General features: G+C 36.9%; 2 protein-coding genes, 1 non-coding gene and 1 pseudogene across 10 annotated transcripts; 3 read left to right on the forward strand and 1 right to left on the reverse strand.

Annotated features, from left to right (window-relative positions):
• Positions 1–10,392: 10,392 nt before the first annotated feature.
• Positions 10,393–10,464, forward strand: TRNAE-UUC (transfer RNA glutamic acid (anticodon UUC)). The gene has a single exon. It is a non-coding gene; the product is annotated as a tRNA-Glu (tRNA).
• Positions 10,465–16,734: 6,270 nt separating this feature from the next.
• Positions 16,735–175,854, reverse strand: METTL4 (methyltransferase 4, N6-adenosine). Of its 8 annotated transcripts, none has more exons than XM_077135866.1 (10): positions 175,760–175,832; positions 175,327–175,540; positions 172,548–173,345; positions 169,245–169,307; positions 157,747–158,116; positions 155,465–155,534; positions 143,003–143,177; positions 140,024–140,130; positions 139,557–139,648; positions 135,065–135,241 (listed from the first exon to the last, which is right to left on the reverse strand). In XM_077135866.1, the coding sequence occupies exons 3-10, from the start codon at positions 172,932–172,934 to the stop codon at positions 135,081–135,083; spliced, it is 1,425 nt and encodes a 474-aa protein (XP_076991981.1). In that variant the 5' UTR covers positions 172,935–173,345; positions 175,327–175,540; positions 175,760–175,832; the 3' UTR covers positions 135,065–135,080. The 8 variants fall into 8 exon arrangements, with proteins under 8 accessions (XP_076991985.1, XP_076991986.1, XP_076991981.1 ...); XM_077135865.1 differs by adding an exon at positions 173,741–173,906 and having other exon boundaries at positions 175,327–175,832; XM_077135867.1 differs by having other exon boundaries at positions 175,719–175,831.
• A 28-nt stretch (positions 175,855–175,882) lies between these two features.
• On the forward strand, positions 175,883–212,295 carry NDC80 (NDC80 kinetochore complex component). Its single transcript, XM_077135863.1, has 17 exons — positions 175,883–176,019; positions 177,290–177,393; positions 178,710–178,796; positions 183,096–183,219; positions 183,324–183,496; positions 184,210–184,312; positions 187,877–187,966; positions 190,145–190,238; positions 191,549–191,655; positions 192,394–192,538; positions 195,501–195,706; positions 201,923–202,075; positions 204,260–204,349; positions 207,243–207,335; positions 208,537–208,667; positions 210,931–211,033; positions 211,875–212,295. Exons 2-17 carry the CDS (start codon positions 177,293–177,295, stop codon positions 212,040–212,042), a joined length of 1,968 nt encoding a protein of 655 aa, XP_076991978.1. The 5' UTR covers positions 175,883–176,019; positions 177,290–177,292; the 3' UTR covers positions 212,043–212,295.
• A 21,067-nt stretch (positions 212,296–233,362) lies between these two features.
• On the forward strand, positions 233,363–236,535 carry LOC143662439 (MYND-type zinc finger-containing chromatin reader ZMYND8 pseudogene; annotated as a pseudogene).
• Positions 236,536–268,958: the final 32,423 nt, after the last annotated feature.

Raw genomic sequence — 268,958 nt, forward strand, 5'->3', positions numbered from 1 at the left:
AATGTTTGAAAAATAAATTTTATTTAAATAAGAAAGAGAATATAACAGACAAAATTCAAAGAGATACCAGGTGATGTGATGGTGGCTCAGTGGCACAGTTCTCACCTGCCATGCCAGAGACCTGGGTTCGATTCCCTTAAAAAGGTGTCTTTTTAACTCTCAAAGACATCTAAAAAATCTTTTTTTTTTGCATGGGTAGGCACCAGGAATCGAACCCAGGTCTCTGGCATGGCAGATGAGGACTGCCCATGTAAAAGAAAAAAAATCGAAGAGAAACCACAATGTAAGGAAGTTACATTTTTCACAGATAAAGTGTGACTGCTTTTATGGTTTATTTTCTCAATTACAATGGTACTACATGCCCCTTGTAAAACATTCAGAAAATGAGTGAAAGGGAAGGAAAAGTAATTCCCATAATCCCAAAGGCCGAACCCAAATATAAATATTCTGGTGCATTTCCTTCTAGATTTTTAATACGTTTTATATGGTTGTGAAACCATTGCACCTACAATTTGTATCCTACTCTTATCAAAAAGAATTTTTTAGGGTAGGCTACATTGGCTCAGTGGCAGAGTTCTTGCCTGCCATGCTGGAGACCTGGGTTTGATTCCTGGTGCCTACCCATGCAAAAAAAAAAAAGAAAGATTTTTTAGATGTCTTTGAGAGTTAAAAATGATGAAAACATTAAAAGTTTTCTAGATAGTTATAGTTTGATCATTTTAATTTAATTCTTCAGGTCATCTAAAAATCTTTTTGAAAATTATAAGATAAGAATCTAAACTAAATTTGCAAACTTTCTAGCCAATATTCCTTACTTACTGAAAAATTATAAAGTATATATTTATTCATAATGTTCACCTAATCTCTATTCAATATGAATATATATTAGGGTCCATTTTAGGTCTAACCTTTTCCCTTGGTCTTTCTGTCTATTTTTGCATCCACAACACACTTTTAAGTACTATTATTTAATAATATATTTTGATATATGGCAATTTTGGTAACTATATATATAATGCTGCTTAAAGCTCTCATAAATCTTGCCAGTTTATTCTTCCATAGAAAAATAGTACCTAGCTCAAAAATAAATTTTATTATATTTGATTGGAAACTAAATCTATGTATGAAATTAAGAAAAATTAATATCTTTACAATGTTCATTGTTTCTAAGGATTGAATTCAGTTTCAATCAAACAGAACTAAAATTACCTTCTTCACATTCATCCACACACTTTTTGCTAAGGGTATTCGTATTTTTTATTACGAAGGGAATCATTTTCTTAACAAATTTTTATAACTAATTCTTGCCAGTTTAAAATAAGAAATTTTAGTTTGGAGTATTTATTGACATCCAACCATTTCCTAAACTCTCTTAAGTTACAATCATTTTTCAGTTTGTACTCTGGGTTTTATAATTATACAAACAGTTTGTATGTAAAAAATAAGAGTCATTTCATTTCCAATAATATTGTTTCTGATTTGTTTTTACAAACTTTGTGTTGAAAGGAGAACTTGAGATTACATCAGTTGAGCAAGGAAATCCAGATATTCTTGCTAAAAAAAAAAAAAGGATTTGTTAGAAGAACTGAAGGTTATAACAGATATAATGGGGTTCTTTTTGTTTAGTGTTAAATATTTAATCAGGAAATTTTCAAAAATGTCCCCTTTTGGGGGTGAGAGAAAATGTCCAGGGCTGTCTCATGAAGTAGCCAGGATAAAAAATGAATTGAGGAACACCTACAAAGAATCAATGTTCCAAAATAATCACTCTACCTAAAATAATCAAGGCATCAAAAATTCCATCATTAGAATAGTCTAAGGATCTTTCTTCTGATCTCCTCTGTTGATGGTTAATTTTGCATCTCCTTGGCTAGGTTATGGTATGTGTTAGATTAAACACTAGCCTGAATGTTGCTGTAAAGACATTTTGATATGATTAGCTTCCACAACCAAATGACTTTAAGCAAAGGATATTACCCTCAATAATGTGATTACATCTCATACAATCAGTTGAAGGCCTTCAGAGCAAAAATCTGAGGTTTCCCAAGAGAGGAAATTCTGCCTCAAAACTACAACATCAACTCTTATCTGAATTTCCAACCTGCTGCCTTCCCTATAGATTTTGGACTTTCCAGCCCCCACAATTGTATGAGCCAATTCCTCAAAATAAATCTCTTAATTAATATACATATATCCTGCGAGTTCTGTTTCTCTGGAGAACCCTGACTAATATACCTTCTTCAAAAATGTAAATAACTAAGGAGAAGTAATACATGTAATTTCATGTTGTATGTGTGATTTATAAGAACTGCCTTCCTTTTCATGAAAAAAAATTGAACATATGAAAAACATTAGATTCTTGATGAAGATAAGGGAGTTTAAAGGAGCATGAAAGACTCCAAAAACAGTTGTACTTAGTTAAGCGACCATTTTTCCTAGGGCTGCATTTTACTGATTTATTTTCTTAAGAAAAACTGAAATCTGACTTTTACCTATGATATATACCTTTGTTATTTTTAGACCTTAATACTTAGGAGTCTAAGTATAACGTGCATTGCATTGTTTAAAAATATATATTTTCAGGTTGATTACCATATGGCAGATTAAACACACACATTTATCTTTTCTCTCTTGCAACCCCTCGACAAGCAGAAATGTAAATGGGGATATTTTTTAAAAGAAATGTACATTTACAAGGACAAAGAGATGAATATATTTCTTAGTAAGTACAGTGAAAAAGAAAAAGACATGAAAAAGAAGAAAGAAAAGAAAATTAGAGGCTAACTCCAGAGACCCAACATCATAATAAAAGAGTTCCAGAAAGAGAGAACACAGTAAACAAAATTTTCCAAAACTTAACATATGTTTTCACAGTGAAAGAGCCCATGAGAATCCAGGACAATGAATACAAATAGACCCACCCTAAGGTACATCATCAGGAAATATCAGAGTCTGAAAAACAAACTACTCCTAAATCAATTCCCATACAGAAAGGACCAAGAATCAAACTGGATCACACTTCTCTTAGGAACACTGGAAGCTTTCAAAATCATTAGATATATTTATTTGCAATAATAAAACTATACCCAGCCAAAATATTATTACAGGTGACTTGTGAATAAAGGTAATTTTCAAGATATGTCTCAAAAATTTGCCTCCTAGGTACCTCTCCCCAGAAAGTTGCCAAAGGAGTAAACCAAGAAAAAAGGATCCCAGGGAAAGGGGATCCAATCAAAGAAGATTGAAAAGAATTCCTATAATAACGGACAGTTGAGACCTCGGATATCAGCTTTGCAGAAGTCTAGAGATCAACCAGGGCAGAGAATAATCATTTCAAGCATACTGAACAAATTCCACATTAATATGAGCTCTAGGAAGCTTTTCATTAGCCTGGTTCTTTCAGAATAACAAAAATGTAAGAGGCAGGGGGTGCGAGGGTGGTTCAGTGATATAATTCTCGCCTGCCATGCAGGAGACCCAGGTTCGATTCCCGGTCCATGCACTTCCCAAAAAATCAAACAAAACAAACAAAAATTCAACAAACAATGCTCCAATAAAGGAATATTCACAAGGAAAAATAATGAAATGTGACCCCAGCCATACAGCACACAAAAAACAAAAAAGTAAGAGGCAGAGGTTTAGAGAAGAATATTAACATTGAAGATTGAGATGTGCATTGATGATAAAATATTTCAGATTCTCTAATGTCCTTTTAGGTTTTTGAGGCACTACATATTTGAATTTTTTCATTCAATAAATATTTGTTGCATATCTTCTAGGTGACAAGCCTTGGGCTGGTAGCTGGGGATATAGAGGCGAGGGGGAAAAAGTTTTAACACGTTTTTTTTCTGTCCTCACGGTGCTTATGTTCAGCGCAGGTCACATATTGAAGCAAATACTCCTTCAATGAATAAAAAATGTTTACTGTGATACATGCTAGAAAGCAAAATGTTCTCGGTGCTAGGAGTGCATAGACCCCATGGAGAAAGCAGGGAAAGTTGTCCCCAGAAATAATATCTGAGCTAAGGTCTCAAGAATGGTCGGTGTTGAGGAGACAAATCATGTGGAGTGGGAGGAAGAGCCAAAGAAGAGTGTTGTGTGAAAGAAAATAGCATTTCCAATGGCACCTTTGTTGTTTTTATTTGTTTTCATTTCACTGACAGACTTCAATACTCTGCTGTACACCTTCCTAAGTTTTTATATTTTAAACCATGAGAAGGAAGTGGGTATATTGAACAGAACTGAAATAGAAAAGTGTGGGTGGATTGCAAAGTGACTGCACAAGTTGGCAAGGTCTTATACACAATGATCAAGACTTCTCTTTTCTCTGAGACTAGGAAAGAGGAAGCCATTGCAGTCATTGCGTTGAGGATCTTCAAGAAGCAGACTCTAAGAAGGGATTAAGCAGGCAAGGATTTTATTAGAGAAACACCCATGAGAGGAAATGGGGTGGGAGAGGAGGAGTGGAGAGTTTTCAGATCACAAGGTGAGAGGACGGAAATTTGGGTGGAAGTAGGATTTTCTTGGGATTGAAGCATTTCCTGGAACATGAGACTAAAACCAGGAAAGTCCTGGGCAAACTGAGAAGGTTGATCCCTCTACGTGGAAGTGCCCTAAACTGCCCTGCAGTCTAAGTAAGGTTTGGCAAGACCATTAGGGGACATAGAGCCATTGGTCCACCAGAGACCACCTCTCCCAGGAAGGGCTTTCCTAGCCTCCGGCTGCACTCAATCTTTGGGAGCAACTGTGGGAAATGTTTCCTTGGTGCAAAAGCACAGTGATGGATTCCAGAGCACATAGCTGGGGCCCTTAGTCAGTTAGATTCCCTGTAGTTGGAGGCCTGTGAGCTGCTTTCTCAGGGCCACCACAGTTTCGGAGGGAGTAATTAGAGAAGAAGAAGGGAACAGAGCAGATCTACATTTTGTAAACATCACCCGTGACTATGACATGGAGAATGAATCGGAGGGGTCAACAGTACATACAAGGAGGAAACCATGTAGAATGTCAAAGGTAAAAATTTACTGATCATATGTAAAGAAATTAATGCTTTAAATGAGTAACTAATATAATGCATAGTATTATTACTCCTGATTTGTTCTAATGTGTGATAGTATCCTCAATCAAGACTTTCAAGTTATCATAAAACAGAAACCCTCTGACAGGCATCTAACTCTTAAACCCATTAAGGGATTCTCTTATTATTTTTATAACATTTTTTATTATTTAGTAGGAGTTTAGCCATATAGGTTCAGTTATCAGAAATGGAAAGCAATTAATAATCCATAGGAATATCTAAACTTCCTCAGAAAGGCCAGACCGGCCTCTCACGAATTCCAGTCTTCTCCTTCCTTAGATTGGGAGTTGTGCTGCTTTACAAACCTTTGTTTGCTTGTTTATTTCCATTTTGTGGACTAAGAGAGAACTTTCCTGCAAAGTTCTTAGAAATGTATGACGCAACATGCTTGAGCTAATTTGGCAGTCTGTTAATTTTGTTCTTTAGCTATGACAGATCCTCTCTATAAGAACAATCGCTTTATACTTTGGCACAAACCAGCAGGATCACAATAGTTTCTTGTTTATTTTCTGAGAATCAGTTATTTTATGGTAAAAGGGAATATATTTCACCCTTTTGCCATTTTTTTTTTTTGATAGCCATAAAAGACAGACTTCAATAGCCTGCCCTGTGAGCTTCCTTACACTGTCATATTTTCATTTAACAGAAGTGCAGGTTCAAACACAGACTGGATTTACAGAGTCATCTGCTCCGTCCTGAAGAGCTATAAATATCCAAGATGTTCTGAATTCTTTTTTACAAGAGAAATGAATAAAACAGATACACAGTAAATTAACATTTCTGACAAAAATGTTACTCTGTTCCCTATATCTTCCATTATCACTTCTTTATTCTTTTCATGTACAAATTCATTGCATACTTTTTCACTCCAAATTGGGCTTTTCAGACTTGAACTCTGTAGTTACAGTTCTTCCAGTCTGTCTCCAATAGTAGTCTTCCAGTGTGTGGTTCACTGATTTTTCATTATCATCCCTAAAATGCCCATCCACTTTTTCTTCCCTAACAAGGATGATGTTAAAATTCTTTATACTCTCAATACTTCAAGAAGACCCTCTATAGATTCTTAATTAACTTGCTTAATGCCTTTGGTCAGCCACCCACCTATTCAACTTAAAACTAAGAAATGTCCCTACTCATGCATGAAAATAGAATTTATCATTTTCAACTGACCAACTTTATTCCAATGTTACCTTTCAGCATTAGAAAACAAGTAATTGGCCAATAAGAACTTCTTATAACCAAATAGATTTGCTATATTTTCTCATAAGGCAAAGAAAAAATTAAAACTTTTGTAAAGCCCAGAACCATTTGCAAGTGGGTAAAACTAGAACATTAATTCTTTTAAGGAGAATCACATTGTTCAATTCTGCTACAAAGGCGTTCAAGATATTTTCTCAGTTTGGTACCCTGGTTCCCAAATTATGTTCCAGAAAATGAAACAATTCTTTTCAGCATCTATCTGCATGGCAGAAAAGGAACTGGTAATTTGCTTTCTGGTAAAACGTTGACCAGTTTGGACAAGTTCAGTGGAATAAATTACAAGAAATTTTCAAAATTTCTCATACTTACTGCCTTAGTAAGCACTTAAATTTTGACCTATGTATAACGTACACATTTAACCAAGTTACTCTGTTTTTTATCTAACTTTCACAAAGCCTCCTCATAATTAATCAGTTTTGTTTCCCTCTGCATACTCTTTGTGCACTTACTAAATCAGAAGAGCAGAGCTTAGTGCCTAATTGTTCTTTGTTTTTTGTCTTTTTTGCTTTTGTTTGTTTGTTTTATATTATTCTTTTTCCATAACTAAGATGCAGGCTTCTTGAAGATATGGAACAATGCTTTTAAAATTATTTTGCAAGATTCTAGTTATTATCCAAAAAGATGCCCTTCACAAGCTACATTTGCCTTCGTTACAGAATCCTCAGCTCCAACTGATTCAACTCTGGAAGTTTTGCACCCATGGATGTTTCAAGAACTCTGTCTCCATTAGAATTCTCTGCTTCTGCTAGGAAAAAAAAAAAAACTTCAACATGGTTGAAGGTTAAGCAGCATGGTATTTACTATTCATATAAATGTAAAGTCCACAAAAAGTAGTGGCTTCAGGTATGCATTTTTTCAAGACTCAGATGATGTCTTCATTTCCTAAGTCTTCCATTACAAAGTGCCATGAACTAGATGGCTTCAATCAGTAGAAATGTATTCCCTCAGTTCTGAAGGCTAGAAATTCAAAATCAAGGTGTCAACAGGGTCAGTGTCCCTCTGAAACCTATAGGGGGAGACTCTTCCTTATCTTAAAAGATAAGATTGGTGTTTGCCAACAATCTTCGACACTCCTTGATTTCTAGATGCATCATTCTGCTTCCTCCATCTTCATATGAGCTTTCTCCCAGGTATCTCTCTCCTGTCTCCTCTCCCCTCCTTATTAAGACACTAGTCCTATTGGATGAGGGTCTACCCTAATCCAGTTTGACCTCATTTTAACTGATCACATCTTCAAAGACCCTATTTCCAAATAAGCTCATATTCACAGAACTAGTGGTATAAGACTTGAACCTATTTTTTGGCACAATTCAACCCAATACCGATGATGTCACCTATTTTCCCTGCTTCCTCTGAGAAACCTCCCTGCCGTGGTTTCTGCAACTCCAAATTCCCAAAACCACCACACCAGGGAAAGTCCAACAAAAACTTATGCACAAGTCTTTCATTGAGTCTTCTTGGGGGAGGTTGGCCAAGTTGGTAGGTACAGATTGGCTTAGCTTAGGTACGAACTTCACCTCTGACCTGGGTTGAAGTGGAAGCTTGAACCCAAAGTGTTGGCACTAAGAGCAGGGACAGAGTGTCCTCCAGCAAATATGCAACATAGTAAAACAGGAGGGGAAAATTGACATGGGGGTACAAAACCAATCCATATCCACTTTTTATTTTTTCTGCATTCACTTTTGACTTTCTGGTGATTTTTTAAATTTTTACCCCTAGCAAAAGGCAATAAGTTTGGTTTGAATAGTAATGGTCTTCTATGGCATCTGAATTATACTGTCATGATGTTCCCTAAATGACAAACACATCTAAAGTACTAGCAAGAAAACCTTTGTTCTTATTCTTATGCATTATATAGATATCACTTTTTTAGTTAAGGTGTAATGGAAAGACTGGAGGGAAATGCCTGAAAATGAAGCACTGTGTTCCAGTAGCCATGTTTCTTGACGATGATTGTATAATGATACAGCTTCAGCAATATGACTGTGTGATTATGAAAACCTTGTGTCTGATGTTCCTTTTATCTACCTTATCTAGACAAGTAAAACATATGGATTAAAAATAAATAATAGGGGAAAAAATGTTAAAATAAATTTAGTAGATTGAAATGTTAGTGATCAATGAAAGGGAGGGGTAAGGGGTATGGTATGTATGAGTTTTTTTCTGTTTTCTTTTTATTTCTTCTTCTGAATTGATGCAAATGTTCTAAGAAATGACCATGATGATGAATATACAACTATGTGATGATATTGTGAGTTATTGACTATATAAGAAGAATGGAAGGATCATATGGTAAGAATGTTTGTGTTTGTATGTTGTTAACGTTTAATAAAGAAAAAAGGAAAGAAAACCTTGTTCAGAAAGAATTTCCAAAATTGTATAATATAAAAACAACACATATGCTAGGAGGGTATTCAGATTCCACTCTCCCGCAATATGATCGGCTCAAACTCTCAATATACCAAAATCATATATTTTTTCATTACCAGTTTTTTAACTTTATGAATGTAACTCCATAGACAAATACCTTGCACTAATTTAGAAAATCTTTTTTTTTTAATGCCTGCAATTCTTAACAGGCTCAAAATATTTCCTTGAGTTAAGGGTTCTTGAACTTAGTTATTTTTACCCTTTTTAACATGGCACTAAAAGCTCCTGGTGGCAAGGGGGAAAGTGTGAAAAGTCTGTTGTGAATGTCACCCTGGTTCCTAAATGCCTTTCTTAGGAGGTCATTCCTTTTAGCACTTTCAAGCCCGGTAACTATGTTCACCACTGTTACAGCCTTCTTTCTCTTTTGTAAACACTTGAGAAATATATCAAATGTCATTCTACCATTTCCTCTCTCTCCTGTTTCTCTTTAAATATTTTGGTAGGAAAAAAAAAATTTCCAAAAATATACTTGGGCGTATGTGTCCATTAAAACTGTATCTTTGCATATCATGGAATATTTTTAGGCAAAGCCAAGGCTTTGAGGTTGTTGTCACTGTTTTGCCTCGTGTCAATTTCTTCTCACATTATTTATTTTCATAAAGTAGGTTTTTTTCCCCTCATTTAAATTTCTGGCACATTTTTATTTGTCCTCTCTTCTTTCCCTTAATGGGTGCTTAATCCTTTCTTAAAATATCTTCTCCAAACAATTGTTCAAAGGACTAGAAATCTGCTTAAACTCCAAACAATCACTTTTAAATTATTTTTGTTTTTCATTCACATGTCAAAAAATGCAATATAGTGAGAGAAGTAAAGGGAATCATAAAAAAATTCTTGAACTTATTAATATTTCAGATTTATGTATACAAACACTGGGAGTTCCAAAATAGTATGTCAAAGTGCTGGATATTTTTGTCTATTGATTTTAATTGCATTTACTTTAGGTCGTCTGGATGGCAAGTAAGAGAGAAAGGAAAAGGGGATGAAAAAAATCACAAGCGAGCTTTTTATCCCAGCTCTTGGGAAAAAAAACTAATAAGCCACTCCACAGTGAATTCCTTGTGAATCATTAACGGGGATTTGTTGCCTTGGTTACTGAGCCAGGTAGAGATTCCGGTAAAAAAGCAATGTGACCTATGAGCTCGGGAAACTGAAGAAGTGAAATTTCTGCACGATGATATTTGCAGTTTCTACAGACAGAAATGAAACGAGTAAAGATGTATGTTAAAAGGGAAAAAAGATTACCTTGATTTTTGACCGAATGTCAAAGACTACACACACGCATGCATGCATACATGCACACACGTGCACATATATTTTTAATAATAGCACTTCAGTGTCTGTGATATATTACAAGATATATATCATTTCCAATACATGAGACATCGCCCATCCTAGAAAGCATAGCACTGCACTTATCACTGGTAAATGGACGTTTTATTGGCAGAGAATATTGAGATTGAAACATGTTTGCAAGGTGAGCAGACGGAGAACAGAGTAATTATTCTCTGCGGCTTTTTTGCTGAGTTATGAGGTTGCGGTTCTTTACTTTATACTGTATCAAAAATAAAAATCACATGACTATTGATATCAGACCTCAGACCAGAGGGTTAAAAAACAGAATTGAGGGTGCATGGGTAGTTTAGTGGTTAGAATGCCCGCCTTTCATGTGGGAGACCCGGGTTCGATTCCCGGACCATGCACCCCCCCAAAAAAAACAGAATTGAAAGGCACAACTTTGGGCACCACCTTGTCTTAGGCAGGAATCCTCTTATCTTTAGTGTATTACTGAACTTGAGACCCTATTAGAGATGGTGACATTCTCCTAACTAGCCATCAGTGATGGCAAAGACTATGGTAAAGACGCCTTGTTTCCTTATCTTTCATGAAGGTCCCCCAAACCATGCCAGTGTATGCTAAAATCAAGACCCAGTGGTAGGGAGTAAATCAGTGGCAAGTTCATGCTGCCCATGGATGAGAATGAGGCATTTAATAAGAAACAAGAAGCTTGACCACTGCCAATAGTGAGTGATTACAGGCTAGATGACTTAGCGAGCACAGGGCTTTGGCCTCAGTCGGTTTGTGTACCAGTCTTACCCCTCAGTGACTAGGTAGCTCTGGAAGAGAAAGTGTCAGAGTCTGTTTTCTCAGCTACAAGATGGGGATAATCATACCTACTCCAGAAGATTGATTACTATCAAAATTAAGTGAGATCGGGCAGGGTGAACAATCAAAGCTATAGGCTGAGCCCCCAGTCTTGGGGTTTGTTCATATGAAACTTAACCCCACAAGGGATAGGTCAAGCCTACTTAAAATTAGGCCTAAGAGTCATCAAGAGAGCCTCTTTTATTGCTCAGATGTGGCCTCTCTCTCCAGCCAACACAACAAGCAAACTCACTGCCCTCCCCATCTCTACCTGGGACATGACTCCCAGGGGTGTGGACCTTCCTGGCAACGTGGGACAGAAATCCTAGAATGAGCTGGGACTCAGCATCAAGGAATTGAGAAAACCCCTAGAATGAGCTGAGACTCAGTATCAAGGGATTGAGGAAACTTTCTAAAACAAAAGGGGGAAGGGTGAAATGAGACAAAATAGAGTATCAATGGCTGAGAGGGTCCAAACAGAGTCAAGGAGTTATCCTGGGGGTTATTCTTAAGCATTAAATAGATATCACCTTGTTAGTCAAGATGTAGTAGAGAGGCTGGAGGGAACTGCCTGAAAATGTGGATCTGTGTTCCAGTAGCCATGGTTCTTGAAGATGATTGTATAATGATATAGCTTTCACAATGTGACTGTGTGATTGTGAAAATCTTGTGTCTGATGCTCCTTTTATCTACCTTATCAACAGATGAGTAAAACATATGGAATAAAAATAAATAATGGGGGAACAAATGTTAAAATAAATTTAGAGTGAAATGCTGGTGATCAGTGAGGGGGAGGGGTGGGGGATATGGTATGTATGATTTTTTTCTGTTTTCTTTTTATTTCTTTTTCTGAATAGATGCAAATGTTCCAAGAAATGATCATGTTAATGAACATACAACTATGTGATGCTACTGTGAATTACTGATTATATATGTAGATTGGAATGATCAAAAGTTACGAAGGTTTGTGTTTGTTTGGTGTTTTTTGGTATTTAAAAAAAATTTTTTTAAATAATTTAAAAAATTAAGTGAGATAATACATGCAAAGTTTCTGGCTCAATAAAAATCGGTAACTTTTTTTCCTCCCATTAACCATCCTGACCTTTCTTGCCTCCATTTTTATTTAAAAGGTTAGATTTCCTGAAATGCTTAAACTTGGGATTCTAAAACTTAGAGCATTTCCATAAGTGCTATTTTTTTCTTAAAGTGCAATGCTGCTGTTGGTGCTCTTGGACTGGAACCCTTCCCTCAATGCTTTCCTAAACAAACGCTTTGAAACAGAACTAGAAATAGAAGTTAAAAGGGTAGGATTATGTTTTGGGATTGAGATGTAAATTCCTATAACACCAGCATTGCTGGCTCCACACCCAAGCTTAAACACAGTCATATTGGTCTCATACCCAATCTTATAGCAACACACATGAAGGTTTCATAATCAAGACATACTCTCAAAGATAAATTATGCTGGGTTTGCAATCTTCCCACCACCCACTATCTGTAATTGCAGGATTGCTTCATCAATCCAATTTGGGAAATACTTAAAGTACTCTCTTTAAGCTAAGTAGTAGACTAAACCTTAAATGAGATGAATGTTTAGCATCTATGGTTCATTGCAAATTCAACAGAAGGTGCTGAGATTTGCTTTATTCCCAATCTGGCTTTATTTAGCCTTCTCTTTTTATGAAAATAGCAGGCTTTCTCTCTTTATTTCCTGCAAAGCCCTTAGTTGCTTATAACTTGATATTTATTTATCCTTTACCTTTCAGAGACAGCCAAATCCTAAGATGTTTAAAAATATTGCATAGGATTTAGAATTTTTCAGGTTCAGTTTTAAGGATAAGTTTCTAATGGGTATCAATAGCAAAATGGCAAAAATACTAGTGGGGCTTTGAAGTATCTGCTTAGTAAAACTTTATTTTTCTTACTTTTTTCATGATTCTAATAATAGTATATTATGTTAGTACACTAGACATGATTTTGAAATATTAGCCAAGAAAATTAAGTACTTGTTTAAAAATGATACTTGAAGGTATCCATTTTACAAAGAACATATCAATACTATGATTCCCTATATGTTTATGTAGAGATCTTTTATATAATACAGACCTTTGCCTTATTTTATGTCAGGTATTGAGGTAGGTCTATCAAGAAATATGGCATGGTTCCTGCTTTCAAGGAGTTTACAGTCTCTCAGAAGACACAGAAATAATCAAGGCTTTGTATTGTCTTGGCCAAGCTTCCCTAGAAAAGAGGCCCGAGGCAGGGATTAAACTTTGAAAGTCTATTTGGGGGGTGCAATCCTAGGGGATCGAGAGAAAAGAAAAGCTTAAGGAGCGCCGGAGGGATGAAAGGTGGTTGGTGAAAGGGCCCACTGGCTTCACCTGAACCCTGAGGAGCCCCATGGGCCCAGCACGGGAGCGGTGCATTTGCTCGTCTGCTCCAGTGTCCAGACAGACTCTGCAGGCACAGAAGTCCATCTCTAGGAAAAAGAGGACACTTTTCTACCTGGCTTCCTGCTGCCTTCTGACCCCTCAGCCACCAAGGGGAGGCTAAGCCAGGCCATTTTGCTGGTGAACCACCAAGTTGCTGGCCACAGTACAGGCTGAGACACTGGCAGCTACCTGGGAGGCAGGGTAGGAGGAGTCAGGTACATACAGGATGCAATAAAGTTAGGTGTAAGTGTCATGAGAACCCAGACAAGGAGCCACGGAGGAAGCTGGACTGACTGAAAAAGTGAATGGGTGAATGTATGTTTTTCACTGAAATATTATATGTGTATTATACATCCATAACAAAGCATAACATACAGGTCTACTAGTTCTTTTTTTAATCCTTTTTCCCCCACTTTATTGTGTTAACATATATATAACATAAAAGTGTCCACTTTAACCATTTTTAAGTGGTTTTAAGTACATTTAGTAATTCAGTGGTATTAATTCAAAATGCTGTGCTCTCATCACAACCATCCATTACCAAGACTTTTTCATGAATCCAAACAGAAACTCTGCACCCATTAAGCAATAACTTCCCTTGGTCCCTGGTAAACTCAAACCAATTTCCTGTCTCTAGGATTTGCCTATTTTCAATATTTCATGCAAGTAGAATTGTACAATATTTGTCCTTTGGTGCCTGGGCTCTTTCACTTAGAGTAATGTTTTCAAGGTTCATTCACATTGTCGCAGATATCAGGACTTTGTTTCTTTTCATGGCTGGATTATATGCCGTTGTATGGATAGACCACACTTTGCTCATCCCTTCATCTATCGAGGGATACTCAGGTTGTTTCCAGCTTTTGGCAATTGCAAATGGCCAGGCAGTTCTTTGAATGATCCATAATTGTCCAGTCTAAGCCCTAAACCTTAGGTGTTGGCTGCCTTTCTCTAACAAGAAATCTTGATTCACCTGAGGGCATTAGGTTTAGCAAACGATATGTATGGCTCAGAGGATGAAACAATAAACTCATTTACTGCTAACCTCAAACATGTCAGAAACTTCAGAGTCAGCTCCCCATGACAGAAATCAACAGCTGACATTTCAATTTCCTTAAAGATAGTGCTCCCTCTTTATTGTGTCTTCCCCTTGTGTCTTTTTACCCTTTTCCAGGTAAATCCCCTCAGAAGAGAAGATAAGCAAAGTCAAATGTAGTGATGATAGCCAGTCTAAGATTTTTTTATTTTATGGTTCTGGCTATGATCTAATGTAGACTGTACCTTTTAAAATTCAGGTGTCCCTTATACGGTGTTGTTTGCAATTCAATTTGTGAACCCATTAAATTATTTTCTTATTCTATGTGCAATAAAGCATAAGTAGATATCAATGTCAATTTTATTAATTCAGTACAAATTATTTCATTCTGCACAACCATGTATTCTCTCAGAAAACAGCTGTCTTATTAGATTTTTTTAAATATCAATTTCAATTCTTTTCAGCAATTCATACTATATATTTTAAGTACCTATGTTCTTTGCATGGTTCTAGGCATTATAAGTGGTTCAAAAAAATGAATCTCTGTGGAACTCACTATTAGTTGAGGAGACAATCTAGAATCAGAATCTCAAGGATGGAAGTTACCATGGAGAGTTAGTGTCAACACATATACCTGAAACAGTTAGCAATTATAATTATATAAAGTAAATAAGCAAAAAAGACAGTTATAATAATCTGAGAAGGGAAGATGAATATGCTTGAGAAATTGAGGAAAATCAACAAAGGAGGTAGTAAATGAGCTACAAAGTGAGGAATAACTAGACCTCGAGTGCGTAAAGCAGAAAGGGAGAGGACAGTCCAGCTGTAGGGAAAGAGCAGGAGCAAAAGAACATAGGTAGAAATTAGCACAGCAGGTTCTCAGGAAAGTGGGGGGAAAAAATTCAAGGCACCCAGCCAGGAAAGAAGGGACTGGTGAGGAATAGGAAATAAACCTGGTTGGATGGAAGGGGAAAAGAATTGAAAATTCAATATGCCATGACATAGCTTTTTAAGGACATATCAAATCCTATTGCCTAATTCTTTAGCTAACTTTGTTCAACCTTGCTAACCTTTCAAAAGTCCAAAATAGAATGAAATATGGTCTATAGTAAGTAGCTACACCTGAAGTAAATGCCCAAAACAGGAAAAAAAAAAAAACTGTATGAGTCCTGTGAGATAGCATGAATCATACTGCATCAACAAGAATATTCCCTCTAGTGTATTTTAAGTGTCCCAAGATGGATGATTTATATAAACAAAAAGCACAGACTTTAACCAGACGTCTCCAAACACACACACGCACATGCCCTTTTAGAAAAATAAATGTGCAATACTACTTCCTAAGATATGGCATGTTCGCTCTTTCATGTATGTGGAAAATTCCATCTATCAGTCCTTCTGCTTATTTCTATGACTTTTATTAACAAAGCGTCCAAATAAATTTTCTGCAGCCTCAACCTGAATATTTATTTTTTTTCTCAGGATTTTTATTGTCGCATATGTTTCTCTTAGTTGCTATAATCTAGGAGGTGATTTTTATTTTACATTTCTATAACTTGAACCTTATCCTGGCAAATTCTATCTACATAGCATATATCATGGATAATGCTATGGAAAATCCCTAGTTAAGTACACATGTGGTTTGTTGCAGACTCATGACCACAGAGGACTGTGGGCATAATTACTGCTTTTCAGACATTATTAGGTCAAGAACTTGATGCCACAGTAGAGAGACCTTCCACCAGCATTTGGAAAGATATGTAGATGATTGGACCTTGGACAGGTCAGCTATTAACTTGACACAATTGGAACCCCAAAGCATGCGTACATGGCAAAGCAAGGAATTGCCATTTGGGGTAGTAGATGGACCCTAAGTATTGAGCCTACTGCTATAAAAGGCAATGAACCCATTATCCCCCAGCTCCTCCAACCCAAACACTGAACTTTGAGCCCAATTCTTTGAAGAACTGGAGGAGTAGTGAGGACCTGTATCCATTTATTTGCTTGACTCCTTCTTTGCACTGCTTGTATGCCAATTTGGTAGTACACCCATAGGGATGGAAGTTAAGCCTGATCTGAGTTATAATTCTCACCAGTCTTCAAAACTGGACTAGAATATGTGTTCTGTCATAACAAGTTCTGCTGATCTTAAGATTGTTTGCTATTTTTTGTAATTAAATAGTTATTAGGCACCTGCTACATACCAAACAAATGGGCTAGACAACAGGAAACCCAAAAATGAATAAGAAATAAACAGCCCCTGCTTTAAAGGAACTTGGAGTCTATTAGAAAAGATGTACAAATAAACAAAGTGTGTTTCATGATAATCTGCATTTGAGTCCACTGAGAATTCAGAAGGGCACTTCACCCAACCAGTTGGGTGGCCAGAGGCATGTGGGAAAGAACAGTGAAGATGTGACACGTGTACCAACCTTCAGTATGGATGGCCAGAAGAAACGGGGATGAAAGATATTGTGGAGAGAAAAGCAAAAACTGAGGGAAGGAGGCAATAAACAGAGGTGTGTGTGTGTGCAAGGAATCATAAGCAGTTTGTTCCATGAGCCTCAAAATGTCAGGCAGAGATGCAGAAGATGAAGCCTTTATATGGTCCATGATGATCTTTGAGCTTTATCCCCACAGGTGATGACATATCACTGAAGGATTTATGTAGCTGAGTAACATAGTCATAGGTTTGTCACCAACTGGACAATGAATCACCTGGGAAGAAAAAGTCAGACACTTGTAGTTAGACATTGGTAAAGAAGAAAGGAAGGTCTGTGGATAGGCTTCTGTGCTACCTTGATCTCCTTTCCAAAAGAGTCCATTTCTTTCTCTGTGAGCAGTGATGGGATTAATCTGTACCTTAAGAGTTGTAAGGCTGTTCATAAATACATTTGTGGCTGATGCAGCAAAGATTATAATGAAATCTAAAGTTCTATTATAATTCTGGGAGCATATTCTAGACGCATTAAGTGAAAGGAACTCTGACCAGTGGCCCTCATACAATGGTGAGCTATAAATTGCTACTGAAAGAGAAATCATAATGTTAATACAGTATTCATTAAATGTCAGAATCTCCACAACAATTACTAATAGCGTCCATGGCCCACCTGGTCCTGGTATCTCAACAGAACAATCCCTAGAGGAGTTCTTTAAGCTGAGGACCAAAAGTAGGTCCAAAGTATTCATTGGGAATGACTAAACCCACTCCCACAAACAAAAAATAATAACACAAATATAAATAATAAGCGATGGGGTTCTGAAATCAACTTTAACGTCCTCTTACTACACGGACAGACACACTTAGCTAGTGTGGCTAAGAACACAGCCTCTATTCAGGTTCACCTGAGTCTCGTTTCCCAGCTGGCCCCAGATTTGCTGACTCTTTACTGTGCAACATTGCCCTACTGACTGTCGCTATTTCCTTTCAGTAGGATCAGCTTTGATATAAGCACATTTGATAATTTATTGTTTACCCATTGATTTCTTCCAAGGTTCTGTTTCATTCTAATATCCTTTGAAAAAATGTTTGCAGCCTGTTTTGCTTGTTAATTCTTGGGATAACTTCCATCTGCCTCCTGGTCTAGGCAGCTCCAACAGGAACTTCATGTGCTACTGCTCTGCATTCCAACAGCTGTCCTCTCTCTAGGTCACTGGCCCCGAGAAGAAGGTTTATCTGTTCCCTTTGGTATTGGGGCTCCATGGCATTGGGGATCCGTGGTATCAGGACTCTATGGTATTGGGGCTCCAGCTGTAAACAGACCTCTGATGCGCATGTCCATGACATTTTCTGCCTTAAGCATTCCTCTCCAAGAGTAAAAACTCAGACACTACTCCATCATATTTACTATACTCAGTTTTCTCAACTTTCTCCTCAATATGACATATTTGAGGAGCATTATACATATATGCTTTTAAAAGGTATCACAAAGAAATCCAGATTTTAGAAACCCTCCCCAGCTATTCCAGGCAAAGGGACACAGTTCAAGTAGCTGTGTAGTTTTGGGCCAGTTGCTTTACTTCCATAATCCTTGGCTTCTCTCTCTATATATATATATATAGAGAGAAATAGTTACAGTTTCTGTATGCTGGACCTTGGGACCCTGTGCGATATGCCTCAGTGTCTAAGCTCTCAGTCAAGGAATAAATTTGGTGCTTAACAATTAAGCACATTTTACTCCACATTTTCACCATTCTTGACCAGAAATTTAAAAGACAGGATTTTCTTTCTGCCCTGGTAAAATGCTCAGGTGGGACCATTATCTTCACTTGATTTGAGTGGCAAGAAAGGAAAGGGTACCTACACTACAAAGCCAAGTCAAGAAGCCCTGTTCTCTCAACTTCACAGTGCATTGAAAATGATCAAGCTTCCAACCAATTTGGGGGGCATTTTTGGCTCTCCATGAGTTGCAAAAACATATTTGTAAGTGTTTCTGAACAACCTCTCACTCCAGACTTGGAAATTTTGGCAAGAATGCTACCAGTTCTGACATTAGCATCTCACAGCCTCTGTTAGTGAAAAAGAATACATCTTATTATGGGATTCTGGCCTTGTCTTGCTACAAACTTTCTCCATGACACTGATATTTAATCACACTCTGGTTCTCAGTTTCTAGCTTCTATAAAGGGACCTGACTAACCTTTTGCCTGATGATGCTGTGGTGCCAATTAATACATGCAGAAATACTTTGTAAAACATATTACTTTCCATTGTAGTATCCACGTTACTGCAAGTAGTAGAAATAAACTGCTAGCTTGGAGAAGGGATGTGTAAAACAGGTATGATGACTGATAGGCTGAAGACCAAGGCTGAGGGTGAGCTCTTCTACCCACTCCCGGCTTTGGTCTTTTTTCAAAGACAGACACACAAATGCACTCTCTCTGACTCTTACAGAGAGATCTAAATTGTTCTGAGATAGAGCATGGGGTTTTGCTTTTGTAAACATTTTCCTTGTTAGATCAGAGTCATATAGTGATGGAAGAAATTCCAGCATCCATCTAACTCATCTAACTGCCCCATTTTGCTAAGAAAGAAGCCAAGGGTAATGGAAGTAAAGCAACTGGCCCAAAATTACACAGCTACTTCGTGGCATAGGTATAAGCAGAATCCAAGAGTCTGCATTCCTCGGCCAGTGCTTTCTGCACTACACTTCACTGTCTTCCTCTCGCATCATTCCTGCAATCACTTTGAAAGAGATAACAGAAGGAAATAATAAATTCATTTATCATGTTGCTTTATGAGCCAATTTTCAGTTGCATGTCCATTTATACATTCAGCACGTGAGAACGGTTTTTTGAGTTATATGTAACAGAAAGCTAATATATTTCTTTGATTATTTCTAGCTCTCAAGTCCTTGGAAAGACACTATAATTCTCTCTCTTTTTAGAATTTAGGGGGAAAAATGTGAGTTCTGTTTGTAACCATTTTTGTGTTTCTTTAAAGAAAGTCGGAGAACACTTTAACAAAAGCCCAGCTGAAATTGGGTTTGCTGTAGAAGAAAAGGATGAAAAATCTTATTTGTGAACACCTACTCTTGGGAATATTGGCTTAGAAAAGTATTAAAACAAGGTTTTCAGAAACTCCTCTTTGTGTTGGAAATTCCAGCAGAGCACAGATAAAAACAGGTGCTGACCCAGCTGTGCTATGGGTCTAATGGGCTGATGTTTGCACCTGGGGCAGCAAAAGCACATACAGTTATTAATCTCCATGGTTTTCTTTCTTTTGGCAGTGAAAGGGTTGGATTTCTCTTCTCTTTATATACTTGTAAACAAAAGAGGATTTAAGCCTTAAACCTAAACAGTTACTATATGTTTAATAATTCAATTCACTAATTAGAACACCAGGAACCATCCTCATTTAGAATTTATTAAATGCCTTAAACATATAAAAAAAAAACCAACTTTCTTTTAGAATTAACATCTGCCAAGCTCCCAAATGCATCAACAATTATAACTCAGTGCAATTCTAGTAATAAACAGCTATTACTGTTATCCCCCATTTCGTATATGAGCAAAGTCAGAGCACCAAGTGACGCTCCCAAGATCACATAGCTGCAAGTGAAAGTAGAGCAGGGATTCCAACTTGTGTCTTAGCGTTCCAAATCCCGTGCTCTTTTGATGGGTGGCTGTCCTTATTTGTCAGCTGCCCTAATGTTGGTGATTAAATCACAGGGCTGATGGCACTCCATCTCACCAGATTATGTCTAATCCGAATTAGAAATAGGTTGGGAAAGCAGCAAATACTCTTCTTGCCACAATCTGGTAACTTTCACTTCTCAGTACGTGGATATGAAGAACTCCAACATTTTGTTCCTTAAACTACAAGGCCATTACTTCCCATGGAACACAAGCCCTGCAGGTGTTAGGTATAGAGAGGCTTTGTGATCAGGCTTCTTCCCTGCAGAACTATTCTGGTTTTTCAGCGTGCTAATATGCACTATGGTTCTCCTCAAAAGAGTATAATGTGAAGTATTTTCCAAATAAGCTTCACCACAGAACCCGTATTACAGAGTATCTAGATAGATTCCTATCTAGATAGGCAGTTAGATGAGTTAGATGGATGCTGGAATTTCTTCCATCACTATATGACTCTGATCTAACAAGGAAAACGTTTACAAAAGCAAAACCCCATGCTCTATCTCAGAACAATTTAGATCTCTCTGTAAGAGTCAGAGAGAGTGCATTTGTGTGTCTGTCTAGATACTAAGGATGCTCTCTGGGAGCCACTGTCCTGGCCAATCCTTGCAACTCAGAAAGTTCAGGAAAATGTGTGCTAGGGGGCATCTCTCAAAGCTTGAGGACACACTGCCTAGGAGAGTTGGTAGTTCCCACTCTCAAAATTTGATAGAGAAGGAAAATAAAAATAGTCTCAGAAGCAGCTCAGAACAAATTTATGAATGGCATATTTATCACAGGTTACTAAGGGAAACTAGGAGTGGTACCCCCCTAACTTGCCAGGCAGATGTCAGAGTTGTCACTTAGCCCATTTTCATCCTGTCCCTCGTGCCACTCTCTGAGACAGTGTTGCAGGCTTCGTGACCCAGGCCTGACCCAGGATGACAGCTCTTGTATTCTTAGCTCACATTTACTTCAGATGGCCCCCAAGCTCTGTATTCATTCTTGCTGCTAATGAGGTAAGCTCAAGGCTTGAAAATAATTGTGTTTAAATTTAGACTTATCTACATTTAGCATGTCTCTCCAGGTCTCAATGTCTTCTTTTGAACTAATAGTTATTATTACTTCCCCATTTTCCTTCAGTGATGAGTAAAATTAGAAAGTAACAAAACTTTTATAAGAAATAGTTTGAAATGCCCCTTTTATATGCTGAGATGAAATGCATAGATAATTTATCTTTGCAAGAAATACTTTGTAATGTCCCCTTTATATCCTGAGATGAGCCTCATAGATAATTTATCACTTGTCTAGCCACACATAATCATTTTTTTATAAAATTAATATAATATCCTAATTTACGGGTTGAATTGTGTCCTCCAAAAAGATTAAAAGAAGAAAAAAAAAGCCCTAACCTCTGGTCCCATGAACGTGACTTTATGCGGAAATAGGGTCTTTGGAGATGTGATTAGCTCAACTGAGGCCACTGGATGAAGGCGGCCCTCATCCAGTATGACCAGGATCCTTATAAGAAGAGGAAATTTGAGCACAGACACAGGCACAGTTATGTGTTGGCTGAGTCAGAGATTGGCTTGATGCTGCCACTAGGCCAAGGACGCTAGTGGTTGCACCCAAAGCACCAGAAATCAGAAAGAGGCAAAGAAGGAAGGTCTAGAGGAAACATGGTCCCTGCAGTGCCTTGATTTCAGACTCCTAACCTCTGGAACTGTAAGACGAGAAATTCCTGTTGTTTCAATCCACCCAGTCTGTGATACTTCGTTCCAGCAGCCCGAGGAAACTAAGACACCAATCACACTGTAAAGGAGAAATGATAATAATTAAAAGTGAGATTCAATCAACTTCAACACACAAGTACTCAAGTTCGCAGTATTTTGGAATGTGGAGAATTCCTGATTTATGCCCACAAAATATAATAGCCCCCCCCACCACCTTCACAATGACAGCTAAGAACACATCTGCTCCTTTCAACAATGCCGCTAAAGAATCGATTTCTCTCCTTTCTAGAATCAGTGTACTAAAGAATTTTAATCAGAGAGGAGATATGTCTGATATATTTAAGAGATCACTTTGGTTAGTGCATGGAGAATGACCCAGAGAGGTCAAGAGTGGAAGCAGCAAGGCCAGTCAGAAGGCCAGTGCAATGAGTCAAGCAAGAGATGCTGCATTCATGCTCATGACAAGCCAATCTCCAGGCACTCACTCTTCCCCCTGTGTGCAAAGGCCTACCAAACATCTCTCTTTAAATATGCTGGTGATATGTGAAATTATTTCAATCCCCAAATTAAATTTTAGCATCCCTTGCCCATACTCCTACAGCATTCAAGCATCTCTAACTTTACCACTGCATCAATCTTATACATTTTTTTCTGGGCATCTCTTGAACTTTTGCCTTGTCTTATATCCAATCCAAACCTTGTTCTTCCATCTGGATATAATGCAGCTTCTTAGCTAACCCAACATTGTATATCTGCAAGGGTCAGAACACTTTAAGCAACTTCTGGAACAACCTCACTTAAATACAAATATCTACACATCCTTCCTTTCCTGATAAGCACTGCTTACCCTGGATCCTTTACAGAGCCATGATGTAGTCAAGGAACCCACAAACTCAAATCACTGGTAAGGTTTCATAACCACATAAGTTAATTATCCAATGAGATGCCATCCCCATGACTCTTCTCCTCTGCCTACCATCTTGTACAGTTTCTTGCTGCATCTGACTACTGAGACTTACTCACCCACCCCCAGTATTTTGAAATAGCAAGAAGAACATTTATTCTCCCTTCTTATATTTTATATATATATATATACATATATATAATTGTATAAAAAGTACATTCTCAAAATAAATTCATTTCAAATGTTAAAAGAAAGCTCCAAAATGATGGCATAAAGGAAGTTCAAAATGAAAATCTTCAGCTTTTTTTTTCTTAAGATTATCTATGGCCTTTCTAACCCACCTGATCATTCTACTGTGGCACATTAAATTTTGTACAGAGGAGCAGTACAGTGTAACTGTGAAGCAGTGATTATTTGGAGCCAGATTATCTGGGTTCAAATCTAAGAAACACCATTTACTGCCTATAAGAATTTAGGCAAGTTAATTAAAATCACTGTGTCTTATATTGTAAGTGTAGTTAACAAAGCTAAGTGTGAGTGTGGTTGAAAAAGGAAGATTAGAGTCATGTATGGCACCAGAAAGAAAGCTAAAGGATAAAAACTGAAACTATATAAACTTAGCGAAACCTGGAGTGGATCACGACAGTGGTCAATTGTGCAAATATAAGAAAGATTTTGCATGAACTACAGCAAATGTATGTCACTATTACAAGGTGTTAATAATGGGAAAGTATATGGGAAAACATATAATTAATGAAAACTAAGGTCCACAATTAACGCTAACATTGTAATATTCTTTCATTAATTGCAACAAAGGCCCTATACCAAAACTAAATGTCAATAATAGGGGGATATTTTTTCTTTCTTTTTTGTTAGAAATGGAAATATCCTAATATAGAGTGTCATGGTGAAATTATAACTATGCAATTATACTAGAAACCATTGATTGTACACTTAGGATAGATTATAAGGTGTTGGAATAAAACTGTGTAAAATCACTGTGTCTTGGTCTCCTGAACTGTAAAATGGGGGTTATAATAGTATCTACTTCATAGCAGTGTTCATGAAGAACACTTAGAATGTTTTTGACACATAGTAAGCACTTAGCAAATTTTAGTTGCTATCATTTTAGCAAGAGTTTACCCCGAAATTAGCATATTTTCATGTAGACAGATGGACACAGATATGGATATGGATATGGATATGGATATGGATACGGATACAAATTCAGATATAGATACAGAAATAACATTGTGTTCTAACAGACTTTTTTCTTCAATGAGGATATGAAGCTATCAGGTACATAGAACATGTATAATACCACTAGAAAAAAAATTAAAAGCTAGGAATATGTCCAAATCCTATGACATAATCCTAGCTTATAATTTTTTTTAGTGGTATTATACATGTTCTATGTTCTGGATTAACTTCATATCTTAGCAACTTCAATGAAGGTCCAAAAGCAGCCAGGTTCCACTCGTTACTTAGAATTGAAGGTTTGTGAATTCACAACATTTCCATCTATCAGATGGAGAGCAGACTTGGTTCTGTTCCCCATATGGATTTGTCTTAAACTCTATTCAGGTGGCTAAAAGTTTCTGAAAGTAGTGCTGACTCACTTTCCCCAGCCTGGAAAAAGGCCTTATTTTTCGGAGATAAGAGGCTCCCTTGAAGACCCTAAGGTGAGTAGGATGTTAGCCCTGTTTCTTCCCAAAAGGATTCCAGCAGAGGTGGAAGGATAGCATCGTCTGCCAATTTTCTGCCAAAAAGACCTCTGGAAAGAGAGATCTGAGCTCCACAGGGTCAAGGGAGAGAAGTTCTGCTTGAAAACTCTGATTTTCAAGAACAGCATGACCAATTCCCCCAAAACCAGAGCTACCCTCAAGGCAAAACTCACTTCAACATGCAGTGAGTTTTCCCTTGACCATCAGCTCAATCTTCTGCCCCACATGGGGTTTCTCCTTGTCACAGTTTTCCAAGGAAACAGAACCAACAGGATGTGTGTGTGTGTATGTGTGTGTGTGTGCGTGTGTGTGTGTGCACGCGTGTGTGTTAAAAGATTTATTTTAAGGACATGGCTCACAAGATTGTGGGGGCTGACAAGTTTAATTCTGGACAGGTTGGCAGGCTGGAAATGCTAATGTTGAAGTCCTGAGTAGGAATTTCCTCTTATAAAGATGTCAGTCATATTGGATTAAGGACCCAAATTACTCCAGTATGACCTCATTTTAACAAGTCTAATTCTATCTGTAGTGACTCTATTTCCAAATAAGGCCACATTTGAGATGCTAGGGCTTATGCCTTCAACATATCTTTTTGGGGAAAACAGTTCAATCATAGCAACTTCTACAAATTCCTGCAGAAATGGTTTCCAAATTGCTAGTGTTGGCGTTTCATTAATGCCTAATTGAGCAGAATATTAGAAACTGTAAATATGTTTCAGGTCTGGAGCTGCTTCCTATATCTTCCTACGCATGTACTGCATCAATACTGAATGAATGAATGAAGTTGGTTTGGTTGAAAAATGCTTAACAAACTAGAAAAATTCCCTACATCTCCATGAAGCTTAATAAAATGTTTTATGTGTTTGTCTCTGGTAAACCAAACCATTGTAAATGTTTTTAATTCATCCATCCAATATTTAATACCTGTCCTTCAAGGGAGGGATGAGATTGAAGATCTCCCTAGGAGGAGTCCTGGTCGTGGAGAGTCTCGTACACCTTTTATGAAGTCTTGTATGAAGGAGCAGGAGCTTATCTTTATAGGTTGTAAAGTCATTAAGGGATTTTTTTGCTATGATGTCAAGTGTCCAGTTTTGTTTTACAGCCAAATCACCCTGATTTGTGGAAGACGGTTTTGATGGGGCAACACAAGAAGCAGGGAGGCAGTTAGGTGCAGGATACCTGGAGAGAAATGATGAGGACTGGAACTTCGGCAATTATTCTGCAGAAGTGGGAAAAGATACAAGATACAAAAATAGGTGCAACATAGTGACTGATTATTGGAGGAATTAGTAAAGGAGTGACAGAATTGAAGAATGACTCTCAGGCTTCCAGTTTGGATGACTAGGTAGGGGAATTTTAGGAAAGTATGATGGGCTTCCCTTCTGATAAGAACCCCGGGTTTTTCTTATGCTTCTTTCATAAAACCCTTCATACTGGAAATGATACATGTGTCTCTTCTACCAGCCTATAATCTGTCTGAGGTTCCATACTGTGGAATTTATAGCTATCTCTATCACCTAGTACAAACTCTGTCACATGAGAGAGGTTTGAGATATATCCCTTGAATCAAAACAGACATATTGATTTGAGGTGACTCTTGTCCATCTAGGCATATGATCATTTGAAAGAAAAAAATAAAAGCCTCTTCAATCTCTTCTAGCTCTGAGCCTACCCAAATCATCTTAAGGAGTAAAAAAAACACACTGTTTTCCCTGTCATTCCCTTCAGAAATATAAATTCCACAATCCCTCTAACTTAACATTTCCATGAGAAAGTAGATCTCACTGTCAAGAAAGTGTTCCTAAAATATGAATATGGTGCAAATTCATTGTGTCCCCATTAAAATCATAATCCTATTTCATGAAATATATGTAAATTATATATTTTAAGCTGTGTTTTCATAGGAATTGTTCTAGTTTGCTAGCTGCTGGAATGCAATATACCAGAAATGGAATGGCTTTTTAAAAACGGGAATTTAATAAGTTGCTAGTTTACAGTTCTAAGGCCATGGAAATGTCCCAATTAAGTCAAGTCGGTAAAAATGTCCAAATCAAGACATCAACAAGAGGTTCCCTTCACTTAGGAAAGGCCCATGAAGTTCAGGGTTTCTCTCACAACTGCAAAGTCATGTGGTAAACATGGCACCATCTGCTAGCTTTCTCTCCAGGTCTCTTGCTTTGTGAAGCTCCCCCAGGGGCATTTTCTTTCTTTTTCTCCAAAGGTCTCTGGCTGCGTGGGCTCTCCTCATGGCTCTCCTCATTCTATCATGGCTCTGCTCTCTCAGAATCTCAAGCATTTTCCAAAATGCGTCCTCTTTTAAAGGATTCCAGTAAACTAATCAAGACCCACCTGGAATGGGTGGAGTCATATCTCCCTATAATCCAAGTGAATACCCACAACTGGGCAAGTCACCTCTCCGTGGAGATAATCTAAGTAAGTTTCCAGCCCACAGTAGTGAATAGGGATTAAAAGAAGCTGCCTCCATAAAATTGTATTAGAATTAAGCATGGCCTTTCTAGGGTGCATACATCCTTTCAAACTGGCACAGGAATCAAGAATGAGTTTTTAAAAACATGCCTCCCTGAATAAAAAGTGAAAGCTGATACTCAAGTACCAAGCTGTCAACAACATACACAAAACTGCATTTTCCTTAAGAACAAGTTCATGAAAGCATGGCAGTAACATGGTCTTTGAAATGCTAGCACTTTTGATTTAATATTTTTCAAGGTAATAGGAAATACTGTCATTTTTGTTCTTTTCTGTGAGGTAAAGCACCAAAGACTAGGCCAATATAAATCTAACATCAACGTAAGTTTAATATACAGACCCTTAATAACTTTTCTTTCTTGTGGATTAATAGAATTTTTGTCAGTCAGGGTCCCAACAGGAAACATAAAGCATTGCTATGGAGGAATCACAACAGATAGGAGAGTCGCCTAGGGTTGGTAGTAGCCTGTATCAGAATGAATGAGTGGTAACTGTGGTTCCTGGAATCTGGAAGGAGAGAGACAAGTAGAGAAAGATTTCTTGGGACAAGTAGATATTTCTGTTGAGGGACACTGGGTCCAACTAATAGGAACGAACCCAGGGAAATAAATAACTTGTCAGCACTCTCTTCCCTCCCTCTGATTTTTATGAGGCCAACCCACTAGCCAAACCCAACTGAAGACAAAGGTAATGGGAGTCCATTGACATCATACATACATGTCAGTCTCCTGGAGGCAGAGAACAAGATGGAGAAAAGTAGAAGGTGGGTCAAATAGAAGTTATCATCTCAAAATTACTAAAATGAGCTTTTCTGCCTAGGAAAGACCTTGTCCATTTGCCAGTGTCCAAAATGTTTTTCATCACTTTCTATTGCAGAGGAAATATTTTTCCTAGATTTATATTTAAATTTCTAAGTATACAGCTATCAATAAACCCTGTGTTCACATGGCATAGCAGCAGAAAATCTGAAAAATAAGTGCAACTCTAGAACATTAGAGAAGCAAGTTCAGAGAAAGTTCAGATGAAGTGAAACACCCAATAAAATAGTAAACAAACATTTTAGGAATTATGCCCTAAAAAATTCTTTAGAATTCTTTAAAATTTTTAGAAATTCTCTAGAATTTCTTTAAAATTTAGGATGTTTCATGATTTTTGTTGTGTCTGTGCAAACACACACACACTCCCAAAGCATCTTTCTTTTATCTCGTTTTGGAAATTTCAAATCTGCCTATCAGTGGAACTGTACTTCAGCAACTTCTTTTATTAAGCGCTTAAACATTTCCTCAAAAGGAAATATATCTGAAACTTAGCCTTATGAAACTTATTTCAGCAATGGCAAAGCTAAGCCCACTTATAATTATGCCTATGAGTCACCCCCAGAGAACTTCTTTTGTTGCTCAGATGTGGACTTTCTCTTTAAGCCAACTCTGCAAATAAATTCTCTATCCTCCCCCCACCCCCAATGTGGGACATGACTCCCAGGGGTATAAGTCTCCCTGGCAATGCGGGACATGACTCCCACAGATAAGCCTGATCCTGGCACGGTGGGATTGAGAATGCCTTCTCGACCAAAAGCAGGAAAAAAAAAGAAACAAAACAAAGTTTCAATAGCTAAGAGATTTCAAATAGAGTCAAGATGTCATTCTGGAAGTTACTCTCATGCTAGCTTCAGCCAGATAATATAAATTGCCATGGTATACCAAGCCCCCACCAATAGTATTCCTAAAAACCCTAAAGAATACCCTTGGCTCCATGTAATACTCTATAAAAGTTTTTCTTAATAAGTTTATTTTTTCAGAAACTTAAGGCCTTCAGATTGTTTCTATGCCAGATGAGCCCTGAAACCCAGAAATACCAGTCTCTCCCAAGAACATCAAACAGTTTCATTCCTTTACACCATAAGGTCAACACCCCTTTCCAAGACAAACAAGTTAAATGGTCATTGCCTAGATAACCTTGAAGATTGGGAAAATGATCAAATGAGTGGAAGAAAGTGTAACAGAAATTAGGATTTAGGAAATGATTGTAACTCATTACATGGATGTTTCTTTTTAGTTTCTAGTGTATTGGAATAGCTAGAAGAAAATACCTGAACTTGTTTAACTGTCATCAAGCAACCTTGATCTTTGATAATGATTGTATAACTATATAGCTTTTATCATGTGACTGTAAAAGCCTTGTGATGGTTAGTCCCTTTATCTAGTATATGGGTAAAAGAGAAATAACATAAAGACATGAATGAAAACAAAACAAAATAAAAACAAAAGTTACTGTATCAACCTGAAAAAGTACCATTTTTGCTATTGATTTCTACCTCTTGCCAAAATACAAATTTTTTTCGTGTCTTATATGTCCATCTATCACAATATGTCCAAAGATGTTGGATTTCCATCCAGTATTTTCTCAAATTGCTTGGCATGTTTAGTATAGAGAGTGGCACTTACTATACAATTAATGCTGATAAAAATGGTAATAGATAGTCATTGCTCTTGTTTGTTACCTTTCTTTTCATAATAAAGCATATTTTTTCAAGGCATGGGCCAGGATTCAGAAATGTACTCTTAAGTGCAAGATTAGGATCAGAGTACTGTCTTACAATATGTACTGTCATGAATGTAAAACGAAACAGAAAGAAGGAAGGAAGGAAAGAAACAAAGAAGGAAACAATGATAGATGGATGGATGGATGGATGGATGGATGGATGGATGGATGGATGGTTGGATGGATGGATGGTTGGATGGATGGATGGATGGGTAGATGGGTGGATGGATGGATGGATTGAACCTGAGTTCTCCTGATACATATTTTAAAGTTTGGGGCAAACGCATTAAAACCCAATGGACCACAGAAATTCTGGGTAAAGCTAGACTAGCAAGGCCTCTAAGATTAACCCCCAAATACAGTTTTATATATATTCATTTATTTATTAGGGTATTACATCCTGTCTCCTTTCGACAAGAAATTAAATGCTTCGTTGTCATTTGCACCTCATTTATTCTATCCTTCCTTAGATTAGAAACTGACAGCTTAAATCACGTTCTTCCAAAGGAAGAAAACCACAGTCGGGCCAGGTTTTATTTAAGAACTTAAATTTCATTCACTCTGGTGAAGTTGACTGAAGGGGCTGCCAGCAGGACAGGGATCACAGCCCTGCCTCCCGTGGTGAACAAGATCTATAAGCTGAGCCTCTAGTTTTCCACTCAGACACTCGTTTTACAGTGTCAACTTACAGAATTTTCAAGAGCAAAATTTCAGTAAGTAAAACACGAAGGTCACAAACTGGTTTACAATATAACTAGTCTGAAGATAGGAAATATAAGAAATGCAGGTTCATGGCATAACTTTTTCTTAAATTCTAGACAAACAGTTTACAGGAAAAAAATTGTCTGTTATGCTGAAACTGATACCTTTAATGCTCTTCAGAATGAGAGTGGTATTGGTTAAACTCATATTTGAAATGAAAAGTTTGAAATGCTCATATCATTCACTATTTTATGAGACTTTCATAATCAACCTATTTTTATACTCATATTCTTCATCATAACTGTCCTGTTTAAAATATGCCAATTCTCTTACTAAGGGCTGCGCTGCCAAAGTTTATTTTAATTGGTTTGTTTAATTGGTTGATATCTCTGCTGCACTAATCATTAAATATGTTGACTATCACCTAGCTGTAAGTACTGGCACGGTACTTATAAAACAAAAGGATAAAATAAAAAGAGGACTTTTATCAACCTCGTTTATTATTAAACCTCTTTTATTATTAAAGGTTTATATTAAATGCTGGAGTTCCATTTCCATTTAGAGAGTAGAAATTCATAAAAGAGTGCTGCTCCTGACACAACAAAAAGCATCAGATGTTCTATTTAAAGCCATCAAAGAACAATGGGTCCAGAGAAGTCAAAATTCCATAGCGGAACAAGTCCTTTCAAGGTGAGTAAAGACTGGCCACTGCTTTCATACTGAGAATACGTCTTATCTGGAGATATGTACAGACAGAGTACCTGGTCCACCATCAGCATTTTTTTTTTGGTGGAATAATGAGAAAATCAAACAATACTTTAATGACTGTGTAAACCAGAGAGATGGTATAAAACAAAGAAAAGTCCCAAATATAATGCTGGTCTCAATAATTCAACAATTCTCTCCCACTCATGCTGAGTAGCAACTAAAGAAAGGGAGACACATTATAGACTCCTGACCACAAAGGCCTGCTAGAGGGATGGATCTGAACTCATCCGTAAAATATGTCAGAACAGAGGTGATCTGAAATTAATTAAAGCTACAACCTAGCACTGATTCAATTTAATTCTAATAAAATAAAAATTATCAAGCCTTTACCCTAATTTCCTAGCAAAGGAAAATACATGTCCTTTCTGGAAAAGCAAATTATCCATTTCAAATTGTATTATTTTTTGTATTATTTTTATGTACAATATTCAGTATACAATCAAAACTGATACATGGGCAAAAAGTGAAAAATAATTAAGTTCCTATATACTAATAATGAACAATCTGTAGAGGAAATCAAGAAAAATTTTACATTTACTATAGTAAATAAGGATCATATATCTAGGAACAAATTTAACCAAGGATGTAAGCACTTGTACATGTAAAACTACAAAACTGGCAAAAGAAATTAAAGACCTTAGTAAATAGAAGGGTGTTTTAGTTTGCTTAGATGCCAGAATGCAAAAAAAAAAAAAAAGAACAGAAACAGAAACAGAACGGCTTTTAAAAGGGGGATTTATTAAATTACAAGTTTACAGTTCTAAGGCTGTGAAAACGTCCAAATTCAGGCACCAATAAGAGGTTGCCTTCGCTCAAGAAACACTGATGCTTTCTAGAATGTGGGAAGGTACATGGTGATGTCTGCTAGCTTTCTCTCCTGGTTCTTGTCTCAGGAGGCTCCTCAGGACGTTTTCCTTCTTCATCTCCAATGGTCTCTGGCTGTGTGAGCTCTGTCACTTTTTCCAAAATGGCTCTCTCTTAAAAGGCTCCAGTAAACAACCCCACCTTGAATGGATGGAAAGAAATCTCCATGGAAACAACTAATCACAAGGTCCCACCCACAATTGGGTGGGTCAGAGCTCCATGGAAACAGCTTATCAAAAAGATTCCACCCAACATGTTGACAAGGATTAAACAACATGGCTTTTCCGGGGTACACAACAATTTCAAACTGATACAAAGGGCAATCCATGATCCTGGATTAGCATGGTAAATATTGCTAACATCAATTCTACCAAAAGTGATTTACAGTTTCCACACAAAATCAATTAAAATTCCAACCATCTTCTTTGCAGAAATGGAAAAGCCAATCATCAAATTCATATGGAAAGATAGATAGTTAAGATGTCAATTTTACCCAAATTAATTTATAGATTCGATGCAATATCAATTAATATCCCAAAAACTTACTTTGCAAAAATAGAAAAACCAATAACCAAATTTGTTTGGAAGGGAAGGGTGTCCAGAATAGCTAAAAATATCTTGAGAAAGGAAAATGAAGTGGTAGGTTTCACACTACCTGACTTTAAAGTATATTATGAAGCTACAGCGGTCAAAACAGAATGGTCTGGCATAAAGATAGATACACTGACCAATGGAATCTAATAGAGTGTTCAGAAATAGACCCTCTCATCTATGGACAATTGATTTTGATAAGGCAGGCAAGCCAACTCACCTGGAAGAGCAGCATTTTCAATAAATGGTGCTTGGAGAACTGGATAACCATGTGCAAAAGAATGAAAGAGGACCCATATCTATACCTTATACAAAAATTAACTCAAAATGGAGCAGAGTCCTAAACATTAGAGCTAAGACCATAAAACTTAGAAGAAAAGGTAGGGAAATATCTTATAAATCTTGTAATAGGAAGCAAGCACCCCCAGAAAACCTCTTTTGTTGCCCAGATGTGGCCTCTTTCCAAGCCAACTCGACAGATGAACTCCTGACCTCCCCTCTATGTGGGAGACGACTCCCAGGGGTGTAAATCTCCCTGGCAATGTGGGACAGAACTCCAGGGATGAGCTGGTACCCAACATCAAGGGACTGAGAAAGCCTTCTTGACCAAAAGGGGAAAGAGAAAAAATGAGACAAAATAAAGTTTCAGTGGCTGAGAGATTTAAAATACAATCAAGAGGTTATCCTGGAGGTTATTCTTATGCATTAAATAATCCCATTTTAGTTTGTGGTGTATTGGAGCAGCTGGAGGGAAGTACCTAAAACTGTTGAGCTGTGTTCCAGTAGTCTTGATTGTTGAAGACGATTGCATAAAGATATAATTTTACAATGTAATTGTGTGATTTTAAAAACCTTATGTCTGAGGCTCCTTTTATCCAGAGTATGGATAGATGAGTAAAAGAAAATCTATAAAAAATAAATAAATAATAGGGGGATAAGAGGTCAAATAAATTGGGGTAGATTGAAATACCAGTGGTCAACGAGAGGGAGGGGTAAGGGGTATGGTATGTATAGCTTTTTTTTCTTTTTATTTCCTCTTCTACAGTGATGCAAATGTTCTAAAAAAACTATCATGGTGAAGAATACACAACTATGTGATGATATTGTGAGACTGATTGTACACCATGTATGGAATGTATGTGTGATTTGTCAATAAAAAAATTTTTTTAATTCATATAGAAGGGTAAGGGGCCCCAAAGAGCCAAATCTATCTTGAAAAAGAACAAAAAAGAGGATTTGCACTTCTGTATTTTAAAACCTATTCCAAAGCTATAGAAATCATAATATAGTGTAACCTAATATTTTATAGTTTTATATATTAACTATATTGAATTTTTGTACATGTGTTAAATATATTGTAAAAATCATAAAAGCAAAAAGGAATAACAAAATTAAAAGAGTGCTATTGACAGAAGGACAGACATAGATCAATAGAAGTGAATTGAGAGTTCAGAAATAAACTTCACATATATGACCAATTGAAATTTGACAAAGGTGCCAAGTCAGCTCAAAAAAAAAAGAAGTGTTTTTTTAAACAAATGGTGCTGGGAAAACTGGGTAGTCATTTACAAAAGAATGAAGTTGGACCCCTACCTTATACCATATACAAAATTAACTTAAAATGGACCAAAGGCCTTAAATATAAAAACCAAAATTATTAAAACTCCTATAAGAAAACAAAGAGAAACATCTTCAGGACCTTATGTTAACAATGATTTCTTAGAATGTATGCCAAAAGCATGAGCAACAAAAGAAAAAAATAGATAAATTTTATTTTTCATCAAAACAAAATTTTGTATATCAAGGGACTGTATCAAGAAAGTTAAAGACAACCTAGGAATGGAAGAAAATATTAGGAAACCACATATCAAATAAGGGTTAAAATCCCAAATTCATGTAACTCATGAATAATTTCTTATTCTAACAATGATAAATCCCCTTGTTATCAGAGTACTTAAAGATTCGGATTTAGAGTTACAGTAGATCATGTAGTAAAGTATTTAAATAAACTAAAATTTGAGAAATGCTGCAAAAGGCAACTGTGGTTAAGTATATTTCTTTTTAAGAGATAGAGAGTGTGAAGATATTTTGTGAAAACAAATTTCATTTTCAGGGAACAAGTACAACAAAGGAAGCAAACAATGAAAAAGGAAAGCACTGGAAATTCACAAAGTGAAAATGAAGCACCTTTATTTTCCCCCCAGTCAGATGACATGAATATTGTCTTTTTTTTCTCATTATTTTGCACACAACTGAATATATACAGTTGATGCAGCAGTTTGAAGATTAAAGCTATGTGGTAGTTAGGTTCAAGTGTCAATTTGCACACAACTGAATATATACAGTTGATGCAGCAGTTTGAAGATTAAAGCTATGTGGTAGTTAGGTTCAAGTGTCAATTTGGCCAGGTAAAGGTACCTAATTCTTTTGCTGTGGACTTGAGCCAATGGCATGTGAAGCTCCTCTGCCGCTGATTACATCTGCAGTCAACTAGGAGACATGCCTGCTGCAATGAATGATGTTTGATTTAATTGGCTGGTGCTTTTAAACGAGAAAGCTCAATGTAGCACAGCCCAAGCAGCTCAGCATACCTCATCTCAGCACTCGCAGCTCACCCCAGGGCCTCTGGAGATGCAGAAAGGAATCACACTGGGGAAAGTTGTTGGAACCCAGAGGCCTGGAGAGAAGGCCAGCAGAGATCACCCTGTGCCTTCCCATGTAAGAAAGAACCTCATTTGAAAGTTAGCTGCCTTTCCGCTGAAGAATGGTACATTTTTAACTAAATAAATCCCCTTTTATTAAAAGCCAATCCATTTCTGGTGTATTGCATTCTGGCAGCTTTGGTAGACTAGAACAAGCCACAATACTGAGATGGAAATATGCTCAAACCTATCACTAAGTATAAAAATAAAGGTGAAGAAAAATATGTATTCATGAATTCTTTTATGGAAAGCATTTTAAACCAAACCTATATATCACTCTACATATGTAAAATGAATGGGAAAACATTTGGAAGAAGACACTTGTTTTACTTTGCTAGTGCTGCTAGAATGCAATATACCAGAAATGGAGTGGCTTTTTAAAGAGGAATTTATTAAGATATAAGTTTACAGTTCTAGGGCCCTAAAACCGTTCAAACTAAGGCATCCAGAGAAAGATACCTTGACTCTGAAGAAAGGCCAATGTCTCACGTGGGAAGGAACATGGCTGGCATCTGCTGGTTCTTGTTCCAGATTCCTTTGCTTCCAGCTTCTGATTCCAGTGGCTTCCACTCTAAGCATCTGTGGGTCTACACATAACTGCTCCAGAACAAAACTCTGAGTTTCATCTCTTAGCTTAGGAACTCCTTTGGTCTGGAGATTTCTTTTCTTCCAATTCTGACTATTTCAATGAGTCCTTGCTTAGCACCCAGGCTATTTCTGTGGGCTATTTCTGCCTCCATCTCCAAATATCTCTGTCAGTACTCCAGACATCTCCATTTGTCTGCATCTATGTCAACTCTGGTTCCTGTCTAACTTCTGCCAGCTCTCTCAGCTCCTAATGTCTTCTGGTGCCTCTGCATTTTCAAACATCTGTCTCTGTCAGCTCTGAAACAACTGTGCTTTTCCAAAATGTCTCCCTTTTTAAAGGACTCCAGTCAACTAATCAAGACCCACCTTGAATGGGTGGAGTCACATCTCCATCTAATCAAAAGGTCACACCCACAACTGGGTGTGTCACATTTCCATGGAAACAATCCAATCAAAGTTTCCACCCTAAACAATAGGTCTGTCCCCACAGATTTGATTAGGAAAGAACATGACTTTTCTAGACTACATAACCGTTTCAAACTAGTACAACACATCAAACTGCAGAAATGTTTCCCTCTGAGAGGGAATCATGACTAGCGTGGGGGCAATGGATTTTGATATTTATTCCAGATACTTCTGTATTATTTGGAATTTTCAAATAAGAATGCACTTTCATATTGCTTGCTAATTTACAAAAAAAAAAAAAGTAAAAATATATCAATGTTTAATATGTACACATACTTATTTAGTGGAGAGTGTTACCGGACAGAAAACATCAAGCCTAGACACCAATCCAGCCGCAGAGCACAGAGCCTGGAATAGAGTCACACTGCTACTCTGACTGACCTGTGGCCTTAGACAAGTTATCAGATTCGAATTTATGCACTTAAATATCATCATCAGTACAATAAGGGAACTGAATTCAGTGATATATTAAGATCCTTCCACACTACGTATTTATAAACACACTATGAAGAGGTAAATTCTAAGCTAATGAAACTCCACCAGTTTCCATTTTCTTGGTAAGATTTTTTTTCCCCAAAGTTTATAATCTCTTACATAATTCAAAATGTTCCAATTTTTTATGCACACGCACACCATGCACTTATACACACGCGTACATCCTTCAGAAAGAAGTCAAGACCAAGATCATCTTCTGCAGCCTTCCACATCCTTCACTGCAGAATTGTGGGTTTTTTTAAAAATTCTGATAACATGTACACAAGCTAAAATTTCCCATTTTAAAACCCTTTTCAAATCTGGAATGTTACCAGACAAAGGCCATGGATCTTTCTGCCAACACGCTCAATAACCAATTCCTGAGACACCAAGGTTTCAAAAAGAGAAACTGTAGTAGGAGAGGAGACAGCCTGACAGCCAAAATCTGTTTCCCTGGACAAAGGGGATTCGAAGTTTTTAAGGATTTTAGCAGGAGAGATAAGTTTATTTCAGATAGTAAGTTCAAAGCAGAAAAGAAAACATTGTTAACATAACAATGAAAGGAAGGGAGGCAAAGGGATTACTTCAGTACTACAGGTGTGAACCAGAAGGAGGGGAGACAAGTTATCTTTCAGGAGCACAGTTTAGTGGATATGATTTACAAACGTAAGGGATTGAGGCCAGTTAGTGACTGTTTTTCTTACCATTAGAGACTACTAAGAAAATAACCAGATAAAGGGCATAATAGTTCTTACGGTCACAAAGACACCAGACAAGAAATAAGGGCTTTTACAATCCTTTTAAATATCCAGACAGCTTAATTACAATTTAGGGCTTTCAGGTATTCCCCTCATTCTACTCCAAGACCCCAAAAAGCAAAAGGAATATCTATATAATGATTCAGTAATCAAAATCACCCCTTAAATCCTGATTTCTCAGTTACAATTTCTCTTTCTAATTTGATAATTATCTACCAGTCTTGAGGGATATCTGGGTGATGACTCTTCTAACTGCATCAAGGCTGAAAAAGGGGCATTAGTATTAAGGGGCAAAGGGTTACAAGAATTCAGTGGTGTTATTACATTCATATTGTTGTGCTGCCATCACCACCTTCCATTACCAAAACTTTTTCATCATCTCAAAGAGAAACTCTCTACCAATTAAGAATTGACTCTGCATTCCCTATCCCCACCCCAGCCCCTGGTAACCTACATTATAGTTTCTGACTATGAATTCGCTTTTCTAATTATTTCATATAAGTGAGATTCACACTAGGTATCATTTTCTGTCTGGCTTATTTCGCTTATCCTGATGTCTTCAAGGTTCATCCATGCTGTCACATCTATCAGAACTTCATTTCTTTTTACAGCTGAATAGTATCCACTGTATGTTTATACCACATTTTGTTAATCTGTTCATTTGGTGATGGAAATTGGGTGGCTATCACTTTTGTTTAGCAATTTGAATAATGCCACTATCAGTATGCAAATCTCCTTGACTGCAGTATTTTTAAACAGAGTCATAGCTTTGTTATCAAATGTGAGGAAGTAATGGTTAATGTCCATCAAAACTATTATGGACAGTACTTAAATTTGACAACTCCAACCTCTTTGCACTATCAATCTAGAACTGCCGCCAACATAGCATAGTAAACTGGTGCTCAATGGAACATTTAAATTATTTAAGAAAATAGAGACATAGGGCTAAGATAATCAGGAGAATCAAAGCTATAGAACAGAATGTAAATATTATAAACCTTGACAACACACAAAAAAACGTAACTAACAAATTGAAAGGTGATGAAGAAGGAGGCTGCAAAATGAGTGCTAATTTCTTTATCTTTTCTACTAGGAAGTCAGTACAATCTAAAATTGAAAAATATTTATTGGTTAAAAATTAGAATGAATCATTGTTTCGGAATAATCAGAACTTTGTCTTAATGTCAGGGAAATATTTTAGGGCCAAAATCTTTTTTGGAAAAAAAGAAAGGTTTATTTTGCTTTCTAGCATTTTTTCACCCTAATTTATAGTTGTATTAATTTTAGACAAAATTTTATACTTTTGATTATATAATATGCAGTATGACCTTACTTTGTCTCTAAGTTAGCTGTATATATTTAAAAAGAAAGTGCTAACAAGTCACAAGTGGGTAATTTCTAACTTTCTTTTGTTTATTATATATGGATGTGCTCTGTTTTAAATGACCTTTCCCTGACCCCTCCTACTTTTGGCTAGGGTTTTATTCCTAGTTTCCCACCCACCTTTATGTGATCTCTGGATTAGATCTCTATATTATGGTTACCTGTTTACTGACCAGCCCTCCCATTTTACCCTTAGTTCCTTGCATTTCCAGCAAGGAACCTAATACATTGTGGCATTCAATAAATGTTTATTTTATTATTATAGTTGTGAGGCAGGGACGGAGGGAAAGAAGGAAGGAAAAAGAGGAAAGAAAACATTAATTAAAGTAAAACTATACAATGCCAAATCAGTTCATTTTGACACTGAATTAATCACATGAGAGAAAAATAACATTTTTAAAGGTATAAAGCAAAAAGAAAAGATGACGCATCAGCTATCAAGTTGTACCTAAGTTCTTGTTTTCCTAAGTCTCGTTCTGAATATGTATTAACTTTAATATATGGGTCTCTCCAATGTCCCACATATTGCTATTTTTAATAAGCCCTTTTCTGTCTTTCAAAAAAAATGAGTTAAAGTAAAAATAATAAACTAATCTCATTAACTGGGTGTGCATGTACCTAAAGTCTAACTGTGTGAATTTGAGGGCTAAAATCTCACAGAAGTCACAGGATATTAAAAAATAAACACAGTGAAAATAAAAATACCATCATACCTTAAAGCAACTGGCATGAAGGCTGGAGCTGTAAGTAATTATTTGTGTACATGAATTCTTGCTCTTTTATGCCCTAGGTTGTTGGCTGTTGACCTTATAAATAAATAAATAACTGCTTAGAATTTTGTGAACTTTTTTAATTATATAAAAGTTTAAAGAGTATGTCAGCCTTGATGAATGGCAAAATAAATAATTCACCAACTAAAAAAACACTCCCTTATCTCTCTCAACAAACGTCCAGGAATTCCTTGGGCAGTGAGCGCTTCCACACACGGTAGAATCTTAAATTTAACACAAATGATAAACACTATTCATGATAAGTAAGGCATTGTTTATAGTTTAAATATAATTCTTTGTCCAAAGACCCTTTCAAGCTGTAAGAATGTGCTTACATAAACAAGAGGAAGTAAAAAAGTGGTAAGTGATCAAATAAACCTACCAAAGCTGTAGCTGGTATCTTGATTAAAAGGAGAGCAATCCAATAAATCTGGGACATAATAACTGACTGGGAAACTGAGATTGAAGTGATTTTGAGACTAAAAAGAATGGTAGTGCTTAAATCATAATAAAACAAGGGGCAACAGTCTGAGTTCAAATCTAGATTTATTTGTAAGGATAAATAGGATAGCTGAGGATAGCTATCCTATACAAAAGAGGGGGTGAGAATAGGTCAAGAAAAGCATACTTAAATTTCATTGAAATGTCAGACTCCTGTGACTATAGATTACAAAGCCCACAGAACTACTAAAATCTCAGTTGATCTAAAGGAGGAAAACACAAAAAGAAATTCAAGGAAAATAATTTCTTTTCATATTTTTTCAAAAGAAAAACTATACAATATAAGAAAAATATTACAATATAAAAAATGTTTTGTATACCATATAAGAAAAATACTACAATATAGAAAATAGTATTTTTCTCCACTGTTGCAAAATAGATAGAATATGACCTTATAATGTATGTAAGTCTATCGGTGCTGATAAGAAAGGTGACATTTAATTAAATGGTGCTTCTATCTAAGTCCTTTACAAGTACTGTATTAACTAATTAATGATGGAAAACCTCATGTTTCTTGGAAAAGACTGTTGTCACTACTTTTTTCACCTTTTAAATGAATTTTTTTTAAAACCTTGAAATACAGCATGCATAAATTGGGTGATATTTAAACTTTTCAAACTAACTATTACAGCTCATCTTCCTCGTATTTCCAGAGTTGAATTGCCAAAAAAGAAAAAAAAAAGGATGTAGATAAGCTTCTCTAAAAAGAGAAATAGCTCTTCCCTGGCTCATAAAAGCCCGTCTGGCGAGAACCACTGAGCCCTGACAAATGGTGAAACAGCAGTACTGTAAAATACTTACTCTTGGTCTAAGTCCTCTACATCCTCCAGAAGCAGATGGGATAAGGAGCACCTATTCCCACCTGCATTGAATACAGGGTATAAAACTTAACTCTAGTGTGGCTTTGACTTGAGATTTTCTTCTTCATCCCCAGTAAGCATTTGACAAAAGAACCCTGGGCCAATGCAATGTGTTCTTTGAAGACAAATGCTTTTGGTTCATGCAAAAGTCTCTGAAGAGCTTTCTATGAATCTGGATCAGAATATCATTCAGCCATTCATTCATTCAACTGCAGTGTATTAAGTTCTTCTCATGCACAAAACTTTCTAAGAAGAGCTGACATTGTTTGGAGTCAGATTGGGCAATCGCTACTGATCCTGGCATGTCTCTTAAAAGAATTTATGAGCTGCGTGGTCATCACACCTACATATACTCCTCCTCTCAGACCATAAAAATTCTATCTGTCAAGGCTTGGCTGAAATCTCCAGTCCAGAAGGAGTCGATATGAGTTGGAGAAAGACCAGCATACTCGGGTTTAAATATGAACTCTGCCGCATACTAGCTGTACAAACTTAACATTATTAAACTCCTCTGGACCCATTTCCTCACCCAATGAATGAGAATTTTAACACTTTGGTAACTATATAAGCAAGAGCCTGTGTTAAAGTGTCATTGGCTTTGTCACTTTGATTTTACAAAATGCTTTTCCATAGCATTTATCAATAATCTTATTCCTTCTGTTGAATTGGCTGAGGTTCGTGAACAAATTATAAATAATAACTTCTTTGAAAGATTATTGTAAATATTAAATAAAATAATGCAAGCAAAATGCCTATCCAATGGTATAGTGTGGTGAAACATACAGGATTTGGAATCAGGCAGACCAGGTTATAAATCCTGATCATAACATTGAGTGTTCAGGGGCCAATTGTGATGCGTTCTTGAAGCCCCCACAACATCTTTCACAATGCTTAGTATATAACCAAAATTCATTAAATCTTTGTTGACTCATATTGACTGATTAGCCATTCAAGTAAAACACAAACACACCCTTTATTTGCCTGCCTACAGGTGTGCAGCAACCAGAGGTTCTAGCAGAGCCTTTGCTCTTCCTGGGTAGGTTTAACTATAAAGTTACTGGAGTCAGAAAGAAGTTAACAACTATCATTTCCAAATTAGACATATTCTCATCTCACAGCTCCAAAATGAATTGCTAGAAGTAGTTACCAGATCTGTTCCTTATCTTGTGGCTTGAGCTTAAAAAGTACTGATATAATGAATTCTAGACATCGAATAATTCTCAGCATATGTCCCAACTCAAATTTCTAAGGAAAATATTCATTCTAGCTTTTAGTTGTGTGCACTTCAGTAATTAATTTAATTTAATCCAGATGTCACAAAGGCAGAGATTATAATTCTAGTAAATATTTTCATAGGATTGGGTTTTTTTCCCCATTTTTTCCAATTCATGTTTTAATCAAAATGAGACCTGAGCAAATATGCACAAATTCTTGTTTGTTCTATCTAGATGGATCTTAAATCCCTCTTGCCTATTTCTAACTTTGTTATTTATATTTTATGATATAATATATGCTATATTTATATACATCTACAGAAGAGCAATTGAAAAACTTATCAAGAATTCTCTTTAGAAAACTGTTCTCATAATAAGCATAAATTGTTAGCATCTATCACCATACGATGTAATCATATAAAAGCCTTTCCTAGTCTCATTCCCATAAGGTATCTCTCTGTTACATTATAATGATAAATGGCAAAATGTCTTGCATGACACTTAAGCCATTACAGATTTCTACAGGGAATGCTAGAACACTACCAAAGTTTTCTGATAAGCAGCTACAACTCAAAATCAGTATCACGTTCTTAAATTAGCTAATCTCTTTCCTTCACAATATTTATCTCTGGCAAAATAACAACACAACTATACCATAAGGACAACCCAAACATGTTTCGGGAGTAAATATGTCATTTTGTGTTTGACGAGATAATTATGTGTTCAGTTTGGGCATGTATGTGATACCTTGCTTTTGTTGAAGGCAGTCTATATGGGTCATGTTTTCTACCCCGCTTTCAGCAAACACCCAGTTATCCCTGATGATAGGATATCAGTAATCGGGATTCACAGATCAAACCCAAATTCATATTATCCAATAATTAAATCCCAATCATTTATTGCTTCTTGAAAAAAGCATTACCTTTGGGGTAAATGCAAATGTTGGTAATTTGTCTCTAAGCCTTTCTTCAATTTCCTATCATGCTCAGATTAGCTATTGAATAAGCAATTCACTTTTCTGTATGAAATTATTATTAAATTTACTGCAACATAGTGTCATTATGTCTTTTGGGTTTTTTTTATATTAAGTAATTTTTAAGTGGTTGTTAAAATAAAACATTCTTTTTTTTTGTTTGGGCAGGCACCAGGTATCAAACGCAGGTCTCCGGCATAGCAGGTGAGAACTCTGCCTGCTGAGCCACCATGGCCCGCCCTCTGCATATTCTTTTTAAAGCATATGCTATGGGATCTTTACAACCATCTTTATTTTATTTGTGTAATTGAAGACTGAAAATCATGGAAACTCATAACATTTTTTATATTTGAGAAATTTTTGTGCCACCTGATAATTTTTCTGTCTTTTCTGGAGTTCTAGCTGTTATTCTCAAATATAACAACCATAGTAAAGACTAACATACACTGGGTATTTAATCAGTGTCAGTGTGTCAGTCATTATGCTAACAGCTTTACCTTCATTACTTATTTAGCCCTTGGCAGGTACTATTATCATCCCCATTTTACAACTCAGGCAACTGACACCCAGAAAGCCTAATTAACTTACCCAGGTTCAACCAGGTACTAAGAAATGGAACAGAGAGTCACATTCAGACAACTGATTCTAACCACTTCACTATATCTCTCCTTCACAGATAGATGCTCATATTTCAATCTGTGACTATAGTCCTACCTACCATAAGCCCAGGATGTATTTAAAACAGTTCTATTTGTAAAGCATGTTCTAGCTGTACTCAAAAACAGTTTAATTTATAAAAGAATAGCAAAACAAAAACAAACCCAACAAAAAGCCTTGTGGTGAGACAATCATCAGGACCCAAGTTCTTTCACCTTTCTACTCTGATGCATCAGTATTGTCTCCTCTCATGGTCCCAAGATGGCTGTAACTCTAGGCATCACAGGCTATAGAAGAGGCATGCCATACTGGGCATCTGCTTTCTGTTTGGTTTTGTTCTTTTTCAGTGAAAGAAATATTTCCTGAAGACTTCCAAGACCTTTGGGTTCCACTAGCCATGTATCCATGCCCAAATCAGTCACTGGAAAGAGAAATGAGACCACCCTGCGTGGCTTAGACCAATCATGATTCACAAAGAATCATTTTCCCTGAGCACAGGCAGATGAAAACCCTGAACAAAATCAAATTTCTGTCCACTCGAAGAATAGGGAGAAATGGGTGTTAAATATGTAACCAATGGCATCTGTTCTATATATGTACTAAAGAGCCAGGAAAAAGTCCACTCCAGAGGAGTTACCATTGACATCCACCACGAGAAGTCAATGCTATTCCCTTATTCTGAGATAAAAATTTGTTAATAATTATGATGAAAAGTCTGGTCCTGACAAGACAATTAAAAACCAGGTTAAGAAATAAATCAGACACAATTCGATTATTATATGTTGGAATTTCAATTCATTCCACTAGAACTTCAAGGTCTATTAATCTTATTTTTCATTAAGGACATGCCTCTCACTTGTTGGTTTGTCCAGGTAGTGTGATGCCCCAACATATCCCAGAATAATTTGAACAGAGAATAAAAAAGTATTTGCAATGTCCCCTTGGGGAACTGGGGAGAAAAGAGGAAATATTCAGCTTCCCCACCTAAGGAATTCCTGATATTCTTGCAAGCAGTGGGGACAACTAATTCAATAGGCTGTACCCTTGATCTTGGGGTTCATTCCAATGAAGCTTATTCCTGCAAAGGAGAAGCTATGCCTACTTATAATTATGCTTGTCACCCCCTAGAAGATCTTTTGTTCCTCAGATGTGACCTCTCTAAGCCAACTCAGCAGGTGAATTCACTGCCCTTCCCCCTATATAGGACATGATTCCCAGGGGTGTAAATCTCCCTGGTAAAATGGGACATGACTCCCAGGGATGAGCTGGGACCCCAGCATTATGGGAGTGAGAAAGCATCATGGGAGTGATCAAAAGGAGGAAGAGAGAAATGAAACAAAATAAAGTTTCAGTGGCTGAGAGATTTAAAACACAGTTGAGAGGTGTTTTAGTTTGCTAGCTGCCAGAATGCAACACACCAGAGATGGATTGACTTTTAATAAAAGGGGATTTATTTTGTTGGTTCTTCAGAGGAAAGGCAGCTAACTTTCCACTGAGGTTCTTTCTTATGTGGAAGGCACAGGATGGTCTCTGCTGGTCTTCTCTCCAGGCCCTTGGGTTCCAACAACTTTCCCCGGGGTGATTTCTTTCTCCATCTCCAAAGGCCTGGGCCGAGCTGCTAGTGCTGAGATGAGGAATGCCGAGCTGCTAGGCTGTGCTACATTGCGTTCTCTCATTTAAGCACCTGCCAATTAAGTCAACCGTCACTCATTGCAGCAGACACGCCTCCTAGCCAACTGCAGATGTAATTAGCAACAGATGAGGTTCACGTACCATTGGCTTGTGTCCCTAGCAACAGAACTAGGTATGCTCACCTGGCCAAGTTGACAACTGAATCTAACTAACACAAGAGGTTATCCTGGAAGTTACTGTTATGCATTATATAGATTCCCTTTTTAGTTTACAGTGTACTGGAGTGTGTAGAGGGAAGTACCTGTAACTGCTGCACTGTGTTCCAGCAGTCTTTATTCTTGAAGATAACTATGTAACTATAAGCTTTTACAAAGTGACCATGTGATTGTGAAAACCTGTGTCTGATGCTCCTTTTATCCAGGATATGGAAAGATAAGTAAAAGAAAATAAGAATGAAAATTAAATAAATAATAGGGGGAGATAAAGGGTAAAAATTTGGGAAGACTGAAATACTGGCGGTCAATGATGGGGAAGGATAAGGAGTATGGGATATATGAGTTTTTCCTTTTTTCTTTTTCTTTTTCTGGAGTGGTACAAATGTTCTAAAAAATGATCATAGTGATGAATACACAACTGGATGATAGAGTGAACTAGGATGATAGAGTGAGCCATTGATTGTATACTATCATTGGACCATACAGTGTGAAGATTTCTCAATAAAAATATTTAGAAAAAAAAAAAAAAGAACAAGCCTCTCTAAAAGCTTTATAGTCCTTGTCCTGGGGCAGCCTGAAGAAAGAATGAATGGAAAGACAAGTAGCCTGGTAACTGTGGGAGTTTTGAGATGGTTGCAAAAATGACATAGGACAGGGAATAAGTTGTAGAGAACAGAAAGAGGCAGAAAAATTGAGACGGTTTCATGTAAAGAGAAGAGAAAGACAAAGAGTTTGGAAGTAAAGGAAAGAAAGAACACCACCAGTGCATGTCTCTGCAAACCAGTCACTGCAAATGAGAGAGTTTATTTTAGCAATCACAACCACCATGCTCTCCATATGAAGTGAACCCAATGCTTATACATGAAACCAAAGGCCCCTCTCATTTCTCCTCTTCTCCCTTACCGTTCCCTTAGAATATTCTCTATTTCAGTTCCTACCTTTATGATAATCTGTTCTCAATATTCCTCTTTCCAACTTCTGGAAACCCAAGGAAATACACTTTTTAATGAAATTTGCATATTAAATTCCAACCAGAAGGCTTGGCATCCATATAAAAGCAACTGCTATTAAGAAAACAATTCCATTTACAATAGCGTTTAAAAAAATAAAATACCTAGAAATAAATGTGACCAAGGAGTTGAAAATCTTGTACTCTAAAACAACATAACATTGCTGAATGTCTTGTAGTTTGAAAACAACAAAATCTGAATTAAAGAAGACCTAAATAAATGGAAAGGCATCACATGTTCACAGATTATAAGACTTAATATTGTTTAGGATATCAATTCTACCAAAAGTGATCTATAGATTCAAAGCAATTCCAACAGAAATTCCAACAGCCTTCTTTGCAGAAATGGAAAAGGCAATCATCAAACAGGTATTTCAGGGTAAGGGCTCCTGAATAGCCAAAACCATCTTGAAAAAGAGAAACACTATAAAGCCATAGGAATCAAAATAGTGCGGTACTGACATAAGAATAGATAGAGAGACCAATGGGTTAGAATTGAGAGACCAGAAATAAATCCACACATCTATGGCCAATGATTTTCAACAAGGGTATCAAGTACATTAAGAGCAAAGAATAGTCTCTTCAACAGATAGTGCTGGAAAAAACGGATGTCCACAGGCAAAATAACAAACCTGGACCCCTAGCTCACACCATATACAAAAATTGACTCAAAATGATCAAGGACCTAAGCACATAAGAGCCAAAACCAGAAAACACTTAGAGGAAAAAATACAGGAAAACCTTCAGGAACTTGGATTTGAAGTTTTGGCATTATATCTAAGTGACTGCTTAGATATAATGCCAAAAACATGGGAAATAAAAGAAAAACAGACAAAACTTTATCAAAATTCAAAAAAAACCTTTTGCACTTCAAAGGGCAATATCAACAGGAAGAACTGCTGTTGCACAAGAGTTGAGGGAAGAAATAGCAGAACCTGGATTACACCAATATAAAGAATACTACAAATAAGTTAGATGTGGCATATGCTTGACTACAAAAACAAAAGAACATGAGAAGATAGTTGTAAATCATATATCTGATAAGGGTTTGATATCCATAATATATATAAAGATCTCCTACAATCAACAACAGAAAGACAAACAACCCGAATAGAAAATGGACAAAGGACTTTAACAGACATTTCTCCAAAAGAGATATATACAAATGACCAATAAGCACATGAAAAGAGGGTCAACATCACTAGTCATCAGGGAAATGCAAATCAAAACCACAATGAGATACCACTTCACACCCATGAGGATGATTATTATTAAAAAAACAGAAATTAACAGGTGTTGACAAGGATGCAGAGAAATTAGAACACTTGTATATTGTTGGTGGGAAGGTAAAAACTTTGGAAAACAGTTTGGAGTTCCTCAGAAAAGTAAACACAGATTACCGTATGACTCAGTAATTCCACTTCTTGGTATATACCCATAAAGAATTGAAAACAAGGACTCAACAGATACTTATACACCAATGTTCATAGCAGCATTATTCACAATAGCCAAAAGGTAGAAAGAGACCTAAGTGTCCATCAGCAGATAAATGGATAAAAAAACTGTGGCATATCCACACGAGCGGATATTATTCAGCCATAAAAAGGAATGAAATTCTGATACATGTGACAACATGGATAAACCTTAGAATGTTGAGTGAAATAAACCAGACACAAAAAGACACATATTGTATGATTCCACTTATATGCAATAATTAAACAAATTCACAGGGACAGAAAGTAGATTAGCGATCAATAGGGGCTAGGGAAGGGGAGAATGGGAATATTTTGCTTCATAGGTAAATAATTATTGTTTATTGGTATGAAAAAGTCCTGGTAATCGGCAGTGGTGACAATGGCACATCATTGTGAATGTAAATAATACCACTGAAGTATACACATAAAAATGGTTAAAATGGGAAATTTTGAGTTAATGTTACCACAATCTTTTGTTTTTAATTTTTTTAAATCCACAAAAGGCTTATTTCTCTCCAGCCATGTGGACATGGGCCATGTGGCCTATTTACATTGCAGGCAGGTAAGAGGATGGTGCAAGGGAGACCACTCATTTCTCCCCACTTGTCACCCCTGAGATGATGTCCCTGAGCCAGTGCCCTGTGCCCTCCCTCTGTCCATCCATCTCAGCGGCTGAAACCAGGCCTCGAACACAGTACAGAAGAGGCTCAGAGGCCAGGACTCGATGGCAAGCTACACCCCACCCTTTGGGCTCTGAAGCTGCTGGGCATACCAGCCTCAGTCCAGGAAAGATGCAGTCCAGGAAGTCCAGACGCTCCTCTGAGGTCAGAGTGAGGTGGGCAATGTTATATCGCAATTTTTTTTAAGCTACTACTGATGCCACCCTCTTTACCTATTTGTCTTCCTTTCATTTCCAGGGCAAATACACTTAAGCTGCTTAGTCCTTAAAGCTATAGAACATTCATATCTATCTATCTATCTATCTATCTATCTATCTATCTATCTATCTATCTATCATCTATCTATCTATCTATCTACGTCTATGTCTATATCTATGATCTGAATATATGGTCTATATTCAGATAGATATATCTGAAAGGATTTTATAAACAATTTTCTGATTTTGTTCCTCTCAAATGACTAGGGTACAGAAGAAAAATTGGTGCAACTAGCTGCAACTTATCTTCCACGCCAAAAAGGAAGGTGAGAAAGGCGAGGAAGGAGGCTGTAGTTGGGATTCTGTGGCACTAGTGAGCTAGCAGAGGTATCTTCTCTTATTCAGAGCTGATGGGATCTCTAAAGGCAAGGAAGCCTGCTGAGCAAAGACCCTCACAGCAATTAAAGTGGAGATGAACTGGGTAGTCAAATGGAGAAGTAAATGTAAATAGCCCACATTTGGAGCCAGGGAATCAAGACAGCAAAAAAGGGTCCAGAGCAGAGAACAATGGCTTAGACATGCAGTTGGGTGCCCAGAATTGAATGGGTCAAGCACTGGAGTCAGAACTTATCCAGGCTCTGTAGGAACTAGGAATGTCAGAGTTCCTAGTTCCTAAAGATCCCTGTAGTATGCCATGCCCTCTGGTTCATCCACCTCCAATAAAATGCTTCTTTCATTGTTCCCACCCCAGAGCTAAGGAAAGGGCTACTCTCTCACCATTTTCACAGGTCTTCACTGAGATTTGCAAACTGAAATATCACACCCTCTCTATCTCCTTTCTGATTCTATTTATTCTTAACAGAATCATTTCCCCTTATTTCTCCATAGCTGTATTTCTGTAGTATAAGGTGGTACATTCCTGTGGCCGGAATAAAGGTATCAATAGCGCTTTGCGTCCTTTTCATTATCAAATTCCTCACATCAAGTCCCAGAGTTCCAACATCAATAGGGCCTCTGGCTCTTTCAAACTGAAAAGTCAGAACCCGAGATAAAGCTAATGAAAAGCTACTCAGTAGCTCAAATTACTTGTGAACTATCAGATCAATAGTTGAATCTTAAACAGGGTAGTTCACATGGAACATAAGGTACTTCACAGTTTGTCAGTAGCTTTAAGAATTCCCAGATAGGCCAATCCAACAACCCCACCCTTTTCCATCTGTAAAACATCCTCACTGGTGCCCACATAGGAGCAAGGGACAAAGTAAATCTTCAGAAATGTCATAATCTATTCAAGAAACACAAGGAGTTTTCTCTTCTGGAGAAATTCAAAATCATCTCAAAAACATAAGAAAAGACAGTAGGGTTCCAGGGGCAGGTGGCTCTTTCTCAAAGTCCTTATCACACTCCCAGAAATGAGAGGGAACACATTCCATTCTTATTGCCCTGTAAGGTACACAACAGGCTTTTCTAAGCAGGACCAAATTCCTGGGCTACCACAGACCACACTCTCAGGCCCCTCCATTGGGTAAGAAGACACCCAAGAAGTTCCGTTCACACTATCAGGTATTATGGGACACTACATAATGAAGACATAAGGGTGGGTGTTATGGGATAGACAAAGTTAAAAAAATAAATTCCTTGCTTCAAAAACGTACAGGTCCTGTATCCTGAGAAATATAAGTTCTTGAAAGAAAAGGTCTATTACAGACATTTTCAAACATTCAAAGGTAAAGAGAAGAATTCAGTAAAAACACCCATCTATCCATCACCCCACTTCCATGTCATTATCATGAGATCATTTTGTTTTATCTATAACCCCCCCATTTCCCCACCCTCTCAATTGTTTTAAAGGAAATCCTAAACATATCATTTCATACATAAGTACATCAGCAAATATCACAAAAGATAGGACCCTTTTTGTTACATAATCAAATAGCACACTTAAAAATTAATAACAGTTCCTTAATATCAACAGATTTCCCTGATTATTTTATATTTTAATATTTTTTATATATCCATCTTATATAGTATATTCTAAAATTATTAGATTTAATTGGCATGTCTCTTAACTCTCTTGTAATCTATAGATTTCTCCTCCCTTTTTTTCTCTTGTGCTAGTGCCTTTTAGCTGTAGAAGAAATTGGGTCATTTGTCCTGGAGAATTTCCTACATTCTGGATGATTGACGGCATCCCCAGGGAGTAATTTGACATGTTCCTATGAACTAGTACTTAAATCCAGAGGCCTGATCAGATTCAAATTCAATTTTTGGCAAGCATACTTTATATGTGTGGCTGCACATACAATGTCTGGTTGTCTCTCTTTCTGTGATGATACTAATCAAGCTCATGAATTGTCAGTCTCACCTATCCATTATAGATCAATGTCCTACTTTTGATTCTCTCAAGTATAATCTGAAATAAGGACTCCTGTGCAGGATGTTTAATTGGGAAGTGATCTCAGGAAACAGCAGCAAAGGAACAGGGATGGTGACACAAGAAAGGAGGAAAAAGTAATATAACTGTGCATTAATGATTCCAGCAGGGCCTCCTGAGAAGAATGCAGAGACTGCCAAGAATAGTCCACCTGGAGAACAGGAGGCAGGAGCATTTGTCCATCAGCTCCGTCATTTAAGGTTTGCTCCTGGGAACATTATCTTCTACACTCTGGGCTGCAATTGAATGTTGAAACTGGGGGACTCCGGAACAGGGTGCAAAAAGACCTCAGGTATGTTACGAAGGGATGCTGGCAGCAGGAGAGGAGTCTGAGTGCAATACATGTCTCCCTCAGAGCTGAGGCTAAAATCAGATGTGGTCCAAGGGGACTGCTACAGTCCTCATCAGCTGTTCTCTAATGCTAATGATCTTAGCAACCAACAATGATGATTACCTAGATCCATTACATAATATAATTAGGTATAAAATGAAGATATTTTAATTCTGTTTTTCCTTAGTCATTTATCGCATGATATTGTTTAAGGAAGAATCTTCCCACATCAGCTATTTGATTACCCTGAAATAGTATGTTCAGAAAAAGCAGGATGAATGCTTGATTCCCTCCCTTAATTTTTTAGAATAATAATTCAATAACCAATGAGTATTTCAAAAATTATCATCATACATACTCATGGATTTCTAACATACTGTATGTTCTGATCCATTGTACTAATTATTTTTTTACATTGAAATTGTCACACCTTTGGCTAGTGGTAGCCCCTCCAATTAGCTCCTGAATCCTTTTAACAGGACCCCAGTTGCCTTTGCTAGCTTCCATGCTTTTTGGTGCAACAGGATGATTCAAAGTCGTCTTGCACAATTTCTGTCCAAGATCTGAAATCAGTTTCTCTAAAGAAATCCTTGTTCCTTTTAGGGGAAACTGTATTATTCACAAACTACAATCTAGACTACTCAAGCAACAGGATTACTTTTGACCTCTGCACTGAATACAGTTTCTAGCCTTTTATTTGTGGGCAGATCTCGAAATACATCAGGTTCACACTGAAATTTCTAAGTCAAATTTGGAAATGTAGGAGATTTACATAATTTTTAAGTTTATATTTCTACCTTGTTCCCCTTATGCTGAAAAACTTAGTTTTCTATGACATTATCAATTATTTGCTTGTTTTATCCAGCTCTCTATAATACTTTCAAAATAAAAATACAATATTGTTATCAATATTATGAATTCTGAAAATAGTTTAAGATTTTTTTACATTTCCTTTTGGCTTTAGGATATATTCCATCAGGGTTATATAGTGTCAAACTAATGTGTTTTTAATTCACTTGAAATATTTCATCCTGATGTGGGGAAGCCACCAACTTTACACACAGGTTCATTTGTTTCATTTTGCTCTCAAGTTTTTAAAAATCGCTTTATACTGTTGATTTAATGTTGTTTTATAGTTATAAAAATATTTGCATGGTTCCAAAGTCAAAACTACATCAAGGTACATTCAGAGAACTCTACCCTTCCATAATCTGTTCCTACCATTCACCTATAGGGAACCATTTATATTTCATCAGCTTTTAGTGTATTTCTTTCATTCATTTTTTTAAAAATATAATCAAATACATTCCATATTATGTTCTATGTTGTCTATATGCATTTTTTGTATAGTATATTAGATTTTATGTGCATATTGCATAGTATATAATATGCAAATATTGAACATAAAGTACAAATATATATTCTTATTCCCACATGCTTCTGAAATAAAAGACAGGTACTTTGCACACTGTTCTGTATCTTACTCTATCCTAGAAATCTTTCCAAAGCCCTGTTGAGAGATCTTCCCATTCCTTTCTATATCTACAGGATATAGGTTTTAGTATGGCTACTGATGAACATTTGGTTTGTTTCCAATCTTTTGCTGTTACAGAGGGTGCTACAATAAATTACCTTGTGCATCAATCATTCTGTGTTTCTTGGCTAGTGAATCTTAATAGATACTGTGCTGGTTTGAAAGGATGTATGTCCCCTAGAAAAGCCAAGTTTTAATCAAAATCCCATTTCATGAAGGTAGAATAATTCTTACTCAATATTGTATGTTTGAAACTGTAATCAGATCATCTCCCTAGAGATGTGAATTAATTAAGAGTGGTGTTAAGCTGGATTAGGTGAAAACATGTCTCCACCCATTTGGGTGGGCCTTGATAAATTTCTGGAGTCCTATAAAAGAGGAAACATTTTGGAGAATGAAAGAGATTCAGAGAACAGAGCAGAACGACATAGCCATGAGAAGCAGAGTCCACCAGCCAGTGACCTTTGGAGATGAAGAAGGAAAATGTCTCCTGGGGAGCTTCATGAAGCAGGAAGCCAGGAGAAAAAGCTAGCAGATGATGCTGAGTTTGCCACGTGCCCTTCCAGATGAGAGAAGAACCCTGACTGTGTTCACCATGTGCTTTTCCAGATGACAGAGAAACTCTGACTGTGTTCGCCACTTGCCTTCTCACTTGAGAGAGAAACCCTGAACTTCATCGGCCTTCTTGAACCAAGGTATCTTTCCCTGGATGCCTTAAATTGGACATTTCTACAGACTTGTTTTAATTGGGACATTTTCTCGGCCGTAGAACTGTAACCTGGCAACTTATTAAATTCCCCTTTTTAAAAGCCATTTGTTTCTGGTATATTGCATTCTGGCAGCTAGCAAACTAGAACAGATACCCAGAAGTAGAATTGCCGGGTATATTAGTTTCCTAGGACTGCCGTAACAAATTATCACAAACTGAGCAGCTTAAAACAGAAATGTATTCTCTCCCAGTTCTGGAGGCTAGAAGTCCAAAATTAAGGTGGCAGCAGGGTCATGCTCCCTCTGAAACCTCTGGCAAAGTAGCCTTCCTTGCCTCTTCCGGCTTCTGGTGGCTGTCTAGTCATTGGTGCGCAGCTGCATCACTCTACTCTACACCTCCACAGTCACAGGCCCTTCTTCCCCCGTGTCTATGTCTCTCTATGTCTCTGTATCTCCTCGTATGGCTTTCTTATACAGACACCAGTCCTTGGATTCAGGCCCACCCTGTCCCAGTATGACTTCATCTTAATTTAACTAATTACATTGGCAAATCCCTATTTCCAAATAAAGTCGCCTTCACAGGTACTCGGGATTAGGTCTCCAACATAACTTTTTGGGGGACACAATTCAATCCACAACAGTGGGTCAAGAAACAGCTCCATATGTAATTTTTCTAGCTATTACCAAATCCACCCCCATAAGAGTTATACAATTGTGCATTTCACCATCACTATATAAGTAATTATTCCTACCCAGTCTCCCCAAAGAATATGATGTATCAAAGCCTATTGTTGAGGGCAGTTATTTTTGATACAGAGGAAACTATGTATTAGCATAGTTTTGATTTGTGTAACTAAGGTTGGACATCTATTTATATGTTGAAGGGCATTTTTACTTCTTTTCTTGCTAAATCTATGTTCAAGTCCTGTGCCAATTTTTTCCATAAGGTTATTTGGTATTTTTCTTCTCTATGGCTCCTACATGTTAGATATATTAACCATTTATCTATGATGTAAGTTTATTATATTTATCCTGCCTTGTCCTTTTTTTTTGGCCATAATATTTTTTTATTTTATTTTTAACCCTTTTTTAAATAGCTGTATCACATAAATGTGATTGTTTGGTGCTCACAATAGAGTTGTTATTGAAAGTTAACTTGAATCACAAAGCAAAGCACACACTGGTATTATAACATTTGTGGTACTGATGCACTGCCGTTTTTCACTCTGCCCATCCAGTTTCTGCCTAGTTTCTACTTCAATCTTTTACATTAGTCTCCTGTTTATCCTATACCACAAGGGTTTGGGGTCAAATTCAAGATTATTCTTATAAAATGGAGCTTCTTGTCCTCATTCATCTCCTATGGAAGAGAATACATTTTGCCCCCAAGAAATGTAGGAAAGTACTATTAGCATAATCACCAGTCCCTTAACTTCTTGGCCAGGTAAAGTAGAGTGGCGACATTTCTCCTTCCTGAAAGGTTTAAAAATGTGCTATAAAGACATGATTTATTTGGGACTTTGATCCTGAATGAAATAAATTCAGGAAGTCAAAACCATGGGGGAGACTGGTTGCTGCAAGAAGGTCGATAAAACAGCTGGTTGGCAACTCTGACAAGGGCTCTTTCTGATTCCTGAAAAAGGAGTCTGTATGTTAAAAAGGGAGAGAAAAAAAAAAGCAACATAACCTGAATTGGATCCTGAGGGCAAAAGCATTACTGTAACCCATCATTTCTGGTGCCTTTCACCCTGTCATGAGGCCTAGATTGAGGGGGAGAAGCTCTGACACATTTTCTAACTACAACAGCAGGAGGCAGAAAATTAGAATCAGCAAGGAAACAGTGGAGGAATTTTATGACTAAGACCCTTTTATTCATCAAATGAGCAGATACATATCATAACTTCTCCAATTTTCTGATGTCTTTAAAAATTGTTTTCAGGGAAAACAAAACCTTTCATTCCTCTACGGAAATGAACATTGAAATGTAAATACTCTCAGAGAGGTAATTCTGTATATTATTCTACAGATGGAGTCATTGAGGCTAACATTCTTTCCTAAGAGCTACTTTTGATTGAGAGCAAGGGGAGGTGACTGAAGGTGAAAGTGAAATAAGAAGGGTAAGCTGCGAAGGGGCAAAGGAATCTGAAAGAGAGCCCAGAGCCATCAAAACATCAGAAACTTCTCAGCTTCTAAGCTTTGCTTAGAGCAAACCCTGGGTATATCGTATCTTAGCTTCCCTAAACACCTGAAAAAGAACTCCCCCCGAAAACTTCATTAACTCCATAAGTCAGTGATTACAGCAGTCTTTACTAGAGGAAGAACAACTTTCCTTTTCCCTGAAATCTCAAAAGAAGACACCTCAAATTAACTTTAGAAATTGTTGAAGGAGAAGAAATGGGAAGGAGTAGGAAGAGAGAAAGAGGGAGAGGAAGTGGAAGGAGAGGAAAGCAAGGAGAGGAATAAAGGTTGCACAACAGTGAAATAAGTCACTGGAAAGGAGTGACAGACATGTGAGAGTTCACGAGGAGAGCTAACCCTGAGCCACCCCTAAACAAGGCAGGCTACACTCCACTGGTCAATCACTACAGCTTGGGAAGTCTAGCTATAACAGTCCAAGAACACCAGCTGTAACGGATATTTGTCATTTTCTTGACCACTAAACAGCTGAACCCCTTTTTTAGTTCTGGGACTCATACTCCCAGAAATTCTGACTTCAATTCTAATATACACTCAATAGACTATGCTACCAGTGCTTGGACTCTATTTTGAGTACAAGAGAGCTGCCACCAATCAGGCAACACCACACCAAGCTTCCAACTGGGCACAAATGATGCAAAGAAGTACAGATTGGAAAGAATTCTCTCTGGTGACAGAGGGGCTTGCACCAAGTGCAAGTTCCTGGGGCTGCAGGGACAGTGGTGGTACTGGTGGCCTCCACCTTCCTGGGTCACTGATATTGAAAGAGCAAGTGCACAAGTGGTGAGAGTAGGTGGGGAGGGAAGAGGCGTCTTTGCTGGGTGAGTTTTAGAGCAAAATACCCAAGTTGGCTTCTAAAATTCTCATGGTGATTTCATGAGCCACCAAATCATTTCTCTGCTAAAATATTTTAGTCAATTCTTTGACTTGGGAATAAGGGATGGATACAAAAACTATTAAAATAAGAACAAAAATTCCAATTTGTATTCTTCACTGTCCCAGTTTCCTAGGGCTGCCATAGCAAAGAACCGCAGACTGGATGACTTAAAGCAACAAAAATATTTTATCTTACAATTCTGGAGACTAGAAGCATAAAATCAAGGTGTTGGAAAGGCCATTTTCCCTCTGAAGTCCATAGGGAAGAATCTGCTCCATGCCTCTCTCCTGGCTTCTAGGGGTGACTTGCCAGTATTCCAGAGTTCTCTGCCTCACTTGTCACATGGCCTTCTCCCCTGTGTCTGTTTGTCTTCGTGTGTCCACATTTCCTTCTCTTATAAAGATGCCAGTATATTGGATTAAGGGCCCACCCCACTTCAGTATGACTATATCATAAGTTGCCTAATTCCATCTGTAATGACCTATTTCCAAATAAGTTCACATTCTGAAGTACCAGAAATTAGGGCATCAACATATCTTTTTTGGAGGACACAGTTCAATCCATACCACTCACAGTACCTTGCATATCACCATGTACTCAACAAATGCAATCTGTGTGTTGTCACACAGATTATTTTGTATTTAAACTAAAAGTATATCTCAACCATAATTCATCTGATGTATTTGGGATCTTACGTAAATGCTATGAGCAGTTATCTATAGGAGGAGAAAATGCTATTTCCTAATTCTAAGGGAAATACATATTCTGGCAAATTTAAGTGGTGGAAAGAATATTGGATTTAAGAATTCAAATATAAGCTGAATTTCTAGGCCCAGTTCTACAGCCTACCATGTATGTGAACAGGGCAAATAAACTTATTTGACTAACTGTTATCGTCTCACAGGGTAGGGACCTTAGCTTACCCTACCTTCCTTTCAGATTGCTGTCAGGATTAAATGTAATCAGGCCATCAGGCTCTTTATAAACAAACCCCCAGCTCTTGGTGCCACTAACTGAGAGAGTATAGTGGCCATAGCAGCAAATATAGCAAGAGCTGACAGCTACTAAGTATACAGTACAATGTTTGAAACATAGATATTTCATTCAATTTTCAAGAAAACCCCGTTATTATTCCAACATATATATATGAACCAAGGCTTGGAGTGATTAACTAGCTTTCCTAAGTTCACACATACTGTCTGATTTCTGAGCCCTCATTCCCACCCACTGCATTAGAACACCTCCTTGAGAGAGAAGTCTAAAAGTAAACATAAGAAAAGGAGCATGGGGTGGGGGGTGGGGGCGGGTAGAGCGTTTGTTTCACTGGGGATATATTGAGTTTAAAGTGCCTGCTGGCCATCCAGGTGAAGATGTCCAGCAGATGGTAGGATATGAGTCTAAAACTCAGGGAAAAGATCCATGCTAGAGGTGATTTGGGAAACTCAAACATGTTGGAGCTAATAGTGTCAAACATAGCAGAAAAGATGATTTAAAAGTAAAAAAGACTGAAAAATGCTCATTGGATTTAATAATTAGGAGAATTTAAGTGATTTTTTTAGATAACAAATCCAGTGGGCATGCATGGATTGAGTAGAAAATGGGAGGTATTCTTTTAGAGACAACAGGTATACACCACTCTTTCACCAAGTTTAGGTGAAAAGAGAGAAAGGAAAGCTATGTTGGTATAACTGGGTTCACATACATTCTGAAAATGCATAGATATTATCTCAGAACATTATTTAAAATAAATTTGTCCCTGTATTAGTTTTCTATTGGTGCACAACAAACATAGCAGCTTAAAACAATGTATGTGTATTATCTCCCAGTTTCCAGGGATCAGGAGTTTGGACAGCTCAGAAGGGTCCTCTGCTCAGGGTATCACAAGGCTACAGTGAAGGCATCTAGGGCTGCAGTCTCTTCTGAGGCTCAGGGTCGTCTTTCGTGCTCATGTGGCAAAATTTCATTTCTTTCCAGCTATAGAACTCATTGTGACTTACTTCTTCATCCAGGAGAGCAAGAGAAATTTGCAGCTACTTCTTGTCTCTTTTAAGGGCTTTTTGGATATCTGCAGACCAAACCAGGAAATTTTCCCCTTCGCTTAATCCAAAATAAACGACTAGGGAACTTAATAACATCTGCAAGTTTTCTTTTGCTACATAAGGTAACAGAATCACAGGAGTAATGACCCACCAAACTCACAGGTCCTGCCCCCACGCAGGAGGAGAGGATTGGTGGGGGTGGGGGTAATGCATCCCAGGGGCCATCTTAGAACACTGCCTACCTCAGTCCCCTTCCCATGCTTTATATTTCAAGCCTAAACACTACAAATAAACAAAAACATATTGACTACTGTTTTACTTTGCCGGAGTTGCTATCGCAAATCCCACAAACTGATTTTGACTTCAACAACAGGAATTTTTTGGTTCATGGTTTTGAAGCTAGAAGTAGTCCAAAATGAAGACGTCAGCAAGGCTTGCTTTCTCCTGGAGTCTGTGGCGCTCTGGTGCTGGCCGCTCCCAGCAGTGCTGGCCACTACCAAGATACAATCCTTAGCTTGTATCTCTGCCTCCCAACATGGCAGTGGCCTCTCCTTTCTGGTTTCTGTGGTCTTCTGGTTCTCTTTATAAGGCCTCTGGGAATACAGTTAAGGCCCACCATGACTCAGTTGACCACATTTAAGTAGGACCCTCAAAGATCCTAATCACAAGTGAGTCCACACCCTCAGTCACCTTAACATACTCAAAGATATTATTTACAATGGGTTTATACTCTCAAGAGCATGGATTAAGATTAAGAACATGTCTTTCCTCAGGGTACATAATTCAACCTACTGCAACCCCTGTGTGCCAGTTTAAAAGGATTGTGTACCCTAGAAAAGCCATGTTTTAATCCTGAGCCATCTTATAAAATAGATATAAGGCTCCATTTTATAGAAGTAGCCATTTCTTTTCATCCCTATTCAGTACTATAGTTTGGAAACATGATTAGATTATATCCACAGAGACGTGACTCACCCAGTTGTGGGTATTAACCTTTGATTAGAGGGAGATGCGACTTCACCCATTCCACATGGGTCTTGATTAGTTTAGTAGAATCCTTTAAAAACGAAATATTTTGGAGAGAGCTCGAGAGCCACGAGAACCAGGAAATCCCACACAGCCAGAGACCTTTGGAGATGAAGAAGGAAAGCCCCTGGGTGAGCTTCATGAAACAAGAAGCCTGGAGAGAAAGTTAGCAGACATAGCCATGTTCACCATGTGCCTTTCCAGTTGTGACAGAAACCTTGAACTTCATCGGCCTTCTTAAACCAAGGTATCTTTCCCTGGATGCCTTACATTGGACATTTTTATAGCCTTGCTTTAATGTGGACATTCTGACACTCTTAGAACTGTAAACTAGCAACTTGATAAATTCCCCCTTTAAAAGCCGTTATGTTTCTGGTATATCACAATCCAGCAGCCAGCAAACCAGTGTAGCCTGTTAGAGACATTGAAGTGAGTTCTGGAGCCAGTCTGCCTGGGTTCTGATCCCAGCTCCACTACTTACTACCTGTGTAATCTTGAGGAGGTTACTTAACCTCTAACCTTCCTTATTTTTAAAATGGAGATTGTAGTGGTCCTGCATCAAAGGGCTGCTATAAGGACTGAATCAACTAATGGATCTAAACCTCTTAGAACTGTGTCTGACACATAGTTAAATGCTACATGGGTTTTACCTGCTATAATTTTCTCTTTGGTAAAAATGTAGTCAAATGCATGGATAGGGAAACAAAGACACAGATTATCTCAGATTTTTCTTCTGCTAGAAACATATTCAAAATCACTGACTAGAGCAACTCAGAAGACTAGAACATTATGGAAGGGTAAGGATTGCATAAAAGAATGAAGTAGGCATTTATGTTCATCACCCTATTATGCATGAGAAGGAAGACATACAACAATTAATAATGGGTACTGATTTCAAATATTTGCCATGCCTATTATCCACGTAAATTCATTTTACAATTCAACCTATGGAAGAAAAATGTGTAGGAAAAATAATACAGCGGCTTGATTTTTAACATTTTCTAAAGAGTAAATGTGTAGTAAACTCAGATTTACCATAAATTCATCTCTAAAGACTCCATCCTAAATCAAAATGGAAGGTTGAGACAAATGACATTCCATGTGATTACATTTATTTCCGTTTACTTCAGTCATTGATGCACAAATTGAATTGTGGTATTGGAATCATAGAATATTAGAGCTAGAAGGAACTTTCAAAATCAATCATTTTATATTTGAGAAAAAAGAGATTCAAAGAAAGAAGATGCTTGCTCGAAGGTCACTTGCTATTCATGGCAGAGTCGAGATGAAACCTCAAGTTTTTTGATTTCCAATCCCATGCTAATTCCACATTAATCTCCTTCTAATGAAATATAAAGTAGACATAAAAATCTCTGAACAAACACAGCTCCACTTTAATGTTGAAAGTCTCAGAGCCAGCAGAGGATAGTTTATCAAACAAAGTGGTCTCTACATGTAATTTTCCAAGGGTATTTTTCAGTGAATAGCCCTAAGCTGTTTTCTCAGACTGCAAAGTAAATAAGCTGAATTTAGTCTATAGCTTGTGATTCATCCTGGCCTATTTTTGACAAAACAGAACAAACTTCCCATCAGTTACTTCACTGCATTACTTCTTTATGTCTTCTCATTCCCCAGAGCCTGCTTTATCAGATATTTTAAAGCCCCTTCCTACCTGACATATGTCCTTTATTATTATTATTTTAGATGATCCCAACTGTTTCCTTCAACAAGGCCAAGTTCACATTCTCTTGGTCCCTGGATTTCCTTGTACATCTCTAACTCTCATGGAGTCCCTGAATTTCATGCCTCGTCATCATCTTTGCTACCTTCCTAGAATTCTGTTGTTCTATCTTACACAAATTACTCCCATTTTTTTTAATCCTTCTCTGAATACTTTCCTATGTCAAGATCTTTCCAAAGAGATAGTTCAAGAGCCAAGTATCACAGAACCAACTTGGGCTAATATATGAGTGTAAGTGATCCTTGCCCTAAGTTCACATAGTGAGTGAACTGTGAAACTGAAATTAAAGTGCATGTTCTGAGTCCCAATCTAACCCTCTTCCAGTAGACATTATCCTCTTAAATAAGGGAAAGAATAAGTATGCAAATGCTCTCCCACTACTCAGCAGATGGAACAAAGACAGATGTGGAAAATGTTAAAAGAATATTTCTAAGTAATCACCCCTACTATTTCCAGCAAACAAAATTAAACTTTCTTGCCTGGATCTACATACCTTAAATATAAAGTAAATCAATAGATGATTTTTAAAAGTTAACAAACATATGGGCATAGGAGTAACAAACATATGGGCATGGAGGTTGTTTATTTATTGCTACCATTACCATTAGTCATCTATATCACCACTAGGAAGGAAGAGAACACTATAATTCAGAAATGATGTAATAGTCCTAAAAAAATAATAATCCTTCTGAAAAATACTTGCATCTGAGAAGTGTGATGGGTAAATACCCCTGTATTGAAATTCATGGTTATAGAAAGTTCAGAGATGACACTTGAGCCAAACAAAGATAACCAGAACATTGGATAACCTTCTTATCAAAGGGTCATCAACGGGTTTCACTGAGATACTAAAATAAAACACATATATAGAAATTGCACTGTGATCAATTGAAAGTTAAAGACTTGTTGCTGATGCAGATAAACTCTTCCACCATGGAAAAAAAACCACTGGTGAACAGTGTTTGCAGTTACAATCTATCTCACCAAGTGGGGGGCTGCAAACAGAATCGTTATTCTGCCAACTACATTAACAGGGAGACTATGATTTTGGCCTCATTAACACCATTATTTGCCCAACCAATGCATCCCCAACATTAAATAACCTTTGTGGGAAAATGGCCTTTAGATTTTTTTTAAAGTTCTACCATATGGAGTAGTGTTCCATAAAAATATCTAAATCATTATTGAATCAATGATCATTAAATCATTATTTTGGTTGCTGTGGCCAGAGATTATTCCTTCACATACTTGTTTTCTGATCAAATCTGGCCATTTACTTGTGTGACTCAGTGATTTCGTGACCCCTTTTTGATAACAACATACAGTCCCCACATCTTACAAAAGGTCCTTAAACAGCTGCCTTTCTCTACCTTTCCAGCCAAACCTCCCACCCTGACCTTTAGTGCACCCTAAAGCCCAGTCAAAAGGATTTGCTCTCAGAATAGCTCTGCTCTCTCTCATGCCCATGGTGTTACATAACCCCTTGCCTTTATGGAGAAGGTGCTTTTGCTTTTACTCACCTCGTGCTGTCCCACTCATCATCCAAGACTTAAATCAAATATCACTCCTATCCCTTCTTCCACAGGAAATTTCATCACACCTGCCTTTGTGCTGACGTATTACCAGGTACACGTGGGCTATTTTAGCATTATCAGGATGTCTAACATGGGCTATTTTAGCATTATCATCACATCTATCTCGATCATAAACTCCAGTGGTAAGAACAGTGTCATGTTCACATGTGCTTCACCGGCAGTCACCTCAAATAGTAAATTACCTACATATTTGTTAAATTAAACAAAACATTTTTATTTAGTTTTTGTGGCATAATTTTATTCTTGGCCTGGTGGCTTAGTCTTTTTCATTCCCTCCCTCGCCATTTTGGCACGTCCAGTTCTTCTAGACCTCTGAATCACAAGCCTCGCCCGGCGACTAGTGATGATGCAGCCTTGTCTCTCTAACCCTATTGGCCTTCTCCTTATCCCTCCACCTGCCCAACATCCGCTGCTACAAGCACACTCAAAAACAACATCTCTCTGGTGCCTACAGACGTCACAGTCACCCCATCCGTCCTCCCTGTGTGATTGGCTACCCTCCCCTGGAGTCCACGCCCTAACTCCACCTCTCCTCAAACTGTATATAGTCCGGGGCTCACCGAGCCTCGAGGTCTTTAGCTACTGGCGGCCCTGGCGTAAGCTTCTACCAACAATAAAGCTACCCTGCTTCATGCCTTAATTGACTCGGCCTCCAGTCCTTCAGACCCGCAGTGGTCCCCTGCGCGTGCGCCTCTGACCCAGACCCTCGAGCTCGAGCCCCCTCTGTGCCTGGCGGTTCTACTCCCTGAACCCCCTCGGCAGGAAGAGTGGACCCTTGCTAGCCTAGTGGGACCGGACTCGGCGGAGTCCCACCTCTCCCCACAAGTTTTTGTAAGATTTTTGTTAAAGGGGTGTCTTTCTAGCTGCTATCATTCTTTAGGACAACAAATTTTGCCAAGTCAGAACAACTAAGGTATTGTAGAAATATGCTCAGTAAAACTTTTATATAACTTTAGTGTCATTTTTGTAATATACAAATGTAGAAATATTAAGAACATACAGAAAGTATAAAAAGAAAAAAATAATTCCATAACTCAGGAAATAATCACTATCAACATTTAAGTATATTTCTTTCTAGTATTCTTAAATTCACTTATATGATTGGAATTACATTCTATAAACATTTTAGTACTCTGGGTGTTTTTAGATATAGGATTTTATCATAAGACTTTTATGGTCATTAGTTTTCAAAATACTCTATTGGATTCATAGAAAGAATGTGATTTGCTTAACCTGTTGTTCTAGTTTCCTAGCTGCCGGAATGCAATATACCAGAAATGGAATGGCTTTTTAAAAAGGGAATTTAATAACTTGCTAATTTACAGTTCTAAGGCCAAGAAAATGTCCCAATTAAAACAAGTCTATAGAAATGTCCAATCAAAGGTATCCATCCAGGGAAAGATACCTTGATTCAAAAAGGCCAATGAAGTTCAGGGTTTCTCTCTCAAGTGAGAAGGCACATGGCGAACACAGTCAGGGCTTCTCTCTCAGCTGGAAGGGCACATGGTGAACACGGCATCATCTGCTAGCTTTCTCTCCTGGCTTCTGGTTTCATGAAGCTCCCTGTGAGGCGTTTTCCTTCGTCATCTCCAAAGGTCGCTGGCTCCTGGTCTCTCTGCTTAGTGGTGCTGCAGCATTCTCTGCTCTCTCTGAATCTCCTCCATTCTCCAAAATGTTTCCTCTTTTATAGAACTCCAGAAACTTATCAAGACCCACCCAAATGGGTAGAGACATGTCGTCATCTAATCCAGTTTAACAACCACTCTTGATTAAATCACATCTCCAGGGAGACGATCTGATTACAGTTTCAAACATACAGTATTGAATAGGGATTAGTCTGCCTTTATGAAATGGAATTTAGATTAAAACATGGCTTTTCTAGGGGGCACACATCCTTTCAAACCCCCACGCCTGTCTTCCATGTTGGACATTTTAACTCTCCTACTTTTTACAGTTTTAATTAGCACCAGGAGAAATATCTTTATACACAAATCTTGGTCAACATTTCTAATTATTTCCTTAAAATAGAGCTATTTCTCTGGAATTTGAATTACTGATTACTATTTTTTAGGCTTTTAATCCAAGGGTTTCAAAACCTTTGCCCCAATTTATACCCCTCCTAAAAGTACAGGAATTTCCTTAGCCTACTACCTCTTTTCCACATAGATTGCTATCATGTTGGAGTTTTGTTTTGTTTTGTTTAATCTGTGGTAATTTGTTGGATGGAAGTGGTAAATTTTTATTGTTTTTGTTTGCATTTCACTGGCATTTTAGTTTCCTGGGCTGCTCAAGCAAATACCACAAAATGGGTTGTGTTAAACAATAGGAATTTATTTGCTCAAGGTTTTGAGGCTAAAGGGATGCCCAAAAGTAGTCCAAAATCAATGTATCAAGGCGATGCTTTCTTCCCGAAAACTGGTATTCTAGGGCTGGCTACTAGCTTATCTCACGGTAAGGCCCTTAGTGGTGTCTCCTGGTCTCTGCCTGCTCTTCCAGGTTCCACTGATATTCAGCTTCTGGCTACTCCCTTTGTGGCTTTCTCTCAGCTTTTTGCTTCCTCTGGCTTTTTCTCTCTCGTCTAACTTTCATTCTGCTTATGAAAGGCTCCAGTATTAGGCTTAAGACCCATCCTGATTAAGGTGGGTCATACCTCATCTGAAGTAACCTCATCAAAAAGTCCTACTAAATATGGGTTCACACTCACAGGAATGGATTAAGTTATCTGGGGTATATAGCTCCAAACCACCACAACTGGTTACTAATGAGGATGAATAATTTTCATTTCTATTATTCATTCATACTACCTGTTCTATATATTTCCCATTAATTTCCTTCACCCTTGTTTCAACTATGTTTTGATGCTTTTCTTTTCTTGATGTATATGTGTGCTTTGTAAATTGAGGCCATTAATTCTCTATCATAGTGTAATAAATATTTTCCTCAATATAACTTTTACAATTCCATTTTGTTCATGATATTTTGATATCATAAATTGATAAAGAGCCTTTGTTTATTAATTTGGGGGGAGATCACAGATTCCTTGAGAATCCAATGAAGTTTCTTATCAGAAAAAGGAACATATACAAGTATGCACACATACACAAGGGTTTCCAAACAATTTTAGAGAGTTTATGGACTTCTTGAATTCCATCTGTGTACTCCATCAAGTAAGTTACTCACTCATTACTTTTTCACCTATGCCCTAACCATCTCACAGCCCCACAAGATAACAGAAAACTCACTGCAGCTTCTTACAAATGTTGATGTGTGAAAAGAACATAGAGTAAGTTGTGTGTAGTACTGTGTTGCGGAGAGACTGTTTTAGAGATCAGAAAACTAGAGATATACTAATTCTCTCACTAGGTAAATGCAATGGGAAAAGATAGTTAATCTCTCTTTGTCTCCAAATCATCCGTAAAGAATGTGTGTGTACATGTACTGTGTGCAGGATGTGTGTATGTAGAAGTGGGGAGAATTCATATTCTCTAAAGTGCTTGCTATTTCTAAAAAGTACATATATTATATACCAAAGTAATGTTCTGTTATATAACACTTCTATTTTGCAGTCTTTAAAAAACATTCTGGAGAAAAGACGTGCAAACTCCAAACAACAGAGCTGTGACTATTCAGCACTCCTTAGTTACAAGTAGTTATATTTCCATTTAATGGTGCCATTAAAAATGCATTGTCACCATAGTAACTGCAACATTATAAGGTACCAAATCTTTCCCTGAAATGCTCATGCTGAGCAGCATACATTGTCTTATGTAATAGTTGTTTCAACCTTTGTTTTTAACTGAAAAGGCATAGCTTACCCTTCTTATTAAGCTTGTTTGTAACTATGAAAACTATCAAGGAGTTGCTTAAAAGATTTTTTTTTCTGATACTTGGAAACATACATTACTGGTTGTCAACAATACTGCTATTTTGTAGATTGGGAAACAAAAATGTTCCCACTCCAGACAAAATTCTGGTCTCATTTTCTTCCCAACACCTTTTTATCCTTTTGTTCCTATTATGAAATTTTTTTCCTTCCTGTGGCCTTTTTCTCAAAAAATATTGGCTACAGTTCTTACTCGCCCACTCCTGACACTCTGCCACATAAACATCCCAGGTCCTATTTCTTCCTGGATAGTTACTAAGAACCAAGATGTTAATCAGTGTGACTGTCTAAATAAACTCACAGAGTCATTTGCACTTTTAGCAGAGAATCTTGAAGGCTACAACTTTTTTAAGACTTGAAGAAGTAGAGCCAACAGGAGACCCAGACATTTGGAGATGAAGAAAGAAAATGCTCCCACACAGGGAAGCTGTTTGAAACAAGAATTCAAAAACTCCAGTAGATGCCAGTACCAAGCCTTCCCAGCTGACAGAGTTGTTCTACACCCATTAGCCTTCTTGAGCCTACATATCTTTCCTGGATGCCTTAGTTTGGACATTTTTATAGCCATAGATGTGAACTTACAATTTAATAAATTCCCTTTTTAAAAGCCATTCCATTTCTGGTATATTGCATTCCAGCAGCACTGACATATTAAAGCAAATTTTGGTACCAGAGAAGAGGGGTGTTACAGATTGCAAATACCAAACATGTTGGAACATCTTTTTAAACAGATAAGGGAAAGATTCTGGAAGAGTTGTGAGGAGCTTGATAGAGAAGACCTAGAATGCTTTGAAGAAACTGGTGATAGAAATATGGACTCTAAAGACACGTCAGATAAGGCCTTAGACAGAGCTGATGCACAGGTTGTTGCAAACTGGAAGGAAGGTGATGTTTGTTTTAAAATGATATAGAATCTGGCAAAATTGACTACTCATATTGAATGGAAGGCAGACTTTAAAAGCCATGAGCTAGCATACATAGCTGAAGAGATTTCCATATTAAAAGTGGTAAGTGTGTTCAATTCCTGGTGCCTGCCCATGTAAAAAAAAAAAAGTGGTAAGTGTGGCCTGGTTTCTCCTTGGAACTTACAGTGAAATGTGACAGGAAAGAAAGAAGCTGAGAACTGAACTCTTGGGTAGAAAGAAACCAGAAACTGATGGTCTGAAAAATCCTGGACTTCTAGAAAGAGATACCCCATGTGAGGATTTAACCAAACCTGGAACAAGTCACCTATTTCAGGAAAAGCCAGGATTAGAGATGGAGTTATCCAGGAAGGATTTGTGGAAAGTCCTATTGTCTGATGGTTATGATCCCTGTATACTACATAGAAAACCAACAAGAGTGTTGAGGGATCTGTATAAATGCAACTACTGACAATCTGGACTAAAAGGGACAAATTGAAGGGAAAAAAATCTTCAAAAGCAGAACCACAGAACTTAGCTTAACCACAGACCTTGGGCCAGGAAAGTGAACCCACCCCTGCACTTGGAGAGGGTGAGTTTGCCCTGAAGGCAGAGGGCAGGCCTTCTGCCTCCATCCTCTGGAACAGTTTTGGTGACCCAGGCCTTGGGGAAGTTGGAGCACATCCTTGGGGATTGGGGAGAGCCTTGCTGCCACCACATTGTTCTGATGGGGTTGATCATGTCCCCAGGGATGGCAAAGACCCTGGGTATTGCTCCAATGCTTGGAGAGGGTGGATCCAAGAAAAAGGTGGTCTCCCCAGTATCCTTCAAGGTAGCAATTCTCACCCCAGCATTCGGAGAGAATAATGAGTAGTAGGCCCTTGGAAAGAGTGCCGTTTTCTAGAGCCCTGAGGATAAATGACTCTCAGATTTTGAAATCTAATGGAGTTTGCCCCACAAAATTTTGGACTGTTCAGGTCCAGTGACTCCTGTGTTCCTTCCAATTTCTCCTTATGGAAATGTGAATATGATCCTATCCTATGACTGTCCCTCCTTTGTATATAAGCAGCAAATAATTTTTTCCAAGTTTTACAGGTCTGCAGGCACAGGAGAATTTTGCCTTGGGACAGACCATGCTTGTAGCTGGTCTGTATTATATTTCTATTGTTACTGAAATGGTTGAGGATTTGGTCTTGTGATGGAATGAAAGTATTTTGCATTTGGAAAGAACATGTCTTTTTGAGCTCCAGAGGGTGAAATGCACTGTTTTGAAACTGTTGTGTGCCCCATAAAAGCCATGTTCTTTAATCCTGTTTCACTATTGCTGGGTGGGATCTTTTTGATAAAGTGGTTTCCATGGAGATGTGACCCACCCAATTCTGTGTGGGACCTTGTAATTAGGTGTTTTCCATGGAAATTTGTCTCCACCCATTCAAGGTAGGGTTGCTTACTGGAGTCCCTTAAGAGGGAACCATTTTGGAAAAAGCTTCAGAGCCAACAGGAGACCCAGATGTTTGGAGATGAAGAAAGAAAATGCCCCTGGGGAAGCTATTTGAAACAAGAAGCCAAAGACCCCAGCAGATGCCAACCACATGCCTTTCTAGCTGACAGAGGTATTCTGGACTCATCAGCCTTCTTGAGCCAAGGACATTTTTATAGCCTTAGAACTGTTAGCTTGCAATTTAATAAAATCCTTTTATAAGAGCCAAAAAAGACCCAAAGAAGTAAAGCTTTACTAGTCACTGAACAAATAATAAGGTCAATATAATGCAGATAATATGGATCAGTAGCTCAGCTTAAAGCCCCTTCAACTGAGCCTAGACAAGCAAATTTGGCTTCATCTACTCTTAAGGTTCCACTGTTACTCATCAAAAAATGTTTGTTGAGTTCCTACTAGGAGCTACACACAGGGGCTATACCAACCAATGAGACAGGCAAGTCCTCTTCAAGGGGAGACAGAAAACCAAAATATAAATAAAACATGAGAAATTCTTAGGGTAATCAACCATCCTACAGTGTTCTAAAAGAGCTTCCCAAGTGGAGGGTCCCTTGGTGCCAGTACTGAGATAGAGGAGAATTCTGCAAGTTTTTGAAACAGTAAAGGGCCAGGGGGGCTGGAGCATAGTGAATGAAAAGCAAATTTGCTCAGGTTGAAGTCAAAGTGAAAAGTATGGGCCAGTTCCTGTAAGATCTTGCAGGTCAAAATGAGGAGTCTAGATTATATTATAAATCTAACAGGAAATTGATGGAAGCTTTCAAGAAGCAGGAGAGAAAAATGATCTGATTTATTTTTTTAAAAGATCACTCCTGGCTGCTATTTGGAGGATAAACTGTGATGGGGAACAAGGGAAGAAGGGAGACAAGTTTGAAGGAGTTGCAATAGTCAGATATAGAGATGGTTGTAACAACCAGCAAACGCAATGACTTAGGAGTTGGGAGTTTCTTTTCAATGAAATGAAAAGGCTTTGCCCATGATGCTAGAAACTTTATTTGTTTTCACATCATCCCAAAATGCCATCTTGGCTTATTCAGATTCTGATAAATCAATGAAAAAAGTACAATGATGCCTCTTCTATTTCAGGCCTTCTGTGCCCAGCTCTACCTTGGTCAAATATTCAAGTGAAGTGCAAATCACAGAATCTCTCAGAACTTTGACTAATTCCCTATAAAAACTATAAACACAACTTAACACAAAACAGAACAGTTTTGTCCACTAGCCTACATTTCCACTGATCCCAGATATTTACTAGTAGAGCTCTCAGTACTTACTCCAAAAGTACTTTTCTGTGCAACTGTTATCCAAAAAGATTGTAACAAATAATTAAGGGAAATAATTAAATAGCTAATTAACCTTAAGGTGTTGTGAGAAACCTTAGCAGATCTGTTAGCATCTTTTGTACAAACCTCTATTTTATATAGAATCAATGAATGACAGATTGTCAGAGCTGTGATGAAATCTTAGAGTTTATTTTAGTCCAACCCCCTTAATGGTACAAATCAGTAAATGCAGATGATTTGCCTACTGTACTGGCTTGAAACTATTATGTAGCCCAGAAAAGTTATGTTCTTTTAATTCTACTACAATTCTGTGAGGGCAACCATGGTCTTTCAACAGTTATCCAATATTGTAGGATATTTTCGCTTTCTACAGGAGCTATAGATAGATACAGTTGACAAGATTGATAATTAGAGAGACATATTTGTTCATGATTCCACAATTTAGGCTGGGTTTGATGAGCAGTCTTCCTGCTATTCTCTCATGAGGACACTCATGTGGTTGTAGTCACTGGCACTTCAGCTGAAGTTGGGTGTCCAGCATGATCTCACTCCACTCCGGTGGTTATCTGGGACTGTTGGCAGAGGGCCTCCATTTTCTTCCACATGGCTCTGCTTAGACTTCTGGGAGGTTGACTCTGATTTCCAGTATGTTGGTAGAGCATTCCAAAGGGAATGAACAATAGCTACTAAGCCTCTTAAGACCTTCCTCAGCAGGTTACATCTTCTACCACACTCTACTGGCCAAAGCAAGTTCCAAACCCAGTCCAGATTAAAAGTGGGGAGAAATAGACTCTCTTGATGGAGGGAGCTACAAAGAATGTTTGGCCATTTTTAACCCACCACAGTCAGGATAGTTAAAGGTATATCAATAACTCCTTTGCTGAAAGCAAAAAGAAGCCTCCTCAAACACTACCCCTACATCTTCAAGTGTTCTTACTAAACTCTCAGGGGAAAATTTTGCCCCAGGCTTGTGCTGTGTTAGTCATCTCCTCCCAGAATTCTCCATCTCAACAGGAATATAAGAAATAATCTAATGGAATTATTCCTTCTTACTTCCAAATCTCCTTCCCTCTCAGACACACCCCCATTTAAACAGCAAAGTTATTGCCAAGAACAGTTGGGCGAAGTGGAGAAAGGTGGGTGTGAGGAAGAGATTGCTAAATATGGTACACACATTTATTTTGAGTAAAATAACAAGTCATTTCATTCAACTATATCATAGAACATGTGGAAGTGGTACAATTTCAAAAGCTCTACAACAAAAAAAGGGAATATTTAGGTTTTATTAATCAGCTTCGGAAGTGGAAGAATCTCATGAGAACTGTACCTAACTTGCATGGAAACACTGAGTGGGAGAAAAGGAATAGCTATAAAGTAGCTATTTAGAATAAAATGTACTGATATAAGGCCTTAAAGTTAACACTAGGGAGCTAAGTTAATACAGAGAATGATCTAAAAATATTACAAGTGTTCTAATATAGAGGAAATTGTATTCTCTTAGCAGTCAATACAAAAAAAAAATCCTTTGTAGGGAGAGAGTAGCCTTTATTAAGAAGGTGCTCTGATAAATCCCCTGCAATAGAGGCAAATTGGCTGGGCTTTGGTTTCTTGAGGAAGAGGGAAAGTATTCAGCTTTAAAGTAAAGAGAGAATTATTTCCAGAGTTAGTGGAAGAGAAGAAATTCCAGGTCACCCAAAGCTGATGGTGGTGGTGTATGAAGAAATGCACTGAGCACACAGGGTAGGAGAACCTTTGGTAGAAAAAGGAGATTTGAGGAAGATATTTTAAGGGAAACGCTGAGGGTAACAGTCAGAACATTAAAAATAAAAAAAAAAAAGCAAAGTCTACGAAAATTAATGTAATGCTGTGTGACTGAATTTTCCTCTTAGGAGATTCTTTAGATTGCATGTGAACAAAACCTAATCCTAACTATCTTAGTGTCTTAGTTTGCCATAGCATGCAATAACAAAATACCACAAACTGGTTGGCCTCAACAACAGGAACTTATTGGCTCACTGTTCGGGGGCTGGAAGAGAAGTCCAAATTCAAGGTGTTAGTAGTAGACCATGCCTTCTCCAAAGTCTTCAGCATTCTCGTGATTGTCAGCAATCAGTCTCTGCCTTTGTCACATAGCCAAATGTCTCTTCCTGTTTCCTTCTATGGTTTATACTTCCATGTCTAAATTTCCTTTGCTTATAAGGACTCCAATCATGTAGGATTGAAGCCTACCCTTAGGCTTAATAGGATCTCTTGGTAGGATCTTCGAAGAGCCTGTTCACAAATGAGTTCACATCCACACAGCCAGGGTTTAGAATTTGAACATGTCTTTGTGGGGAACCTTATTCGAAAAGGAAGGGAAAAAAGATGGGAGGGTTCACTTAAACCCATCTCCAAAAGGGTAAAAATGGGACCAGAACCAGGAAAACTAGAACACACCCACTCTCTTCCTCTTATCTCTACTTGCCTCTGTATGCTGAACGTGGTACCAGCAGATGCAGGCCCCCCATTCCACAGCTCCACCTCCCACACTGAGGCCACAGTGAACCACGTCTTAGCCCAGCATGGGCCAGATGTCTACCCCCACACCAATCACTATAGCCAAGAAGGAGCCAGCTTCCACAGTCAGACAGTGGAGGCGAAGGTTGCTACAAATGGAGAGGGATATTAGCACACAAAACAGTAGATGCCCACTCAGGGTTTTATGTGGAAAATACTGAAGGAGTCTAAGTCTGCATGCTAGTTGGGGTGCTACTGAGAAATAGTTAACCAAAACCCAGTGTTACAAAGCCAATGAAAGAAACAGTTTAAACCATTTACTAATCTATTTCTTTTTAGCCACCAGGTATTATGTTATATCAACTTTCTATCTTTTCCAAAAGAGGTCCTTAGCAGGTGACAGCAGTCTAGGGTTCACTTGAGGAGATGTTAAACAGTAAACTGTAAAACACTTCATTTTCACATTAACCTTATTTTCTGGTCCCATCAGGCAGGCTTTAATTACATGAAAGCATACATATATTTCTCAAATATTATTAATGTACACAAATTCTCAAAGGAAATATTAAAGAAAAATTTAATTACAGATAATATGAAACACAAAAAGGTAGGAAGCTTGACTCTTATGCAGTTGAAGAAAATATGAGCTGAAACATGGTTGTTTTTGCCTAATAGCAAACTTTCTCTCATATAAAATCAAACCCTTTATATTTTTTTCTAAGTCACTGAATCTAAGTCTTTCTTGCTTATTTTGATCTCAAAATAGAAAGCAGTAATAGTTTGGGGCAGCTAAATATTAAAGGGAAGCATAACCAATCTTTTCCATCTTTACAAGATGTTGTCATTGCCAGTAACTTAGCAGGAAGGACAGAGACCATGAAGCTACCATCTTTTATGTCTTCCCTATCAAAAAAGGTCCTCTTTTCCATGACATGTCAAAAGTCTGTCCATTAACATAACAAGGGAGTCCATGTGGAAATAAGAAGTTACTGCAGAAAAAGTGTGTGTTTAGATATTTACAAGCTGGTAATCACACCCAGGCTTGACTTTCTTATCCTTTTTCAAGGGAGTGATTGCTTCAGATAAGACCACCACTCTTCCTGCAAGGCTTTTCAAGCGGCAGTTCTCCAGAGGAGATTTTAAACAGCATGTGTGCTGCCTGAAACAGAGTCCTGTCAGCAGCTAAAGGAGCACTGCATTCCAGTCACCTGAACTGATTTTGTTTTAGAAACGCTCATCCTGCTGATCCAAGCCAAAAGTGTGGCCCACTCAGACAGGAAGAGCCTACAGCAGAGCCCATTCCAGTGGGGCCGCACACCTATTCTGCCTCCTCGAGAACTGCAACGTCACTCAGATGTGTTGTCCAATTCAGGGGCCTCACCTACAGGATATCTGAAGGTTTGGGGCTTTTAGTTTGATTATTGGTTGACTGGTTGATTGACTGATTGGTTCAGCATTTAAAACTACAATTAAAAACAATAAGAGGGACTGAACCTAATAAGAATGAATACACACACCTACTACATTAAAAAGAATATAGAAATATGTCAAAAAGAATATGAACCTTAACATATACTATGGCCTTTAGTTACTAAAAATTAATCAATATTGATTCATCAATTCTAATAAATGTTCCATGTGAATGCAAGCTGTTAATAGTAAGGGAAACTATTGGGGAGCAAATATATGAGTACTCAGTATTTTCTGGGCAATTTTCTGCAAAGCTAAAATTGCTCTTAAAATAGAGTTTATTATTTTTTAAAAATCATTTTAAAAATAGTAATATATAGGTCATATACACACATATACAGATCCCAGGCCACAAACATAATAAACATAACAAAAACAGTTAGCGGGGAGCAGCTGAGGCAACTGTGCCTGCTCTGATTCTGTGAGGATCCTTTCTCTTCCATTGTCCAATGTATATCATTCTCTAATCTCCTCTTATGGCCACATAGAACCATGTCTACCTCCTTTGGTCACTTCCTCTCACCAAAGCTGATGAGCTTTCTCTGACTGATATTGCCCAAAGCTCAGATTAATAAGTTTTTCAGTGGTTACAGTCTTTTTTCAAGTGCCCATAACAACTTGGCTTTTTATCTTCTCTCATTACTCAAAATAAAAATCACTTTAGAATTTCTTCCTGTGTCAAACACCCCCACCCTGTAAAGCAGCAACCTTCACATTTGTCATTGAACAACTTCAGGCCCACTTGTATAGGGCCTACTATAAAAACTGCACTACAAAATCCAGAAACTAGGGAAATCTTTTTTTTTTTACAGAAATGTTCACTGTACGATTCATTTAAAGTCCACATTCTTCTAGTTTCTAGTGAATTTTGAAATTATTCAATTTACAGGCAACATTTTAAGATCACACTTACTGAGTAAAGCAGAATAGGTTTGCTACTATGACTCCTGATGTACAAGCTAATTCATTAAAAATATGCATTTCCATAGAGTTCTAGATGCTGTATATGACATTTCCATCAATTATAGATACATTATAAGAATAGCACAAGAACAAAGCAATGCTACCCACAACTACAAACTACTCCTTCCACCGCAACATAAAGCTAAAAGTTCTTCCTCAGACAAGGATAGGACAGACAAGTGACTTGGGGAGGACGGAGCCAAGGCTATTCCTGAGAGAGACTCAAAGGAAGGAGATTTCCATATCCGACAAAGTGGCAGACATCCTGAAAACCCCTACAAATGTTAAGTTAAATACAATCCTATCCTCTTAAATGCACTGCTAAGAGTAAAAAGTAAAGGAAATAATCCTCCAAGGCTAAAAATAATAATAAAAGAAGTTAAAGACACTGAAGATTGAGCTACTCTGGAGTGAGGATGTTATTATCTATTTTAATATATTAAGATCATGAGTTTTGATGACCAAATCAAGGCCTTGGATTCAAGGCAAGATGTTGAAGGTAAGACCTTCAAATAAAGCCAAAAACTTCAAAAGGCAATGCCCTCAGTGAGATGTAAACTAGAAAAATTTCTGCTCACAACAAAGAAAGCGAGAACACTTGTCCATCTCACCCTGGACTCTGTGCCTCTATTAACTACTGATGTACAACAAACCACCCAAAACCTTGGAGCTTAAAACAAACCACCCAAAACCTTGGAACTTGTCATTGGACAAGAGCTCATAATCCATAATTGCAAACTATGTGAGGAAACATGTCACTATAATGTGTGAGTCAGCAGATATGATAATGGTATGGTTCAACCCATATGTTCTCTGTCATTTAGTTGGAAGCTTAAAACATTTAGTTGGAGCTTAAAAAGCTTAAAATGATTTATTATTTTTCAGAATTTTGTGGGTTGACTGGGGTGTTCTTCAGCCTGCCTAACCTAGGTCATCCTACAGTTGCAGTCAGATTTAGCTGATACAGCTGGAAGGTCCAAGAGGAAGTTACCCACAGGTCTGGGGCCCTGGCTATCAGCTGGATGCTTTTCCATGGGTCCTCAAAATGATTAGGCTCAAGGACACATTCCAAGAAGCAAGTCCCTATGTGCAAGCTCTCATCAAACCTTTGCACTTGCTGATATCCCATTGGCCAATGCACAGTACATGGCCAAGCCCAGAATCAATGCAGGAAGGGCCCACACAGGGCATGAATTCTGAGAAGCATGGCTCATTGGGAGGCCACCAAATTCTGGATTAAAAAAAAAAAAGTGTTCTTTGAAAATCCATAATCCAAACCCTATCTACACAGAGCTTTGGGTTTAAATCTACACTACTTACATGGTTCTGGAATGTGTAAACTAAACAAGTAATATAATAGTGGTCCCTGGCTGATAAAACCACTGATGCACCTGGCAGAGCAGATATAATTCCTCTGTGGAGGGAAGTCTCCTCAACCCAGGCCAGAGAAAGTTCTTACAGATGAAAATCCACTGAACAAGAGCTCATAATCCATAATTACAAACTATGTGAGGAAACATGTCACTGTGTGTGAGTCAGCAGATATAATAATGGTATGGCTCAACCCATATGTTCTCTGTCATTTGGTTGGAATTATATTGTATGAAGCCTTTTAAGACTGGCTTATTTCACTGAGTAATATGCATTTAAGATTCCTCCATGTCTTTTAGAAGCACTGAATAATATTCCATTGCATGGATATGCCACAGTCTGTTTATCCATTCACCTATTGAAGGACATCTTAATGGCTTCTAATTTTTGGCAAATACGAAGCTGCTATAAACATGCAAGTTGAGTGATCATTTTTCAAAGTACGTCAGTTCATCTAACTCCTCTGCTCAATCCCTGGCTCTCCACTTCTTTCCAAGTAAAAGCCAAAGTCCTTACGTGGTCTTCAAAGCATATGGCTTCAAAACCTGCTCCCAACACTGGCCTCATCAGGAGGCTTACTCTCTCCCCCAGTCTGTTCCTACTAGGCCAGCCTCTGTGCTAGTCCCCCAACATGTGGGCCACCCTCTCATCTTAGAGCATTGCACGAGCTGTGTCCTAACAGTTCCTTCCCCTGATAACCACAGTGCTCACTCTATGCCCTCCTTCAAGTCTTTACTCAAATGTTAGTCTCAAAGGGGCCTATCCTGACCACCCAATATAAAATCATAACCCACTCCCATCCCACACAGGCATAACACAACCTCTTTACCCTGCTCTGCTTTTTCTATGTAATGTAATATTTATTGTCTTTCACAATGTTGGATAATTTATTATATTCTAATTGTTTGTTCTATACATTATTTATTCTCTATTTGCTAAGCTATAAATTACTAGATGTCAGGAATCTTCATTTTCCTTACTGAAAATCTTAAGCACTTGGAATTGTGTCTAGCATATAGCAGGACCTCAATAAATATTTGTTGAATGAATAAGTGGAGGATTGCTGTGGTCAATAACCCTGCGCCTTCTACAAGAAAAAGTGTAAAGTTAGTATCAAAAACCCAGGATCATCCTACTTTGGTAAGTATAATTTTAGAAGCTCAGTTGTAATTAAAAAGATACATCTGCTTTCTGTATTGTGTTTTATGAAAAGAAATTGAAGCCTACTAAAGCCTAATCCATATGTGTTCTATTAACTAAAGAAACAAACTACAGATATATAGTGTAGGTATAAAAGATAAGAAAATCACATTATGGAAACCATGAAAAGGCCATTAGAGATGTCAAATATAGGGAGCGTAACTGACCAAGGAGTCTAAGTGAAATCCATCAGAACATTTGCACAAAGCCACTTCCCACAGGCTGCCCCAAGGCAGTGACACACATCACAGATACGAAGACAGACCTGCTTCTGGGAAACAGGGGACTCATCAGATAGGCACCTTTGGGTCTCCTTTGGCTCAAGAATTCCCCTATGACTTTGCCGAAACTTCTTCAGCACAGCAGTCAAGGATGCTTCCACCGACCTCCTCTCCCTCTTTTTCACTCAGGTCAGACTTCCATCGTGGCCTGATAGCTTTTCCAGCGGTCTCCTTTCCCTCTCTGCTTCCTCTCACAGAAGCATTCTGTCAATGAAACTCCTACACATTTAACCCTATCTTGGTGTGTGCTTCTTAGAAGACCTGGACTAACACAACAATGCATAAAAAGCATTAAATTAGGAAGTGATTACTTGCTTAACTAATTAATTCTACTAAATAACAAATTCCCTTGGAGCATTCCCATTTTTTAGTTTGAAAATTTTTAAACTTCAGAAAACTGCTGAGAATAATATAACTAACACTTATGTATACAACATCTGTAATGGACTAAATTTAGTACATTTTATGTGATTCAGCTTAGATTCAACTTCTCCCAAAGATGCCTACTGAGTAAGTCAAGGTGTGATTGTTACTTGTACTCTGAGAGATACATCGCTCTGTTCATTTCCCTATGTGCATAGGCTCTCAGGCAACTCAGCAAAATTAGCTGTCTGAATCCTTAGTGTTTCAAATAATGAATATGCTAAAGGCTTACAACTAATCTATAAATCTATAACTTATACTGCTCTTTAATTTTTTATTTCAAGGCCATTCATTTATGGGTTTTCATTAAAGGTACTATTAAAAGTCTCTGTAAAGTTAGCATGTGGCTCAGCATTACATTCACTCATCCACCACCCATCAGTGGGAAAAAACTCTCGATATTCCCACTCATCAAGAACATCTGCAAAAGAAAACTCCTTTAGAAACAATTCTTTTATTGTAAATCCTTTTACACAGCAGAGGAAAATATAAGAACTTCTGCTTTTATCCCCTAAATTAGGTTTTACTTGTCTTCAATTTCTTTTCATAGAAACACAATGTAAAATTACACTTTCAGAACAAACATTTTATGATATACAAAAGGATGAAATACATCCCTTTAAAAGAAATGTAATCTCCCACATGTATGAGGCATAGTTCATATTTCTAGCTTTGTACCAAACATGAAAAGAATTGTTTTCTTCTCTCTTCTGAGTCTTTCTTGCTTTTATTCCTTCATCACTCATATGCACAACTTATTTCTAAAAAAATCAGAACACACAGATGTAGTCCATTATCCAGTTACATTGACCACGTAACACTAAAAATCCAGAAATCAAATTTTAAATCATATCTGTCTGGAATAACAATAAAGATAAATGCCACTTTATAATTTTACTCCACTCAATTTTTAGACAGATATCCCTGAATATAATTTCCTACCTGCTTCCTTATTAGGACACCTCAGTACTGCAAACAAATGCTCATAAGCTGAAGAACACGGATTTTTATTCATGAATACATTCCTGGTAAACCTGAGTGGTTCTGGACATAACGCTGCTTTTAATTATTTTTCTGTACTATCTTGTGAGCTACTCTTTCTGTTTCTTGTGGGAAATTTTAGCTCATCACTCATTAAATTTCTTTCAAGTATGACTTTAGGACTGGGGCTCTGTGAGAAATGCCAAGGAGACAGTAGGAATCCTTAGGCCAGAATCTTTTCTCCTAACAGTGCTGAAGAATCTGTGATTAGTCATTTTGAAAGCAGTACCTCAAAGATTATCGAACTTCCCCAGAGGGCCATCTTTTAGTTCTAGTGCTACTATATTTAAGCACTATATTCTGGGGGTGGTGACAGAAGGATAAAGGTAGTCAACATTCTTTGTCCAAACTGTCTGTTGGAATCCTCCTTTTTTATACTCTGGTTTCTTGTTACTCAAAAGAGGAAAATGGCAATAAAAAATAAACCAAAATATGTAAAAATTTAAAAATAGTAGAAGTATCGATCCAACAAAAAAGTCTTAAGCGTCAAACCAGGCCCCTTAGAAGAGGGCCAGGGTGTGGAAATTAAGATGACTAGCAGATTTCCCATAGCACCTAAGGAAACGAAGCTGAATTCTTCTTAAGGAAATCTCCCTGATGAAAAGAGACCCATGTTAGGAAGTGGGCCAAGGGACTTCCAGCTCATTCATCTTCTTTGTGCCTCATACACCAGGCCTTAGAGGTCACTTGGCCGGTTATCAGGGCAGGATCACCGCATCAGTCCACTTGTGTTCATAGGTCTGCCCCCCTCACCACTGTGGGGAGCATGTGACTTGGGCTAGGCCATCCCAGGACCTTACCACAGGCTGCAGTGACTGACCTAAAGCAGTGGCCATGGGGTCTAAGCCAGGATCCTACTCTTCCCCACAATTTTTCAACTGAATCCAGGATCCAAGCCTAGGGTCAACTGAGGTCATGTATCCCAATAGGTAGCAAAAGCCTGCAGGAAGGAAGAGAAAATGAAGTAAACTGGTAGAGGGGCACAAAACTGAAAGGTAGAATGAGTGCCCTGAAAATTATGATTATCTTGGATGTTCATACATATTAAATCAGTGTATCAGACCCCTACTGTGCCTTACCTCACATTCCCTGTGGACATCTTTTTACTCCAATCCTCAATGCAGTAGCCAGCTTCACGGAGGTTTAACATAACAGGTAAGGCTGGCTACATAATTCACAGGGCCCAGTGCAAAACGAAAAGACAAGTCCCATTGTTAAAAAAAATTATCAAGAATTTGAAGACGGTGAGATGAATGCATTCAACTGATCATAAGTCTCGGTGCAAATGCACAGGCTGCATGGCTGGGGAGCTGGCCCCACCAGCAGCTCTCCCCTCACTTGCACCAATCATCTCTGTCTCTCTGCCCCAGGTTCTCTAACATGGTGACATTGAGACAAGGAAATCCAAATAAATTACACCCCACAGGGCTACCTTTGAGTGATGACAGACGAAAGCCTGTAGATAAATGCCGCCCTCCTCTGTGGCTCACAAACAGAATATGGGTACGTTCTACGCAGCAACTCAGAGAGTCCCTGTGGGATCAAGCTTTAGTTGTCCACGGCAGTAAACAACCTGGTGATGAACTCATGAATCGGCTTTCCCACCTTCCCCGATTTGTACACAAGCTCGTATCTCAAGCTCTGCTCTCAGAGTAGGACAAAGGCCTAGTTTTGGTAGGGCACTTCACATAGGCCTGGCTCATCAAGATTTTCCCCCTTGTCTTCTGAGGCACAAGATTCAGTGACCGCCAAAGCGAAGTGAGGGCCAGATTCTGACAATAGCCCCAAAGAAGAAAACCAACAGAACTGGCCCTCATTTCACTCTCCCATCTTTTCCATTCACCGCTTTCCCCACCATCCATCATTCTTTGCCTCAATCCCATATGCTCATATTTTCTCTAAAACCTATCTAGTTATTTCTTGATACAAGATTTTAGAAATTCCATTTATTAAAGTCCTTGTTTTTCCTGACATCCATTTGGTCTTGATCCTGTAATAATATCCCTGGGAGAGAAAACATGACCATGACTCAGGCCCTGAATGAGGAAGGAAACAAAACTCATGATTCTACCAATAACGCAATAAACTAATTTAAAGGAAATCCACTACTCTCGAGACACCACTTTAAAAGAATAAGGGACAACTGGATTCTTGGCTAGCTAAGAACCACTCTGATAACTATAAAAAATTTATGATCTTTACTTTCTTTATATCCTATGTTACAGTACTGTGCGTTGCTCTCCCAAAATAGCATCCTTTATCTGCCTCTTTTGTTCATCAGCACAGTTATTCAACAACTTCTCTGAGGAGTAATATTAGAACAGGAAAACTGTATAAAACAATAAAATGACCTTCAGAATCAGGCTGACCTCTACAATTTGGGCTCTGCCAACTATTAGATGCACATCCTTAGGCAAGAGTCAGTGAAAAAACTCCATAGGGCGGGCCACAGTGGCTCAGCAGGCAGACTTCTCGCCTGCCATGCCGAAGACCCCGGTTCACTTCCTGGTGCCTGCCCACGTTAAAAAAAAAAAACTCCCTAATCCAACAGGGTTCAGACTGTTACTGTATGATTATTGGATTTTTCTATGTTACTGGCGCTACAGTATTGATACCACGGATACAAAAATACATGGAGGTTTTCATCATCAAATCTGAAATATAATATTTTGATTATTTAATATAAAATCATGGTACTGTAAGTAGCCAACATAATAGAAGAGTATAACCTAAAAACCACTGAATACAATGGACAAAAGATACTCTAGCAAATCAATACCTATAAATATTATAAATGGTAGAAATACTAGTTTGATTTTTCACAGTCTACTTACTAATACCTTAGTATAAATATTTTCAGAAGACTAAGTGCATAACATCTTCATTTTTTTAAATGTATTTATAGAAACCTTTTAAAATTATTGTATCTATAATTTAAACCACAGGGTTTTATTTCACCAAAATCCTAACACACTATATAGAATAACTGTACCTTAAATGAACATATTCATACATTTATGCATTCAATGAATATTCATTCAAATATTTCTTGAAGCCTACTTCATGCCTGGGGATAAAATAACACATAAGGAAGAAATGGACTCAAGCCTTTGGGAATTTAAATCTAGTCAAGAAAAGAGATAAATAAATGGGCAACGGGAATATGCAGTGATGTGTCATGATAGGAGGCAGCACTTTTGGCAATCTTCTCTGGCAGCACTTAGCACTCAACATAGACTTTAGAGGTCAGAGAAGCTTCCAGGAGGAAGTGACAATTAAGCCAAGACCAGACAAATGAGGAGTAGGGGGTGGGCAAAGGAGAAAGCAGAAATTGAAAACACTTTTGGCAGAGACGTATTTTCAAAGGCCTAGAAGCAAGAAAGCGAGGCACATTCTTTAAAGGACCGAAATAGGTTCCAAAAATTTAAACTGCATTGTGCTGCTTTATGTGAATAAAACTTACTTTTTATAAATTAACTTAAAATTTCCCTTTATTCTGTGGTTGCTGCACCGATGAGACAAATGCACCACCGACCCACAGAGGCATGCTCTCGGTGCTCTTCAACCAGTTTCCTCCAAGAAAAACTCCTTCCCTCTTGGATGAACTAAGAATAACTATTTATCTGAAGTTACTTAAAGAAGTTCTGTGCTCTCTGTTACACAAATTATCAACTACAGTGAGTATTAACTCTAGTTAATATATCTTATTACAGTTATAATAATAGTTAATATGCCTTATAAACTATAGGCAGATGTATTACTTCAGTAACATAATTCAACAAATTTTAGAATCAATTTCTTAAGGCCAAATTTATCTACTCCTGGGCATTGTTGCCTTCTTCTTCATCCATACCTTGATGTATTTGTAGACGGCAGTTTGAATAATTTTTTCATCAATATATCTTGGACAATGATGATAACTAATCCTTTGTTTCAATATAGTACACTGCTGATGATACTGTAATATCACATTTAGTTTTTTCCTTGTACAAGGTTTTATTGTTCTCCGTTTCAGGGGTATTGTTTGAAAATATTTTTACTATTCTCTTCTATCAGTTTACCATTAGTTTACCATAGTCATTACCACAAATGGCTTGTGAAGTTAGTTAAAAGCTGAGCATTAGGATTATCTAGATTATTTTCAAATGAAGGACTGTTTTTTGTTAAAGCCTAAACCACTCACATCTACATACTATAAGATGAATACATTTTGCATTTTATTTTACTTAACTTCCCCAAGCCTCAGTGTTCTCACCTGTACACTGCTAACAAATAAAGAGTGCCTTGTATTAATAAATAGGAGCTCATTGTTGGAGACAGATAAAGATATAACATTGACCAGTCCAAACCAAATTATAATTTTTAATTAAACAATATGGAGTCACAAAACTAAATACAAATGTGAGTCTTGAAGAAAGGAGTTTATTTTTCCAGGTAGCTGCAGATTTTCAGCACTCATTTGTCTCCATACATTGAACACAAAACAAAGGCTTCTCATGACAAGGATTCACAGCAGGTTTGATAAATCAACCAGAAACAGGTCCTTGTTATGGTGTGCTAGTATAAAGTTTTCTTTTGATGATTCCTCCACCTTTCCACATGTAGCCAAATAAAAAGGATGCCTTACATCATGTGCCAATTTGAAAGGATTACATGCCCTGGAAAAACCACATTTTAATCCTGATCCAATCTTGTGGGAGCAACTGTTTCTCTTAATCCTGATTCAACACTGTAGGTTGGAATCTTTTGATTAGATTATCTCCATGGAGATGTGACAAGCACAATTGTGGGTATTAGCCTTTGATTAGATGGAGATGTCACTCCACCTATTCCAGGTGGGTTTTGAGTAGATTATTGGAATCCTTTAAAGAGGAAACATTTTGGAGAAAAGACAGGGCAGACAGAAATGTCAGAAACAACAGAGCCTAGAAAAACGACAGAAGTCTCAGAGCCGACAGAAAACTTTACGGCAGAGCTGAGACAGATACAGAAAAATGGGAGGACAGAGACACAGATGTTTACAGATGCTTCGAGCCCAGCAGATGTCACCCTAAGATATTGAGCAAGCCCGAACCTGGAGAGGCAGATGCCAGACACGTGACTACCCAGATGACAAAGGTGTTTCTAACCCATGGCCCTTCCCTGAATTAAGGTAACCTCTTGTTGGTGCCTTAATTTGGGTGTTTTCATTGCCTTAGAACTGTAAACTTGTAACTTATTAAGTTCCTCTTTATAAAAGCCATTCCAGTTCTGTTATACAGCATTCCTGCAGCTAGCAATCTAACACACCTCAATATCCACAAACATTTAAAACCAAAGTCTCAATGAAAATGCTCCAAAATTGACTGTGGTGATGAATGCACAACTATATGATGATACTGTGAGCCACTGATTGTTTGCTTTGGATGATTATATTGTATGTGAATATATCTCAGCAAAAAATGTACTTTAAAAGAAGTCTCTACTATTTTCTCAAAAGTAAACAGCATGGCCCAGCCTAGTGCTGGGCATATAGGAGGATTAACCTAGAAAAAATATTGCAGATGTATTAAATAATTTCAACAAACTGATAAGGAAAAGACTAATAAACTAGTAAAAATACAAAATGGCTTTTATGGATATGAAAAAATGTACAATCTCAATAAGAGAAATTTAATAAGATTAAACAATAGTCATCCATCATTTTTCAACTATTAGACAAAGATGGAAAAGGGTAGGGGAAAATGGGCAATATCATATATTACTGGTGGGAATGTATAACCTCCAGGAAGTGCATTGCAATATCTCTCAAATAATCTACACTTACATGTGGAAAATTCTTTTTCTAGGAATTTATCCTACTGATATATGCAAACGTGCAAAATATATGTAGAAAGTATTCACTGCAGTTTAATACAGTAAAAGACTGGAAACAATCTACATATCTATCCGTAGGTGACTGGTTAAATAAATTATGATTTATCCATTCAACGAAATATTATACAGCTATAAAAATTAATGAGAATGTTGTTTAAATAACAGCATGGAATGATTTCAGATGTTAGGTTAAAAAAATACGAGGTACAAAACAATGTGAAGAGTATGCTGCCATTTGTATGAAGAGAAGAGAGATGTCTACATACATATTTCCTTATATATGCATAAAATATTTCTGGAAGGAGATATAGGAAATGAGCATTATTTGCTTCGAAGGGAGTAGAAATGGATGACTGAAGAATGGATGGAAGGGAGATTTTCTATATAAGTGCTTTTGTAAATTTTTGAATTTTTCTTTGGTGTGTGTGTGTGTGTGTGTGAGAAAAATGCTGAATATCAAATTCAATTTTCCCCGTTGATTCCCCAGAGGAGAAATATTTTCTGTAGGCTTCATGCTAATCATTGCACATGCCATTTAATCTCACAACTATCATGGAAGAGGCTTAGGTACTGTATCAGTTAGCTCTTGCTGCATAACAAATCACCCCAAACCTCAGTGGATTTATTTTCTTTTTAAATTTTTTATTGATACAACAACATACATTAATATTGTGAACCACTGATTGTACTCCATGTATAAAATGTTTGTATGTTAAGAATGTACGTACTTGTATGTTGTTGTACAAATTTTCAAACCTCGTGAATATACTTCCTATTCAAAAATTAAATAATTAAATTCAAATATATATATATATATAGCAAGAGAGAGAAAGCGAGCACAACAGGAGCTCTGATCATTGACTCTATCACAGCCTCTGTGACCTTAAATTAGCTTACTCTTCTGTGGCTCACATTTCTCTTAAAAAAAAAAGTTAGCCTGGCAACTCTCTAATGCCCCTCTAATTTTAGAATTTCATGCATGTGTAAGAAATCTTGGTTTCACAGGGAAAAAGTAGAATTCTTCTATGTATTTTCAGATAAAAGGACTTAATGGCAGCTTGGACCAACACAAATAGGATTCCATTTCTTCATAACCATATAGAAAAAGCCTATATTCTAGCACAGAATCTAACTCAACCACGCTGGATAGATCACTTGAACAACCCATACAAAGGGAACGCAGAATGGGAATGAGGGCTTATAATTCTATACAACTTAATGTAATGCCTGGATACATCCGAGAGTATGTTGAGCAGAACTGGCAAAGTCCCTCGAGGGATGGAAGGAAAAATATGAAACTATTAAACATTACCACCAGGGAAACCCCAGATACTGTATCAAACATTAGGGACACTCAAAGCAATAGGCCAAGCTCTTCATCTTGAGGCTTGCTCTTGTGAAGCTTATTTATGAAGCAGAGAAGCCTACCTACAGTTATACCTAAGAGTTACTTCCAGAGGACCTCTTTTGTTGCTCAGAAGTGGCCTCTCTCTTTTTTAAGTGCAACTCTGTAAGTAAAATCAATACCCTCCCCACTACATGGGACATGACATCCAGGAGTTAAAGTCTCCACAGCAATGTGGGACATGAATCCCAGGGATGAGTCTGGCCCTGGTATTGTGGGATTGATAATGCTTTTCTGACCAAAAGGGGGAAAAGAATTGTAGCAAATAAGGAATCAGTGGCTGAGATAGTTCAAATAGAGTTGAGAGGCTACTCTGGAGGCTTCTCTTTCACAAGCTTCAGCTAGATATTGCTATTTATCATGGTTTGCCAAACCCAAACCAAAACCATTCCTGCCAACCCTAAAGAACACCAAGGGCTTTATCTGAGATGCTGCAAATGTTCCATGCACTATGATTATTTTCCAGAAGCCTACAACCTTCAGATAGGTTCCTAGGCCAAATAAGTCTGAAACCTAGAGGGGCCAGCCACTCCAGAACATCAGCCATTCCATTCCCCTTTCCCATGTTATTTACAGCCATTTCCAACATGAAAAAGCTAGAATGGGCAAATGCCCCTAAAGGTTGGGAGAAAGATCAAAACAGAAAGCAGAGTTATAACAGAGAAAATAAGATTTTATCAATGAGTATGACCGCTGAATCATCATCTTGATATTTCTTTTAGTCGCCAGTGTCTGGAGGCAGCCAGAAGTAAAAACCTAAAATCGTGGAACTATACCCCATACCAAATTCTGAAGTCTGTTCTATAACTAATTGTTTTGGTGTGCTTTGAAATTTATTGCTTTTTTGTATGTATATTATTTTTCACTATAAAAAGTGTAAAGGCCTATATTTTATGCCAATAGTCCCGCCCTATTCTTAAAAATAGATGACGTACACATGGTGTCTATGGAAACAGGCTTGCATCCAGAGACCCTGTCACCACATGCTGAGCAAACAGTATTACTATTATACATTTTAATAGTAATTTATACTACAAAACAAAAGGGCAACAACTAAAAACAATACCATATTCAAGAAAATGGGGATGATGTGGGGACAATTCAGTGTTCTTCCTTGATATCATGGGAACTGTAACTATCCACTTGTATACAAGTGCAATAGTTTTGCAAGCTTGCCAAGAACGACTTAGCACCCAGACTCCTTAGCAGAACATATGCCAAATTAGAGCGCTCTAGTTACCCGTTAATTTTCATTAACCAAAACCAAATTTTAATCTACTCTAACAACCCATGCAGTTAGTCCTAATGTAAAAACTAAAATCTACAGAACAGTGTCATTTGCCTCTGTCTTCCTCATTTGTAAAATAATAAAATTGACATTAATTCTTACCTCACAGGACTGTTTTGAGGATCAAATGAGATAAAGGGTTATTATTGTATTTTAAAAACTGCAAAGCGACTGATATTTTTGCAAGTATAAATCATTATTATTAAATTTTGAGATAGCCCTGGAATCATTAGCCATGCAATTTTGGGCTGCCATGGACAATAACTATCAAATGGTTAAAGGTCCCAAAGGACCCTCATAAGATTGAAGAATTTTGACAAATGATATTTGGTCAAGTAATTGGTACTAAAGTTACTTATAGAAGATTGTCTAGAAAATTATTTATTAGGGGTGAGCTGATAGATTTATGCAATGTGTGTATATTTGATCAATATAAACAAATGGCATAAAAAGTGTGGTTTGCTGATGTACCCAATTTCTGATTTCTGATAAACAACTGTTGGGGAAGCAAAATAAGCCAAATTTTCCTCCTCTCCTCTTGGGAAATATACCTTGTAGATGTTTAATAACACTTTCTGCTTTTTTGAAATCATTTATAGTAGTTATATACAAATTTACCTCCAGGGTCTGTTTTAATTACAAATGTGTCATGCATAAAACATGTAGAATCATTTCAAATTTTGAATTCATTCTTCAATTCACCAGGCAAGTCTAATTGTAGTATATTCAACTCTTTTTTAGTCTCATGATTTCCACAGATATTGGTTCAACTGAGTTTTATAGAAAATAGTCCTCTAACACATTGCCCTTGATTGGGTTCCACTTGAGAGGACGGTATTAATCGTGTCCTGGAAAACATGTAAGCACCAGTCTATGCTCCATCCCATAGCGCTCTGATTATGATAATGGATTTACACATTTTAGTGATAATATTAGCAACCACAATTCCTTTTCAAATGAAACCAGAAGCAGTCATGCAGACTAGCATTGGTTTAACATTTTAAAACTTTGTTTTGAATTGAGCTTTGGAGGAAATTATTGCAGCCTCCCTGCCTTCTTCCCCCTATTTACTATGGTAATATGAAGCTTAATTAGACTTTGTGTTGAGGTTATTTAGTCCTGTGAAGTTTAAGTTTCAAGGAATGTTGAATCATTAATTGCAGTGGGAACACAAAAAGCAATCCTTTCACCAAAAGCTACCTGGGGCTGGAGGGATTGAGATGTAATCAGTTGGTAGATATTAATGTTTATTTGACACAGTGGACCAGAAGTTGATTCTCAGATAGGGAGCTGCTTTAGTTTCCTAGACTGCTCAAGCTTAAACAATGGGAATTTATTAGCTTAACAGTTATGAGGCTAAAAGAAAGTCCCAATCAAAGCATTAACAACGTGATGCCTTCTCCCCAAAGACTGACATTCTGGGGCCTGCTGGCAATCTTTGGTTCTTAATTTGCCACATGCCAAGGCACATAGCAGCATATCTAGATTCTATTGACATTCTGCTTCTGGATGCTCCCTCTGTGGAGGGCTTTCTTTCTCTCTGTCTGAATTATATTTTCTTTTAAGGAACTCCAGTAATAAAAGCATTAAGACCCATCCTGAATGAAGTGGGTCACACCTTGACTGAAGTAGCCTCATCAAAAGGTCCTACTTACATTGGTTCACACCCACAGGAATGGATTAACAATAAGAAAGTGTTTTCTGGGGCACATGTAGCTTCAAATCACCACACTCCACCCTCTTCATCCTAAAAAAGTTATGTTCATTATCCATACAAAAGACATTCATTCCATCACAATATTCAATTTCAGAAACAATGCTTAATACAAAGTCTCATCAAAATTGGCTATGAGTATAGTCTCTCCTGGGGCACAGTTCTGCTCTACGGACCCAAGAAACTTAGAAACAAGTTGTCTGCTTGTGATATACAACAGAGGGGCAGACATAGGATAAACATTCCCATTCTTAAAGGGAAAAATTTGAAGGAAAACAGGGGTCATGGGTCCCAAACAATTCTGAAACCCTGCAGGGCATATGCCATTAGATCTTAAGGTCCCAGAGTCAACTACGGAATAATGCTTTGTCCTCCAGACCCGATGAAGCAGCAGTCCCACCCCTTCCAAGTGCTTTCTCAGTTCTCTCCTTAAACACTGAAGTGTAGGCTCTATCCTCTCCAAGCGTTGGGATAGCAGCCAGACTCTTTGCAGATGCCAGGGCACAAGCTCCACCCTGTCAGATCATTGGGGTGGCAACACTATTCTGGAATAATGGGGTGGAAGGCTCGCCCTCTCCAAGCCCCAGGGCAGACACTCCCTTTCCACACACATGGGTGTGCCCTCTCTCTTTTGCCTTGAAATGATGTCTTCAGTCCAAACCTCATTTTCCATGGTTTGGCCCTTGAAGTGACTTTTCCTTCAATCTGTCTCTTCTCTGTCTCTTCTAGTCGAGACTGGCACAGATCTCACAAAAAAACTTATTGGTTTTACATGGTGCACACAGGGTTCCAAACCATCAGAGTCCTTCCTGGATAGCTGCACCTCCAATCCTGACTTACAATGAAAGGACTGACTGGACCCATGGTCAGTAAAACCCTCACATGGAGCACTATTCTCGAGAGACTTGTTTTCCAGTTGTTCAGAATTTTCCAAACCATCCATTTCTGGTTTCTTTGTGCTTAGAAGTTCAGTTCTTAGTTTACGCCTTTCCTTTTGCATTTTACTGTAAGCTACAAAGACAAACCAGTCTGCACTTTTCATGCTTAGCTTAGATATCTCCTCAGCTAAATATTGAAGTTCATCACTCTTAACTTCTGCCTTCTATCTGATATCAGAACACAATTTCTCAAGTTCTCTGCCACTTTAAAACAGCTTCCTTCGGTTCCAAAAACACCATCATTTCCACCTAAGGCCTCATCAGAAATACCTTTAGCATCTGTATATCTACCAATAGTCTCTTCAAAGCAGTCTAGGCCTTTTCTATCAAGCACCTCACAATTCTTCCAGCCTCAACCCATTACCCAATTCAAAGCTGTTTCCACATTTTTGGTATTGGCAATAAAAGCACCTCACTCTCCTGGTAACAAAGTCTGTTTTAGTTTCCTAGGCTGCTCAAGCAAATACCATAAAATGGCTCTACTTAAACAATGAGAATGTATCCACTCTCAGTTTTGAGGCCAGAAAAATATCCAAATCAAGCATCATCAAGGTGATGTTTTCTCCCCATTATGAGCTGGCTGCCCATGATCCCTGGATTCTCTGTCACATAGGAAGGCACACAATGGTGTCTCCTGGTCTCTTTCTTCCTTGCCAAGTTCTGTTTCTGCTTCTTGCTTGCTGTGGCTTTCTCTCTTTGTCTGAATTTTATTCTCTTATAAAGGACTCCAGACATAGGATTAAGACCCACCCTGACTGAGGTGGGTCACACCTTAACTGAATTAGCCTCATCAAAAGGTCCCACTTAGGGGGTGGACCACGGTGGCTCAGCAGGCAAGAATGCTAGCCTGCCATGCCAGAGGACCCAAGTTCAATTCCCGGTGCCTGCCATGTAAAAAAAAAAAAAAAAAAAAAAAAAGTCCTGCTTAGAATGGACTCACACCCACAGGAATGGACTAAATTTAGGAACATGTTTTCTGGGGTATATTCAGCTTCAAACCACCACAGATGGTGTTGTTACACAACAAGGGCATCTTAGGTGATTTTTTTTTACAATAAGGGTTAGGTGCCTGAGGAAAGAGGGTATACTTGAATTGGCATTCAAGTGGCTGAAAGAAAAGCAATTTTGAGCAGCCACCAAAATGTGGATTTGGGACCCAGACAAAAAAAAAAAAGAACTTTCTTTCTCAATAAGAAAAGATGAGACTGGACAGAAATAGCTCTGTCTTTATACAGCAATTGTTCCTTACTTTTTTTCCCACCACATTTCATATGACAAATGATGATTCCATTAAAGACACATTCCCCACAAGTACAGATGTTAGATATGTGCCGTTGTTCACCACATTGTCACCCCTTTCTCTTCCACTTTAGAATGTAATGAGTGAACCATCTGTATAAGTATGGACACTCTAGTGTGTAGGAAAGTTAATCATTTATAACTTGGAATATATCTCACAAATGATTTAGACACTTCAGGTAGTTATCACACCCCAGCTTAGAGTCACTGCCCAGGAAGGGTGAAATGAAATAGGAAGGACAACTGGAAATGTCTAGAGAAGGCCCAAGGATCTGTATACTTGTCAATAAGCTCATGAGACCCACAAGTTAAAAGAATTAGATATTCCCCAAAGGTTCTCTGGATCTGAGCCCTGCTGCTCACTCACCACCAGTTTCCCAGACCAGGAGCCAAGACAACTCTGCTGAGTTCACAATGACCTTCTATTTTGAGGGCAAGAAATCATGTTGAACATCAATAAATATATATATATTTATTATATATACACATTTTAAACTTTGGAAACCTTTTGTAAATCTATGGGATCAACTCCAATATATACTTTCTAAACAATGTTCTGTAAAGGGTAGATTGTGAAGATGAAAATGTGGCCACCCAGGGAACTTCCTTCTGCTTTGGGTCTTATTAAAAGTAGGAAACCAAAAACTGCCCACAGGGTTTTGGAGCATACAGAGAGAGAACAAGAAATGTTCTCATTTCAAATCTTTTCGGAAGCTTATTTCATATATCCCAGTTGTCTGAGATGCTGTGGTACTTATTGTCATCACCGCTCAGGCTGCCATTTAATTACATACTCATATACTCCCTATAAGTTCATTTAGTTTTTTCTGTTGTCTTATCTCTTTAGTTAGATGGTAAATTCCCAGTGATGGGAAACTGTATCCCTTTCGGCCTTTAGGGCAGTACTATGTACAAAGATTGATTTCTGTTAAATTCTTATATGAGTAATTAATTAAGCATATTTAATTAACTCCTGTGCATTTCTCAACTCATTAGTCGGCCATTATTTTCTGTGGATTTATTTATGCTCTTACAATTAAAGTAAAATAAAACAAAAAATATATATAAATGTGTATGTATATTACATATAAGTATATGTGTGTATGTGTGTGTTTATAATACCTAAAAGCAATTAATGGATGATATAAACTGAGATTAAGAAAATATGCTTATGTTTAACCATATACATCATCAAAAATTAGAAACACCTTTAATCTTGAACAGAATTACTTTTAGCATGAAAATGTTGGCTCAATAGATTAAAATGCACATCTGAATCTAAGGAACATTTCTCTTCCACAGATTAAAGGTTTAATGACTTAAAATGTGTTTTTTAATGTATCATTCTCATGATTTCCTTTTGCGTCAATATTACTATTGAAACATCCTAGTTATCGCTAGTGCTACCTCCTTAAAGAAAGCTCTTAACAAGATCAGTCAGAGAAAATGTAAATCTAAGCAAGAACACTAAAAGCAACTTAACTAATAACCATTTGTGTTTATGGAAACATTGTTGCTTTAAGAATTAATAGTAGGCAATATCCAATCATATGTCCCTGGGCAGTTTTGCTAAAATTACTCCCAACCTTGAAAACAATTTGATTTGTTGATTTGTTGTTGATTTGTTGTTTGGAGAGCCAGCAACTTGATTTCTAAAGTTATGCTCACTAGAGGGAAAATTGCAAAGAAGAAAAGACACCAACAAAATGTGATACATGGGTACCCTGAATTACTTAAGAAACAGAGGGGGAAAAATTAGGTTAGATCATTGGTTCTCAACCCTGGCTGAAAGCAGAAACCAGGAAATTCTTTCAGATTACTTATGTTTGGTTCCCACCCCCACCCCCAAGAGATTCTGATTTAATTTGTCTCAGAGGGTCCCAGTCATCTATGTTTTAAAAACTCTTCAAATGATTCTAATGTACAGCCAGAGTTGAGAACCACTAGGTTAAATTATACAAGATTACAAATGAAATGTCTAAAAAGACTCACATTTTGTCTGTTAGCTGCTCTAATTCAGGTACAGTTTGAATTACCCTAAGCATAGCCTGTTTTACGCAGACTTAAACAGAAATTGACATACATACACATAAACCTGTAGGGTTCTCATGAAAACCACCTGTAAAAATTATACTATGTGTAGCTAGAGCCAAAATTGTTAAGACTAAGTTTATAAGTAATGTGAACTCTTAGTTCTGTTGTTTCCCACGGACTCTTTTGGTCTCAAGTGATACACATAAAATCAATCTAATTTGAATGAAAGAAAAAGGATGAGCAGATTATCAGCGAATAACTGGAAAGGACTAGAGCACCTCCTGCATTAGGTCCAATCCAGGGCCCAACAACATCGCCAGGTCTTGCTTTCTCATTAACTCTCATACCCCCTTGCTTCAGTCCCTAGTTCTGCTTCTCTCTAGCCGTGGACATCATTCTATGTGAGGACCCCACGCTCACATTTTCTAGCATTCTGACCTCAAAAGCAAAAGATGGTCTTTCCCCCTCTTCTAGGAGAAAAGTTCCAGACAGTGACTCTGATTCCCCTGAATTGGGTCACAAGCCCATCTTGAAAATCTCAAAATATTATGTATCTATAAATATATCACTTGGCAATCCAACTGAGTCTTAAAGTCCTAAAAGGAATGAAAATGGGAAAGACGTAGAAAGAATAGAAGATGAATTTGGAGACCTCTAGGTTTGTCTGGAGCAAATATACATCAGAGGAGGCGCAGTAGCTGAATTACAGAAATATTCGTGTGTAAGACTTTTACCTTAAAGGGATGATTTTTTTTTTTATTCAGAGAGCTAAGAAGGCCACAAAAGGTTTTCAGCAAAAGAATGAAATTAGCTGATTTGTGTTAGGAAGATTACCTTACCATGTGGGTGTACACTGAAGATAAACGACTGTAAAAGTATAAACCAGTTAGAAGGATACTGCAGTTATCCACATGAAAAAAAAAATCTAAATTTGCACAAAGGCAACACTAAGACAAACGGAGAACACAGGATGGATTCACAATGGTGGAAGGAGATAGGCAGCATCTACAGAAACTGGGAATAAGATGCCGAGAAAGGCAGAATATCAGGCTGACTCACTGACTGCTGGATTGGGAAACTCGGAGAACAGCAATGCCACTACTGAGAGGATCCGGGGATAGAAGCAGTTTGGAAGGACAGATTATAAATTTAATTTAATATAATAAACTACAGTCACCTACAGGATATTTAAATGGAGGTTAATTCCTATTGTAAATAGGAAATTTTTTAAGATCAATTTTAATTGTAAAGTCTCAGCAGTAGACAGTACTCAAATATATCAAAATCACTCAACAAAGGTAGCACTCAGAGCAGTGAGCAGATGGTGGACCAAATGACATTTCTACCAACTGTGGAGGAGTGGCAAGTTAGCAAATAGCCCCGACTAGAATGGTGTAAAGGGAAGACTAACCAGATGCCGTAAGGCCCGAAGGCGATCCAACACAAGAGGCGATCCAACACAATGAAGGTTTCGAAGTGGTGGTAAGGACAAGGTGGGTGCTGACCTCAAGACTTCCCATGTCTGAGGTGCATGGAGCCTGAGAGGAGTGGCAGTTACTTGGCAGGGTTGTGGCCAGGAAGGGACTTTGTAAGAGAGCTGGGTTTTTGCTAGGGCTGCCAGATGCTAGAGTGAAGATTTCTTGCTTTTTGACTCTTCGGCATCCAATTTGGGGCTATCCCCCTAGAAAAAGGGGTATCCCTTTTCTAGAGGGATATCCCAAAATTGGCAGAGTTCTGCCTTCGGAGGGCTATGGAAGTCAAAGAAGACAATCCTTCTTCTAGTTCCTGGAAAAGATGGCACTTGAATGTGACCCATGTTTAACTCAATGTCCCACCTGCAACTCAGGACCTTGCAGTTATGTAAGGGTGCAGCAAACTTCAGAAATTCCTCATAGCACAGGTAGCAATTTAAATGGCATTAAGATACCAACCATATTTTAAGCACTAAGTATTCCAACGTCTGACATGCCCTGAGCATCAATAGAGTAGGAAAGGACTCCCAAGACCCACCTCATCAATAGTGTAGGAAATACTACCCATCGAGAGTCGAGGAAAGGACACCAAACGTGCATTATTATCTGTCATGTGAATGTAGTGTTTTGTCTGCTATAAGTGGAAAATTTGGCAAAGTGGGGATTTGACTATTTGAAAAACAGCAGCTGATAAAATTTTAAACAAATCTCCTGACATCTTTTAAAAACTCTAAAATATTAATTTCCACAGATGTTTTATCATCAAATAAGGAACCTTGATGGCTGCCAGCCCAGTAGTAGCAGTGGTGGAGGCAGTGACAGCCTCTACAAACTGGCCCTATGCCAGCTTGGGCAGCAACTTCAGCTGTAGCTGCCAAACCTTACTAGTTCCTGCCCCTTCTCTCAGCCTGGATCCAGCCTTCCCATTATCAGGTATCTTTTCAAGAAATTCTTTTTCTGCTTTAGCTAGCCAAAGTTTGTTTCTGTTTGCAACCAAGCTTTCTACCAGCTACAGGCAAAAAGGACTTTCAGAGAAGAAAATGGTTTGCTAGAGTCCCTGGCTCTTTAAACACTCCTAAATAATGCCATTAGGAGTCTCACAAATGGAGAGTTTTCTAAGCATAGAAGCAAAATACAACAGAGGAAAGTGATCTCTAATAAAATAAAAAGTTAAATAATTTGAGTATCAGAATCTGCCCTAACTAAAATGAATAGACAAAATAAAAGAATAAATGTGAAAATGTCAAGATGTCCTAGGGCTTTCAAAAATGAGGGATATCTCAAGATGGTACGTTGCTTGCTTTGGTTCTGACAAAACAGAAATTAGGCAAGAGACAGAAACTTATCAAAAGGTTTTACTCTCTTTATTTCTTATCAAATGTATAGCCTAGTTCTCTTGCTTACACATTTCCTACCCTCTGCCTGAAGACTGGATTCCACAACCATCCAGGTGACCATCCATTGCTAACCTCCTTAGCAATGAAGGCAAGTGACAGAAGGATGGTTATTTTTTTACCTTGACTGAGTGAAGTCTCTATGGATGTGAGCAATCTTATTAAGGCAGAGCAGGGGTGGAGACAGAGGTAGGAAGAGGCTAATGCCCCCATCCCTTTCAATTGTTTTTATTATTATTATTATTATTATTATTTTATATGGGCAGGCACCGGCAACCGAACCCAGGTCTCCGGCATGGCAGGAGAGAACGCTGCCACTGAGCCACGGTTACCCGCCCTCCCATCCTTTTTAATTACTTCATCCAAGGAAGAAGTTATCATCCCAACATATATCTAGTTATAACTTTCTTTTATATTACTTGGGCTTACATGGGAAATGTATAAAGCAAACAATCACAATTACTAAATGAAAGGGCTTTTAGCAGGAGATGAGTAGACCTTTCACGGTTCCTTCTGTTGCACTGTGTAGCCCATCTCTGGGAAGAGGCACAAAGACCATGGTGACCTCACTGAAACACAACGAGTCATGGCTCCCATCCAGCCACCCCTCTACTTTTCATGAGAAGGCGATATTACTTTATGAGTGTCAGGTCCCATGGAAGATATTGTCCCAAGGTTCTCCCTACTACACAAGATCACTTTTTTTTTCAGCACGTTGGACCTCATATCCTGGACTCTCACGTCTTGGACTCAGCTTCACTCCCAGCAGCAGTAAACTTTCATAGGACTGATTAAACCAACGAACACACAGCACTCCAGTGAGCTCAGTTTTGACACTGAAGAATGCATTATCATGATGAGACAGCCCTGTAAATCTAGAGGCTTCCTGCACAAGGGAAGTCCAAAGGGCATGCTGCTAAGGTTGGTAAAGAGGGCAGCAAAGAGGATGGTTTGAGAGGAGAAGGGTTGCAGGCACAGACCAAAGCAGGAATAACCATACTGGGGGCAAAGACTCAAAGTGGCAGACATATCAGGGGTGGAGGATGACAACACTGAGAGGCAAAGTGATATTAACAAGTCAAGGTTCTGATAGGAAACTTGTTACCAAGCTGAAACAGTGACATACTAAGTATTGCCTGAAACTAGATGACCTTTTTTATAACAGCCCAGTCAGAAATCCCTAGTCCACAGAAGACTGATCTGGGCTGTGATGAGAACACTGATAAAAATTTGTAATCTTCAGCACAAAACAGCTGCCAGTGGACGGGGTTGCCAGGCGAGGGTGAGGCCCATATCAGGATGGAAGTAACCAACATTCTGGTGACCTCTTAAGGAAGCAGGCAAAACCCCAGCAAGGTGATGTTGTCTGTGCAGTCAAACTCAAAGCATTCCTGTTCTACTTTTAATTTTTCAATCCTTTGGTTTCCATCCCATACTCTGCAAATCTGGAAATTATAAACTATTTAGTTTCAGGAGGTCAAGGATGGCGTTTGTTTCATTTCACACTGTAACTTCAGCATTTAGCACTTCTGCCTGACCAGAAGGTATACAAATACTTTTTGAATTAATGAATAAATTATATTGTTGATCCAAATACTCTACCTTCCTATCTCCCAGTTTATCAAAATATACTGAATAGTTTCAGAGGAAAAGTTGTGAAATAGTTTCATGTCATTTTTTTCAGGTCCTTTTTCTTAGATACGTATAAAACAGTTGTGCCATTGATTAATGACTTACAGCAAATTTTATTGAAATTACAAATAGAATACTAAGAATAATGTAAAAATAAAGTATTACATATACATGAAATTCCCCTAGGTCTCTATAAGGTAGAGACAGGTTCCTTATACCCATTCCAATCCTACAGGCACCACATTTATATTAGGTAAATACACTACTATATTTGGGGGATGGGAGGTGGTAAGTGACTATCAGTACAACAGCAATGATATAATTTTAAACAGAAATGTCCTGACATTTATAGAAGAAAACTTTTCTACAATATTAAATTCCTCAGCTATTTTGGCATTCGACTATGGAACACTGGAGAAAAATATCACATGAAAAACTTGAATGATAACATTAAGAAATTCAGAGAGAACTAATGAAAGTACATTTTGCTTAATAACAATTAGCGATAGGTGTTTTGTACCAAAAAAAAAAAAAAAAAAGATGTCTGTGAATACCTTAGATAAATGGGCCACAGATTTGTGGCCCTTACGCATTTCAGAAAATAATTATTTCTAAACGCAAATGTATTGACTAATGCCATCAAAGTATTGCAAGTTCTGCCACTTGAGCAACCACAAATTATTTGGAAACTGTACATTTACAATTGAAATAATTTTATTGTCTCAGCTTTCCAGGCTGCTATGAATAATACCATGCAGTGGGTTGGCTTAAACAATAAGAATTTATTGACTAACCGTTTCAGAAGCTAGAAGTCTAATATCAAGGTATCAGCAAGGCCATGCTTTCTCCCCAAAGTCTGCAGCACCCTGGTGCTGGCACGCTGCGATCCTTAGGGTCCCTTGGCTTCTATCCCTGCCTCCCACCACATGGTTCTTTCTCTCTCTCTCTCTCTCTTTGTGTCTGCTCTTCCAGTTTCCACTGACTTCTGACTTCTGGCCTTCTTAGACTGACTGTGCCCAAATTTCTTCTGTGTATAAAGGACTCCAGTAACGTGCATTAAGGCCTACCCCAATTCAGTTGGGCCACACCTTAACTCAAAATAATGTCCTCAAAATGTCCCATTTACACATAAATTCAAACCCAGGGGAATGCAGATTAAGATTACAACCATGTCTTTCTTTGGGGTACATAATTCAACCTATCACAATTATACAATAGCTTGTGGAGTCATTCAAATTATTAACTTTCTCCAGCTAATAAATACTATGGGAAGAAAAACATTTTATTTAGAATGGACTTTGTTCCCTCAAAGAAAGTATGAGGTTTCCCTCCTTTAGGACCCTATCCATCTTTACTGTCTTCCAGTCTTTCTTACTCCACTGAAATGCTTCTTTCTTAGGAAAGCTATGAATGCTATTACAAAATTACAACCTTAACATTCCTGCATCTCTGAATCCTCTATCAATCCAAGAATTGACAAGAATTTCCAAGCATTTTTGGAAAATTCTTTTTTTCCCATTTAGGGCGTCTTAGTTTTCTGAGGCCACTGGAACAAATTACCACAAACTGGGTGGCTTAGAACAACAGAAATTTATTCTATCACAGCTCTTCTCATAGTCTGAAGTCAAGTTGTCTTCAGGGCCACTTTCCCTCAGGGGGTGCTAGGGGAGAATTTGTTCTTTGCCTCTTCCAGCATCTGGTAGCTGCAGGCGTTCCTTAACTTCTGGCAGGAGCAGGATGTAGACATGTCTTCTGGGGTCCACACTCAAACCACTGTAGGAGGCTGAGACGGAAGACAAGTCTCAACCTCTCTGGGCCGCATTTGTCAAAGCGGGACTAGAATATCTGCCCTACAGGGTTGTTGGAGGAGAAATAAGACACTGTCCTTTGTAAGCTCAGCAGTCTTTTATAAACTGTAAAGCTTTATAGATACATTAATTTATGTTTGCGGAATAAAATCTCCACTCACTCTATCAAAGGCCTCGTTTCTCCACATTCACCTTCATTGGCAATGCAAATGTCTCCAATCCAGCATTAAACATGTATTTATTAAGCCCTACTATGTATGAAACACTGTGTTCAGACTTAAGACCCAAAAGGGAATAGCCAGGGAAGAATCACATGAGCTAAGCTGTCCCATTATATTTAATGGAATAGAACAACCTTGAGATACACTGTGTACAAGCATAATCAAACGCTTGACTTTTTTTAACCAAAGCTTTTTGCCTTCATCCTTGTCTCTACGCTCTTCACTTGCAAAATTTCAAGAATGCCCAGGGAGCAAACATATATTCTATTTCATTATAAGTTTCCAGAGCACTGAGCTCACTATACAACGCTGTGTCCTTGGAGACAATAAACCATCATTCTCATCAGTATGTTTAAAATCATATCCTGATATAATATCAAACATATTATCTTTCTGAGTCTTAACAAATGAAAGGATTGAATCAAGTCCCTGATTCCTCCACTGACTGCCTAACTTCCTACCAGATCCTTGAGAGTAAGCTCCTGGTCCCAAGCTTCTAAAACCTCTCCTGGTCAGATGAGCTCAGACAGACCATGGTCAACGTAAAACTACTTTGCCGAGGCTAGAGTCTGTCTCTCCTCGTGTCCCTTCCTCTGGACCCTATCCAGGTACCTGCTAGGCTCTCCAAAGAAACGGGAGTGGCACTTCTTACCAGCATTATTGGAGAGAAAAGGGGAGAATAAAGAAAGAGAAGGGAGAGGAAAAGATCCAAAGTAGATGACCCAAGGGAAAAAGGGGGGCATCATGGGGGAAAAAGAACTTTCAACCTCTTTACACTTCCCTCTGAACTCTTCCCCTTCATGCCAAGTTCTGTCTCACAGCCTAGACATATACATCTGAGGACTCCAACATAGATCAGAGCTCTCTTCCCTTAGGAGGGAGGGAGGGGAAGAAATGAATTGCTTGAGCCCACACAGTCCAGAGTAAGCCACTATAATACTAATTTAACCATTTCAATAATGTTTTATCAAACTCAGTGCTGAGTTTGCCGAAATAAGATCAATAATATTTTATCAAATTCAGTGCTGAGTTTGCTGAAATAAGACCAAAGAGCAAATTAAATAGACTAATAATATTTTTTAATTTGCCTGCAAAAATTATTTGGACCTGCCCATATTTACTGTCTTAAAAGCTCTTTATTACTAGCTTCACTTTTGGTGAGCTAAGACAACACAGATTTATCCCTATCAAATACCTCAAGTACCTCTCAAACACACTGCTTATGAGTTCTGTTGTGTCAAAATACCTTTAAAGATGGCCTTTGGAGAATAGTTCCTGTCAAGATGTTGTCAGTAGAGAGAAGACTCCTTCACAATGATATTGGGACCATACTTTATGAGAGCTGGAAGAAACCTTGGATTTCTTTTAACCCAGTGCTTTGCAAACTGGATTCAGCATTGCAGGAGCAAGGGGGAGGAGTAAGAGGTTATTGAGAGATACAAAGGAATGACTGCTGCCCCATCCTACCCCATCCATAGCTCCATCTCTCTCATAACTATTAGGTACACTCCTAAGGTTTTCTTTGAAAAAGATAAGTCCCACTGAAAAAAAATAAATTAGGAAACCAATAGATGCTCCATTTTACAGGTAAGGAAAGGTCCAGAGCTTATTAACAGCAAAGCCAATTGCAGAACTCAAGTCTTCCCATTCTGTGATTCTGTCCTGCGTCTTCTCCAGAAAACATCTTAACAGACACAATACACAGAGACAGAGAACCTGTGCACAGTTTACATAGTTTATGTCTAACTCAAATTCTTCTTTAGTTATATTTTATATAAAATACTACTTGCAAAAAGAAATCAAACTGAGGGTGGTACAATGGTGGCTCAGTGGCAGAATTTTCACCTGCCATGCTAAAGACCCACGTTCAATTCCCGGAGCCTGCTCATGCCAAAAAATAAAAAACCTCAAATTGAAAGTCTAAACCTGAACTGTCTAATGAAATAGCCAGTAGCCACATGTGTGGCTATTTAAGTTTTAATTTTACTTAAGTAAAATTAAATAGAATGGAAAATTTAGTTTCTCAGTCACACTAGCAATGTTTCGAGTGTTCCACGGCTGCATGTGATCACTGTTTTGACACAGCAGAATCAGAACACTTCCATCTCTGCAGAAAGGTCTATTGGAAAGTGATGATGTAGACAGTATCTCAGCACTGCCAAACAGAACAGCATTCAATTCAAGTATCACAAATGCCACCAAGAGACACTAATCACCTCAATTTCAGTATTACAGTCCCTCTGGAAGAAAAATAGGGCAAATTACTCATTTTGTTTCACACTTTCTTCTCCTTAGTTGAAAGTACAAATCTATATCATTCAAAAACAATGGAATTTGTCCTCTCAATTTCTCGATAAATACTCTATCATATTCACAAAGAAAGTCTAATCGAAGGAAATAACATTTATATCATAATTGCTAATGTTTTCCTTAATAATGTAATTTTTATTTGACTTAAATGAAAAATTGACAAAGCACTGACAAGTCTTGGTATTTTAATAGGGTTTAGGCGAGGAATCCAGGAACTCTACTATTCAGTACTTTAAATTATTAAACATCCTCTACAAGAATAAATCCAAGTGAAGTGGAGTTGGTTTTTTATAATTTAAGAGAAAATGCATAGAGTAAGATATATTTGAAGATTACACGTTTCTTTTGACGGTACTTTAAAAGGGCCATAAAATATTTGAGAAAGCAATAGTATCATCAAAAAATCAAGTAAGAATCCTGTTTAATGTTGGGCCTGGCCCTGAAGTGAATCAGATTCCTTTGGAAATTTTTAAGGAGCATAGTAAAAGATAAGTGAGTTCTTTTAGAGTCAATAGTACCTTCAAATGGAATTCAATGAAAAAAGAAATACTATAAGATAAAAATGATGTTAGAAACAGAAAGAAGAGGATCTGGGAAATTTTTACAACAAATCTTCATTTTTCTGGCATTCATAAGAAGTATTACCTAAAGTTGCACTTAAAGCTTAGACCCGTTACTTTGCTTCAGGGTACAAGTATCAGACACTTATCTGCCTGACTAAACAAAGAAAAACTGTAATTTGATACTTTCCTAAAAGCATAGAGTCAGAATCATGAGCTGATATTGAATCACGTAGTATATGAAATGCCCACTTTTAGGGGGCACCCTTATTAAAGCATGTGGGACAGGTTTCCTATGCACTCGGTGGTAATAAGATTCCTTTACTGACAATATTTCACTGATTTGTTCAGACACTCAGCAAACCTCTACAACATGCATACTATGCATCAGGCACTGTAGTAAGTGCTAGAATAAAAAAGACAAATATACCCCAGTTTCTGCCCTCAAAAAATTCAGTCTATCTGGAGACAGATTTGCACATAGACAAGTATAATAACAACAGTAATAATAGCAGCTAATGAGCAATTATCTTGTGTCAATTTTCACTATGATAAATGATAAAAGTATGTAAAGGGTACATGATGGAGGGGCTCCAAATCTAGACTAGGGGATAGAAGAGGCCCTGAGGGGGAAGCAAAGCCTAACATACATCTTGAAGGGCAATGCTGAATTAGCCAGGGTGAGGAAGAACAGCCTCTAGACAGCAGAAGGAAGAGGCAAGAGAACTTAGCAGTTCAAGAGCCGAGGAAAAGTCTTACAAGGAGACTTGGAAAGGACAAGTGACAGAGGAAGGATAAATGATGGGAGGAACAGAGGGATTGGCTGGGCTCCAGTTGCTTCTGTTTGGGACAAATTACAACTCCAGACAGTGCCAGAGGCTTTGTTTGAAGCATCAGCTTCAAATTGGCAGCATCATCTACGGTCTTGAAGGCTGGCTCCGACCGAAGCTCTAAAGGGAAGCATTGTTAAAGGGCATCAGTTAGCCATCAGCAATCTGCTCTTTAAATACTGTAGACCCCAAACACTGAACCTTATATGGGACTGGAGGGCTTGTGACACTGGCAGTCAGCCTCTTCCTGTTGCAACAGCCTGGCTCAGGCTCAATCCCCAGGAAGGTCCAAAGTGAGTTCTGCAGATCCTGGTAAGTCTGTTTCTCCCAGGTAGAGCCTGCTTGCACCAGTTTTCAATTGTTAAATTTTCAGGAATTTTGAGTCTTCTTAGGGTGTCTAAACAAACCAGTTTTTCTGGGTCTGTCCAGGTTTTAGTATTGGAAGTACAGCATCCTGGGAAACACATTAGTCTTGGGCACGGCTGGTTGACATCACATTAGTAACTTAAAATCCATCACGTTGGAGTATTTATACCATGAAAATAGGCAAACACTGTAAATCAGAGCTGCGCTCACCTCTCTCCCCAGTTCCCCTGCCCCCCAGCTGACTATTAAACATTTACCAGCATACAGCACACCACTGGTTTCCTCTGTCTGCTGTCAACATTTACTATAAATATCAACAAATAAATTCAAGGGGGAGTTTCCTGAGGCCAGATTGCTGTAGCATCTAGAATCTGCTGTGTGAACTTAAGGCTCACAGAGGTCTTGTCGACTGCATCCATGGGAACTAAAGGGGGCTGCACACTGAGACTGCAAAGACCACTGGCTGCCAGGAAGGAGGAGCGTGAAGGAAGCACAGGATCTTCTCTCCCCCAGCAGCAAAGGACGGCTGCTTCAGGAGGAAGGGATAGGGCCTCCAGCCCACCATGTCATTTTTCTTCTTTATTTCTGCCACGTCTTACCTTAGTTGTTTCACTTCTTGAACTATTAAATCTCTTAACTTTAGCTCTCTTAATTTCTATTTATTCCACCAGTATCTCAGTTTCAGCCTTTTTACATGACTTTAGCACCTCTTAATCATTCTTGTTCTTTTACTTTGGTTCTTATTTGTTTTAAAATTATTAACGTTCGTTCTAGAATATTAACTTGAGTCTTATACCAATTATTTTCTCTCTCCCCTTGCTGTTTTTAGCTTCTTATGCATCCCATATTTAAACCTTATTTCTTTTATTTACCTTGTACAGTCAGAACTCATATTTTTCCAGGATGTAGTCTGAAGCTTACTCTCATTTTTAAATCATTTTTAATTGACTTATCCATACAGGAAATAATTGTGAACAACATAATCTGAAGAATATTTGCACAATTTACTTCTGGAAGCTGGAGTCTTTCTCCTCCCTGGCTCTGCCCCTCTCACTCCCATCCCAACTCTCCCAGCATCTTTCTCCATCGCTCCCAGAAATCCACCCCAGCCCAGTTTGGGAGAGTTCTACAAAGCACCTTAAAGGTTTAAGAGCATAACTGGTTCATTTCGCCAAGGGCTTCCAACACCACAGGGCAGACAACACATCAGACTTGCTGTAAGTGTTGCCCGTCAACATTTTAAGCTGTCTCCCTGTCCATTTACTAGGACTTCCAAAATAAACAAATAAACCAAGATAATGGCATGTCATGAGCCAAGACTACCTATATTACTTCCACCAAAGGAATTAAAGAAAACCCTTAAATCAGGTCTTTCCCCAGCTCTATTTATCTTGGGGGCTAACAAACAATCCAGAGCAAAAGTGAGTCCACAAAGGGCATGATTACAACAGCACTGGTGCTTTGCCCTAAAAAATTGCTCTTAACATAAAACAACAAATCTTGTACTTGTCACTCACATTTAGCTCTGAAGGACAGAATGAAGCTCTTCCAGCCTTCCTGCTCAGGCTTCAGCTGATCTGGAGCTTTTGATGGCAGTGGAGTGGTCAGGAGAGCATTTTTTTCATATCCTACTAGTTCAGTACAGTTTAAACACTACCTCAGGTATCTTCAAATTAAAGATTCTCTTCTTTCTCCTTACGATAAGTGATTGAAGATGTTTAAATCCGATTAATCTGTAAAATATCACCAAAAAATGTAAATTTGTCCTTCCTAAATCCTGCTTTTTAAGGCCTTCCAGGTAGCCAAAACAATCCTGGCTAGGTCATTAGCCAAAAATCAAAATAAGAAATACAACTAATAGCTTTAGAGATTATGGAGCATTTCGCTTTGTGTTGCTCCTTAAAAACTCTCAACAACTGTATAAAGCTGGTCTTATCTCTAACTGAGATATACTTATTATTGACAGAAAACAGATTTGTAGGTCAGTCTTCTGACTCCAAATCTCATGCTCTTTTCACTGAGGCACAGGAAGTCTTTCTCTCTCTCTAAAGACTTAACACTGAGTTGCAACTATTAGCTACCCAGATTATTCACTTTCCTTTCCGTTCATGACTGTTTCCAACAGATGGGATGGGTGACTTCCTACTACAGAGGTTTTCTCAGGGACATCATGAACCAATAAGAAAGGGAGAAAGTGGAGATAGAGTGAAATCTGAAATGGGTATGAAACAAAGAGTATCTAAACAAAAACCAAGCCACTGCTATAGTACCCTAATCTTAAATCCAGTAATGAAAAAGGATGATTGGCAATTTTCTCATATCTTTCTCCTACTGGTCTATTTAGACCATGCTACAAACCAGTCAATTTCTTTACATTGCCTAGCAACAATCATCGCCACCCCCATGCCCTGAGAATTCCCACAGCAGTTTCTGGAATCCACAGATACAATACAATACCTCTTCCCTAAACTCATCCACATATTTCAGTGTTTTAGTTTCCTAGGCTGCTAAAAGCAATATACCATGAAATGGTTCAGTTTGAACAATGGGAATTAATTCACTTATGATTAGAGTCTCAGAAAATGCCCAGATTAAGGCATCATCAAGATGACGCTTTCTTCTGAAGACTGGCTGCCTGTGATTCTTGGTTTCACTGTCACATGGCAAGGTACATGGCACCATCTACTTGTCCCTTCCTTCTCTTCTGGGTTTCACTGATTTCAGCTTCTTGCTTCCATGGCTTTCTCTTTGTCTGAACTTCATTCTCTTAAAAAGGACTCCAGTAAGAGGATTAAGACACACCCTGGGTGACGTCTTAACTGAAGTAACCTCATCAAAAGGTCCTACCTATAATAGGTTTACACCCAAAGGAATGGACTAGCTTTAAGAACATGATTTTCTGGGGAATATCCAGTTCCAAAACAACATAAATAATCATTAAAGTTGACAGTTAAGGCGAAATTTGAAACATGCATGCTCTATAAATACAAAAGTCTTTGAAGACAAGCTCAATTAGGATGTCTATCCTAATTAAAATCCTAATCAAAGGAAAATAAAAACTATAAAAAGACCTTCCTCTATGGCAATCAAGCCAGACCCTTCTCTCTGTTCTGACATCTAGCCATGGGGTCTGAGGCAGTCACTTTGTCTCTTTCAGTCTCAGTTTTCTCATCTGTCAGAGAAGGGGATTTGGTCTAGTTGATCATGCACCTCTCAATTCTAAATACTACAAATACAATAAAAGATCCTGAATCTTAAAACTTTATACTTTCAAAGGCATTACAAATTCATAAACTGTGGCAACCAGGGAAATTAATTACAGCACTGTCACTTTTTTTTTTTTTTTTTGGTATGCTTTATGGCCGGGATCACATTTCATTCTTTTCCCATGTGAATATCCCATTATTGCAACACCATTTATTGAATTTCTGTTTGTTTTTTCTCTCTTTTGTTTGCTTGCTTGTTTTTGGGAAGTGCATGGACCAGTAGTTGAACCCGGGTTTCCCACACAGCAGGCAAGAATTCTCCCACTGAACTACCTTTGCACTGCCCTGTCACTCTTCTTTTATCACATAAGTGTTCCAGGAGCTGATCCCGCGGTCAAATTGAGCTGTATGATGACATCTATGAAGTGGGGAGAGGGGTTCTGAATTACAGTGTGATGATACTTGCAGAGAAGGTAATGCATAGAGATACTGTGGCACATTTTATTCTTGTTCACAATCATTTATTCCTTCCATTAAGAGGAATATATATGACCACCCTTGCCATGCTGTGGGAGGAGATAAGTCTCACTTCACTGACACTGAGGTTGGCCATGTGTCTTGTTTACCCAATGAGACATGCAAATATGACATAGGTTTTCTTATGGCAAATATAACAGTTTTCCAAGCAGAAACACTGAATTTGATTAATTCAGTCGGCCTCTTTCTCCTGTGTTTTCTTCCATGAGAAAGTCATGTACCAGTAGGGCCTTCAGACTATGCCCTAGAAAGAGAAGACCCATGTAGCCTCTGAACCGATCTACAATCTGACCCCACAGCCTGGTACAGAATCATAGCAGCCAACCCACATGTAAAGCCAAGCCACATACAGGTAAAGTGGAGGGGAAATAAATCCTGTTAATGTCAGTCACTGAGATGTGGAGGTGGTTTGTTGTGGCACAGCATCACTGAGCAAACATTACCTAATATACAGCCCAGAGCAGGGGTTCCAAATTGTGCTTGCGCCATGACTCATCAACTGACACATTAACATCAACTCTTTTATACTCTCCTATGACATTCCATCTTCCAAAATCCTTACAATGTCCTATAAAGCCCTTTATGATCCATTACCCAAGCCCTCCCTCACTAAGCTTTAAGCTCTTCAGGACTCCTGGATCTTTCTCAAACCTACCAGACCTGCTCCCTCCTCGAAACTTTTGCATTTCTTGTTCCCATTGTCTGGAATGCTCTCCTTCCAGAGAAGTAGTATCCTGAGTCCTCACCACACTTGCTCAGAAGACCTTCCTAACCACACTTCTTAAGATTTACCCTGCGCCCAACTCTCTATACAGTCTTTCACTGCTTATCTTTCTCTGTGGAATTTATTATTTCCTAATAAAAATTATTTATTTATTTTGTTTATTGACTTGTTCTTTGTCAAACAGAATGGTTGATCCATTTTGTCTGTTTTGTTCATTGCCTAGCCCAGTACAGTGCATGACTCACAAATGGTGCTCGATATCTTTAAAATGTTAGAAAAAATCAAGAATTCTGGGGCCAATAAAACTGTCTACCAAAATAAAGGTGAAATAAATACCTTTTCAGTCATAAAAAGCAGAGTGAAGTAGTTACTTTCAGACCTCAGTAAAAGAAATTGTAAAGAAAGTCATTCAGGTGGAAGGAAAATATTTGAATACACACATAGAAAGGAAGCGCACAAAAGTGGTAAACAGGTAAACAAATGTGAACGATGTTTTCCTCATGTTTTAATCTCTTTAAAAGAGAATTGTGCGTTTAAAATAAATACGACAATTTGTAAAGCTTATAAAATAGGTAGAAATAAAATTTAAGAAAACAACAGCATAAAGGACAGAAGAGGGTAATGGAAGTAAATAGTTTTAAAGTCCTTATATAAAGTAACAAAATATCATTTGAAGGTAGACTATGACAACCTAAAGCTAGATGTTATGAACCTTAGAGCAATCACTAAAAATAGAAGAGAAGTATAGCTTGTAAGCCAATAGTGGAGACAAAATGGAATTATAAAAAATAATCCAAAAGAAGACGGTAAAGAGCAAAAGAGGGAACAAAGAATAGATGAAGCAGGAAAAAAAAACAGCAAAATGGTAGATGTAAACATAATCATTGTAATATATACATAAATGTAAATGATCTAAACATTCCAATTAAAAGAGAAAGATTTTCAGGACAGAATTTTTTAAAAGCAAATCCCAAAAATATTCTTTTTACAAGGCCTCCACTTTAAATATAAAGACACATAAGTTAAAAATCAAATGATGGGGAAAAAATCCCATGAAGATACTAAATCATAAGAAAGCTGGAGTGCCATCAGACAAAGGAGATTTAAAGATAAAAGATATTTCTGGAAGGACTTTAAAAAATGAAAAATGAACATGACAATCAAAAATAGACATGCATCCAATAATAAAAGCTTCAAATGGACAGTAAAAAAAGAAGGCACAGACAAATAAAAAAGTCTAACCAGAAATTAACCATGAGCTGTTCCCATAAATACTATTCAGTGGGTTGGCTCAAACAATGAGAATTTTTTTTGGCTCGTGGCTTTGAGACTAGAAGAAATCCAAAATCAAGATATCAGCAAGGCCTGCTTTCTTTCCCCAAAGACTATGGCATTCTGGATATGGCTGCTGGCAATCCTTGAACTTCCTTAGCTTTCCTGCCACAAGGCAATGACGTCTTCTGTCTCGCTTCTGTGACTTCCCGGTTCTCTTCAAAAGCCTCCAGTAATCTGAATTAAGGCCCAACCGTTTCAGTTCTCCACACCTTAACTAAAAATAACATCTCCAAGAGGTCCTATTTACAATGGGTTCACACCCAAAAGGATGTGGATTATAAGATTAAGAATAAGTGTTTCCTGGGGTACATAATTCAACCTGCCAAAATCAGTAAGTATAGTGAAAATCTGAACAACACTATCAACCAATTCGACCTATTTGACATTTAAAGAACATTACAACCAACAACAGCAGAATATGCATTTTTCTTCCTAAGTACACATGGAATGTTCACTAAAATAAACCACATCTTAGATAATAAACAGGTCTCAATACATTCAAAAGATTATTTAAATTTGTTTGAATTTCAGACAATCTTCGATCAAAATTCCAGCTGTAGCCTTGGACAAGTTATTTAATTCCTTATTGCTTCTGTAAAATAGGAGAATATGGCTGCACAGATTTTATTAGGATTAAATGAATTCTGGAATGAAAGTTCATAAGTACCTGACACATGACACTGATACTGCTGTTGATTTTGTCACTGTCATTATCCTTACCTGGAGTAGACCAAGGACCCCCAAAGTAGGTCAAGAACTGCTCATGGGATGTTTCTAAAGTAACACTTTCAAAAATAGATTTGCATATATATCAGCTCCATTGTTAACCTGATCTTAAACAAGAAGACTGAAACACAGGAATCCTTATGTACCTATCATCAATTTTTTAATCTCAGGGACAATCAATTTCAATTCTCACACCAATGTAAAATCACTTATACTTACATGTCATTGCAAATAATGCAAAAGCAAAGCTAATCCACTCAGGTGAATCAGAGAACCTCATTCCCAGCTCTGAAGTTCTCTGTGCTCACCCATCTTCTCCAATTTTTCAGCTAAATAGAAGATTTTTCCTCACTTTAGAAAATATTCAATATTTAATGTTTTCATCTATCTAAAGCACTCAAAAAAGGAAAGGACATTCAGATGGTATGACAAATAATAAAGAATGATAACCAACAACAAGATGCAATCGGTAAAAGACGCACAGAAAATAAGAAAGATGAATAGAGGCTGAAAATTACTTACAAATAGCATGCAGACAAGATAACTCTCTATAATTAAAGTTACACTTTTGGAATTTCATGTAATGGAATAATAGTTTATTATTATATAGATTTCCTGGTTATTCAGAGTTGCCATTTTATTGATCATTAAATAATAATGTTTCTTACTTCAGCTTAAAAGGGAACTAACTGGATTATGTTATCCACTTGTCTCATTCATGAGGACAGAAGATACTTCAAGCTCCCAGTCGTTCTCAACAACACGATATTTTTCAAGATTCTAAATTAATGATAAATGTAAGCTGGCATTTCAGAAATGGCTAAGCAATAAGAACAATGGCAGCTAATCTCATCTCACCCTTAAAGAACTGAAAAAAGCAGGTACATGCTGATTCATTTTTATATTTGTAATCAGAAAGTACTAAACTTTACACATAAAAAAAGCATATCCTCGCATTATTTACAACATGGCATGATGCGTAGGGAAGGAAGAACTGTGGAGACTGGGCATAAAGGGTTTAGCATCTCGCCTACCTGATTTTCAATCCTAGTTCTGCCACTTACTAGCTGTGTGAACTTGAGTGAGTACTTAATATCCCTGGGTCCTGTCTCATTTGTAAAATAGGGCTGGTAATAGCTACTTTCCAGGGCTGTGGCTGAGAATTAGAATTAATAATGTAAGAAACATGTCTCTTATTTTTTTTTTTCTTTTAAATTTTTTTTTTTATTTTTTTATTTTTTTATTAACGGAAAGAAAAAAAAAGAAATTAACACAACATTTAGAAATCATACCATTCTACATATGCACTCAGTAATTCTTAACATCATCACATAGATGCATGATCATTGTTTCTTAGTACATTTGCATTGGTTTAGAGGAACTAGCAACACAACAGAAAAAGATATAAAATGTTAATATAAAGAAAAGAAATAAAAGTAGTAGTAATAGTAAAAAACAACAACAAACAAACCAACAAGCAAACAAAAACAAAAAAAACCCTATAGCTCAGATGCAGCTTCATTCAGTATTTTAACATGATTACTTTACAATTAGGTATTATTGTGCTGTCCATTTTTGAGTTTTTGTATCTAGTCCTGTTGCACAGTCTGTATCCCTTCAGCTTCAATTACCCATTGTCTTACCCTGTTTCTAACTCCTGCTGAACTCTGTTACCAATGACATATTTCAAGTTTATTCTCGAATGTCCGTTCACATCAGTGGGACCATACAGTATTTGTCCTTTAGTTTTTGGCTGGATTCACTCAGCATAATATTCTCTAGGTCCATCCATGTTATTACATGGTTCATAAGTTTATCTTGTCTTAAAGCTGCATAATATTCCATCGTATGTATATACCACAGTTTGTTTAGCCACTCTTCTGTTGATGGAGATTTTGGCTGTTTCCATCTCTTTGCAATTGTAAATAACGCTGCTATAAACATTGGTGTGCAAATGTCCGTTTGTGTCTTTGCCCTTAAGTCCTTTGAGTAGATACCTAGCAATGGTATTGCTGGGTCGTATGGCAATTCTATATTCAGCTTTTTGAGGAACCACCAAACTGCCTTCCACAGTGGTTGCACCCTTTGACATTCCCACCAACAGTGGATAAGTGTGCCTCTTTCTCCGCATCCTCTCCAGCACTTGTCATTTTCTGTTTTGTTGATAATGGCCATTCTGGTGGGTGTGAGATGATATCTCATTGTGGTTTTGATTTGCATTTCTCTAATGGCCAGGGACATTGAGCATCTCTTCATGTGCCTCTTGGCCATCCGTATTTCTTCTTCTGGTAGGTGTCTGTTTAAGTCTTTTTCCCATTTTGTAATTGGGTTGGCTGTCTTTTTGTTGTTGAGTTGAATAATCTCTTTATAAATTCTGGATACTAGACCTTTATCTGATATGTCGTTTCCAAATATTGTCTCCCATTGTGTAGGCTGTCTTTCTACTTTCTTGATGAAGTTCTCTGATGCACAAAAGTGTTTAATTTTGAGGAGCTCCCATTTATTTATTTCCTTCTTCAGTGTTCTTGCTTTAGGTTTAAGGTCCATAAAACCACCTCCAGTTGTAAGATCCATAAGATATCTCCCAACATTTTCCTCTAACTGTTTTATGGTCTTAGACCTAATGTTTAGATCTTTGATCCATTTTGAGTTAACTTTTGTATAGGGTGTGAGAGATGGGTCTTCTTTCATTCTTTTGCATATGGATATCCAGTTCTCTAGGCACCATTTATTGAAGAGACTGTTCTGTCCCAGGTGAGTTGGCTTGACTGCCTTATCAAAGATCAAATGTCCATAGATGAGAGGGTCTATATCTGAGCACTCTATTCGATTCCATTGGTCGATATATCTATCTTTATGCCAATACCATGCTGTTTTGACCACTGTGGCTTCATAATATGCCTTAAAGTCAGGCAGCGCGAGACCTCCAGCTTCATTTTTTTTCCTCAAGATGTTTTTAGCAATTCGGGGTACCCTGCCCTTCCAGATAAATTTGCTTATTGGTTTTTCTATTTCTGAAAAATAAGTTGTTGGGATTTTGATTGGTATTGCATTGAATCTGTAAATCAATTTAGGTAGGATTGACATCTTAACTATATTTAGTCTTCCAATCCATGAACACGGTATGCCCTTCCATCTATTTAGGTCTTCTGTGATTTCTTTTAACAGTTTTTTGTAGTTTTCTTTATATAGGTTTTTTGTCTCTTTGGTTAAATTTATTCCTAGGTATTTTATTCTTTTAGTTGCGATTGTAAATGGGATTCGTTTCTTGATTTCCACCTCAGCTTGTTCATTACTAGTGTATAGAAAAGCTACAGATTTTTGAATGTTGATCTTGTAGCCTGCTACTTTGCTGTACTCATTTATTAGCTCTAGTAATTTTGTTGTGGATTTTTCTGGGTTTTCTACATATAGTATCATATCGTCTGCAAACAGTGATAGTTTTACTTCTTCCTTTCCAATTTTGATGCCTTGTATTTCTTTTTCTTGCCTAATTGCTCTGGCTAGAACTTCCAACACAATGTTGAATAATAGAGGTGATAGTGGACATCCTTGTCTTGTTCCTGATCTTAGGGGGAAAGTTTTCAATTTTTCCCCATTGAGGATGATATTAGCTGTGGGTTTTTCATATATTCCCTCTATCATTTTAAGGAAGTTCCCTTGTATTCCTATCTTTTGAAGTGTTTTCAGCAGGAAAGGATGTTGAATCTTGTCAAATGCCTTCTCATGTCTCTTATTTTTAAACTAGCTTTCTTTAAAAATGTAAAATAAACTCTAGGTAGGAAAACATTTTAATGATATACAGAAAAAAAATGGCATTCATCCTTGTATGTTGAAACAGATTACTTCTGGGTAAAGCTAAAATAATCCCAGTTGGATTATGTTCATTAGAAAATTGGTCCCTATGAAAGAGTTCAAGTAGAGTCAAGAGGTAATCTGAGAGCTAATCTTTCACAAGCTTCAGCTAGACATTTCTACTTATCACGGTTTGCCATATCTCAACCAAAACTATTCCTGCCAACCCTAAAGAACACTTAGGGCTTTATCTGAGATTCTACAAATGTTCCATGCACTATAATTTACTTTCCAGGAGCCCACAACCTCCTAGGTCAGCTAAGTCTGAAACCCAGAGGGTTAGCCTCTCCAGAAAATCCACTAGTTCATCCCCCCAGCCCATAATTACAGCCCTTTCCAACATGAAAAAGTTAGAATGGCCAAAGCCCAAATACCCCTAGAGATTGGGAGAAAGATAAAAGGAGAAGGAGGAGTTATAACAGAGAAGAAAGGACTTAATGAGTATGATTGCTTAGTCATTATATTGATTTTCTTTTTTTAGTCTTCAGTGTCTTTAGAACAGCTAGAAGTAAAAGCCTAAAATTGTGGAACTATAACCCATACTAAACTCTGAATCTGTCCTGCAACTATAATTGCTGTGGTGTGCTTTCAAATTTATTGCTTTTTTTTTGGCATATATGTTATTTTTCACATTAAAAAAAGAAAATTGGTCCCTAAAATACAAAAAATGTTGCTCCATTCACCTGAAATGTCACCTCTGCCATTAGATGCCCCTTCCTTGCAAGTAAAGCTTTATGACGTAGCACAAAGTGAAGAAATCTAGGCTTTAGAAGCCTTAAATTAAGACTTGATTACTTGTTGGCTCTCTAAATCAATGAATAATCCCTTAACTTCTCCATATTCCAATTTACTGAATTATGGAGTCCATATTGTAACACCTAATCCATTTTATATCAACAAATGATTATGAAAATGCACAATTTATGGAAGAGTTCTTTTCAATAGTAAAGGCATCAGTTTTTCTGTGCTTACTGAATATTACTGAAAAATATTCAGTAAGCACATTCAGGAAATACAGATGTAAGCATTCACCTCACCCAATTTATTATTATGAAGACAATAATGAAAAGGTACCTTACTTTTTTTAAACAAAATAAATTATCAATGCAATATTTAATGGCAAGAGTATGTAACTTAAATTAAGAGATTTGAATTCATTTACATTAATCATTTAATATGTGATTGTCCTTTATTTATTTGTTCAACAAATATTTACTGAACTCCTACTATGTACCATCACTGTTTTAGGCACTAGGAATAGAGTCAAAATTAATTATTGTTCATTTAAGTGGTCAGTGTACCATCACATGCATTTTCTCATTTTGATACTCAAAACCATCACATGAGCTGAGCATTGGAGATGGTACATAAAGACATAGAAAGGGGATGGCTATGAGGACCTGTGAGGTGTGTATTGGATTTGGAGGTATTAGTATGAACACAAGTTAACATATACACACAGATTGATCAGAAATAGGCATAGATGCACGTGTATGCATGCACATATACGTACATACACTGAATTACTTGCTCTGTGCCCTGAGATAAGCACAGAAGCACTGACCACAGTAGCAAAGAGTACCTTGAGTGCCCAGATCTCAGCTTCTCAATACTTTCCTCCAGTCAAAAGAAACAAGGCTCCTTGGAGAATCGGCTCATTCTAAGCCTGGGACAACAAAATACAAGAGCCTGGAACTTTCTCACCAAAAAGTAAGGAAGTGCTGAAAGAATGATGGAGACTTGTCAAAGGACATAGGAGCCAGTTTGAAATGGCTCATGCTGATTATACCTGGGATTATTTGAGTTTATAAACAAACAAACCACCCAAAGAGTAAAATAGGAATCTATAAGTCATTATAGATATGAATGTCTTAATTTACCAAGTTGTTACGACAAATAACACAAACTGGTTTTGATTTAAACCACAAGTATTTATTGGTTTATGGTTTTGAGGCTTGAAGAAGCCCAAAAATCAAGACATCACCAAGGCTTGCTTTCTCCCAGAGTCTGCAGCATTCTGGTGCTAGCTGCCAGGAATCCACGGGATCCCTTTTTTTGTACCTCTGCCTCCGGTCACATGGTGCTGTCCTCTTTTTTCCTGGCATCTGTGACTTCCAGGTTATTTTTATAAGACTTCAGTAACATGGATTAAGATTCATTCAGACTCAGTTGACCACAATTTAAGTAAAAATGACATCTTCAAAAGGTTCTACTTGTAAGGGCTTCACATCCACAGTGATGCAGATTAGATTAAGAACATGTGTTTGCTGGTGTACATAATTCAGCCTACCACAGTGAATAAAGAAATACATGGGGGAGAAGAAAAGCTCTTCCTTACAGAAGATGCCAACAAATAATTGAAGAAATAAGCATTAAAATAAAATATCATCATTTGGCAGACATCATTATGGTAGCTGAGTCGGGAGTCGACATGACAGAAAAGCTGGAAGGTAGAAACTTGAAGGAAAACAGGATATTAGTATAATCTTAGAATACCTCCTCCACAAAATACTGATCAACTGTAAAGGGATAAATGCTGGCAGTGGTGGTGCTGGTAGCGGAAAAATATTACAAACACCAAAACAAAAAAAAGAGTCAAGATTAACACCACCGGCAGTGAGGCACTTTGACATCATATGTCCCATGATACAGAGCATTCAAAAAAAAACTACAGTAACATTTCTATGGTTATTGCTGCTAAGAAAGCATGAAATTGTCATGAAGAAACATCCAATGACTCCTGATTGGGTTTATCCTTCAGAATGTACTCTTTGAAACTCTCAAAGACATGAAAAATAGAGAAAGATTAAGCAAACATCACCAACTAGAGAAGAGTGAAGAGACATTTCAAACAAATGCAATACATGACCCTGGAAGAGATCGTCAACCAGAAACAGAAGAGAGGCATTGCTGGGATAGTTAGTGAACTTTAAATGGGAGCCGATTTTCAGAATTGTATGCTGTTTAGATAGCAGTGTCCTTATTCAGGGTAATGCACACTGACATGCTCAGGGACATTAGGGACAAGAGGGCATCATAACTGTAGTTTGCTTTCTTTTTTTTTTTTTGCATAGGCAGGTACCAGGAATCAAATCTGGGTCTCTGGCATGGCCGGTGAGAATTCTGCCTGCTGACCCACTGTGGCCTGCCCTGCAGTTTGCTTTTAAATGGTCCAGAAAAATACAAATGATGATGGAAAGAGACAGAACAAGAGCAAATGTAGTAAAATGTTAGCAGTTATGGAATCTTTTTTTTTTTTTTACAACTTTACCCAAGTTGATAATTGTGACCTTGTTTATTCATTTTACCTTTCTGATTTCATTATTCTATTATATGATTTAGCATAATTTATTCATGTTTTCCTTCTTCTGATAGATATTTAGGTTGCCTTCAGTTTTTTCCCCACAATTAAAACAATATTTCAGGGAATTTTAAGAAAACCAGTTTCCTGATTTCCCTCTCAGTTTTCCCAATCTCCTTTATTAGATGCTTCTCTTTACAATTCTTAATTTGAAGTAGACTCAGCCTCATTCTTCACACCTCTTCTCTATCTCACTCATTGAGTTCTATGCATCAAGTTCTATGGTTGACAACTTTCAAATCTATATTCTAAGCAAAATACTAAAAAACTACTAGAAGTAGTAAGTGAGTTTAGCAAAGTTGCAGGATATAAGATTAATATATAAAAATCAATTCTATTTTATATACTAAAAACAAAAATTGCTAAATTAATTTTTTAAATATCATTTATAATACCATTAAAATATGAAATACATAGGGACAAATATGGTAAAATAGATGTAAGACATCTACATGGGAAACTATAAATTATTGCTGAAAGAAATTAAAGAATACGTTAAAAATGAAGAAATATACCATAGCCGTGGACTGGAGGATGAATGGTTTAAAATGTCAGTTGAAGATTTCAATAATTTTTAAATCTTAAAAATTTTAATTTTTTTAATTTTAAGAATGATCCATAGATTCCATTTGTCTTCAATCAAAATCCAAAGAGGTCTTTTTTTTTTGTAAAAATTAACAAGCTGACTCTAAAACTTACACAGAAATGCAAAGTACCTAGAAGAGCCAAAACAACTTTGAAAAGAACAGTTTGCAGATTGATCTTACCTGATTTCAAGATTTCTAAACTTCATTAATCAAGACAGTGTGAAATTGGAATAAAGTAAGACATATAGTTCAAGAGAACAAAACTGAGACTCCAGAACCAGACATATACATATTTTTGTCAATTATCTTTAACAAAGATATCAAACTCAATACTGGAAATGAATGATGTAACAATACTTAGTGCCATGTAAACTGCTATGCATTTAAAATCTTTTGTTTCTGTTCAACTTTATTTTTATTATAGGCATGTTATTTTCACTATTTTTAAATGATTTCAACAAAGGCATTGCAAAAAATAAAGTTCCTCAAATTGAAACCATTTATCTTTATAAGAAATTTAGAACAACACTGATGTGCAATTAAGTAGAAATGGCTCAATTTCTTGAAAACCACAAATTACCAAGATTCTACCAAGATAAAATAGACTATTTGAATAATATTAAAAACATTAAAGAGACTGAATTTGTACATTCAAAAGCTCCAAAAAATACATCTCCAGGCCCAGATGGTTTCACTGGAAAATTCTACCATTTACCTACAATCTCCAGATGAGTCCTGAAATACAAAGGGCCAGCCTTTGCAGAACATCACCTAGCTCCATTCCCCTATTCCATATTATTGACAGCTCCTTCCAACACAAAAAAGTTAGAATGGCCACAGCCCAAATACTCCTAAAGAGCGAGAGAAAGATCAAAGGTGATGGTGGAGATACACAGAGAAGGTAAGGTTTAACAAATAAGTATGAGTGTTGAATCACTGTATTATTTCTTTTAGTCTCCAGTACCTTAGAGCAGCTAGAAATAAAAACCTAAAATTGTGACACTGTAGCCCATACCAAACTCTGAAATCTTTTCCACAACTAATTATTGCAATATACTTTTTAAATTTTTTTGCTTTTTGGAATATATGTTATTTTTCACAAAAAAGAAAAAAAAGAGAAGGAAGAATGTACTAGAGAAGATGATACATTCATAACAAATAAATACGACTGCTGAATCAATATATTGATATTTCTTTTCATCTCCAGTGTCTTGGAGGAGCTAGAAGAAAAAACAAAAAAATCGTGGAACCAAACTTTAAAATCTGTTGTATAACATTTGTTAAAATGTACTTGGAAATTCATTGCTTTTTGTATATATGTTATTTTTCACATTAAAAAAAAGAATCAAGAAAAAATTTCTACCATTTATAGAACTAATACCAATTTCACAAAATCTCTTCATAAAGTAGAAAAGAAGTGAACATTTCCCAACTCATTATGAGGCCAGTATTACCCTACTACCAAACCCAGACAAAGACAGCATTAAAAAAGAAAACTACAGCTCAATACTCAGCATGAATTTAGACATAAAATCCTAAACAAAATATTAGTAAAGCAAAAATTGGAAAGTAAAAATTGAATTATAGATCTCCACAAAGAATGATTTATTCCAGGTACAAAAGATTGATTCAATATTTGAAAATCAATGAATATAATACCTCCTATCAATACACTAAAGAAGAAAAACAACATGATCATATGAGCTCACACAGAGAAAGCATCTCACAAAATATAACCACCATTCATGGGGAAAAACTCTCCAAACAATAGAAATATAGAAACCCCCAAGTTGATAAAGAGAATCTAAAATACATTCATAGCTAAGATTATAAGTAAAAGACTAAATGCTTTTTCTTTAAGATAAAAAACAATGCAAGGATATCTACTCTCGCCACTTTTATTCAACATAATATTGGAAACTCCATCTAGCTCATAAAGCAAAAAAAAGAAATAAAATGCATACAGATTGTCCCTATTTGCAGATGGCATGGTTGATGACTGTACATGTAAAAAATCCAAAGGATTAAAAAAAAAAGCTCCTAAAACTAATAAGTGAGTTCAGCAAGGTCACAGGACATAAACACACACAGGAATGAAATACATTTCGATTTATTAACAAAGTACATGTGGTAACCGAGATTAAAAACATAATACCACTTATAATTATGCCAAAGAAAATTAAATAGTTAGATATAAAGCTAGCAAAACATGTACAGGCACTTTACGCTGAAAATGGCAAAATGCTGATTAGAAAAAAAAATCAAAGATCCCATAAATGGGAAGACATACCGTGTGTTCTAGTTTGCTAGCTGCCGGAATGCAATATACCAGAGACGGAATGGCTTTTAACAAGAGGTAATTTAATGAGTTGCTAGTTTACAGTTCTAAGGCTGAGAAAATGTCCCAATTAAAACAAGTCTATAGAAATGTCCAATCAAAGGCATCCAGGGAAAGATACCTTGGTTCAAGAAGGCCGATGAAGTTCAGGGTTTCTCTCTCAAGTGAGAAGGCACATGGCGAACACAGTCAGGGCTCCTCTCTCGGCACATGGCGAACACGACGTCATCTGCTAGCTTCTTCTCCTGGCTTCCTGTTTCATGAAGCTCCCCGGGAGGCGTTTTCCTTCTTCATCTCCAAAGGTCGCTGGCTGATGGACTCTCTGCTTCGTGGTGCTGCAGCATTCTCTGCTCTCTCTGAATCTTTTTCTCCTCTTTTATAGGACTACAGAAACTAATCAAGACCCACTCAAATGGGTGGAGACATGTCATCCCATAATCCAGTTTAACAACCACTCTTGACTAAATCACATCAACCAGGGAGATGATCTCATTACAGTTTTTTGTTTGTTTGTTTGTTTGCTTGTTTTACATGGGCAGGCATCGGGAAACGAACCCGGGTCCTCAGGCCTGGCAGGCAAGCATTCTTACCTGCTGAGCCACCATGGCCCGCCCTCATTACAGTTTTAAATATACAGTATTGAATAGGGATTATTCTACCTAAGAAATGAGATTTATATTAAAACATGGCTTTTCTTAGGGGACATACTTCCTTTCAACACCAGCACATTCATGTTCATGGTTTTAAAGCATCAACATAGTTAAGCTATCAAATCTCCCAAAGTGATGTAGATTTAATTCAATTCCTATCAAAATTCCAGCAAGGTCTTTTTGTAGACTGTGATAGGAAGAATAGTGACTCCCACAAAGTTGTCCACATCCCAATCCCGGAACCTGTGAATATTTTAGGTTCTATGGTGTGGCAGGATGTTGTGGGTTCAATTTGTCTGTATGCAAGTCCCTACCCCTAGCATGAATGTGACCTTAGTTGGAAACAGGGTCTTAGCAGACATAATGAATTAAGATTAGGAATCACCCTTACCCAATATGACTCATGTACCTATATGAAAAGGACACAGAGATACGGCCATTTAGATAACATACAACAATATCATTGAACACAGACAAACAGAGGGAAGACAGTCATGTGAAGACAGGCAGAGACTAGAGTAAAGCTGTAACAACTAAGGAACACCTGGGGGCCACCAGAAGCTGGAAGTAGCAAGGAAGTTCCTTCCTTAAAGGCTTCAAAGGGAGCCTGGCCCTGCCAGCACCTTGAATATGGACTTCTAGCCTCCGGAACTTTGAAAAGAATAGATTCCTGTTGTTTTAAGTCACCCAGTTTGTGGTAAGTTATTACAGCAGTCTTGGGAAACTAACATACATGGCAAAGTAGAATTAAGGTGGCAGGTAAAATTCAAGTTGCTAATCAGATGACCTTAATGTGGGGCAATTATCCTGAATCATCCAAATGGGCTCAATGTAACAAAGGGTTCTTGTACGCTGAAGAGAGAGACAGAAGAGAAAGTCAGAGAAAGTGACTACTGAAGGAGGGTCAGCTAGACGCTATGCTTGAAGGCACTGGAGAAAGGGGACCATGGGCCAAGGAATGCAAGCAGCATCTAGAAGGCAGAAAAAACAAGGAAGAGATTATCCCCTAGAGCCTCCTGAGAGGCTACAGGGAAAAGTTTGCTAGAGAGCGCTCTCTTGCAGGGTAGGCCAGGGAAACACAGCTTTGGGGAGAGCCAAAAATGCTTTTGGGCAGCTTTCCAGGGCTGGAGAGAGGGTCAGGAAAGCTGCCCAAAAGCATTTTTGGTTTTTTATGGAACTCTGACCTGTTTTAGCTGGAGAATACTGATTTGGGGAAGGCCTCTCCAGAGTGACCCTCCTCCCAGACTTTGCCCTTCAGGTAAAAGCAGCTATAGACAATGAAAGGAGAGTAAAAAACAATAATAATAAATAGAACAGATCAAGAAAATAAATCAACAGAACAGATAAATAGATCAACAGAAAATAAATAAAAAACAAACAGAACAGATCAAGATATCCAGAGAATGAACAAAGGAAAGGAAGCTTTCACCTAGGGGTGAAACAATTACACAAATAGTACAATCTTAAAAATTATATGACATACGCAGGGCAAGAATCAGATGAAGAACTGCAAAAAATCTGATCAAACAAGGGCAATTCTAAAGGTCGAGAGTAAGCTGAATCAAGTGTCTAAGAAGATCCTCAATACAAAGCCAATCAACAATAAAGCCCTAGAAAAGAGAAGTTGACCTTCAGAGTTAACTCATCAAGATAATCACATGCCTAGACATCGGCAAAAAATTACAAGCCATACTAAGTAAAGGAAGATATGGCCCAGTCAAAAAAACAAATTAAAACTTTGGAGGAGATATAAAATTTAGAGCAACTAACCAAAGATATTCAAACAAATTTCCTAAATCAATTATAGAAAATATGGCTAAAGAGGTAAAGGATATTAAGACACTGAGTGAGCATAAAGAGGAGTTTGTAAGTATGAATAGAAAAGTAATAGAATTACGGGAATGAAAGGCACAAGAGAAAAGATTAAAAACATACTAGAGGTATACAACAGCTTATTTGAACAGATGGAAGAAAAAATCAGTGAGCTAGAAGACAGGATAATCAAAATCATACAGTAAGAAGACTAGACCGGGAAAAGAATAGCAAAAAAACTGAACAGTCTCAGGGACTTCAGTGACAGCACAAAGCACACAAACATGCATCATGTGTGTCCCAGAAGGAGATAAGAGGGGAAAAGGGGCAGAAAGATATTTGAGGAAATAATGGCCAAAAATTTCACAACTCTTAAACATAAATATACATAAAACATAAATATATATGTCCAAGAGGCAACATACTCCAAACAGAGTATTCATGGAGTAAATCCTAATAGACCTATTCTGAGACACATACTAATAAGAACGTCAAATGGCAAAGATAAAGAGAGAATTCTGAAAGAAGCAAAAGAAAAGTGATTTGTCACATACAAGGGATTCTCAATAAGAATAATTGTCAATCTTCCACCAGAAAACATGAAAGCAAGAAGGCAGTGGTATGATATATTTACGGTACTGAAAGAGAAAAATGCCAGCCAGGAATTCTTTATCGAGCACAAGTGTCCTTCAAAAATGAAGGAGATGAACAGAAACTAAGAGAGTTCATCAACAAGAGACCAGCCCTAGAAGAAATACTGAGAGGAGCTCTGCAAGCTGAAAGGAAAAGAGAGTAGACAGAGGTTTTGAGATAAGTGTATAATTGAATATTATTAGTAAGGATAAGTGAAAGAGAAAAAGAGAGCAGATGCTAAGAAGTAAAATCACAAATGTGGGGGGGTGGACATTACTACTGCCCCCACAGAAATAAAAGGGATCATAGAGGAAACTATAAACAATTGTAAGCCAATAAATTAGGAAACCTCGATGAAATAGACAAACTGCTAGAAAAACAGAATAAACTACACTGACTCTAAAAGATATATAATATCTCAACAGACAATTACAAGTTAAAGAGACTGAATCAGACATCAAAAACCTCCCAAAAAAGAAAAGCCCAGAATCAGAAGGCTTCACAGGTGAATTTTACCAATCATCTCAAGAAGAATTAATACCAATCCTATTCAAACCCTTCCAAAAAATTGAAGAGGAGGGAACATTTCTTAACTCATTCCATGAGGCCAACATCACTCATACCAAAGCTGGATAAAGATATCACAAGAAAAGAAAACTACCAATATCTCTTACGAATATAGATGCAAAAATACTCAACAAAATACCAACAAACTAAATCCAACAGCACATTAAAAAAATTATACAGCACAATCAAGTGGATTTTATCCCTGGGATGCAAGGGTGGCTCAACACAAGAAAATCAATTAATGTAATACACCACATTAACAAACTGAAGGGGAAAAACCACATGGTCATCTCAATTGGCATGAAAAAAGGCATTTGACAAAATTCAGTATCCTTTCCTGATAAAATATTTCAAAAAATAAGAATACAAGGAAAGGATAAGAGACCCAAAAAAGCCAAAAACATCTTGAAAAAGAAGAACCAAGTTGGAGGACTCACAATTTCTGACTTTAAAGCAAGGTCAAAACATATTACTGGCATAAAGATAGATATATTAACCAACAGAATCAAACTGATAGTTCAAAAATAGACCCTTATATCCAAGGTCAATGATACCTGACAAAGCTATAAAGTCCTTTCAACTAGAAAAGAATGGATTTTTCAACAAATGGTGCTGAGAAAACTGGATATCCATATGCATAGAACGAAAGACGACTCGTATCTCACAAAACTTACAAAAAATAAACTCAAAAAAAAAATTGAAGACCTAAATAAAAGAGCCAGGACCATAAGACTCCTAGAAGAAAATGTAGGGAAGCATCCTCAATATCTTGTGACAAGCAATGGTTTCTTAGACCTTACACCCAAAGCACAAACAAAAGAAGAAATAGATAAATGGACCTCCTCAAAACTAAAAAATTTGTGCTTCAAAGGACTTTGTCTAGAAAATGAAAAGGCAACTTACTCAATGGGAGAAAATATATGGAAACTACATATCTGATAAGGGTTTAATATCCAGAATATATTTACAAAATCCTACAACTCACAATATAAAGACAACCCAAATAAAAAATGGGCAAAGGACCTGAATAGACATTTTTCCAAAAACAAAATACAAAACGTTAAAAAGGACATGAAAAAATGTTCAACATCACTAGTTATTAGTGAAATTCAGATCAAAACTACAATGAAAAATCTTTTCACGTCTACTAGAATTATCAATATTAAAAAAAAAACAGAAAACTACAAATGTTAGAAAGAATGTGGAGAAATAGGAACACTTATCCATGGGTGCTTGGAATATAAAATGGTCTAGCCATTGTGGAAAACAGTTTGGTGGTTCCTCAAGAAGCTAAAAATAGAATTGCCATAAGATCCAGCAATTCGACTGCAAAGTATAGATCCAGAAGAACTAAAAGCATGGACTCAGACAGACATTTACATACTAACCTTCATAGCGACATCATTCACAATAGCCAAAAGATGGAAGCAACCCAAGTGTCCATTAACTGATGAATGGATAAACAGAATGTGGTATACACATACAATGGAATATTATTCAGCTGGAAGAAGGAATGAAGTCCTGATGTATGCAACAACATCAGTGAACCTTGAGGACATTACGTTGAATGAATTCAGACAGACCCAAAAAGACAAAGATAGTATAATCTCACTGATACAAACTACTCATAAGCAAACTCATAAAATCAGAATCTAGAATATAAGCTATCAGGGGATAGAATGGGAGCAGAGAAAGGGGAGCTGATGCTTAATTTGTACAGTATTTCTATCTAGGTTGATAAAAAAATGTTTGTAAATGGACAGTGGTGATACTAGCACATAACTGCAAGCGTAATCAACAGCACTGAATTATGTTGGCAAAGATGGCTGTTAGAGAAAGTTTGGGGTTGTACACGTTAATAGAAGGTAAGTTAGAAGATAAAACTTGGGGCTGCACAACACAATAAACTCTGTTGTGGACAACAGACTGTGATTAATAGTACAAACACAAGAATGTTCTTTCATGAATTACTACAAATATATGATACTATTACAAGATGTTAGTAATAAGGTGGTATACGGGAAAAATACACCTAAAATAAACTGTGGACTATGTTAATGGTAATATTTTAATATTCTTGCAGCGACTGCAACAAAGGTACCACACTAATGCAAAGTGCCAATAACTAGGGGTATATGGGAACACTGTATTATTTACATGGCTTTTCTGTTAACTTACAACCTAATTCAAAAATAACAATAATTTTAATAATATATTATGCTAACTGAAAGAAACCAGACACAAATTGCTACATATTGCATAATTACATTCACATAAAATGTAAATATAAATACATTTATAGAAATAGAATTATATTAGTGGCTATAGAGGGATTGAGAGGTGAATGCTAAAGGGTATAGGGCTTTTTCTTTTTGAAATAATGAAAATGTTCTAAAAATTAATCGATTAGGGTGATGAATGCACAGCTCTGTGATTATACTAAAAGCCACTGACTGTACACATTAGATGAATAATTTGGTATGTGAATATATCTCAGCAAAACTGCTTTAAATTAAAAAAAAAAGAAAGATAACATTTGACTACAAAATAGTGGTAGGTTTCACAGAGATTACATTTAAAAGTGAATCTGCCTTGGTGAGAGATACATGGAAACTCTCTGTACTGTTTTTGCCTCTTTTTTTGCAAGTTTAAAATTAGTCCAAAATAAAAAACTCTTTTTAAAAAGCCAATTGTGAAATAAGAGGTGTTGCCAGAAAAACTGGGGAAAAAAAAAGAAATGAATATATACACTGAATACCTTTTATGTACCTGGCCCCACGCTAGGTAGGTACTTTCAGATGTTATTTCAGTTTATCCTCATAATAATCCTACAAGGATTATCCTTCTCATTTCTCAGAAAAGGAAACCCAGGATAAGATAGTTTAAGTAATTGTTCAAAGACACCCAGAAGCTAAATATCAGGAATCAATATGTAGACTCAGTTAATCTGAAAGCCTAGGTTTTTCTGGAAGAGAAAATACCAGCAGAACAAGCACAGAGGTTAAATGCAGGCGACAGCAAATAGTACACACAGGACACATGTGGGTAGTGTTAGAAGCTAAAAAGCAGGCTAGGCATCATGTCTTTCTTTAAACATACTGACCAAAAACCATCTTAATACTGCAAACAACCATCTGTTTATCTTAGCTGTTATCCAAAGTTATCCCAGTGTTGCATCACAGTGATTTAATGATTAGGCAAAAACTGAATGTGAAAATTGATACTGAAAAAGTCCAAGAGGTTGAAGCCCCAAGAGGTCTAGGATAACCTCTAAGAACATTTAGAGGACAAAAAGTTGGTTATGGAGTTATCATGGTAGTTCTTTCTACAAAGCAATGAATTAAGGCCCACTTTGTAATTTCATTTTGACCCATACAACCAAACATGGGTATCAGATCACCACAGTGCATAAAATTATTCACATTTGTGCTCACCTTCCTTCATTCTCCCCTTTCTAACCACTTGGATGGCCACCTTCAAGTTCAGATCAATATACTGCAGAAGAGTTTCCTTAAATATATGAATTTTAAATACCAAGCCTGATTGAACAGTAGATGGTAAATGTGCCAATGGCTCATATCAACAGGTATAGCAACCGCCATCTGATTCCGAATGACCCTGAGCGGCACAAAGGCCATCAGTTCAACTAATGTCATTAAATTTCTAAATGAAAATATTATGTGAATCTGCCTTGGTGAGAGACGCAAGACAGATGATATTGTATATTGAGAAAGGTGGGTTTAGATGATTATATATGAATCACCCTAAATTTACTCTAGGTTACACAATGGACTCTCTAATAAGCAGCTGATGTGCCTAGTATTGAGATACCAGGTTCATTAGCAAACATGACACCATATAAAATGCCTTAACTTAGGAATCAAGAGAACAGAATTCAAGTCTTGGTTGTCACTTGCTAGTTGTGTCAGCTAACCTCTACAAACTGTTCCCTCATAACTATTTCATAGGATTGTTTTGAGGATAAATAAGATGATTAAAGTAAAATCACTCTGGTGACCAAAGCATTCTACAAAGTGTTATGGTGCTTACCTGGGTATGGCTGGCCCATGATACATGGTAAGAGTCAAATGGGGTGAATGAGACAGCACTGTCAGGGAGGGGAAGACCCTGAAGGTGATTATAATCCTCTGAGTCACAGTCAGCTGAAAACCCAATGTCTCACTGAAGTTGAACACACAGAAGGTAGGTATGTGAGGCTGAAAAGACAAGATCCAGGGATCTGGGATTTTCTGAAAAGGATGCATTGGTCTTGGAAGTTGGGGGACTACAAAAGAATAAGATTGACAAAAGCTATAGCAAGGACAGAGCAAGGACATCGTCAAAAGTCAGACCAACTAAATGCAGACTTATCTCCCAGAATGATGGACATGCCTTTTTGTATTAGTCCTCTTCCAAGAAGACCACAATCCCTCAAATGCTGATATCCAAGAGGGGGAACCTATTCCCCACTGCTGCCTTTCAGATCATGTAAAGAAACAGGTCTCATTTAACTAAACTGTGCCCTAGTCAACAAGAAAAACCCTTGGGTAGCACATAAAGATCAAACTTCTGACATCTTCAGCAAAATGTTAACACATCGGGCAGGCCACGGTGGCTCAGCAGGCAAGGACGCTTGCCTCCATGCCAGAGGACCCGGGTTCGATTAAGGGTGCCTGCCCATGTAAAAAAAAAAAAAATGTTAACACATCTATTACAAAATGAAATGGATGTGGCACGGGAATTGAAAGCCCTGGATAGTAACGAAACATCAGACTTCTACCTATGGACATCAAGGAGCAAAGGAGAGCAGCAACTCAGCTCAGAATCAGCATAACCGTATGCAAAGAAGAGCTGAAGCATGAAACCACTATGTGGCCTTTATCTTTTTGTTTTGTTTTGTTTTGTTTTGCTTTGTTTACATGGGAAGGCAGAGGGAATCGAACCCAGATCTCCGGCATGGTAGGTGAGAACTCTGCCACTGAGGCACTGTCACACTGCCCTGTGGCCTGTGTTTTGTTTTCATTTATTTTAGGTAGGATGACCATAGGAATGAAGGAAGATTTCATAGTTTCTTATGTTTGAAATCAGATACAGGTTAGGAAATATGATTTTAAGAACCAGATTAAGAAAAAAGGACATTTGGATCAAAAAACTCTATGGGGGGTGGGGTGCAAGGGTAGTTCAGTGGTAGAACTCTCACCTGCTTTGCAGGAGACCCGGGTTTGGATTCCTGGCCCATGTACTTCCCAAAAAATAAACAAATAAGCAAACAAACAAAAAAAGTTCAATCTAAATAGTGTTGCAATAAAGGAATACTCACATGGAAAAATAATGAAATGTGACCCTGCCATATACTACACAAAAAAAACCAACAACTCTATGGGCAGGATCAGTTAAGTATCCTGAATCAGAATCCAGATTATGGTAAAAAGAACCTTTTTGACCTGAAATTGAAAAATATGCAAGGGACCAAAAATCATAATCATACCTAGCACTTATGCAGTGCTTAAAATACTACAAGCACTCTTCTAAATGCCTTAAATGTATAAACTCATTTAATCTTCATAACAACCCTATGAGGTCAGTCTTATTATTGTCCCATCCAATCTATGGATGGGGAAACTGAGGCTTAGACACTTAGTTAATCTGCCCAAGATCAGAAGCCAGTGGATGGGGAAACTGAGGCTTAGACACTTAGTTAATTTGCCCAAGATCAGAAACCAGTAAACGAAAAAGTTGGCTTCAAACTGCACAGGCTGCCACACTGAAGATACTGCTTTGTATATACAAAAGAACTTGCTCCTACAGAGGCAAAGAGAACTAAAAGAAACTAAGCTAAACATTGACCACAGGGTACAAACAAAGGCTGAGCAAGAAAGACAGACAAGTGAAAAAAGGATCAAGTTAAAAAGAATCACTTTCAAAAGAGTAGGTAAATGTTGATGTTTAACTCTAGTAGACCTATCTGGAAGGGTAACAAAAGGCCAAGAGAAAAGTTATGAATTCTTAGACATGATCTTATGGAGCACAATTCCCCAAAATTTCTTGAGTGGGGCTGGCCATTAATCATGTGGTGACAAAAAGGCTGAAAGGCTTTATTTTGTGTGTGCGTGGGTAGCCCTGGGTAACCATCATGATTCTGTGGCTTCTGGAACAAATCCAAGCAAAACCATATTCTAGAGGTAAAGAGAACAGGGTATATATAATACAGTGATGATACTTTAGAAATCTTAGTCATTTGCTCCATCTTCCATGTTCTTATGCAAACTACAGTGTGGCATAATTTTATTCTTGGCCTGGTGGCTTAGTCTCTTTCTCTCCCTCCCTCGCCATTTCGGCACGTACGGTTCTTCTAAGCCTCTGAATTACAAGCCTCACCAGCGACTAGTGATGATGCAGCCTTGTCTCTCTAACCCTACTGGCCTTCTCCTTAGTCCTCCACCTACCCAACATCCTCTGCTACGGGTACACTCAGGAACAGCATCTCTATGGGCACAGTCACTCATCCGTCCTCCCTGTGTGATTGGCTACCCTCCCCTGGAGGCCACGCCCTAACTCCGCCTCTCCTCAAACTGTATATAATCCAGGGCTCCTCAAGCCTCGAGGTCTTTAGCTTCTGGCGGCCCTGGCATAAGTGTCTACCAAGAATAAAGCTACCTCGCTTCATGCCTTAATTGACTCGGCCTCCAGTCCTTTAGACCCGCAGCGAGGTCTCCTGCGCGCGCCCCTTGGACCCAGACCCCCGGCTCGAGCCCCTTTTCTGCGTGCGGCAGTGTCGTCTAGCAAGCAGTGAGAAGCTGAGGAGTAGAGGGTCCCCGATAGCTTAGCGGTTGGGCCAAACCGCACTACAGCATGGGTTTGGCGTCACGAAGCCATGCATTCTAATCCCAGCTACAATACTTATTATCATAATACTGTGTGTCTGGGAGACAAAATGGTCTCCCGGAACCTCAGTTTTCTCAATTAAATGTGGATAATATTTATCTCACAGGGCTGGATAAGTTAAATACAATAAAATATGTAAAGAGCATAGCACAGACAAACATACTACTCAGTAAATGTTAGTTCTTTTCCCTTACCCGAACTTTACCAAGAGTCTTTTTAAAAGATCTAAAACCTATTAAAAGAGGATAGTAGTAAAAAAGAAAAGAAAACTCTTACAAGTTATAAAGATAATATAAAAAGCCCTGAATGAAAATGTCTTATAATATGTAGGTTCATTAGGTCAGTCGTAAAGAAGTTCAGTGGTAATGAAGTCAAAGTTCAATGCTTTACCCCTGCATTTTGGTTCTCACAAGGTATATGAGAAACACATATTCTCCAGAATCATCCTTGGTTCAAAAAGTAGCCCAATAATTAAAGAGGTATTACAAACAAGGCCTGAAGGTTGTAAATTTAGAAGCGAGCTAAGACTCATTGAATAAAAATGTGTCTCTCTTTTGCTCTCCTATTTATTTATGATGCAAAAATGAAAGTCCAAACACATGGTAAGGATGAAATGTTTCTGAAAACTATATAAAGTCTATAAACACCACAAGAAGCTGAAAAGAGTTTCCAATGAAGTTGTAAGAAAAGTTTGCTTCAAGTTAATACCCTTTTCCTTTTAAATAACACGTCAGGATACCTCTATAAATACAAAGTAAATCCTATGACAGCGTACTCAATACTCAAAGGATGAACAAACTTCAAACAGAACACATTTTTCTTTTATAAAATCAATAAATAAATTGGCCAGCTTGTCAAAGAATCATTCAGTTTAACATTTTACTTAGACGACAAATATTTACAGATAAATCTGTAAATAGTATAAATATTTTTACTCAAAATGCTAGGTTAAAGAAGCCAGACACACAGTGTACATACTATATAATTCCATTTACATGAAATTCTAAAATAGCAAAACTAGTAATAGAAAACAGATCATTGTTTGCTAGAAGTCAGAGGAAGGGGGGGCTAACTGCAAGCACATGGGAAGTTTTGGGAGTGAAGAAAATATTCTATATCATGATTATAGTGATCCCTATCCACTTTCAAAACTCACTGAAATCTATAATGGAAACTGGAGAATTTCTTTATGTGAAAATTATGGTTCAATTCTTTAAAAAAAGGTGATATATAAATCAGTATGCTTTTTAAAGTATTTCAGTCAAAACATTTCATTTGGTAGACAAGTATCAACATGTGCATTAATACTTTATCACAATCATAAACAATGTTTACATTTTTAAGAAATGCTTTTTTATTTTCTTCTAAGAAAAGCAAGCAGAATTAGAAAGTATTTGAAAAGTGATCTTTGTGCAACTGAAAACCCTCTTAAAACTACATAAACTCAATATACTGATGCAGTTCTTGGCAGGTCTTAGGATATTTTTTCCAGAATATAACAGCATACTACAAGCTGCAAATTCAGATCACACAGGGGTTAATTACATAACATAAATTAAATGGAGGAGGTGGTACTGGGATAAACTGGAGCCTGCACAGCCCTCCCTTCTGAAGTGAGCAGCCACCACTAGATCCAGCAGCTGATGTCATGATAGAATACAGGCCTTGGTAGAGCCAGGGCATCAAACATGTAAAGAGAAGAAAAAAATCTGGATTTTACATGTAACTTCCTGATATTTTAGATTAATGGCTCAATTTTTTTTTTTCTTTTTTTAACCAACACTATACAGGGCAGACAAAATATATCCACAGGCAAGATTATGACCTCTGGTCCATAGCGTATGCTTTCTGAACTTCTTGAATAGAATAGCTTTGCCTTCTGCTGACCTCTTTATTTGTAAAAAGTCTAGAATAATGTGGAATACTAGAGCAACTGAAGTAAAGTTCATCTCAAAATTACATGAAGGCTAATCATTTATGGTCATTTTGCTTAAAAAAAGAAAAGCCCTATTTATACGTCTAAGCAAATGAAAATGAATGAGTGAGAGTGAAAGGAAAACAGGTAACAGGAAACTGAAAATAAAAAAATCATTCCTTTAATCAAGATCATAGTCACTTCCAGACTCCAGAGCAATAAAACAATCCACGTGCTGAAATCTGAGAACTTCATTGCCCCAACTAGTCCAGCCTGGCTGTAAGTTTCGAGCAAACAATTCCAAATACTCCCCATCTGGTTTGATATAGTCTTTTAGAACCTCTGTCCAAAAAAAAGAGAAAAACACAAAGATTATCAAGAGGAAAGGAATATATTTCCTTTCAGCAGTTAGAGTAGGAAAAAGGGGAATGGTGCATTAAAAAAAGACAGCAAATTAATTTCAAGGATTTCATTAACAGGCTTCACTATTTATAGTTAGAAAGTCACTTGAACTAAGCGCACACGAGATTGGGAACAATAACCATCAGAACTTTTAGCGGTCCTAATTTATTGGTTTTCATTCGTAGATGAGAAATGAGCATTTTAACACCCACAAAAGTGAGTTTTCAATTTTCCAATACTGCTGACATATCATCTCCTGAGTACTAACTTAATTTACTTTTTAATAAATGTAATCCATGCATGAAAAAAAGTCTACAAAGACAGCCCTCCGAAAAAAACTAAGATAAAACATAAATCTCTTTGCAAACATACAATTTAGTGAATGTATAGTAAATGAAGAGTTAGATTCACATAGAAAAATTCAGAATTATAACCCCCTTATTCTTTGGTAGTACCCAGAACTTTCCTTCAAGTTCAAATTATAGATGTTTCTTGACCTAAAATTTTACCATATTATTTCATTAGGTAACCTTTATTCAAAATAGTAATAACTACTGAAAATTACATTTTGTTTAGGAAAAGGTACCTGATATATATGTTGGCTAAACAGCTCCATAATATAGACTGAAAGAAAGCAAAGAATACCATAAAAACATTTTTAAGCTAATGTTCATTTGGATGACAAATACTCACATAGATCTAAACTGGATCATGTTGCAGGTTAGCTATACTAACCCCATTATAGGAACTGTGTATGAAAATGATATTCAGGGAAGAAAAGTCACTAGAAGACGTAAAATATAGTTCTTAATTGTTATATAAGACTGAACTTGGAAGAAATCTATTAAATTCCCTTTCAAAATGATAAGGGTTCCTTATTACTTGATACAGGTGAAGGTATAAAAGACAATATATCAAGTATGTATATCACAGACATATATAAAACATAATCTTCATAATGTTTTTCAATTGCTGGCAGAAAAAAATTATTGTTTATTTGTTTCAAATCACTGGTCTTGTTTATCAAATAGCAAAGAAGAATTAAAGGTATTCATCCATAATTTTATTGGAACTCATATTTGGGTTTTGATAGATTTTAGGAGATGCCAACATGAAGACCTCTAGTCCTTTCATAAGTATTTAATGAAATGCCACTAAATCTGAAAGAAAATGATTTCCCCAGAGTCTTAGAGGACAATATCCTGTAATACTTTTCCATTCTTTTCTCCATGAATTTAATGCCTTACCTGCTTCGATTCACTTTTAAGTGGTCTAAGGTTATATTGAAATAACGTTCTGTTTGTTTTTGCTTATTTGTACAGTTTTCTGGTACAAAAATGCTAGCAATCCTATTTTGAAAGTTAACACTACAATCAAATAGTCAAAAATATTTACTATTCTGAACACCTACTATAATCAATGCAATAGGGATTTAACAAAAGAAAAAGAATATCCATGTTTTATAAGAATGCACAATCTAATGGAAAAAAGATGGCCGGGCATTTGGAGTTGAAAAATATATACAAACCTATACCCATTTACCACCGTCCCACTAACTCAATGTAATAAGATATTTTTGCATGTTCTTTTCCTTTCTAGTTAAGAAAAATAAAAAATCAAGAAGTCATGACTTTATATTGTTAACCTCATATAACTATTTAAAAGCAAATGAATGAAAATAACATATAAATACAATATAATATAAACTTTACACTTTTATAAATATTATGCTGTAAGCTATAGCTCTTGATGGCTTAGCTTTCAATCTACAGAAAAATGTTTCTAACCTTAAAAATAGAGTAAATGTATCATTTTCAAATGTAATGTTTCACCAATGTGCATGTATGCTTTTGGAGCAGAAATAACCTATTAAACTTTTTTTAAAATCTTAATGTTTCTAGAGGCAAAACTAGAGTGAGAACATTTCATTTTATGAATTTGCATTAAGCAGTTTAAAAACATTTGCATGTAAAAGCTATAAGCATTATTGGGATAATAATAAACATGTATTATCCCAAAATCCCTAGAGCTATGACTTCAGAGTAAAATATATTGCAGAAATCTGAAAGTTGCTTCCTGATAGCTTTAATTTGTACCTCCAGTATCTAATCAAGAGAATAAATCACTACCTTCAGTACACATGCAATATATGCACTTGCTATACAATTGCTTATCAATTCAAAGATAAGTTATTACAAGTATTATTTGTCTAACATTACTTAACCAAAACATGAGTTACAAGGCGGGCCATGGTGGCTCAATGGCAGAGTTCTCGCCTGCCAGGCCGGAGACCCGGGTTCTATTCCCGGTGCCTACCCATGCCAAAAAAAAAAAAAGAAAGAAAGAAAAAATAAAAACATGAGTTACATATATCGAGGCATCCAGATTTCTTCCCCAACTCAAACTTTTGTTTTTAGATGTTCTCGATCCTAAAAATGTACCTGTGCTGCTATCTACTGGCAATATGGCAATAATGCATTTCATATGGCTGTAATGCTTCAGGGCAAAACTAATTTTTATTCACTATTTTAAAATCTTTTCTTTTAAGGCTAATATTTAAATATAATTTCATTCTATTTTAAAGGAATTGAGAATAGTTTAATTAACACTTAGAAATCAAAGGTTTGGGGTTTTAGCTTTTGGATTTTTGGAAGTAAAAATATAATCTTTAAAACAAAATGCTGGGGGCACGGGTAGTTTAGTGGTTAGAATGCCCGCCTTTCATGCAGGAGGCCCAGATTCAATTCCCAGACCATTCACCCAAAAAACAAAACAAAACAAAAACAAAATGCTGGGCAGGCCTCGGCAGCTCAGGAGCCAGAGTTCTCGCCTGCCATGCAGGAGACCCAGGTTCGATTCCCAGTGCCTGCCCATGTAAAAAAAAAAAATGCTAAATTAAGCACCAAACGATAAAGAAAAATTCAAATGAGTGGAATACAAATTAGATTTCATACACAGAGTATAATTAGTGCCAAACATTTTTTTTTTCCTCTAAGAACAGTACAATCTCACTTTTTATTTAAATTATACATTTATATGTTCAAGACTCTATGACGGTCCAAAGTTCGAAAGCAATTACTTATTGAAAATCTCTTAAGTCAAAGAGCAGATAGATCACCAGGTCGATATTTGAATACTTCTCAAATAAAGTAATATCATGAAGAACTCTTCTGCATAAGCAAATTAAGAAGACAGAAATCCTGAGGATTACCAATAAAAATTCTCTTGGGAATTTGTACCTGGAAAATTCAGTTCATTTTCCTACGTATCCTACTTCATGCACTAACTAATCGTCTGCAGAATAATACGACGGGTTACCTGTACTTTTTTTCAATGGCAGCTTGGATGAGTCTGCTTTCTGTTTTGTTTTGTTTTTAAAACGGATTCATCAAATTTATAAAATTTTTATTACAGAAGAAATTCATTGAAAAGTAAACTTTGAAAATCAAAATCAGTATCCTTCAAGGACTTAAATTCCTATTTTTGAAAACACTCCCTTGAAAAACATAGCATTTAATGAGCTTCTACTGTATGTCACAGACTTAAATATATTATAACCAATCCCTACAACTCTGAAAAATTAAATATCTTTATTCCCTCTTTCAATGAGAAATCTGAAGTGGAAAGAGTAATTTGCCCAAGATAACATAGCTACTAAGTAGCAGAGCCGGGATTCAAACTCAGTCAATCTCCAAAGCTAGATCTTTCCACTACTCCTATGTGCTTAGTTTCTTCAAATGATGACCATCATACTAAAGCATGAAACTACTGAACATTGTAGGCTGCAGCAATTACCTTTCCAATGTTATAGGAAAGCAATATAACCTCTTAAAAAAACATAAAACTAAAAGCGTCTACCAAATATCAAGGGAATTCTAACCACCTCTCTGCTATTCTGAGCTCCCGGTTCAAGAACAAACAAGGGACAGAGCCCTGGTAGTAAAATAACCCCCTACAGTTGGCCTATAGTTCCCAGGGTGTCCCATCAGAGTCACATCAGGCCAGTGTCAGGGAGCACCTGACAGTAAAGGGACCTGAGAAACTGTACAACAGAAAAGACTAAGCTAACATAACACTACTCTATTTCATAAACTCTGCTACGAATTCTGATTCAAATTTATAAAACATTATTTTAAAAAACACATCTGATTTAATTTCCAAATAATTTCCAGACCATTCTAATACTAAATTCAATCCTTTTTTCAATTTTACAAAAGTCATACAATAGTAACAATTCTACTTTACAGAAACATACCAGCAAGAGGTGGTTTATGTGAGTGAAGAGTACAGGGCACACTGACAATCAATTTGTGATCTGGAATGGGAAGCACTTTTATATCTGCATTCCTAATTAAAAGAGAAGAAAGTAAATTATATTTTAAAGAACAATTTTTTATGTACAAGCCACAGTTGCCTTGATTTTTTCCCCCTTTCAAACAGTATCTGACTTTAAAATAAGTGGAAGAATAGACACATAAAGAAATCAACAATTTAAATATTGTGGCATTTCCTATGATTTCCCATTCTACATTATTGACAGTTACACACAAGACAAAACAAAAGGTAATATAAAATTGCATGTGCCATATCATTTGTCCTTTTCTGCTCTGGACAATTTTCAAAAATGTAAACATTAAGCAAAATCAATGCAACTATTGTTAACAATTTTTAAAACCGTAAAATGTAATTCTTTTACACATAATTTGAAAAATAATTTCCTACCTTAATGGCAAAGCTGTCTTTTCTCGAACTCTCCCCAGTATGAGACCTTCGTAAGGCTTTTTGTGTGGAGAATCTAATGGGAACACAAACTCTCCTGAACTGGTGATCTGATAATATGAAGAAGGAAAAAATATGTATCTGTAAATAGACAGGAAAAAAGCCTTTTTTTCCCATCACTATACAGTTTCTATTAAAAAAAATTAAACCTCTACACTAACGCTGTCCAGTAAAAATATAATGTAAGCCACAAATGTGAGCAACATACATGTAATTTAAAATTTTCTAGTAGCAACATTAAAAAGTTAAAAAGAATGATATAAGATTAATTTTAGTTATGTATTTGATACATGTCCAAACTATTATCATTTCATCATACAGTCAACTGAGAAACCGTTAATGAGATATGTTACATTCTTTTTTTCATATTAATTCTTTGAAATCCAGTGTGCATTTTATACTTAATGGCACATCTCAGTTTGGACGAGCCACATTTCAAGGGCTGAAGAGCCACAAGTGACGAGCGGCTACCTTATTAAACAGTACGGCTCTAAAAATTACAAAATATTTACAAAATAACATGGAAACTATGTTATTGTTAATTCACTTAGTTGTCCACACAAATGACATTTACTGATTACTATGCTCTGTGACTAACTAGATCATTATAAAGTATGTTCTTCTCGTTAAAAGAGAGCCTGTCATTAAATACTGTCATCAGGAGAGAAACCAGGTGTTTTTGATGAGACAGACAGCATCTGATTCAGAGACTGGCTCTTGGCATCACAAATTCAGAAATTCAATTCTCTCATTTCACTTTGGGTGATCAGATTCTCAAAGACTCACTCAAGTGAATCAAACTCAAGCACATTTAATAATGAGTGCCAATTTGTTAATTTACCATAGAGGATATATATTTCCATTCCCAGAATATTAATATCTATTATCTATGGAAATTTCTACCCTATATTGAGGTACTGCAAAACCAAATCAGTGATCAGAACATCTTTTTATCTCCTATACAGTCATCAGACACAGTATTTCTCACACATAGTGCTGTATGAACACTGGAAAATTCTTATTCTTTGAATATCCTTTATACTCAATGCAGATTACTCCTCTGTTATAACAATATGTGTAACACCTAATAAATGTTTCATAGAATATTCTGCATTTTGGCTTTACTCTGGTATTATCTATAACCCGTTTATATACCATCTCTTAGAACTGGTTACTACTACAGAGGAATAGTCTTAATTGGTATGTGTTAACATTTTACTGGTTTTGATATCAGAAGGCGACGTTCCGACAGGGGCCCCAGTCTATCAGAAGTCTATCAGAAGAGGCAGCGTAGAAAGGGGTGTTCTATTCCTGCCACGGCTCTCCACTAAACCAACGAAATCTAAGACCAGAGGTACATCATGAAAGCAAAAATATAAACTGTAAATCTGTTTGCCAAGTCCCATAAAACAGCTGCAAATAAACAATGTACGCAGCTTTAGAAGATATTCCAGAAAAGCACATAAAAATACAACTCTACTATGTCTAATGTGAATACACCAGCTATAAATATTAACATTTCATTAATAATAATTTGGCTCATCTTTTTAAAATTTAGCAGACCTTTCAATGGAAACCAGATGAGTGGATAATATATCTTTAAAAGGATGCCCAACGAACTCGGAACTGATGCCTCATTTTTCTGTTTATTTTTTTTCAGTGTCCTCATAGCAAGCAGAGATATTAAAGACCATTCAAGCAACCCTAGAGTTGGAATCATTTCTTTCCCCCCCATTATTTCTTTTTATTCCATATGTTCTACTCATTTCAAGGTACATAAAAGGAGCATCGGACACCAGGTTTTCACAATCACACAGTCACACTGTGACAGCTGTATCATTATTCAATCATCCTCAAGAAACATGGCTACTGGAACACAGCCCTACATTTTCAGGCAGTTCCCTCCAGCCTCTCCATTACATCTTGAATAACAAGATGATATCTACTTAATGCTTAAGAATAACCTCCAGGATAACCTCTCGACTCTGGAATCTCTCAGCCATTGACACTTTGTCTCATTTCACTTTTCCCCTTTTTGGTCGAGAAGATTTTTTTAATCCCTTGATGCTAAATCTCAGCTCATTCTAGGGTTTTTCTGAATCCCTTGATGCTGAGTCTCAGCTCACTCTAGGATCTCTGTCCCACGTTGCCAGGAAAGTCCACACCCCTGGTCATGTCCCACGTAGACAGGGGGAAGGTGGTGAGACTGCTCGTCATGTTGGCTGGAGAGAGAGGCCACATCTGAGCAACAAAAGAGGCTCTCTTGGAGGTGACTCTTAGGCCTAAATTTTAAGTAGACTTGACCTATCCTTTTTGGGGTTAAGTTTCATATGAACAAAATCCCCAAGACTGGGGGCTCAGCCTGGAATCATTTCTTTTAAAAATAGGCACTGCAGCATGTGCAGCACTAAGGACTTAAATGAAGCATAAATGGTTCTCAGTTCTGGCATCTTCCCACCCCCTCCATACTGGGTTACTCTGCTCTTCTCCCTGCCATCCTCAGCAGCATCAAAATAAAAACATAAGAAGAAAAACAAAAGGAAGTCACAAAGGATGACTAAAATTGCGTGTGTTTTACAGAAGGGAAGACAATGAAAGATAAAACTATTTCTATATTTAGGGATGGAGAGGTGCCCCAAAGTCCTGTTTGTTTATTTTTAAAACTACAGACGTCAGAGTATTTTCAAATTTCACTCTGAGTGATTACTCAAGGCCATTTCTGCAGGACCTACTACAAAAAGATACTGAAGAAACAAGTAAAAACCTTGAGGATAAGAAGATAAAAGTGTTTAGCAGTGAAGTAAAAGTTTTAATTAGGCCATGTTGAAGGAGTAAAGCAGTAACATGTTAAGCATTAAAAAGCAGGTCTACCTTTATGTGACATATATTATACTACACTAGCAAGTTAACTTCTGAACTTACTTTTACCCAGTGCCATTCAGCAACTACCTCCACAGACCAAAAGGGATAAAGTTCTTCCTTTACAAAACGCAGGTGCTTCTGTCTATTGGTCACCCAAGTAATCACAAGACAGTCTGGAGCAGCCAGCTTAGGGATAGGTATCTGCTTTATCTGAAATGGTGATAAATAACTGTACCTAAAAGCAAACAAAAAAAAAAAAGAGAGAAAAAAATCACTGCAACAAAGAAAACTAACCACAGAGAAGACCTATGTAACATTAACCACAAACACAAAGCTCCTTTAATAACTATTAGGGTAGCTAAATGTGAACCCACAGTGACACCCAGTGGACACAATTTTAAACACAGGTCAGAACTGATGACCGTTTTCGTTTTTACTTATTATTACTTTCCTATCACTTCTAAATACATTGCATTTCAATAATTTCACTAATATTTAAGACATACTTTTCTCTCATTCAATATTAAGCAGAAATTATTTCTTGGATCCCATAATCTTTATATTCTATGGAGAGGCCCTGTCACCTTGAAACTTTCTCAAGAACCCAAGCCAAAACCTGAAGGCCTTACCTGACACTAAACAGAGTTGACCTGACACCCAACAAGGTAAAGCTGGTAATGCTAAAGCAAAATTATCTCAACAAAGCTTCTTGTATCCCTATAATACTCAAACCCAGCTCAAAATTCTGGCTCCATCTCACCCATCCTCATCACCTAACCATTGTTATTTTCAACCCTCAACCTGTCATCCTGCTTCTTTTCTCCTTCCCAATCAATTGCACTGGGCTTTCTGAAACCCTCATCCTTTCATGAAAAATAGAAAGTTCTATAGCCTTGCACCTCTTGGCCACTAATATTATGAAGTCTGTTTTTCTCTTCCTAGAATGTACTTGCTCTACATATCCAATCAAATGTGGTCCTGTCTACAACACCCAACGCACACGAGAGAGGAGAGAGGCCAGTATTCTCCTAGCTCCCACTGCTGTTGCCAGACTATAACTCGTACCCCTTTGCATAAAAGCCCCTTCTCTTTGAAGCTACATTAGCCTCTAATCTTCCTTATTGAATTCATTTCATCCTCACTCTCCATACTCAATGAGGATTTAATCTCTGAGATCCCGACACCTCACCATAACCTAGCCAAATTGACACATGAACTGAACTTACGGTGTCCAGTTGTTTGGTCAAGCAAGCCTGATTATGACTATGAGGGTGTTTTGTAGATTTAAATCTTCACTCAGCCGAATGAATCTATGGCTGATTACACCTGAAATGTAACAAAGGAGAATGCCTTCAGCAATGAGAGAAGCCTCCTCATCCAATCAGCTGAAGGTATTAAAGGGAGAACCGATGATTTCAGCAGGCAGAAAGAATTTCTTTCTCTTCTCCACACAGCTGACATCTCCTGAAGAATTCATCACCACCTTCTTCAGAGTCCCTGGGGATTTCAACTCATCTGCACTGACTGTCCAACTTAACATCTGCCCTAAGGAATTTAGACTTGCCAGCTCCCTGATTGCAAGAGCCAATTCCTATAATAAATCTCTTAATATTTACAAATGTTAACCCTGTCAATTCTTTTTCTCTTAGCGTACCCTGACTAATAGACACTTACCAACATAAATCTTGCCATTATCCAAGGTAGTTTCAAAGCACAATCCATTTGATGTGCAGAGCTCAACTAGCCTTTACCTAAACAAATACAACTGCATTCATCCCACTTCAATAATCCATTCCAATGGCTGTATCCTGGATCTTGTCATCACCCAGACTTGCTCCATCTCTGAAACCTTAAACATCAATTTCTGGCCACAATCTCCTGACCCTCCCTTATTCTTTAACCTTATCAAGGAACCCAGTGTCCCATTCCCGCACTTCACTGAGTCTGTAAGTTTCTTCCTAACTGCCCTTTCTCCTCTTCCTTATAGACTACTGATCACCAATCATTTCATTGCTAACACGGTCAACTCCCAACCTCCCTTTATCCTTCAGCCCTACCATTCCTGCAAAACCTCCAATCCTAAATTATACCATAATTTAACTCAACTTCTTCATACTGGGAAAATCTGGTGGAAAACATATAGAATTGCAAGTTATGGTCAATAAACATTTACTGCTCTCAAAATACTCAACAGTTATTTTACTTATCCTTGGTAAACTGCTACAAACCTGCATGACATCTCTTAACCAAATTTATGCTAGGTAGATGAATTTAACTCATAGGTCAGGAACACAAAGACATAAAAGGCCAACTACCTCACCTTCCTCTACACATCTTCACTTATCTACTTCTAGGGATTACCTCTCAAAGGAAATGGCATATCTTCACCTACTTAAAGGTCATCACTCCAGCTGTGGTCTCTTACGACTATCTTCTAATATATTGTAATGCCAATTATTCCTCTCCTTCTGTATTTTCAACACCTCTACTAATTCCTTACCCTCAGCCTATAAATATGCTTATCCTATTTGATTTTAAAAGAAGAAGATAAAAAGGAAGAGGAGGGAGGGAGGCATAAAGAGAAAAGAGGGAGAAAGAAAAGAGAAATTCGATCAATTCGGTCACCTTCCTTTCAGAGCTAAGCTAAGGAATCATATGCACTTGGTCTTTCTACTTTTCTTCTATTTATTTATTCTTCAGTTGGCTTTAATAAGGCTTCTACTATTTATACCTGCTCTAGAAACATGAATGACGTCCTAATAACGAAACGCAACAAATGCTGGAATCAAGTGTTTCCACCTGCTAACAGTATGATATCAGCAAGTGATTAATAAATATTTCTTAAATAAACAAACAAATGAATAAAAGAACAGATCTCAAGTACCTTAAGTTTCCTGGCATCTAGGTTAGCGCCCTTCCAGGAAACTAGCATTTTTTGTGGTTAAAACGACTTCAAATGAATACGTTTGCAGTACTATAAAGACTATCAAGTCAAAACTGGACTTGCTAATGGTTTCAATAACTACAAATTTCTTGACTGCCTTAACTTAATTGGGTTGATCCTTGGAAGGGAAGGAAGGGTACTCAAACCTCTTCTAATTTCATGGGAAATCAGAGCAAATTCCAAAAGGCAAATCTTCACGTGGTGCGGTAAAAAGTGTGCAGCACTACCATCTGCGTTGCATTCCTGCCAAAAATGTTTAATCTGAATCTAATCATGAGAAAATAATCAGGCAAATCTAAGTTGCAGGATATCTATGAAACAATTTTAAAAATTTCAAAAATTTCAATGTCGTGAGAGATTTAAAAAATGACTCCGGAATAAAAAATGGCTCAGAGACTGTTCTGTATTAAAGGAACTAAAGAAACATAAAAGGTGAGCGTAATGAGTGATCCTTGATGGGAACATGGATCTGGAAAACAAAATACAGCTATAAAGGACGCTATACTGATTAAGTGGGGAAATCTGAATGTGTTCTACATTATCACTGTTAACTTTTGGGGACAATGATATTAGTTATGTAGTAGAGATTCCTTCTTCTCAGGACATACAGCTAAAGCATTTGTGGGTGAAATCATAATGCTTGCGAGATCAGGAATGAAAACAGAGATGGAGAGAGAGAAAATGAGCACAAATGTGGTAAAATGTTAATAACTGATTAACCTAGCTGAAAGGTAATTTGATATTCATGCATCATACTTCAACATTTCTGAAAGCTTGAAATTTTCAAAACCCATAAGGTGAGGAAAAGAAGTAACATAGTAGATGGTACTTTGAGAGATCATAAATATATGCCTACAAGATATTTAAATATGCTCTGGAAAGCTATCATAAAATGTGATAAAAAGAAGGAATCTATTCAGAATTATAAAAATCCCTAAGATACTATTAATTATAATCAAATATTTGTTTACTTTTGCAAAACTTCTATGGAGTATTCAAGAACAGCATACAGAAATTATCCACTTTCATTTTAAAAAAAAGAAATTTAAGCTAGCTATTTTATAAAGTAATTCTTGGAGAAAACTGGAACATATTACTAAAGAAGATTACAGAATTGGCCTCTCTGATTCTTTTTAACTTAATACTTTATTCTCTAACAATGAGAAGCAAAGAAGTAGTCTATATAATTTATCAATATCCTAACCATCCTTATGAGGTTTTCTACAAAAACATTATCTGAACACTAAAATGTGAATAAGCACACATAGCGAAGAATAAAGATTTCATAAAATTAGTTCAAAAAATACTAAAAAAACAAAGGAAAACAACTACAAGTATCAACAACAAACCATGGGGAGGATGGAAGACCTAATTTCCACAGTTGTCACATTATATTATTCAAAATGTCCAGTGTTCAGTAAAAAAATTATAAGCTATGCAAAGAAACATGAAATAATGGCCCATACCCAAGAAAAAGAGCAGCCAGTAGAAACAGTCCCTGAAAAAGCCCAGACACTGAACTTACCATAGACTTTAAACTTACTAAAGACTTCTTTTTTTAACTTTTTTTATTTATTAAAAAAATTAACAAACAAAACATTAAGATATCATTCCATTCTACATATATAATCAGTAATTCTTAATATCATCACATAGTTGCATATTCATCATTTCTTAGAACATTTGCATCGATTTAGAAAAAGAAATAAAAAGACAACAGAAAAAGAAATAAAACGATAATAGAGAAAAAAAAGTTATACATACCATACCCCTTACCCCTCGCTTTCATTTACCACTAGCATTTCAAACTAAATTTATTTTAACATTTGTTCCACCTATTATTTATTTTTATTCCATATGTTCTACTCTTTTGTTGATATGGTAGCTAAAAGGAGCATCAGACACAAGGTTTTCACATTCACAGAGTCACATTGTGAAAGCGATATCATTGTTCAGTCATCATCAAGAAACATGGCTACTGGAACACAGCTCTACATTTTCAGGCAGTTCCCTCCAGCCTCTCCACTACATATTGAACAACAAGGTGATATCTACTTAATGCATAAGAACAACCTCCAGGATAACCTCTCGACTCTGTTTGGAATCTGTCAGCCATTGACACTTAGTTTCATTTCACTCTTCCCTCTTTGGTCGAGAAGGTTCTCTCAATCCCTTGATGTTAATTCTCAGCTCATTCTAGGGTTTTTCTCAGTCCCTTGATGCTGAGTCTCAGCTCATTCCAGGATCTCTGTCCCACGTTGCCAGGAAGGTCCACACCCCTAGGAGTCATGTCCCATGCAGAGAGGGGGAGGGTGGTGAGACTGCTCATCATGTTGGCTGGAGAGAAAGGCCACATCTGAGCAACAAAAGAGGCTCTCTTGGGGGTGACTCTTAGGCCTAAATTTTAAGTAGACTTGACCTATCCTATGTGGGGTTAAGTTTCATATGAACAAACCCCAAGACTGGGGGTTCAGCCTATAGCTTTGGTTGTCCACACTGCTTGTGAGAATATCAAGAATTCAACTTGGGGAAGTTGAATTTCTCCCCACTCTCACCATTCCCTGAAGAGGGCTTGCAAATACTTTTCCAGTCACTGATCAAATCACTCTGGGATTCATCAAGGGATCACTCTGGACAAACCAACAAAATCTCATGTCCTACCTGAGATTCCAAGTACTTATGACATTCAATCAAACTCACTAAAGACTTTAATTAAGCTATTTTAAGTATGTTCAAAGAGTTACAGGAGAGCATGGACAAAGAACTAAAGGAGAAGATGAGAATGATGTCTCACCAAATATAGAATATCAATTAAGAGATCAAAATTATAAAAAGGAACCATATATATTCTGGAGTTGAAAGTACAATAACTGAAATTAAAAATGTACTAGAGAGACTCTATAGCAGATCTGAGAAGAAAGAATCAGCAAAGTTGAAGATAGGTCAATTGATATTATCCAATCTGGGAAAAAAAAATAAAAAAGAATGAAAAAAAGAGACAAAGCCGAAGAGCCTGTGGGATACCATCAAGCATACGAAACATATGCATGATAGGAGTCCCAGAAGGAAAGGCAAAAGGGATAGAAAAAATATTTAAAGAAATAAAAGCAGAAAACTTTCCAAATTTATTAAAAACATTTATCTACACATCCAGAAAACTCAATGAACATCAGCTCAGAATAAATTCAAAGAGAATAAAACAGTTAAATAACAATAAGAGAATCTTGAATGCAACAAAAGTGACTTATCACATACAACAGATTCTAAGTAAGATTAGAAACCATGAAGTCCAGAAGCAATGTTATAACATATTCTAAGTGCTGAAAGAAAAAAATTGTCAATCCAAACTTATATCTAGCAAAACTCTCCAGAAATGAAGGAGAGACAGACAAGAGTTAAGAGGAGGTTTAGATTTTTCTATTTGGCGAGAATATGTTTATTGGTTTTCTCTCTCTTAGGAAAAATGAAATTATCTAAAATTGAGAATGTTAATGGACTATGGATTTTGGGCGCTCTACATGATACCCAATGAATGCAGGTGGCTGAAGGATGCACTGACAGAGAAGTAGATAGGCGAACGATGGTGTATACTTATGGAAGAAGGTTGAGCTGCTACAAAAAGGAACAAAGTCGTGAGGCATGCAACGATGTGAATGAACATGTAGGATATTTGGTGTTCTAGTCTGCTAGCTGCCAGAATGCAACACACCAGAGATGGACTGGCTTTCAATAAAAGAGGATTTATTTAGTTAACGTATAGTTCTTCAAAGGAAAGGCAGCTAACTTTCAACTGAGGTTCCTTCTTACGTGGGAAGGCACATGGCAATCTCTGCTGGCCTTCTCTCCAGGCTTCAGGGTTCCAACAGCTTTCCCGGGGTGATTCCTCTCTGCATCTCCAAAGGCCTGGGCTGAGCCGCGAGTACCGAGATGAAGTATGCCTAAGCTGCTTGGGCTGTGCTACATTGAGCTCTCTCATATAAGCACCAGCCAATTAAATCAAACATCATTCATTACAGCACGCATGTCCTCTTAGCCGACTGCAGATGTAATGAGCAACAGATGAGGTTCACGTACCACTGGCTCATGTCCACAACAACAGAACTAGGCACGTTCACCTCACCAAGTTGACACCTGAACCTAACTACCACATTTGGTGAGACAAAATAAGCCAGAAACAAAAGAACAAGAATGGTATGGTCACTTTAGAAAATGCTTATAAGAAAATAGAGGCCTAGATTGCAAGCTTTTAGAGCAGACACATCAAGTCCAGAGTGGGGATTATTATTTCTGGATTTTGAGAGGCTGCTTTATATGTATAACCTGATATTTAGAGATAAGAACGAAGCCGAACAGGTTGGGGTTAAAGTAATTCAGAAGATAGGGGTAAGGGAGAAAATGTCTATATTTTAGAACCACACATACTCTTTGAGACCAATGGAAAAAAAGTTTATTTGGTCTGGAACTGAAATTTTCTGTAATACGTAATCTAATTCAACCCATCTGTATAGCTCATCTGAACAACTGAAACACAGGGAGCACAGAATAAGAAAGAGGTCCTTTAATCCTGTATAGATTATCATAATGCCTGGATATATCCTAGAGCATATTAAGCAGATAATTGAAAAGTATGGACAAAGTCCCCTGAGGAATGGGAGAAAAATATGTAACTATTAAACCTTATCATCAGGGAATCCCCTGAAACTGTGTCAGACTTTAGGGACACCCAAATTAATAAGCCATGCCCTCGATCAGGAGGCTTACTCTTGTGAAGCTTATGTAGGTAGCAGAGAAGCTTAGACTACCTATAGGCATGTCTAAGAGTTACTTCTGGAGGACTTTCTTTGTTGCTCAGATGTGGCCCGAGTCTCTCTAAGCCCAACTCTGCAAGTGAAATCATGACCCTGCCCCCTACGTGGGACATGACATCCAGGCGTGAAAGTCTCCCTGGAGACATGGGGGATGAATCCAGACCTGGCATCATGAGATCAACAATTCCATCCTGACCGAAAGGGGGGAAAGATGTGTAATTAATAAAGTTTCAGTGGCAGAGAGAGTTCAAATAGAGTCGAGAGGCTACTCTGGAGGTTGGTCTTCTGCAAACTTCAGGTAGCCCTTGCTACCTATCATAACCTGCCAACCCCCAATCAGGACCATTCCAGCCAATCCTAAAGAACACTTAGGGCAATACATAAGATTCCACAAGGGCTCCATGCACTAGAGTAACTTTCCAGTAATCTACAACCTCCAGATGGGTCCCTCATCCAGGTAAGTCCTGAAACCTAAACCAGCCTCTCCAGAACATCAGATAGCTCCACCTCCCTAGCCCATATTAGTGACAGACCCTTCCAACATGAGAAATTTAGAATGGCCATAGCCCAAACACCCCTAAAGAGAGGGATGGAAAGATAAAAGGTGATGGTGGAGTTATACAGAGAAGATAGGATTTAACAAATGAATATGATTGCTGAATCATTAAACTGATATCCCTTTCAGTCTCCAATGTTTTAGATCAGCTATAAGTAAAAACATGTGGAATTGTAACCCGTGTCAAAATCTGAAATATGTTCTACAACAAACTGTGATGCTGTGCTTTGAAATTTATAGCTTTTTTGTATATATGTTATTTTTCACAAAAAAAGAAGGAAAAAAGTTGAAAAAGGCTGTTTTCTCCAGTCTCCAACAGCTGGTCAGGGGCTCTACTGTCACAGGCCACCACATTCCCACCGCCATCCCTGGGGACACGTGCCTGCTGCGGGCATCTCACCTACCCCAGGGCAGTGCTACTGTGATATGCCTTTCCTTGCATCCTCCTAGCTGGGAGCAAGGAGAGATGGAGAGAATATATGCTGTTGTGATGGCCAGAGTCACAGAGAAGAATCTCATAGTCTTTTTGGACTCAGAGGTCCCTGGCACTACATCTTGAAATCCTGAAAGAATAGAAGATTCCTAACTTCTCATCCCTTCCAGCCATCGATTCACTGGATTGTTTTCTTTACCTAAATCTCTGTCAACATGAGGTGTTTTCCTTGGGAACCTGGATGAAAACTTCTTCCACTCCCCACACCCCCACAACCATACAATGTCCTTTCCAAATGTGACCTGAGCTGGAAAGGACATTTGAATGCCTCTCTATTAGGGCCTGGGGTGGCAGAACAACTTATATTTCACTGACCCTTATTTCCTTAGATAGCCATAGGGCAAGGGCTTCCTGCTTTGACCAACTGCTCTGGTCTTTGTTTTCCAGCTCAGGACTTAGGTCTGTTGTGTCTGTGGTCTTCCCAGTTAGGTCTCTGCTGGCCCTCAGACTTGGCTGAGGACTAGTGTGCAAGTAAAATGAAGCTTGGAAGACTTCGCGGATACCATGGAATTAACTGTAAAACTGACCAAACTCCAGGCTTTGACTCTAAAGGTAACATTTGCCACGTAGTCTGAACACAGGAAAATGTCTCTGGACCCCCTAGAGCCTGCATGGTTGGAATTTATCACGAATTCTGCTATGGGTATTTAAAATACAAGGAAGCTTTCTTCTTACAGCATGTGCTTGGACACTTCCAAAGAGGAAACTTGATTTCTTTTTCTTACTGGATAGGAAAAAGTTGCTGTTCATTTGTTGCAAGTCTGGGAATAAAAGGTCCTCACCAACTGTGCCTGCAAGAGTTTGTTTCTAAGCAACGGAGACTGAGTTTCATCCTATATGTATTAATCCTTTTTCTGCTGCCTTAATTGACAAGAGGTCACACACAACTCACCCGGCTGCCCCATGATGCCACTGTTTGGCCAGAGTCTCCCTGAGGGCTGGGAACTCTAAGGCACCCTTAGCCACCTACTTTTGCAGCCCAAGGGAAATTTTTCAAATGGCTGATGGGAACCAAATATGAGCTTATGACTCAGTGTCCTGCTTTCCTCTGATGGGTTGTGGGGAAGGCCCAAGCATTTTCTCTGAGCCTTCTTCTGCTTTCTCCTGGGTCCCAAAAGCCCTCAGTTCAGCCGAGAAAGGAGGGTCAACCTTGGCTGGGTAGTTTCTGTTCTCTAGAGCCTTCTTCTATCCTTTCCCATGTGTTAAATTCAGCATCAGAGGCTGTGGCGCTTTCCTGAAGGTGGGATTAAAGTAGGGCTGAGACTCTGTCCACTTTTGCCACAATAGTAGAGTGGTTCCAAGGTGCCAAAGGACAAACTGTGACCTAGAGCTTGGCCTTAGGGCCAGTTAGAGTGAAAAATCAAACAGCTCTTTTCTTTTTTTTTTTTTTTTATTCAAGGAGAGACTGGGTGGTCCAGTGTGGTGGGAGGAATTCAGTCGCCTCCTGAAATGACCAAGGCAGTGACCCCTCTGGGTTCTCACTGTGGGTGTTTGGTGATTTCAGCTTCTACATTCCTGCAGGCTTTTCAAAGAGGGCAAAGAGAAGACACATAAGGAAGTCTCTACCCAGTGGGGAGCTGTCCTTAGAAAAGTACGTGGCTCAAGAAAACCACCTAATCCAACCTGGTTTGTCTGTCCTACCCCAGCTCTTACATTAGCTCTAGAAACAGTATTTCCTTTTGTGCATGGAGCCACATATCCTTCTGGGTGGTACTAGAGGATGGAATATGTAGTCCTCGGTGTGATTCTTTTGTAGATGGACACTGGCAATGAGAGCAGCAGCCCCTTCTAATAGCCTCCAACTCTCTTTCTGCATTCAAAGTCTTAATGTTAAGAGGAGGCCCTGAGGACTAAAGGTGGGGTGCAAAGAGGACATGGCTGCCTGTCTTTATGAATCCAGTCTGAAAGTCTGGTGTTTTCAGCCCTTCACAGTTTCCAAACATTCAAATTACAAAATGGCTCTCAGTTATAAAATTTGTTCAATTCAGTGGAAAATTATAATTCTGCCTTTGTTGTTGGGGAGAAAGAAAAAAAGAACACTAGAAAATAATTCGAATTAACACAAAGAAAAAAAGAACACCAGTAATGTTAACTACATAGGTAAATATACAATACAGTATTACAGTATTTTTACTTTATTCTGAATTAGTAAAGGAAATCAAAATAATTCCTTTTTTCCTGTCTGATACAAACATCAACTGCATGAAGCAATAATTATAACTTATAATTATATGTTATTATTACACAATGTATAGTAATGTACCACAATAACAGCATAAGGTGGAGGGAAACAGAGCATATAGGAGCAAAGTTTTGCACACTATTGAAATTAAGGTGGAATTAATGGGAACTTAATGGAATAAATTAAGATGTTACATGTAAACTGAAGGGCAACAAGAAAAAAACAATTTTTACTCACAAATATAGAGTAAAAAAAACAATGGGGAATTAATGGTAGATTAGAAAATACCTAACACAAAAGAAGGCAAGTAATGGAGGAACTGAGGGACAAAAAAGATATAAGCCACATAGAAAATAGCAAAATGGAGTAAGGCCTTCATTAATTAGTCATGTCATTAAATGTAAATGAATTAAACTTTCCAATAAGAAGGGAGAGACTGGCAGAATGGACAAAAAATGGATCCAGTTATACGCAATCCACAAGAAACTCACATTAGGTAAAGTCACAAATAGGCTGAAAGTAAAAGAATGGAAACAGCAATCAAAAGACAGAGTGACTGTACTAATATCAGATGAAATAGACTATAAGACAAAAATTGTCACAACAGACAAAAAAAGAACATTATATAATGATAAAAGGGGCAATCCATCAAGAAGATATTAAAAAAACATATAATCACCTAACAATGGAGCCCAAAAATACTGAAACAGAAATTAATAATGTTACTTGCTTGATTTTGAAACCATGATTATATAAGAGAATATCTTGTTTTTAGAAAATAAACACTAATGTATTTAAGAATAACCTAGTCTTTCTCTTAAATATCATAACATAAAGATATGTTATGAAGCAGTTCAGGAAAAAAATTATAAAGATATCTTTACACATACAAACAGAGAGAGAAGGAATACATGAATTCTTGGCACTATTCTTGCAACTTTAATGGAAAAAAATCCTATTGTACAACTTAAAATCAAAAAGCAAATGGAAGTTAAAAATAACTGTAAAGATGTGGAAACTGCATATGAAGTTTAAGTCAAGGAAATAGGAACTGCCAATCTAGAAAACCAAAGAAAGAGGAAATGTTAACTGAAGACACTGTCTAGAATTAGAGGGGGAAACCTCTTAAAGTTTAAAAAAAAGCTGTTTTAAAGAAATGTCATCTTGGTAACTAATTAAATTTGTCATCCCAATATAAATACAAAGTAGATTAGACATGTTATTAAGGAAAACCAGAAAATATGTAGCACGTATTTCTAAACTTTAGAATGTGATATCTAAGATGGCAAAAGCAGATCTCTGAACTGGTTCAATCAGTAGCCTTAATCATTATTATATCACTCTTGGCATTCTTACACCTATATCGTTTCTGCTCAAGAGAATTATTCTGAATTGTTAAGGAAATTAAAATTTTAAAACTGTTTTTCAGTACTTTCAGATAACCTACACCATAGAGTAATTTTTTTAGTATACCTAACTAGAACATATAAAGGACTACAGAATTTTTAGACAGCATATATAAAAGATATTTCCACTTACCTGTTACTTCTTTTAACTGATTTGTTCTGCCATGGTGGATCTATCACAATGACATCATACTTTTTCCCACCTGAAAACAAAGACACAATTTCAGAAAATACCTTTCGTAAGTGATCACTTTAAACACTAAATATGTTCTTTAAAAATGTGCACTCACTACAATTACAAATTTGACGGAATACAACAAAAAAGAATTTGTGGCATTTATTAAAATAATTTATCTAAAAAAAAATTGGAGATTCCTCTTACAATTTATTACCTCTGAAATTTTAACATAATTTCACCTATTGCTATTTTGGCAGAATCTACCTGCAGATGACTACAACTCACTGAGTCGGACACTAATGATTTGATAATTCCCTATAATTATCAGCAGCCATATTAATATGACCCTATCAAGCTAGGTGCTTTACTTTTTTCAAACTATTTGTTTTGAAATAATTTCAGTCTTATCAAAAAGCACAATAGCACACAGAGTTCCCATCTATCTTTCACTCAGTTTCCCCAAATGTTAGCCTCTTTGATAATAATACAATTATAAAAACCAATAAATTAAAATTGATACAATAATAACTTATACATCAAGGACAATAAAATTTCCCCAATTTTCTACCAATGTCCTTTTTTTCTGATCCAGGATCCAAACCAGGATTACATGTTGCATTTAGTCATGTCTCCTATATTTCCTCCAATCTGAGAAAGTTTATCACCTTTTATGACCCTGACACTTTGGAAGGCTACTGGCCAGTCCTGTGATAGACTATCTGAAATTCAGGTTTAATGTTTCTTGATGATTAAATGTAAATTATTCACTTGCGGCAATAGTACCACAGAAGTAACGCTGTACCCTTATCAGAGCAGCATTATCAGGAGATAAATAATGTCAATATGTCTCATCAAAGGGCAGCATATCAGGAGACAAATAAGGTCAGTATGCCTCATTATTGGTAGGGTAACCTTTAATTTCTTGGTTTAAGGGTTATCTGTCAGGTTTCTCCATGTAAAGTTACTTTTCTTCCCTTTGTAGTTAAAAACTATCTTGTGAGAGGTTCTTTGAATCCGTGCAAATTACCGTGTCTCATCTTTTCACCATTCTTTTGACATCTACTGAGGATACCTGCCTGCAACAGTTACTAGTATACTGTTTTCAGAATGGAAATTTTCTAGTCATCACTCCGTCCACATTAATTTATTATAAGGAAGAACTGCTCCCATCTTCCCTTTTTATAAACATAAGTATATTTTTTAAATGTAAAATTTCATAATCAAAAGCATATAAGTTAAAACAAGGAGTAACAGTTTTTCTATTAGAGTAACAAACATCAAAAATCACCAGAGAAATGTCCAAACACAGCATGATTTTCTCAATAATTTATTCCACTGTCATTTACCTTTGAAGAGTCTATGACACTCTTACATGGATGACCACCTATGTGTAAAATGACCCGCCAGCAATTAAAGAAAGCTTTTCATTAGTAAGCTATGTTGTACTTGATTCATAACTCTAAATTTTGCTCTAAAATTTTAGAGCAAACAATAACAAATAGCTTATATATTCTATTTAAACATCTCTTACCCAGCCTATCCTTTAGAATATTATGTTTTAATTTACTAAAAACATATAACTCTCTGCACTAAACACCTGATGCAAATTTTCTCATTCACTCTTCAAAACAAACCTAAGAAGTAGGTTTTATCACTTTTCCATTTCATAGATTAGGAAACTGAGGCTCAGTTTTGTGGAGTAAATAGTCCAAAGATTCACAGTTAGTTAAACTTCACAATCTAAATTCAAACCCAGGTCTGTCTGACTATAGATTTCAATATTTAAATTCTTTAACTTTATGAGGTAAAAAAATGTTTCAAGAGATTTTAGACAATAAACTAGAACACTAGCTTAAAATGTAAACTAAAAGACTGGTAATGACTCAGAAATTAATATTCATGTTTGAAGTGTCTCTACTTTACGATGAAAGAATAGTTAAGTTAACTGGTTAAACATAATTATACCCGGAATTTCTAAAAGCAGTAATTATATTTGCTCTTTTGGGGACTAGTTAGGTTTTGACCTTCATTCAAAATAAGAATTAAAAATAAAATTTTTAAAAAAGGAAAAAGTCAGCACTTTAAAATAGATTTTAAATTGATTTAATGCCAAGATTAAAAAAGCGGTACTCCATTCTCATAAAATGTTTACACTCATTCAAAATTTGGATAGGTCTTGACTTTTGAGGCTGCAGAAAAATTATCTATGTTTAATAATAAACAAAATAATTACTTACAATTCAGAAGCGGTTGCATACAAGAAATATCAGACAAAAGAAAACTGCTTTTTGGTGGCAGCAAGTATTTCTGCCCCATTATAGTAATCACTTTTGTAAAGCTAGAGTTGTTTTCAACAACCCTTGAAAGTAAATCCTGCTCTGTAACAGACACATCATCTTCCATCAATTGCAATGTCTCAAGTTTCATTTCATTCAGAGAAGGCAAATGTTTTGCCATTTCACATAATTCCGACAAATTGCAGGCATCAACTGGTAAAGTAAAGGGCTCACTACATTTATCCCGTTTTTTAGAAAGTGGATAAAGAAAACCACTTTTGAGTCCTTCTTGGACTAACTGTGAAGATCCATCCAAAATCAGCTCCCTGATCTGTAAGACAAATTTTTTAAAAAAACATGAAAAGAAGGACATTGACATTAAAACAATTTAATAAGAAATAAAATTCTTACTATTCGAATATCTGAATTTACAGATTGAAATCAACATTCTTCATGCTTACAATAAAACATTATACTAGAATGAAAAGAATGTATTAGTATACATTTGTACTGTTGTTACCTAATTGTAGAATGAAAGAAACCTCAGAAATGTACCAAAAATTAAATCATCAAGTACTATATAGGAAATATATCCTTATAAATTTATAAAGTGAACTTGATAATCTGAATATTTCTAGAAGAAAAAGGTATTTCTAATCTATGAAGACAAGTTTAAATCACATTTAATTTTACATTTTTCTAGTGGTATAATTGTAAAATAAATAAACCTTTGATTTAGCCTAATATAGATTGAATTTTGGGTAAAAAAAGTAATTCTTTTAAATGAACACGTGCTGATTCTGAGTTGTTATATACCCCAGGAAAGGCCATGTTCTTTTCATCCATTCTTGTAGATGCAGACCTATTGTGGGTGGCACCTTTTGCTTAGGTTTTTTCAATTGAGAAGTGACCTAGCTCATTTAAGATGGGTCTAAATCCTTTACTGGAGCCCTTTATGGGAAGTCGAAAGGTAGAAACACAGAAAGAGTTTAGAGAGAAATGCCCAAAACACCCAAAAAAGCAAAAAGGACCCAGAGGAGCTGAGAAAGCCACTGAAACCCAGAACCCAGGAGAGAAGGACTAGCACTTCTCATCATGTGCCTTCTCAATGACAGAGGAACCCCAGATGCCTGCAACTTCTCCTAAGAGAAGGTATCTTCCTCTTGATGCCTCAATTAGGTCATTTTTATAACCTTAGAACTGTAAACCTGTAAGCTAATAAATACCAAAAGAGAACATATAAATGAAGTTTTGAAAACATACAAATTAAAGTAATGTAAAAATAAAAGTCTGGTTATTCAGTTTTAAAAAGGAATGAAGTCCTGAACATGTGACAACATGGATAAACCTTGAAGACATCAGGTTGAATGAAATAAGCCAGACACAAAAGGATAAATCTTATATGATCTCACTGATTTGAAGTAATTAGAATATGCAAACACATAAAGTCAGAATTTAGAATACAGGTTACCAGGGATGGGGTGGGGATATAACAAGGGAGGTTAAGGTTTAAAATGTATAGGGTTCCTATCTGGAATGATGGAAATGCTTGGCTAAATGACAGTGGTGAGGGTAGCACAACACTGTGAACATAATTCAAAGCACTGAAATAAGTATCTGAATGTGATTAAAAGGAGTTAGACTGTATATATGGTAACAGAATAAAAACTTTTTAAAACTCCATGGAGTGGCCTGGGGCTGCCTGGGGCCCCCCTCCAGGCTGCCAGGTGCCCCCTCCTCCCCTTGGGGCACACAGATATATTATACATAGAGTCAAAAAAAAAAAAAAAACCCCAAGGAACTACACTACACAAACAGGAAATCCTAAGTTAAACCATGGACTACATTTAAAAGTACAATTATAAAAATGTGCTATCATCAATTATAACCAAGGTTTCACACCAATGCAAAGTGTTGGTGATGGGGTGATAGGAAGCCTGCATTTTATGCATAAAAGTTCTATAAACCCAGAAACTCTATAACAAATAAATAAGATAGATAGATAGATAGATTTTTAAGAAGCAGGAAAATACATTACCAGAAAAAAAATTCACTCAACAGAAACAGACACAGAAATTACACAGATGATGCAATTAGTGGAAAAGGTTGGGCAGCTTTGCTTGAAGCCAGTTTAAAAGATTGGAGGGGGAAAGGATTTATTACAACCATATTTCATATGTTCAAAAGTGTAAAAAAAAAAGAGCACCTTAAAAGAGATATGGAGGGCGGGCCGCGGTGGCTCAGCGGGCAAGAGTGCTTGCCTGCCATGCCGGAGGACCCCGGTTCGATTCCCGGCCCCAGCCCATGTAAAAAACAAACAAACAAACAAAATATAATAAAACAAGAAAATGTTTAAAGATGTTTCCCTTTCTTCCTCCCTTCCTTCCTTCCATCCTTCCTTCCTTCTCTGTCTTTCCTTCCTTTCCTCCCTCTCTCTTTAAAAAAAAAAAAAAAAAAAAAAAGAGATATGGAAACAAAAAAAAAAGACCAAATCAAACTTCTAGAGATGAAAACTACAGTATATGACTTGACAAAACTGGTTTGAATTGACATATTAAACCCTGAAGAAGAAAACGTGAGTGCACCTAAAGACAGCAATAAAACTATCCAAAAGGAAATAGAAAAAATATCAAACCAAAAACTGAAGACTGTCAAAGAGCTGTAGGACAACTTCAAGTGATCTAATATATGTGTAATTGGAATCAATAAAAAATAAAAGCAAGAAGAGAGGACAAGGGCAGTCCAATGGTGGCTCAGTGGGAGAATTCCCACCTGCCATGCCAGAGACATGGGTTCAATTCCCGGTGCCAGCCCATGCAAAAAAAAAAAAAAGCAAAGAAGAGGGGACAAAACTGTGGCTTCTTCCTATGCCTTTTACTTCCCAATAAGGCCTTCAGTAATAGGATTAATAATCATCCTGATTCAGCCAGGCCACATCTTAACTGAAGCACAGAGGTCCTTACAATGGGCTCACATGCATGGGAATGGATTAAGATACTATTCTGGGGTACATAACTCCAAGCTGCACATGCTAACATTAGTTAACAGAAAACTAGAGTAAGGCAAAGTGGATTTCAGAAGAATGAATATTACCAGAAATAAAGAAGGTCATTTCATAATAATAAAGAGGTCAATTTATCATGGAGGCATAACAATCCTAAAGGTATTTGAAACAGGATATCAAAATACATGAAGCAAAAACTGATAAAATTATAAGGAAAAAGAGTCAAATCTATAAATATAAGCAGCTTTTTCAATAACTGCTCTCAAATAGCTCTGCTTACTGATTTCTATCAGTAAATAAATAGACAAAAAATCAGTAAGGATACAGCACTATCACCAACTTGACCTAATTGACATTTATAGACTGTTCTAAAGAACAACAGAAGAACACACACAATGTTTGCCAAAATAGAACACGTCCTGGGTCATAAAACAAGTCTCAATAAAATTTTAAAGATTCATGTCATACAAAGTATGGTGTGGCTCAAAATAGAATTGAATGCGGGTACATGGGTAGTTCAGCGGTAGAATTCTCGCCTGCCACACAGGAGTGCCAGGTTCAATTCCAGGACCATGTACCCCAAAAATAAATTCAACAAATGGTGCTGCAATAATGGGATATTCACATGGAAAAGAATGAAATGTGACCCCCCACTGCACAGCATACAAAAAAAAAGAATTAAATAAGAAATCAAGAACAGAAAAATCAATTGAAAATCCCTATATATTAGAAACTAAATAAAACACTTTTATATGATCTATAAGTTAAAAAGAAAAACAAAGAGAAATTAGAAAGTCTTTTGAATTGAATGAAAATGAAAACACAACATATTCCAATTTATAAGACACCACTAAAATAATACCTAGGGGGAAATATATAGCACTAAATATCTATCTTTTAAAAGAGGAAAGGTTTGAAACCAATGACCTCAGCTTCTATCTCAAGAAACTAGAAAAAGAAGAGCAAAAATTAAATACAAAGTAAGCAAAAGAAATGACACAATTAAGATCAAAACAGAAATCTGTGATAGGAAATAAAAACAGTGAAAATAAAAGCTGGTTCTTTGAGATCAAGAAAACTGATAAATCTCTAGCTAGAGTAATCAGGACAAAAAGAGAGAAAACACAAATCCCCAATACAGTAACGAGATGTGAAATTATGACAATTCTACAGATACTAAAAGGCTAATATGGGAGTACTAACCTATTAAATATGCCAACAAAGAAAAAAATCTTAAAAACAGCTAGAAAAAAAGAAAATAATATACACAGAGAAACAAGTAAAATATCAACAGATGTCTCATCAGAAATCATGGATGCCAGTATCCTTAAAATACTAAAAGAAAAAAACAGTCGACAGGGAAAAAAAAAACAGAAAAGAAAGTAAAATAAAGACATTTCTTATATGAAGAAAAAAAATAGAGAATCTGATGCCAGCAAACTTACCGCACAAAGCATGCTAAGAAAATTTTTCAAGCTGAAGAGAAATGAAACCAGAGGAAACACAGGATCTTCAAAACCAAAGGAAGAGCAATAAAAATGGTAAATATACTAAAGGATTACTCCACCCCAACTTTTTAAAAATAAGTATGCTTGCTTAAAGCATATGTTAATAATATACCTGGTAGAGTTTTCAATGTATATAGATGCAATATAACAACTATAACATAAAAATCAGTCAGGGTAGACAGGAAGCTATAGTTGCAAGATTTCTACATTTTAAGTGAAGTGGTACACAACAATAATTCCAAGACTGTGAAAGATTAGGTATATATCATAATTGCTAGAGCAAACATTTGAAACATTATAAGAAAACATATAATCAAAATGCTAACAGATAATTAAAAATGGAATACTAAAAAAAATTCCAGTAAGACAAAAAAAGGCAGAAAAGGTGAAATGAGTGAACAAAAAAAGCAGAGAGGGACAAACAAAATAAACAACTGAAAAATGGAATTAAGTCAAATCATGTTAAATTATATTAAATGTTAAGGGTCTATATCTGATTAAAAGGTTAAGATTGAAACAGTAGGTAAAAAAGAAAGAGCCAACTATATGCTGCCTATAAGAGATACTATTTAAATATTAAAGACAGATAGTAAACATAAGAAGTCTGGAGTGACTGTTTTAATACATAAAATAGACTTCAAGAGACACAGTATTAGTAAAGACAACAAAGGACATTTCATAACGATGTGTCAGTTCACCAGGCAGACATAGTAGTCATAAATATGTGTACACCTATTCACAGTGCCTCAAAATCCATGAAGCAAAAAAATGGCAGAATAAAAGGCAGAGATAGACAATTAATTATAGGAGATTTTACCACTTCTCTCCCAGCAACTGACAGACCAACTAGACCACAAATTTCTAAAGACATAGAGTTCTGAACAAAACTATCCACCAACTTGCCCTGACATTCATAGAACACTATACCCAATAGCTACAGAACACATATTCAATTGTACACAGTACCATCACAAAGACAAGCTATGTGCTGAGCCATAAAATAAGATTCAGTAAACGTTATAGGATTGAAATAATCACAGATAATTAATTTAATTTAATTAATTCTAATTAAAGGAGAAATCAATAACAAGAAGATTTCAAGGTAAACCCCAAGTTTCTAGAAATGAAACAGCACACTTCTAAATAATGCATATAGTTCAAAGAAGAATTCATAAGGAAATTAGAAAACATTTTGAATTGAAAGAAAATGAAAATACTAAATGTCAAAATGTGTGGAATGTAACTAAAGCAGTGATTACAGGGAAACTTTCAGCTTTAAATGCTCATATTAGAAAAGAAAAAGATCTAAAATCACTGACATACAGCTCCACTTCAAAAAGTTAGAAAAAGAAAAGCAAAGTAAACGCAAAGTAAATAAAAGGAAGAAAATAATAAAGAGCAGAAATCAACAAAATTAAAAACAGAAAGCAATTTAAACTGTTAAAGAAAATTAACAAAGTCAAAAGCTGGTTCTTCAAAAAAATTTTTTAAATGACAAACCCATATGTTTATTTCACAATAAAAACCGTTAAAATAAAAAAAAAACTTGACAAACTCGCTGTAAAGAGAAAGAACACAAACCTATAATATCAGGAATAAAAAATTTATCACTACAGGGTGGGCCACAGTGGCTCAGCAGGCAGAGTTCTCACCTGCCATGCTGGAGAGCCAGATTCGATTCCTGGTGCCTGGCCATGCAAAAAATAAATAAATTCGCACTACAGATCCTACAGACACTAGGAAAGTACATTAACTCCAGACCCAGATCAATTCCCAAGTGAGTAACATCAAGGAATAATACCAATTTTAACACAAACTTCACCCGACAAAAATTATAGATATTTATAAGAGTATCTGGGACTAATTAATAATCCAAATAAAATATTACCAAATAAAATCATTTGAAAAATGATACATCATCACCATTTGGAAAATATTCTACAAATGCAAGGATGGTTACATAAGAAGAAAAATTACAGAAAAAGGTTAAAAGAAAAATCAACTATTCAATCTCCATAGATGCTTAAAAGATTTTGAAGAAATTCAATACTCATGCTTGATCATAATACTCAAAAAAAAAAGGAAAAAAATGTTAAATAAAATAAAATAAATGGAAAGTTCTTATTGTTATTTCCAACTCAGTTCAAAATCCAATATAGCTTAATGGGGAAATCATCCTTACTAAGTCAGGAACAAGGACTGCTTCTCTTGCAAATACTATTTAATATTGTATTGTATTTTCCAGCCCATACAATCAGACAAGAGAAAGAAATTAGAGCTATGACTAGAAAAGTATAGGTAAAACTATTACAATTTGCAGGAGTAATAACTGTATACCTGCAAAACCAAAAACAGTACATTAAAAAAAAAATTACTGCAACTTAAGAAATTTGCAAGGCCGTAGTAAAGAAAACTTCACAGAATGACACAACAGAAACATGAACAAATGCAAAAACATTTATGTTATGTTAATGTTTTCCTAATTTAATTTATAAATTTAACTTGATGCCATAAAAATTCCAAGAGGAGTTTTTCTAACAAGATATTAAAATTGATCTTAAAATTCATATGCAGAAAAATAAAAATTTTAAATAGCCAGAAAAATACTATAAAAGAGAAACAATGAAGAAAGTATAGGTTTGGTGGCACTAGCACTACCAAATATTAAAATATATTCATATTATATTCAAATATAACCTCAAAAGAGACTGGCAAATGAAAAGAATGATAGACGAATGAAATAAATCTCAAAGTCCAGAAATAAATATATAGGTTAGTTTAGCAAATTTATCATCTCAAATTAGCAATGAAAAATTCAATAAATAATGCTGGGACAATGGGAAGTCATCTGGGAAAAAGATAGATAGATCCATACTACATACTTTCACTATGATGAAACCTAAATGGATGAAAGATTTAAATGTGAAATAAAACCATAAATGTTCTATAAAAAAAGTAGGGACATTCTTTTATAGAGTTGGAGAAGAAACATCTTTCTAATTATGACTCAAAAATCTAGAAACCATAAAAGAAAAAGTTAATAAATTCAACTAAATAAAAATAAAATATTGTCTCCATGGCAAAAAACAATTATATTTAAGGTTAAAATTCAAATGACAAACTAGGGAAAATAGATGTGCAACCTAAGTTACCAACAGCTAATTTCCCTAACATATGAAGAGCTCTTCTAAATTAATAAGGAAAAGAATAAATCAATTTTTTAAATGTGCAAAGGAAACACTTTTTTTAACCATATGTAAGTATGCTTAACTCCACCAATTATAAGAGAAATAGAGAAATGCAAAATCCACATTGAAATACTATTTTTCACCTAACAAATCAGCAAAGATAAATACACTGATAACATATCATGATGGTGAGAATGTGGGAACAGGTAAAACTCTTTCCTGAGACAAAATAAAGCGTCAATGGCTGAGAGATTCCACACAGAGTCGAGAGATTATCCTGGAGGTTATTCTAATGCATTAAATAGATATCACCTTGTTAGTCAAGATGTAATGGAGAGGCTGGAGGGAACTGCCTGAAAATGTAGAGCTGTGTTACAGTAGCCATTTTTCTTGAAGATGATTGTATAATGATATAGCTTTCACAATGTGACTGTGTGATTGTGAAAACCTTGTGTCTGATGCTCCTTTTATCCACCTTACCAACAGACAAGTAAAACATATGGAATAAAAATGAATAATAGGGGGAAAAATGTTAAAATAAATTTAGATTGAAATGCTGGTGATCAATGAGGGGGAGGGGGGAGGGGTATGGTATACAGGAATTTTTTTCTGTTTACTTTTTATTTCTTTTTCTGAATAGATGCAAATGTTCCGAGAAATGATCATGATGATGAATTTGCAACTATGTGATGATACTGTGAATTACTGATATATATATGTAGAACAGAATGATCAAAATTTAAGAATGTTTGCATTTGTTTGGTGTTTTTTGGATTTTTTTTTAAAAATTAAAAAATTATTTAAAAAAAAACTTTCTTTCCAGTATGCTAATAAAATGGTATAAAATCTACAGTAGCAACTGAGCAATATCTATCAAAATGCTCAAATACTCTGATCCAGTCACTCTACTCCTTGAAATCTGTCCTGCAGATACACACAGACATGTGGAAAATGACATCTCTTATGGGTTGAATTGTACCTTCCAAAAAGAAATGTTCAAAACCTAATCCCTGGACCCACGAATGCGATTAATTAAAATGAGGTCAAATAGGATTAGGGTGTACCTAATCCAATATGACTAGTGTCCTTATGAGAAGGGGAGATCTGTACACAGACACACTGACACCAGAGAGAATGCCCAGTGAATACAGAGGAGGCAGACACTGCAGCGAGGCATCTACCAGCCAAGAAACTATGAAAACCATCAAATACCAGAAGTTAGATAAAGAAATGAAGGATTCTCCCTACAGATTACAGACAGAGCAAGGCCCTACCAAAATCTTGATTTCAGACTTCTCGCCTCCAAAACTATGAGACAATAAATTTCTATTGTTTTAAACCATTCAGTTTGTGGTACTATGTTATGGTAGCTCTAGGAAACAAAGACAGTGCCTAAATGCCAATTCAAGACTAAGTAAATAGAATTATGAAAGATGATGAGATATAAAACAATTTGCAAAATATCTTTAAGTGAAGGGGGAAACGTAAGGTGCAAAAATGCATGTAGTATGTTACCATCTAAAATAAAAAAAGAGAGAGAATATTTGTATATACTGCCTTTGAATACATATACACCTCCCCTGAATGGATGGATACACTGGGACAAGGAAACTGGGCACTTATGGATGAGAATTAGAGAAAGATTTTTTACTGTATTCTTTTTTTGTTTTTTTTTTGGTTTTTTTTGGCCATGGGCAGGCACCGGGCATCCTTTGGTACACTTTAAATTTTATCAAGTGAATGTATTATCTGTCCAAAAATAAATAAGATCAATATTAAATAAATTAAAAGTAAATCTGATCATGTTACATGCTTTCAAGAGCTTCCTACTACCCTTAGAATTTAGTCTAAATGTCTTAAAATGGGCTTACGAAGCCTAACACAATCTCCTTCTTCTTACCTCTCCCGTTTCATCTCTAACCACTCTCACCTGCACACTCCACAAGCAGCCAGCCTGAAAACGTTTCAATATGGAAAACAAGCAATATTCCATATTGCTTCTAACCTTCAGCAAATGTTGTTGTTCTCTAAGCCTTGAACATTCTTCATCACTGTCTTCAAGTGAGTAATGTCTACTCAAAGGATTCAAGCTTAACAAACATCACTGCCTTCATAAAGCTTTCCTTAACAACCCCCTCCACAGACCTGGGTACGACATCCATTTGTTGTGCCCCCAACATATCCCATAATTCTACCATATAAATTCTACTTAATTATAGTATCCTAGAATTCTACTTAAATGTGCTTTTTACACTATATTGTAACTTAGTTTGTCTGTGACCCTCAAGATCATAAATTCTGTGATATAGGGACTAGATGTATCTCCATCTCTTCTCAAATCCTAGGACTGACACAATATCTGGTATATAGCTGGCATTCAATGAATATTTTTAAGCAAATTAAATTAACTTAAAGACTGAGTGAGTGAATATATGAACGTGTAAGTGAATAAATGAACTAAATGGGAAAGAAGAGAATAAGACAGATTTTTCAGTAAAGGAAGTAAATAAAGGAAGTAAATAAGGCAAGTTGTATTCCAGGCTTTTTTACTTGATGCATGTCACGTGACAACCTACATATCTTAGCTATTAAACACTCTGCTACCAAACTTTTTAATGGTTTATTCTTGAATGCTGCATTACAGCAAACGGACTCTAATTTCTATGAAATTATTAATTGAAAATAAATGCCCATATATTGTTATTCAAATGTGCTCCTACTACTCTTATTTAGAGATAAGAGCTCTAAACAAGATTTTGAAAATAAATATCCTGTTTTATGACTTTTTTTTTTCCTCTTGGGCAGATGGTCCAGGAATTGAACCCGGGTCTCCTGCAATGAAGGCGAGCATTCTACCACTGAACCACCTGTGCATGCCTGTTTTATGACTTTTTAAGAGCTTAAATTCCTTCTGTAGCACACAAATACTTCATAAACTATAGTTATCAGTAACAGTCACAAAAATGCTAGTTCATTTAGCAATCTTGATATATCTGAATTCAAGAAATTCTACTAATATCATTTAGTATCTTAAAGTAAAATTATTCATCTTTCTTATATCATATCATACCCTGGAATTTTGTATGCATATTTCTGCAGTTTAATCTTACACGTCGCATTTCTAGGCAACAGCTGTGTTTCCAAAATTAAAAGACACAGCAGACTTTTAGTATTTAAAGATTTAACATTTGTCTATTCAGCTATCTTCAGTTCATTTAAGATCCAATATCCTATCACCATCTTAATTCAACATGTCAAAAACTGACTTTAGTATCATCCCTTCTAAGCCCAATTTCAACCCTAATTTTCCCATCCAGTCAACGGTACTCCATAGGTAACAGGCCTAAAATATTTGTGAACCCTTTGTTTCTTATCATTTCTTCAACTTCTCAGTTCATTTATCTCTAAGTTCTAGAAATACATCCTTGACAATACTCACACTTTCTTCTATCACTGATAAGTTGTTTTGAGTTGTTTTACATACAGACAACAGGCTTTTATAATGTATAAAAATCTGTAACCAAGATAGTTTAAATTTGTTTATATTGAATAGGGGAAACTAAAAGAAGAATTTGAATTTTTAATAAAAATTGGTTTAAACCGTTCGTTATTATAAAAATAACAATAAACCATTCCATTATTAAATTCTAATCTTGATTAAAATGATTCCTTGATTTTAAGAACATCCTTATTTATCCATTATTTATACTATAGAAGGCAGAAATTTTCCTATGTGATCAATAAATACTTTACACCTACCTTTGTATGATATTCCATAGCATCCAATTCACCTTGATTGAAAGCAACACATCTTTTACGCTTCTAAAAGACAAATTACAAAAAAGTTATGCTGTCATCTATCACAATATTGATCTTTTAAAATGTATCTGTGCTTCTTTTCATATTTATACTTTGTAATATTTATATGATATTTTTCATAATGTTTATCCCAGATTTTAAGAAGTAATATGTCAAAGTCAAAATCAATGCAAAGGGCTTAAAAGGATAAAGTGGCAGCTTTTCCAAAGTAAAAATAAACAAATAAATACCAATTTAATAGTCTTTGGGTTCTCCCCTCCTGGAAGCCCAGAATTTTCCAGAACATCAATTTCTGCTTTCTTTGCACCCAAGAGTTCAGGTCTCAGTTTATCTCTTTTCTATCACATTTCACTATAAGCTACGAGAAGAAACCAGGCTGCACTTTCCACATTTAATTTGGAGATCTCTTCTGCTAAATATCCAAGTTTATGGCTTTTAAAATCTGCCTTCCAGCCAAAGCCACTAGTTAATTTTGCCAGATTACCTGCCATTTTAAAACAAGTATCGCCTTCCTTTCAGTCTGTAATGGCACATGTCTCATTTCTGTCTAGAGCCTGGTCAGTGGTATTTTTAGAGTCCACATTTCTACCAAGATTTTCTTCAAAACATTCTAGGCCTTCTCTATCAAGCTCCTCACAACTCCTCCAGAATTTTCCCTTATTCATTTAAAAGGCTGTTCCAACATGTTTAGTACTTGCAAACCACAGCAGCACCCGACTCCTCAGGTACCGAAATCTGTTCTAGTTTGCTAGCTGCCGGAATGCAACATACCAGAAACGGAATGGCTTTTAAAAAGGGGGATTCAAGAAGTTGTTAGTTTGCAGTTCTAAGGCCAAGAATATGTCCCAACTTAAGTCTACAGAAATGTCCAATCAAAGGCATCCAGGGAAAGATACTTTGGTTCAAGAAGGCCAGTGAAGTTCAGGGTTTCTCTCTCAACTGAGAAGGCACATGGCGAACACGGTCAGTTTCTCTCTTGGCTGGAAGGGCACATGGTGGGCAAGGCGTCATCTGCTAGCTTTCTCTCCTGGCTTTCTCTTTCATGAAGCTCCCTGGGAAGTTTTCCTTCTTCATCTCCAAAGGTCGCTGGCTTGTGGGCTCTCTGCTCCTCATGCTATGTCATTCTCTGCTCTCTCTGAATCTCAACTGGCAGTGGTTCTCTTTATACAGGACCCGCAACACTCTCATTGGCTCCATTTGCTCTGGACCTGTAAAACTCTAGACAAGTTATTTGCTGCCAACAAACAAAGGAGGAACATTCATAGGATACATATTGAAAACCTGCCAGGCAAAGTCCATTAGATTTCAAAGTCTGAGAGTGTAGGCCCTTGGAAAAGAGTGGGACTGCCACTTTCAGAAGCCTTAAAGATGAATGACTCTCAGACATGCCCGCCATGTGCCCTTCCAGCTGAGAGAGAAACTGACCATGTTTGCCATGTGCCTTCTCACTTGAGGGAGAAACCCTGAAATTCATCGGCCTTCTTGAACCACGGTATCTTTCCCTGGATGCCTTTGATTGGACACTTCTATAGACTTGTAATTGGGACATTTTCTCAGCCTCAGAACTGTAAACTAACAAATTCTTAAATCCCCCTTTTTAAAAGCCATTCCATTTCTGGTATATTGCATTCTGGCAGCTAGCAAACTAGAACAAATAGGCAATGAAAAGTCACCCCCAATGTTATCGGCTATTAACAAGAACTAGCACCCACATAATAACATGTGGCACCAGTACCCATGGAGCATAAGGGAGCTGTGATACAGTATGAAATCACCCGAGTCACCTATTAGTTGATATTCATGGTATAATTAATCTCAACATTCTTTCCGAGAAGAGGAATTACCCATGTACTATCATCAAAATAAATCCCAATGTACTAGCTCTTTATGACTGATTTGAAAGTTAATCACAAATCAGATATATAAATGATGTTCTCTAACAACTCCTTAGACAAGAACATACAAAACTGTACAATACAGAGCAGATACTCTGAACTTTTTATTGTTAAAAACCCAGCACTTGACTTATTGCCAAACCTCTAGCAGGCTAATAATAAATGTTTCTTAGTTGAATAAATAAATGCACTTAAGGTAAAGCTAACTACATCATTTGATTTAGCATATCAGAAATAAGTCCTGTCAAAGTAGCATTCATTATATATGTTCATCTATATTTTTCCACATCAAAATATAAGAAATTTGTCCAACATAAAAGACTAAACCTTAAAAGATAATACATATACTCTGTAAATTCCAAATGCTTGCTTTTTGTCTTAATTAGTAAATTATGATAAATTACTTATACATTATTTTACTAAGATCTCCAACAAGACTACACATCTTCTTTTCTAACACTTAGTAGATGCTCAATACATATTTGTCAAAACGGAAAAAAAAGGTAATATGCAAGTAGAAATCACAAGAACATTAAAATTTCATCTTCAAACACCTGTAACAGTGCAATAAATTATCTCTAGTTCTTTTCTTTTTCTAATTCTCAGCATGCTTTCTTATTGATTTAATATCTTTCTTCCTCATCAATTATAAGATCGATGAGGACAGGGACTATGCTTATCTTGTCTCATCACTCTGTATAATGACAAATAGAAGATCTCTTGTACAAATGACAAATACGAGTGAATAATCTCTAACAAAGAAAACACTACTATATTTATAAATTTTGTTTAATCATCACTAAACTCTTCAAAGACAAAAAAGAAAAAATTAAAGTATAACTAATTTTCTCCTGTATTGCCTTCTCGAAACTCTATTAAAACATTGCACCAGTGTGTGCATACGAACATACATATTACAAGCATGCACATTTTTCACAGTAGCTTTCTCCTTCCACCACTAAGCTTTAATTACCTGTCTCACAAGGAACAGGGCCCTAAAAATATCCCAAAAGCCATTTATTGCTTTGGAGTTTCACAGAAAAGGAAACAAGTTTTAAACATGCAACCAGCACAAATACCTTGGCAATATAAATGCCTACATGTTTATGTGTTTAATTTACAGATCATTCACTTTCCAACTAACTTTCTTCTGTTTTGCAAGTTTAGTCTTATAGTAATGGTACAGCATTAAAAAAGAATTACAAATTACTCTGGACACGCTAAAGCCTTCTTATGCTTTATTAATTCTTCTTTATATTTACTAAATCACAAGACATTGGAGATATTAGAATGATTACTTATTTTTGTATTTCCTACAGAAAAATAAATATTTCTGAAAACTTTCTACCTTCTGAGTAATAGAAATGGAGATCTCTTTTTCAACACCATCCATTAGATCTTCCTTACTTTGTCGGCATTCTTTGTGAACAGCTGGAATTATATAGGGTTTGGTGACATCAAACAGTTCAGCTCGAAAAACATACTTTTGTATGAACATTTCAGAATTTCTTCCATCATCATTCTCTGGCTTAGTGGTAGAGTCAGAAGCAATAAATGTAGAACCTCCAAAAGAGGACACGGAATCCTTTACAGGAAAACCAAAGGGAGCAGAAGCAGTGGGCTCATTTTTACTGCAACAAGGCTTGTGATGCTGGTGAAGTTGATAGTTTATTTTATTAATGAAAGAAAGATGATCCAGTAACCATCCAGGAGGCAACTGGTGCACCACAGACATTCTTTTCCTTAAAATTAATGTCTCTGGGATTTAGGGAAAAGAAGTAAAACCCAATTTTCCAGATCAAGTTCTTACTGTATTTAGGCAAAAATATACTTCATACAAACAGGACAATTTGATATGTACGTATATAAACTTTAAATGTATCCAGAAGAGAATTTTCTAACATTCATGATATGGTAATATACATATCTGGAGCAGTTCTAAGGAAAATTGCAACTTTCATATTTCAAAATCATCAGTCGTCTTGGCTAAAGGGCAGTAAAACCTGGTCTTATTTCTGGAATCCCAATATGATCGTTCTCTCTTTCTGGGCAGTCCACAGCCTCCTTGCTTTGGCCTTGGATCTAGCCACTAAGAACACACCCTTCAAGTTAGGAAATCAGTGGATCCTTAAAAGCTGAAAGTATCCTGTCAAAGCAAAAAACACCACATTATCTATAGGAATTTATCATTTTTTTTAAACACAACAACATACAAACACGAACATTCTTACCATATGATCATTCCATTCTTGGTATATAATCAAAAATTCACAATATCATCACCCTGATCATTTCTTAGAACATGTGCATCAATTCAGAAAAAGAAAAAAGCTCATATATATAATAGCCCTTACCCCCTCCCTCTCACTGACTGCTAGTATTGCCATCTACCCAATATATTTTAGTCTTTGTTTCCCTAATTTTTTTCTCTACCCCTTACCCCTCCCTTTCATTGATCACTAGCATTTCAACCTACTAAATTTATTTTAACATTTGTTCCCCTTATTATTTATTTATTTTTAATCCATATGCTTTACTCACCTATCCATACGGTAGATAAAAGGAGCATTAGACACAAGGTTTTCACAATCACACGATCACATTGTGAAAGCTCTATCATTATACAATCATCTTCAAGAAACATGGCTACTGGAACACAGCTCTATATTTTCAGGCACTTCCCTTCAGCCTCTCCAATATAGCTTAACTAAAAAGGTGATATATGCACAATGCATAAGAATAACCTCCAGGATAACCTCTCAACTCTGTTTGAAATCTCTCAGCCATTGACACTTTATTTTGTCACATTTGTCTCTTCCCCCTTTTCATCAAGGTTTTCTAAATCCCTTGATGCTGCGTCCCAGCTCATTCTAGGATTGCTGTCCCACATTGCCAGGAAGTTTACACCCCTGGGAGGCACGTCCCACCAAGAGAGGGGTAGGATAGTGAGTTTACTCGTGTTGGCTGAGAGAGAGGCCATGTCTGAGCAACAAAAGAGGTTCCCTGGGGGTGCCTCAGGCCTAATTTTAAGTAGGCTTAGCCTATCCTTTGTGGGGATAAATTTCATCTGAACAAACCCCAAGATTCAGGGCATGGCCTATTGCTCTGGTTGTCCCCACTGCTTGTGAGAATATTAGGAATTCTCTACATGGAGAAGTTGAGGAATTCATCATTTTTAATGAGTCACAGAAACTCAAGAGAAGGTACTAGCAGGCCAGTCCTTGTTTTTTCAAACTACATTTGCAACAGTCTCCAGTATCACTGCTCTACTTAGCCACTGCTACCAATGAAGTTAACAGTGTAAAAAGGAAAAGACTAAAAATGACTGGTCGAGGCAGAGCAACAGCAGAAACACTAAAGAGCAGAAGGGTCCAGACATAATTGCTTCTGAGCAGTACTTCTCTGACAACTAGGTTTTTCAAAAGATCTTTACCTTTTTTCAAAAGATGGTTTACAGTTGTGAGTATTACTTTCTAAATCTAGTGTAGTGGAGAACTGAAGAGGGTAACAGAATAAGAAATAAGCGGTTAACAGCACACTTAGTAATGTGTGTAAATGCCTAGTAATGGCATTTAGGTTCAAACTTCTAATTCCATTTATTAACAGTATGACCATAGAGAAGTCATTTGATCTCACTGAGCCTCAATTTCATCCATTTTTATGATGTCTCCGTGAGTAATTCAGAGAAATAAATAAGATAATCTATGTGACGTGCTATGCACAGTGCCCTACAAGAAGCAATTGCTCAAATGAACACTAACTGCTGCTGCTACTGGGGATGGTACCCCCAGTATGGGTCCCCATTACAGAGAACCACTTGTGGGGAGGAGGCCCGGTAACAGGTAGGGAGAGCTAGAAATTTAGAAGGCAAGTATGGAACTCAGACAGGTAAGATGACTTGCCCAAAATTACAACTCTAGTTAATGGCATAACTGTTCCTAGGCCCAATTATCCAGACTTTGGCTCTGAGCTCTTCTTCCACCCCTTACCCACCCCCACCACTCTCCAGGCGCAGGGCAGTGTCGGTCTCAAACGCAGGAAAGTAGAGGAGTCCAATTTGAGTCAACTGCCTGCTGTGCTCGGAGCACCTCTTCGCCGCGATACTTTATTCTCTGCTTCACACCTACCCCTCACGGCCAAACGCTCGCTTCCTCCTTGCTTCTCGCAGGCCACCGCTAGAGTACCAGGAGACCCTGGCCAGCAGTCAAATCCCAAACTGAAATCCAGGCGACCGCCCCAACGGCACAATTCTCGGAACCGGCTGCACCCACACTCAGGAGTAGCTACCTCCTACCTCACCGCTTCCATGGTCGGAAAAATGCACGCTATCTGCCCAATCCCCTGTAGTGAAAATAGCACACATTTAATTAGTGATCTTGGAAGACCAAAGAGCATTCACGGCAAAGGAAAAAAAAAGTCAACAGGCGCAGCCATGTTGCTGTACGGAAAGGGCGTTTCCGGGGCGACTTCAAACGCTCAGACTTTTCATCATAGTCGCAGACCCCTTGGGTCTTCACACCTAAATTGAGGGGTTGGAGCAGACTTCGTAAGGATTCTTACAAGCTCCCAGGGACGCCGACATGCCTGGCGACACGGCGGGCCGCACGCGGAGTTTCGCGACGGGGAGGCGGTGCGCGGGTACTACGCACGCGCGCGTACGCACGCGTAGTGGCGTCACGTCGGCGGAGATTTTAAAATTCGAACAGCGCGGGCAGCGAAGGGAGGAGTCGGCGTTCGGGCGCCTGCTGTGTTGCTCGACTGGGATTGGCACCGTTTATAAAAATTCGGTCCCTAGGTCGTGTCCGGGAGCCGGGAAGAAGGTGAGTGACTAATGGGAGTCGACTCATAGAAGATTTGTGGGTGAATTTTGTTTCGGACCGTATCGTTCTGGCAGAGGAAGAGAGGGCGCCAACGACTTAGGTTCAGAGGCCCCGAAGGAGGACGGCATTGTAGGGTTGGCTATGGTAACAGGTCTCCGGGCCGAATCGGTGCGCGGCGCTAGTTTCCCGGAGTCCTATAAATTTCTACTGGCAGTAAATTTCCCGCGGTGGGGGTGCCTGGGGATCCGTTGATGGGAAGAAGACAAGCTGGAGAGGGAGAAGGAAAGGAACTGAAGGTGGGTGGGGCAAGGTGAGGAACTGTTATTTGCTGTTCTGTGTTTGAGGGCCTAGCGTAGCATCCTGGTGCCGTGTAAGAAGTACACACGGAAGTCTGCATCTTAAATGAAATTGGGAGCGACATAGAGCTGAGAATGGAAAAGTTGAATAGATGAAAAAGTGTATGTTGAAGGAGAAGAAATAGGCGGCCAGAACCAAAAAGGGAAGCGTAATCAGTGTCAGAGACTAAGGGAGTACCCAGAAAAATCAAAGGATGACCACAGAGGTCCACTTTTCTGAAAGCCAGGACAGAGCTCGAGAAGACTGGGTATTTTTAATGTCTAGTGCCAGGGAGAGATGAGACAAGACCAAGAGATTTGCCGTTTCAAACGTGAGTACCCTAGGAGGTAGCTGTTTCTAGATGTGAAAGGAATGAGATGTTTAATGGAGCCTGAGAAAACAGGCAGCCTATAGGCTATTCTGTGGATTTATCCTTGTTAAAGGGGACATTGAAGCAAGTGAGGCAACCATTGAAAAATATAAACTGGGAAATAATGGGTAAGGATAGAGCAGGACAGATTGTCATTAGGAAAAGAGCAAAATAACTATTCTCTGAGACCAAAGAAAACAAAACATTTTGAGGTGGATAGATGTCGAGGGAATCCATGTCGCAGCTGCTGACTTCTCGTTCAAATAAGCACAGCCACAAACAGTGATGTGTTCCAGGTTAGAATTCCAGGCAGGAGTTCATCTTTATATCTCCCTTGTACATGTGGACAGTATGTGTTTGTGTGTGTTGAATATGTTTTGAATGAAATTATAGGTATTCCCTGCAAACGAGGACTTCACAGTACATGAATTGGTAAAAATAACCCAAAAGAAAGAAACAATGACACTTGGCTGCCTTTTTATTTGGGATAAAGATAGTAGTTGGTGCTTAAGGTGCCTTTTAGATCTAGAAGGATTTTTTTTAATGCTGAATCCATGAATATAGGTCATGAAGCGCAGTTCAGTTTCCACTGGTGGTGCTGGCCGCCTGTCTGTACAGGATTTAAGAGCCCAGGACCTGAATAAACAAGGCCTCTATACCCCTCAAACGTAAGTACCTCCACCTGTGGTTCTCAAAATGCCTTATGTCTTGGACAAAGAGATCTGTAAAAATTGTTAATATCAAAGAGATAGTGAGAGTGGCGTTTTGTTGAATCTTACGTGATTCCTAGTACCTAATTTTGAGTAAATGAAGGCTAAAAGTGGGCGCTTTACTAGGTGCTGGATTTTATTTCATTTGTTTCCCACAGCCTGATTTCTATTTGTATTTGAAAGGGACTACTACGGCATTCTTTCTTTGATATCACTAACCTAATTAGCTTCCACTCCATATGTGAGTGAAACAATGTTTAGGACTGTCTAGCACATGTCCTTTTGTGGGACTCCAAGCATGGTCAGAGATTTCTCCTATATTCTAAAATTGCTTGTTTAAACAGCTTCTGTGCTGTAACTATCAATTTACTGAGGTGTATCCAACTCGTAAAGCTCTCAATCAAGGATATTTGCTGTGATGATATGCGATAGTGTACTATAGTAGTAGTCTGCAGAAAACCCCTATATTTCCTCCAGGTTTCCTGGGGGTAAAACTGTCTAAAATAAACTTGCTATCATAAACCATGCTTTTTCCCTATGAGTGATTCTCTCTTCCAGTTAAGGGAAGGATATTTGTAAGTTACAGTAGAACTGTATCAATCCTTCTCTTAATACCAGAGTATAAGATATTATCTCTTCTTAAACTTAAGTCTGCATAGTATGAGCCTCTGGTACTTAAAAAAAATGTGAAGGATTTATATTTTTTTCATCTGAGCATTTCAAAGAAGGAAATTTTTTGTACTATTGAGCATTATGGAGTCCAAAAGATTTATACTTGGGATTGTATTAGAAGTTAGAAGTAGACATTGTCAATGGTTTTTTTTTTCTTTGATTCAGATGATATATGTTCTTAAAAGTACAACTGCATTCTGATAAACAGTAGACTTTGAACGTACCTTTAAAACCAGAATAAACAAGACAGCATTAAAAGAATTTTTTTGATGTCGTTACCGTCCTATGACTGAACATTTCTCTTTTTTAATTTTTTTCTTTTCCCATAAAGTTGTCAAACACAAATGTACACATTTAAATATAATTGAAATCTAACACAGACATATTTTGTGGTGCTTTTTTCTTAAAATTTTAGCATTATAATTTCTTATTAGCCCATCACATTTATAACATCTATGATTGCTGCTGGAAATTTTCATGATTTTGAATTATTTTTGTGGGTAATGGTGAGTGTGGGGTTATTGGTTCCAACATACTACCAAAAGTTTCTTGAGCTAATTTTTTTTTGTGTTTGACAAGTAATTTTTCTCCTTTTCTTAAAGCAAAGAAAAACCAGCCTTTGGAAAGTTGAATATAAACAAACCCCCATCTTCTGCATCTGAAAGAAAAGTCTCTGTATTTGGTAAAAGGTAACGGTATTTGATTAGTTTTAATGGAAGAATGCTTATAGCTATGTATTGGACTAGGTGCCCTTAGAGTCCAAAAACATTATGTGGCATGTTCCCTTAAATGATGAACAATAGTTGTATCTTCTTTAGCTGGTGCTAAGAGATGTATTAGCATTTTCAGACTGTTAGTTCATTTTTACACGTAATTGAAACAAGTTGATAGAAAATTCGTTACCTACTGTTTTGGTTTGCTAAAGCTGTCAAAATGCACTATACCAGAAATGGGTTGACTTTTACAATGGGTATTTATTAATTTACAAATTTACAGTTCTAAAGCCATGAAAATGTCCCAGTTAAGGCATCAACACGACAATACCGTTTCTGAAGAAAGGCCGCCAGCATCTGTCATTCCTTTGTCACGTGGGAAGGCACATGGCAAATGTATGCTGGTCCTTCTCTGTCAGGTTGAACTTCTGGTTTCAGTGGCTTTCTTGCTTAGCTCCTCCAGTGCCTTTTTTCCTCAACACTCTCTCCAGACTTCCCTTGGTGTTTCTCTCAAATCTCTTTAAGGAGTCCAGTAAGACCCACCTTGAATTGGGTGGGTCACATCTCAGTTGAAACAATTTAATCTAAAGATCCCACCCATGATATATCTGTATGCATAGGAATGGATTAAAAGAACTTGACCTTTTCTGGAATTCATAACAACTTCAAACCAGCACAATATGCAAATCTCTGTTCACACATTTTGTGTTGATTTGCCTATATAGTTTGAGGTATGGTTCTAACTTCATTGTTCTGCATGTGGCTATCCAGTTTTCCCAATACCGTTGTTGAAGAGACTAGTTTTTCCCATCGAGTAGACTTGGCACCCTTGTCAAAATCCAGTGGTCCATTCTCTCTTTCTTTAAGCCCAGCTCTGCAAGTAAAATCATTACCCACCCCCCCACACACACGGGACATGACATCCAGGGTATAAGTCTCCCTGGCAATGTGGAACATGACTCCCAGGGACGAGCTTGGCCTTGGCGCTATGGGAGCGACAATGCCTACCAGACCAAATGGGGGAAAAGAAGTATGACAACATAAGGTATCAGTGGTTACGAGATGTCAAATAGAGTTGAGGTCATTCTGGAGGTTACTCATACGCACACTTCAGTGATGTGTTCCTAATTGCCATGGTATGCCAAACCCCAACTAGCAGTATTCCTGTAACCCCTAAAGAAAACCTAGGGCTCTATTTGAAGCTCTATGAGTTTATTATTCAGAAGCCTAAAACCTCCAGATGGTTCCTAAGCCAGATAAGTCCTGAAACCCAGAATTACCAGTCTTAGAGCATCAACCAATTGCATCACCCTTCCCTAGAACATCAATACCCTTTTTCAACTTGAAGAAGTTAGAACAGTCATTGCCCAGATATCCCTAAGTTTGGGAGAAGGATCAAAGAAGGAGGAGTTGCAATAAAGAAGATAGGATTTAACAAATGAGTATGACTACTGAATCATTATATTGATATTTCTTTTTAGTCTTCAGCATTTTAGGGTAGCTAGAAGGAAGTAACTGAAATTGCGGAACCATAACCCACACCATACTGTGAAATTTGTTCTATAACTACTTGTTAAAGTTTACTTTGAAGTTTATTGCTTTTTTGCATGTATGTTATATTTCATAATAAAAAATGTTAAAAAAAAATTCAATTGGCTATAGATGTGAGGGTTTATTTCTGATCTTGCAATACAATTCCATTAGTCTTTATATCCTTGAGCCAGTGTCATGTTGCTTTGATTATGTGTAGGTTTGTAGTATGTTTTAAAATCAGGAAGTATGAGTCTTCCAATTTCATCCTCTTTTTTCAAAATGCTGTTGGCTATGTGGAGCCCTTTACCCTTCCATACATATTTGATGATTGGCTTTTCCATTTCTTCAAAGAAAGCTGTTGGTATTTTAATTGGAATTGCCTTAAATCTGTAAGTCATTTGCGTAGAATTGACATTTTAACAACATTTAGTCTTCCAAGTTATGAACACACAAAGTCCTTGCATTTATTGAAGTTTTCCTTAATTTATTTCAGCAATGTTTTTTAGTTTTTCCATATACAACTTCTTTACATCCTTTGTTAAATTTATTTCTAGATTTTGGATTCTTTTGTTACTATTGTAAATGGATTTTTTTCTTAATTTCCTTTTCAGATTATTCATTACTAGTATATGCAAACACCAATGATTTTTGTGTGTTGTTTTTGTACTCTTCCGCTGTTTTCTGGAGCTCTGAGAAAGATGGCTTTTCAGTTTTTGTTGGCTGTTCAAAGATTCTCTGGGAGTAAGGAACCATGGAACATCTTACACCACCATCTTGGTGGACCAGAAGTTATGTGTATTAACTCTTAATTGATCCTCAGAACTGCCCTATGGGTAGATACTGTTAAAATATCTCCATTATATAGATAAGGGAATTGAAACTCAGATAAATTAAGTCATTTATCCACAGCTAGTGACGGACATAATTTGAAACCATATACTCTGGCTCTAGACCTTATCATTTTAAACCATAAATTGACACCATGTTTTGATTGGTTGGGAAATTCTCTTATAATGTAACAAAATCTCTTATTAGAGTTTTATGTAGAATAAGAGCTAAGTCCATTACACATTTTTATACATCTATTTTTTAGTAAAAATATTAAAGGGAAAGTAATGGCAAGATGTGGAAAGGTGATTTTCAAATTAGCAAATTCTCAGAGGAAAAATTAGCTAATTATCTAATTAATCACAGCAGTGGAAGGGGAAGGTCTAAGCTAAAGAATTCTTATAGCCTGAACAGCAAAGAACTTAAAACAGCTTTCAGAGAGAAATAGTTTTGATTAATAAGAGTTCACACTACAGCCATGATTATTATAACTCAGCTTTGTGGCATAAAGTTATTTTCCAGACAATATTTAATAAACTGCCAATAGTTAGCTAGATTGGGGCATAAGCAAGGTAGACAAAAGGAAATATTAAAAAGATTTTTTTAATTGGGGACTTGGAATGGGGCATATATGCTATAACCATAAGTGTGCTGGTTTGAAAGGAGGTATGTCTCCTAGAAAAGCCATGTTTTAATCAAAATCCCATTTCATGAAGGCAGAATAATCTCTATTCAATACTGTATGTTTGCAACTGTAATCAGATCATCTCCCTGGAGGTGTGATTAAATCAAGAGTGGTTGTTAAGCTGGATTAGATGAAATGTCTTCACCCATTTGGGTGGGTCTTAAGAAGTTTCTGGAGTCCTATAAAAGAGGGAACATTTTGGAGAATGAAGGCAATTCACAGAGAGCAGAGCAGAACAACATAGCCACGAGAAGCAGAGTCCACCAACCAGCAACTTTGGGAGATGAAGAAGGAAAATGCCTCCTGGGGAGCTTCATGAAGCAGGAAACCAGGAGAAGAAGCCAGCTGGTGACGCCGTGTTCACCATGTGCCTTTCCAGATGAGAGAGGAATCCTGACCATGTTCACCATGTGCCTTTCCAGATGAGAGAGAAATTCTGACTGTGTTCACCATGTGCCCTTCCACTTGAGAAAGAAACCGTGAACTTCATCGGCCTTCTTGAACCAAGGTATCTTTTCCTGGATGGATGCCTTTGATTGGACATTTCAATAGACTTGTTTTAATTGGGACATTTTCTCAGCCTTAGAACTGTAAACTAGCAACTTTTAAATTCCCATTTTTAAAAGCTATTCTGTTTCAGGTATATTGCATTCCGACAGCTAGCAAACTAGAACATTAAGTGACTAAAAAATAGCAGCATAATTGACTTGTAAATAGCAGTCAAATACATTATGTAGATATTGCGCAGCACAAACATGTTCATGAGAGAAATTATACATAGCCTATTTTGTTCTAACATATCTCAAATGCAATTTTCCCACAAGAAATAATGGTAAATGAAGGGATTAATAATGAGGGGCAATGCACAGGTAAATAGCATGGCCAGAGGACTTAGGATATGGAATAGACTTGGAGAATAGTTGGTGCAAAGAATCTAGTGAACTTGAAATGACAGTGTATGTGCTGGTAATGCAAAGTACCGAAAGTATATTTTTATTCCCATTTCAGATTGTGTCTAAGTTAGCTGTTAACTGCTGTAACCTTTCCTCTTCTTTATTTGATCTTTTACTCTGCTCTGAATAAGCAAATTCTGTTTAGTTAAATACGTATTTAAAAATTGAACTTTATGTTTGATGCTGATGCTAAAATACAAAATTGCCTTGAAGTAATTTAGACTTGACCACAGAAGGAAGTAGTTTTGACTGAGTTTTTCAAAAATATATTTCCAGAACTAGTGGAACTGGATCCCGGAACAGTCAATTTGGTATATTTTCCAGTTCTGAAAAAATTAAGGACCCGAGACCACTTAATGACAAAGCATTTATTCAGCAATGTATTCGACAACTCTGTGAGGTAAATTTTATAATTTTAAGCTAGTTTAAATTGTGAGTATTCTTAGGAATCTTCCAATAATTTTTCTACGATAAATGTTTGCTGTTTCATAAAAATTATTTTAGTTTCTTACAGAAAATGGTTATGCATACAGTGTGTCCATGAAATCACTGCAAGCTCCATCTGTTAAAGACTTCCTAAAGATCTTCACTTTTATTTATGGTTTTCTGTGTCCTTCTTATGAACCTCCTGATGCAAAGTTTGAAGAAGAGGTTCCAAGAATCTTTAAAGAACTTGGGTTTGTATGTTGTATTTCTTATTAGCCTAGAGAGATTATTGGAACATAGAGAAGAATCAAACTCAATGTATTTGTAAAGATAATGAGTGAGAGAATAACATTTCTTAAGATGGGCACAATTTATGTAGTATAAATTGAAGAGGCAAAAAATCCAGCTATTTGAATGTTTGCTGAAGGGAAGGGAGAATAGAAAGGATGGGCTGGTTACCAGAGATCTTAAAGACGTGAAAAAGACAGGTTTGAAGACCTCGTGGAAATGGAGTGAGATGAGGTCAAAGAGAACTTCAGAAATTTTAGCTTGGTTTTTACAGGGTTGATCCTGTCAGTTAAAGAGTAAGCACATGGGGAGGAATGGATTTGAGGATGAAAAGTACATTTAATTTAATTTGGTGTACCTTGAGTTGGAGGGAATAAAAGAATTTGAAGAGAGAAGTCCAGCATATTGTTTGTAAATCAAGTTCTAGAGTTTGTGGGGTGGAGTGAGGGGAGGGTGGGGCTTAGATCAGAGTAATCTGCAGAGAAGAAGCCAAAGAATATACAATATAATCAGTAAGATAAGTAAGGACAGAACCTCAACAAATATCTTTCTTCTAAGCAAGACTTTGGGGTGTATACATAGGATTTTTAAAATATAGCTTCTTATTTAATTTAACCATTATTTTGACTAAGTTCCCAAACAAAGTAAGTTAACTTATTTTTTCTAATTTTTGTAGGTATCCTTTTGCATTGTCTAAAAGCTCCATGTATACAGTGGGAGCACCTCACACATGGCCTCACATTGTGGCAGCCTTGGTTTGGCTGATAGACTGCATCAAGGTATTTGGATTTGTCATTTAAAAATGTACACAGGAGAGTTTTTCCCCCACTCCCAATCCTGCTTTTACCAGTTACCTCAATGTCTGCTCTGGAGTTTTGCATTTTCAATGTGCATTTGATTTTAAATCCTTCAAGCTATTAATATCTGATAGAAGAGGTAAAGGAAAAGAAGTATACACTTTAGCAAGGAAATCAATTTTTTTTCATGAATTTTTGCAGCTCAAAAAAATGAATAGGAAATTGATTTTTTTTTTTATTCCATTCACCCACATGACATTCATTAGTTTTGGTTTTTTCTTCTTTTTTAATCAAAATCCATATTCATTGCAAAAAGTTTTGGAAAATATAGAAAAGCACAAGTGATATACACATAGCCTCACAGATCATACACAACTGATAACATTTCCTTAGGATATAATTTTAAGAGTGCATTATTACTGCCCAAAATATGTATTTTTTTTTGAAGCTTGTACTACATATTGACAAATTTCCTCCAAAAACTTTTACCACTTAAAAGCTCCTGGGCAATATATGAGCATACCCATTTCCCCACACCACAGGCATTATTGTATTAAAATCTTTATCCATTTCTCGGGTGAAAAATAGCTTGTTTTAATTTATATGTATTATTTTTTAAAGTGATTATGTTTTTATATGGTTTGTCATATGTATTTCCTTTAACTTGTGCATGCTTTCTTGGACTCTTTTATATTAGATTATTTTCTTTTGCCCAGTAATTTGGATTCTCATATATTGAGCTCTTTATATATGAAACTTAACAGTGTCATTCATAGTTTACAACATGACAAGCAAGAAATGATAGCAAATCTTTTCCTATTTGTGGGTTTTTTTGCTTTTATCGCTGAACATTCTTTCACATATATCGTTAACTACCTAATTATGTCTTTTGCCATTCTTCTTTCTTACTGATTTACATGAACACTATTTCTGAGAGTCAGAATGATCATTAGGGAAATAAGAGACATATAAGAAAATATGTTTCTTCCTTTTTTCTTTTCTTCTTGCTGATATTTGGTTGTTCAGAAAGGTTGAATTTTTATCTAATCTAATGCAGTCTCTTCTTTCATAGTTTCTCGTTTTCCTGTCCTATTTAGTGCCAGAATGCTTAAAACTGATCCTGTGCCTCTGATATTCACTTTGCCATCAACAAGCCCTTAACTGAATGTAATCAGGTTCCAAATACCGGTGGATGTGTTTTAATCCAGGAGCCAGGCTGGTAAATTCAGCACTACGAGCTGTCAAGATAGAAGTAGAAATCCACTAGCATAGTCCATTAATAAAACTGAGCTTTTATTAGACTATTTGTATAATATCCATTCATTCATTTTGTCTCTCCCAGTGATATTCATAAGACACTGAGTAATATCTCTGCTGTCACTGTCGAATATCCTGTGTCACTGGACTCTTTATCCTTGTTTGCCTGATCAGTTTGTATCATTAGTATGTGGTTGAAGGATAGCATTTCCACAGTTAGAGAACAATTTTGGAGTAGCTACTGTGGCTTCTCTTTGGGAGGGCCCTCTTGAGTTGCCTTCAACTTCATCATCTGGGTTGAAATCCTCTCCTTGCTATCTTGGTTTGCTTGAGGTAGTGGAACTAATACTGTAGCAACTGAGTGAGAGACTTCAAGTATCTTGTTCCAAATTATCTTTCCCACTTAACATAAAACTGGAAATTTTGCCACATTTATGAAGGTCTTCCGATTTTTTTTCCTGAAATTTTAATGACTTGTGTGTGACTTGTGTGTGTGTGTTTACATCTTGACCCACCTGAAATTTATTTTAGCAAAAGAAGGAAGAAGTTTTGTCTTTTTAAATGATTCATATAATCCATTTGACTAATTTATTGACTAATCCATCCTTTCCATGCAGTTTTGAAATCTTGTCAGCATATTCTCAGACCTCTTTCTCTGTTCTTTTTTCCTATCCCAGTATTATGATCATTCTAATTCCTGTAGCATAAATATATTTTATCTAATAGAAAAAGATTCTTACAACTTTTCAGAATTTTCCTGGATTCTTATAGCCTCACTCTTTAAATTATCTTGTCAAATTCCTAAAAAATACCTTGTGATGCTTTTATTGGTATCACATTGAATTCATAGATTTATTGGAGAAATTGCCGTCTTGACAATATTTAGTCTTCTCATTTGGATATAACAATAAAACTCTCATTTGTTCATGTCTTTCTTGTTTCTCCAATACAGTATTGTAGACTTCTTCATATTGGGCCACATATTTTTTATTACATTAATTCCATGTGTTTTTTCTTTTGTTTTGTTGTTGTTGTTGTTGTTTTGCATGGGCAGGCACGGGGAATCAAACCCGGGTCTCTGGTATGGCAGGCAAGAATCTGCCTGCTGAGCCACCATGGCTACCCAATTCCATGTGTTTTGTTACTAATGTGAGCTGTATTTTCTAAAATTTTTGTTGCTAAAAGAGTTTTGTATTTTTTGTATTTACTACCCTAATTGCATTACCTTATTACTGCTATTGTTTTCAGTTGATTTATTACTATCTGTTTTCCACTGAAATATTTTCTATTTTATTTTGTGCCCAAATAGAAAATAATGTTTTTCATGTTGGAGCTTATATAACTTTTTCTAATTTTTACCTAGAATGATCATTGAAGGTTATATACTTTTGGATCTATTGAGATTATTTTGTTTTTCTCTTGCTCTATAGATATGATATAATGGCTTGCTGATAGGCTCTATTTGTTCATTGCTTGTTATTCTAATACTGCTGAATTTGGTTTGTTAACGTTTTATTTCTTCTCTCACTCTCCCTATGCCTCCTAACCCAGAGCTTGGTTACATATATTTGAGTAATAGTTTTGCCAAGATTGCCCTGCCTTCTCTACTGAGGATCATGAATAGGAGAGTGCACATCTCCAAGAGCTCCTCTCAGTTCTTTGATTACTGATGAAAGTGGGCTAGGGCCTTACTATCTCACAGCCCACTGAGGCCTTTTCCCCTCTCTTGTGTTTTAAAATATTCAGAAGTGGCATTGTATTGGAAAATTCCCTTTCATGGAAATCTTTATTTCTGTTTATCTCTATACAATTTCAAGTTGAAGCTGTATTTTTTTCAATCAAATCTTCTAAGATCAGAAGTTTGCAATCCTTGCAGTAGAGTCTTTTTTGTAGCTCACCTGAATCTATTTGTTCTTGTGTAAGGCTCTCTTTGAACCTTACAGAGTAGCAAGAGTAAGAACCTTTAACAAAGCAACAGAAATTCTGTCTTTAACCTGATACTAAGGTAGAGGATTCTGTTCTTCATCTTGGGTTAATAGCAGCATAAAGATGAGCATATTTTGCTTTATGTAACAGAACTAGATATAGAGTCTATCCTTTCTTATTCTAAGGGATTCAGTTACTAAAATATCAAAATGATCATATTTTAAGGTTCTAAATAATAACCTCTCAAAAGAGAATTTTAGTTATGCAATAATATGTTTATCAAAAACTGAGTTTGACAGAACGTGAAAGCTATATGTCTTAGAGCTAAAGATCAACTTAATATGCTGCTTGTGTATTAATTAGTTACATGTTGCCATGAAAGAAAACTCACCTTCATTTGATGATGGACAGCCTTGGGGCGAAGAAACTGAAGATGGAATTATGCATAATAAGGTGCAATACTTTGTCATAAACTATAATAATTGTCTTGATATTGTTCAGTAACAAAATGTGTTGCTATTGAAATTAATATACAGTCTCGTAAAGAGCTTATCTTTTTGCTTCCTAAGAAACTATAAAAATTGATTTTTAAAATATTAGCGAGAAAAGAAAAGATAAATTGAACATCATCAAAATAAAAAACTTTGCTCTGTGAAAGATGCTGTTAAAAGAATGAGAAGATGAGCTGGGAAAAAAAATATATTAGCGGTGGTGGTGCAACAGTGGCTCAGTGGCAGAATTCTCACCTGCCATGCTGGATACCCAGGTTCTATTGCTGGTGCCTGCCCATGCCAAAAAAAAAAAATGTATATATATATATATTTTAGCAGATCTACTGTTGGTATCACATTGTAATTTCCCAAAATAACTAGGCACAGAAATTTGAAAACATTAAGTAAAAAATGTAAGGAGATTGGAATTAAATCATAACATGTTTATGTAATATGTTATAGATGAAATGTTTCTTTAGCGCCTCTGTCTTTTAGAATGAAGATATCAATTCTGACATTATTTTATTTAATTCTTTGTCAGTACAAAGCATGATAGATTGGATCTTAACATATTGTGCGTGGGTTTTTTCTTCTTTGTTTTATTTTGTTTTGGCCCTTTTAGTTAAGCATAGTGCCACTGAGCTCAAATTATCACTTTGGAATGTGGTCGAGGCAAAGGTAAACAGGCAGTCCGAGTTGGTTCCCCCCACCAAACCTTATTAGAATCTAAACAGTGTAACTAACTCTACCCTGTTTCTGAAACACACAAACTTATATATCCAAATGAAGCAAAACAATAGCTCCAAGGAATGCATTTAAAATGTTGAAATTATAGATTAAGGTCCTTAGTATACATAGATGGCCAGTCACCATAAAGACCACTAAGAAGAAAAACTATTCCATGTACTAATTCTAGCCTTAACTTTAACTTTGGTTCATATGTCACAAAAGAGAAATGTAAATAACCCCAGTCTCATCTTTTATCACTGCCTTGGAAAGATTTCAAAGATGTACCAACTGACTAGCATAGTGTCATTGCTTTTTTTTTTTTTAAATAAAGATTAAGCGTGCCCCTTACCACTTTGCAGTGTTCCCTGTTGAAAGGCTGTTAAAAAGCCTTTGCTCCCACTCTTGAGAGAATTCTCCCACATTGCCTTGTGTATACAGGGCTAGATTTAGTCAGCACCTCAATTATGAGCACGCCTATTAAATATTAGATTTCTTGACATTCATCAATCATAAAGTTTAAATGAGGAAAAATATTTTTCCTACTTTAGCTATTTTTTTCAAATGACGATATATGGAAAATCACTTTGGAAACTATAAGGTGCTGTTTTTAACTAAAGAGAATTATCAGAGTATCCGGCTTCGATCTGTTGTAGAATTCTGATCCTCAGCTTTGTGGATCAGAAAGTCATTTTTTTTAATCTATAAAATCACAATTAACGAAGCTTAAGGAAACTGATTCACTCTTACCAAATTCACAAGTTACTGCTCTGTGAAGAAGAATGAAAAGTTAATTTACCATGAGTGATATACCTTGCCAGTTAAGGAATATTCAATACCTATTGAAGACACCCCTTCCATATCAACCAAGAAGTTGCTTAGTAAGCAAAGAATCACCACAAAGAGAGCTCGTTTGTCTTGAGGAATATTTACTTCATCCAGACTATGGAAAATTCTGATCAGCCATCCTTGCCTCCCAATAAAGTATGCATCCTCAGTGACCAAAACATGCCCCTTTGTCTGCAAAACATAGTGTTACTTCTCTTGGATAAATACTGATATTCTAGTATCCTACTGTTTAGCTCCTCACTTACCATGCCATATTTTAGCCTGGAGTTAAAATATAATTTCAGTCTTCATTAATTGCATTTTGGTTTTGACTCCTAGACTCTGTCAGTTTAATTGGACTTAGATGATCAGTAATTCATTTAAATTTTTCTTAAGGTTATTATTCCTAAAAATGATTAAGCTTGTACATTGTATATCACATATTTATTTAAGCTTTTCCTTGTTTGACCATCTTAAAATTCTGCAAATATGTAAGCTTTACTGATTTAAATTTCCACTTAGAAAAGTGAAACAAACTAAATAGGGAATCATGACTTTGTTTTTAAAATCTTACTAACCCTATTAGTTGTTTTTGGACTACACCGTAAAATGCTATGAAAGCTTCATGACTGGTGCTGACAGCTTTGAAGAGATGAATATAGAATTGCAGTCAAAACTGAGTAAGTATTCTGTGTTCCTGAAGTGCTGCTTTTGGTCATTGAAATTACCTCTGCTTATGGCGTTGTAGTACCATATCTTACCAATGTTTCTATGTGCCACTTAATTTAAATGCATTTTGATGCCTACTGATATTTATCTTCATGGTTTCTTGGTGGAGGGAAGTTATAGTTAAACAGAACAGATACTAGTCTTGGAGTCAGACCTGAGGCCTACTCCTTTACTGGCTATGTGACAATAACAAGATATTTAACCTATCTGATAAAGGTTTGCCAAATTAGATGGCAATGTATGTACCAAATACATTACCAGGAACACAGAGGATAATCAACAAATGTTATTCCTCTTGGGGGAATAGTATCCTTATGAAATTGTTGCTTTCCTATTTAAGAAATTAAGCAACCAATTAGTCAGAGTACCTAAGTTCTCTTGCAGTGTGGCAGAAAGTTATTGGACCAAGTAAGGAAATTATTTTTTCATTCAACTATAATCTAGTGACATTCAGTATTTACTAAATAACTATAACATATTCCAGAGATATTATTTTACACTGCTGTTCCTTCTCTTGAAATAGCCTTATGTACAAAATGTCAGAGTGGTAGGTAAAGTAGATCAATCTAGGTGTGTGAAGTTGTTTCTCCAAGTCAGTGAAATCAAACGAAACAGGAACATACATACCACTTTCCACTATCAACACAAAATGTAAAAGCATTCTTTTATGTTCCCTTCAGAATGTACTTTTCTGAAGAGTAACCGGGACAACTTCAGCTTGTCCGTGTGGGAAAAGGAGCAAGTCAAATAATGTTTTGTTTTCTTTTATTTTTTTTAAAGAGGAAAATGTATAGTAAATTGAATACAGCAAGTATCTAGTGAGTTATATATATATATACATATAATTATGTATATGCTATACATAGTTAAGCATATAATTGGATTCATTTATTCAAACAAATACTTATTGTGGACTTACCTGCTAGCTACTGTTTAGGCACTAAGATTACAGTAGTGATTAAGAGGTAAAAACCCTGCCCTTATGAGTTTATATTCTAGTACCCAGAGACACTAATTAAATGAATAACTAAGTCAAATGGTGATAAGTTCTATGGAGAAAAAGGAAGCAAAGTAAAGGGAATTAAAGAGTGCAGTAGAGTAAAGGAAAGGGTTTGCTATTTTACGGAGAATAGGATGAGCTTCACTGGTAAAGTGATTTGAGCAAAGACCAGAAACAAGGGAGCAAGCAATGGTGAAAACCAGGGAAAGAATGTTTTTGGCATACTTGAGATCTTATGAAGTTTTTGGGTTTTGTCTCCAGAGGATTTATTTAATGTAGATGCTTCCAAGCTGGAATCATTAGCAGCAAAAAACAAAGCTTTGAATGAACAGATTGCAAGATTGGAACAAGAGAGAGAAAAAGAGCCGGTTAGTAAATATACTTGTCTTCCATAGGCTAATATATTTGAGTGCTGTTTTAGACTCTTGGGCCTCTTAGAGATTATTAGTTATTTCTTTATCAAAAAAATAATAATAGGTTAACAAATTAAGCTTCTTAAAAGTTAAATTTTTTTTACATAGGACAGAACAAGCAAGGAAAACATGTTTGGTATTCATGGAGCTTTGTTTTCCCTTGTGTTCTATCAGGCTTAGACTAATGGTGTTCAGAATATGATGAAAGAGTCTCAACTATTTACGTAAGACCAAAAGTATTATTTGAATAACGTCCCCACATTATACCCCTCCAGGGACCATAATTCACAAGAGGCGCCAAGTTTTATAGTTAGTGAAAAATAAATGGTAATAAATGGATTTCTATAATATATGGTATCCTAAAGGGCTTTCTAAAAGCTAAATGATATATCCAGATGTCTAATTTTATTTTGTGTGTTATGTTAATGAAGCATCCAGACTCTTCTGTGAAATATCAGATTAAAGTTTTTTCACCCTGGTCCTTGGTTTTTTCTATTCCAAACTGACTTCTTAAAAACTATTTTCTTAATTAATAATAGTAGAGTCCCTTTTAGTTCTTCTGACTCCCTCTAAAAGGAAAAGGAAAACTTATTTATCTTTAAGACTAATTTAAATGATACTGCTTTTACCTTCAGTTAAAGTATGGAATGAGTATTGATGTGAAAAATTAATTTAACATTATTTTCTCTAAAGAATCGTCTAGAGTCATTGAGAAAACTAAAAGCTTCCTTACAAGCAGATGTTCAAAAATATCAGGCATACATGAGCAATTTGGAGTCTCATTCAGCTATTCTTGACCAGAAATTGAATGGTCTCGATGAAGAAATTGCCAGAGTGGGTGAGTACTGTGAATACTAAAAAAGGCCATTCAGACTGGGATTCAAACCTGGGTGGGATTTATCACGTGTATAGACATTTTCATTTTATGATAAATGACTGTAGCAGGTTTCCAAGTTTTCATTGCCTTCTGTATTATTTTCCTGAGACAGCTGATACAAATTGCCACATACTTGGTGATTTAAAGCAACAGAAATTTATCCTCACAGATCTGGAGGCTAGAAGTCCAAAATCAGGTTGGGTTACAGTCCCTTCAGAGGCTGTAGGGGAGAATTCATTTCTTGCCTTCTCCAGATTCAGGTGGCCGACAGCATCCTTGGGCTTATAGCCACATCACTCCAGTCTCTGCCTCTGTCTTCACATTGCCTTCACCTTTGTGTGTCTTTCTTTCCTCTTTTATTGTGTGAAACCTACCTCTGTCCTATAAGCAAACATGTGATGACATTTAAGGCCCACTCAAATGTTCTCATCTCAAAATCCTTAAGTTGCAAAGACTCTTTTTCCAATTAAGGTAATATTAACAAGTTCCAGGGATTAATTAGGTTGTGTTATGTTTGAGTGCCCATTATTCAGTCTGATATGCCTTCTAGCATATAGTTTAATTTCTTTTTTTTAATTGTAGTAAAATATACAAAACTTGAAATTTATCATTTTAACTATATTTAAGTGTACAATTCAGAGGCATTAAGTACATTCATAATGACGTGTAACTATCCTCATCATCTCCAACAAACTGCATACCCGTTAAGTATAAACTATTTCTCCCACCACCCTCCTCCCACACCAATCCTTGGTGACCACTTTCTATTTTCTGTCTATTAATTTTCCTATTCTAGATACCTCATTTAAATGGAATCATATAATATGTGTCCATTTGTGTCTGACTTATTTCACTTAATGTTTCAAGGTTCATCCAAGTTACAGCATGTATCAGAACTTCATTATTTTTATGGCTGAATAATATTCCATTGTGTGTATATCACATTTGTTGATGAGCACTCAGATTGTTTTGACCTTTGGTTATTGTGAATACTGCTGCTGTAAGCATTTGTATACAAGTATCTGTTTGAGTCCCTGCTTTCAGTTGTTTGGGGTATATTCCTAGGAGTTGTTTTGCTGGAGTAATGCTGTGCCTATATGTTTTGAGGCACTTGGCTTTTTGAAGTCAAGAGGGACCTATCCTAAGAACCCATTTGTAAATAGGACCTTGAAGATGTCATTAGTTAAGCTGTTAAAATTTACCATTTTAACCATTTTTAAGTGCACAATTCAGAGGGATAATCCAATATGGCTGAAGTCTTTATAAGCAAAGGAAATTGGATACAGAAAGAGAAACTGCAGGGAACAGCCAGAAGCTGGAAGTCAGTGGAACCTGGAAAAAAAAGAAAAGACACCACCTGTGCATTACCATGTGATGGAAAAGCCAAGGAATCCTGGCTTCAGCCAGAAGATACCAACCCAGGAGGAAACAAGCCTTCTCGCCTCTAACTCTGAGCCAGTAAATTCCTGTTGTTAAGCCAACCATACCGTTGGCTTATACCATAATATATATAGCACACATACCGTTGTGTGGTATTTGTTTTAGCAGCCAGGAAACTAAAACAGTTCTTGATACCAGAAGTGGGGTGCTGCTATTGCAAATACCTAAAAATGTGGAATTGGCTTTGGAATTTAGTAATGGGTAGAAGCTGAAAGTATTGTGAGGTGTTTCATAGCAAAAACCTTGAATGCTTTGAAGAGACTCTCAGTAGAAATATGGACAATAAAGGTACTTCTGATGAGGCCTTAGGAGGAAATGATGAATGTGTTATTGAAAATTGGAAGAAAGGTTATTCTTATAAAGTGACAGAAAACTTGAAAAATAGTATTCTGATGTCAGATTGAAAGTAGAACTTGTAAGTGATGAACTTGGATATTTAGCTGAGGAGATGTACAAGCTAAGCATGGAAGATGCAGCCTGGTTTCTCCTTGCTGCTTATTATAAAATGCAAGAGGAAAGTGATGTGCTGAGGATTAAACTCCTGCCCACCATTGTATGTTGAAAGCAGATAACTTGTATTCTAGGTTTATTCTAGGCCAGATGTTTGGCCTTTGTTTCATATCAATTTCTGCGTTGTAATTTAGCTTTTAAGATATAGGCAATTCATACATTATAAGAATTGTTTGGTTTACATTACAAATTTCTTAAGTATCGGTGATTTTCAGCTGCCATTTGCTTTCAGCAGCCTCCTCAATTTACAAAACGCCGCAGAAAAGTTAGGGAGCCTTCATCAGCTAGAAAGGCAGTCTAAGCCACTGTGACTCATGAATGTTAATTTTTTTTCTATAATAAATAATATTAGGTATAAAAATGTATTATACCTACATTTAGATATAATAGAGAGATTAGTTATAGACCCAATTGCCTATATCTTAAAAGCTAAATTACAACACAGAAATTTTTCTTATTATAAAATGCAAGAGGAAAGTGATGTGCTGAGGATTAAACTCCTGCCCACCATTGTATGTTGGAAGCAGATAACTTGTATTCCAGGTTTTACAGGTACATCAGAATTTTGCCCCAGGATGGACCACACCCTTAATTGATTTAGATGAAACTTTGTACTTAATACTGTAATGTTCTAGAATGGCTTACAGCTTTTGGGATGTTGTGATAGAATAAATGAGGGCCATTTCATAATTGTAGTCATTGTGTGTAGGGCCACTTTTTTTTTTTATGTGGCACTTTCTGAAAATTATAGGAAGCCAACAGGGAAATAAGGTTCTTTCTAACAAAACTTTGATAGTGTCATCATCCAAGAATGTTATTAACAAAGTTGGACCAAACTATCAAAAAGAAGAGAAAAATATATGTGTATACAACTAGGAAATCCAGATGTCCTTGTCAGCTCTATTAAATAATGTCATCAGTTTCTTTATAGAAATTGAAGAAACATAACATGCATTTTTTTTTTCCATTGCAGAACTGGAATGTGAAACAATAAAACAGGAGAATACTCGACTACAGAATATTGTTGATAATCAGAAGTACTCAGTTGCAGACATTGAGAGAATAAATCATGAAAGAAATGAATTGCAGCAGACCATTAATAAATTAACCAAGGACCTGCAAGCTGAACAGCAGCAGTTGTGGAATGAGGAATTAAAATATGCCAGAGGCAAAGAAGCGGTATGTCATACCATTTCCAGAGTGGCAACTCATCAGCACTAAGTTTTGTAAAGGTCTATCCCACTTAAGAACTCCTCAATGGGTAGAATAAATTAACTGAACAGGTAAAATTTTTTAGCACTGACATTTTCCTAATTCAGTCATCCCTTTTTGTCAGTGCAGTAACACTTCAGTGTCCCTTGTTCAAATTTAAAGTAGCCTCTATTTTTTAAGTGAACCAAGAAATAAGCCAAAAAATCTCTAAAACCATGAAAATAATTTTCATAAATTCCATACCTTTTATGCTGTAGACGAAGTAAGTAGTCACCTCTCCATTTACTCTGTTTACTACTCAAACACTTGTTTAACATCTACTCTGTGCCAGTTACTGTGCTGGACATATAGGAAATAAATATTAAAAGGCATAGACTCTCCCCTCAAGGAACTTCCAATCTAGATTCTATCTTTCTACTATGAGATGAGACTTCTAATAGACGTTTGCACAAGGTACTGAGTAAGCATATGAGTATACCTGATCCACATTTAGTGTGCATGGTATGGGGAAATAGATGGAGGTGGTTTTTAAGAAAGACCTCCTTGTATACTTAACACCTGAGCAGAATTGCAGCGTACAAGGAAGAGTAAGCTTGGCAAGGGTAGAAGGATCACCAGAAAAAGATAGGGAAGGTCAGAAAAAACCTGATTGATGCACTCTAGAATTGTAACCTTCTCGGATGCCTGGAGCAAGAGATGGGGTAAGTAGCCAGAGATGAGACTAGAGAGAGAAGCATAGAACAATTTGTGAAAAACCTTTTTATGTTTAGAATTCTGACCTTTGCCCAGAAAGCTATCAGTGAAGCCCTTAATATTTTTAAGCAAACATGATCAGACTTCAGGAAGTAAGTGAATGTAAATGAAAAGTCTCTTTATTTTTTTAACTTAACCAAGATTTTTACAGTACCTCAATTTTAACATAAAGACAGACATAGTTTCCCAATGATGAAAGCTACATCATTTCTATTCTAATTTTACATGTAAAAACGAATTTCCCAAATAACCTCTGTGCCAGCATACAAGAAAAACCAGAATGACAAAAATCAATATGAGGGGTTGAGAAAAAGACGTATCTGAATAGAGATCTCTTTTAGAAGAAGAATAAATAACTAAAAGAATTGCTGTCACCCAACAGATGGTTAAAAGCACATTTTAAGAACCTCTTACATACCCATCAAACACCTATATAACGAGAAATGCAAATAGCAGTCCCTGCTCTCTTTTCAGAAACCCAACCTAGGGTCATTTCAAACCTTCATGTGTACCTTCCTTTCTCACCTAAGATGTGAGAGTGCTCAGCCCTTAAATAGGGTTGGTCATCTGTTTTTCCCCTTCTATGAGATAATTTTTACTGCAGGTGGTATATGATGAAACAAGATTATTCTCCTTTTGAAAAGATACTCTCCACGTACTCGTTTTTATAAGTTCTAAGAACCTTATTTTAATATTTCCACCATTTTTCTAATACTTTGTTAGACTACTTTGTGTTGTGCGTGAGCCTGCTAGTTGAAAACATTTTCAGAAATTTACATTTGAAAAGATTGTTCTTTAAATTAAAATTTGGGCCCGAATCCAAATCAATACCTATTAATGAGGTGTGATCTTCAGTAGGTACCTGTAGCTTACTTATAAAGCATGTATAAGCTACATGAAAGTGTTTATGGCAGTATGTTTCATCTCACATTGTTTTAATTTATAATGTGCTCCAAAATATAGTCTGTTTTTTCCTTAAGTTTCCATTGTTGCTAAGGTACCAATTCCAATTATTTTTTTAACCTGTTGGTCCCACCTGTATTCTGAAGTGTTTCATAAATATCTATGTCATTTGTGTGTAAAATTACCTTATATAAATTTCTTTCCACAGAAACTGTCCCATTCTTCTTAGCAGCTTGTTTTTCACATCTATAAAATGGAAATAATAATACCTACTTCCCAAGGTTATCAGGAGAGTCACATGAGTTTCGCAGTAAGGGCCCTCTATAAACTATAATGCATTAAATGTTGGGTAACACTGAAGTAAATATAAAGGTTGGCCCATTCTCCATAAGGAATTTCAATATGAGATATTCAGTGTTCATGATGTCGAACCCCTTTATCTGAGACAGTCATGCTGTTTCATTTAGGTGGTTCTGATATTTTCAATCTTTTTTCTTTTAGAATGTTTAAAATAGATTATTCAATATAGTTTCCTGGATATAAGCACATTCTGATTTTCTGCTCCATTGGCACTTGTTGTTTCTCTCAGGACAGCTCTTCTCACATCTGCCTAACTTCCCCAACCAGACCATCATGGAGCGTGATTTATCAGAAAGGCAGTGTTCTCAACCTGATTTTTGTTGTTGTTCAACCCCTTTTTAAACATCACACACAAGGATGGTATTCACAAATATGCAAGTGAAAAATTACTGCCTAAAATATTTCTTTTTTTTAGAAACTTGATATTGAAAAATTGGCTTTAGGAGAAAAAATATTTCTAAGCCTGGAAAACCCACTAAGAACACTTTAACTCTTCTCTGTGTTTGAGAAATTTGCTTTACAGCTCATTTCTTTAATAATGCAGTTTTGGTTACCTATACCAAGTTATATGCCCCTTATCTATCGTATCCCTATTTAGAAGAGTAAGTATAAACCAGTATTTCCCAAATGTGGATAGTCTCATTTTTGATGTGTGGAATTGGGTTAGAAGGGAACAAGATACTTACGAATCTATGTCAGTAAAATGGTGAGAAATTACAAACTGAATGTAGATAATGTTAGGATTAAAAGAAGTAAGCGGGTTCTGACTGCTTAGAAAATAGAGTGAATAAGACTTGGTGGAGAAGTGGAGCAGTCCTTTGTAGATAATCCAGGTGTCCATCCTGGCAGCTAGGCAAGTAAACAAATAGAAGAAAAGGAAGAAGTAGTGGTCAGGAATGGGGGTGTTATATTGGACACGCGTCCACAGGGCATCTAGTAAATGTATCTAATAGGTTATTGTATAATGGGTCTGGACTTCAACATAAAATATCTGGGTTTGCAATATAGGTTTTGCAGAAATCACTGTATTTTGTGACTGAAGCCATGAGGTAGATGAATTCACTAAAGGAGAATATATAGGATAACAGTAGAACCCTGGCAAACTCCAAAATTTGAAGGTCGGCAAAAACCCCTTAAAAGAAACCTAACTGCTATATATGTCAAGTAAACTGTTCAGGAGAGTGAAACATGTATCTCGTTAGATTTTGAAATCTGTGTAGCCTATGTGATTTATAAAACATATGAGTAAGTTTCGTTAAAACTGAATTATATATGTGAAATAAAATGTTGAGAAACAAAAAAAGAAAAAAAGGAAAGAGAGACTTTAAAAGAAACCAAGGACTGGCCAGAGGTCAATCAAATGGAAGCTGAGAAAGAAAAGTCAGGAAGGAAGTAGCAAAATCAAATGGTATAAGGATTCATGAGGGCCAGATTTAGTAACAGAGGTCACCTGTTAACCTTCATCAGAAGCAAATTACTTGACTTAATTATAATTATAAAGGTCGTACATTAAAAATTTAGCCAACATTGTTGAGAAATGGGACTTTTATGTCTGCTATATAAATTAACTTATTCTTAATGACTCAGCATAATCATGGACATGACACCAGGGTATTCTAAAGCAATATAATAAGTTAACATGTTGTCTAGGGACATTTTTCTTAGCACATAATTTACAGCAATCTTTTCTGCTATTCACAGTTTGCATTCCTAAGAAAACTTGCATAATTTTTTTAAAGTTCTCTTTTTTTGGTTTGGTTTTGGTTTTTATTTTTTTTACAAAAGAGAAGCAAGAAGCTGTTTGTTTTTTAATGGGGGAAAACAGACTAGAGAGTTTCAGACTTTAAGTTTTGTTTTGCGGTTTCAGTATTTCAGTTTCATTATTAGTAGGTGTAGTTCTGAAATAAAAAATTTAGCCTCTAACTTTTGCTCTCAAGTATAATGGTTTTTCTTCTATTACCTCCAGTGCTATCTTTAGTATAGTATTTCTAACATATACTTATCACCTCTGTTAGAATGAAAAAAGTGGTTGAGACAAAGCAGCTATATTTGCCTGAGAGGACAAATTAGCTTTCATCCTAATTATATGATAGACTATATAGATTATAGATTATACAGACTTTTGCCTTAAGTAATTGTCTTAGTTAAGTTTTAGCCATTTTGCATTATTTAAAAATCTGTATTTTACACATCAACATGTAAATCTGAATATAGAATAGACAATTTAATATGAGCAGTGAGCATTGCCTCCTTTTTTTGACCCTGTTTCATTATATTTCTACTATTAACCTTAACCATCTTGAATTCGTCATCCTCCTAACCCCTTTAGGTATCTCTGTCCCTGTGTGACACGGAAAAAAAAATACATTTATAAGAAATGACCAGAAGTCTTTGAAACTAGAATTTGCTAATTCTGGATTTTAATCCTGGACTTGCCTTTTACCACCTGTGTGACCGCAGCAGGTCATCTAACCTCTTATAGATAAGTTTCCTTAGCTATAAAATAAAATATTAGACTAGAGCAGTAAATCTTAAATGAGTTACTTCAACTGATAGTAATGAATGTATCTTCTCTTTCAAGCACTGTGTGAATAAAGAGAAAGTTTTTAGTCTTTAGCCTAAGTAAAACTCTGGGTTTAGCTAAATTCAGCTATACTAAAAAGAATAATATTTTTTTATTTAGAAAACCAGACTGAAAGGAAACAAACCTGGAAGCAGGGAAGCTATAGCCTGATGAGGGGTCTGAGTAGGGTCCATGGGACAGTAGAAAGAAAGCCTTAGGATTCTGGGTCCTTAAGAGGCAAGTAAGAGGGATATTAAGGGAAAGTGGCAGAGTTCAAAAGTTAAACATTTTGTCCATATTTTTTTCTTGCCTAAGTTGTACTCCACATGTCGACTGTGATTAGTAGTAGCTTTCTGGAGCTCTGTGTTGAGATAGACATTAGGCAGCCTACGGACTCATTAGGAAAGTGTGATCTTTTCCGTATCTGAATTGGTTGTGGGAAGAAGAAAGTAGACATTTATCACATATCTGCTTTCCCTGCAGTTAGGCATGATAGATTTTAGGCATGGACTTTGGAAAGTTGTTTTCATTTAATTAGAAAAAAAAAAACAATGAAGAATAAAATAAACTAATCCTAGAAGACCTAAAATTTTAGGACCGTTTAATTTATGAACAAACAGACCTACATACCTAGGTAGTCCCTAGAGAGCTGCTGCATTACAGTGTAATAATTGAAGTGATAGCCTGAATCATAAACAAAAAAATTTAATTTAATATGTAAATTATATTGCTATTGAAATCTTGTGTGCTTTCGATGCAGATTCCAGATGTGTGCTCTTGCCAGCTCATTCTTGGCTCAAATTACTTTCATGGAAGATTAACAGCAATGAAAAACTAAATAGTATTAAATGGCAGGCGCAAATTCATTTATTTAATCAAATATTGAGTATCTACTATATGCCAAACGCTATTTATTTGGGGTATACAGCTACTTTCATGGAGGTTACATTCAAATAGGGAAAATGTTCAAATGAATAATAAATGGCAAGTAATGATAAGGGTATGAAGAAAAATAAAATGAAATAAAGAAATTGGAGGGCTGTATTAGAGGAAAACCCTTTCTGGAATGATATTTGAACAGAACCCAAATGAAGGAAGGAAAGCGAGAAATGTGAAATATATTACTAAAATATTTTGATCAAGACAGTTTAATATTTTGAGACTTAAATGATTACATTTCATTTACTTTGAATAAATGAAATATTTTAATGTGTACATTGACAAAACTAGGGTTTGTTTTGTTTTTGTTTTTAATAAATTTTCCTATTTTAAAAAGTAAATTTTAATTAATACCTAAATATGGACTCTTGTTCCAAACTATTTGTAAGGTAAATGGAAAAGCGGTAGTATATTGCTTACTAATCAATTATAGTCTTAAAATTATTTTACGCATTTAGTATGAATACAACCTCTTTCATTTTTTTGTATATTTTTAAACTACCACTTTTACTACTAAAAACTACAAAGTTACTAAACTACTAAGATATAAATGTGTAATGTATTGGTGTAAAATTGCAGAAATGGTAGTTGAAAAGTATGTGGAATAGGACTGTTTGATTTTTTTTTTAACCTTTCCTTTTGTGTACTATTTTCTCTCTTTACAGATTGAAACACAATTAGCAGATTATCACAAGTTGGCTAGAAAATTAAAACTTATCCCTAAGGGTGCTGAGAATTCCAAAGGTTATGACTTTGAAATAAAATTTAATCCTGAGGCTGGCGCCAACTGCCTTGTCAAATACAAGGCTCAAGTTTATGTAAGTAATCATGGGAACTTCAAAAACTTTTTAAGTAATATATTTGGTGACTGGTTCATATATTTATATAGTATGTTCATAACTCAAGACTAAGCATAGGAATAAAACACTGAAACCTTCTAGGTAGTAAAAGTCTATTATACTTTATTCTTCAAATTATAAATTATTTACCTTATCTATTCAACTTAAATAAAAAGGAAAATTGCTTACATTTAATATAGTCTGCAAGGTTCTATGATAGACACCCAGGATCATAAATTAGAAGTCTTTACAAGGTAGTAACAAGATCAGTTCTTCCCATGTAGTACAAGGGACACCATTGAAATGGTGACAATGAAACAAAATCTTGAACAATGTGATATTTATTGGGATGGTTTGCAAGAAGGAGTTCCTTTCTTGACAGACAAGAAGGCATGAAATATAATAGGGCATTAAGTGACACCAACAATCAATGAGAAATCTGCGCCTGATTTTGAAATACAACCAAGGATATAATTTAAGGAGAAAGATTTTGTAATTGTTATATTACAATTTTCCATCTATTCTCGGTTTCTAGTATTTTAGTACCACTCCCCCAAAAAAGTACCAATTTTCAAAATACTGTTTTTTAAGAATGTTGTTTAAAAATATAAAGCTATGTACTTTTTCCTTGAGAATGTTTTATTTATTGAATACCTTCTATGTTCCAAACCACAGCTAGGTAATGGAGGTAAAACGTAACCCAAAACAGATACAGTCCCTGCACTCACTGATTAAATAAAATGAGGCTTATGTTCAGTAGGAAAAAAAATGTATCCAGTAAATACTTGGTCATTTGCTGAATTGCTCCTCAAGCTCATATCTGATAGTTAGATAGACATCAGAATTTGATTTGAATAGGTTCCATGGCTGGTATAAGAAAATAATGACCTGAGTCAAATCACTGTAAAAAAAATTACCCAGAGCAAAAAGAATGCATGGACTCAGAAAAGATTTTCTTTGATCTTTAGAAATCGTTTTACATAACATTCAAGCAGTAAAAATGGAAATAGCATTAATATGGAGCAACCCCAAGAGTTACAAATAGTATTTCGAAAAAAGTTTAAATTAGGTCTTAAAGACATTGAAGAAAGCATTGCGTCTTTTAGAAACACACAGGCAGGTGCATGGGTGGTTCGTGGTAGAATGCTTCCCCACCATGCCCACCATGTGGGAGACCCAGGTTCGATTTCTGGCCTGTGCACCAAAAAAAAAAAAAAAAACAGGCCAAAATTAAGTAATAACTTCAGAAGACCTACTTAAAACAAAAACATCCTGGGGTACAGGGTTTTCTTTTCGAGTAATGAAAATATTTTGGTACTAGAAATGATGGTTGTACAACATTGTGAATGTATTGAATGCCACTGAATTATGCACTTTAAAATATTGATTTTATGGGTGTTCCCAGGGTAGTTCAGTGGAAGAATTCTCACCTGTCATGTGAGAGACCCAAGTTCAATTCCCAGTCCATGCACTTCCCAAAACAAAGAAACAAAAAAATTCAACAAAATGGTGCTGTAATAACAGGGTACTCACGTGGAAAATGAATGAACTGTGACCCCCACACACAGCATACATAAAATAACATATTGATTTTATGTAATATTCGTTTCAGGTCAACCACGTTAAAAGTGTGAATTTCACCTCTAATCTAAAAAACGAGGGAAGCAATGTAGTATTGTGATTAAATTAAATCAGTAAAATAGAAGATAAACGTAAGAAATACAAGGAGAATTATAGGACTAAACCATTTTTAAAAGGATTCAGATACGTTGATGCCCTTGGAGAATATAGCACAAAAGTACAACCTACATATATATTATTTTCAAAGAAAGATACTGTTCTAAACTAAGTATACTTGTACACTTATAATCCAATAACCATCAATTATTGGGTAAAATTAAAGTTTTAAATAGTAATCTGGAATTTTGCATGGGTTGAAAAACAAAAGCAGGATACATTCTGTTGTTAACAGAAGTTACATTAAAAGTTTTGTTTTCTTATTGATGGTATGTTAGTTTAGATTAAAAACGGCATGGCTTCACTTTTTTCCCCCAATACTGTAAGCCAAAAGTGGCTCTTCCTACCACAATATGTAAATGCTTTATGAGAGAAATTTTGCAACACACTGGTCATATATAACCCACATTCCTATATATTTGATAGGTACCACTCAAAGAACTCCTGAACCAAACTGAAGAAGAAATTAATAAAGCTCTGAATAAAAAAATGGGATTAGAAGATACTTTAGAGCAAGTAAGTAATGAAACAAACCGTATCATTAAAACCAAAATAAGATTTTTAAAACATAAAAATTAAATGAATTCGTGGTTTTTCGTTGCAAAGGAACAAATTTTGTAATAAAATTATGAAAAAAATGAGTATTGGTTATGCCTTTCTTTGACTTTGAAATATTTGAAGTAGCTTATTATTTTGTTCAGTAATCTTTAGAGTAAATACGGTGGTAGTCGGTTAAGAAAAGCTAAGAAGCTACTTCTATATGTACACAAAAGGCATTGTTAATATGACAAATTTAACAAGAGTTTGTTTTCAGACCACAACATTCTGAATAAAAGCTCATGGCCAAATGTGTTCTGGTCAATATGTTTCCAGAGATTTGGGGGGCCATGACTGGGATTTGTTGAATTTCAGGTCTCTGGGACATCATAGTAGGAAATGTTCAGTAGGCAGTTGGTTATATATATAGGTCTAGGATATGTGTGTGTGTTGTATATATATATTATATATTATTATTATATTATATATTATATTATTATATTATATATATAATTTCTTGCCACTATGCTAGTAAGTAAAGCCATGAGGTCTCCAAAGTAGTAGAGCTCTCCAAGTGAGCAAGTCAGAGTACAGCCAAGATCAGAATCTTGGGAGAACATCCACATCAAAAAAACAAGCAGAAGAAGAAACCTGCAAGAAGACCAAGAAGGACCACCTAAGACATAAAGAGGAAACCAGAGAGACCATTTTAGAAACCAAGAAAGGATTTTTCAAGAGGGAGTGATCAACTACAGATGTTACTACTCATCTGTCAAGATAAATGCTGAAACTTACCCATTGGCTTTAGCAAATGAAATGTTGCAGGTGACATTTTCAAAAGCAGTTTCATGAAACCAAGGAGTCAGAAACCCTATTATTATGGATTGAAATTTGAATAGTTGAAAAGAAGATTGGATCATACAAATACAATGCTCTTAACAAAAATTTAACTTGAAGGAAAGGACATGGAAGAGTTGTTGGAAAAGGACATGTAGGAGAGGTTTTTGTTTTTTGTGGTTTGGGTTTTACTCTCCGTGCCCCTTGACAAGGGAGTGGGGGGGAGGGGGTGTTTGGTTTTTAAGGTGAGAGAGGGAGTACATAGAATGGTGAGTTTTAATACAGTCAGTGAAGAAATAAGGACATGGGAAGCAATGAAGAGCTGGACAGTTTACTTCTCATCGGAAGAAAACCAGGTACCCTGCCAGCTGAAATTGACTGGAAGGAAGAGGAAAAGGTCTCATACAGATGTGTTAGTTGGACTGGAGACAGGAGGTAATGGAAGTTATCTGAAGTAATTACCCTAATGACATTTCCTTTACCTATAAGCAACTTGAGGGCTCTTTATTAGATAGGTGAGGTGGGATAGAAGAGGAAAACACTGATGGAAGTATACCACATATTAATAGTGGTTCTTTTGGAGCTGCAGAATTTTTGGTGATTGTCATATTTCTTTTCCCCTTTACTACAATGAAAATATGTATTTTTGTAGTCAAGAAAAAACATTTAAGTCATCGATGAAACTTTTATTGCTAACAAAGAAAATGGAAGCTGCTCAGCGATAAACAATTATTTTGACCAAATATGAGGGGATAGTGGAAGTTCTGATTACTTGTGTGGCCACTGGTCTTATTGCAGGTGAATTTAATGAATGAGGTTGTTTAACTGGTTAGTTTACAAGTAACATACCTTTTGACTGGAAGCAAAAGTTATAGCTTTTTTTGTCTCTAGTCTTTAAAGCAGTTTGAAAGGCAAGTGGTATTATAGGAAAAGATCTTGAAATTAGAACATCTGGCTTTAGTTCCAGGCATGCACAAGTTGCATGATACTGAGCAAATAACATTCTTTCCAGTTACCTTCTCACTTGTAAAAGAAGAGAGGGGAGGGGTGTCTTCCCCTTTTAAGGGATTTTGATGACTCAAAGAGAAAAAGTTGCAAATTTTTAAGTAAAGTTAATTATCTAACCACCCTACCTTTGGCTAAATAACAGTAAAATTCACTTAATTTTTCCAAAAATATATTGATATATTTTTAATTCCATATATGCCTAAAGTATAAAAAAGATGCCACTGTTTATACATTTTAAATTTTCTGTTTCCTGTAAGAAATATTTTCCTCTCGGTGTAACTGAAGAACAGTCTGTATTACTGGTAACCACTCTGTAACTGAAGAACAGTCAAATTACTTGTAACCACTGGTATCAGCACTTGTCAACAGGAAGTGAACTTTAGAAATGCTTTTTTTTCCTTAACTTTGGTTTCAATGTCAAGTAAACAGTAGTCAAGAAACCACATAACAAGATTAAATGGTTACTTGACTACTGTTTTGAAGAATGCATGACAATAACCAATTAGTAAATATTATCCAAGAAAGTGAATAATAAATGCAAAGCTAGACAGAAAAATAATTTATATTCATTCATATGCTGGTATAACATTGTATTACTATTGTATGTGATATTTATGCAACATATATTAAAACTTAAAATGTACTTCCAGAGCCCCTTAGTTGAAAAACAGTTCTCAGTATCTCTTTTTCCCCAAGAATTAAACCAGTTTTGATTCCTAGCTAGTACCCTATATATGTCACCCTGCGTTAAAACATAGTATTATTCTCCTTAAACCACTATGTGTGTTTTCTTTTCTAAGTGTATATTATTTTTAGAGCAGTTATAAATTATACATTAAAGAACAAATTTATTTGAAATTAATTTACCTTTGGGGAATAATAATATTTTGGGACAAATTAGTGAGAGTCCAAAAGGACAAGAAATCATAGGGTTCAGTTAGCTGATTGGATTAAGTAGAGATATAACTTGTTTAAAAGTTTTTTGGTATATAGTTATAATTTCTCAACCAAAGTTTTATTTCTCAAGTTGAATACAATGGTAACAGAAAGCAAGAGAAGTGTAAGAACTCTGAAGGAAGAAGTTCAAAAGCTGGATGACCTTTACCAACAAAAGGTTAAGGTAAGAACTTAGCCACAGTTTGTACAAGCTAGCCAAAGCTATGTCTTGATTGATTGACTAGGCACATATTCTGAGATCAAAACTGAAATTTTTAAGATATGATCTATAACTTGTGTTTCAGTTTAGTCTTCTAATCCAGAGGTTTAATGTGAGGAGTTATGTTATTTTGTTTTTTAAAGAACTTATTTCTAGATTAGGACTATTTCCCCATAGAACATGTTTACTGTTCCATTACCTAGTATTTTATATTTGAATATGTGAGTCAGTATCATTGTAAGATCAAAACATTTTTTAAACATATTTTCTTCTACTTGTTCAGAGAGATTTGGTGTTATGTACTTCTAAAGCTCAAACCCAATACAGCCTTTTGCATATATAATTGTCCATCCTTAGTCATTGAAAACTGACTGCCTGCTCAGATTCTGAAGAGCATTTACATGAACTCTAGAATGTGGGTAAAATAAGATTGATTCTTCACCACTTCTATCCTACCCCCCAGCCAGCGTTTGACTTTGAGAAGTACTCAGATAACTCTACTTCATTACCGCTTAACCAATTTATGTGAAAAGTTTAACCATACAGATATTTTATATTTGATTATACCAAGAAAGTATCAGGAATTGAAAACTTTCTTAATCTGTACTGTATTTACAACCTATATCTTTTTTTTTCAGCCAGTGTGAACTTTTTAATTTCAACGTATGAGACATTTAATAATCATTCTTGTTTCTCATTTGTCTTCCATGGCAATACTTGAGTTTATTCTCTGAATTACTTAAGTGAAGGGCTTTATAATATTTCATCTTGAGAAACCTAAGAAGTGATTAATTTTAGACTGCTTTGCCTGTACATAGTTAATACATTCGTGAAATAATGGTATTTGAAGTGTTATCCACATTGACCTAGATAGGCCTCCTTGATGAATTAAAAAATTTAAAACAAAATAACATAAAGTTTACTGAACAAGTAGTTCAAGCTTGAAAACACTACTGAAGGAATCCTAAACAGGCCTGCTGAAAAGTATTCATTCATGTTTATGGTATAGAATTCCCAAAAGAGCATTTTAAAGTCTTTTGCATATAAAGCAGAACGCATCCTGAGAAGTCATTCAATGCAACTGAATGATGAGATACTTTAAAATAATCCTCCTAGAGTATAAAATGTGAATAGTTAAAAATCATGACCATGACTATCCTTATAGGAAGCTGAGGAAGAGGACAAAAAATGTGCCAATGAACTGGAATCCCTGGAGAAACACAAGCACCTGCTGGAAAGTGGTGTTAATGAGGGTCTCAGTGAAGCCATAAATGAATTAGATACAATTCAGCGGGAGTAAGTTCATCTCTCCAAGTCTTATAATGTTTATTTTTATATTATTTATCTGACATTTATATAAAACTAGATCTAAAGTGATTTACTTTAGGGCCACAGTGGCTGAGCAGGCAAGAATGCTTGCCTGCCATGCCAGAGGACCCAGGTTCAATTCCTGGTGCCTGCCCATGTTAAAAATAAATAAATAAATAAAGTGATTTACTTTAATATATATTGTTTTGGGAGAGGTAGTGGTGAATATAACTTAAGCAGAACAGCACACTTAAATTAAGAGTTTGCTTGTAACTTGAGATATTTTCCCTGTCCACAAATACATTCTGCTTCTATTACAGTTCTTGTCCCCCCAAAAAACCCTTCATGCTTAGATCTAATTAATAAAAGGCTTTTAGTCCATGAAAACAACATAGAATTTTAAATCAATTCAAATAACCCACTAAACACCATAAAACTTCTCATATTTCAAAGATATATTTCTTAGGAATTATATATAGTATACAGTAAAATATAATTGTAGTATAAATGATACAGTCAGTTCTATAATGCAACATAATAGCTTCTTAAAAATCACTGCATTGTGCATATCATGCAATAAAAACCACAGGATTTATGGAAAACTTGGATTGGGTACAATGCTCAAACACTTCCTCAGTAAAACAAATAAATAAAAATTAGGAACCTAATAAAATTTTAGTGAAGTTACACATGTTAAATAGTTATGAAACATGTAAATGCTACAATAAATATGATACTTTACCTTGAAAAAGACCTGAAGTTTGCTCAGGGAAATGGGCATCAGAAGGAATGGGAAGAGGTTGAAAGACAGGTGTGTGAAATCAGGTGGAAGATTGTAACACTGCATGTGAATTATGGCTGCTAACCCTGCAGCGAACCCAGGTGGCTGATACACATTTGAGATGTGTGTATATGTGTACATGTTTATATATTCCTGTGTGTCTGGATTTAGCTGAGTACAGTATTCTTTGTTCACCTAGTGTTTCTCATGGAGGAATCGATGGTGTTAAACAACTGGAAAATTTGCATTAGGCTCATATTGCTACCTAATATAACCAAGGAAGTTGGAACAAATTCTTTTTTCCAAACAAACTTTATAGTAGAAGTTACTGTATATTATTTTGTATTTCTTAGAAGTTTATTTATAATCAAGTTATATTTTGTCAGGTTTTCCCTATTAGTTTCCATTATAATTTTTAAAACTTACATAGAAAAAGATTGGAGCCACACTTTATAATAATTATAACTAAAAGTAGTAGCATCCTTTCAGAAATATTCAGCCCTCCTCTATATAATTCTCTCATGCAACTTATAAAAAATCAATATGTTAAATAATTCATAGGCTCTATGTAGACTTCTATAAAAATATATACTTTTTTTAAAGTAAAGTTTCAAATTAGCAGCCCTCAAATAACTAAAAATTTTGCTTTGAAGGAAAAGTACAAGAAAATCACATCTCTTCATTTCCTCATTGTAGACTAGGGATAGAAAACGCAGTTGAAGGTTTATTTGGCCTGCAGCTTTTTGTTATTAATTTGAATTTGGATGCCTAAAGGTAGGGCTTCAACTTTCTAATTTACTGCAGCCCTACCCTTTTGTCTTAAGCAGCACACTACCCTTTTATTCCCCAACTTGCAAATTTCGGATACCCTGTATCTGTAAGCATTTGAGTTTAGAATCCTTTTGGAGACTCAGGTAAGGCCATTTGTTCCAAAGATTTATATCTTAAAGCTAGGTTTTGGTAGTATTTTGTTTTGTTTACTACTTACTTACCTAGACCTTGAGCCCATGTCCACTAATTTGAAGTAGTAATATACTAAAATAAAATATGATGAAGCTAAATAAGAATTAACTTATTCGGTTTCAGAAATGTTTAATCAATCACTATGGGACTGAATAACAGGTAAAAGCTTTTTCCAGGGAAAGCTTGATGTACAATGTTTGTGTTCTAATGTAATTTAACACTCAAGTCAGAAAATACTATATTGGTAAATATTTGATTCGGAAAAACTGATTCCTTTGTTGTGTTTTCTGTGGTCTATTAACCTAACATGCAAAGGATCTCTGAAGATGTTTTTTTTTCTGTTGTAAAATAATTATTTAACTGACCCTCTGTGAATAATACATACATGAGGCAGCACATAAAGCAATCATAGCTTGGTTTATTTAATATGAAAATGGGGAGTGATCTAAATAGAAGTGATTTATTAGTTTCTTTCTAGACAATTTATGCAAGAGTTTTATTCTCCAGATACCAACTAGTTGTACAGACCACAACTGAAGAAAGACGAAAAGTGGGAAATAATTTGCAGCGTCTTTTAGAGATGGTTGCTACACATGTAGGGTCTGTAGAGGTGAGTGTGTGAAGACCTTTCCTACAGTCTAAGAAAGCTTTTTAAAACTTCAGTGAAAAAAAATCTTAATAATAGAAATTAAATGATAAATTTTATTTATTTCTGAAGAAATGATCTAGTAAAAATATATCAGAAGAATTCTGTCTGGTGGTAGTGGTGAGGGGATGCAGAGGATACTTCTGTGTTTTATAAACTTTTGTGATTACATTGGCCCACCCAGATAATCCAGAATAATCTTCCCTACTCAAAATGCTTAAACATATCTGCAAAGTTCCATTTGTCATGTAAGGTAATATATTCGCAAATTCCAAAAATTAGGAAGTATGTGGCCATTATTTAGCCTACCACACATGGCACAGAGAAATTCATTAACAGTAAAATGGATAAATAAATACTGATATAGTCATTCAATGAACTACCTATACAGCAATACATGAATAAACTGCTATATGTATTAATATGAATAAATTGCAAAAAAAATACTGGGTGAAAAGTCCTGAAGCATTACATTTAATTACATTCCATAATTATGAAGGCAAAAATGAGGTAATGCTAAACCAATAAATTGTTTAAAGATCCATGCATATCTAGTGTGTGCACACACACACATACTATTAAAAGTGTAAAGAAAACCAAAACATTCAGGAGAATGATTATTCTCTGGGAGAGCATGTAGTGGTATGATTTTAATAGGGGTACATAAGAGACTTGCCTAGTAGATACAGAATTCTTTTATTCCTGTTCTTAACTAATAGATAGATGTTAAGCACTTATTTGTGAAATTCATAAATACTTGAAATCAGTTACTTTTGCATTGACAGTTGCTATTTGTTTCCCCTAGAAACATCTTGAGGAGCAGATTGCTAAAGTTGATAGGGAGTATGAAGAATACATGTCTGAAGATCTCTTAGAATATGTTAAGGAAATTGGAGACAAGTATAAGAAGAAAGCTGCTCTACTTAAGGCTACTGATGAAGATGAAATGTTGATTAAACAAGGACTTTATTAAAGAGTGTAAATTTTGGAATGTTCTTTGTAAGTTTGAAAAATCTCTTCAACTTATCCCATACCCCTTCTTACAATGAAGTCTCCTGAACACATCTTCCCAATCCTGTATAATATTTTTATATCTTTTATAACTCTAGTTGTTTAATTTAAAATATATTGATAGATTTTAGATTGTTACCTTTGGATATATATGACCAGTTACATGGTAACCAGACATAGTATAATAGCTTAAATAAAATATGTGTTTTTCCTCATTTCTTTGCCTAATTAGAGATGGTGAGATGATAGTTATTACAGTCTAACCAGCAGTTAGCAAACTATTGAGTGGCAAAATCCAGTCATGACCATTCATTTATGTATTAACTGTACTTTCACACTACAGAGACCATATGACCTGCTAAATCAAAGATGTTTACTTTGTGGCCCTTTACAGAAAAAGGTTTGCTGAGCCCTGATATAAATTAAACTAAGGTTGGTACTAACTAAACTTTAACTCTGGAAATACATAGTCCAACCTATCCGGAGCCCTCTGGCTTTCATTTCCAAGAAGCTTAAGTTCTTCCTGGCTTCATGTCATCCTCTGAACTAGGCAGAGGAATATGGAATGAAAATCAAAAGTAATCTAGTTCAACCCTTTCATTTTAGAGATGAAATTTCATTCCTAGAGAAGTTTTGAAAGTTTCTCCTTTAATTTAGTTGAAGTCTTCCTCCAGTTTAACTTTCTATTCCCTTCAAGTTAATTCTAACTCTTAAGGCAAGTCAGAATGAAGAACATGACAAACAAATGTAAGCAATATACTATAAGAACACAGAATGGAATTACTCCAGCAAAGTTTTTTGAAGACGAGCATATTCAGCCCTGGAATGATCAAGGAAAGCATGAAAATATAAAGTATATTTGGGGAAAACTAGTAGATATAAGATTAATAGTTACCAATGTATTCAAACAATAGTAGAGCTGAAAAAAGAAATAGACAAAGCCACGATTATAGTTGGAGATTTTTATACCCCACTCTCAAGTAGACAAAATAGCAAGGATATAGGTTTAAACAATACTGTCAACTGACAACCTATTTGACATTTATGAAACACTACACCCAACAAAACCAGAATACATATTGTCTTCAAATGTACTTAGAACATTCATCAACATAGACCATATTCTGAACTAGAAAACTAGTTTCAATAAATGTAAGAAGATAGAAATCATGCAAAATATATTCTGACAAAAACACAATCTAGAAATCAATAACTAGAATTAAACTAGCTTTCCTAAAATAAAAGATAACTGGGAAATCCCCAAATACTTTAAAATTAAACATCTAAAAGGTCAGGGAAAAAATCACAAAGAAAGAATCAATGATCTAGACTTCCTACTTAAGAAACTAGAAAAAGAGCCAATTAAACCAAAAGCAACAAGGAAAAAAAATTAAAATTAGGAGTAAAATAAGAGCTGGAGATTAAGGCAAGCCTCTGCTGGATGATCCTACTCATGGCATAAACTAAGGTCAGAAGCAGTCAGCTGGTGGGTGGATGAAGGTCCACGATAGCTTCAACCATGTAACTGGCAAAATGTTGGGAATGTCCAGAAGGCTGAGCTTACGTGGGACTTGACTAGAGCACAGACACAGGTAGTGAGACAGCTCACATGGAAAATGGTTTCCCCAAAACAAGTGTCCCAAGAAAGCCTGAAGGAGGCTCCATGGTCTTTTCTAATCTAGCTGCAGAAGTCACATAGCATCACTTCTGTCACAGTCTATAAGTTACAAGCAATCCTGAGTTCAAAGGAAAGGGAAATATACTCAATCGCTTAATGGGGAAAAGCAAGATCTCATGATGGAAGAGTATGTGGGATGAGACATACGTGGCCATCTTTGGAAAATGCGCTACACTCTTCCCTCAGGTCACATGGCAATGTCCTCTCTTTTCTGGTTTCTGTGACTTCCAAGTTCTCTGTAAATCCTTCAGTAATCCAAAGTAAGACCCACCCCCATTAAGTTTGACCACACCATAATTAAAAATAACAACTTCAAGAGCTCCTATTTACCAGCAGGGTCCGGGCATTAATTAGAAGTATTGAGGAGTGAGGACATCAACATGGCAATGTAAGATATCCCCTGAAAAAGCCTCTCTAGAGATTTAGCAAATAAAAGGATAAATCCCACTTGCTTAGAACGCTGGAGGATGGTAGAGACTAGAGAAGGACTTCACAAATGTAGAATCAAAGAAACAAAAATATCAGATAAGAAAATTCTGTCCCAGACCACCTGTCCATTCCCATTCCTCTCACCCTCACCTGGTTCCACGCAGCTTGGGAGTCACACACAGGCAACAGAGCCCACTTCCGTCCCCCTGTGGACAGAGACCGAAGAGTATCTTACAGCGGCAAATTAGAACTCCACACACCCAAGTACAGAGACCTACATTCACAGAGACCCTGGGCAAAACAAGCCAATGAGGAGTGCTGCAGACAAAAGGGCTCCTAGAGAGTGAAAAAAAAAGAAAATGCTATAGAAATGCTGGCAAGAACTGAAGTGCCCTCATTCAATACAGTTTCAGTCACCTGGACCCACCCAAAAGCAAAACAGACTTTTCTGAAGTGACATCCCTATGTGGCTCCCCACAGCAGGATACCCAAATGAAGAAGAAACTAGAGGAAGAAAAATTTCACAGAAAAAAGAGAGATAGATAAAATGGAATTGTTATAAGATAGGACGTGTACCAGAACTGAAAAGTGTAAGGAAAATGGGGCACTGAGTGAGGGAGAGAATTTAAATAAGTCGTTGAAGCTAGGAAGAAAAGCCTGCACAAAAGCAGAACAGGTCAAGGTTCCTGGAGAAGGAACAAAGAAAAGGAAAATGGAGTCACGAGGTTATTATGAAGGTTATTCTTATGCATTCTTATATATATATATGTTTAGTTTTTTTTAGTATATTAGAATAGCTAGAAGGAAATACCTGAAACTGCTGAACTGTAGCCTGATGCTTAAAGATGATTGTGTAACTATATAGCTTTTACAGTGTGACCATGCAATTGTTTAAACCTTCTGGATGTCACTCCCTTTATCCAGTATGGCCAGAGGAGTACAATTAAGGACCAAAACTAAGTTAATTATGGGGTGATTGATATGGGCATGGGATATTTTGGTTCTTCTTTTACTTTTTTTTTTTTATTCTTATTTTTATGTTTTTGGAGTAATGAAAATGTTCAAAAATTGATTGTGGTGATGAATGCATAACTATATGATGATATGGTGAACCACTGATGATACACTTTGGCTGATTATAAGGTATGTGAATGTATATAAATAAAATTGCACTTTAAAATAAATAAATAATTTGGGGGGGAGAAAATAATTTGAAAATATAAAAAGAAACAAATAGGCTTCACAGAGAAGTTTTATCAAACACTCCAAAAAGAACACCAATCCTGCTCAAACTTTTCAAAAAAACTGAGGAAAAAGAAACACTACCTAATTCATTTTATGAAGCTGACATCACTTTAATACCCAAACCAGGTAAAGATGCTACAAGAAAGGAAAACAACAGACCAATCTCCCTAATGAACATAGATGCAAAAATTCTCAACAAAATATTAGCAATCAAATCCAACAGCACATTAAAAGAACTATACACTACAACCAAGTGGAGTTTATACCAGGAATGCAAAGATGATTCAACACAAGAAAATCAATTAATGTAATGCAACAGCACATTAACAAATCAAAAGGGAAAAATCATATGATCATCTCAACTGATGCTGAAAAAGCATTCCACAGAATTCAACATCCTTTTCTGATAAAAATGCTTCAAAAGGTAGGAATCAAAGGTAACTTCCTCAACATGATAAAAGGTGTGTGTGTGTGTGTATATATATATATATATATAGCCAGCATCGTACTCAATGAGAGGCTGAAAGCTTTTTCCCCTTAAGATAAGGAATGAGACAGGAATGCCCTCTGTCACCACTATTATTCCGCATGGTACTAGAAGTTCTAATGAGAGCAATCGGGCAGGAAAAAGAAATAAAAGGCATCCAAATTGGAAAGGAAGGAGTAAAACTTTCATTATTTGCAATTGACTTGATAGTATACTTGGAAAATCCTGAGAAATCTACAATGAAGTTAGTTGACCTAATAAATTCAGTAAGGTGGCAGGTTATAAAATTAATGTGCAAAAATCAGTAATATTTCTATACAGAAGCAATGACCTAACCCAGGAGTCACTTAAGGGAAAAAATCCATTCAAAATAGCAACTGAAAGAATCAAGTATCTAGGAATGAACTTAACTAGGAGTGTAAAGGACTTGTACACCGAGAACTACATAATATTGTTAAAAGAAATCAAAGCCGACCTAAATAGGTGGAAAGACATTCCCTGTTCATGGATAAGAAGGTCAAATGCAGTTAAGATGTCAATTCTCCCCAAATTGATCTACAGATTCAACACAGTACCAATCAAAATTCCATCAACCTACTTTGAAGACTTGGAAAAGCTAGTTACCAAATTCATCTGGAAGGGAAAGAGACCCTGAATAGCTTAAAGCATCCTAAAAAAGAAAAATGAAGTGGGAGGATTAACACCCCCCAATTTTTTTTCATTTTTTTGTTGTATAGTATAACATATATACAAAGCAAAGAAAAAAGCAAGTTTTCAAAGCACTCTTCAACAAGTAGTTGCAGGACAGATCCCAGAATTTGTCATGGTCTATGATGCTATCCTCTCCTATTTTTCCTTCTAGCTGCTGCAGAATATAGGAAGATAGAGGGCTTAAATATTTTTTTTGTCATCACAATCGACTTTTTTTCTTCCTTTTGTGTGAAAAATAGCATATATACAAGAAAGCTATAAATTTCAAAGCACAGCACCACAATTAGCTGTAGAACATATTTCAGACTTTGACATGGGTTACAATTTTGCAATTTTAGATTTTTACTTCTAGCTACTCTAGAAGTAATGATTCAGCATTCATATTCATTTGTTAAATCCTGTCTTCTATATATAACTCCACCATCACCTTTGATCTTTCCATACCTCTCTTTAGGGTTGTTTGGGCTATGGCATCTCTACATTTTTGATATTTGAAAGAGTCTGTCACTAATATGGGGTAGGGAGATGGAGCTATCCGATGTTCCGGAGAGGCTTGGCTAGGTTTCAGGATTTATCTGGACCAGGGACCCATCTGGAGGTTGTAGGTTTCTAGAAAGTTACTCTAGTGCATGGAACCCTTGTGGAATCTTCTATATTGACCTAGGTGTTCTTTAGAATTGGCTGGAATGGTCCTGGTTGGGGGTTGGCAGGTTATGATAGGTAGCAAGGTCTACCTGAAGTTTGCTTAAGAGCAACCTCCAGAGTAGCCTCTCGACGCTATTTGAAGTCTCTCTGCCACTGATCCTTTATTAATTACACTTCTTTTCCCCCTTTTGGTCAGGATGGAATTGTTGATCCTTTTGTGCCAGGTCTGGATTCACCCCTGGGAGTCCCCTCCCACATCTCCAGGGAGACTCTTACCCCTGGATGTTATGTCCCATGTAGGGGGGAGGGCAATGATTCCACTTGCAGAATTGGGCTTAGAGAGACTAAGGTCACATCTGAGCAACAACAGAGGCCCTCCAGAAGTAACTCTTAGGCATGTCTATAGGTAGTCTAAATTTCTCCGCTACTGACATAAGGGTCACAAGAGTAAGCCTCCTGACTGAGGGCATGGCCTATCGATTTGTCTGTTGCTAAAGTTTGACACAGTTTCAGGGGATTCCCTGATGGCAAGGTTTAATAGTTCCATATTCTTTCTTCCCTCTCTTAGGGGATTTTGTCAATACTTTTTAATTATCTGCTTAATGTACTCTAGGATGTTTCCAGGCATTACGATAATCTACGCAGGACTAAGGGACCTCTTTCTTATTCTGTGCTCCCTGTGTTTCAATTGTTCAATGAGGTATACAGATAGGTTGAACTAGATTATGCACTACAGAAAATTTCAGTTCCAGATCAAATAAACCTTTCTTCCATTAGTCTCAAAGAGTATGTGTGGTTCTAAAATATAGACACTGTCTTCCTTACACCTATGTTCTGAATTACTTTAACCCCAAGCTCTTTGGCTTCCTTCTTTTCTCTCAATATCAGTTATATATCTAAAACAGCCTCTCAAAATATCGAAATATTAATCACCACTCCTGACTTAATGTGTCTGCTCTAAAAGTTTACAATCAAGGTGCTGTTTACTTATAAGCATTTTCTAAAGGTGACCATACCATTCTTGTTCTTTTGTTTCTGATTTATTTTGTCTCACCCAATGTCACTCATGTCCATTCACATGGTTGCATGCCTCATGACTTTGTTTCTTTTTGTAGCAGCACAATCTTCGTTCATAAGTATGCACCATTGTTCGCCAATCTACTTCTCAGCCAGTGCATCCTTCAGCCACCTGCATTCATTGGGCATCATGTAGAGGACCCAAAGTCCACAGCCCATCAACATTCTCAATTTTAGATAATTTCATTGTTCCCAAGAGAAAGAAAACCAATAAACACACCCTTGCCAAATAGGAAATCTAAACCTCCTCTTAACTCTTGTCCCTCTCCCTGCCCCTCATTATTTACCTCTGCCATTGCTGTGCTAGTGCTGTTAGTTTCCTTTTGAACACAGCTCATAGCATGCAATAGCAATTTTCCCTCTTTATACAAGCATCATATCTTTGAAGTAATTTTTACAAGAACTAATTCATATTTCTAGTGTGAATCCGTGGGACATGTAGGTCTATAAAACCCTTTCAATCTTGTTCATCTTCAATATGGTAATATTACTTCTGGACCCTCTAGAAAATCACCTTCACTCCTATCTATTCCCTTACACTGGAGTTCAACCTCATTAGTTAATGGTTCACCCATCTCTAGTTTCTATGTATCTCTAAGTCCCCCATATTCTACATTATAAGCCTCTGATTATATCTTTATGCTGGTCATAAAAGTGGAATCATACAGTATCTGTCATTTTGTGTCTGGCAAATTTCATTCCGCATTATGTCCTCAAGGCTCATCATCCATCTTGTGATGTGCTTCAGGATGTCATTTTGTCTTACTGCTGAATAATATTCCATCATAAATATATATATATATATATATATATATATATATATATATATATATATATACACCACATTTTGCTGATCCACTCGTCTGTTGATGGGCATTGGTTTGTTACCATCTATTGGCGACTGTGAATACTGCTGCTATGAACGTCGGTGTGCAAATGTCTGTTTGTGTCACTGCTTTCAGCTCTTCTGGGTATATACCAAGTAGTGCCATTGCTGGGTCATAGGGTAACTCGATATTTAGTTTCCTAAGAAACCACCAAACAGTCTTCCATAGTGACTGCACCATTATACATTCCCACCAGCAGTGCATAAATGTCCCAGTTTCTTCACATCCTCTCCAAAATTTATAGTATCCTGTTTGTGTAATAGCAGTCAATCTTATAGGTGTGAGGTGGTATCTCGTTCTAGTCTTGATCTGTATATCCCTTATAGCCAATGAAAATGAACATCTCTTCATGTGCTTTTGAGCCATCTATATTTGTTCTTCAGAAAAATGCCTATTCATATCTTTAGCCCGTTTTATAATTGGGTTGTTTGTTCTTTTGTTGTTGAGTTGTATGATTTCTTTGTATATACAGGAAATCAAACCTTTGTTTGATATGTGATTTCCAAATATTTTCTCCCATTGAGTTGGCTTTTGACAAAGCCTTTTGAGGTGCAGAAGCTTTTGAATTTTTTTTGTTTGTTTGTTTTCTTTTCTTTTTTTTTTTTTTTACATGGGCAGTCACTGGGAATTGAACCCAGGTCCTCTGGCATGGCAGGCAAGCATTCTTGCCTTCTGAGCCACTGTGGCCCACCCGAAGCATTTGATTTTGAGGAGTTCCCATGTATCTATTTTTCCTTTGGTTGTTGTGCTTTGGGTGTAAAGTTTAGGAAGCTACCTCCCATTACTAGGTCTTGAAGATGTTTCCCTACATTTTCTTCTAGAAGCTTTCTCGTGCTAGTTCTTATATTTAGATGTTTGATCCACTTTGAGTTAATTTTTGTGTTGGGTGTAAGTTAGGGATTCTCTTTCATCCTCTTGGCTATTGATACCCAGTTCTTCCATGCCCATTAACTGAAAAGACTATTTTGTCCCAATTCAGTGGATTTGGGGGCCTTTTCAAAAATCAGTTGACCATAGATTCGGTGGTCTATTTCTTCACTCTTGATTCAATTCCATTCGTCAATGCTTCTGTCTTTGTGCCATGCTGTTTTGACCACTGTGACTTTATAATAGGTTTTAAAACTTCGTTCTTCTTTTTTAGGATGCTTTTATTTATGCAGGGTCTTTCCCTTCCAGATGAATTTGGTAGTTAGCTTTTCCGAATCTTCAAAGTAGGTTGTTGGAATTTTGATTGGTACTATGTTGAATCTGTAGATCAATTTTGGGGAGAATTGACATCTTAACTATATTTAGCCATCCTATCCATGAGCAGGAAATATCTTTTCATCTGTTTAGATCTCCTTTGATTTCTTTTAGCAATGCTATGTAGTTTTCTGTGTACAAGTCCTTTGCATCCCTAGTTAATATTCATTCCTAATATTCGATTCTTCTAGTTGCTATCTTGAATGGAATTTTTTCCTTGACTGACTCCTAAGCTAGGTCATTGCTTGTCTATAGAAATTTTACTGGGTTTTTTTTTCACATTAATTTTATATCCCACCACCTTGCTGAATGTTTTTATTAGCTCAACTAACTTTGCTATAGATTTCTCAGGATCATCCAGGTATATAGTATCATATCATCTGCAAATGAGAGTTTTACTTCTTCCTTTCCAATTTGAATGCCTTTTATTTTTTGTCCTGCCTGATTGCTCTAGCAAGAACTTCTAGCACAATGTTGAATAATAGTGGTGACAGTGGGCATCCTTATCTTGTACCTGATCTTAGGGGGGAAGTTTTCAGTCTCTCTCCATTGAGTATGATGTTGGCAATCAGTTTTTCATGTATTCCCTTTATCATATTGAGATAGTTACCTTTGATTCCTATCTCTTGAAGTGTTTTTATCAGAAAAGGATGTTGAATTTTGTTGAATGCTTTTTCAGCATCAATTGAAATGATCATGTGATTTTTTTCCCTTTTGATTTTTTAATGTGCTGTATTACATCAATTGATTTTCTTGTGTTGACCCATACTTGCATTCCTGGTATAAACCCCACTTGGTGATGGTGTGTAATTCTTTTAATGTGCTGTTGAATTCGATTTGCTAATATTTTATTGAGAATTTTTTCATCTATGTTCATTAAGGAAAGTGGCCTGTAGTTTTCCTTTCTTATAGCATCTTTACCCGGTTTTGATATTAGCTTTATAAAATGAGTTAGATAGAGTTTCTTTTTCCTCAATTTTTTGGAAAAGTTTGAGCAGGATTGGTGTTAGTTCTTTATGGAAGATTTGATAAAATTCCCCTGTGAAGCATCTGGCCCTGGGCTTTTCATTGTAGGAAGATTTTTGATAACTGATTGAATCTCTTTACTTGTAATTGGTTTGTCGAGATCTTCTATTCCTTCCTGAGTTAGTGTAGCTTGTTTCTGGGTCTCCAGGAATTTGTCCATTTCATCTAAGTTGTCTAGTTTGTTGACATGTAGTTGTTCATAGTATCCTCTTGTGATTTATTTTATTTCTTCAGAGTCGGTGGTAATGCACCCCTTCTCATTTCTGATTTTGTCCATTTGCATTCTCTCTTTTTTCTTTCTCAGTCTTGCTAGTGGCACATCAATTTTATTGATTTTTCTCAAAGAACCAACTTTTGGTTTTATTGATTCTTTCTATAGTTCTTTTGTTCTCCCATTCATTTATCTCTGCTTTAATCTTTGTTATTTCTCTTCTTTTATTTGCTTTGGGTTTAGTTTGCTGTACTTTCTCAGTTCCTCAGGTTTGCTGTTAAGTCCTCGATTTTTGCTTTTTCTTGTTTTTTAATATAGGCACTTAGGGCAATAAATTTCCCTCTCAGCACAGTCTTTGCCACATCCCGTAAGTTCTGATAAATTGTATTTCATTTTCATTTATCTCCAGATAGCTACTTATTTCTCTAACAATTTCTTCTTTGACCCAGTGGTTGCTTAAGAGTGTATTATTTTAATCTCCATATATTTGTGAGTGTTCTTATTCATTAGTGTTTATTGAGATCCAGCTTCATTCCATTGTGATCAGAGAAAGTGAATAATTTCAACATTTTTATATTTATAAAGACCTGTTTTGTGCCCCAGCATATGATCTATCCTGGAGAATGTTCCATGAGCACTAGAGAAGATTTATAGCCTTTCCCTTTGGGGTGCAATGTCTCTTGGGTCTAATTCATTTATCAAATTATTTAACTTCTCTATTTCTTTGTTGATCCTCTGTTTTGATGTTCTATCTATAGAGGAGAGTGGCTCATTAAAGTCTCCTACTATTATTGTTGAAACACCTATCACCCTTCAGCTTTGCAATGTCTGTTTCATGCACTTTGGAGCTCCTTAATTGGGAGCATAAACATTTATGATTGTTATATCTTCTTGGTGAATTGACTCTTTGATTAGTATATAGTCTCCTTCTTTGTCTCTTATGATGTCTTTAAATTTGAAGTCTATTTTGTCTGATATTAGTATATACTCCTGCTTTCTTCTGGTTACAACTTGCAGGAAAATCTTTTTCCATCTTTTCACTTTCAATCTATTTGTATCATTGTGTCTAAGATGAGTCTCTTGTAAGTAGCATGTAACTGGATTATGTTTCTTAATCCATTCTGTATCTTTTAATTGGTAAATTTAGTCTGTTAACATTCAAAGTTATTACTAAAAAGGCATTTCTTGATTCCACCATCTTATCTTTTTAATTTTATTTGTCAGATCTATATATTCTTTTCCCCCTCTTTCTTTTTGTATTCTTTAAATTACCCTTAGTAGTACTCTTCAATTCTGTGCCCCCCCTCCAGACTTCCCTCTCCTGTTTGTTTTTTTTCAGCCAGCAATGCTTCTTTCATTATTTCTTGACAAATTCTTTCAGGACTTCTTTGTCTATGAAGACTTTGATCTCTCCCTCAATTTTGAAGGACAGTTTGGCTGGGTACAGAATTCTCGGCTGGATGTCTTTCTCTTTCAGGATCTTGAATATATCATACCACAGCCTTCTCACCTCTGGCAGAGAATATATCATACCACTGCCTTCTCGCCTCCTGCTAGTTGAGTAGTCTGTACTCAGTCTTATTTGGTTTCCCTTGTATGAAGTTGCCCTCCTGTCCCTTCTCTAACTTTTCTGTGGAGCAAGGCTAAGTTCAAGTTAGTCTATTAGGCCATATTCCTGGAAGTACAACACTCCCTGATTTTAAAATGTATTATAAAGACACAGTGGTCAAAACAGCATGGTACTGACACAAAGATAGAAGTATTGACCAATGGAATTGAATCAAGAGCACAGAAATAGACCAAAAAATATATATATCTATGGTAAAGTAATCTTTGACAAGGTTCCCAAATCCACTGAACTGGGGCAAAATTGTCTTTTCAGTAAATGGGTGTCAGAGAACCAGATCTTAATAGCCAGAAGAATGAAAGAAGAGCTTTACCTTATACCCTATACGAAACCTACCTCAAATTGGATCAAACACCTTAAAAATATAAGAACTAGTATCATAAAGCTTCTAGAAGAAAAAGTAGGGAAATATCTTCAAGACCTAGTAATAAGAGGTAACTTCCTAAACTTTACACCCAAAGCACAAGCAATGAAAGAAAAAAATAGGTAAATGGGAACTCCTCAATATCAAATGCTTTTTTTTTCAGCATGGGTAGGCTCTGGGAATGAAACCCAGGTCTCTGGCATGGCAGGAGAGAATTCTGACACTGAGACACTGTTGCCCACCCAAAATCAAATGCTTTTGTGCCTCAAAAGACTTTTTCAAAAAGGTGGGCAGCCAACTCAATGGGAGAAAATATTTGATAATCACACCTCAGATAAAGGTTTGATATCCTGTATCCAAAATTAAATCATACAACTCAACAACAAAAGAACAAGCAACCCAATTACAAAGTGAACTGAAGATTAGACATTTTTCTGAAGAGCAAATACAGATGGCTAAAAAGCACACAAAGTCTACCAGGAATGCAAGGATAATTCAATGCAAGAAAATTAATTAATGTAATACAGCCCATTAACAAATCAAAAGGGAAAAATCACATAATAATCTCGATTGATGCTGAAAAAGCTTTCCACAAAATTCAACATCCTTTTCTGATAAAAACACTTTCAAAGATAGGAATCAAAGATAATTTCCTCAATATGATAAAGGGCACATATAAAACACCCATAGCCAGCATCGTACTCAATGAAGAGAGACTGAAAGCTTTCTCCCAAGACCAGGAACAAGACAGGGATGCCCTCTGTCACCACTATTCAACACGATACTAAAAATTCCAGCTAGAGCAATCAACAGGAAAAAGAAATAAAATGCATCCAAATTGGAAAGGAAGAGATAAAACTTTCATTATTTGTAGTTAACATGATACTACACTTAGAAAATTCTGAGATATCTATAACAAAGTTACTTGAGCTAATAAACGAATTCAGCAAGGTGGCAGGTTATAAAATTAACGTGCAACAATCAGTAATGTTTCCATTCAGAAGCAATGACCTAACCCAGGAGTCACTTAAGGGAAAAAATCCATTCAAAATAGCAACTAAAAGAATCAAGTCTCTAGGAATGGACTTAACTAGGGACGTAAAGGGACTTGTACACAGAAAACTCCAAAGCATTGCTAAAAGAAATCAAATAAGATCTAAATAGCTGGAAAGACATTCTCTGCTCATGGATAGGAATGTTAGATATAGTTAAGATGTTAATTCTCCCCAAATTAATCTACAGATTCAACGCAGTACCAATCAAAATTCCAACAATCTACTTTGAAGACTTGGAAAAGCTAGTAACCAAATTCATCTGGAAGGGAAAGAGACCCCAAATAGCTAAAAGCATCCTAAAAAAAGAAGAATGAAATGGGTGGATTAACACTTCCTGACTTTAAAATTTATTATAAAGCCATAGTGCTGAACAGCATGGTACTGACACAAAGATAGAAGTATTAACCAATGGAATTGAATCAAGAGCACAGAAATAGACCAACAAATGTATGGTCAACTGATTTTTAACCAGGCCCCCAAATCCACTGAACTGGAACAAAATAGCCTTTTCAATAAATAAGCATGGGAGAACAGGATATCAATAGCCAGAAGAATGAAAGAGGACCCTTATCTTACACCCTATACAAAAATTAACTCAAAGTGGATCAAACATCTAAATATAAGAACTAGTACCATAAAGCTTCTAGAAGAAAATGTAGGGAAATATCTTCAAGACCCAGTAATAGGAGGTAGCTTCCTAAACTTTATATCCAAAGCACAAGCAATAAAAGAAAAGATAGATGGATGGGAATTCCTCAAAATCAAATGCTTCTGCACCTCAAAAGACTGTCAAAAAGGTGAAGAGGCAGTCAACTCAATGGGAGAAAATATTTGGAAATGACATATCGGACAAAGGTTTGGTATTCTGTATACATAAAGAAATCACACAACTCAACACAAAAGAACAAACAGCCCAACTATAAAATGGGCTAAAGATATGAATAGACATTTTTCTGAAGAGCAAATATAGATGGCTCAAAAGCACATGAAGAGATGCTCATTTTCATTTATAAGGAAAATGCAGATCAAGACTACAATGAGATACCACTTCACACCTATAAGAATGACTGCTATTAAATGAACAAGAAACTAAATTTTGGAGAGGATGTGAAGAAACTGGGACACTGCTGGTCGAATGTATAAGGGTACAGCTACTATGGAAGACAGTTTGGCGGTTCCTTAGGAAATTAAATATCAAGTTGCCCTATGACCCAGCAATAGCACTACTTGGTATATACCCAGAAGAGCTGAAAGCAGTGAAACAAACAGACATTTTCACACCAATGTTCATAGCAGCATTATTCACAATCGCGAAAAGATGGAAACAACCAAAATGCCCACCAACAGATTAGTGGATTAACAAATTGTGATATATACATATGATGGAATTTTATGCAGCAGTAAGGCGAAATTTTGTCCTGAAGCACATGACAAGATAGATGAGCCTTGAGGACATAACGCAGAGCAAAACAAGCCAGACACAAAAGGATAGATATGTATGACTCCACTTTTATGACCATGGTAAAGCTAAAATCAGAGGCTAATAATACAGAATATTGAAGACTTAGAGATACATAGAAGCTAGAGATGGGTGAAAGATTAGCTAATGAAGTTGAACTCAAAGTTAAGGGAATAGATAGAAGTAAGGTGATTCTCTAGTGGGTCTATAAGTATTACCATATTGAAGATTAATAAGATTGAAAGGGGTTTTATAGACCTATGTGTCCCGCTGATTAACACTAGAAATATAAACAAGTTCTTGCAAGAACTACTTCAAAGGTATGATTTGTGTACAACACTAAGTCCAGGAAATGGGGGACGGGGGGAGTTGCCATTGCATGCTATGGGCTGTGTTTAACAGGTAAACATCAGCCGGCTGTACCACAGCAACAGCAGGGGTAAATGATGGGGGAAGGGATAAGAGTTAAGGGGAGCTTTAGATTTCCTATTTGGTGAGGGTGTTGTTTATTGGTTATCTTTCTCTTGGAAACAATGAAACTATGTAAAATTGAAAGGGTTGGTGGGCTGTGGACTCTGAGTATACATGATGCCCAATGAATGCAGGTGGCTGAAGGATGCCCTGACTGAGAAGTAGATTGGCGAATGATGTTGTGTACATATGATCGAATATTGCGCTGCTACAAAAGGGAGCAAAGTCATGAGGCATGCAATGATGTGAATGAGCCTGTGGAACATGTGGTGAGGCAAAATAAGCCAGAAATGAAAAAACAATTATTGTATGGTCTCCTTTAGAAAATGCTTACAGGAAAACAGGGGCCTAGATTGTAAGCTCTTATAGCAGACACATTTAGTCCAGAGCAGTGATTATTATTTCTGGATTTTGAGAGCCTGTTTTATATATCTACAGCCTGGTATTTAGAGATAAGAATGAAGCCAATCAGGTCGGGGTTAAGGTAATTCAGAATACAGGGGTAAGGAAGACATTGCATTTTATTTTTTTTTTTTTTTTTTTTTTTTTAAAGAGAGAGGGAGGAAGGGAAGGAAAGACAGAGAGAAGGAAGGAAGGATGGAAGGGAGGAAGAAAGGGAAACATCTTTAAACATTTTCTTGTTTTATTGTATTTTGTTTGTTTGTTTGTTTTTTACATGGGCTGGGGCCGGGAATCGAACCGAGGTCCTCCGGCATGGCAGGCAAGCACTTTGCCCGCTGAGCCACCGCGGCCCGCCCGACATTGCATTTTAGAATGCACCTACTCTTTGAGAATGAAGGCAGAAAAGTTTATTTTGTCTGGAACCTAAATTTTCTGTAGCACATAATCTAACTCAACCTGCCTGGATAGCTCATTTGAACAATTAAAACACAGGGAACCCAGAATAAGAACGAGGCCCTTCCTCTCTCTCAAGCCAACACAACAAGCAAACTCACCACCCTCCCCCTGTCTACGTGGGACATGATTCCCAGGGGTGCGGACCTTCCTGGCAATGTGGGACAGAAATCCTACAATGAGCTGAGACTCAGCATCAAGGGATTGAGAAAACCTTCTCGACCAAAAGGGGGAAGAGTGAAATGAGACAAAGTGTCAATGGCTGAGAGACTCCAGAGTCAAGAGGTCATCCTGGAGGTTATTCTTACACATTAAGTGGATATCACCTCGTTATTCAAAATGTAATGGAGAGGGTAGAGGGAACTGCCTGAAAATGTAGACCTGTGTTCCAGTAGCCATGTTTCTTGATGATGATTGAATAATGATATAGCTTTCACAATGTGACTGTGTGATTGTGAAAACCTTGTGTTTGATGCTCCTTTTATCTCCCTTGTCAACAGACAAGTAGAACATATGGAATAAAAATAAATAATAGGGGGAACAAATGTTAAAATAAATTTAGTTTGAAATGCTAGTGATCAATGAAAGGAAGGGGTAAGGGGTATGGTATGTATAAATTTTTTTTCTGTTTTCGTTTTATTTATTTTTCTGAATAGATGCAAATGTTCCAAGAAATTATTATGATGATGAATATGCAACTATATGATGATATTGTGAATTATATGTAGAATGGAATGATCAAAATAGGAATGTTTGCATTTTCTTTGTGATTTTTTTTTGGTGGTATTTAAAAAAAATAAAATAAAAAGATTAAAAAAAAAAGAACGAGGCCCTTTAATCCTGTATGGCTTAATGCAATACCTGGATACATCCTAGAATATATTAAGCAGATAATCAAAAAATATTGGCAAAGTTCCTTGAGGATGGGAGAAAAAATATTGCCATCAGGAAATCCTCTGACCCTGAGTCAAACATTAGGGTCACCCAAATCAATAGGCCAAGCCCTTGATCTTGAGGATTACTCTTGTGAAGCTTATGTATATAGTGGGGAAGCTTAGCCTAACTATAGGTTAAGTAACTCTTATAGTATAAGAGTTACTTCTGGAGCACCTCTTTTGTTGCTCAGATGTGGCCTCACTCTTTCTATGCCCAACTCTGTAAGTGAAATCATTGCCCTCCCCTCTACGTGGGACATGACATCCAGGGGTGAAAGTCTCCTTGGTGGTGTGGGAGATGACTCCCAGGGATGAGTCAGGCCCTGACACCATGGGATCAACAATGTCATCCTGACCAAAAGTGGGGAAAGAAGTTAACTAATAAAGTATCAGTGGCTGAGAGAGTTCAAATAGAGTCAAGAGGATACTCTTGAGACCACTATTAGGCAAGCGTCTGTTAGACATTGCTACCTATCATAACTTGCCAAACCCCAACCAAAACCATTCCAGCCAATCCTAAAGAACACCTAGGGCAATATATAAGATTCTACAAAGATTTCATGCACTAGGGTAACTTTTCAGAAACCTACAACCTCCAGATGAGTCTGTAGACCAGATAAGTCCTGAAACCTAGAGGGCCCAGCCTCTCCAGAACATCAGCTACCCCATATTATCTCCCTACTCCATTTTATTGACAGCCCCTTCCAACATGAAAAAGTTAGAAGGCCATTGCCCAAATACCCCTAAAGAGTGGGATAGAAAGATCAAAGGTGATGGTAGAGTTATACGAGAAGGTAGGGCTTAACAAACAAATATGATTGCTGAATCACTAAATCAACAATCCTTTTAGTCTCCAGTATCTTAGAGCAGCTAGATGTAAAAACGTAAAATTGTGGAATTGTAACCCATACCAAACTCTAAAATCTGTTCTGCAACTAATTGCTGTGCTGTGATTTGAAAGTTATTGCTTTTTTGTATATATGCTATTTTTGACAAAAGTCAATTGTGATGATAAAAAAATATTTATTCTTCCTAACCTCCTATATTCTTGGGCAGCTGAAAGGAAAAATCTGAGATGATGGTATGGTAGCCCATGACAAACTCTGGGATCTGCCCTGTAACTATTGGTTAAGCAATGCTTTGAAAACTATTGCTTTTTTCTTTCTTTGCTTTGTATATATGTTATATTCCACAATTTAAAAAGTTAAAAAAAATCACATTAAGAGATGCTCATTCTCACTAGCTATAAGGGAAATGCAAATCAAGACTACAGTGAGATACCATCTCACACCTATAACAATGGCTGCTATTAAACAAACAGAAAACTATAAATATTGGAGAGGATGTGGAGAAATTGGGACACTTATGCACTGCTGGTGGGAATGTATAAAGGTACAGCCACTATGGAAGATAGTCTGGCAGTTCTTTAGAAAACTATCGAGCTGCCCTAAGACCCAGCAATACCACTATTCAGTATAAACACAGAAGAGCTGAAAGCAGTGACACAAACAGAGATTTGTACACCAACATTCATAGCAGCAGTTTTCACAGTCGCTAAAAGATGGAAACCATCCAAGTGCCTGTCAACAGATGAGTGGATTAATAAAATGTGGTATATACATATGATGGAATATTATGTGGCAGCAAGATGAAATGATACCCTGAATCTCATGACAATTTGGATGACGCTTGAGGATATAATGCTGAGTGAAATTAGCCAGACACAAAAGGACAGATACCGTATGAGTCCACTTTTATGACCATGGTAAACATAAAATCAGAGTCTTATGATACAGAATATAGGGAACCTGGAGATACACAGAAGCTAGAGATGGGTGAACAGTTTGCTAATGAGATTAAACTTAATTGTAAGGGAATAGATAGAAGTGAAGGCAGTTTGTTAGTGGGTCTTTAAATAATATTACCATACTGAAGGTAAGACATGATTGAAAGGAGTTATATAGACTCATGTGTTCCACCAATTAACAGTACAAATATAAATAAGTTTTTGCATAACTACTGCAAAGGTAAAAAAAAAAATAGAGTTTGCAGAATGGATAAAAAAAGCATGATCCAACTATATGTTGTTTACAAGAGACTCATCTTAGACTCAAAGACACAAACAGGTTGAACATGAAATGATGGAAAATGCATTCCTTGAAAACAGTAAACAAATAAAAGCTGTGGTAGCTATATTAATATCAGACAAAACAGAGTTTCAGTCAAAAGCTATTGTAAGAGTCAAAGAGGGGATGGCTGTGATAGGCCCAAGATAGCGATGGCTATCATAGCCCAGGAGTAAATAATCTTCAAAGACGTAACTGTAGACTTCACCCAGGAAGAGTGGACATTGCTGCACACATCCCAGAGAGAGCTGTTCAGAGAAGTGATGCTGGAGAATTTCAGTCATCTTGTCTCAGTGGGATGTCAGGTTTTCAAATCAGATGCACTTTCCCAGTTGGCACAAGGAGAGGAAGTATAGAGAGAAAGAATGGGAGTTCTCCAAAACCAGAGTCCAGGCAGGAAAGTGCCTGTAAAAACCAAGAAATGATATTCATGCAACTTATCTGCAGGAAAGACAATTCAAACATCATGTCATTGATAAAGGCTCCATGATTTGATTTGCTGGAGGCAAAAGCCCAGTCAATGGACTATGAGATTTGAGATCTTAGGCTGCAAAAACAAACTAAGAACTGTTCCTTGCACTTAAAAATTCCCTAATTTTTAAGAAGTCTAGTGGTTTAGAGACCATCCTTGGGACCACTTTATGGTCCGTGCAGCCATGTGTGAGGCTGAAAATGCCAGATCATATGACGGAAAGGTGCCAGATCATTGAATCAGAATAGGAATGCCACCTAGCAATCAGAATTATTTTAAAGAGAGTAAAAACATCTGCTGTACTCCTGGGCATTTGGATGTTCCTGAACTGGCAGCTGTAAACCTGAATCACACCTGACTTCACAGCTTACCCTCTTAGTCTCCTGTGGACTCTGAAGTTGCCCTAACCCTCTCTAGCCATTCTCTGGGCTGAATGTGGTAATAGGTGCAAAGGGACCAATGGAAAATAATAAATTTCAAACTCTAGCCAATTTTTACCTGTTACGACTATTTTATTTTCTTTGATTATTAAGCTTGGTCTTGGTTGATGTTGACAGAACTGCCTACCAACGTTCCTGAACTCTTCTCTCATGGAGATTATCACCTTTGATCGATATTAATGGGGCTTTCCAATTTTGTCTACACCTCTTTGGTCTTCTTCCTATATAATCCTGATGTTTTCATACTTGTTAATTTTTTTTTTTAATTTTTAAGACTGATTCGTATCCTCCAGCATTTTTATATGTAGGTACATTTAATGGTCTTGATGTATTTCAGGCAATACATGAATTTTTGCCTCAAGCTTTTGAATCTCAAGTTTAAAATGTGCATTTTAAAACTGTAAATATGCTTGCGGAGTTAGAGATTTTGATTTGAACTATAAAGTTTGAATCACTTGAAAAAAAATGTCAAAAAGGATACTTTATATCAATAAAAGGGGCAATCCACCAAGAAGAAACAGCAATCACAAATATTTATGCACCTAAACATGGTGCCCCAAAATACACAAGGCAAACACTGGCAAGACAGAAGGAAGAGGGAGGCATGCAAATAGGTGAATGAAACTTAAGGACACTGTGTTGAGTGAAACAGTCCAGAAGAGGAAAGACAAATAATAGTATAATACCTCGCTAATATGGACCAACTATAATGTGCAAACTCTGAAAATTGAATTTGAGAGCATAGATAATCAGGGGAAAGCATATAGTAAAGGTTCCTAGATTGCAAGCTCTTACAGCAGTCACATCTATTCTGGAGTGGTAACTGTTATTTCTAAATTCTGAGATGTTACACTCTTTGTGTATAACCTGGTCATTCCCTGGAACTTTGAGTATCTGTGTGACACCTGAGACTCAGAGCTAGAGTTCGGCAGGCATGAAAGTCAGCATTATCCCATAGAGCAATTGTTAAAACACTGAAAAAAGTGATCAGACTTCAATTCGAGATATGAATGAAACTGATGTGGTTAGGACTAAGGTATATCAGACTAAAGGGTAAAGAATGATAGTGATGATCTATTAAAATTTCAACTTCTGTATAAGGCAAAGGAAGAGATGTTTATTCGGTGCAAAATTTATTTTTTCAGTAGCACAATATCTAATTTAACCTGGATGGTCAGTTTACTTGAACACCATAATTACATGGAACCTTGAATAAGGAGTAAAATCTTGTTGGTTTGTACGGGTTAGTGTGATTCCCTGATACATCTCAGAGTAATCTGAGCAGTAGATAAAAAAGAAAGTATTTGCAACGTCTCCTTGAGGGACTGGGGGAAAAGGTGGAAATATTAAACTTCCCCACCTGGAGAAGACCTGATATACTCACAAGCACTGGGGACTGTCAAGTTGATGGGCCAGGCCCTTGATCTTGGGGCTTGTTCTTATAAAATTTATTCCTGCAAAGGAGAATATGCAAGCCTACATATGATTATGCTTAAGAGTTAGTAACCCCAGAGAACCACTCTTTTTGCTCGGATGTAGCCTCTCTTTCTAAGACAACTCTACAAGTGAACTCATTGACCTTCCCTCCCCCCCACTACATGAGACATGACTCACAGGGATAAGGCTGGCCCCAGCTTCATGAGATTGAGACAGATTTCTTGACTGAAAGGGGAAGAGAAACGAAACAAAGTTTCAGTGGCTGAGAGATTTCAAATAGAGTCAAGAGGTCATTCTGGAAGTTCTTCTTATGCAGTACATAGATACCCCTTTTCAGCTATTAGAGTAGCTAGAGGGAAATACCTGGTACTGTTGAACTGTAATCCAATAGCCTTCATTCTTGATGAGACATGGTCCATTTTACTATCTGAAGCAGCCACTCACCACAAACCCTGTTGATGTTGTACCTTAGGATGGACGGAATGATTTCTACTGCTGGGTTTGTCACTGGGTATGCCAGTCCTTTGCTGTTAGCTCTGCCCCCAGGTTTATCATGCTGAGTGTGTGAGACTGACATCAGAACCAGAGGTAGACTGGTTTTGTCTTGAATATGAGAACATTACAGAAGCAGAATGCATCGAGACCCAGAGTAAAACCATGACAATGCTCACCACTGAACAGTTATCATACCTGCTCAAGTTCGTCGTTCATAAAATGAAGCAGCCAGGGACAGATGTGTTCCAGAAGCCCATTCCATTGGAACAGCACTCTGACTATGCAGAATACATCTTCCATCCCATGGACTTTTGTACATTGGAAAACAACGCTAAAAAAAAATGTATGGCTGCACAGAAGCCTTCCCGGCTGATGCAAAATGGATTTTGCACAATTGCACCATTTCAATGGGGGAAATTGCAAGTTGACACAAATAGCTAAAATTTGTCATCAAAATCTGTGAACATGAAATGAATGAAATCATTATATCCAGAATGTTACCTAGCTGCTTGCCAAAAACGAGATAACTGATTTTGTGAGCCCTGTAACAATCTGCATCCTTTGATCTGGGCAAAACTGAAGGGATTTCCATTCTGGCTCACTAAATCTCTGAGGGATAAAGATGGGCAGCTCCATGACCATTTTTTTGTTTTTGGACAACACAATAGGACCTGGGTTGCAATTAATAATTGCTACCTCATGTCTAAAGAAATTCCTTTTCCTGTGAAAAAAACTAAAGCATCTTCAATAGCGCAATGCAAGAGGTGGAGGTTTACATTCCGAATATTGACAGGTGTTTTTAATCACTCTCCGTTCTGGACACTCTACACATCCAACAGCCAGTATCAAATGCTGTTCCATCCCACCAACCCCAGTGCCAATGCTGCCAGGATAGATGGGCGGGAGAAGGTCAACCTCCACTTCAACAGGACAGCGTCATCCAAGACCCTGATGAGCAAGCCCAGGCTGAGCAGGGGCACGGGCCATAGGATGTCCCTGTCTGACCTGCCATGCTCCCCCGTGAGCACCAACTCACCCGTGCACGTGGGCCCCGATGTAGAGCAGGATGCTGAGCAGAAGGTCACATCCAGCCACTCCAGCACAAGGACTACCCTGACAAGAGCACGGCTTCACCAGCCTGCACCGAGACAGGTCAAGCAGGGAGTTTATCCCGCAGGCCAAAACCTTTCTCTCCCCAACATCAACACCTGTCATGAGGAAAGGGGACAAAATTTCCACCACTGGAAGCATCCTGAATGGAAGCAGAGCCGAGATGGATTTGAAGTAGCTGGTGAGTCGGTCCGGCAGCAGTCAACTGCTGCCCGGCTTGTCTCTCCCAAGCAGAAGGTTCACAGCAGTTTCCAGCTAAACCTCGACAAGACGATAAAGAGTTGCAAAGCACAGTGAGGAATAAATGAACTCTCAGAAGATGTTTATATGGCCATATGGCACAGTGCTTCAGAGGATTTTGAGAAGTCACACAGCAGCAATAGTGACAATGAGCAGAAGTCTAGGAACAAGCCGGGAGACCCAGAAGACAACTAGGGGAGTTGAATGGAAAAAAGTGCCACGAAGTGCCACCAGCTGTTTAAAAAAAAAAAAAAAACCAAACTGCCAAGCCCAGTGGAAATGAAAGAGGAGCTGAAAAGCATATGGCAGGTCAGTGAGAAAGCAGATCTGGGGGGCAGTCAAGGTAAACGCCAGCTCAGAGCCGGAGAAGGATTTCTCAGAAACGGCAAAACCTTCGCCTCATCCCCCAAAGAATAAACTGAAGGGCAAAACATGACTGACTTCCCAACGGTACATTCGGGCCTAGACTCTGATTCAGACAGTGAACTTGTCACAGATCTAGGAGAAGACGGTTCTTGGGGGGCAGGTGGGGAGGCAGAGGTGTAAACAATAAGAAGGAACCCAAAGATCCATCTCAGAAGCAGGATGTTGTAGGTAAACCTCCACGACGGCAGGCAGCCAGGCTCTCCCTGAAATGCTGGCTCTCACCCGCTCTTCTTCCCCAACTCCCAAGGCTGGGGTCACGGCCACCACCAGCCGGGTCACGGCCACCACCAGCCGACGTCCACCGTCTCGGTTCCAGCCGCCGCCATCGCGGCAGGAAGCCGGGTGAAAAGCAGACAGAGGTCGCTGGCCCGGCCATGCCGCGGGTCGCGTGGAACTCATCAACTCTCCAGCAGGAGACCACGCAGTGCCCATCCGCGTTCACCGTCACCCTGGTCGCCAACTCGGAGTCAGTCAACGCTGGCCCGGCCATCGCCAACGCCTCAGCCGATGTCGCCTCAGATATCGCCCAGTACACAAGCAAAAGGATGGATGCAATTAAAAGAACGATAACAGAAACTTATAATGATCTTTCTAAACACACTACGGGAAGCACAATAGCTGAGATTCGGAGGCTGAGAATCGAGACAGAGACGCTTCAGTGGCTGCACCAGCAAGAGCTCTCCGAAATGAAACAACCAGGAGCTGACCACGGCGGAGACGTGGCAGAGCCTGGAGCGGGAGCGGGATGGGCTCATCGCCAAGGTGAAGAAGCAGCTGGAGCTGGAGAAGCAGCAGAAGGTGGACGAGACCAAGAAGAAGCAGTGGTGCGCCATCTGCAAGAAGGAAGCCGTCTTCTACTGCTATTGGAACACTAGCTGCTGTGACTGCACCTGCCAGCAGGCCCACTAGCCCGCGAACCTGAAGTCGTTTACCCAATCAGCTACCACCCGGCAACAGCAAGCAGACGCCGGATTGAAAACCGATACAGTAAACACGTCGTCCACTGCCAGCTCCGCCAGCACGCAGTCAGCCCCTCCAGAGACACGCCAGCGCCTCGATAGAGAAGGGGGCGTCAGCGGAGAAAAGCAGGGACAGTGGCGCAGCCCTCGACCTTTCCGGTTCCAGGGAGACACCCTCCTCCATCCTCTTAGGCTCCAACCAAGAATCTGACCATTCCCAGCGCAGCAAATCCAGTCCCTAGAGCAGTGGAGACAGACACTGGGCTCAGCACGTTCCCAACACGCCTGTACCAGCGCGGAGAGTCTCATTCCCAAAGTGTCTCGGCTGGACACCTTCTGGGACTAGGGACAAATTGCAACACACACCGCCCACCCCATGGTGATGGGGAGGGGACAGACACCACAGCCAAACAGGAAAGGGGAGAGGCACAGGAGACGGGAGAACAACCACCTTCACACTTGGGAATTCCAAACATTTAGGTTTTGCCTTGGGTCCCAGCGCAAAAGGCAGCCAACACTATATAATGTACAGCATTAACTTTGACCAAGGACTGTTCCACCCACAGGAAATCCATGTTTTAGATGTAAATAACGTACAGTTTGTGGATGTCATTGAACCTAGAGAAACTTCCCCTTTTTTTTATACTTGTATTAACTTTAACTTATTTTTTTAAAAAGAAAAACACGTTTTTAAAAAGAGAGAATGTTTTGATGTTAGAGAAGGGATGACCAGTCACTCCTGCCCATCACCAAGTAGTGATTGAACCGTGGGGCCAGGGGTGGTGGTCACACCCAGAGAATGGCCCTTGCATGCCCAGGGTAAAGCAAGATGTTTCTATTTGCATTTCTATCCACAGCACATGGAGATCAGGAGTTTCGGCACAGCCTGTGCTGTCGGGGGGCACATCACGACAAGCCACCGGCCCCTTTCACATGCTATAATGTTATGTTATAAAATGAGAGCTCTCTGAACCAGGAGGACACATGGAGAAGTAAGTTTATTTTATGTGACTTCAATGATGACTGTACTCCTAAAAGGGAAAATGATGTCCTGTTTACAGAAGACAAACAGAAACAGGCTCTCCTCAGCTCAGTTGCAGAAGAGGAGAAAACAGAAAAACTTCAGGGTCCTAAGCTTTGAAATGAAGAGAAGTCTTTGCTTTGTGGTTCCTTCAAACACAACACACACTTTGCAAGAGCAACTCTACCTCTCAGAAGCAAGAACTCATAGGCAAGATGCACACAGAGGACATTTGGGTCTGGGATGAAGCATATGTGTACTGTTATGTGATAGAATTTACATTTTTATGTAAACATGAAACAAAGGCAGGATGAGAGAAAATAAGACTGTACCGTGCCGTCTTGATACACTGTGTCTGCTGTTGTACCATTTTGTATGCTGTGTAAAACAAAAAGCATTGAACAAAGCAAAAGGTGATGTGTGTATATGAGAACATCAATTCTACAATAGCATTCCAGTACATTTTGTTATATATTTCAGTCTCGTTTATTTTCTCTTCATTGTTGATAAGAGGATGCAAACTGTACATTTTCCAGTCAGGTACTCATATTAGAGAAGAAATAAAAGGAGAATATTAGAAGAAAACAGAGACAAAGAGAGAGAACATTTGTGAATTGCAGTTGTCAAAAAGATAGCCTAGCTTGCCTGATTTGTGAAGTATAATTGCTTTTAGCATATGGAATATTTTTTTCACATTTTCTATGTATAAAATTTGTACTAAACTTAAATATGTTTTTTGATGATGGTCCTTCTTTGTGACTGAGGTAGTAGACTCCCAAGGTATGCTTTTCTGGGTTTCCCCACAGTTTTTTCAGATTCTTCACTGTCATGGTTAGGGACATGTGTCAACTTGGCCAAGTTGTGGTACCTGTTTATCTGATTGGGCAAGCGCTGGCCTGTCTGTTGCAATGAGGACATTTCATAGGATTAGATCATGATCACGTCAGCTGCATCCACAGCTGATTCCATTTGTAATCAGCCAAAGGGGAGTGTCTTCTACAATGAGTGACGCTTAATCTAATCACGGGAAGCCTTTGAAGGAGGACTCAGAGGAGACAGGTTCCATTCCTGCTTCGGCTGGTGAGCCTCTCCTGTGGAGTTCATCCAGACCATCCATCACAGTCATCGGCTTCACAGCCTGCCCTGTGGATTTTGGACTCTGCATTCCTGCGGTCACGTGAGACACTTTTATAAATTTTATATTTGCAAGTGTTCCCTGTTGATTCTGTTTCTCCAGAGAACCCTAACTAATACGTCACCTTTTGAAATTAAACTGTTTTGAAACAAAAAAACTACTGTGATGATTAATGCAAAGCAATATGATGATACTCTGTACAATTGATTGTACACTGTGGATGATTATATGATATGTGTACATACAATATATGTTAATAAAATTGCACTTTAAAACGGCAATACAAAATGGATGCAAATGTTCTAAGAAATGATGAATATGCAACTATGTGATGATATTAAGAATTACTGATTGTATATGTAGATTGGAATTATCTCTTAATGTTTTGTTTGCTAATTTTTTTAATTAATAAAAAAAGTTAAAAAAAAAAAAAACGGCAATACATGATCCTGGACTGGGTCTCATAAAGAAGGAGAAAAAGCTCAAATAGACATTATTGGGATTTACAAAAACTTGGAATCTATATTGTAAGTTTTATGCTAATGTTAAATTTCTTAAAGCAGATAACTGCTTAAGAAGGTTACATAGTGGATATTATCGGTCTTGGGAAATGTACTGTATTAGTTTGTCAAGCTGCTGGAATGCAATATACAAGAAATGGAATGGCTTTTAAAAAGGGAATTTAATAAATTACAAGTTTACAGTTCTGAGGCCAAGAGAATATCCAAATTAAGGCACCAACAAGAGATTACCTTCATTCAAGAGAAGCTGATGCTGTACAGAACAATTCTGTCAGCTGGGAAGGCACTTGGTTGGCATCTGCTGGTCCCTTGCTCCTGGGATGTGTTGCTTTCAGCCTCTGTTCCTGTGGGGGTTCCTGACTTTGCTTCTCCCGGGCTGGCTTTCATCTCTTGGCTTCCTTTGGCTCTCTCCAGGTACTGGTTTGCTTAACATCTCACGGCACACAGCAATGTCTGCTGGGCTCCAAGCATCTCCAAACAACTGTGTCTCTGTTCTCTGAAGCAACTATTCTCCAAGCATCTACATCTGCTCTCTCTGTCAGCTCTGAGGTTTCTTCAAAATGTTTCCTCTTTTAAAGGACTCCAGTAATCAAGACTACCTTGACTGAGTGGGGGTCACATCTCAAGCTATTCAATGGGCACACCCACAAATGGGGGTGTCACATCCCTATGGAGATAATCTAATCAAAAGTTTCTACCTCTGTGGTATCAAATCAGAATTAAAATAAATTTAGAAAATTAAAATAAATAGCTGCCTCATTCAGTGGTAGAATGCTTACCTTCCATATGGGAAACCCGAATTTGATTTTTGAACCATACACCTCCAAAAAATAAATAAAATCAAATAAAATAGCTGCCCCCACAAGATTGAATGAAGATTGAAACATGGCTTTTCTGGGGGGTACATAATACTTGCTCATCAGCACATGTACCTGGAAGTATTAAGTGTTTGTGCTAGTTTGAATCTGTTAATTCAGTTGAATCCCAGAAAAGGTCATGTTCTTTTAATGCACTCTTATTGGTGCAGACCTGTTGTGGGTGGGAACTTTTAATCAGAATGTTTCAATTGAGATGTGGCCCAGCCTATTCAAGGTGGGTATTAATCCTTTAATAGAGTCCTTTATGAGAGAATAAAAGGCAGAGGAATTTGGAGAAAGCTTAGAGAGATGTTCCTGGAGAAGCAAGCAAGGACCCACAGAAGCTGAAAGAGCCTCTGAAGTAGTCAGAAAGCAGTGAAATCTGGAAGAGAAGGACCAGCAGATGCCAGCCATGTGCCTTCCCAAGTCACAGAAGAACCCTAGAAACCAGAAGTCTTTCTTCAAAAAAGGTATCCTCCACTTGATGCCTTAATTGGACATTTTCATGGCCTTAGAACTATAAATTTGTAAACTAATAAATGGCCCATTTTTAAAGCAAAAAAAGAAAACTGAAGGAAGAAATAGACACCTCTACAATAACAGTTGGAGACTTCAATACACTACTCTTGTCAATAGATAAAGCAAATAGATGCAATATTAATGCGGAAACAGAGAACTTGAAAAACAGGATAAATGAGCTAGATATAACAGACATATACAGAACACTGCACCCCCAAGCAATAGGATATATATTCTTCTAAAGTGTACATGGATCATTCTCCAAGACAGACCACATGTTGGAACACAAAGGAAATCTGAATAATTTAGAAAGATTGAAATCATACAAAGTACCTTCTCTCTGACCATAATGGAATGAAGCTGAAGATTAACAACAGGTGGAGAATTGGAAAATCTGCAAATACATGTCTTAAACAATCAATAGGTCAAAGAAGAAATTGCAAGGGAAATCAGTAAATATCTTGAGATGAATGAAAACAAGAACACAGCACATCAAAACTTATAGGATGCAGCTAATGATCAATGAAAGGGAGGGGTAAGGGGTATGGTATGTATGAATTTTTTTCTGTTGTCTTTTTATTTCTTTTTCTGAATTGATACAAATGTTCTAAGAAATGATCATGATGATGAATATGCAACATGTGATGAAATTGTGAATTACTGATTACATATGTAAAACAGGATGATCATATATTAAGAATGTTTGTGTTTGTTATCTTTTTAATCTAAAAAAAGCTTATTCCACTTGACAGTGAAAAAAAAACTTATAGGATGCAGCAAACTGAGTGCTGAGAGAGAATTTTAGAGCCCTAAACACATATTAAAAAAGAAAGAGCTAAAATCAAAGACCTATCAGAATACATGGAGGAAGTAGAAAAAGAACAGGAAACTAACCCCAAAACAAGCAGAAGGGAAGAAATAACAAGTATGAGGGCAGAAATGAATGAAATTGGGAATAAAAAAGAAATAGAGAGAGACAGAGCCTGACCCCTGCCTCGTGGAGTCCATGAACTCAGACAGAATGCCACATCCAGCACCATCCTTCTCCCATGCACCAACATGGCCCTCTAATACTAATAAAGACACTTATGACTGTGCAGCACAGGAAGGCTGCTGCTCATGCCCCAGAGGCCAGGGCAGCATTCAGGACCCACGGCAGTGGAACAAAGTCCCTAAAGGAGGGACAGAATTCTGACCAGTAAGCCCAGGAAGCAAAGCCAATGGGGAAGAGGTGACTCCCCGTGAGTTGCCCCAAACCACAAGCTTGGCAAGATGGTGACATAATGAGGTGTGGAATTTAGTTCATCCTCCAGAGAAGCTAGTAAATAGCCAGGAACTGTACAGAACAACTGCTGGGGGAGGGGGGGTCGTCAGTGACCAGACACACAGAGTAAACCAATCTGGAATGGGTGGAATGGCTGTGATTCCCTCACAGAACTGCAAGTCTCCCACACTGCAGAGGCTGGCATCACCCCCAGTCCACCATGGGCACAGCAGGGTGGTTCCCCAAAGGGAAAAGAAACAAAATTTACCAATAGCAAGGGCTTAGCTCAACCAAGCTCTAATTAGCAAATGCTGGCTACTGAAAACAGGCCCTGAGCACAGATAAAACTGGACTAAGCACTAAAGGAACCAGGAGATTTTACCCCAGCAGGGAGGGGGGCAGGGCTAATGGAAAACAAAAAGTAAAAAACCAGAGGCTGCAAAGCTGCAGCACACAACATCAATACGCAAAACATAATTTGTATTTCTAGCAATGAAAAGTCCAAAGAGAAACTAAGAGAACTTCCATTTAGAATAATACCAAAAATAATAAAACATTAATGAATACATTTAACTAAAAAAGTGCAATACTTATACACTGAAAACTACAAACACTACTGAAAATTTTTTTAAAGATTTAAATAAATAGATAAACATACTGTGTTCATGGTTTGGAAGACAATATTGACAAGATAGAAATATTTCCCAAAGCAATCTACAGATTCAATATGATCTCTATCAAAATCCCAAGGCCTTTTGAAAAGGAAAAGTCAATCCTAAAATTCACATGGAATTGCAAGGGACCCAGAATAGCTAAAACAACCTTGAGAAAAAAAAAGTTGAAGGACCCACACTGCCAACTTCAAAACTTACTATAGCCACAGTAGTCAAAACAGTATGGTACAGTCAAGTAGACATATAGATCAATGGAATAGAATTGAAAGTCCAGAAATAATCCCATACAGCTATGGTCAGAGATGTAGTTTTTAATCCAATCAGAACTGTTACCAAAAGACAACTGCCAGTTTTATTAAAACAGAAAAAATGTAAACCTATTTTTATGACAACATCTTATGAGAGAGATTAGACACTGGAAGTTTTTAACAAATGTATATTTATTAATTCTTGAAACACTGGAATGACTGCACAGACAAGAAGAAAGTCTATAATAAATTAAGATTTTGCATTTATAAAAAAATGAGGGGAAATTAAAATATTTTTGGACAAACAGTCACTGAGAGAATTGGTGAGTAAGATGTCAGCTCTACAAGAAATACTAAAGAGAGTATTATAGGCAAATAAGAAAAGACAGGAGAGAGAGGTTTGGAGAAGAGTATACAAATGAAGACTATTGGTAAAGGTAAAAAGAGAAAAAAACTAGACACGACATATAAAATTCAAGAGAAAAAATGGTAGAAGAAAGTACTGCCTTTACAGTAATAACATTAAATATTAATGGATTAAGCTCCCCAATCAAAAGACATAGACTGATGTGATGATATAGTGAGCCATTGATTGTACACCATGTATGGAATGTTTGTACATCAAGAATGTTTGTATTTAAGATTTTACAATAAAATATTAAAATTTTAAAAAAGACATAGACTGGCAAAGTGGAGTAAAAAATAATACCCATTTCTATGCTATCTACAAGAGACTCACTTTAGTCCCAAGGACAAAAATAAGTTGAAAGTGAATGGTTGGGAAAAATACTTCATGCAAACAACAACCAGAAAAGAGCAGAGGTAGCTATACTAATATCTGACATATTAGACTTCAAATGTAAAACAATTAAAAGAAACAAAGAAGGAAGCTATGTATTAATAAAACAAGAAGGCGTATCAGTCATAATTTTATGCACCAAGCCAGTGTGCTCCAATATACATGAGGCAAACACTAACAACACTGAAGGGAGAAATAGACACCACTACCATAATAGCTGGAGATCTCAATTCTTCATTCTCACAATGGATAGAACATCTAGACAGAGATCAATAAGGAATCAAAGGTTTTGAACAATATGATAAATGAAAGATTTAACTGACATTTATAAAACATTACAAACCACAACAGCAGAATACACATTGTGCTCAAGTTCTCATGGATCATTTTCAAGAAAATACCATAAGCTGGGTCACAAAGTGAGCCTCAATAAATTTTAAAAGACTGAAATAATACAAAACACTTTCTCAGATCATAATGGAATAAAGTTGGAAATCAATAAAAGGCAGAGAGCTAGAAAATACACAAATATATGGAGGCTAAACAACACACTCTTAAACAACCAGTGGGTCAAGGAAGAAATTACAAGATAAATCAGTAAATACCTCGAGGCAAATGAAAATGAAAACACACAATTTATGGGATGCAACAAAGGCAGTGCTTAGAGGGAAATTTAGTGTCTTAAAATGTCTATATTAGAAAGGAAGAAAGAGCAAAAATTTAAGAATTAACACTTCACTTGGAAGAACTAGAGAAAGATCAGCAAACTAACACAAAAACAAACAAAAGGAAAGAAATAATAAAAATTAGAAATGAAATTGAGAATATGAAAACACTTGAGAAAATCAACAAAATCAGAAGTTGGTTCTTTGAGAAAATCAATAAAAGTGATGGGCCCTTAAATAAGCTGACCAAAAAAAAAAAGAGAGAGAATGTAAATAAATAAAATTAGAAATGGAAGAGGAGACATAACCACTGACCATAGAGAAATAAAGGAAGTTCTGAGAGAATACTATGAGCAACTACATGCTAAGAAACTAGGCAACATAGATGAAATGGACAACTTCCTAGAAAGGCATGAGCAGCCAACATAACCAGTCACAAGTAAAGAAATTGAATCAGTCATCAAGAAACTCCCAAAATAGCACATTAACTAATTGAACTTGTATGGTCAGTTTACTTGCACACCATAATTACATGGAATCTTGAATAGGGCATAAGAGTTTCTTGGTTTGTACAGACATGCCAGTTTGAAACTATTAAGTACCCCCAAAACAGCCATGCCTTTTAATCCTCATTCAGTATTGCCAGGTGGAATCTTTTTTATTGTTTCCATAGAGCTATGACCCACCCAATTGTGAGTGGTAACTTTGATGAGATGGTTTCCTTGGAGATGTGTCTCCACCCATTCAAGGTGCGGTTATTTACTGGAGCCTTTGAAGAGGGAACCATTTTGGAAAAAGCTTTAGAGCCACCAGAACAAGAGCCAACAGAACAGATAGAGCCCCTGGGAAGGGTTTGAAGAAGCCTGGAGAGAAAGCTAGCAGACATCACCATGTGCCTTTCCAGTTGAGAGAGAAATCCTGATCATCATTGGCATTCTTGAATCAAAGTATCTGTCCCTGGATGCCTTAATTTGGACATTCTCATGGCCTTAGAATGATATATTTGACTTAATAAATTTTCCTTTTAAAAAGCCATTCCATTTCTGGTATATCACATTCTGGCCGCTTACAAACTAGAACAGATTTGGTACTGGAGAAGTGGGGGCTCTGCAGTTTGCAAGTACCAAATATGTTGCAACAGCTTTTTAAATGGATAAGGGGAAGATTCTGGAAGAGTTCTGAGAAGCTTGATAGAAAAGGTCTAGAGTGCTTTGAAGAGACTGTTGGTAGAATTGTGAACTCTAAAGATACCTCTATGAAGTCCTTAGGCAGAAATGATGCACATGTTACTACAAACTGAAAGAAAGGTGATCCTTGTTTTAAAGTGGCAAAGAATCTGGCAAAATTGACTGGCTTTAGACAGAAGGCAGATTTTTAAAAGCCATGAAATTGGATATTTAGCAGAAGAAATTTCCAAATTAAATGTGAAAAGTGCAGCCTGGTATCTCCTTGCAGCTTATAGTGAAATGTGATAGGAAAGAGATAAACTGAGAATGAGCTCTTGGGTATGAAGAAACCAGAAATTGATGGTCTAAAAAATTCTGGACTTCCAGAAAGGGAGACCCCACAGAATATTGCCCCATGTGAAGATTTCACCAAACATGGAACCAGTCAGCCATTTCAGAAAAAGCCAGAATTGGAAATGGTGTTATTCAGGAAGGATTGTGAAAACTCCTTTTGTCTGATAGGCATGACCCAAGCATATTGCATAGAAAACCAGTAAGAATGCTGTGGGAACTGTGTAAATGGAACCACTGCCTGTCTGGACTGAAAGGGGGCAGAAAACAGACAGGAAGAAAAATAACTTCAAACACAGTACCCTGGAAGCTAAGGTCTGAAGTAAAGAAACCTCTGGCCAGGAGAAAAGACCCACCCAAGTACTTGGGGAGGGTGAGTTTGCCCCGAAGACAGAGTGTAGGCCTTCTACTTCACTGCTTGGGAAGAGTTGTGCCCTAGGCCTTGTTGAGGGTGGAGAATATTCCTTGGGGATTGGAGAGATAAAGGATAAAAATTAGGTAGATTGAAATAATGTGGGTCAATGAGTGGAAGGGAGAAGTGGTAGGGGATTGTGACAGTTTGAATCTGCTGTGTACCCCAGAAAGCCAAATTCTTTAATCCTCATTTAATATTGCTGGGTGGGATCTTTCCTTAGTATATCCATGGAGATATGACCCACCTATTTTTGGATGGTAACTCTTTTTGGGGGCATTTTTATTGATAAATCTTAACATACAAACATTCTATACTTGGTGTACAATCAATGGCTCACAATATCATTACATAGTTCTGTATTCATCACCATCATCATTTTTTAACATTTGCATCCCTCCTGAAGAAGAAAGAAAAAAGAAAAAACTCACAATACCATCCCCCATATCTCCCCCTTCATTGACCACTAATATTTCCATCTACCCAATTTATTTTAACCTTTGTCCTCCCTATTATTTGTTTTTCTTTCCATATTTTTTAACTCATCTGTCTATACCATAGATAAAAGGAGCATCATATACAAGGTTTTCACAATCACACGGTCACATTGTGAAAGCTATATCATTATACAATCATCTTCAAGAAACAAGGCTACTGGAACACAGCTCTACAGTTCAGATACTTCCCTCTAGTCACTCTAATACACCATTAACTAAAAAGGGGATATCTATATAATGCATAAGAGTAACCTCCAGAATAATCTCTCCACTCTGTTTGAAATCTCTCCACCACCGACATATTATCGTGTCTCATTTCTCTCTTCCCCCTTTTGGTCAAGGTTTTCTCAATCCCTTGATGCCAAGTTCATCTTGGGATTTCTAGCCTATGTTGCCAGGGAGAGTTACACCCCTGGGAGTCATGTCCCACACAGGGGGGAAGGAAATGAGTTTACTTGCTACCTTGGCTTAGAGAGAGAGGCCACATCTGAGCCACACTGAGCCACAAGAGAGGTTCCCTGGGAGTGACTCTTGGGCCTAATTTTAAGTAGCTATCCTTTGCAAGGATAAGTTTCTTAGGAGTGAACCCAAAGATTGAGGGCTCAGCCTGTTGATTTGGTTGTCCCCACTACTTGTGAGAATATCAAAAAATCTCCAAATGGGGAAGTTCAATATTTCCTCCTTTTTCCCCAGTACCCCAAGGGAACCTTGCAAATACTTCTTTCATTCACTGCCCAGATTTCTCTGGAATATATCAGGCATCATGCTAACCTGGACAAACTAACAAAGTCTCACACCCTATTCATGATTCCATGTACTGATGGTGATCAACTAAACTGACGAGTTAAATTAGGAAATGCACTACTCAAAATATAAATTTTCCATGAAATAAAAAGCTCTCCCTTTGGCCTCACACAGAAGTTGAAGTTTTAAAATATGTATGATATCATCCATTTATGGATGGTAACTTTTGATTAGATGGTGTTCTAGCTTGCTAGCTGCCAGAATGCAATATACCAGAAATGAAATGGCTTTTAAAAGGGAGAATTTAATAAGTTACAACTTTACAGTTTTAAGGCTGTGAAATTGTCCATAAAGCAAGTTTATAAAAATGTCCAAATTAAGGCATCAGCAAGAGGTTATCTGCACTCAAGAAAGGCTGATGAAGTTCAGGATTTCCCTTTTTTTTCTTTTCATTTCTTTTTCTGGAGTGATGCAAATGTTCTTAAAATGACAATGGTGAAGAATATACAACTATGTGATGATATTTTAACACAATCATGTTACACATTGATTGTGTAATATGGTTGGAATGTACGTGTGTGAATATTTTTCAACAAAAATATTTAAAAAAAAGAAGCACCCAAAAATGAAAAGTCCAGGACCATATGACTTTACGTGTGAATTCTACCAAGAATTCAACAAAGAAATAATGCCAATCCTGCTCAAGCTCTTAAAAAAAAAAAAAATTTGAAGAGGAAGGAAAGCTACCCATCTCATTATATGAAGCCAACATCATCCTAATGCTAAAGCCAGACAAAAATAACTACAAGAAATTACAGGCCAATCTCTTTAATGAATATAGATGCAAAAATCCGCCCCAAAAATACTTACATATCACCCCTTGGATTTACTTTAGCCCTACCAAAAATCCTGTGGTTCCAAAGGAGATTAGGGGTGACCCTACAACCCATTGTTTGGTATATACCTGGAGAACTGACAGTAGGATCACAAATGAACACTTGCACACTGATATTTATGGCTGCAGTGTTTGCAGCCTTCCAATGAATGGAGGTAGCCTAAGGGTACAAAAATTGAGGGAAGGAAGGGGGAACTGTGGTGTATATGTACAACAGACTACTGAGTGGCTACAAGAAGGAATGAAGTTGTGAGGCAAGCAACTAGGCGAATGAACCTTAAGGACAGTGTGTTGAGTGAAATAACAAAAACAAAAAGACAAATATTATCATACCTCACTCATGTTGACTAACTATAATATAAAAACTTGGAGACTTGAAGTCAAGAGCATGGGTTATCAAGTTGGGGCCTATTGTAAAGGGTCCTAGATTGTAAGCTCTTACAGCAGTCACATATAGCAGTTGTAATTGATATTTCTAAATTCTGAGATGCTGAGTTATTTGTGTATAACCTGGTCATTCCCTGAAACTTTGGGTATGTAAGTGACACCTGAGACTCTGAGTTAGAGCATTGAAGCTATGAAAGTCAGTATTACCCCATAGAGTAACTGTTTAAAAAGTTGAAAAAGTGATCAGACTTCAACTATAGATATGAATGAAGCTGATTTGGATATGGCTACAGTAAATCAGGATACAGGGTAAAGGATCATATGGTCCATATTTTAAAATTTCAACTTCTATGTGAGACCAAAGGAAGGGATGTTTATTATTAGATGCAAAATTTATATTTTAGGTAGTGTATTATTTAATTTAATTTGTATGGTCAATTTATTTGAATACCATTATTTAATGGACTCTTGAATAAGGCATGAGATCTTGTTGGTTTGTCCATGTCAGTGTGAGTCTCTGATATATCCCAGAGTAATTTAGGCAGAGAATAAAAAAGTATTTGCAGGGCGGGCCGCGGTGGCTCAGCGGGCAAGAGTGCTTGCCTGCCGTGCCGGAGGACCCCGGTTCGATTCCCGGCCCCAGCCCATGTAAAAAAAAAAACAAACAAACAAACAAAATATAATAAAAACAAGAAAATGTTTAAAAAATTAAAAAAAAAAAAAAAAGTATTTGCAAAGTCCCTGTTTTAGTTTGTAAGCAGCCAGAATTCAATATACCAGAAACAGAGCAGCTTTTATAAAGGGAATGTATTAATTTGCAAGTTTATAGTTCTAAGGCTGTAAAAATGTCCAAATCAATGTCCAAACTAAGGCATCCAGGGAAAGATACTTTGGCTCAAGGAAGCCAATGACATTCAGGATTTCCTTCTAATCTGGAAAGGCACAGGGAACATCTGCTAGCTTTCTCTCTAGGCTTCTTCAACAGCTTCCCCATGAGTGTTTTCTTTATGCATCTTCAAAAGTCTCTGGCTGTGTGGGCTCTGTTGGCTTTAAAGTTTTTTCCAAAATTGTTCCCTCTTAAAGGGCTCCAGTAAGTAATCCCACCTTGAATGGATGGAGACACATCTCCATGGAAACCACCTAATCAAAAGTTACCACCCACAATTAGGTGGGTCTTATCTCTATGGAAGCAATAAAAAAGATCCCACCCAGCAATATTTAATGAGGATTAAAGAATTTGGCTTATCTGGAATACACAACAGATTCAAACCAGCACAGGGCCCTTGGGGGACTTGGAAGAAAAGAGGAAATGTTCAACTTCCCCATTTTGGAAATTTTTGATATTCTCACAAGCAATGGGGACCACCAATTCAAAAGACTGAGACTTCAATCTTGGGGTTTGTCCCTATGAAACTTGTTCCTGCAAAAGAGAAGCTAAACCTACCTATAATTATGCCTAAGAGTCTTCCCCATAGAACCTCTTTTGTTGCTCAGATATGGCCTCTATCTCTCTAAGCCAGCTTGGCAAGTGAAGTCACTGCTGTTCCTCCCTATGTGGGACATTACTCCCAGAAGTATAAATCTCCCTGACAATGTGGGACAGGACTCTTATGATGAGCCAGGAAGCAGCAGCATGGGATTGGAAAAACCTTCTTGACCAAAAGAAGGAAGAGAGAAATGAAACAAAATAAAGTTTCAGTAGCTAAGAAATTTCAGAGTTGAAAGTTTATCTGGAAGTTATTCCTATGCATTATATAAATATCCCTTTTTAGTCTATGGTGTATTGGAGTGACTGGAGGGAAGTACCTGAAACTGTTTAGCTGTGTTCCAGCCTTGATTCTTAAAGATGATTGTATAACTATATAGCTTTTACAATGTGACCATGTGATTGTGAAAAACCCTGTTTCTGATGCTCCTTTTATCTAGAGTATGGATAGAGATGAGTTAAAAAAAAATCAAAATAAATAAATAATAGGGGCAGATAAACAGTAAAAGATTGGATATATTTAAATACTTGTGGTCAAAGAGAGGGAGGGGTAAGGGGCATGGGATGTATGAGTTTTTCCTTTTTATTTCTTTTTCTGGAGTGATGCAAATGTTCTAAAAATTATCATGGTGATAAATACACAACTATGTAATGATGTCATGAGCCATTGATTGTATACCATGCATGGACTGTATGTTAAGGGGGGGGAATAGAATTAACAAAACCAAAATTGGTTCTTTGAAAAGATCAGTAAAGTTGACAAGCCCTTAGCTAAACTGACAAAGAATGAAAGAGAGGATGCAAATAAATAAAATCAGAAATAAAAGGGGGGAACATTACTACAGAAATAAAAAGAATCATAAGAGGATTCTCTGAAAAATTGTTAACCCACATATTAGACAATCCAGACGAAATGGATAAATTCCTAGATGCACACAAACAACCTATACTGACACTAGGAGAAACAGAAGACCTCAAGAGACCAATTTTAAGAAAGAGATTGAATCAGACATCAAAAACTTCCCAACTAAGAAAACCCTAGGGTCAGATAACGTCACACTGAATTGTACCAATCATTGAAGAATTAATAATAATCCTGTCCAAACTCTTCCCAAAAAAATGGAAAAGGAGGGAAAACCACCTAACTCATTCTATGAGGCAAATATCACCCTAATACCAAAATCGGATAAAGATACTACATGAAAATAAAATTACAGAACAATTTCTCTTATGAGCATAGGTGCAAAACTCCTCAACAAAATACTTGAAAATTGAATTCAGCAGCAAATCAAAAGAATTATGCACCCTGATTGTTCTAGTTTGCTATCTGCCGGAATGCAACACACCAGAGATGGATTGGCTTTTAATAAAAGGAGATTTATTTTGTTGGTTCTTCAGAGGAAAGGCAGCTAACTTTCCACTGAGGTTCTTCTTACGTGGAAGGCACAGGATGGTCTCTGATGGTCTTCTCTCCAGGCCCCTGGGTTCCAGCAACTTTCCCCGGGGTGATTTCTTTCTCCATCTCCAAGGGCCTGGGCTAAGCTGCAAGTGCTGAGATGAGGAATGCCAAGCTGCTAGGCTGTGCTATGTTGCGATCTCTCATTTAAGCACCAGCCAATTAAGTCAAACATCACTCATTGCAGCAGACACGCCTCCTAGCCGACTGCAGATGTTATTGGCAACAGATGAGGTTCACATACCGTTGGCTTATGTCCACAGCAACAAGATTAGGTATGCTCACCTGGCCAAGTTGACAACTGAATCTAACTAACACACTGATGAAATAAGTGGGTTTTATCCCAAGTATGGAAGGGTGGTTCGACACAAGAAAATCAATTAATGTAATACGCAACATTAATAAATTGAAAGCCAAGGACCACATCATCTTAATTGACACAGAACCACCATTTGACAAAATCCAGCATCCAGGCTTAATAAAAATCCTTTTATAAAAATAGTAATAAAAGGAAACTTCTTTTAACATAACAAAAGGTATGCATGAAAAATCCACAGTTATCATCATATCCATGGTGAAAGACTGAAAGCATTCCCTCAAAGATCTGGAATAAGACAAGGAAAACCAACTGTCACCAGTTATCCAACATTGTATTGGAAGTTCTTGCTAGATCAATTAGACATAAAAAGGAATTAAGGGCATCCAAATCAGACAGGAAGAAGTAAAACTCTCATTATTAGCAGATGACATGATCCTATACATGAAAGTCCTGAAAAATCTACAACAAAGCTATTGTAGCTAATAAATGAATTCAACAAAGTGGCAGGTACAAGATCAACATGTAAAAACTAGTAGTGTTTCTACATTCTCATAACAAGCAAGCTGAAGCAGACATCAAGAAAAATCCCATTTCCAAAAAGTAACTAAAAGAATCAAATATCTAGGAACAAATTTAACCAAGGATATAAAGGAATTTCTACTGGTTTGAATCTATTACGTACCCCCAGAAAAGCCATTTTTAATCCTGATCCAATCTTGTGGGAGCATCTGTTACTTTTAATCTTGATTCAATATTGTAGGATGGAAACTTATGATTAGTTTATCTCCACAAAGATGCAGCATGCCCAGTTGTGGGTGTAACCTTTTAATTAGATGAGATGTGACTCTGCCCATTCAAAACATAGCTTGATTAGTTTACTGGAATCCTTTAAAAGAGAGAACATTTTAGAGAAGGAACAGAGCTGACACAGATGTTTGGAAGAGCCAAGAGAGACTTCAGAGCCAATGTAGGCATTTGGAGTTCGAGACAGAAATAGCCCGGGCACTAAATAAGAACTCACAGAAATAGCCAGAACTTGAAGAGAAGAAATCTCCAGCCCTGGCAGATGCTGAGCTAATAGATGAAAATGACACTTGTGTCCCAAGTAGCTAAGTGAAGACTCATAGAAGCCAAGCAAGGAACTCTCACAGGAAACAGGCTGAAAGCAATGGAGTCCAGGAACAAGGAACCAGCAGAAAGCACACACATACCTTCCCAAATGACAGAGGTGTTCTCAGTGGCCTTAGCCTTTCTTGGGTGAAGGTATTCTCTTGTTGAGGCCGTAATTTGGACACTTTAATGGCATTAGAACTGTAAACTTGTAACTTACTAAATTCCCTTTTTAAAAGCCATTCTATTTCTGGTATATTGCATCTGGTAGCTCAACAAACTAACATGGACTTGTACACAGAAAACTACAAAATGTTGCTAAAAGAAATCAACGAAGATGTACATAAACAGAAGGACATTCCATGTTCATGGATTGGAAGGCTAAATATCATTAAGAAGTCAATTCTATCCAAAATGATTTACAGATTAAGCACAATCCCAATCTAAATTCCACCAGTCTACTTTGCAGAATGGAAAAGCCAATTATCAAATTTGTTTGGAAGGGTAAGGGCCCAAAATAGCCAAAAACATCTAGAAAAAGGACAAAGTTGGAGGACGCACACTTCCTGACTTTAAAGCATATTAGAAAGTATAGTGGTCAAAACAGCATGATGGTGGCACAAGAATAGATATATTGACCAATGGAATCAAATTTGGAGTTCAGAATAAAACCTCACTCCTATGGCCAGTTGATTTTTTTAATGTGGCCATTGTCATTTTTAAAACTTGTTTTATTGTGAAAAATAACATATACAAAAAAAGCAATTAATTTCAAAGTACATTTTAACAAGTAGTTATACAACAGATTTTAAAGTTTGGGTTACAGTTCCACAATTTTTAATTTTTTCTTCTAGCTGCTCCAAGCTACTAGAAACCAACAGAAATATCAATAAAATGATTCAGCAGTCATATTCATTTGTTAAATCCTATCTTCTCTGTTATACTTCTCTTTCTCTTTAAATAACATATATACACAAAAGCAATAAATTTCAAAGTACATCTCAACAAATAGTTGTAGAACAGATTTCAGAGTTTGGTATGGGTTACAATTGTACAATTTTAAGTTTTTATTTCTAGCTGCTCTAAGGTACTGGAGGGTAAAAGAAATATCAGTACAATGATTCAGCACTCATTCTCATTTGTTAAACCCAACCCAACCATTTCTGTATAACTCTACCATCACCTTCGACGTTTCTCCCACTCTTCAGGGGTGGCCAACTGACTTTTGACAAAGGCTACCAAGGCCACTCAATTGGGAAAGAATAGTCTCTTCAACAAATGGTTCTGGTTGAACTGGTTACAAAATTTAACTCAAAATGGATCATAGATCTAAATTAAAAACCCAGGATTATAAAACTCCTAGAAGAAAATGTAGGCAAGCATCTTCATGATCTTGTGTTAGATGCTGTTTCCTTAGACTTTACACCCAAAGCATGTGCAATAAGGAAAAAATAGATAAATGGGACCTCCTCAAAATTAAAAACTTTTGTGGAACTAAGAACATAAAGACAAGCTGCTCAATGGGAGAAAATATTTGGAAACCATATATCCAATAAGGTTTTAGTATCCAGAATATATAAAGAAATCCTACAACTCAACAATAAAAAGGCAAACAACCCAACTTATAACAGGCAAAAGACTTGAATAGACATTCTCATGAGAGAATATACAAATGGCTAACAAGTATATGAAAATATGTTCAACATCGCCAGTTATTAGGAAAATGCAAATCAAAACCACAATGAAATATCATTTCACACCCACGAATGGCTACTATTACAAAACAGAAAATTTCAAGTGTTGAAGAGATGGGGACAAACAGGGACACTCATTCCTTGCTGGTGGGAAGGTAAAAATGGTGCAGCCTCTTTGGAAAACAGTCTGGCAGTTCCTCAGAAAGCTAAATTTATAATTACCATATGACCTTGCAATTCCATTACTAAATATATACCCAGAAGAATTGAAGATAGGAATTTGAAAAGATATTTACACATGAATGCTCATAGCAGCATTATTCACAATTGCCAAAAGGTGGAAACAACCCAAGCCCCATAAACCAATGAATGGATAAACAAAATGTGGTATACATAGGATGGAATATTATTCAGCTATAAAAAGTAATGAAGTCCTGTGCATGTGACAATATGAATGAAACTTGAGGACATTATACTGAGTCAGACACAAAAAAGACTAATATTTTATGATTCCACTGATATGAAACAATTATGATAAGCAAACTCAGAGTTAGAATTTAGAATTTAAGTTACCATGGGATATACTGGGGATAGAGGATAGGGAGCTTATACTTTGTACAGAATTTCTATTTAGGTTGATAGCGAAGCTTTGGAAATCGATGATGGTAACGGCAGCACATTATTGCAAATGCAATTAACAGTACTGAATTATGCATGTGAATGCAATTGAAGGGGCACTTTGGATCATGCATGTTACATCTTTCATTCTAGAAAAATAAAACGTGAGACTGTATAACACAGTGAACCCTGTTGTGGACAACAGACTGGAGTTAATAGTACAAGTTTAAGAATGTTCACTTATGAATTATAACAAACGTATGACACTATTACAAGTTGTTAATAATAGGGCGATTGTGCAGGTTTGAAGCTATTATGTACCTCAGAAAAGCCATGTCCTTTAATCCTCATTCAATATTGCTGAGTGAAATCTTTTTTCTTGTCTCCACCCATTCAAGATGGGGTTGCTTACTGGAGCCCTTTAAGAGGGAACTATTTGGAAAAATCTTTAGAGCCACCAGAACCAACAGAACCCATACAGCCACCATCTTTGGAGATGAAGAAGGAAAACACCCCTGGAGGAGATTAATGAAACAAGAAGCTGAGAGAAAAAACTAGCAGACATTGCCATGTGCCCTCCCAGATGAGAAAGAAACCCCAAACTTCGTCGGCCTTTCTTGACTGAAGGTAACCTCTTGTTGGTACCTTAATTTGGACATTTTCACGGCCTTAGAATTGTAAACTTGCAACTTAATAAATTCCTCTTTTAAAAAGCCATCGTGTTTCTGGTATACTGCATTCTGGCACCTTTCACAACCAGAAATAGTATATGAGGAAACAATACAAATAATGTAAACTATAGACTATCGTTAATAGTACTATTTTAATGTTCTTTCATCAGTTGTTGCAAAGGTACCTCACTAGTGCAAAATGTCAACAATAGAGTGGTATGTTGGAACTCTGTTTTTGCTTTTGGGGGGGGTTTGGGGGGCTTTTTTGCATTACTTTTCTGTAAACCTGCTACTTATCTAATTAAAAACAATAATTTTTAAAAACTCTATGCTAAATGAAAGAAACCAGACACAAAATACTCCATATTGTATGATTCCATTTATTCAAAATGTAAAAATAAATAAATCTGTAGAGACAGAAATAGATTAGTGGTTTTGCAGAACTGGGGAAGGATAGAGGGATTGAGAAGTGACTGCTAAGGGGTATGTGGTTTTTCTTCTTGGAGTAATGAAAATGTTCTAAAATCGATTGGGGTGATGAATGCACAACTCTGTGAATATATTAGAAGCCACTGATTGTACACTTTGAATGGGTTGTATGGTTTGGGAATGTATCTCAATAAAACTGCTTTTAAATAAAAGAACCTGTTTTTTAGGATCCCTAATTCAACCTACCACATAGTTCAGAGGTGGTCTGGATGATGAGCACATGGAAGTCAAGAATACCGCTAATGAGTCTCTGCCCGTTCATTTCTCTATCCAAACCATACAGGCTTGTCTAACCAGTTAACAGAGAGGTAACAGCGAAGGGCAATATTGAGCTTCTAATTTGCAAGAAAAGGAAGTGTGCTTTGCCCCAATATACTTTTTCTTCCCCTGGCATTTATCCAATCCTATAAAAATGAAGTTGTTCTGAGAGCAAACTGTAATTAAACTCCCAGGCACAGAAATTCTAATATTTGCTGATCATTACCTGTGAGGAAATTATTTTATTAATTTCCTTTAAACTTGTCATTTTTACATAATTTCAAACACAGAGAACAGTTGTGAAAATAATTCAAACCCCATAGAGATAATTCCAACCCACTCCATCTCAGCCCACATACCCAGATCCAACAAGTTTACCATTTTGCTGCATTTGCCATATCCTTCTATCTATCAAGCTATCTATCTGTGCATCTATATTTTCTGAACATTTGAGATCTGTTGCATATATCAAGTTCCTTGAATACTTGCTTTTCCTAAGAACCAGGATATTCATTCACATTACCATCGTAAGTACAGTTATCAATTTCAGAAATTTAGCATAGATGGAAGGAACTGCCTGAAAATGCAGAGCTGTGTTCCAGTAGCCATGTTTCTTGAAGATGATTGTATAATGATATAGCTTTCACAATGTGACTATAATCACAATGTGATTGTGAAAACCTTGTGTCTGATGCTCCTTTTATCTACCTTGTCAACAGACAAGTAGAACATATGGAATAAAAATAAATAATAGGGGGAACAAATGTTAAATTTAGTTTGAAATGCTAGTGATCAATGAAAGGGAGGGGTAAGGGGTATGGTATGTATAATTTTTTTTTCTGTTTTCGCTTTATTTCTTTTTCTGAATAGATGCAAATGTTCCAAGAAATGATCATGATGATGAATATGCACCTATGTGATGATATTGTGAATTACTGATTATATATGTAGAACAGAATAATCAAAATACGAATGTTTGCGTTTATTTGGTTTTTTTGGTATTTAAAAAATTAAATTAAATTTAAAGAGAATATTAAAATAATAAGAATATTAAAATAATACAGTTAACTAAAAAAAACCCAGAAATTTAGCATAGATGCAAAGCTTAAAATCTATATTCCAATGTTTTCATATGTTCCAACAATGTCCTTTTGAGCCTTTTTTCCTCCATTACTAGATTCCATCCAGAAACACATATTCCATTTAATTGCCATTATTATTCATTTGTTCTTTTATTTTTTAATTGTAGAAACATGTATACAACATAAACCTTCCCATCTCAACTATTTCCAAGCATACCATTCATTGGGATTAATCAGCAGTACCCTCATCACCATTCATTACTAGAACTACTATCACCTATGATCTCTACATTATTTTCCCTCTCCGAGCGTTTGCATATTCTCCAATATTTTCTTTTGGTTTATATAGGGCTTAAATTTTACATCCTAAATCTATAAAAATTGTGTTTGGTTTGATACCAATTTAATTTCAATAGTATACACAAACTGTTCCTCACCCCTCCATCCTCTACCTTTATATAGTTCATGTCACAAATTACACATTTAAAAATCTTTGACTTATCATTATGAATTAGCCTTTTAGATCCATTAGGAAGTACAAAGTAGTGATGCAAACAAAAAATGCAATAGTATGAGCATTTATACTTACCCAGGTCATTACCTCCTTTACTAGAGATCTTCATTTCTTCGTGTGTCTTCAATCTATTGTATAGTGTCCTTTCTCGTCAACCTGCAGATCACCCTTTATTATTTCTTGTAGGTCCAGTCTAACGACGACACACTCCCTTGACTTGTTTACCTGGGAATGTCTTAATCTCTCCGTCATTTTTGAAAGACTGCTGGATATACAGTTATTAGTTAACAATTTTTCCTTTCAGCACTGTAAATATGTTATTCCACTTCCTTCTTGCCTCCGTGGTTCCTGCTGTGAAATTGGCACTAATCTTATTGAGGCTTCTTGTTCGTAACGCAGTCCTTTCTTCTTGCAGCTTGCAAAATTCTCTCTTTATCTTTTGCATTCGACAGCTTAATTATAACACCATGGTGTGGGTCTATTTGGGTTTATCCTGTTTAGAGTTTCTTGAACATCTTGGATTTTTATATTCATGTCTTTCATTAAATTCTGGAAATTTTCAGCCATTATTTGAATATTCTGTCTATCTCTTTCTTTCTTTCTTCTCCTGCTATGACTCCCATAACTCATATACTGGTAAATACTTGATGGTGTCCCAAAGTTCCTCAGCCTCTGTTCAAGCTTCTCTAATCTTTCTTCTTTTTGTTCCTTAGACTAGATAATTTCAATTGCATTATCTTCAAATAAACTGTTTCTTTCTTCTGCCAGTTCCGATCTTCTACTAAACCCCTATGGGAAATTTTTTATTTCTGTTACTGTGGTATTACTTTGGGGTGTTCAAGAGACAAAAGTGATCAATGTACCTATAGGACAATTTTCACTTAACATCTTCTACTTCCCTCCGTAACTGTTTCTTCTAAATTCCTTAAGAATGCCTATCTTCAGTATTACATCAAAGCATGTCATGGCTGAGCAATGCCATTTGTCAGAAAGTTCTATCTCACACTGGGCCAAAATCTATCTTCAGTTTACTTCCTATTGTTTGAAACTATTAGTACCCTAGAATACAAAATGGTTACAGTTGCATCATTTTGTCATGGAGTACAGAAGACTGGTTTTCTAAGTTTCAATTTTTATTTAGGGATTTCAGTTATCTTTATATTTGACTGGCATCGTTGTCATTTTTATCTGCTTTTAATGGTATTATTTTAAGCCTTTCTTCTGGTGTTTTGGTTTGCTGATGCTGCCAGAATACAATATACCAGAAATGGATCAGCTTTTACAGAGGGGATTTATTAGGTTACAAATTTATAGTTCTAAACCACGAAAATGTCCAAATTAAAGCATCAACAAGAGAGTATACCTTCACTCTAGAAAGGCTAAACCCTTCCAGGGTTTCTCTGTCACATGGGAAGGCACGTGACAATATCTGCCTATCCTTTGCTCCTGGGTTTCATTGCTTTCAGCTTCTGGTTGCAGAGGCCTCCTCTCTGATCCTCTGTCTCTCTTCAAACATCTGTGTCTAGGCTTTCTCCAAAATGTCCCCCTCTTAAAGGACTCCAGTAAGGTAATTAAGACTCACCTTGAATGAGCAGGGTCATATCTCCATCTGATCAAAATGTCCCACCCACAAATGGGTGTGTCACATCTCCATGGACACAATCTAATCAAAAGGTCCCACCCTATAGAATAGGTCTGCCACCTCAAGATCAGATTAGGATTAAGAGAGCATAGTTTTTCTGGAGTACATAACAGTTTCAAACCAGCACACTCTGTGAAAGTATTTTTTAAGTTTTCTTTCATTTAATTTTTTATTTTAAAATTGTCAGGCCTCAGGAAAAGAACTTTTAAAATGGACTCCTCAGCTTCTTTCCCTCAGCTTTTGCAAAGCCTGATGTTTGAGTGACAGAGCAGCGTGTCAGTTATCAGAGCAGTGTTTCAGAACCCCAACAGCCAATTAAATCATAAGTTAACAAGCCCCCATTCAATTAGGCACCCTCCCCTTCCAGTGTTACTATACTTTTAAAACACAGTTCCCAGAACAAAGCACCGAAGCCATCTATTCTTTCCATTTGCTGGCTCCATAGGCGGGAGACATTTTCAGGCTCCCACCTGTTTTCTCCCTGCTTTATCCCCTCAATAAATCTGTTAAGCTTTGACTTGCCATCCTGCGTGGATTCTTAACAACTCCGTGCCTAACAAAAATAATTTTACTTTTAAAATTGCACAAATAGCCACCTTCACACAAATTTCCTAGCTAAAAAATTACTACATTTATTTATCAATTTCTCCCTCTCTCCTCCAATATATATTTGTTTATCTTGAGTCCATTGTAAGCTGTAGCCATAATACCTTTCTTTCTAAATTTTTTTAGTTAGAGAAGTTGCAGGTTTGCAGAAAAATCATGCAGAAAATACAGCATTCCCCAATACTCCCCTCATCTTATTAATACTTTGCATTAGTGTGGTAACAGGCATGATACCTGTCTCTAAATACTTCATTGTATATTTCCTAAAAATCAATGACAATCTCTTACAGAACCACAATAAAATTATTAAACTCAGGAAAAGAACATTGGTACAATGTTAGTGGCTTAGCTTCAGAACTTATTTAAATTTCTCCAATTGTCCCAATAATTCCCTTTGATTAGTATTTTTTCCTAGTCCAGGATCCAATCTGGAATCACACATTCTGTTTAGTTGTCAAATTTATTTAATATCCTTTACACTGAAAGTTTCTCAGTCTGTCACTATATTTCATGTCCTTGGTATTTTTGAAGAGTACATATCAGTCCTATTTTATAGAATGTCCCTCAGCTTTTTTACCTAATGCATTCTCATGATTATATTGGTTTATGTTTTCTTGACAGAAAAACCTAGAATTGTTTCCTAGAAATGATTTAAATTCTTTTCAGTGCATCACATGGGAAAGAACATAATTTTGATTGGTTTTATGAATGTTCTTATCTGTAATCATGTGATTTGGGGGATGTCATCAAAGTCACTATTTTTCCTTTTGTAATTTAATGTTTCTTGTGGGGAGAATTCTTTGAGACTATGTAAATATGTTTCCCATGAAGGTTTCACCTGCTAGTTTTAGCATCCTTTGCCTCTTGCACAAATTATTACTATGATGGTTGCCAAAAACTTATTTTTTAATTTCTAGTTCTATCATTCATTTCTTCTGCCTTTATTAGAGTTGGCATTTTACTATAATGAAGAACTTTCCTTTTCCTTCCATTTACTGATTTATAGTCACATAAATCCATGGATTCTTATTTTAAACAGTCCATTATTATTCATAATCATCATTATTTAAGTTAATGTTTAAATTGTCCCAGATTTGGCCAATGGAAGTCCCTTCAGGCTGACTTCTCTATCCATTTGACATTTCTCCATCATCCTTTGAGTACTTCCTTACTTTCTGGCACAATAAGACTTCCGGGCCTATCCTGTACTTTCCCTGCTCCACACCTGGAATCAGCAAATCCTCTAAGGAACCTCTGTTAGAGCGAGGCTATGAGGACTAAGTAATTAATGGAGTTCTGATTGAAGTCTTTATATAAGTACCCCATTGGGTCTTTTTCTCAGACCTCAGTTATATAATTGAAATTAATACGCTTGAGATTTGGATTTTACCCAACATTGGAAAAAAAGTCGGAACTATAACCAATAAGAGGAAGCAACCTGAAGGCAGATATGGGCCCAGTCTGAGATGGATTCTTCTAGCTGAGCGTTACTCAGCCATGAAGTTCTTTGAAGTAATGGACAATTTGGAAGCTTCCTTCTTGCTAGCAGTATACCCAGCACTTGGTCAGGTAAAGCCAAATAGAAACTGCTGATACTGCTCCTTGACCAAGACAATAAATAAAAAACATCATATACTATAAAGGATGGCAGAGATTTGTGCCATCTTTAAAGGCCTAAAGGATACAGGAGTATTCTTACTTAACCAAGGTAACCCAGTAGTAAGTTTCCCCAATCCCAACTATGATACCAGATGTGATATCACTGCTAGAGCAGATTAATAAGGCTTTGGATTTGTAGCATGCAACCATTGATTTGGGGAATATGTTCTTCACCATGCCAATTAAAAAGAGGTTCAGAAGCAATTTATTGTGAGATGAGCAAAAACGTTCATTAATATTCATCTAGTGTTGCTTTATGGCTATGTCAACTCTCCCATCCTCTGTCATAATACAGTCCAAAGAGTTCTCAACCACCTGGACATCACATCCATCACTGCCTTCATGCTTATTGGTCAAAATGACCAAGAGGTGGCTAGGATGCTGGAGGCCTTGGAAATTCATATGCTTTAGAGGGTTGGAGTAAACCTAATGAAGATTCAGGGAACAGCCATTTGAGTGAAGATTTTAGGTGTCCAACGGTTAGGGATATACCAGGATATCACTTTCAGAGTAAAAGACAAATTTCTACATCTTATGTTCCCTACCTAAGAAAGAAGTACAGGGCCTGGCAGACTTCGTTGTGTTCTGCAGATAACATATTCCACACCCAGAAATATTGCTCTGACCTATAGTTAGGTGATCTGGAAGACTGCCATTCTTGAGTGGGGCCAGGAGCAGAAAAGGACACTGCCACAGGTCCAGGCCATAGTGCAATCATCCCTGCTTCTTGTGTCATCCAATCCTGCACATGATGTTAGAAATGTCTGTTGTAGGGAAAGACTTAGTGTGCAGTTTAGATAAAGCTCTGGAGAGAGACTCACAACTTAGATCTCTGGGACTCTAGAGTAAAGTCATGCCATTTGTTCTAGTATGCTACCTGCTAGAATGCGATATACCAGAAATAGAATGGCTTTTAAAAGGGGGAATTCATTAAGTTGTGATCTAGTATGCTACCTGCTAGAATGCAATATACCAGAAACAGAATAGCTTTTAAAAAGGGGGATTTATTAAGTTGCAAATTTACAGTTCTAAGGCTGTAAAATTGTCCAAATTAAAGCAAGGAGAAATGTCTAATCTAAGGCATCCAGGGAAAGACACCTTGGTTCAAGAAAGCCAACGACATTTAGGAAATCTCTCTCAACTGTAAAGGTACATGGTGAACATGGCATCGTCTGCTAGCTTTCTCTCCAGGTGTCTTGTTTTATGAAGTTCCCCCAAGGACGTTTTCCTTCTTCATCTTCAAAGCTCTGGCTGTGTGGGCTCAGTAGCTGTTTCCAAAATGGTTCCCTCTTAAAGGACTCCAGGAAGCAACCCCACCTTGAATGGGTGGAGTCACAACTTCATGGAAGTCATCTAATCAAAAATTACCACCCACAATTGAATGGGTCACATCTCCATGGAAACAATAAAAAGCTCTCAGCTAGCAATATTGAATGAGGATTAAAGGACATGGTTTTTCTGGGGTTTGCCACAGAATCAAATGGCACATTTCACTCTATGGACCCCAAAAAGACATATTCCTTCCAAATGCAAAATACATTCATCCATAACAATATCAACATGTCAGTAACAATACAAATGCAATACAAAGTTAGACACAGTACAAAATCTTATCAAAGTCAACTATACACACATGGTCTGTCCTAAGGCAAAATTCTCCTCTGGCTCTGAACCTGTAAAACTCAGAACAAATTATCTGCTGCCAACATAAGAAGGAGGGACAGTCACAGGATACATATTCCCATTTCCATAGGGGTAAGTTGGGGTCACCAGATCCAAGCAGTTTTAAAAACCTGCAGGTAAACTCCATTAGATTTCAAAGTCTGAGAGTTGTTTGTCTTCAGGGCTTTAGAAAGCGGCAGTCCCACCCTTTCTAAGGGCCTATGCAGAGGCCCCCTCTCTCCAAATGTAACCTTGGGGGACACTGAGGAGACCACCTTCTTTCAGCTCCACCCTCTCCAAGCATTGCAGCCACATCTAGGCTCTCTGCCATTCCTCAATCCCCAAGGAATGTGCTTCACTCCCTCCAAGGTTTGAGGTGGCAGGACTCTTCCACATGAGAAGAGTCATGCTCACCATGTGCCTTTTCAGTTGAGAGAGATTTTCTGAATGTCATCAGCTTTCTTGAACCAAGGTATCTTTCCCTGGATGCCTCAGATTGGACGTTTCTATAGCCTTGCTTTAATTTGGGCAATTTCACTGTCTTAGAACTGTAAATTTGCATTTTAATAGATTCCCCTTTTTAAAAGCCATTCCATTTCTGGTATATCACATTCCAGCAGCTAGCATACCAGAACAAATGGCATGACTTTACTCTAGAATCCCAGAGATCTAAGTTGTGAGATGGGAAGGCCTATCCTCTGCCTTTGGGGCAAACTCACCCTCTCCAAGTACTTGGGTGGGTCCACTCTCCTAGGCCAAGATTCCTTGACTTTTGACTTTAGGTTCCCTAATTGTGCCTCTGAAGTGATTTTACCTTCCCATTGTCCCTTTTCTGAACCCCCCGGTCCAGACTGGTAGCAGCTTCATTTATACAGGTCCTACAGCACTCTTGTTGGCTTTCTATGTAGTAAGCAAAGATTGGGCCCATCAGAGAGCAGGAGTTTCCACAAATCCTTCCTGGATAATTCCATCTCCAATCCCGGCCTTTTCTGAAATGGCTGACTGATACCACATTTGGTTAAATCCTCATGTTGGGGACTGTTCTCTGGGGTCTCCCTTCCTGGAAGCCCAGAATTTTCCAGATGATCAATTTCTGGTTTCTTTGTGCCCAAGAGTTTGGTTCTCAGCTTAATTTTTTGCTGTCACATTTCACTATAAGCTGCGAGGAAAAACCAGGCTGCATTTTCCAGATTTAATTTGGAAATCTCTTCTGCTAAATATCCAAATTCATGGCTTTTAAAATCTGCATTCTAGCCAAAGCCACTTGTCAATTTTGCCAGATTATCTGCCATTTTAATACAAGGACATCTTCCTTTCAGTTTACAATAACACATGCCTCGTTTCTGTCTAGAGCCTCATCAGAAGTATCTTTAGAGTTTACATTTCTAACAAGTCTCTTCAAAGCATCCTAGGCCTTCTCTATCAAGCTTCTTAAAACTTCTCCAGAATCTTCTACTTATCCATTTAAAAAGCTGTTCCAACATTTTTGGTATTTGCAAACTGCAGCAACACCCCACTTCTCTGGTACCAAAATCTGTTCTAGCTTGCTAGCTGCCAGAATGTGAGATACCAGAAAAGGAACAACTTTTAAACAGGGGAATCTATTAAGTTGCTAGTTTACAGTTCTAAGGTTGTACTATTGTCTAAATTAAAGCAAGGCTATAGAAATGTTCAATCGCACACTCTCTGAGAAAAGTTCTTGGCATGTTACAGGACCTTATAGAGATGGAACACTTGACCAAGGACAGCAAGTGACCATGCATCTGAAATATTTCCACTGTGAGCTGGGTTCTCTTAACCTACTATGATGTTTAGGTTCATGTGTCAACTTGGCCAGGTGATGAAGCCCAGTTATCTGGTCAAGCAAGCACTGGCCTCTTACTGCAAGGATATTTAGTGGATGTGAATTATCAGTCGGTCGATTGCATTTATGTCTGATTATATATACAATTACCTAAGGGGAATGTCTTCCACAATGAGAAAAATCTTATCAGTTGGATTTAGTCCAATCATTTGAAAAATTTTAAGGGAGAAATGCTGACAGCAGCAGTCAGAAGAGAACTTTCATTCTACTTCTGCCAGCCAACCTCTCTTGGGGAAGTCATTGAAGACCTTCATTTTTGCCAACTAGTGGCCTGCCCTGTGGAATTTGGACTTGCTAACGGGCAGAACTGTGAGCAGTGCACCTGATTAATAACCTTGTGTTGAAGGAAGTTTTCCTTCTTTTTGTCTTTTCTTTGGAATAATATAAAAGTATTAGAAGTTTTAAAAAAATATTAGAATAGTAAACTTTTTTAAAGTTTGATAGAGTTCTCCATCTGTGTGTATTGTTTTTTGTAGGTATAGCTCTCTGACAATTGTACCTATTTCTTTCACAGAATTCAATTTAATGCTAAAAAAAAAAAGCTCTTCCCTAGTTTGGAAAATTATATTATCTTAGCCATTTTTATATTTAATCCACTTTTTCAAATTGATTTTCACAGAACTGAACAAAGAATTTGTTAAGATTTTTAATTTTCTCTTTTGGGTATTTTCCCCTTCTTATTTCCCTTTTTTTTTCTAGAATAAAATAGTTAATGGTGGGCGGGCCACGGTGGCTCAGCAGGCAAGAATACTTGCCTGCCATGCCAGAGGACCCAGGTTCGATTCCCAGTGCCTGCCCATGTGAAAAAAAAAAAAAAGTTAATGGTTAATCTATTTTGAATTCATTTTTAACTTGATACTTCTGTTTTGTACCTTATTTATTTTTTGTGGGTTTGTTTTTTTTTTTACTTACTAATTCCTTCTGCTTTCCTTTAGTTAATTTTATTGTCTTTTCCCTAACTTTTTGAGTTAGATTTTTATCACTTATCTCGATCCTTTTTTAATTTATTATTTAATGGTATTGATTTCCTCTGGATTCTGCCTTATAAGTATCCTATAAGTTGATGGAATTTTTTTTTTGTTTTTTCTTGTTTGTTTGTTTGTTTTTCCTGCATGGGCAGACACCAGGAATCCAACCCAGGCCTCAGCATGGCAGGCAAGAACTCTGCCTGCTGAGCCACCGTGGCCCACCCCCTATGAGTCTTTATATGTTGTAATTTCATTATCGAAAGTGTCAGTTAGTGATTTTCTATTGTCAAAGAGTTGTTTAACATAGTTTGAAATTTCAAAGTAGAAGTTTTCTGACCCCAATTTTTATTTAATTTTTAGTTGTATTACATTGTGATCAAAGAATGCTGTCTTTACTATTTTTACTGTTTGGAATTTACTGAGGCTTTTCTTTGTGGTCTAATAGTTTTTTGTTGTTGTTGTTCTGTATCTATTTATTTATTTTTTAATTTTTTATTAATTAAAAAAAATTACAAGAAACACAAACATTCCCAACACATACACTCAGCAATTCACAATATCATCACATAGTTGCATATTCATCATCATGATCATTTCCCAGAACATTAGCATCAATTCAGAAAAAGAAATAAAAAGACAACAGAAAAATATAACAAACAAATAAAAAAATTTTACAGGCCATACCCCTTACTGATCGTTTTCATTAATCACTAGCATTTCAAACTAAATCTATTTTAACATTTTTCCCCCTATTATTTATTTTTATTCCGTATGTTCCTCTCATCTGTTGACAAGGTAGATAAAAGGAGCATCAGACACAAGGTTTTCACAATCACACACTCACATTGTGAAAGCTATATCATTATACAATCATCATCAAGAAACATGGCTACTGGAACACAGCTCTCCATTTTCAGGCAGTTCCCTCCAGCCTCTCCATTACATCTTGGATAACAAGGTGATATCTACTTAATGCATAAGAATAACCTCCAAGATAACCTCTGGACTCTGTTTGGAATCTCTCAGCCATTGACACTTTGTTTCATTTCACTCTTCCCCCTATTGGTTGAGAAGGTTTTCTCAGTCCCTTGATGCTGGGTCTCAGCTCATTTTAGAGCTTTTCTCAATCCCTTGATGCTGAATGTCAGCTCATTCTGGGATTTCTGTCCCACGCTGCCAGGAAGATCCACACCCCTGGTAGTCATGTCCCACGTAGACAGGGGGAGGGTGGTGAGTCTGCTTGCTGTGTTGGCTGGAGAAAGAGGCCACATCTGAGCAACAAAAGAGGTTCTCTTGGGGGTGACTCTTAGGCTTAATTTTAAGTAGGCTTGACCTATCCCCTGTGGGGTTACATTTCATATGAACAAACCCCAAGACTGGGGGCTCTGCCTATAGCTTTGGTTGTCCACAGTGCTTGTGAGAATATCAAGAATTCAACTTGGGGAAGTTGAGTTTTCCCCCATTCTCACCATTGCCTGAAGGGGACTTTGCAAATACTTTTCCACTCACTGATCAAATCACTCTGGGATTCATCATGGCATCACCTGGACAAACCAACAAAATCTCATGTCCTATACAAAGTTCCATGTACTTAAGGTGTTCAATCAACTATCTACATAACTTATATTAGGAGATGCACTAGTCAAAGTATAGATTTGTACCAAATTAACATTTTTTGCTTTAGTCTCACACATTAGTTGAAATTTTAAAATATTAAGTACCATCTATTTTCAGCACACTGCAGTAATGACATTCTTTAGTTCTTCCTCATGCAAAAACATTTTTTAAATTTGTACATTTAGTCGCTATCATTATACACTCTAGGCATTCCTAGATTACACCATCTCAATCTTTATCGTCTATCTTTCTTTGTGATTCCATTTATGCCACAGCCCTCCTCCCTCTATCATTCTCATATGCAGCTTCATTCAGTGTTTTAACATAATTGTATTACAGTTAGGTAATATTGTGCTGTCCATTTCTGAGTTTTTATATTCAGTCCTGTTGCACAATCTGTATCCCTTCAGCTCCAATTACCCAATATCTTACCCTATTTCTATCTCCTGATGGTCTCTGTTACCAAGGAAATAGTCCAAGTTTATTCACTAATGTCAGTTCATATCAGTGAGACCATACAGTATTTGTCCTTTTGTTTCTGGCTAATCACACTCAGCATAATGTCCTTAAGGTCCATTCATGTTGTTACATACTTCATAACTTTATTCTGTCTTACAGCTGCATAATATTCCTTCTTATGTAAATGTCACAGTTTGTTTAGCCAACTATCTGTTGGTGGACATTTTGGCTGTTTCCATCTCTTGGTAATTGTTAATAATGCTGGTATAAATATTGGTGTGTAAATGTCCATTTGTGTCCTTGGCCTCGTGACCTTTGAGTAGAGACAGCATACAGATGGGTCCTGTTTTTTAATCCATTCTGCCAGACTATGTCTTTTGATTGGAGAGTTTAATCCATTAACATTCAGTGTTATTACTGCATGGGTAGTACTTTCTTCT

The sequence above is a fragment of the Tamandua tetradactyla genome, chromosome 18, assembly GCF_023851605.1.
Source record: "Tamandua tetradactyla isolate mTamTet1 chromosome 18, mTamTet1.pri, whole genome shotgun sequence".
Classification (NCBI taxonomy): Eukaryota; Metazoa; Chordata; class Mammalia; order Pilosa; family Myrmecophagidae; genus Tamandua; species Tamandua tetradactyla.

Excerpts from the sequence above, each read along its gene's own strand:
- NDC80 (XM_077135863.1), top strand. The coding sequence starts at position 177,293 with ATGAAGCGCAGTTCAGTTTCCACTGGTGGTGCTGGCCGCCTGTCTGTA. Across the intron at positions 187,967-190,144 it reads ATGGAATTATGCATAATAAG|TTGTTTTTGGACTACACCGT; the intron begins GTGCAATACTTT and ends TAACCCTATTAG. Across the intron at positions 207,336-208,536 it reads TTTACCAACAAAAGGTTAAG|GAAGCTGAGGAAGAGGACAA; the intron begins GTAAGAACTTAG and ends CTATCCTTATAG.
- METTL4 (XM_077135869.1), bottom strand. The coding sequence starts at position 172,934 with ATGTCTGTGGTGCACCAGTTGCCTCCTGGATGGTTACTGGATCATCTT. Across the intron at positions 155,535-157,746 it reads TATGCAACCGCTTCTGAATT|GTGGGAAAAAGTATGATGTC; the intron begins GTAAGTAATTAT and ends CTTTGTTTTCAG. Across the intron at positions 143,178-155,464 it reads TCAGTTAAAAGAAGTAACAG|GTACAGTTATTTATCACCAT; the intron begins GTAAGTGGAAAT and ends GTTTGCTTTTAG.